The sequence below is a fragment of the Capricornis sumatraensis genome, chromosome 10 (genome assembly GCF_032405125.1).
Source record: "Capricornis sumatraensis isolate serow.1 chromosome 10, serow.2, whole genome shotgun sequence".
Taxonomy (NCBI): Eukaryota; Metazoa; Chordata; class Mammalia; order Artiodactyla; family Bovidae; genus Capricornis; species Capricornis sumatraensis.
Genome location: NC_091078.1, coordinates 27,086,426 through 27,374,783, shown reverse-complemented (window position 1 = coordinate 27,374,783; position 288,358 = coordinate 27,086,426). Strand labels below are relative to the sequence as shown.

Here is a 288,358-nt window from a genome sequence, read left to right as displayed (position 1 = left end):
ATGGGGCAGAAGGTATTGCACCATACACGGAATACCTGCTACCTCTGGATTCTCTTCTCCTGGAGACTCAGATCATTCATTCAGACTCTGCCACTAGATAAGGTATGAGGTCACTATTTCAGGGCGCCAACAATCTCAGTGTTCAGAACTAAGAAAATATTATGTTTATAAAATTAAATAGTTATTCATGAGAAGTATACCAAGAAATAGCTCAAGAAAGAAATGGCTCTAAGTTCTGACCTGTTTCCCTTCCTGATGCTTTGTTGCATGTCTACATGGACCCTGTCTAATTCCATTTAATCTCTTCAATTATCAGTGGTCTTTGTGTTAATTCTCTGCTGAGACCAAAAAAGAAAAACAAAAAACCCTTCTGATAGCACTTTTCTACTTTAGCGTTTCAGTACAGATTGTGCTCATTCTAGTTTGTTGCAGTATTTGGCACTAGCCTTAGTACATAATAGATGCTCAATAAATACCTTTAATGCATTAATAAGAATTCTCTTATGCCAGCTCTCCCATTAGGATGCATGCTTCTAAAGACAGATATGATGTATTACTCATCATTATCTCCCTTGCCCCCATTCCCTCAAGTGATTGGCACAGTGTCTAGTACATGGTAATGACTCTATAAATATTTGTTAAATGAATGAAGTATTAATGGCAGGACTGCCAACCTTCATAGCTTCAAATTTCTTCTGCTATCTGTTCTGGCTTCTTGCTACATAAATCTTTCATATCAGTGCATTACAGTATTTGAAAATTTTCCATTTGAAGAGTTCACCAGAGAATATTCCTCGTAAAGAGGAATGGGCCTTATATTATCTTATTACTCACTAATTTCATAAGAAGCGCTGTTTGCTGAATTCCCTCAACCTGCTTCCTTCTTGTTTTTCCCTTTCCCTGCTACTCACTATTTGCTTTGCTCTCCAAGAAGCTCCTCATTCTGTGGGAGCCATAGGCAGCCGTTAAGAAATAAAACTTTTCCTCAGTGAAACATAATCCTTCAGAAAGGAAATATCGCTTCTTCTTGTTCTACTGTAGCAAATCTGTGGAACTTCCATACTGCCCTTTTGGACTGAAGGAATTTCCATTTACGGCATCCTGTAAGCACCTTTATAGATCAGTGACTCAGCAACTGACTTTTAACACCCAATCAATACATGCTATGTTTCCATTTTCTGTTGGTTAAATTTAAGACAAAGAAATTTCTTCACACTTTTATTCCATTTGCTTCAGTTTCCAAGGCAATTTGTGTTTGAGCAGAAACCAAATGTGCTCTCTGCAGGCAGATGGGTGCTAGGGTTTCATTCACCAGGTGCTTTCCAACTACCTATCCACTTACCTACCTAGCTACATACCTTCTCGTGTTTCTAGTCTTAATTATTTTTCTTGCTCTGCATAAAACTACCTTTTACTTATTTAATCTTATATTTTTGCATTCATTTTTGTGAACTATCTTAAGTCCATTTGAAATGTAGTTTATATGACTCAGTGAATATATGTGTATATATATATATATATAATGTGTGTGTGTGTGTGTATATATATATATATGTTGATATGTTTAGCACAGACATAGAACCAAGCCTGGATATAGCTCCTGACGCCCAGATGCTTATTAGAGTGTTGCTAGAAGAGTAAGATTTACTTGAGGAACAGTGCAAGGGAGTGGATGGCAAACAGCAGCAAGTATGCAATCGTTTCCTAGAAGGTGACGTTTGAAGGGACATTCAAAACAATCCAGCTGAGGTTGTGAGACTTGTTTGAAGTCACTTGAGTATCTAGAGTCCTTAGATCTTTTAACTCCAAACTTCATGCTTGTTCTGGGTCCTCGCCCAGCCCTTAGTGTTATGGCTAAAGTATTGGGTTAGACAAAAAGTTCGTTTGTGTTTTTCCATAATATCTTAAGGAAAATTCCAAATGAACTTTTTGGCCAGCCCAACATATAGGAGTCCCTTTAGGCAAGTCACTTAGCAGATATGCAATCATTTGTCATCATAGAACAAAAACCACGTATCCTCTAAAAGTTACCAAAGCAAATATTTATCCTTAATCATAAAGTCCTTCACAACATTTTTTCCTGAGTCTAATGGATATTAGGTTATTATTTTGATTGGCTGAAAGACTTGACTTTGATTCTGAATCAATTTAACATAAAAAAATTTAATATTCATCTCTCCAAAGACTATTTGAAGCAGCTTATGGGAGGAAAAATAAAATTAATAAAATAGTAACCAACAAGAGGCTATGGCCTTGAAAACGTTGGGTAGTACATGACAACAGTTGTCATCTTTGTACTTTAGTCATGGCTCTGGGCGTCTTAGAAACCCAGTCAAAAAGGGAAACACAATTAGTTGCATAATTCATTTTAACTGAGGAGCAGAATCATATTTTCTCAGAAGGCAAGGATTTTTCTTATGTCAAATTCTGAGACCATTTTCTCATAGGAAGCAATATATGGAGGAATGTTTCAATAAAAACTCTCAGCTAAGTCAGGAGCAAAATTTACACAACTTTTTTGTAGCAAATCTAGCACAGAGATCATGATGTTGTCTGAAATTATACACAATAGATTCTGTGAATGACTTAGCAGTCAACTGGGTCAAAGGAAAAAATGTAGGTAATCTAGAGAAAAGGGCAAGCTTCATGAGCCTTAAATTATCTTCCCTCAGTTTTTTTTCACTTCCCGGATTGTGACAGGTTGTAGGTATCACAAAATTTTAAGACCTTTCTCTCTAGCAAGAACACAGAGTCCAATTATCCTGAAGACCATTAATTGAAAGCAAATTTTTAAAAAATATTTATTTATTTATTTGGCTGTGCCAGATCTGAGTTGTGGCATGTGGAATCTAGTTCCCTGACCAGGAATTGAACCTGAGAGCTCTGTATTGGGAGCACAAAGTCTTAGCCACTGGACCACCAGGGAAGTCCCTGAAAGCAAATGTAAAACTTTGACAGCATGTAAGCAAATGTTAAATCTGACACTGTCTCATGCAGACTCTCAAGCCTAGCCTTGCCTTGAGTAGTAGGCCTCTACCCAGAGACTAATTATACTTCCTAGTCAGAAAGAAAGTTTATAAGTTCCAAACTGCCTGATGAGGGCTTCCTCAGTTTCCTCATTTATAAAATGGGAATAAGAGTTGCCCATTCACAAAGTTGCTGGTGGGGAGTGATTGTCATGATAATATATGAACATTCTTGGCACCTACCTGGTTCTCAATAAAATGTTGCGTGCATGAGTAAATAGGTAGGTTTCAGTTGATAGCATAAATTTCCAATGAATACTAAACATTCAACATCCAAAAGACATAACAAAATCTTTAAAGGACATGTATGCTCTCTCTCCTTTTAACAAATGGTTGTATCGTATATCCAATCATCTAGAGCAGAAGTTGGCAAACTATACAGCCTTGAAACCAGATCCAGCTTGCTGCTCATTTTTTGGTAAAGGTTTATTGGTGTGACACCATGCGCACTTGTTTACATGTAGTCTGTGGCAGCTTTCCAGAAGAGCTGAGTAGTACAACAGAATCAGTTGGCCCACAAAGGCTAAAACAATTACTTCTGACCTTTTACAGGAAAAGTTTGCTGACCTCTGAATAGATCACATGTCCTCTTAGATGCTAAACATCATTTTAAACGCAATACATTCCAAACTAAGATCTTCATCTGGGCGTGTATATCCATGTGCGTCTGTGTGAACACTTGCCCTTCTCAACTTGATCATCAACTCAAGTACGTATTGTTAATGCTCCCATCTCCTGAACCCAGTTAATTAATCAAGTCCTACCATATTCTTTTCCTTGAAAAATGTCACATCCTTTCCACTCCCCTCCTGCTGTTATTCCTCCTGGATTCCAGTTAGACCCCCTGACACTACCAACATACCCCGAGATCCATCCTCAACACCACTGCCTGAGCCATTGCTCTAAAAATGCCATTTTTATACTATTATAATCCAGCTCAAGAGTCGATAGCAGCTCCCACTTGCTGTCCACACCAAGTCTGAATTTACTCTGCCTGGCTTCTAAAATAGCCCACAATCTGGCTCCACAGTCCATGTGAAACTTCATGGCCCACCTCTTCCTCTTGTCCAAGCAGCACTCTGGTCTGGCCCATCTCTGCGAGCGTCAGCTTGCTAAATCCCACCTCTGCTCTACACTTCGACCACAAACTCTGTTCTGGGTTGAATTGAGTTTTCCCAGATTCGTACATTGAAGTCTGAATCCCCATACCTCAGAATGTGACCTTGTTTGGAAACAGGGTCACTGCATGTAATCAGTTAAGAGGAGGACATACTGGAGAAGGGTGGGCCTTATACGTATTTTATACAAGGAGGGAAGTTTGGAACCAGAGACACAGGGAAAACACCAGGTGAAGACAAAGGCATAAGTCAGGGGATGCATCTATGAGCTACGGGACGCCAAGGCGGCCGGAAAACTACAAGAAGAAAGGAGAGAGGCCTGGGACAAACTCTCCCTCAAAGCTCTCAGCAGGAACGAGATCTGCCAAAACCCTGATCCTGAACTTCTGGACTCCAGGACTGCAGGACAATACACTTCTATTGTTTAAGCCACCCAGTCTCTGCCACTTTGTTAAGGCATATGTGCATGCTCAGTCACTTCAGTCATGTCCAACTCTTTGTGACCCTATGGACGATAGACCACCAGGCTTCTCTGTCCATGGGATTTTCCAGGCAAGAATACTAGAGTGGGCTGCCATGCCCTCCTCCAGGGGATCTTCCCCACCCAGGAATCAGACCGGCATCTCCTGCATTGGTAGGTGGATTCTTTACTGATTGAGCCATCAGGAGAAGGGAATGGCTACCCACTCCAGTCTTCTTGCCTGGAGAATTCCATGGACAGAGGAGCCTGGCAGGCTACAGCCCATGGGATCACAAAGAGTGGGACACAACTGAGCAACTTTCACAGAAAGCATACACACCATAGAATACAAATAGTACAGCTTGCTCCCTGCCCATGGCTCAGAAAGCTTTTGGGAAGAAGATGCTTCTGAAGGTCTTGCGATGTGTTGCTGCAGAGTGGAGAGAAGTGAAGAGGTCTGCAGATTGCAGGGTGCAGTCAGTGAGCTTGTTCACCTGCCTGGGTCCTCCCCTCCAGAAGGAAGCCCAGCCTACTTCCTCGGGAGCCTACGAGGCTGCCCGATTTCATCTCCCTCCCGTCATATCTGGGGGAGATGAGGGGTGAGGAAAGCCCAGATAAATGTTTGTAGCCCAGGGATCTGCCTTCGCTGAGTTGCTTCAGAATGTCTGCTCTCCCCCTCCCTTCCTTTCCTCCCTGGAGACTTAAGCCACAGCCTTTATAAAGAGTAAACTTGGAGCCAAGCAGATCGGCTTCAGGAGTCTAGCAGCCGCCTTCCGCCTGCTTCTGTCTTGGAAGTCTGAACATCTTTCTGGAGAGTCCACACTCCTTGAATGGAGGCCACCTGAGAGAGGCTGCCAAGTCCCAAGCATTGTCCAGGAACCTCACGGAGGCTAAATCAGGACCGATCAACTCATTAAGGAGATTTCTTGCAGAGAATGTGGCCCAGGGGACTGGCGAGGTACCGAGTGGAGCCCTGCAGCTCTGCTGTGCTCTGACACGCATGCCCACGTGACTCTGGTTGGTTGTCGGTGAGAAAAATGAAATCCCCTCCAAGTCCCTTGATTCCAGGAGGCCAGAGGCCAAGCCAGCTCTTCAGCCACTGAGTCATCACAGTGTATGTCTGTGGGTCTATTACCCTCTTCCCTGCAGACATTTGGTAAGTCCAAATGGCTTGATAAACTCATTTCAAATGATGTAGGGTGAACAGTGATCAGCTTTTCTTTGTTCCAGAGAAAAAAGAAGCCGACGCGCTGCAGTGAGGTCATGACTGAGTAGTTGCAGGGAGAGGCAGGGCCAGCTTCGTGAGTGTGCAATGTGAGCTCAGGACACTGCAGTTGGCTTAACACTCTGTTCTGCCGTCTTTCAGTTTTTCATAATGATTGTACAAGGGCCTTGCACTTTTGTTTTGTTCTGAACTCTAAAAATGATGTAAGCCACTCTGGGGAGAAGCCTGTATATATGTGTGCATGCACAGATGTGAGTGCCTGCCTGAGATTGCAATGTGTGTGCCTACGTGCATACCTGTGTGAGTATGTGTATATGTTTAGCCGTGAGGTGGCAGCTGACGCTGAGTGATGAGTAGAGAAACAATGGTCCAATTTCAAATCTGGGAGTTGATGATAAATATTGTTGATTCTCATTTTTTGTGGTCATTGTGTTCAATAAAGTTGTTGACAACAGTGTATTGGTGAATTCTGAACCACTGCTCCCAGGGGAAATGGAGGGTTAGGTTCCTGTGAGCCTCTGATCATGTCTCATCTACATATCAATATACAACCTACTTTTATATGTTTGCTGAAAGACGCCTTGTTTAAAACATGTTGTTGGTTCATTAACATCAAACTCACAGCCAACAACATTGTAAGTCAAGGCTGAACGAAACTTATCTAACACAAGGCACATCACAGCCATTTTGCACTTGGGAACTCTAGTCTAGTCAGCACCTCAGCATGATGCTTGGGGGCCTTTATGAACAGTGAAATCACCCACCAAAAAACACCAAAATGTGAAAACACAGCACTTAAGACACCGTGAAAAGGACACTTGTTTACAGCAATGAGAGGAGAAAGGTGAGCAGAACACTGCCTTGTTTGACCTCAGCTGGGCACATGCTTGTCCAGTGACTCAAATCTTTTGCTACTCTGCACAGGTCCATTGAACACCTGTGAAAATGCCCCAAGTATTGGTTTGGAGTTACAAATAAATTTCGGTGAGTAGACAGGTTTGCAAATACCAAATCCACAAATAAGAAGGACTGACAGTCAGTATATTCAACTCGGGTGAGGAGCCTATGATTCAATTTCTGCTCCATCACGGCTGTATAACATCCAACAAGTTATTTATCCTCGCTGTCTGATGGCTTCCTCTTCTCCGTCTACTGAATTGCTATTGAACCTTCAAGACATATGAACGACTACTTCCTTCATGAGGATTTTCCAAAAACCTCGGTTGAAAATGGATTGTTTCTTTTTCACCTTGTCACCCTTTCCATGGACACCTGCCACTTGTCTGTCACTGCGCCTCAGATGATGGCCACGTTGCTGGACCACAGGGCAGTTTTACCCTATTCTCACTGTCTTGCTTGGTTCTTCCTCTTCACTTTTTTGGTTCCACTGACTGCTACTTCTTGTCCACCATAGCCTATGGCAGCTGTGTGGCTGTGCACCAGCCCCTGCTTTATGTGACCACAGTGACACCAAAGGGCCTTTTTGTTTCTGTGACCAGGGCTTCCATTGATGGTGTCTTCAGGGCCTTGGTGATGAAGTGTCTCTTTCTCCCAAATATTCCTCATCATTTTGCTTATTTTGCCAATGTGATGCTGATTTAATTATACTTTATTATAATTCATTGTTGACCTTCTATCATTCCAATAAAAAATCCATCAGAACAGGAATTACATCTTATTCACCTTTATATCTACAATGGTGCCACTTTTTCTTAATGCAGGTGATGAATGTGAATTTATAAACATGGAATAATAAGTCTGGCTTTATCCATCACCACTATTTTTTTGTGTGTGTGTGGTAAAGTTCACTTAGCGTAAAATTTGCTGTTAGTGACATTGATTACATTTACAATGTTGTGCAACCCTCATAGGATATTTCATCACTCCCAAAAGAAACCCTGGGAACTTCCCTGGTAGTGCAGTGGTTAAGACTCCATGCTTCCAATTCAGAGGGCATGAGGTTTGATACCTGAGTGGGGCTAGGATTCTGCATGCCAAGTGGTACAGCCAAAAAAACAAACAAAAACAAATAAAACCCAAAAAAAAACCCTTTACCCAGGAAGTCATCACTCCCCATTCTCCCCCTCCCTTAGACCCTGCCAAGCACTAATCTATTTCCTGTTTCTATGGGCTTGCCTATTCTGGATGTTTCATATAAATAAAATTCTATAATATGTGGCCTTAGTATCTGGCTTTTTTTCACATAACATGATGTTTTGTGGTTAACCCATGTCATAGCATATACCTGTTCTTCATTTCTTTTTATGACTGCATAATATTCCATGAGAAATGCTGGGCTGGAAGAAGCACAAGCTGGAAACAAGATTGGGGAGAAATATCAATAACCTCAGATATGCAGATGACACCACCCTTCTGGCAGAAAGTGAAGAGGAACTAAAAAGCCTCTTGATGAAAGTGAAAGAGGAGAGTGAAAAAGGTGGCTTAAACCTCAACATTCAAAAAACTAAGATCATGGCATTTGGTTCCAACACTTCATGGGAAATAGATGGAGAAACAGTGGAAACAGTGTCAGACTTTATTTTGGGGGGCTCCAAAATTACTGCAGATGGTGATTGCAGCCATGAAATTAAAAGACGCTTACTCCTTGGAAGGAAAGTTATGACCAACCTAGACAGCATATTCAAAAGCAGAGACAGTACTTTGCCAACAAAGATCTGTCTAGTCAAGGCTATGGTTTTTCCTGTGGTCATGTATGGATGTGAGAGTTGGACTGTGAAGAAAGTTGAGCGCTGAAGAATTGATGTTTTTGAGCTGTGGTGTTGGAGAAGACTCTTGAGAGTCCCTTGGACTGCAAGGAGATCCAACCAGTTCATTCTAAAGGAGATCAGCCCTGGGTGTTCTTTGGAAGGAATGATGATAAAGCCAAAACTCCAGTACTTTGGCCACCTCATGCGAAGAGTTGATTCATTGGAAAAGACTCTGATGCTGGGAAGGATTGGGGGCAGGAGAAGAAGGAAACGACATAGGATGAGATGGTTGGATGGTATCACTGACTCGATGGACATGAGTCTGAGTGAACTCTGGCAGTTGGTGATGGACAGGGAGGCCTGGCATGCTGCGATTCATGGGGTCGCAAAGACTCGGACATGACTGAGCGACTGAACTGAATATTCCATTGTGTGAATATATCACATTTTGTTTATTTCATTCACCAGTTGATGGGCATTTACGTTGTTTCTACCTTTTGGCTTTTTTGAACAGTATGCCTTAATATTTTAATAATAGGACTCAGTATAGAAATGTCAGTGATCATTAATATTTTTGTTACATAGATGTTATAGCCTGTTTACTTGTCCCCACCTCCATCCTTACTAGACTGTAAGGTCCTGAGGGCAGGAACTTTGACTTGTTCCCTGTGGGTTCCCCAGGGCCTTGGTTAATTCTGGAGCAGAGTACATGTTCAATAAATCTGTTGACAGATGAATGATTTCTGCTTAAAGGACTGACTGTCCAATCCTAATATATATGAGACACATCTAAACTCACTCTCATAAAATCACGGAATATTAGATCTTGAAGAATGGAATAGCTGGTCCAAGATTGTCATTTAAATATTTTTGGCACCATCACTGTCTAGCTGTGTGACACTGGGCAAGTTTCTTGATCAGATTCTTAATCAGTTGATCAATTCTTGATCAATCTCTTAATCAGATTCCTTACCTATAAAATAGAGGCAATAACATAACCTACCTCATAAAGCTGTTTTGGTGTTTAAAGGACAACACAGATTCAGTGCTGATTATTAGGAATAAGAAATTAAGATCAAAAAGGGTAGGCAAAGTACTCAAGATTACACAGATGCTTAGAGGCAGAACTGAGACCAGAACCCACGTCTTGGCTTTCCCATCTTCCCATGTCATTCAAAGGCTACTCAGAACCAGATGGGGAACAGACCTTTCTCTGTAATGACATCACTGCTTCTTCCACAGTCACATTCTCCAGGGCAGACCTCTCCTTCCTTAGACAGGCGGCCTTCACATTCTAGGTTTTGTCCCTCCTTCCACAATCCAATCTAACCTCCTATCTACCTCAGGAAAGACAAAGATTCAGAGTGTCCACTCACAATTTCCCCCGAAGTATGTTCCTCAAAATAGTCACTTGTATCTAGGGTAATTTGTAGGCTGGAAAAAAAAAAAAAAAAGATTCCTTAATCAAATGCATTTGAGAAAGAGGACATTTCTTGGAAAGAGATAGTGCAAATTAGCATATAAAGGCTACTAAGAAGGTCTGCATCTAGAGGCCTCCTTACCCAGTAGTCCTAGGATGTAATGAAATATGAAATCTTGTCTCAGCACAATACCATATTTGGAATGTCATGAAACACATTTTGAGAAACACTGGCCTCAATTGTTACCCTCGGCATCAAATGGAAGGGTCATATTTTTATTCACATGGTATGAAAGAGCAGGTTTTGTCTAGTTTTTCACTGCTTAGCACCTGGCACACACTAGAGATGAAACAATTATTTGTTGAAGAAATGAATACATTTTAACAGAAATCACAACTTGGAAGTAAAGATGTGTTAGTAAAGAAGCTAACACCTCAGCCACTGGGTCTTCAGTCTGAAAGTGAAAGTGTGAATTGGTCAGTCCCGTCTGACACTTTGCGACCCTATGGGCTGTAGCCCGCCAGGCTACTCTGTCCATGGGATTTTCCAGGCAAGAATACTAGAGTGGGTAGCCATTCTCTTCTCCAGGGGATATTCCTGACCCAGGGATCAAACCTGGGTCTCCTTGCATTGCAAATTCTTTACCTTCTGAGTCACCAGCGGTTTTCACACTAGTTGTACCCAAAGGAAAGGTCCCCATGGTGTCTCTCTCCCACAAGAAGGCTCCCATCCACCCATTGCTGGTCTCTTGCCTTTCAAAACGGCAAGTCCCTATCAAAGTAGACCAAGAACGCCATCTGGGTCACTGGCACCTGGTTCACTAGACTCCCTGCCTAGCACACTAGTGTTTCCAGGGGCACCAGTCTTCATGACTTCAAATTCCGGCTCCCTTCCAGATGTGACCTGCGTCAACAAGCTCTACCTGCATACCCGTCAAAAAATGAACTCCCCTCCCCGACCCATGCCCGCCCTCCTGGGCTCGTCCAGGCAGCAGCAGAGAGGACCAGAGAACGGGGAACGGGGTAGGCTGCTTCAACTTTTCCTGGCAAAGCCACCTTCCTTTTCAGAACCTTTAGCTCAGCTAAGTGGAGACACCTGGTGTTTGTTGTTGCAACTTCAAGAACAATACATCAAAGATTCCAGGCAGAAAATCAGGCTCCTCATAAAAATTGCATAGTCACAAAGACAATCTGAGGACAGGAAATGCAGACTGTAGCCCATCTCAACCTTGGGAGACATTTTTCCTTCTCAAATTTTCTACCATCTGTGTAGTTGTTCTCTATAGGCTTGCCTTTAAAACGGAGGAAAACGCAATTGCAAGGCACCCAAAATTTGTGAGGAGCCAGAAAGGAGGAGAAATACTCTTTCCTGATTGCTCTATTTTGTCAGGTTTTAAATCAGAGTGCTAACTTTTGTGCAATAACTGTTTGGTAACACTTAATAAGTAGCTGGTGTAGCACAGTTCCAAAAAAGAATTTTTTTTAAGCCTATGCAAGGCCAAAGGAATATTAAAGTTTCACTACGGAAGAAATATGGCCGCTGCCAAGAACTGATTAGTCATAAAATCCACAGCATTATCATCATCCATCATTGCCTTTCTTTTAATGACCGAACTAAAAAGAGAGACATCAAAGTTTTCAAAATAAGGTTATAAAATCGCTGTATACAGAGAAGGTCTCCAAATATTTTGATAGAACCTGAATAGAAAAAAATATAGAAAAATCATTGAAACAAATCACAAAACATATGTTGTTATGTTTTGCTCTAAAAACCATGAAGTTTATCCAGGACCCTATTATGGTAACTGCTTAGCTTTTCATGCATTCCTAAATTACCATGTAATCTAAAACCTTGTTTTCAGCTGTCTTATATTGGAAAGTCCCTTAAAATAATCAGGATGATTACAGGCTGGTATTCAGAAAGAAACTTGCTTGTGTTATAGTAACTGAAAGTATTATTTATCAGGCAGGCTCCTTTAAGAAAAAAAAAAAATCTACCTCAGAAGCACAATGTATTCAGGAAATACCTAAACTAAGGATTGCATTTTGGGCTCTCTACATTTTCAAACACATGGATAGTTGGTGTAAAAATATGTTCTTTTCCTGCAGGGACTTGACTGTAATTAGTGTATGCCAAAATTCTCTCACAGAGATTTCATTGTCTTATCTACTTACATCATCTTAATGCGATTTTATTTTACTTTGTCAAAGTCATATTAATGTAAATGTGTTCTTGATAGCAAACAGAGTTCTTTTTTATGCAAAACAGGATTCAGCTGACTCTAATAAAACAGCTTGCAGTCTATTAGACTATAACAGTAATGTGCTTATTTTGTTTCTCAAATCAAGACTGTGTCAGAAAGCTATAGACAGAGATTTGTCTTGTTTTTCACAATAATTGCTAGGGTGGGGTTACATTATGATCTTTAAATGAATAGTATTGCTTAGAACAAACACTTCATATATCTTTTATCTTCCCCTGCATACAGTTCTGAGTTTTCTTTGAAAATGCTGCGCTACTTTTCCACATAAGTCATCAGAATGTTTCCAAAGAATTTTAACTGCCAGATTAATTATATCTTGCAAACAAAGATAGATTGCTTACATTCTTTATTCAGAATTCCTGCCAGTATGGAGCAACTGGCAACAAATTAATTTCTTTTGCAACCATGCAAAATGTTTTGCTATGAAAAGCTCTGGAAGGTAAATGTATCCTTAAAAAAAAAAAATCAGGTTGCTCATTCTGAAAGGCTAATCTGTAAGCAAAAAACAGAGGATTAAATGAATTTGACTGCTCCCCCTCACTCACTTTTTTTTAGCATCTACGTTATAGCTTTCCGTTAATGTATTCAGTTAATTAAGTATTGCTGTGACCTGGTGGCAATTTTTGAAATCCAGGGAATTTTTTCCCCCTTTAAATTCCACCTCCCCCACAGAGCAGAATATAATCTGTTTCCAGTCAGTTTGTTTATGTCAGCTGTGTCTCTACTACAAGCCTCTAAAATGTTTTAATAAATTTATCAACCAAAAAATATTACAAACATTTCATTTCCTTTGATTCAGACACACATACACACCAAAAAAAAAAAAAAACACCTCTGCCTTCATTGCAAATTCTTGCCCGTATGAATCATTCTAAGTAATATTTGCTTTAACTTTCGTGTGGTTCTACAAACAACCTTTATATGGCTGGACTTCAAAGCTAGGAGAAATAAAGGTTAGAAATGTGATAGGAGTAATCTATTATTAGGCATGAAACATTAAACCACTTTTAGCTATAAGTCTTAAAACCTGAATAATCTAGGTTTTTAATGTAGTGCACATTTATTGTGCTTTCACTTACACAGGCATTTATCACAGAGTAGTGTTTGGAAGAGAAATATTTTCCATTGCACTTTGTGCCACAATTTGGTTTAATTTTTCCTAATATTTAATTTAGAAAAACGGTAATATTATAACAGGGTTCTCATGTTTCCTGGCCAAAATGCTTGGTGTTCCTCACAGAGTAAAATTAATCTGTTACCAGCCCGCTGACCTGCAAGTCAGGTTTCAGTGAAGTAGGCGCTGAGAGGGAAGGGCAGCGGAAGGGGGTGAGGGAGGCTGGGTAGGAAGATAAGATCTCTTTCTTAGACTTGGAAGAAAAAAAAAAGCTTAGAGGAATGTCTCAACCCACCCATGCCATCAAATGACAGAAAATAAGCTGAACGGTGTATTTGAGCAGAAGAGTGTTTGAAAACATTTATTAGCTCCATCCATAACGACATCCACTGCAGGAATGTTAATTGTTAAAATCTGTACTGCAGTTATTTCTTTAAGCGAGGGGGGCTGCATTGAGTGAAAATTCAGCTCCTTGTTTCTCTTTTTTTTTCTCCACATATACTTGCACTTAAAAAAAAAAACTAATGTTATGAAATAAGTCAGATATCAGATGGAGAGCTTTCTATCACAAGAGAATACAAAACAGTGTTAAGGATATATGCATAAGCGGGAACAAAAAAAACAACATTGGTAACATTTTGTTCTTGATTAAATTTGTGCTCCTAATACAGTAGATTAAAAATAAGTCCAACTGTTAAACACATTAGTGTTCAGCCAGTGCTGATGTGCCAGGAAAGCAGCTATCGCTACGGACCTGGCCTGACTCTCCGCAGCCTTGAGGAGACAGAGGAAATCTGACCCCAGGGAAATCTGAGGCCTCCCCCCACCGCACCCCCCCGCCCCGCCCCCGGTCCATCAATGACCCTGCAGTTTGGGGATTCCTTGTTTTCATCTGCTGATCACATACCAGAACCTTCTTAACATCTCACACTGTGTCAAACTGGGGTCCCTCAGCAAAGCTGAAAGAGAATATTGCCTTAAAAACATGGAGAGAAAGATTGCTAATAGCTGGCCACAATCAAGGCACTCTTTGAAAAAAATTAAAGTTAAGTTGTCATCTTTGGGGCAATTACTTGTGAAACTTGTGTCCTTTAAGAAGACTGGTGTAGGGGCTTCCCTGGTGGTCCCGAGCTTAAGACTTCACTTTCCAATGCCAGGAGTGCAGGTTCAATCCCTGGTCGGGGACATGCCTGGTGACCAAAAAGCCAAAATCTAAAACCAAAGCAATATTGTAACAAATTCAATAAAGAGTCTAAAAAATGGTCCACATCAAAAACAACAACAACAACAACAACTCAAAAATAAAGGATTAGTGTAAGCCCCACGTCCCATTCCCCAGGCATGTTATGACTGAAAACGAGAGTAAAGATGGGATCACATCCCAAAAATACCTGAAGTGGGAGACACTCCAGAGATCATAGCCAGTGCTCTTCTGGTGTAGTTGATGCCCAGTGAGGTTAAGGGCAGCATTGCAACAGGAGACCGGAGCCAGCAGGCTGGAGATTCCAAGCTTCGGTTTCCCCCACCCTGTCCATTGTATGACACGACGCTGCTCAGTTAGTTCAAACTAAGAGACTGAAATTAAACCCATGAGTGAGAGAAATAATATATTTCTTCAGGTGACTGTAGTAATGGCTCTACCTAATCTGTGTGTGATTACATTTGTATGATTTCTTCAAATTATGTGTGTGTTTCTGCTTGAACAAAAATACCAGCTCTTCAATTCTTTCTCCCTCCTCCCCCGCCCTGCCCCATCTTCCCCTCCCAGCTTCCCCCACTCCCTCTCAAGTGCACTTTTTATGATCCTTGGTCAATCTGGCTTAATAGGTTACCTGTTGCTGAAACTCTCACTTCACATAGACGCGGTACTCTCTGCTGTGACTTGCTTTCTGAAAGGGTATGAGGGTATGATGTTTATAAATCTAGGAAGTTAATTGCTCCCCAAAAGCAATGCAGAAAACTGCATATATTGCCAAGAACGGAGAACAGTTAATTGAAACTATTTGGGGCATGCAGTATAGAACAAGGAGATGGTTTCTGAGCAACACATATCTCAATGTGGCTTGCCAAAGACCTGCACACTTTTAATTTGCTCTACAAATTTGGTTAGCCCAATAAAGTATAAACATCAAACACTGGTTGTGGAACGCATTAAACATTAACCAACTGAGACCTTAAAGACTTGAGTAGAACATTAAAATGAGAGGAGAAAGATAGGCCAGGCAACTCTGGGAAATTAGGTTAAGACTCTAAAAGAGAATGTTTGTTGGCTGGGTAAAAATAAAGTAAGAGCTATTTTAAGATTGGTAACCATTTGTCTCGTAGACAGACTATTTCCCCTCCCTGAGATTATATTTTTAAAATCAGGCAAATTTACCAAGTCATTCTGATTGTCCGATTGTTCTCCAGGACACAATGTATTACCATGCAAATGAGCTCTGAAAGGGTGAGGGTGGGAGGGTGGTGGTGGTATATCCACTGCTGTCCCAGACCTAAGAATTTTTAGATGGAACTGTGCATTTTATCCATTTTGTGTGTTTGTGAGTATTCCACATTGCTTAGCCTGGGGGTTAGCCCCATAAAGGTTCAATAAACTTTTGTTGGACAACAAAATGAAAATGCTCTCTAAGGAAATTAAGGATGGCTCCCAGGTTTCCCATTCAGACTTGTCCGGTAAAGCCCACCCAAACCCTTCATGAGTTCAGGATGTATTCCATTCACAACAAGAGCAATAAGCATATCCTTTGAAACAGTAAGATTCAAGAAAATGAAAATAATACCATATTCAAGTACCTTGTTTCCTAAGTATCCTTTGCTCCAGGGGGCCTCACAAAGTAAATTCCTGCAAGATAAGAACATTTCCTCTCAGGAGAAAGTTTGGTACATTACCTTTTTTTTGATATCCACTAAGAGTCTAGGATCCTGTAGGTGATAGCTCTCAACAACTCCACATAAGTCATGGTAAGAATGAATTAGACCAGGGGTTCCCAGTCTCCAGGATCTAATGCCTGATGATCTGAGCTGGACTTGATGTAATAACAGAAATAAAGTGCACAATAAATGTAATGTGCTTGAATCTCCCCAAAACCATCCCCATTGCCCCTGGTCCATGGGAAAATTGTCTTCCATGAAACTGGTCCCTGGTACCAAACTGGTTGGAGCCCACTGATAAACCACAACTAGCCCAAGAATTAACTCCTAAGGCAGTTTAAATCTAACTACCCACCTTCATTAGAATCCAAACATCCAGTCATGATAGGATATAAGAACCCTTAGGAACCCAGTCTCACTTGGGGTTGCCTCAAAAGTAGACCCCAAGACATTTTGGGAGGCAAAAGAAACACCAGATAGGGAGCAGGAAAACAAGGCAGGATGGGAAGGGCAACTGATAGGAGATGTATTGAGTTGGCCAAAAAATTCGTTTGGGTTCTTCCATTTGATGTTATGGGAAAACCTAACCAGCTTTTTGGCCAACCCAAGCCAGCTACTACAAGTCAGCACCTGGAGCTTAATTCCATGGAAAACTCTGGAAGTCAGTGTATAACACACACCTCAGAATTATCCCACCTGAGAGATGGAGCTGGAGTGTTTATATAGCAGCTGCCATCAGTCTTTGGATGAAGTTGTTCCTGAGAGGCATTGATTCTGGGGTACCAGCAGCTGACCACATAGGCAGACAAAGCAGGTTTGGGGGAGCCAAAGGAAGCTCTCAAGCCACAGAATGCAAGAGCTGGGAATTGGAAACCAGGCTGGCACGCTCAAGTGGCATCAGAATGAGGGGCTATGGGAAGTATTCTAACAGAAGTGTCTAAATATCAGCAATGACTTCTGAGACGTTTAACTACAGTTCTTTGTTGTGTCTAGTATAGTAGCTAAAGCATCATAGGGGCTGAACCGATGTTTGTTAAATGAAGAAAGGAAGGACAGAATAAGACATCAGTTAACTGTTTTAAAGCTGTATATATATGGTTTATGCAATATTTAATATTGAAAAGTTAACACTTTTCTTTAGAAGCTATATAATATGGGCTCAGGCTTGCTATCAGACAGACCAAAGTTTAAATATCACTTCCATCACTTTCTAGTTGTAAAAACAAGCAAATTACTTCCCTTAGTCTCTGTGACTCCATATATAAATTGCCTGTTTCATAGTATCACATGGTATAAAACTGGAGAAGTAAGTGATAAAAGACTGGGTACAGTAATTGACACATGGTAAGTACTCAATGCTAACATAATGATTCAAGAGTCAGCTCTCTGACTTCAAATCCCACTTGTGCCACCAACTAGTCATATATTGTGTTGGCCAAAAATTTTGTTTGGGTTTTTCCTTAACATCTTATGGAAAAAAACCTGAACAAAGGTTTTGGCTAACTCAGTAACCTCAAGCCAGCCACTTAGCCTCTCTGCTACAGGACTTCCCCATCTTGGAAGTGGAGACATAAATTTTTTGCTGTTCATTCCCCCGAGAGTGAGATCCTAAGAGGATATCATTGAGCACTCAATAGTTCGCACAGTCCTTTTATGTATGTCATCTCACTTCTGAGCAGGAAAGGACTTTGAAATCATAAATCATCCTTCCAATGTAGGGGAGTGCCTCTCCGTTTCTCCAAATGCCCCCAAATCTGATTTGTGTTTGCATTAGGTTGTAGATTGTGTAGAGACCTATTGGAGCTACACAGAGAGGAAATTTGGTTTGAGTCATCAGTGCTCAGCCAGGCAGTCAGGGCGGGCATGAGAGTGACCAGCAGGCACTTGCCCACGTGGATCTTGTGGCTCATATTTAGGATGGAGTGTTTATTAAGATTCTAGATGAATGAAGAGTAGAATTTATACTGGAACCATTGAACCAGTGAAGTCATGTAGCCAGGCATCAGAGTGGACCTGTCTGGCAAGGGCAGGCAAGGGGACTCTCATGCACAATACACCAGGAGATAATGCCTAAAACTTAGCCTGAGGATGATTCCATCAGCCTGTCTGAGCATTGAGTATGTGCTAATCATGGTAGCAGATAAAAAAGGAGTGGCCTTTTATTATCCCTATTTCACAGTTGATAAAACTGAGGCTTACATACTTGCCCATGTTATGCAAAACTGTAACCCAGGTCTGCCTGAAGCCAAAGAGAAGGTTTTAAACCACTCTATAACAGATTTTCTGTAAATTATGATATTTTGATACCATCAACATATAGCTGTAATAGAGACAAAATAAAGAGAATCTAATTAATACTATGTATTTTTTTTAATGTTTAGCGTCTTGAGGGAAAAAAGTTTTGCAACAGAGCACTGAGAGTCACTGAACAGAGCGTATTCAGCAAGAGAAGAGGAAGTCGCGACCACCACTCTCCAAATGCTCTCATTTTATGGTATTGCTAAGCCTTCCAGAAGAATTCAGCCAAGGCAACAAGAATGAATTTAAGTAGCTAGTCCTCTTTGTGATTACTTCCCTCCCTTACATCTCAGTGAGCTCACCTGAAGAGAATCTAAGAATCAAATAATACTTGCTAGCGTACTGTTCATTTACTGAGCGCTTACTCTGTGCCAGGCAGTGCCTGACCTAGGTTACATCCACCATTCCTCAGCACCCTTCTGGGTTATGTGCCATTAGCTTCCCCTTTTACAAATGTGAAAATGGAGCTCAGAGAGGTTGAAGAGCTTTTCCAAGGTCAAGCTGGAGCTAGCAAGTAGAAGAGCTGTGATTCAAATCCTGACTGCCTGATGCTAGGAATGAAACAGTCATCCCTGGTGCTATGCTATCTCTGCAGGTTTGAATCCTAGTGATGGAAAAGTACCCATTTTCTTTCAGACATTTTCTATTACATAGGACAAATCTGGGCTTTTAAGTATTGTAAACAACTTAAAAAAAAATGTACTTGAGCAAACTTAGTTCCCGGGAATTCTTGGGAACAGAGTTTAAAGTTCCAAAACAAAACAAATCTTTGCTAAATGAGCCTGTCATGATAAAACTGTATAAAAAAGTAGGATTTACAACTGCATACAATATTTCATCCCAATTTCACAAATATTTTTAAAACTTTTAGTAAATATATGTTTGTAAAAATATACTTTCAAAAAACATTGTTTTATGTACAATGTTATAATCCTGAACTTTTACTTAACCTTACTTAATGAGTATACAGCATCTATAATATTCAACATGGAACAAAAATTCTAAGAAGGACTACATTAAAAGTCAAAAAGGGGTCTCTATTTTTTTCTTATTTAAAAGAACAAATGTTACATATATTATCTGGAAAAAGTGAACATTAATAGTTGCTCAGTCACCATGTATCAGGGACAAGGCTGGACTTTTAAAATCTATTGTCTTAACTAATACCCACCACAAGCTTGTGTACAGCTACCATTTTGTCCATTTTGTTAATAAGAAAGCAAGTTTCAGAGAAATTAAGTGGCTGTTCCACAGTCATGAAACTCAAAAGTGGCAGAAGTATAACTGCAACACCTTCTTACTCCAGGCTGGGAGCTCTTTGTAATACAGTGTAACCCATCATACAAATGGGAGAAGGCGATGGCAGCCCACTCCAGTACTCTTGCCTGGAGAATCCCATGGATGGAGGAGCCTGGTAGGCTGCAGTCCATGGGGTCTCTAAGAGTCGGACACGACTGAGCGACTTCACTTTCACTTTTCACTTTCATGCATTGGAGAAGGAAATGGCAACCCACTCCAGTATTCTTGCCTGGGAAATCCCATGGACAGAGGAGCCTGGCGGGCTAGAGTCCATGAAATCACAAAGGATCGGACACAACTGAGTGCTTAAGCATACATGCAGGCTTGTCTCTGTGATGCCGTCATTTCCTGAGATATTAATCTATGATATATTCCTGATTTTACAGGGGACTAGAAGAAGAAAGGTAGTTCCTCCTCCCTAAATCAAAACTGTGGAGCCTTCCCACGACAGGTGAGATTCCTAGGGCAGAGTGAGGAAGACTTCGCCTTGCAAGAGGAGGGAAGAGGTGCTGGGGTCAGCAAGGCTGTCCACCAGGTCCCCAACCTAAATGTTTTGCCCAAAGATCTTGCTGCCTCAGCTTAGCACATGATGAGTGAGACTGCCCATCTTTGAAATAAAGAATCCTAGGATGCCTCAGAGCTTAACTTGAAAAGCTCCAATCTAAAGAATTAAAATAATGGAATTTTCTCTTTCTTTGTCAGGTCAGGACTTGGACTTAGCAGTAAGGAGCTTACTCAAACATGGCACACCTTCACCAAGGTCTCTGAGGCATTAAACTTGTTGACACCATGCCAGGGAATTCGTCCCCATGGTCAGGGGCAGGGCAGATGCAAAATTCAATAAGTGCTTCAACAGTTCACCCCTTGCATCTTTTTAAAGTTTCTCCTGGAGCAATATGACTGCCTTCAGGAATGGCAAGAGTTGACTACCTACCAAAAAGGAGGTTCCAGTCCATGGAACCTGTGGGCATTTTAGGCCCCCACCCCATTCTAACAGAAGTAATTTTTCAGTCCCATCAGCTATTCTAGCTGTGCCCTTTAGCACAGACTCTTCAATAAATAGAAAAGGCATGAAAGCATCACCCCCTGCAAAAAAAGTCTCCTTTTCATTTAAAATATCAAGATTTCATTGCTTGTGCTATGGCTAATAACAGACGGCAAAGTGGCAAGGCAGCTCCCTAAACCCATTCTGTTTCCAAGCTCGTTATACTTTGGAACAAGGTTTGTCTGTTGTGTGTGCATGTGTTTTAAAGCTGTTTTATGACATATTGTCAGGAACTCAGGTACTGGGCCTCTTTAACTCCAGCTTTCAGCAACTGCCTTTGCACTTCCCTTTCACATAATTAAACACCCTATGGTACTTCACAGAGTAATAAGTAGCACATCAATAAAGCAATAAATAATTGTATTCAGAAAAACTCCAGAGCCATCATCCATTAAGCAGCAGCTGTAAGCAATAGTTTTGATTAATCAATAAGGTTATAGAATAGGAAAGCAGAAGGTGGTCAAGACCTGGGAAGAAACAACCAGACTTCTAAGCTAAGAAGGTAGCTCATCTGCCAGGTAACTTCCTGGGAGAATATCAATTGCAAGCACTAGCCCAGAGAGTAACTGCAAGGGCAGGAAGCCCCACCTCCAGAAACTAGTAAATTACCTAGTTAGAAACAAAGAAGCAGGACAATTCAACTCTAGGGCAAGAGGGTTGCCTACTGAGGAGTGACTGCCCAAAAAAGCAAAATGTTTCAACTTCAGAAAACAAATACTGAGCTGAGTTGAGCTGCGGAGCCAGGAGCTGCAGAGCCAGGAGGAGGAGGGTGATGAACCTGGAACTCTGGAGGAGGGTGATGAACCTGGAACTCCGCCCGTGTGTCCACAGTAGACTTCTCAGCACCCTAGAAGACAAGGCCACTCAGCCTCCTGCCAAGAGGGAGACCCTATAGGAATGCTGCTACAGGACCACAGCTCTGAAGGCTACGGGCGGGATGGGGCTGAGGAGATCATCTGGGTAACAGTGCTTACAGCCTTCACAGTCACCCGTGGGGTTTTGTTGTATAATCGCTTGCCTGGGTCCTGTGCTGGCAGATGGGAATCTGAATTTCTGAAGGTGGGGCCCAGGAGCCTGTAGTTTATTTAAAAAAGAGTTTGACAGGAATATAGTTGCTTTACAATGTTGTGTTAGTTTCTACTGTAGAGCAGAGTGGATCAGCTCTACTACTACCACTACTAAGTCGCTTCAGTTGTGTCCGACTCTGTGCGACCCCATAGACGGCAGCCCACCAGGCTCCCCCGTCCCTGGGATTCTCCAGGCAAGAACACTGGAGTGGGTTGCCATTTCCTTCTCCAGTTTTCCTTTAAAATTGTTTATCCACTCTTTTTGGATTTTCTTCCCATGAGGTCACCGCACAGCATTGAGTACAATTTGCTGAGCTGTACAGTAGGTCTTCATTAGTTACCTGTTTCCTACACAGTAGTGTAATATGTCAGTCCCAATCTCCCAGTTCATCCCATGCTCTCTTACCCACGTCGGTGTCCGCACATTTGTTCTCTAGATCTGTGTCTGTATTTCTGCTTTGTGGATGGGTTCATCTGTGCCATTTCTCCAGATTCCACATATATGCATTAATGTATGATACTTGTTTTTCTCTTTCTGACGTCACTCTGTAGGACCATCTCTAGGTCCATCCACATCTCTGCAAATGGCACAATTGCTCTCCTTTTTAACGTACCTCTAGGTGGTTGCTAATATGGAAGCCTCTGGTTTGGGGACCTCTGTAGACCTGGTGAGTTAGGCCAGCCTTTCCATATGGCCCATGAGGCTGTCAAGGTCTTTAGCTTGTGATGTGAGACAGATTTCTGACATTCTGGTTTTGTAACTAAGCCATGAGCTTGTGGATTCGTTTGCACCCATAGTCTCCAGAAGGCCCAAGATGGACAAAATCTTGGAGGCTTGTGTCCAGTCCTCTGTGGTGTAACCTGGGCCCCCAGATATTCTGGTGACACTAACTTAACATCTGTTACTGCCACGTGACAAGTGTCCATCCATGCCACGAAATGCTGAGAACCTACTGTGTGCCACGCACTGTTCTAACCACTCAGGATTCTTCAGGGATGAAAACTCCATGCTCTCAAGAAGATTTGCCCTGGTGGCACACCAGAGAGTTTCCATGTGTTTCAGTGCATGTGGCCATGAGGCTTGTGGCATCTGAGCCAGCAGAGCCTTGCACACCCCACCTCTGTTTTAACAAGACAACCAGCTATCATTATAGACATTTTAAAGCACATGTGAAAGTAGAGAGAGTAGTACAATGAACCTCCAAATACCTCTCACCTTGTTTCAACAGTTGTTAGCACATGGGCAGCTTTCTATCATCTTCACTATCACCCTCATCACCCAGATAATTTTGAAGCAAATCCCAGGCGGCATATCATTTCATCTGTAAATATCGTCAATGGGTATCTCTAAGATATAGTCTTTTTAAAAAATAACAAACCATGATCCTACCTAAAAAGCTAATGTTAATTTTGTAATATCATTAAATTTACAGTCAGTGTTGGCATTCGGCCAACTGTCTCATGTTTTTAAGTGTATGCATTCAAATCAAGATCAAAATAAGATCCATATTTTGAAATTAGTTGATAGGTCTCTCTAGTCTCATTTGCTCTAAAGATCATTTCCTCTCCCCGACCCCCTGTCTTCCTCTCCTTTTGGTCTTGGAATTTGCTGCAGTAACCATGTCTTTCATTCTACAGTCTGAGTTTTGCGGATATCATCCCCGTGATATCATTTTACATGTTACATCTCTGGCCCCTGTATTTCCTGTAATATGGTCACTAGAGTGAGAGATTTGCTCAGTTAGTTCTGATTTTCTTGGCAAGAATATTGCAGAGGTTTATCAGGAGGCATTTAATATCTGGTTAATATTGAGCTCTTTGTGATATTAATAGCCATGTATGGTCATTGCCTAGATCCTTATTTCATTAGAGGTTCAGACTTATGAACCACTAAGAGAATTCATCCAGAGAAGGCAATGGCACCCCACTCTGGTACTCTTGCCTGGAAAATCCCATGGACAGAGGAGCCTGGTAGGCTGCAGTCCATGGGGTCGCTAAGAAGACTGGGCGACTTCACTTTCACTTTTCACTTTCCACTTTCATGCATTGGAGAAGGAAATGGCAACCCACTCCAGTGTTTTTGCCTGAAGAACCCCAGGGACAGAGGAGCCTGGTGGGCTGCCGTCTATGGGGCTGCACAGAGTCGGACACAACTGAAGCGACTTAGCAGCAGCAGCAGCAGCAGCAGCAGCAAGAGAATTCATCAAAAGTCATTGCACTTGATCCCTTGTACAACTGGTAATATTTAATCTTTAATAACTTTGTCAGCTGAAGACTTATCATCTTTGTGATTACCCTGAGGTATAGGAAAGGTGGGATGAATGACGGATTTCTTTACTGATAAATAAACTAAGTTTTTACAACTAGTTGTTTTTTTGCACCAAAGGTTTCTAAAGTATAGTTTAAACCCCATGGTTTAAAATTCAAACCATTTGATGTGTTTTAATTCATTGCAGTTAATGTCCTTTTTATTCTAACATTTTCACATCTTTTTCCAGCAGGAGCTGACTCAGATTGGCTCCTGAACATTTGTAGTCTTTGATAAATTTTCTCTAGTATGTCAAGAAACTAGGTGCTTCTTGTACCTTTTGTGTCCCAGATCTGGAATTAGCCAATTTTCCAAAGAATTCTGATGTATTTTTAGTGGGCAATAGTATTTAAATACCACATTCTGCAGCCCCACTTCATGGCATGTATTGAACTTTAGCATGAGAGTTTCTTTGAATAAACAGTTTTGTTTCTTAAACATTTATTTGAAGGTCACTTGTCTTCAGAAGAAAAAGTCAATAAAGGGTTAATATGGAACATATAATGAGTTCCTAAAAATTAATTCAAAATAAAACAACGCAAATATGAGCAAAATATATGAATGGGCAATTAGAAGAAAAGAAAATACAAACATACAGTCAACACAGAAAATGTTCAACCTTCTAGCTGTCAGGGAATTACAAACTATATCACTCATGAGTTACTAGTTTTCAGCTGTCAATTTGGCAAAAATGTAAAAATTTGAGTGGCATCATTTCAAGTGATACCAGAGGTAACAAAAACAAGTACTCTCAAATACTGATATTGGGAATGTTAAATGACCCAACGTCTTTTGAAAAGTAAAAATTTTAGTGTCTATAGCCTTTGACCTTCTAGTTCCTTTTTTAGGACTCAGCCTATAGAATTGAAAGCATAAATAGCATACAAATGGATTTTTGGTGCAGCATGTCTACAACAAAATTAAAGAAAATAGTAAACAAATGTCCACTAGTAGAGCCCTGATCGAAATTATGATGCTCACTGTGGGATGTTATGCAGCTATTCTACAATATCATACATGTATATCTATCAGTACAGAAACATACCTACAGTATCCACAGTTTCAGACTAACATATACAGAATGATCCCACATATAGACACAAAATGGAGAGACAGAGAGACCGACCTCATAAAAGATTTACAGCAAAATGTTAAGTGGCTATTTTTGGTAGGTAGAATGCAAACATCATTTTTACTCATACTATTCGTTAATAGAAAGCAGTGACAATATGAGTACTTTTAACTTTTTTGGTTTTTTTTATATAATAACCTGTTGAGACAATATCACTTATCAAAGAGATTGATGTGAATCAAATTCCTTCTTCACAGACTTGTTATAGGTACCTATGGGAAAGTGCCATGCTCAGGGATAATTGCTACTCACCTTGGTATTTGCACCCTTACTTAACTGGTATGCCCTCAAAGCCTCTGTGATAATAGTAAGATGAGAAGTTCCTCAAGGCACCCGTTTCCTCACACGGAGGTGCCTTCTGCACCTTGACTTCTTTCTGCTCAGATCTCTGGGAACCCATCCATGACAAGACCATTGCCTCTGAAAACTGCGGAAGCTTCAGACAGTGGTATGCTGAGTGTTGTTGCAACACTGCAGATCTGTAGTTCGTTATTGGTTTCCTAGGACTCTTGCCATGACACATTGATCCCCATGGACCAGTCAAATAAGGTTTTTACCAAGGTGTTGTGGAAATTGTTAAGGAGAATATAAAATATAATCAGAAGGATTAGAAGGGCTAGTGGCTGGCATTAAGTTTAATGTTCTCCATTAGGTGGGTAATAGCCTGCCCCAGCCTCCCCGCTGAGTCTCATGAGTTTTCTTCAGGACAAGGTGGATATGTGGCTCTTCATCCTCCTTGACTATTTGCAGAACACTTGATCATCACATATGAGGTCAATCCAGCCCAACTCCCCAAGGACATGGATCAGGCTTACAGTCTCAATATAGAGAATTAAACATGATACTGCAGGTTAAGCCACTTAAGTCCCACAACAGCATTCCCAAATGTTGACATTCCTACCAATATTTGATCTCTTTCTTGCCATTCCTAGGGCAATAGATCCTCAGGTATTTCCCTTTTACTGTATCGTGAGTGTCATCATCTCATTGCCAGTCACCTCTGTTTGAGTTCCAACCCCAGTCCACTTACAGAACACCAGCCACTTGCAAAATCAGACGTTCGTCTAATGACATTTGAATTATTTTTACAAGATGGCACACGTTCCCTCCAGTTCTTCAAAGAAAGGCTGTAGTTCATTCCTTTGAATTTAGGGAGCACCTACTATGTTCCAGGTGCTGTCTTTCCTAGCTCCCTAGTCTTGCAGGGCATGGGGGCATATTAGATCTAGAAGGAAACTCGATCGCAAGCTGGTTCAGCCCCTTATTAAAAGCCTGAAGAAGTAACTAGGTGGCTGTGACTTGAAACATATTGTAAAGCTCATACCCAAATCAGATCATAGAGGTCAGGGCTACAGCCCCACTAAAATGTGGTTCTCCTGACTTGGTCTAAGCACATACTTGGCTCCACCATGTAAATTCAACTTCCTCTCCAGCCTTTCCTTGTATCTAAACATTTTAGGTTTTCTCTCTCCTTTGAGTTCAGACTTACTTCTAATATTTCCTTCCTTCCTATAAGAATTCCCCCAAATCATTTTTTCCCAGCAAAACTCATTTTGGGCTCTCTATTCCATGATAATATAGCATAGGGGTTGCTAAACAACAGAAAATATTATGACTTCTTAAGACACTTCTCCCTTTGCATATCTGGAAAATAGCAAATTCCTATTATTCTTCAATATGCTATTCAAGTATTACGTCTCCTCTTAGCTTTGCCTGCCATACCCTTCATCTTTTGCCAGGCAGGATTATTTTCCTTCAGTTGTGCTATAGTTGTTGTTAACATGTTAGTTTCTCCTGCTAGACTAAGAACTCTCTGAGCAAGTGACCGCATCTCATTCCTTTAGCATTGTTGGGGCCCAGTACAGTGTCTGGCTTACAAAAAGCACTTGGTAAATGCTTGTAGAAAGAAAATAAAATCAATATCTACTCTCTCATCTAATGAACTCTTCATCCCCCCCTCATATTTATTTCTTATCTATTTAATTTATAATCTCTCTACAGCACTGAATAGTCTCTGCTTTTAAATATGCCACCTAAATGTGATTGAGGTTACAAAGCATTTCTAATTATGCAGTAATACTGTTCAATGAATGGGGTGTTTCACATAACAAAATTGTCAGAATCTTTTTAGCAATAGTATTTCCTTATTTTAATTAATTGTTGATAACCTTCGTAAAGAGCACTGTAGACCTCCCTGCCTCCTTTAACAGAGTACAGTGATTATAATGTATTGTTTTCCTAGTAAGTGAGGCAACCTTGTGTGTGCCAATTATTGTTCTCTGATATCATATAATGAAGCCTTCAGGGACCATTAAGGCAAGTCACACTGTTGTCCCCACACCAAAAGACCTGACGGTTTCTGTGTTTTCAGCGCTTGAGCCTCGCTTTAGAGCTTTGTGTTTCCTTAGTCGAAGTTTAATTGTCACTCTGTTCCATCAAATGTTGAGACCAGCTTCTCCTTACTCATATTGCGCTTTCAATAAGTCATTGTTGCATTTGATGAATTGTTTAAAAAATAAGGGCTTTTTGACAGCTTCTCAGCACTTGTGCCTGCTCTCTGAATGAAAGGGGCATCATCGATGTGAGAACAGTCAGTCAGCAAAAGAATAGGAAAAATATAAGTTTTGGGTGCTGGGCTCGTGAGATGAGAAGAATTAGGGGAACACGAGAGAACAGAAACATTTTGAAGGATCCCGAGGAGGAAAATGGAACTATCCAATGAGCTACCCAGATGTTTTCACTCACAAAATTTCTGCCTCCCTCATTTCCCAATTCTTACATCAAACCTGACATCACTAAGTCATTTTGTCTTTCTTTCCTACTAGAGAAAGCCTTACAATATTATGAGCATTTGTCTCCAGAAAGTGACTATCAGTCAGTTAAAGATGACATTAGATTCTACATCTATTTGATCTTCCAAAATAAAGAAGAAAAACTTCGACTATAGAAGGAAATTTTTTTCTAATAGTCAATCTAGTAAATAGTTCTGCCTCAATAAACAAAAGAACTACCATTTTTGGATGTTTGCCAAGTGCCAAGCAATGGCACAACCATTTTATATTTCACACTCACTCTATGACATAGGCAGCATTATTTTCCCACTTTGCAAATGAGAAAGTGAAGACCCAAATAACTTCCAAAAGGCACAGAGCTAGCTCGTAAGAAGTGGTACTGGCATTTGAACCTAGGGTCTCAATTGCCCTAAAGTCCATGCTCTCAAATTCAGGGCTATACCTCTTTTCAAGGGAGATGCATTTCTCATCACTAACGATGGTCAAGCACAGGCTGAACATCCATTTGGCGGCGATGTACAGAAGGGATCCAAGTATCATATGAAGTTAAACTAACGACGGGATAAACCCCTTGCAGTTTTGACAGCCTTATATTTCCATTTGTTCCTTGACAACTACTTATGTGAGACAATGTCTCATGAATCCCAAATATCATTAGTCAATTTCAGAGGTTTCCTGTGCTTGTAGTTTTAAGACACTGCATAGGAGAACACGGTTAGTGATGTTTATCTTAGAGTAGCCCATATTTACTGAATTCTTTCAGTGAAAAAAATTTAATGAGCTTAAACAGGTAATTAACTGAGTGCTCTGGTGGCTCAGCAGTGAAGAATCCACCTGTGAATACAGGAAACGCAAAAGATGTGAGTTCTATCCCTGGGTCAAAAAGGAAATGGCAACCCACTCCAGTATTCTTGCCCGGGAAATCCCATGGACAGAGGACCCTGGCGGGCTACAGTCTGCGGGGTCGCAGAAGAGTCGGACAAGACTTAGCGACTAAACAACAAAAGAGAGTTGAATATGCTCTAACGCTGGCTGGGTTGAGGGAGAAGCACAGAAACTTAAGGTCGGGTTGCAAAAGACCTTGGAATCATTAAGTGGTTGTCCAGGTCTGCTCCTCTGCTTTATGAAACAAATGCTCATTCAATGCTATTATAACCTGACGCGAAGAGCTGACTCATCTGAAAAGACCCTGATGCTGCGAAAGACTGAAGGTGGGAGGAGAAGGGGACGACAGAGGATGAGTTGGTTGGATGGCATCACCGACTCAATGGACATGAGTTTGGGTAAACTCCGGGAGTTGGCAATGGACAGGGAGGCCGGGTGTGCTACAGTCCTTGGGGTCGCAGAAAGTCGGACACGACTGAGCAACTGAACTGAACTGAACGGAATGTTGGACTCAAGAGGTGCAGTGCAGGTTCAGACAGACATGATGCTGCTTCAGGGAGACGTAATCTGCTGGAGACAGCCCCTCTGTATCAGGGCAGATTCTAAGCATCTGCCCAGGTAAGTTATGAGCCCTGGCCTCCCCTTTGAGGACTTCCCCAAATATATCTACTATTTTTTATACTTGATCATACATTATCTACTAAGTCATCTATAGTACTCCTACAGGTCTTATTTTGGGGGGCAAGCTCTCCCAATGTGTCCCAACCATCTCTTACATGACATGATTTCTAGACTGCCTGCTGTCTAGAAGGCCCTGCCCTGGATCATATTAATAAATATATTAGAATATCTGGGTACATACGTGTGATCAGTCACGTCCAACTCTTGTGACCCTGTAGACTGTAGCCCGCCAGGCTCCTCAGTCCATGGAATTCTCCAGGCAAGAATTGGGGAGGGTTGCCATTTCCTTCTCCAGGGGATCTTCCCCACCCAGAGGTCAAACCTGCATCTCCTGCATTGGCAGGTGGATTCTTTATCTCTACACCACCTGGGATGCCTTAGATTTAGGATACCATATTCCAATTGCGTTTTGACCAATAAAGGTATGCTAGGCTTGCCTTCCCGACAATTTTTTAACAACCCAAGAAGAAAACAAACCGGGTAGCAGATACCATTCCTAGTAATAAAAACCACCATCCATTAAGCATCTACCCCATGCTGGGAACTACGTTAAGAACGCTGGTATTAACTGGTATTAACTCATTCATTCGCAATAATATTTCCACTTTAACAGAGGAGGGGGAAAGGGAGAGTAGCTTTGACATGTATACACTACCATGTGTGAAATGGATAGCTAGTGAGACGATGTGGTATAGCAAAGGGTGCTTAGCTTGGTGCTCTGTGATGACTTAGAGGGGTGGGATGGGGGTGGGAGGGAGGCCCAAGAGGGAGGGGATATATGTACACATGTAGCCAATTCACTCTATTGTACAGCAGAAACTAACATAAACTTGTAAAGCAATTACATGCCAATAAAAAAGAGTAAGATATAAGGATGTAATGTACAGCACAAGGAAAATATGGCCAGTAGCTTATAATATCTTTATATGCAGTATAATCCATAACTTCACTTCAGGAATTCATTAATCCTGCACTAAAGCATTACCACATGTTTATTTATTTATTGTTTATTTCTCCCTGGAACTTCCCTGGTGGCTCAGACAGTAAAGCGTCTGCCTGCAATGCAGGAGACCTGGGTTCAATCGCTGGGTTGGGAAGATCCCCTGGAGAAAGAAATGGCACCCCACTCCAATACTCTTGCCTGGAAAATTCCATGGATGGAAGAGCCTGATAGGCTACAGTCCATGGGGTCACAAAGAGTCGGACACGACTGAGCGACTTCACTTTCACTTTCTGCCTGTACTTGAGGCTATTCTGTTAATCCCTTGATCCCCATAGCCCTGGTAACTGCTGCATAGTATTCATGCAGTAACTATTTGTGAAGTGAGTAAGTCAGAATAAGCCCCATTTGCTGCTTGAATAAATGGAGGTACAGGAAAGGAGAGAGTGCTCTGCAGGGAGCTTAGGAGCACATCCCCCTTAATGATTATCATGGAAGTTTTTCTTTTTCCAAATGTCAGGAGAGAGAAGGGATGATCTCTGATTGATGGGACTTGATCCAGAGATTAAGACCTTAGGGAGATAGCAAACATTTAAGTTTTTAGGTTCTGAATCCCAGTTTCAGTACTTACTAGCCATGTAACTAGTTTTCTTCTACTTAAAGTGGAAATACAATTTTTTGGTTTTTTATGTGTTAAATGGATTTTTTAAATTATTAAAGTTGACTTATAATATTAGCTAACCCCACCATAGAGCTGCCAGAACTTACACAGGACTGGGAAATAGATTCTTGGAGGGCAACAAACAGAACCTTGTGTACCAGGACCCAGGAGGAAGGAGCAGTGACCCTGTGAGTGTCCAGGAGTCTGCAGTGGAGGCGTGGGTTGGTGGTGACCTGCTGCAGGGTTGGGGGCACTGAGTGGAGCAATACATGCATGCGATCTTTTGAAAGAGGTCACCATTACCCTCATTACCTCCACCATAGTTTCGCTTCAGTTCAGTCGCTCAGTCGTGTCTGACTCTGCAGCCCAATGGACTGCAGCACACCAGGCCTCCCTGTCCATGACCAACTCCCAGAGCTACCTCAAACTCATGTCCATTGAGTAGGAGATGCCATCCAACCATCTCATCCTCTGTCATCCTCTTCTCCGACCTTCAATCTTTCCCAGCATCAGGGTCTTTTCCAATGAGTCAGTTTTTCACATCAGGTAGCCAAAGTATGAGTTTCAGCTTCAACATCAGTCAGGAGTGATCTCCTTTAGGATGGACTAGATGGATCTCCTTGCAGTCCAAGGGACTCTCAAGAGTTTTCTCCAACACCACAGTTCAAAAGCATCAGTTCTTCGGCACTCAGCTTTCTTTATAGTACAACTCTCACATCCATACATGACTACTGTGAAAACCACAGCTTTGGAAGTTTACATCTGGAAGTTCACGGTTCATGTATTGTTGAAACCTAGCTTGGAGAATTCTGAGCATTACTTTAGTAGTGTGTGAGATGAGTGCAATTGTGCAGTAGTTTGAGCATTCTTTGGCATTGCCCTTCTTTGGGATTGGAATGAAAACTGACCTTTTCCAGTCCTGTGGCCACTGCTGAGTTTTCCAAATTTGCTGGCATATTGAGTTCAGCACTATCAAAGCATCATCTTTTACAATTTGAAATAGCTCAACTGGAATTCCATAGTTGGTCCCAGGTAAATAGCAGGGAAACTTCCTGATGTTCAAGCTGGTTTTAGAAAAGCCAGAGGAACCAGAGATCAAATTGCCAACATCTGCTGGATCATGGAAAAAGCAAGAGAGTTCCAGAAAAACATCTATTTCTGCTTTATTGACTATGCCAAAGCCTTTGACTGTGTGAATCACAAGAAACTGTGGAAAATTCTGAAAGAGATGGGAATACCAGACCACCTGACCTGCCTCTTGAGAAATCTGTATGCAGGTCAGGAAGCAACAGTTAGAACTGGACATGGGACAACAGACTGGTTCCAAATAGGAAGAGGAGTACGTCAAGGCTGTATATTGTCACCCCGCTTATTTAACTTCTATGCAGAGTACATCATGAGAAATGCTGGATTGGAAGAAGCACAAGCTGGAATCAAGATTGCCGGGAGAAATATCAATAACCTCAGATATGCAGATGACACCACCTTTATGGCAGAAAGTGAAGAGGAACTAAAAAGCCTCTTGATGAAAGTGAAAGAGAAGAGTGAAAAAGTTGGCTTAAAGCTCAACATTCAGAAAACAAAGATCATGGTATCCGATCCCATCACTTCATGGGAAATAGATGGGGAAACAGTGGAAACAGTTGCTGACTTTATTTTTTTGGGCTCCAAAATCACTGCAGATGGTGACTGCAGCCATGAAATTAAAAGACGCTTATTCCTTGGAAGAAAAGTTATGACCAACCTAGATAGCATATTCAAAAGCAGAGACATTACTTTGCCAACAAAGGTCTGTCTAGTCAAGGCTATGGTTTTTCCAGTAGTCATGTATGGATGTGAGAGTTGGACCGTGAAGAAGGCTGAGCGCCGAAGAATTGATGCTTTTGAACTGTGGAGTTGGAGAAGACTCTTGAGAGTCCCTTGGACTGCACGGAGATCCAACCAGTCCATTCTAAAGGAGATCAGCCCTGGGATTTCTTTGGAAGAAATGATGGTAAAGCTGAAACTCCAGTACTTTGGCCACCTCATGCAAAGAGTTGACTCATTGGAAAAGACTCTGATGCTGGGAGGGATTGGGGGCAGGAGGAGAAGGGGACAACAGAGGATGAGATGGCTGGATGGAATCACCGACTCAATGGACATGAGTTTGTGTAAACTCAGGGAATTGGTGATGGACAGGGAGGCCTGGCGTGCTGCAATTTATGGGGTTGCAAAGATTCGGATATGACTGAGTGACTAAACAGAACTGAACTAAATAGCAGGGAACACAGCTCCACCCATCAACAGAAAATTGGATTAAAGACTTACTGAGCATGGCCCCGCCCATCAGAACAAGACCCAGTTTCCCCCTCAGTCAACCTCTCCCATCAGGAAGCTTCCATAAGCCTCTTATCCTTCTCCATCAGAGGCAGACAGACTGAGAACCACAATCACAGAAAGCTAACCAATCTAATCACATGGACCACAGCCTTGTCTAACTCAATGAAACTATGAGCCATGCTCTACACAGCCACCCAAGACAGACAGGTGGAGAGTTCTGACAAAATGTGGTCCACTGGAGAAGGGAATGGCAAACCACGACTGAGCAACTGAACTGAACTGAGATAAAAGGCATGATTAATACAATTAGGGAAGGAATAGGAATTGAGCCAGAGAAGGCAATGGCACCCCACTCCAGTACTCTTGTCTGGAAAATCACATGGATGGAGGAGCCTCGTAGGCCGTAGTCCATGGGGTCGTGAAGAGTTGAACACTACCGAGGGACTTCACTTTCACTTTTTAGTTTCATGCATTGGAGAAGAAAATGGCAACCCACTCCAGTGTTCTTGCCTGGAGAATCTCAGGGACGGCAGAGCTTGGTGGGCTGCCATCTATGGGGTCGTGCAGAGCCGGACACGACTGAAGTGACTTAGCAGCAGCAGATGCAGGAATTGAGCAAAGGGCTATAGCAGGTGAAGTCTGGGGAGGAGCCTCAGACAAAGAGAAAAACAAACACCAGAGGCAGAGGAGACAGTGAGGAAGTCTGGAAGGCCAGTGTGGGGCAGGGGCCTGGGTGTAGGAGGCAGACCACTCAGAACTCCTGAGGGCCATGCAAGAGTGTGTGATCTGTCTTCTGAGTGTAAAGGGAAGCCATCAGAAGGAAATTTTGACTTTTTGGTTTGCATGTTGACATGTCATAGAAAATTTCAAACATTACAAAACAAGAGAAAATAGCATGAAAAATCCCCCATAGTCTCATCACCCAGCTATAACCACTGTCAACTCAGGTGGCCTAATTCCATCTAAACCTTTGTTTTGAACCACAATATTATGTATAAAGAAATCCTAAACATCATGTCATTTTATATATAAATATTTCAGCATGTATCCCCAAAAGACAACTCTTAAAAAAAAAAAAAATCATATCATGCTGCTGTTGCTGCTGCTAAGTCGCTTCAGTTGTGTCCGACTCTTTGCGACCCCATAGACGGCAGCCCACCAGGCTCCCCCGTCCCTGGGGTTCTCCAGGCAAGAACACTGGAGTGGGTTGCCATTTCCTCCTCCAATGCACAAAAGTGAAAAGTGAAAGTGAAGTCGCTCAGTTGTGTCCGACTCTTAGCGACCCCATGGACTGCAGCCTACAAGCCTCCTCCTTCCATGGGATTTTCCAGGCAAGAGTACTGGAGTGGGGTGCCATTGCCTTCTCCGGATCATATCATAACCATACCTAAAAAGAAATCAAAATAATTCCTTAATATCATCAAATATTCATCTTGTCTTTCCCTCCACAATTTTTATTTAAGGAAGAGCCAAATGAAGTCCGTATGTCTGCTTCATAAGCCTCTTTTAATCTATGGGGTCCTCCTCCCTAGCCCACTTCCACCCCTTCCTCTGCTGCAGAGGGTGAGCAACCATCTAATTTGCCAAGGACTGAGGAAGTTCCCAGGATGCTGGGCTTTCAGTACTAAAACAAGGAAAGTCCTGGACAAACAGGTCCAATTGGTCCCCCTCTTTTCTCCACTCCTTGCTATTTATTTATTGAAGTAGCCAAGTTATTTGTCCTGTAGTATTTTCCATAGTCTGCTAAATGCTTTCCCATTGTGTCATGTAATGTGTATCTCTATCCCTTGTATTGCTTATAAGTTGGCAGATCTAGAAACTAAACTGGATTCAGGTTTAAAATTTGGCAGGAAAACTTCACAGGTGGTAGTATGTGCCTCCAGATATAAGTAAGGCTATCTCTTTTTCAACTAATCTTAGCAGCCATTGATGATTATCTAGATATGTCTTCTCACTAGAGAGTTTTTAAATGGTACTTTTCTGATGCTATCATTGCTTCTTTATTTTATTCATAGAAATACTTTTATAAAGAGAAACTTTCTCATCTACACTGCTGTTGCTGCTGCTGCTAAGTTGCTTCAGTCGTGTCCGACTCTGTGCGACCCCATAGACAGCAGCCCACCAGGCTCCTCTGTCCACGGAATTCTCCAGGCAAGAGTACTGGAGTGGGCTGCCATTTCCTTCTCCACTCATCTACACTTGGTTACCCTAAAGCACGGTCAATAGAGGGTTCTGAGAGGGAAATGTTTTTCTTTTTTGTTTCCTTTTATTTTAAATCTTTTTTTTTGGTTTTAAATTTTGTCCCCTAGGTTCTTATTTATTTATTTAACAGCGCTAGTTTGTAGTTGTTGTGAGTGAGAGATCTTTGTTGTGGCATGCAGGATCTTTTTAATTGCAGCACATGGGATCTTTAGTTGCAGAATGCAGGATCTAGTTTCCTGACCAGGGATTGAACCCAGGCCCCCTGCATTGGGAGTGTGGAGACTAGACCACTAGACCACCTGGAATCAAGGGGAATGTTTTTCTAAATATCATTCTGGCGACTGTGTAATAGCAGACTGTCAGGGATTAAAAGTAGAATTGAGAAAACTCTAAGGAGGCTAAACCAGTGTTCTAGGAAAGAGACAATAATGGTTGGAATTTGAGTAGACTAGTGGAGATGAGAAAAAGTGGTCAGATTCGGGACTGAGAGTCAGTGCTGACGGGTCAGATATGATGTGTGGAGGAAGGCTGAAGACACGAGAAGGACTCCAAGGTTCTGAGAAAACGAGTGGGTGATGCTGACATTTACTGAGATGGGGAGAACTTGAGAAGCAAAGCTCTATTAGAGATGCTTCTTTTTGTTTGATGTCACATGACCTTTTGAATTTCATAATCTCTGGTGCATTAAACCAAATGTGAGGTGTAGGCCAGCAGGTATCACTGGGGGAAAAAGAAAAACACACTTTTCCATGATTCTCAGTAAGAATATGTGATACACTCTACCATTATTGGTGTGGGGAGTGAGTGAGGATGTGAGTGCATTCATAGACGGATTTGTAAACTTATTCACATTGACTGAACCTATGAGTACCCACCATGGGTGGGAGGCCACACTGGGGAAAGGAAGTGGTATTGAGTTATATAAAGTGTCGCAAGACAAAGGGAACAGTAGCTCACAGGTGGGTAACATTTGACCCTTAAGGAAGGCCTTTCACATCATCTCTTGAATCTTGCAGCAGTTAGGGAGGGCCAGTAGTATTTACCCCATTCTAGAAATGAAGAAACTGAGGTTTAAAGAGGATAGATGATTTTTCCAACAATCTTACTGCTTGAAATCAGGGTGAAGCTTCACATACATACACGTCTTCTGACCTCAGGGCCTTTTCCATATGTGGGAGCTTCTTGCTTAACCAAAAGCAAGTCAAAAGCAAATGACAGATGCCAGGCTTAGATACTTCAGACATCCGTCTTTCCCAGTGACTCTCTTCTAAATCCATGGTATGAGTGAATTCTTACCCATCAAAATCTAAGACCAAAAATGGACACTTCTTCCCCATGCTCTGATCCAAGCCAACAACCCAGTTGCTCATCTTCACTGGGAACCTCTTCCCTGGAAGCTCAATGTTTATCAGAAACAGATGTTTTGGCTTTCTTTTATAACGTACCATTTATTTCCCTCTAATTTTATTTTATTTTATTTTTTTGGAGTTGTCAATGGATTCTTTTTATTATTATTATTACTTTTTAAATTTTTATTTTTACTTTATTTTGCTGTACAATACTGTATTGGTTTTGCCATACATTGACATGAATCAGCCACGGGTGTACATGAGTTCCCAATCCTGAACCCCGCTCCCACCTCTCACCCCATATCATCTCTCTGGATCATCCCCATGCACCAGCCCCAAGCATCCTGTATCCTGTATCGAACATAGACTGGTGATTCATTTCTTACATGATAGTATACATGTTTCAATGCCATTCTCCCAAATCATCCCACCCGCGCCCTCTCTCACAGAGTCCAAAAGTCTGTTTTATACATCTGTGTCTCTTTTGCTGTCTCGCATACAGGGTCATCATTACCATCTTTCTAAATTCCATATATATATGTTAGTATACTGTATTGGTGTTTTATTTTCTGGCTTACTTCACTTTGTATAATAGGTTCCAGTTTCATCCACCTCATTAGAACTGATTCAAATGTATTCTTTTTAATGGCTGGGTAATACTCCATTGTGTATATGTACCACAGCTTTCTTATCCATTCCTCTGCTGATGGACATCTAGGTTGCTTCCATGTCCTGGCTATTATAAACAGTGCTGCGATGAACACTGGGGTACACGTGTCTCTTTCAATTCTGGTTTCCTCGGTGTGTATGCCCAGCAGTGGGATTGCTGGGTCGTAAGGCAGTTCTATTTGCAATGTTTTAAGGAATCTCCACACTGTTCTCCATAGTGTCTATACTAGTTTGCATTCCCACCAACAGTGTAGGAGGGTTCCCTTTTCACCACACCCTCTCCAGCATTTATTGCTTATAGACTTTTGGATCTCTGCCATTCTGACTGGTGTGAAGTGGTACCTCATTGTGGTTTTGATTTGCATTTCTCTGATAATGAGTGATGTTGAGCATCTTTTCATGTGTTTGTTAGCCATCTGTATGTCTTCTTTGGAGAAATGTCTATTTAGTTCTTTGGCCCATTTTTTGGTTGGGTCGTTTCTTTTTCTGAAATTGAGCTGCATAAGTTGCTTGTATATTTTTGAGATTAGTTGTTTGTCAGTTGCTTCATTTGCTATTATTTTCTCCCATTCCGAAGGCTGTCTTTTCACCTTGCTTATAGTTTCCTTTGTTGTGCAGAAGCTTTTAATTTTAATTAGATCCCATTTGTTTATTTTTGCTTTTATTATTTCCCTCTAATTTTAAAAAGTATTACAAATTTGTTGTTTTAAAAATGGAAAATACTCCCTCGATTCAAAGATAGAAGTGAAGAACCCTGTGCTATAAGGCATTTGGAATTATATAATACAGATGTTTCCATAACTAAGTCTACATACATGGGGATCACAATGCTATTCTGTTTCATAGCCTTCTTTTTTAACTTTATATACCATGAACACATTCCCAACCATTATGTTTTTTTTTTCTTTTTTAACTGAAGTGTAGTTGCTTTACAATGTTATGTTAGTTTCTGCTGTACACCAAAGTGAATCAACTAAATGGTTACATATATCCCCTCTTTTTTCGATTTTCTTCTCATTTAGGTCACCATAGAACATTGCCAACCATTAAATATTTATAAAAATATTGTGTTTTTCACCTTCAGAGTAAGTTTAATCTACTATATGGAAGCACCATTGTGTGGTCAGCCATTTTCTTTTCAATGGCATAGTCCAAGTTCAGTTGTTTGCGTTTCCTTTCACCTTTGCTTATGAAGGAACACGTTCCCATGCCCCCACTGTGACTGTTTGTCACATTTGACTTGCTTCCCTGTCTCTGCTTCCAAGTCCAGTCCCTTAGACTTGCTGCCTTAACACCTCCCTTCCTGCTCTCTGTCATTTCCTGCTTTGGGCCAGGCTCTCCCACACCTCTACACTGTTTACTGCACTTGATTAATTTATTCCAAGTTAATAAGGTTTCTTGTGTGCTTAATCTCAAATCTGTCCTCCATTGTTTCTGAGTCTTATTTCTTGAGACTGACTTCATCTGATCATCTACTTTTAACAGTTACTGATTGTTTATATGCTGTGCATTTTCACATATATGAACTCATTTGATCTTCCCACAAGCTAGCTGTGGTAGACAGTTGGTATTTTACCTCCTTCTAGCATTCACTCTTCTTCCATCTCATAACCTTACTCCAATTTTTGTCTGTTGAACTACCACTCCTTACACCAAGACCAAGAGATTTGGGTGGAGTAAGAGGTACATAGCAATGCTATGTTAGTATTGCTAACAGCACATAGCAATGAATGGGTATCTCACCAAGACTAAAGCCAAAGAGCATCTCAGATTCCCTGAGCCACAGCATTTGCTTTAGGGATGAGCACATGACCAACCGAGGCAATGAGGCAAATACATATATACAGCTGGGTGCTAAGATAGAGATACATTCTCTTCTCCAGGAAACGTACTGCCAGAACAACTATAGCCATCTTTCCCACCTGAGCCTCAGAATAACAGGGAGGAAGGCAGAGCCGAAAGAGGGGAGGCAAGAGTCCTGATGATGTTGGAGAAACTACAGATTCATCTGGGCCCAGAGTCATCCAACTGAACTTGTCATTCACATGAGCAAATCATCTCCTTTTATTTACAAACTGAGGGTCTTAATCCACACATCTATTAAGGAAGCATTATTGGAAATAATTATTGTAAATTAAGACTCCAGAATATTACTTTAGGCAAATGATAGCTAATAAACAGCACAGCTAAGATTTGAATTTGGGATTTCCTAACCCTATGCTTTGCTGTTCTCATTCGTGAGGTTAAAGCCTGGCACAATACGGATAAGGGAAAATGTACACACAAACACACACATGCACAATCTCCAACCCTCACCATGAGATTTTAAATGACCTCTGTCAGTCATTCTGCTCCTCTCTCCAATCAAGATATATAATATTAGTACACTAGACAACTCCGAAGGTCTGCCTCACACAATACAGAAGAATATTCCTGAAAATGTGAGTACTTATTTACTTTTCATTAGTCAAACTTTATTGTACAGAGATATTCTTTATTCAAAGGGATTTTATGGTGACCCTTCTGCAAAGTAGAGAATCTTAATGTCAAAAGTAAACAACTGCCAGAATTTCAAACTGGGCATTGATCAATCAGTGTTGCTTAAAAATAAATCTGGTTTACAATTTAAAAAGAAAGGGGAACTTTCCTGGTGGTCCAGTAATTAAGACTTCACTTTCCAGTGCAGAGGGTATGGGTTCAATCCCTGGTCAGGGAGCTAAGATCTCACACGCCTCATGGCCCAAAACAAAACAAAACAAAACATAAACAACAGAAGCAATATTGTAACAAATTAAATAAAGACTTTAATAATGGTCCACATAAAAAAATCTTTTTAAAAAATTAATAAGTAAATAAAGAGAAAGGGAATCATTACAACATGTCGAGCATATGTTAAAAACAGCACTTTCTACCCTCTGTTTCAAGTGTTTGGAGAAATAGATGATTCAAAATATCCAAATGCTTTCAAAGATCTCCCAGGATAGAGATCCTTAACTGTGTACCAAAAACTTAATAAAATATTCTGTGAGGACAATTGACTTATCTTGTAGGCTTTCATTTAAAAAAAACTTTTTTTGAGCACCTACTAAATTCCAAAGACTCTGCTAGGTACTTGGGATATGATGTAAAGCAACAGTGAGAGAAGCTGCTCTCAGAGACCCCATAGTATAAAAAGGGTTTCTGTGTGTGGTGCTGGAAGCTGAGTGTACAGCGATAAACAAACATCGCACCATCCTGGCCCACACAGAGCTTGAACAAGGTCAATACCTCTAAACATTTTTTTGTTGTTCCACTCCATTATTAGAAAAGCTCAGTTCAGTTCAGTTCAGTCGCTCAGTCGTATCCGACTCTTTGCAACCCCATGAATTGCAGCACGCCAGGCCTCCCTGTCCATCACCAACTCCCGGAGTTCATTCAGACTCACGTCCATCGAGTCAGTGATGCCATCCAGCCATCTCATCCTCTGTCATCCCCTTCTCCTCCTGCCCCCAATCCCTCCCAGCATCAGAGTCTTTTCCAATGAGTCAACTCTTCGCATGAGGTGGCCTAAGTACTGGAGTTTCAGCTTCAGCATCAGTCCTTCCAATGAACACCCAGGGCTGATCTCCTTTAGAATGGACTGGTTGGATCTCCTTGAAGTCCAAGGGACTCTCAAGAGTCTTCTCCAACAGCACAGTTCAAAAGCATCAATTCTTCGGCACTCAGCCTTCTTCACAGTCCAATTCTCACATCCATACATGACCACAGGAAAAACCATAGCCTTGACTAGACGGACCTTAGTCAGCAAAGTAATGTCTCTGCTTTTGAATATGCTTTCTAGGTTGGTCATAACTTTTCTTCCAAGGAGTAAGCATCTTTTAATTTCATGGCTGCAATCATGAAAAACTCAACATATCCCTAATACATGTATTCACTTGCTTGTAAATTTTGCACTCACTCCACTTTCAAATATGTATAGTATAAAATAAACACACACACACACACAAACCAGAAAGCAAAAAGGATGAGACCAAAATTCAACATACAGAGTTCTAATATTTCCTTCCCACGTCCCTCTTTGTAGACCATTGGTTCAGTGGGCTGGGCTTCCATTGTCCAAGCATTGCCCTAATTTCAATCCATCTGCCTTTAGGCACTGTCAAGGATTGACCTACCCTCTGAGGCTAGGGCTGGACTGAATATTTCTTATTCCCATCCAGGAAGCCACTAGTCAAAACCTTTCCACCATCATGGATCCTGTCTGGGATTTGCAGACTCCTAAAACCACTCTCAAAATCAGAACAACCATGGTCAAATCAGTCATTTGACTGACTGAGTTTTCACTTTTCAACCATTTGCTTTGGCATTGGGTACACACACTGCTTGAGTGAATAGTCCTCACAAAATATCTCACTCATGTACCAAGAATAGCTGGTTATTGACCAGTGCCAGAAAACTCACGGACTAAGAAAAACCCCAGTGCCTTCTCTCCCAAAACACATTACCTAGACAAGGCTGACTGCATGGCTGCACACTCCAACCAGGCCTTTAATTTTGAAACATCAGTATTTCTTATCACCCTCTGATTTCTAAGGCTAAAATGTACAGCCTATGAACTCCAAGAAAACAGTATTTCCTTACACCAGATTCTACTCATATGCCTGCAAATTAATTCAACCAACATTTATTAAGTGCCTATCTTGAACAAGATGGAACAAATAGGAATTTATTTTTGCTTGATGACTTAAGCCAACATAGATATGTGGGTAAAGGGACTTGATTATATACAGAGCCCCTACTTTATGAAAATTATTTTCCTGGAAAATGATTGCTAAGTGTTGTTTGCATGTCCATCCCCTGGTACTATCGCAAGCATGAATTAACAACCTACAGCATGCTTCATTCCCACACACGCTAATGAAAAATGATTGCTTGTCTTTCCAAAACCAAACCAATGATTCTTGTTTTTGTTGAATGGAAATTCAGCTTGTGTTTAGTGACAGAATAACTAAATCAGTCTTATTTGGAACCTAAGCATCAATGTGGATCCTGTCGCTTTGCTGACAGGAAATGTAACCCAGATAGCTTATTTGATAAAACAGGGCTATTTTGGCTTTGTAACAAAAAACTCCACCCTTGCGACTTCAGAGCAAATGAACCATGCGCCCCCACCTCCATCTCTTTTTCCCCAGCGTCTGCCCTAACGCAGCCCGTAACGAGGCAACATTTTACATAACCAGCAGTATCAGCTCTGAGCTGGTATACACACGCCTACCTGATTGAATATCACCATTTCAGAACTGCTGCCTAATCACATTTTTTCAGGCTATGTGAACAAAATAATGTTTCTTTAATTACATGAACTCTTTATTTTTGATATTTTAATGACATTTTAGAAGATAGAATGGCCACTTCTCTTAGATCGGGTGGTATTAATCAGGTGTGACAGCTAGTTATTCGATACATTTTTAAATCCCACTTGTATTTTCACAGGAGTAATCTGGGGCCTGATTTTTCAGTCCTGTTTCTGTAATGTCACTTGTGTTTCTGCCCATAATGAGCAAAATAATTGAACCAAATTAGCACTATCTATAATTCAGTGCTAGCTCAGAGGTCTTGTTTTAATTTTTTTTTAATGAAATTAAAAAGCATTCTCTCTTCAGGATAAATGTTAATAAATAACAGTCTGTAGGATCTACATTCTTCACTGTGTGTTGGTTCAACATATATTTTCCCTGGGGCTGCACCTAGCCGCCGGGCTGTAAACACGGCCAGTCGACTTCTTCAGTAAAAGTATGTCTTATGCAGGGAGTTGCTCTGACCCACATGGGGGCTCTTTTACCTGGGTCACGAAACTCGGGACCATTTAGTGCATCTTAGATGCTGTTTGAGGATCACAGAGTATTAGCATTGTGTACAACCTGGGCTCGTGTTTGTCATAATGCTGTAATGGTTAATTTGTTTGTCTCTTTGAGAGGTCCCAGAGGGAAGGCCTGGGCCACCTAGGCCTCATTGTACTCTGTAGCCTCAGCACCCAGCACTGGAGGCACTTGACCAGAAGCCATACTATTCATTAGCATTTTTACGAATGCAAAATAGAAGTTTTGCTCTGTCTTCATTTTACAAAAAAAGAGGATGAGGCCCAGAGTAGATCTGATCAAATTCACAAGGCAAATATACTTGAATTCCATTCTCAGTTCTCAGGCTCATCTTCCATTTACTATACTAGCTTTATCTATAAAGCTGAATATCTTAACATTCAGTCAATAATAATAACTACAGAGCAGCATTTCTCAAACTTTCACGTATAGATGGATCACCAAGGGAACTTATTAAAATGCAGATTCTGATTTGGTAGGTCCAGGGTAGGGCCAAGACTCTGCCTCTCTCACAAGCTCCAGGTGATGCTGAGATGTCTGATCTGTGGATCACACTTTGAATAGTGAGGCCAGAGAACAGACTGAGTAATCCAGCTGGCCCTGGGGTCAGACTACCAGGGTTCAAATCCTGACTCTCCTACTTTCTCTGTGTTGCTCTATGCTAAGCACAACACTGCGACTATCTGCCTGCCTCTGCACTGTGAAGGCACAGGGACCATCTGAACAAAGCAGACTACAGGGCAAGCAGGCAACCAAAAAAGAAAACCAGAAAATACATGTTCTTTCTAAAGCAGTGGCTGCCATTTATCTTGATTTCACTGTTATATCTTGGGAACGAGAGTCCTTTGCTGCCTGATCTGAATTTTCGGAGAAATCTTTGGATCATGAATTTCACTTTTGGGCGAAGAAAGAGATGAAGATAAATAGATGATATATACATATATATACTGATACATAGATATTTTGGTGACATCTCAAAATTTCTCAAAGTTGATAGCTACTTAAAACATTTTTGAACAACTTCCAGGCCACCCATAGGCTCCATCCTGCCCCTGCTGCTGCTGCTGCTGCTGCTAAGTCTCTTCAGCTGTGTCCGACTCTACGCGACCCCATAGATGGCAGCCCACCAGGCTCCCCCGTCCCTGGGATGCTCCAGGCAAGAACACTGGAGTGGGTTGCCATTTCCTTCTCCAACGCATGAAAGTGAAAAGTGAAAGTGAAGTCACTCAGTAGTGTCCGACTCTTAGCGACCCCATGGACTGCAGCCTACAGGCTCCTCTGTCCATGGGATTTTCCACGCAAAAGTACTGGAGTGGGGTGCCATTGCCTTCTCCACACCCTTCCCCTAGTTTGACACTGTTAACAAACATGCTCTCATTTAATCTTCAAAACAACCCTATGAGATAAATAAGTATTGTTATAATTGCCTGTACCATAAAGGATACTGGCTTAGAACCACTTGATAAATCACACCCTGCATGTACATAGAGACAGAGGCCAGGACTTCAGACAAGAATGACTGATTCCAAAGCCCACTCACTACACAGCTGTGGTGACTCTCACCAAATCCTGCCCAAATCTCCCCAGTCTCTCAGATGTCCCCTGGTCCATGGCTGATGAGTCATGTTCCAGGAAAAGGGCAAAGAGGCCAATAAATTTTAAAAGAAGTTCCTCTCTAGGCCAATTCTACTGGCCCAAAAGATCAAACCTGTGATGTGGACTGTGGTGTCGCATTCACACCATGAGCTCTTTCCTCACACCATTTGGCGGTAATGGGATGAAGTAACTGAAGACTTCACCTTGAATCCTGGCACTGCAAGCCACGTAATCTCTTTATTTACTTGGTTGAACAGGGTCTTAGTTGTGGCACGTGGGATCTTGGATCTTCACTGTGTCATGTGAACTCTTGGTTGGTGCGTGTGGGATCTAGTTCCCTGACCAGGGATCTAACCTGTTGTTTTTGTTCAGTGGCTCAGTCATGTCCAACCCTTTGAGACCCCATGGACTCTAGCATGCCAGGCTTCCCTGTCCTTCACCATCTCCCAGAGTATGCTCAAACTCATATTCATTCAGTCAGTGATGCCATCTAACCATTTCATCCTCTGTCATCCACTTCTCCTCCTGCCTTCAATCTTTGCCAGCATCAGGGTCTTTTCCAATGAGACCACTCATCACATCAGGTGGCCAAAGTAATGGAGCCTCAGCTTCAGCATCAGTCTTTCCAATGAATATTCACGGTTGATTTCCTAAATGGACTGGTTGGATCTCCTTGCAGTCCAAGGGACTCTGAAGAGTCTTCTCCAACACCACAGTTCAAACCCATCAATTCTTTGGAGCTCAGCATTGTTTATAGTCCAACTCTCACATCCATACATGACTTCTGGAAAAACCATAGCTTTGACTAGATGGACCTTTGTTGGCAAAGTAATGTCTCTGCTTTTTAATATGTTGTCTAGGTTGGTCATAACTTTTCTTCCAAGGAGCAAACATCTTTTAATTTCATAGATGCAGTCACTGTCCACAGTGATTTTGGAGCCCGAGGAAATAAACTTTGTCACTGTTTCCATTGTTTCCCCATCTATTTGACATGAAGTGATGGGACCAGATGCCATGATCTTTGTTTTCTGAATGTTGGGTTTTAAACCGGCTTTTTCACTCTCCTCTTTCATCTTCATCAAAACGCTCTTTAATTCCTCTTCACTTTTGCCATAAGGGTGATGTTATCTGCATATATGAGGTTATTGATATTTCTCCCAACAACCTTGATTCCAGCTTGTGCTTCATCCAGCCCTGCATCTCACATGATGTACTCTGCATATAAGTTAAATAAGCAGGGTGATGGAGAAGGAAATGGCAACCCACTCCAGTATTCTGGGCTGGAGAATTACCTGGACAGAGGAGCCTGGTGGGCTACAGTCCATAGAGTTGAAAAGAGTCAGACATGACTAAAGCAATTCAGCACGCATGCAAGCAGGGTGACAATATACAGCCTTGACATACTCCTTTCCCAATTTGGAACCAGTCCACTGTTTCATGTCTAGTTCTAACTGTTTCTTCTTGACCTGCAAAGAATTTCTCAGGAGGCAGGTAAGGTGGTCTGGTATTTCCAACTCTTTAAGAATTTTCCACAGTTTCTTGTGATCTACAGAGTCAAAGGTTTTAGCATAGTCAATGAAGCAAAAGTAGATGTTTTCCTGAAATTCTCTAGCTTTTTCTATGATCCAGTGGTTACTGGCAATTTGATCATTCCTGGGCCTCCTGCATTAGGAATGTGGTGTCTTAGCTACTGGATCACAGGGGAAATTCCACCCACTTAATGTCTATATGTCAAGTTGCCGTAACGCCCACCTCACTGTGCCAGTGCGAGAGTTGAAGAAAGCCATGTTGCTGTATTCATTAAGCCTCTAAACCAGGCCTCTAAGTGATGCTCAGTGAATCACCACCATATGTGCGTCCAGTCCCTGCAAGCCCTAGGGCATCTGCCCTAGGATCTGAACATGGAATCCGAATGTTCAGGAGCTCTGAATCACAATGTGCCTTTCTTGGTGGCTAATGGAGAGGAAATCTCAGGCCACTGGAGCAGCAGGTACTTTCCACCACCTTCTCTCCCTCCACCACCAGCACCACCATTCTACCACCAAAGGTGATGTACCTAGACTTTGGAGACAAGAGCCACCTGGTTTGGGACCTGGTTTGCCCCAGCTCTGATACCTCAGTTATTATCATAGGACCTATTGGAAGCTCAATATCTCCAACTGAGAATGAGAAAAATAAGCCTCATATCCTAAATTTTCTTGTTTTTTTTCAAAATGAGATAATGTATGTAAAGTGCCTGATATATGATACACACTCTGCAAATTTAATTTCCTTCACTCCCCCCTTTTATTCCTATATCACCTCTGGTCAACCTCACCTCAGGTCACTGAGTGAAGAGTGAGCAGATGATGCCAAACCTACAAACACTCCTTCTCCAAGCCTTGAAAAAAAGAAGGCCAAATTATACTGCATTTAGCCCTGGACTGGGAACTGAACACTCGGACATTTATAAACAATCGACGGAAGTACAAACTATCATTAACCCCATTTTAAAGATGGGGAAACTGAGGTTTCCAGAGGTTAAATCACTTGCCCAAAATCACTTTGCTCTCAAGAAGGACTCAGAGTCTCACTCCTCAATAGATTCACATCATAGCGAGTGATCCTACTACCTAGGGTCTCATATTCTTCATCCATCCAATAAAGATATTAGAAATATCCAGCCATGTAAGAAATTCATATTTTGTCCTTGAGGGTTTTCCCCATCAAATTCTTCACTGAGACTTGACCAGGCTGCAGCATGACTGAAAAGAGCCTAAGGCAGTGGCTTGTTCTCAAGCCCTCTCTTCTCAGGGCATCCTGTTAAGGACAGGTCATGTATGGTCATCTGCCCCAGTCTCCTTTCAAGCTGGCCTGTGTGGACAGTTGGGTAGGTTCTCTCTTGTATCTAAACTATTTTCAAGTGACTCAGATTTCCAGGATGGAAAGGATCCTTTTGTAAAGATCAAGTTCAGCTTTGATCATTAAACTGTTTCCTACTTCCCTGTCAATTTTCACCAAAGCGGGGAAACTGAGCCAGTACCTACCCATCAGCTCAGGGGGTGGGTGCTGTGGATCAAGGCAGGGGAGACAGCTGCCTCCTCTAAGCTACATGAGGACACCCCACTAGGACCAAAACCCAGGGCGAAAAGAGGTGCCTTAAATAGAAATCAAACACCACTCCCCTCTCTCCCCACTCTATTCCCTTGCAGATAAACACATAAGGTTTATGATTGGATAAATGTTTGGTTTCATTCCAAGCACAGAAATGGTTTTAGAAGACTTCAACTTCCTGTCTCCTAACTTTCCTGACCACAAATATTTTTATTGTAAGCCATGAAAGTAAAGGATTATTTAATAAATTAACACTTCAAATATCTTTGGTTCAACCTTTAGTTAGCTCCAAGCTCAATTATTTGCCTCCTATTCCTTTAGCTCAGGCAGTTTGTCTTATTTTTTAATTCCTTCACCTAAAAAGTCCTAGTCCCTATCTTTGCTGTATTTTATGGCTTTATAATACCTTATTGAATTGCTATATTGTAATATTTCTGCCATCCTCCCCTCCCCCAAATAATCCTTTATGAGGAAGCATAGACGCAGTGTGGAATGCAGTGAGGTAAGCACAGCAGTCCTTAGAGCATTTTACAAATTTCTCTTGGTCTCAGAAATCACAAAATAATCACGTTAAAAAAAAAAAGGCAAACCCTAGCCCTTTGCCTGCAGGACAATACATGGTTTTTTATTAAAAGAGGAATTTAAATTCCTTCCATGCACAGACTGTTTTAACTATAAAGACTTAGAAAATTAATTTTTGCCTATAATCTCTTATAGATAATACTATAAAAATAGTTCCTTTTTAAGAAGCATATTTCATGCAAATATCAAAAAGCCTTTTATCTGTGTTCAAGATTTCTTGTTCTATTTCTGTCCCTTGTTTCCTTCTCTCAGCAGAAGATCAGACTTTGAGAGCCCTGGATCCCAGAACCTGCTGCCAGGAGGCAGGCCACACGTTGGGCTGCTTGCCCTTGCTGTTGTACAGGCAGAGAAACTGAGGATCTCAGATGAACTTCCTACTCTGTGCTGGGCTCTGTGCCGAGTGCTGAGGCAGAGATGTGGTGGATTCAAAGAGCAGGAAAGACAGGGGTTCCAGCCAGAAAGATCGTGAAAGCATCATCCTGGAGTACCAGACTGCACCAGCAGTGCAAAATGTAAAGGAAGAAGGTAACATCTTTCAAACCAGGGGTCCCCAACCTCTGGGATCTAATGCCTGATGATCTGAGGTAGAGCTGATCTAATAATAATAGAAACAAAGTGCGCAATAAACAAAATGCGCTTGAATCATCCCCAAACTGTTTTCCCCCCACCACATCCCAGTCCGTGGAAAAATTGTCTTTCATGAACTGAAACTGACCCCTGTTGCCAAAAAGATTAGGGACCACTGTTTTAAACAGTTAATTGCCCAAACTTCCCATCCTCACCAACCACCTTTGGGATTTTTGCACATCCTAGTACCACCCATATTTTTTTTAACACTTTTCTTTAAATGACTCACTTTTTAATTTTAGATCCCCTGAAGGAGGGCATGGCAACCCCTTCCAGTATTCTCGCCTGAAGAATCCCCACGGACAGTGGAGCCCGGCGGGCTATAGTCCATGGAGTCTCAAGGAGTTGGACACAACTGAGCAGTTAAGCACAGCACAGCAAGCAATAATACTGGTTGAAGTCACCGTTTAATGAGGTGCTATATATATTTTCAAATATTTATAAATTAAGTACATAACTATTAAAATGTTGTAAATGTTTTACCTGGGTACCCCTAAAAATTAACTCAGACATGCACGCATACCACCAGTCATTTGTTGTTGTCCAGTCGCTGGACTCTTTGCCACCTCATGAACTGCAGCACGCCAGGCTCCTCTGATCTCCACTCTCAGAGTTTGCTCAGATTCATATCCAGTGAATTGGTGATGCCATCCAACCATCTCATCCTCTGCCGCTCCCTTCTCCTTTTGCCTTCAATATTTCCCAGCATCAGGGTCTTTTCCAATGAGTTGGCTCTTTGCATAAGGTGACCAAAGTACTGGAGCTTCAGCATCAATCCCTCTAATGAATATTCAGGGTTGATTTCCTTTAGGATTGGTTGATTTGATCTCTTTGCAATACAAAGGACTCTCAAGAGTCTTCTTCAGCACCACAGTTCAAAAGCATCAATTCTTCAGTGCTGTCTTCTTTATGGTCCAACTCTCACATCCAGACATGACTACTGGAAAAACCATAGTTTTGACTATATGAACCTTTGTAGACAAAGTGATGTCTCTGTTTTTTAACACACTGTCTAGGTTTATCATAGCTTTTCTTCCAAGAAGCAAGCTTCTTTTAATTTCATGGCTACAATCACCGTCCACCAGTCATTGCCACAGCACATGTTGGGAAACCCTGCTATTATGGATTAAATGTGTTCCCGTCCCCAAATTCACATGTTGAAATCCTAATCCCCCATCTGATGGAGTAGGAGGTGAAGCCTTTGGGAGATAATTGGTCCTTGAGGGTGGAGCCCTTGTGAGTGAGATTAGTGGCCTTATAAAGAGAAACATGAGAGCTTGCTCTGGCTCTCTGCTCTTTACCAGGTGAGGATCAGCAAGCTGTTTATGAAGCATGTAGCAGACTCTCACCAGACACTGGATCCACAAGCCCCTTGATCTTGAACTTCTCAGCCTCCAGAACTGTAAGAAGTAGATTTTTTTTCTGTTTAAACCTACCAGTCTATAGCATGTTTGTTGTAACAGCCTGTACTGATAAAGACATCTGCCTTAAGGTAAAGAAACCAGGAAGGAGAAGGGATGAGAAATAGATAGCTAGGACTTCACATTTGTAGAAAAAGAATTTCCAATGTTAGTCTGGAGGTGATGAGAACTTCCTATCAGTGCACGTGCACACAGGCACACACATACACACACACATACCCTAAATGATGCCTCCTTCCCTGTCTGATGGCCTTTTGTCCCCAGAACAGACCCCAGGAAACCTAATGCCCAGATCCTATAAACCTATACTGTTTGACAGATTGCTGGGCTTGGGTAAATCTCCCTAACTGCTTCTTGATCCACTGGATCATCCATCCAAGCACAGATCCTATCATTGTAGTCTACAATATATGCTTCCACTAGGAAGAAAATCCGTGCTCATTGGTACATTCAGCTGCCATCAACATAGTAAATGTATTGACCATGAAGCATATGATGCCTATCCATGCCCCAAATATTGCACATTTTGATTTGCTAATTTTTAATTTGCTCATTTCTGAAGGCAGGTATGGGATCATGAACAGAGACACAGTATGGAGTCAGCCCAGACACTGACCAAATGTGTGATCTTGAGTAAGTTACACAAATCCTATGACTCTCAACTTCCATATCTGTAAAATGGAGATAATGATACATACTTCTAACAATTTCTTTTTGTGGGGGAAACAAAATGTTTAGTGGACATAATAACACAATGCCTAGCACATAATTTGAAATTACATGGTAAATACATTTTTAATATGAATTTTCCAGCCATTGTAAATGATAAACATCATAGTAATGAAGACTATACAAGCATATAAAAAATTCCCAAGATAATTTTAAAATAGTTCCAAATATCCTAATATTCCAATTGTAATGTACTCCAGTATGTGTGTGTGTAGACTAACTCTAATTTCACATAAGAAAAGTTATGCATCTTTATGTACAAAGACAGATTAAAAACATGGGAAAATGAAAACTTTTCATATACTAGACCTGAGAGGCAGTTTGAAATTCAGATCATTAACTTTGAAACTAGGCTTTAATCCCAGCTAGGCCGCTGCCTAAATATATCACCTTAACTAAATTACATAGTGTCTCTGAGCTTCAGTTTCCTTTTCAGAAAAACAGGGATATTAATTGTAGTAACAACTTCATAGGTTGGTTTAACTGTACCTATAAATTCTGTTATTTAGTAAATTTACAGTAAATAGCACTAATATTAGGTGATAGGACTAGGGTGATACTTGTCCCTTTTAAGAAAGGACCTCTGGGGACTTCACTTGTGGTCCAGTGGCTAAGACTCCACACTCCCAACGCACAGTCAATCCTGGCCCAGGAATTAGATCCCACAGCCACCGCTAAGAGCTCACATGTCGCAACTGAAGATCCTGCCTGCCGCAACTGAGACCCAGCACAGTCAAATAAGTAAAGAAACAAACAAATATTTTTAAAATAAAGAGAAGAAAGGATCTCTGTTCAATAATAGAAACTTCCAATAGCCAAATTACAACTACATCCACTGCGTTTCTGTTGTACAACCCCAAAATTGTACTGTGAGAAAGAGAGATAAACAAAGGCTCTGCCCACCACTGGGCTCTCCGGTCAAGGCTAACCCACACCTGGGCCACTTGTAACCAGCCAGAGGGAAAAAGCTGCTCCTCCCAGCTGGCCCAGTCAAAGAAGATCTGACGACCCAAGTGCTTCTTTCTCACACAGAACAAATGCATCTGGAATATCCCTGAGCTGTGTGTCTGCCACCGACGCTTCCAGTTTTACTCCACAGCTACACTGAAAAATTTTAAATCCTCTTCAATTTGGGCTGCCTCTATTTGTATTTAGACTAAGATAGAGAGTGCATGCCAGGGGACAACTTGACCATTAAAAAAAATTCAGCTTGACTACATATATCTTTATCCATTTGGGAAAGCTATCAAAGCAGGCATTTTCACTTAAAAGCTTACAAATGAAGCTGATATTATCTGGTTGGGGGAAAGCTAGGCAAATCACTGTAGCAAAAGAAAAATCCTTGTGTGTATCAATTTCACATTGCTATTGTCATGTACAGGATGTATATTCAAATGTGTTTGCATGTTTCTAAACTGATCATACATCAAAATTAGAGCCATATTGTTCCTTTTACAGCAAAACTGTTTATATAGGAAATATTGTACCAAACATTCCCTCCCTCCACCCTGGGTCGTGACTGATTGCAGAGTGAGATAAAAGCACTTATGTCCACAAACAGGAGAAAAGCCTAGATGCATGAAAGAAATCAAAAGAAGGTGTGATTTTAACACAAACACTGTTATCAACCAAAAAAAAAGAAAAGATTACTAGAGTTTATGCAAATTCAGAGAAAGCAAAAAGCATATACTTTACACACTGACAGTTTGAAAATTAGGGGTTGGGTTGGATAAGAGTAGAATTCAGTTTGGTACAGTTCAAAACAGCCCCTGGACGCTGTTTTATTTTCATGTGACCATCTGAATTAGAGTCATTTATAAGAGACAGATATGGCCCACTAAGGGGAATCCATTTCCTAATTCACTATAGGAAGCAACAATTTAAAGCTGGCCACTGGTTTTTTAGTGTATTTTCTGGAAAGCCTGAGTTGGTTTCAAATTAGTTGAATTTTCTCCTCCTCCACACAGCCATTTTTTCCCCTTTTCTTCTTGCTTCAAAAACTGGTTCCAAGCACAAAGTAAAGTGGGAAGTTGGCAATTATCCTATAAATCCAGGTTATGTTGTTAGGTCAACAAAATTATAGATGTGATGGAGCTTAAAGGAATTTTAGAGATTATCCTATTCCACAGCTTTCAAACTTTAAATATTTTGCTAATGAAATCATACATACAACTCTAGTATATAAATTAGGTTTTAACAGTATTTCACTAGTATAAATTTATTTTAAAAGCAAGCAAGTAATAGTCCTAATTTTAACATTTATCCTTTGTAAAGTCAAGTTAGAATGATATGACTGATCTGATAAAGCCAAAATATGGAAATTCTGGATGACGAATGACTATTAACAGTCCTAAACCTGCCTTAGCGTTTAGTTTCTTGCTGCTGAGAACATCATTTCTCACAGAAATAAGTAGCATAAGATAGTAAAAGTTTTCTATTTTTTTAAAAAATGGAATCAGGAAACTTAATTTTACAGTTTCAAATGCCAGAAGACATCTGTCCCAAAGTCTTCACAAAAAGAAGGCCCGGATATATATACACATATATATGGATATACATATATATATATATATATATAAGGATTGATAGACTTTAACCTATAGATACTGGGGGAATATAATTTTTATTATTGCAATTCTTAAAATTGAATAGAGGTATACTTTAAAACTCAAATGGCTGCAAAACCCCTGAATACAATTTGAAAACAACTGAGCTGGTCCAACCTCCTTATTTTAAAAATAGGAACCAAGGCCCAGCATTGAAATGATTTGCCCCAGGACATATTGTGAAGAAAGTGGCAAAGCTTCCTGAGTTGCCCCTTTTTTCCTTGCACCTCCTGTCTCTCCTCCTCTGTCGATTATTCCTTGAGCACTTAAAAAAAAATGTTTTATTATCTCTCATCTTAAAAACAAATGAACCAAACAACAAAGAAACAAAAAGGCTCAGTCACCCAATACCCGAACATCTTCATCATGTTAATACCTCTCCACTCCCACATTTTAAGTTTCTGGAAAAGTGTCAACAAATGCCATCTCCTTTTTAGTCAACACCAGCCTGACCACCCCTTCTGCTCTTCCACCATTTCCCAGAGTTTGTCTTTTGTCTGCTAAATTTTGTTGGTCTTTCAGCTACCGTAGATTGCAAGCTTTATTACAACAGAAATTATTGTGTTTTGTTCATTAATGCATCCTGATTCCCTAGCACAATGCCTCACTCATAGGAAGTGCTTAATACAAATGTGCTGAATAAATTAATGTCATACTGGAGTCCCTACCATTTATGCATAAAACATATCATCAAAAATTTCTAAGGGCAGAGTTCTATTTTCAAATGAAATTTTATAAAGAACTAAAAGAGAAAAGAGACTGTTGGTCAAAAGCAATTACAATTATATCTCAATAAAATATTTTAAATTTTTTAATTTTAAAATTTAAAAGAAAGCAATTGCCCAGTAAGCACTACTCCAAAATAATCATTCAGTAATCATACAATTTGTGTTGTTGTAAGGGACTAAGTTTTAGTTTGATTTTGTCCCTAAGTTTTGCCTTCTTAGCAGCATTATTCTGTTTCCCAGATTCTCGTGGTTGTGGTTGTTGTTCAGTTGCCAAGTCACATATGACCCCACAGACTGAAGCCTGCCAGGCTTCCTGTCCTTCGCTATCTCGCAGAGTTTGCATGTCCATTGAGTCAGTGTGATGCTCTCTAACCAGCTCATCCTCTGCCATCCTCTTCTCCTTTTGCCTTCAATCCATACTTCTAAGTAATTTCAGATAGATTTTTTTTACCCTGTATATTATATTATTTGGTGGCTTCCCAGGTGATGTTAGTGGTAAAGAACCTGCCTGCCAAAGAACCTCCTTATGCCAGGAGACATAAGAGACCTGGGTTTGATCCCTGGGTGGGGAAGATCCCCTGGAGGAGGGCATAGCAACCCACTCCAGTATTCTTTCCTAGAGAATCCTCATGGGCAGAGAAGCCTGGCAGACTACAGTCATAGGGTCACAAAGAGTTGGACTCAACTGAAGTGACTTAGCACGCACATATACATTATATTATCTTTTTATAACACAGGTTGCCACTTTTCTGTCCTCCAATAATAATTAATTGCTCATTACCCAGCCCCAAATAGCACATGGTTTGACTATGTGTCAGTAAGAAATGTGTGTAAAAATCTCATGGCTTATGATGATAAAGGTTTATTTCTCACTCATATTACATATCCGCAGCAGGACAGCTACAGCTCTGCTCCACAGGTCTTCTTTATTCTAGCATCCAGGCTTAGGGATCAGCCCCTATTTGGGACATTTCATTCTCATTGCAGAAGGAAAAGAAGCAATGGTTCTTCAAGCTTCTGCTCAGACATCATGCATATTACACTGCTGTTCACATTCCATTGGCCAAAGCAATTCACATGGCAAAGCCAGTAGCCAATAAAGTTGGGATATATTCCTGCCGCAGAGAAGGAGATCCTAGAGAGGAAGAAATTCTATAGAGATGGGAGCAGTAAAAAGCGTAGTAAATACTTTGGAAAAGAAAAAGTAATGATGTTGACCTCTTCAGTTTTACAATCAAAATATTGGAAATGAGGAAAAGACTGGGGCCCCATGTTCCTAGTCTGGGGAGGAGAGCATATGGCTAAGCCATTCCTCCAGTCCAGAAGTATAGACGGAGGAGCAAGTGATGAAGACAAAGATTATGGATTCCACTTTGAACATGTTGAGTTACTGATGGCTGTGAAATCTCTGTTAGAAATGTCTGGCACCTGGTCTCACTAACTTGGACTTGAGAGACAACAACTGTGCCAAGACATAGGTCCAGAGTCACTTCCATGTGACTGTGCATGGAGTCACATGGAGTGGATGAGCTCTCCCAGGGAATATAAGGAAGAGAGGAAGACTTAGAAAACTACATTCTTAGAATTCCAAATTTAGTTACCAGTGGTGGAATGAAAGCCTACCGGAGACTAAAAAGAAGAAAAAGACACACCAAAGGGCCGTGTCATGGAAAGCAAGGGAAGAGATTTCAGAAACGTGTCCTCAATAGAAATAGACTAATAACCAATGCTAATATGTGATATTCACTAGGTATTAACCATTGTTCTAAGTCCTTCACACATATCATCTCAATTCACACTCACAACAGCCCTTGTCAAGGCTGAAGAGAGCATGGGAAGTGAAGATATAGAGTAATGTGGTAATCCAGAGGAGAAAACATTTACTTCTGGCTGAGCTGACCAAGAAAGTCTTCAACATTTTGGTACTAAAGATAAACATAAGTTCACCTCCACCTGCTCACCCTTCCTTGTCAAAGCTATAGTTTAGAATCATAATCATCCGAGAACTCCACCTAAAGGGCAGACATGTGTGAATTTTTTCAGTCTTTTGAAGTGGTCACTTCCCCATAATGACCATCCTGCCTTTGGATCCTATAGCGGAGATTGCTGGCTGGTCAACAGTGTTTCCACGTCTCATCATTAACACAACTATGTTTCTCAGCCTCCTTTGCTTCAGATAAACCATGCGGCTGAGTTCTAGCAACGATATGTGGAAAGCAATGATATTCTAGACCTGGCCCACTCTCCTCTATGTTTAGCTTGCCTCACACGGTCTGTGCCGAGAAGCCACATATTGAGGATGGCAAAAACTCCATTCATCTGGACCCATGAGTGGCAACACAGAGCATCCCCCCATCATCGCTAATGAGCAACATCTGTACAGGACCAGCCCATGAATGAGAACGTTTCACGATGTTAAACATCGAGTATTTTAGAATTTGTTATGGCAGCTGTTATAACCCTAACCAACACAGATCATCTCTTTTCTCTGAATAGAGCCACCTCACATTTCTATTTCCTGAATACCTTTACATCTTCCTGGGTACTTTTTGTACACCTCTGATCTTTTGAATACCATAAATTGTACAATCTCGGGAAAACAATTAAGAAGAAGATAAAATCCAAGTGTCTTTGGAGGAAGAGATCATCTTTCCCCACAGACATTTATTCTAAATTCCTTTGGGCCCGTTTTCCATTATAGACCCAGAAGAGCATGGAGCAGACACGGCCTAGGCCACCTGATAGCATTTGCTTCTGCGATGCGCTGACAAAGATGTCAATGCGAGCATGCGCTGATGTAACAGAATGGTTACCAGATTCAGAGACAGATAACCTTATTTCATCTGCATGACCTCTGGCATATTACCTAATCTCTCAGATTCCTCATTTGAAAACCAATGATAAAGATACCTACTCTTCAGCCAATGTCATTTCTTTATTTGTTCAAAGGACGTCACTGAAACACTGAACAGGTTGTGACGCCGCATGAAATGAACACCTGTATCTGGAATGTAAGCCATAAAGCACTCACCAATGGCTGATGATGCTGTCTCTGTGTCTCTCTAACTAGCTGCATTTCTGTTAAAGTCTGTCTGCGTTTGAAACCAGTGAGAGTTATAAATATGTAGTATCATTATGACCAAAGGATTCAGTCAATCTAGGAGACTGCTAAAAAGGACTTTATAAAATGGCTCCCTCATGTCCCACTGGCTCCTTTGTGATTTCTTGGGCTAGAAACACTGGTGTCTTTCCGCTCCCCATCCTTATGTGCCAGTATCACCAACACTAGGGCTCTTCTGCAGACTCTGCTATGCCCCCCAGGACACCAAATAGGCAAGAAACAGGACTGCAGCTGGGGTGAGCAGGGGGCAGAGCCCATACGTCTGCTGCGCTGAGCCAGATCACCTTCAGGGTCAGTGTTTCGCCCACCAAAGCAGCTCCAAGTGTCCTGCAGGGGCAGATCTCCTCTCTGTAATTGTCACTAGATTCCAAGGCCGTGTAGAAAGCTGGAAGCAAAGAGCCTTCCCTCTGATGACCACCTGCCAGGGCCTCCCTGGTCACTGACAGAGAAGGCTGCATCCTACCTCAGATATGGCATCAGTGATCATCAGGACAGGACAGGAGGCCGAGGATGGTAGGCTGTTCTCTGGTTCAATTTTCTTTCCGCTTACAGAAAACATTTCAGTTTCTGAAAGAATCCTGCAACTAAATAGCTACATAAAGGTTTGTAAACCACTGAAGCAAGTGTCAGGAGGCAAATGATTTACTCACCAATCCTCAATTTCCTCAACTGTAAAATATGGGAAATAATATGTGTTTCTTTCTGCCACATGGGATTGTGGTGAGCATAAATGAAATCATTTCCACAGATGCAGGAGGTATTACCATTATTTTCTTTATCACTACCTTCCTAAAGACCAGTACCAAGACCTGAGCCTCAAAATCAGTCATCAGCAGAGAATATTCTAGGTCAATCTTACTGGATATAAGACTACATTATTTCAGATTTAAAATATATAGGAACTATCTGAAATTAAAACTTTGGAGGGTAGTAAAGTCTAAAAAATCTTAGATACTGCAAATTCAGAAATATATCACCCCTTGGAGGGAACTAAATTTAAATATACCTTTGCCAGTTATGAAATGAGAACTTAACCTGTAGACAAGGCTTCAAGTGGTGTATAGACCCTCCTCTCAAGTAAGTCATCAAAGCATTTTGCTCAGAATTTTAAAAATTATTTCAAAGCAACCTCTTCCTATAAATAAGTAATATTGCAATTCTGAAATATTCTTACCTCTTTGTTATGGCAAGTCCCATAAGGGCCTACTCATGAAGATTTTGTTAACTGAGTTTCCTTAACTAAAAATGTACTGGTGAAAATATTCTCTATCTTACAATTTATACCAGAATGAAAAGTACCTTTTGTTGAGTCCTCATTGATGCTGGGCCACTGTTTTAAGAGTTTTCACATATATCATCTCATTTAATCTTTATGCCTACATGACAGCTCCATGATGTATTATAGAGGAGACTATTATTATTTTCTTTACCAACAGGAAAGCCAAGCCTGGAGAGTTTAATTAACTCATCCAGTGTCCTAAAGTTAGAAAGTGCTACAGCAGGGATACAAACCAAAGATTAGTTGATTTGAAAGTCCTCTCTCCTAAACATTTTTCTATTTTGTCTATTAACTAAGATTAACTTTAATCCAGCTAGGACAATTTAGTAGAGACTATGCTGCAGTGAAATTCACTAGAAGGGTCAGTGTTCACACCATCAGCTGGCACATTCCTAGAAGACAGTGGCCACCCTTGACCAAATCTTTAAGTCCATTCAGCCTGGCTGGGTGTCATCATCCGTGGATGCCAGGGGAGGTTTGATGCTCATGATGACGTCCAAGTTCCTGTTATCATTAGGGAACTGTTTCATTTAAGAAATGACCTATGCAAGGTCACTTCTGGGCACATGGGAAGTGAGCATGGAAGTTTAACTCGGGGGCTATTAGGCTCATCAACCATCTTCCCCTTGATTATCTTCTGACATTGCTCCACGCAGCAGCCCTGATGCTTAAAGGGAGGATAAAGGGCAAAAAGCATTAGTCTTTCTGATACCTCCCAAGAAAGCAAAGAGAACCAGCTGGAAAGGGCAGTGCAGTTGTTTTGTAGTAATGCAGGCTTTTGAGGAAGCTGGCCCCCGTGTCAAGAATGTGCAACGCTATCTGCTGCCAATTTTATCCCCAAAGAGAGACCCTCTGGAACGTAAACGTCAACCAAGAATTGGATTTTTCTTACACTGTCAACAAGTACTTTGTTATTAAAGAAAAAAATCTGGCATGGGGACAGCAGATGGGCACATCTGACTAGGGGCAAGGAGGAGGGAGCAGTGCTCCAGGTAGTGGAGAAATTGTTCAAGGACAATTTATGTGTGAAAATATCACCCCTATAAATCTGCCAGAGCCAACAGAGCTGAAGACGAATCACATACAGAAACGTGACGTCTCTCCCCAGCAAAGCTGACCACAGGTTTAATTTAGGTCCACGCCCTTCATGTGCTGGGTTTCAGATTTTTCTGTTTTTTTTTGTTTTTTTTTTAAGTTAGGCATGGACAACAAAGAAGTAAATTGATATCAGTTCCCCTGCCTTGTCCCGTTAATAGTATCTTTCGCCTCCTGGTATTTTTAGAGCTCTGGTTCAAAATATGTAAGTCTATGCCATAATCCAGACCAGTGAGCATATCATTACCATGGTGATACAATATTGGCCTAGGAGCAGGGGAGCCAACTTTTTATTCTCAATGCCACCATCAACTTTCCTGTTCTTGTCAGCATGACTAAAAAGGATGGAAGAGATGATCCATTATTTAGCCAGTAGAGAATTGCCTAAGCAGCTCATTCAACCCATCAAGACATAAGTCACATTAGGGCAGGAAATTTTTTTCCTGTTCATCTTGTACCCCTAGTGCCTGAACCATGACTAGTCCACAGTAAGAGGTCAATCATTATTCATGGCACTAATACATGAATAATCAATTCATTTATCTATCTCAAAGACTAATGCAAAATATGCATGGCTTTTCCTTCCATGGAGTAGCAAATGATAATCTCACAACTTTTTCTCTGAAACCTGGGGTAAACATATTTCCATATTACTTTAACTGCTGGTCCATAATTTTGGAATAGGAACTCATTTCTGGGAACATCTTGCACCAACAAATACTTCCACTTAATTTTCAACCCCCCCTACCAACTCTTTATGGCAGTGGCTCACTTTCTTAACTTCATGTGTTCACCAGCTTGGATAATATAGGTTACAGGCAATTACACAAAGAGCTGTGCTCAGAAATATCGCTCTCTAGATTATCCAATTCCAGTTTTATTTCATCATACTTTTTAAAAAAGAATGATCTGTCATCTTTTCATAGGAGATTGTAGAAGAGGGTCTAATGATATGACCTTGGTTAAGTCACTTCTCTTTTCTGGGCCTCCATTTCCTCATCTTGGATAGAAGACAATTGGACCAGACCAGAGGCATCAACATGGCAATACTCAGAGTGAATGGAAACCATAGACAATTATGTGACCTGCATAGAGGTTTTTGGTTTTCTGTGTGTGTGTGTGGTGGAGGGTAGGGTAGAAGGTCAGAGGGGAGGTAGGGGAGTTTAGTTACTGAGTTGCCAAAAGATAAAGACATTTTCACACGAACATGAAGAAATCCAAATTTCTGTCTTGTTCTTAGATGTCGGATCTGGAAACACTGGGTCCAAAGTCACACAGCAACAGTTGGCGAGGCCTGTGCCCCTTCCAGATAGTTTGATCTCGCTGGTTCTCCCCATGCCCCCAGACCCACTTCATTCCTTAGTGCTGAACCCTGAACTAGGTGAACTCTGAAATTCCTTCTGTATTAAGCTTCCTATTATTCTAGAATTATATAAAATACTGTCAGTTGGTATTAGATCTCTATCAGGCATTTAATGAGGGTTGACATTAGATAAAATGTTGTGTTGTCACTAACAATGATTTATTTTTTAAAACCAGCAGGACACTTGATGCTCTAAGTCTCGGCTTCCTCATCAGTAATGAGGGGAAAGGGCTACTAATCAAGCGGCCATGAGACCCAGAGGTTCCATGCAACCCACCAGCCTTATTTGAATGTAAAGCTAAAGGATTAGAATGCTACCTGGGTGAGCTTAGCCTGGTGCTCTGTGATGACCTAGAGAAGTGGGAGGACAAGGGAGCTCAAGGGGGAGGGGACATATGTCTGTTTATGGATAATTCACATTGTTGTATGGCAGAAACCAATACATTATTGTAAAGCAATTATCCTCCAATTAAAAATAAATTTTTAAAAATATCAACACATGTTTGGTTACAAAAACATTAAAAAAAGAAGAAAAAAAAAAGAATAAAGAATGTTACCTGTGTGTGGCTGCTTCTCAAATACCCAGATATTAACTCTGAATGTCTGTAAACTCTAACACTTTTCTCATTGACATTCTTCTAGTCAATGAAGTAGACAGTGTAAGTAAGACAGTACATTTTTCCCGTGGGACTCAATAAAGCTATTTTTATTTTGAATGGAAAATAAATACAGCCCATAAATTTTGTTTATTTTTTTCTGAGTAATCCTTTCCATTTCTCAAATTCTGTGATTCTGTATTTTGTTATGTCTTTCCCCACCCAGAACAAAATACTCTAAAATGAGCTATTCTACAAATATCATATTTGTAGAAAATAATAAAATTGAAATTGCCTAAAAACACTCTAAATGCTTTTCAATATGGTTACATTCTGACATCACAGGAACTCTGTGAAATAGTTATTATAATCACGCTTTACTGTGAGAGATCAGTAAGAGCTGGAACTCAGTGTGGTCTAATTAGAAATACCAAGCTTTTCCCACCATACCTCTTGGCCTCCTCAAAAAGTGTTTCCCGAACTATGGACAGTTACATGATTTTAGGTGGAAGTCAGCTCTAAAGAGTTGAATATTCCTTCATTATTGACTGTTAGTAAATACGTTCATCAAGGAACTTATTTTGGGTTTAGAACTCTCTCAGGTTTATCAATAATTATTTTTCATTGTTAAGTTTTATATTAAAACTTTTAAACAACATTTTTGTTCCCATTGTGCTTATTTCTGGAGAAGGGAATGACAACCCACCCCAGTATTCTTGCCTGGGAAATCCCACGGTCAGAGGAGCCTGGTGGGTTATAGTCCATGGGGTCACACAGAGTCAGGCACGTCTGAGCAACTACACGTTGATGTTGACTTTGTACTTATTTTTATGATCACCCCAATAGCTCAGTTGGTAAAGAATTCGCCTGCAATGCAGGAGACCCCAGTTCGATTCCTGGGTCAGGAAGATCCACTGGAGAAGGGATAGGCTACCCACTTCAGTATTCTTGGGCTTCCCTTGTGGCTCAGCTGGTAAAGAATGTGCCTGCAATGCGGAAGACCTGGGTTCAACCCCTGGGTTGGGAAGATTCCCTGGAGAGGGAAAGGCTACCCACTCCAGTATTCTGGCCTGGAGAATTCCATGGACTGTATAGTCCATTGGATGGCAAAGAGTCAGACACGACTGAGTGACTTTCACTTTTCACTTTTCTGTTCACTGCAAGTTTACACTAATTTTTCTTCTGCTCACATAAAGTTCTAAAAGTGAGTCAATATAAATAAGTTACAATCAGGTGAGAAACAGTGCAGGTGGAAAGTTGAGACAAAAATCAAAAACAAAGCATGCAAATGTCTAAAGTTGGAGGAACACCAGTCTGCAGGAGGAAGTCCATGGTCACGACCCTTGAGAGGGGCTGGCTCTGTCTCTTGTGTGCGCTCAGTTGCTCGGTTGTTTCCAACTCTTTGTGACCCCATGAACTGTAAGCCTGCCAGGCTCCCCTGTCCATGGAATTTTCCAGGCAATAATACTGGAGTGGGTTGCCTTGCCCTTCTCCAGGGGATCTTTCTGACCCAGGGATTGAACCAGTGTCTCTGGGGTCTCCTGCATTGGCAGGCAGATTCTTTACCACTGAGCCATTTACATGGCAATTAAAATCCTTCTCCAGGGAGTGGCAATCTTGTTGGCTGAATACGGAGAGGGGCCAGAAATCCTCTCTTTTCATCTCAGTGTTTTTCCCCACTTCCTCTTTAGTATACCTCCATCCTACTCCCCAACTTCAGCCCCCCCAGCGTCTATTATTTTCCTATTAGAAAGCCCATGCATTTTAAATTCCTGCTTAATGGGTCACCAAGATATCTGGCTTCTTCCTTGAGCCCCAAAATCACTCAACTCAAAGATAAATTTTCTCCTTTGCTAAGTAAAGCAAATGGAAAGTATCTTCATACAAATAATAAGGAAATAAAAATTCCTTTTCTAAAAAAGAACATCAACTACAGTACAAAGTAGAAAAGGCATTTAGAAACACAACATCAGCTTCGTTTTATTTAAATGCTCCATTGTTTGTAATAAATTCTAAATAGCCTGAAAATCTAATTTTTTCCACTACCAATTTAATCCTTGGGTACTTGGCAAACACTGATTTTTTTTTTTTCTTTTCTGTCTCTGTTACCCAGTGCAGAAGCTGGGCATTTGGATATGTGAGTCCTGAATTATGAACCCTTAACAAGAAAAATATCAGCTCTGTGTTGGGAATAGCACCAAGAGGTATCAAGACCTAGATGGTTGCAAATTACTGACAGCAGACTATCTCTCCACCCTGCCATGGAACAGAGACTCAGAACATGCAGAGAACAGAGACAGAAAGTCTGTATGGGGAGTTGGTCTGTAATGAAATCTTTCTTAATTTAGAAGATACAATTGCATCTAACTTTTGTACTAACCACATATTACTCATTGCATAATTACTGCAGGATTAGAAATATATGCCAAATATGCCCTGACTTCCTCCATCCAGACTATGGCAGGCATTACTAATCAATCATGTAACTCTCCTGTTAGAATGGGGCTGGAGAAGGAGGGCCAAAAACAGCAAGAATTTCTCCTGTCCCTCATGCTTCTTTCTTATGGAGGGAGCATCTTTCCTGTAACACTTTTGGCTTCACGATATTTCCTCACTTTTTCTTCCCCAGGGAAGGAAAGAGACATAATCTAATAGGTGAGCTTTGAAAGAAATAGTAGCCAGGCATTGCCAAGCACACTCACTGAGACAGAATATATTCCTGACTTTTCTAGACCAGTTAATGAATGTATCAGTGAAAGCCTTGGCCTTAGGGGAGATTTGCAGTGACCCAGTGCAGCCTAAGATGGGTATTGTTTCATTGATGCCAGAGGTAAGGATGGGGAAACCCACTTGCAGAGCAGATATAACTTGCATTCTCCAATTTCAACTGAAAAAACTTTTTAAATTTTATATTGAAATATAGTTGATTTACAATGCTGTGTTAGTTTCAGCTATGCAGCAATGTGATTTAGTTACACATATACATATATCTGGGATTCCCTAGTGGCTCAAAGGTAAAGAATCCACCAGCAATGCAGGAGACGTAGTAGGTTCAATCCCTAGCTCAGGAAGATCCCCTGGAGAAGGAAATGACAATGCACTCCAGTATTCTTGCCTGGAGAATCCCATGGACAGAGGAGCCTGGTAGGCTACAGTCCATGGGGTCGCAAAAGAGTCAGACATGACTCAGTGACTAAACAATAATAACAAGCTGACCTCTAGACAAGACTACACAGGAGAGGCAATTGTCATTACCAAGCTCTAGAGACTTTGCAATCCAGAGAACCAATTTTGTCATTGCTCCAGATGTAATCTGTTTCAAGCAACTCACAAGTTGCTCTTATGCTCCTGTTGGAAGTGTCAATTGGTATTATCTTTTCTGGGCCAGTTTAACAGCATATAGCCATATTGTAAAAGTATTTACTTTGTTATGGTATTCCACTTCTGCATTATGTATCTCACAGAAAATGCACAAATATATGTTCAGTTCATTGCAACACCTAAAGGAAAACTGTAAACTACATAAATGTTCAGAAATAGAGAAATGGTTAAAGAGTCATGGGACATTATGGAGCAGTCATTTTGTTCTTTTGTGTGGGGTATGTCTACGACAGTGCAGTGAGTGGCATGGGGATAGGTGAGTAGGAAGGTCCTCTTAGTCGATATCTCTTCTATTTGCAATTAAAGTGAATTTAAATGTACTCTATAATTAATCATTCAGAAGAAAAATTGAACCCTGATGCAATAGTTTTTAATTCACAGTCTTTTTTCTCCTGGCCACAGGATGTTGCTGCCTGTTATCCAGACTTCTCACCATGAACAGAGTGCCTGGAAGCTGAGTGAGAAATCAGAAGGCTGGTGCATGAGTGTGGAACTGGGGCCAAGGTAGGAGTCATCTGGAGGAAAGAGTTCTCCCCAACCCAGGCAGGCCTGAGTAACCCTTTCCCTCATAACAGAATCCAGCTTTCCAAGGACCGATGTTCCTATAACTGCCAAAATCAACGTCTCCTCCTTTGTAATGCTGGATAAACATCAGAGTCTTCTTTGGATTCTTATCTCAGAAACTTCAGGCAGATCACGAACACATTCTTCCTTCCATCAGATCCTAAGACAGGGAATTGAGTCTCCATTCTGGCCAGGCAATTGCCCTTGAGAAGAAAGAACACTCTATCATTCTCTCAAAGAGTCACGTCAGCATTCTAAAAGCTGCGGGTTTAAAAAAAAAAAAAACCTATCTGATTTTGTCTCTCTCAAATTTATTTAACCCTTTTTTTCTTCCTGAAGAAAACCTCTATTTTGTGGATCAGTTTAGTCAATAAGTAGGAAACCTCACCAGAGTAATACCATATTAATATTCTCCTTTGATTGGATACGAGCATCTCCTGTAAAGTCTTTGGCCACTCAGGATTTTCCTTAGTGGATGTCATTTCCAGATAGTTGGTCTCCTTGATCATCTGTGAATTCTAGGTATTGACCACCCACCCTCATAACTGCAATCTCCTCTATGACATAGGATTAGGTTTGTAGTTTACAATAATGCCTTGGATAAAGGCTTTCTCATATCTGTGATTTTATTTTGTTCTCACAATAGTTCTATCAGGTATGAGTGACTCTGTGTCATCTGTCCCATTGATAAATGAAGGAACTGAGAGTATGTCTCAGTGCTGGTGGAAACAAGCCTTCAACTGGTACCTCCTATATTTCAATCTTGAGCTTGAAATCAACTAAACCCTTCCACAAAATAGGTTCCCAATACACTGGACTTCTTAAAACACTTGAAACCTTGTACACTAAAGGCTCAGTCTGGTAGATGATATCTAACTTTAAAACACTAGATTTCTCTCTATTAAAATAAATAGACTGGGGGACTTCCCTGGCAGTCCAGCGGTTAAGACTTCACCTTCCATTGCAGGGAGTTCAATCCCTGGTGGAGGAGTTAAGATCCCACATGTCTTGCAGCCAGAAAAATGAAATAGAAGCAATAATGTAAGAAGTTAAATAAAGAGTTTAAAAAATGGTCCACATCAAAAAAATCTAAAAATATAATATAATAAATAGGCTGGCACCACTCTAGTCTGGCTGTTGGTTTACCATTGCAGTTATTTAGTGGAGTTCCTGTCCCTCAAGGGAAGAGCAATACAATTATAAAACTTATTCAAAAATTCACAGACAGTACACACTGTCTATGGAGTTCCAGGAATATTGAGCTAATTCTCAGTTGCTAGCACCAGGGCATTCTTTATAGAAGAGGGACCTTTGAGTTGGGTTTCAATGAAGGATGAGGAATGGAAAGACAAGTAGAGGCACTCCAGGAGCATAAATGTCATGGACGAAAGCATGACAATCATGAAAGTGTTTCGTCCTTTCAAGATCCTGGTTCCCACTATTTAGGGAGAATATTAGGATCACCGAAAGCAATAGTAAGCAGCTTCCCTGTGTCTAAAGGCACCCTGAGCTTCAACAGAGACCCGAGTATTAGAGCACATTTTCTTTCCAAGGTTTGCAAAGAAATTGCATGGCTTGTTCTTGGGACTGAGTCACTTATCACTGGCCGATTCTTTGATTTGCACAACAGATGTCTTTTCATTCGGATACTAAGTGCTATGCAAACACAATTTGAAGAAAAGCCTCAGACACCTCTCTCCAACAGTGCTACCACCTGTAGAGCCCTATTGTTGAAGTTCTAGAGATGGTAGAGCATTGAGGACATCTGTGTCTCTATTTCCTAACTACCAAAGGGTGGGGAAGATCAAAGGAGACTCTTGAGGACGTAGATGAGCAGATCAATGTTTATCGAGAGAGGTGTTGGGAAGTGAGGGACTGGGTGGCAAGCCAAGCAAAATCCCCAAGTTATCAAAATGAATTCAACTGTTTTATTCCCAAGCTGCTTCTCAGATCAGATACCCTTTGCATGGCACCACCCCCACCCCCACCCCCCAAAAAAGTCTACCAGTAAAGCACTTCCTATCTGGCAGAAAAGTTAACTGCCCCATCAGAAGTTACATAGTATAGTTATCTACCCATTCTGGGTTCTCTCAGGGCTCAATCTCCTATAATAGACAGTTTTCGCTTTAACTAGGTTAATTTATGTTCTTTGTTGGGTCAACTAGCTAATGTTCCTTTCCTGGAAGATGGTGCCTTAACACCCAAGGCTGAACTTTATTCGTTTATTTCTGAATCCTACGAATTATTCACATCCCCTTAGAAGCTTCGTCCTCAGTGAATCCGGGCAAGTTATAATCTCTCCATGCTTCAGCTGCTAAAAAGGACTACTGGAGTGCTTATATCATAAGAGTTGCAAGGATTAAAAGAAATAATTCAAAGCATTTATTAGAACGCCTAGCACATAATGAGTGCTCAATAAATGTTAGCTATTAATTTTACTTTGAACCTTCTCTGGTTACAGTCACTGTTTTGCACATCTGCAAAAAGTTTTCCAGTGGCTAAGGCAAGGAAGTTCTAGTACTTTTTTCTTTCTATAAATATCCCATAAGTAATACATTGTAGAAAATTTTGAAACTGCCAAAAAGTACAAAGAAACATAATTGCCTTAATTCTACTATCCATATAAACTTGCATGTTTTAAGGTAAAAGTATTTCCTTTTAAAAAGAAGAATATTTTCAATGTCTTTCCAGGTCAATAAACATGTTTCTATTACACTCTGAGTATGTGCATATTTGTCTTTATTGGTGTTGCACCATAATTTATTTAGCTGATCCTCTATTTCAATTACTTATATTGCTTCCAAACTTTTTTATTTTGAACAATACTCTAGTGTAAATTTTATATTCCTTTCGTGAACCTGCCCAAAGTTTTCCTTAGCATAAATTCTTAGAAGTGAAATTTCTGGGTTTGAGGGAATGCAGTATCTTAAGGATTTATTATATACTGCCAAATTCTCTTTCAGAAGAATTGTACAAACTGGCAGTCTCCCCAGAGGGGCAAATTTCATGTTCTCATTTCCAATCCAATACTGGCTACTACATAAAGTATTTGCCAATTTGATGGATATTACCTAATTTCATTTTTTTAATTTAAAATTTTTTATCAAAAGTAATGATGAAAACTTAATACATTCACCAAACAGTTGAAGTCATTTCTTCTGTGATGTCCCTGACAGTGTCAACAAAGAGATGGTAAAATGTGTGGTTAAAAGCAGGCTCTCGACTGATTACCTGAGTTTGAATCCATATTGAATCTCCTTCTAGCTATGTGACCTTAGGCAAGTTACTTGTCTCTCTTTGTGTGCTTCAGTGTCTTCATCTAAAACATGGCTAATACTAGCACTTACCATATAAAGTTAAGTACATGCAGGCATTTAGGACAATGCTGCTGCTGCTGCTAAGTCGCTTCAGTCATGTCTAACTCTGTGCGACCCCATAGACAGCAGCCCATCAGGCTCCCCAATCCCTGGGATTCTCCAGGCAAGAACACTGGGGTGGGTTGCCATTTCCTTCTCCAATGCATGAAACTAAAAAGTGAACATGAAGTCACTCAGTTATGTCCGACTCTTAGCGACCCCATGGACTGCAGCCCACCAGGCTCCTCTGTCCATGGGATTTTCCAGGCAAGAGTACTGGAGTGGGGTGCCATCGCCTTCTCCGTTTAGGACAATGAGCTACCGTTAATGTTTGCCCACTTTTCACTTAGTGTTTTGGACTTCTTTAGGTGGAGATGGTGAAGAAGACAAAATGGAGGATATACAGAAGTGACAAGGTAAACAGAATGCATAAAGATCCATGAAGCGTCATGCTAGCTCCTACATTTGAACCTTTCCAATACTTTCATGTGTTTTAAAGAGTGAAGAACAAGAATGGTTTCATACATTGTTTCCTACTTCATGAAAACACATTTAATCCACATGAACTAAAGCCTTGATAAGTCGTCAACATGGAGATTTTTTGGTTTATACATATCTCTGTCCCCCAGATCAAGCAACTCCCAGGCTGTGCTGTCTTTCACCTATGAACCATGTTGAACAGACCTGGTGAACATAGTATGGCTATATTTGTCCCAGAATTCTGGGGCTCCCAGCCTCTGGATCTCAAGGTGCAAATTATGTAAGAATATATAAGAATACCTCTCCCCTCCCTGTCATATGCACAAAGAGAAATCTTCAGAACCCAATTTTGTGCTCTATTGTTGCCCTCAGATTTGAGTGACACTATCTAAAAATGAACACAGTCCAAGAGATTTGATAGAGGGTCAAAAGGAACCTCAGAGCTCATCTAGTTGAGCCTTCCCATTCACAGGGAAGGTTCTGGATCACTGTAGTCACAATAGATCCAAGAATGGAAAAGCAAAGAGCTCAGGGAGCTTCCTAACTTTTGGAGGTTAGGAGTCTTCCATGTAATTTGTTTTAGAATGTTTGAAGCCAACCCTAGCATTGATAGGATTAGCTAAAGATGGAGCCACAATTAACTCGAGTCCATGCTGCTCACACACCCTGTCCTAGAATGACCCACCTGGCTCCTTTGTCCATGAGATTCTCTAGCAAGAGTACTGGAGTGGGTTGCCATTCCCTTCTCCAGGGGATCTTCCTGACCCAGGGACTGAACCCAGGTCTCCTGCATTGCAGGCAGATTCTTTACGATCTGAGCTACCAGGGAAGCTCAAGGCACTAAGGTGGAATTTCATAGCATGCACTTGAGAACCCATGTGTTTAGGGACAATCATACCTCTCCCCAACCCTACCCCCACCAATGTCCCAAACTTTTCTTCTCAGAACTCTGCCTTACATAAGGCACCCAACATCACTTCCCATCTGTGGGTCTCAGCTTCCTCATATATAACACAAAGGTACTCTCCTAAAAGATGCTTTCCAGAACAAACATGTCATGACTCCATTTAAGGGCCTTTATATTGATTCAAAGAATGTACTTTCGTGAAACAAAATACTTTACCACAACAGAAATCACCACCTCTATAAATCCTATTATTGAAAAACAGCCCAAGGGGTCCACACAAATGTTCAACCAGGCACAGGATACAACTCAGGGCTTCTCACTTCCACACCTTGACAAACCAGGTACATTCAAACTGGGTACCACTTCCAAAAATAAATACACAGATACTAACTTAGGCAAGGGGGATATAAAACCTCAGCTTACGTGAGTTTATAAATGTAACTTTTCAATACTTCCAAGTAAAATTTTCAAAACTGTTTTCCATACCATCTTTCTGTGATGTCTTCCAAGTGGCTACATTCTCTACCTTCTCCTGATGGTACCACAGTCCATAGTGGCTGGACTCGCGCACATTAGGATTCTTTGTTTGGGGGAAAGAGGGGAAAACTCATATGACCTGTTTGCCCACCCTCAGAGATTCTGATCTCAGTAACCTGGAGGTGGGACCTGAGCACCGTATCTTAAAAATTCCCCAGATGACCCCATCGTGTAGCCAAAGTTGATGGCCACCAGTTTAGATGAACTGTCTTCAAAGTGGGGCCATAATTCATCAGGATTCTGAAAAAGAAATTTTGAATGTCTTTATATATATTTTTGTCTCATTATTTTAAAATTCCTTATAATTTATATTTTGAGTATATTAGTGCATATTTGTATATTACAGATTAGTGCAGTAGTAAATATATAATTTATTGACAAATGCACACATATTGGTGTGCATTCTAAAACAAAGGTTTTCTAATAGAAGTGCGTCCTCCAAAAGTTTGACTCTAAATAACTCACTGGGTAAGTAGCCATTTCTACTAAGTAGGCATTTCTTTAATTATAGTCTTTGTGGGCTGTTGTTTTATATTGTTATTTGCCTTTCATTTGTGCATTTTGTCTTATCTCCCACTATCTCCCACAGTAGTTTATAAATGCCTTTAAGGCAAAGATTCTGATTCCTGATTTTTCTCTCCTCTATATTTCTTGGCATGGTATATAACTTCGACTTTAGGCAAACCTTAGTTTCCTCACTTAAAAAACACTGAAAATATTAATAATAGTACTTTCATAGCATTATTATTAGGATTACATTTGAGATAATTCATACATAGTTCCTAACATATATTATGGACTCAATAAATGGGAGCTATTTTATTACTTGTTTGTTGAACTGAATTCTTATATTCCATATATATGGAATGCCAGGTACCATGCTAGAAAATGAGGGGAAAATGTATAAGGCATGGTTCCCCTTTGAGCAACTCACAGTCTAACGACAGCAAACAAACAAACAAACAAAAACCCCAGACATTTAAACATTCAATCATAAGGATACAAAAATAGATGCTCATATCATAATATGTACAAATTGTTATGAGAATATAGCTAAGGGAGCAATTAATCTTTCCCAGTGCCCTGAAGCATGAATAGGAGTTTTCCTGTGGATGAGGAAGAGGTATAAGCTTGGAAGAAGAGCATAAGCAAATGCATAGAGCACTTGTTCTCAAAGTACAGTCTGGGGACCCATGAAAATCCCTGAGACCATTTCAGGTGGTTAAAATAACAATCATAATAATACTCAGACATTGTTTGCTTTTTTTGACTTGCATTCTCTCACAAAAGTATAGTGGCATTTTCCAGAAGCTACATGATTTGTAATATCCAACAGATTGAATGTAGAAGCAGCTATGAGAATCCAGCTGTCTTCTGTTAAAGAGATTAGTAAAAATGTAAAACAATGCCTCTCTTTCCACTAAGTTATAGTTATTTTTTAAATACACATATGTCAACACGTAATGTGTTTATTATTGTTATTTTAAATGAGTTACTATTTAAAATATCTAAATTATAATTTTAATGTGGTAAATACACACACGCATATATTTATATAAAACCACCATAAACAAAAGCTCTCTGAGGTCCTCCACAATTTTTAAAGTGAAAGAGTCCTGAGATCACTAGCATAAAGGCATGAAATTGCATGTTGTGGCCAAGGAATAAATGAATACATGCAGTTAGCTGCCTCCAGTTCTTTTTGGAGTAGAGTATAAATTATAAATATGCACATCACACATTCATACACAATGAATATGATTACCATATCCTCTCAGCCCATGAGTAACAGATAAACTATGCTAAAATGCTGAAAGAGTTAACCCAAATCTCTTGGTGATTTTTGGAAAGGAGGAGGGAGCAGATTTAGTTAATCCAGTGAAAGTCATCACATATAAATTTGCAAACTAAAATACTCCCTGGGCTGAGGTCATGTATTTAATTTTAGCAAGTAGGGTGAATATGTTTGGGTAGGTATTTATACTAACCAGTGGACTGAGCTGGAGATAGGTTTGACAGTGGAAACAGTGATACAATCTTTATTATTTTCAATGCAAAAAAAAATGAACTATTAATGTGATGTTCTGGTTGAGAATTTAAACTCTCAAAAAATCTGGAAATTCAAAGTCATGGTACCCATAGCAACCATAACTCTGCCCCCTTGCATGCCCAGTGTGGAGTATTTTGTATTGCAGTACATGCTGTGAAATCTATGCCTAAATGTGCTATATAGCAGAGTTACAGTTGCTGTGGGAACTGTAACTTTGAATTGCCTGCCTTTTGTGTCATTAAACTTTCAGCTGAAGTATTGCATTAAAGGAATTTTTTTTTTCCTCCACTGCGTTTCCTCATTTAAAAAAAAAAATTGATTGGGTGTTTTTTTTTAAAGGATGCAAATAATGTTAGACTCAAAAGGAAGGATAATGCATTCTTGTTTCCCTTTCCCAGATATTTGCACTAATACAACATCAGTGAATTACCACATTTACATATTTCAACCTGCAATAACAAGTCATAAAATAATCCTCAACTTATATGGCACCTTTCATCCTGAAGAGTCCCATCACACACATAGACACACAGTAACTGAACCACACTGAACAAGAAAACAATAAATATTTAACCACGCCTAACAAAATTATACAGTGCTTTAGGATAACTTCTTTTTTTTAGGATAAGCGGTCCAGAAGAAAGGCACTGTGATCCAGTGGTTGGAACACAAACCAAGGACTGGGAAATCTCATGTTCCTTCTCTACTTTTTCGAAGGCATTGACTCTCCCTGACCTTGAGTCAGCCATCTGAATCCCTCACAACTCTGGGTATGCCATTTTCTCTGTTTACTAAGGAAGCATTTCTAGGACCAAGGACACAAAAAGAATTCAAAAGGTCATTTGGTTATGTCTACTACTGCCAGTCAAGGCACGTACCTACCTATTCTAGAACAAGAAATTTCTGCTACAAAAGACAAGAGAGTAAATATTTTAGGATTTGAGGGCCATACGATCTCTGTTGTAACTACTCAACTCTGCCATTTTAGTGTGATAGACGCCATAGACAATACATAAATGAATAAGCATGGCTGAGTTCCAACAAAACTTATTTACGGACACCGAGATTTGAACTTCATATAATTTTTATTTGCCACAAAATATTATTCTAGTGGTTTTTCCCAACTGTTTGAGAGTATAAAACACATTCTTAGCTCATGGGTTGTACAAAATCAGGTAGTCGGCTACAGTTTGCCAACCCCCACTTTAGAAGTTAGAGTTGTGAGTCAGGCTGAAGACCAGCTTTAGACAGACATGGACTTCTAAATATTTAACTAGCTTCCCAAACCAAAAGAGATGTGTCTCTGTTAGTTTTTATATATCTAGACGTAGATACAGATATATACATATGGTATACATCCAATAAAATTAGATAGATGTATATATGTGTGTGTGTGTGTGCTGCTAAGCTAAGTCACTTCAGTCGTGTCTGACTCTGTGCGACCCCATAGATGGCAGCCCACCAGGCTCCCCCGTCCCTGGGATTCTCCAGGCAAGAACACTGGAGTGCGTTGCCATTTCCTTCTCCAATGCACGAAAGTGAAAAGTCAAAGTGAAGTCGCTCAGTCGTGTCCGACCCTCAGCGACCCCATGGACCACAGCCTACCAGGCTTCTCCATCCATGGGATTTTCCAGGCAAGAGTACTGGAGTGGGGTGCCATTGCCTTCTCCGGTGTGTGTGTGTGTTGGTATGTAAATTCATTGTATATTTTGCTGATACACAGGAAGTGTAGCACAAATGTACAAATAATAATAAAATATACCACGCTCTTCACTGTAAATTCCACAGAGCCAATCTCTTCTCAGAGGATGCTTTTGTTAACTCTTTGCTGAACTCTTGTATCCATAGCTAACCTACAATTGGATTAACAAATGAGTGTAGTTCCAATTTGAATGTCTGAAACTTTCACTTAAATTGAGGAGTAAAATAAAAGTGAAGATAAAAGACGTAGCCAAGAATTTCAGTCTTTCATCAACGACATGAGCAACTTCTTTGATGAATTATATAGCTTTCAAAAATTTCCTTCCTTTTTTGTGCTATTCACAATATTATTGGTTACAGATCTGATACATGTTTAAGTTTAATCCATGTATTAGTCAGGGCTTCAAAGAAACAGAACCAATAAGAGATATACACACACACACACACATATATATATATATCTATATATCACAATTTGCAGAAGCTGAAAAACCCCAAGATCTGTAGTCAGCAAGATGGAGACCCAGGAGAACTGACCTTTAGTTCCAGCATGAGTCCAAAGGCCCAAGAACCAGGACAGCCAATGGTCTAAGTTTCAGTCCAAAAATCTGCAGGCTTAAGACTCAGGAAGAGCCAGTGTTTCAGTCCAAGTCCAAAGGCTAGAAAAGACCCATGTGACAGCTCAATTAGTCAGGCAGGAATTTCCTCTTACTCAGACTTTTGTCCTAGTCAGGGCTTCAACTGATTGGATGAGGCTCACCCATAAGAGGTTGGGTGCAGTCTGCTTTACTCAGTCTATTGATTCAAATGTGAATCTCATCCAAAAACATCCTCACAGACACATCTAAAATAATGTTTGACCAACTATCAACTTGACCGAGTATCCCATGACCGAGTCAAGCTGACAGATAAAATTAATCATCACAATCGGCAATGTTTACATTTTGTCCATCCCCTTCTTAAGCCTAAACAATCAACAACAACACACTAAATCAAGCCCTGATTCGTAATGTTCGCTGAGTTCCATGGGCTAAATATCTCATCACAGCCAATTTCAAGCTACCAACATAATGCCAACAGTCATGGACTGAGAAGACATGTGGTAGCACACCATTATATAGTATTGTAATCGTCAAAATAAAAAAGATATAAATAACCTGAAGAAGATAGACAATATTAAAATGTAGTAAGAGAGAAAGTGATGAATTTTCAGTATGTATTTTGTTTTTAATATAACGTATTGTGAATTTATATAATTTATTTTTTATTGAATTATAGTTTATATAAAATATATATAATTTAATATTTACCAAATAGTTGTGTTTCATAGGAAGTTTGCAAAATTCCATAAAATGTAACAATTAGCTCTGGCAAGTCCATAAGAGGTGTTTCCAGCACACGCTGAGAACAGCACTGTGTAAACTGATTGAGGCTCATGTGGTCCCTAACCTTCTTTGTGAAAAGTCTGCCCAATTCCATTTTGGCCACAGCTTATTGAAGATGAGAAGAGAAACAGTCTCATTATTCTTCTTGTTATTCCTTTTTCTCTGAGGTTCTCAGATCTCTTTATACTCTTAGTGAATAACTACACTTACATATTTCAACCTGAAATAACAAGTCATAAAATTATCAGTCTGTGGCCATGGCAAAATGTAGGTGGAGGCAGCCCAGGGACTTGCTAATACTTCCATTTGTTTGTTTGATGGCTTAGCACAGGGGGCTGCCACTACACAGGTGACCAGTCTGGATAATTCTGCCACAATTATCTGAGAAATTCTGACAAAGCTGGAATTAGGATTTGAGTCCTGTGGATAATTATAGCCATGGACAGGGAGACACAGAAAATCAGTGAAGAATGGCCCCTTGACTTTCAGTCTAGTGATTTACCTACCATGTCCACTCTGCTTCTAAGTAATGAGTTACTTAATGCTTGTCAAGTATTTTTAAGTTGTAAATCACTAACTACAAGGCATCATTAACGTCTATTTGAAACTGCACAGAGAAATTTTTAGTTGGTGGTATATGAGTCCCCCAGTGGAGGCAATAGTCCATATCTGTACATTTTCTTGTCTTCTTTTTTAAAAATCAGGTATGACAAGATGTTTTAATAACCTCATATGGCTGGGACCTCTGTTTTTGGTATGATCTAACATGGCTGTTCCCAACAATCCCTTGAATACCATGCTAGAGGTCAGTTTGATCAAATTCTTTATTAGTATGTGGATCAGAAATGAGTCTGAATAACAAGAAGCCTGTAAGTCACCATCACCCTCTTCCTTAGGATGCTGCCCACCTGAGATGGAACTGTGTGGCATTTCAGAGAGAGGAACAAGTCACAGTTTAGTCAAAAGTCATACATCCCCCACTGCAAGACATGCAATTTTAAAAAGAAGAAGAAAAAAGAAATAACTTCAGTTACTTCTAAACTAAATAGCCCAGAAATGTCAAGGGCACTTGAAGGCAATGAATTGTTAACATTAAGGGGTGTTTGGGTTTATGTGTGACTAGGGTGAGGGAATGGGACTTGGATTTAATTTATAAATTAGAAAAAAATAAATTGACTCAACATTGCTATTGTAACTGGAAATGGCTTGGGCAAATTTAATCCAACCTCCCTGGAAATTCTTGATTAGTCTCCCAATGGGGAAGAAAATCAAGATAAGATAGGAAGTCTCCTCCATCTGTACTAAGGGCCGAGGAACTGGGGCCTCCTGTGCCCACAAAGCGCATCACATGACTGAGGAGAGGGGCGTGGGGGAGGGGGAGGGGACCCTTTTCTCTGAGTTCCCCACTTCTCTCTTGGCTGTGGCCTCCAGTCCTGGAGAAATCTATTCCAAGCTACCGGCCTTTACTGTCTAGACCTGAGTTAGAGACCCACCCCCACCACAGCCTAGGAGGCAGGAGACAAGGCCCAAATTTAAGATGTAGCTCAACCTTTGACCACTAGAGGTCTCCTGGAAAGCAATGACCCATATAACCCGGTTTATCCTTCTTCAAACCAGTAGACTTGTTGAACGAAGACTCGGGCGAGCCCGCTCTGCTGGAGGCCGCCTTATTAATAACGGCACCCACCCCCACCGCTCACGATGGCGCCAGGGGTGGAAGGGGGAGGGGACTAAGTCGTTGCTGACACGAAGTCTGTCCTAGCTTTTCAACCCACGAATCAGTCTGCAAACTCGGGGGCCACCCGCCTCGAACCCCACTTCTTGACCAAGCAAGACAGGAGAGAGTCTCTAACTGGAGGCCCCCATGTGGGCAGCGCGGTGTCCCACGGACTTCTAACCAGCTGTGGACTAGCCAAGGGACCAATGTGCAGAATCTCTTAGCATCAGGTCCATCACAGGCCAGGATTCCCCCTCCCCCGCCTTCGCCCCACTCGTTCCTCCCGCCCCCTTTCACCTTCTCCTTTTGCCTTGCGATCGCCAAAGTGGCCCGAGTTTAACCGGTGGAAAGAGATTAGGGGACCATTCACCGTCCCTGTTCTGACCCATGCTGTATTTTCTGGAAAAATATAGCGGCTTCTAGGTAGAAAAGGAAAGGCAAAAAAAAAAAAAAAAGGTGGTGGGGGGAGCCGAGGGGGAGCAAGGAAGGAAACAGCCAGGTTGAATTCCCAGTCTTTATCAAGCAATTCGCTCACCAATGAAAGAAAGCTGCAGTGGCAGATTCGAGCCACATGCGGTAGTGTGTAGCAATTAGTAGATAAAATGCTGACTAAAGTGCTAAAACATGAAGTATTATTATAGCCAAGGTCAAAAATGTTTCAGTTGTTTTTTACAATTTGGGGGAGGGGGAGTCCCAGAGTTGCGCAGAGAGTGTTGAATTTTTGAAATGGTCGCCTTCTTTTTTCAAATTGTACTTTTTTTTTCTTTTAATGATCCTGTTTATTATAGTCCAAGCTGCCTAATTATGTCACTGCTGGTTCTTGCAACTAACTTAATCCTCCTGATCCTTTATGAAATGATTCGCAGACACTGAAAAATGTGTCTACTGCTTCCCCACTCCCTTGAGTGGTGGGCATGATTTTTAATTTTTTAACCTTTTAAATAAACCAAATAATTTAAAACAGAGTTGAGGTTTGGGCTACCAAAGCAGCAGGGATATAGATATATAGGTACAGGTTCCTGTGTTTTGGTGTAAGAAAGAACCCAGAAATAGTGGGTATAAATAGTGTGGTATAAACATATACTGCTTTTTTCCTACTCTTCTTTTATACACAGTGAGTCCCAGCTGTGTACAAGCTTTTTTATAGATAAATAAAGCAGTTGCTTTCATGATTATAACTGTCCTGAAAGGATTGTCTTCTTACAACATTCAATCTGTTTATGAGTATTTACTTTACATTAGCCCAAGGACCCTGCACTGCAGGAGTTTGCCTCTATTCCCCTGGGTGCCGGTGTCTCAAGTCTTACATCTGCTCTGTGATTGATGGAGCCTTGAATCCACGTTATTACTCTCTCACAAGAAGAAATCAAACAGGCTATTAACTACATTACTTCAAAGAACTGTTTCAATACAATCTCCTTATCTTAATTGAAACTTTCTTTGTATGGATATTTGCTGCACAGATAATTTACAGGTGCCTATCAAGCATAATATTAAAGAAAGAAAATAAAGGATTTTTTGTTTTGTTTTTGTAAACACACCATTGTGATCTGTAATTTTATAAGTCATTCACAGGATTGGAGCTGAAGTTTGATTTATTAGATTTTATTATGTTCATGGGGGTGGTGGTGCTGCTGCTATATTAAGAGGGGGAAGAAGTCCCTGTGATTCAGTTTTGAAATTTAGCTTCCATCTGATTACAAGATTGTAGATATTCAAAAATATTCAGACCTAGATCGCTGCAATTGTTAACATCTCAAAAACCTTGTCGAGAGTCAGGCAGCATGCAGCCTAGTTCAGCACCTACCTTGAAGAGACATAGAAACAGGGTTTCTAATTAAGTGAAGTTCCTTACAGACCCTTAAAGACTTAATAGCACCAAAACCAGCAGAAGTTGCTTAGATGCTATGAGGAGCTATGTATTTTTAAAGAGAGAGATTTAATATACAATCGAGGGATACCCTCAGGCATTCTGTTGAGGTTTCCTGCATAAATGCTGCTGCGTTGGTCATACAGGAAACTGACTCACAGTCGATCTCAAATATGATCTTGTCAAAATACTGCAACTCAAGTTTTTTAACATAGGATTTCTTGAGCTGGATGTGTATATTTACACTAACAGGACAGAGACTAACTGAAGCCTTAAGTGTCTTTCATATATTTTTAAAAAATTATGTAAAATGCCCTTCAGTCAAATCCATTCATATGTAAAAAAAGAACAAAATGGGTTATTCTAACCAAATGTCTGCAGTAAGCATCATAAACTTAAAAAGAGAGAGAAAGCGCCAGAGAGCTGTAATTTCTCTTTGTAACCCATGTTTATAAAATAGATCAGATGAAATTTCAAGGAAGATAATTAAAGAGTGATGTGCAAGTCATAATTTGGCTAATGCAAAAGATGGGAGGCTGTGAATTGTTACACTGTCCTTCATGGTGCAGAGTTGTGATATTACTTTAAATTATTAAAATAGTTTCGACATCTTTCAGAATACGGGCTCTTTGGCATGGGCTTTTATTACTTATTGTAATTGGAGGATCTGCCATTTTCTTGCGTTTATCTCTGTGTGTATAGAAACGAGATAGATCTTGCCTTTTATTACTTCCCCATGTTCTGAATCAAAAATGTGGTTTAGATAATGTTAAGTGCCCTAATTCTTACTGCAGAGGACGCAGACGTTATGAAAAAGCATAAAAATACACACAGAAGGTCTTTCCACCTCAAGTCACTGAATATTAGGCGTTTGTGCTCTGCCGGGTGTATTAACTTCAGCCATGTGAATATAATTTTCATTAAAGTAATCCTGTTTCAACTAGATGCTGTGACTAGAGGTGAAACGTTGCGAAAGCGTTAAAAATAGCTTACTAGTAATTTCAACATCCTGTAATTTTATCACAGATCAAGTTTCAACTGTCATACTATACAGACCTTATTCCCCATATAGTACATGTTTACTTTTTTAGCATGCCAGACCCACTTTGGAAAGATTGGTGCCAATATAATAAAATCGCGAGGGGGGGTGATACTGAAAGGAGTGGGAGGAGAGCGGGGAAGCGGGTGGGGGAGCGTGGGGGAAGCGAGTACACCATTTTACATCAACACTGCGAAAATGCAATCTAGCCTGGCGGAGGACCGGCAGCTGGGTCGGAGCGAGCGAGGGCTTTGCAGTCTCTGCCTGTTCCTTGTTCTGTCGCTCTTAAGTTTCTCTGTGTTTGCATAATAGCCGTGCATGCAAACCTCGCAATGCTCCAGGGCTCCAGAACAATAAATATACACATTTAAAGCCTTTATTGTCTTACGGTTCATGCCCCCGGTTTCAACAGCTTAATTTCTGGTTGTATTTAACTAGTTTGCAAATGGATTTTTTCAGTTTCAAACTATTATTGAGGAAGCTCCCCTCCCTTTTTGGCGGGGGAGGGGTTGGGGGTGGGGTAGGAGTCAGTATATTATTCCTGTAGCGCTGGGTTATATAAACACATTATCATTTGAGAGCGCCCTTGGCGTCCATCAGCATTGTAAACACGTACTAGTGTATATACTTCAAAATTAAAGAATGCACACGCAGAACCAGGAGCCTGAATTCATATTCCAAGCAGACTCGCTGTTCGCATTTATTGATTTATCATGCATCGTTTATTGTTCCAGTCCCTAAATGCAGTCGCTGTCCGTTCAATATTGTTTGCAAAATCCTGAGATGTGTGTGCGCTGCTCACTTGTCTTTCTGTTCTGTTTTTTTTTCTGAGTATTTTTTTTTTGCGAAGCGAACAAATGCATTAATATTTATATGTTTATATAATCGATAACCCACTTTTCCCTTCCACGTAAATAGGCATCAAAAGATAATTTAACAGATTAGTTCTCGAAAACATGGCAGTGAGGAAGCGTAATTTAACTATCAAACAAATCTACATGTCTAATAACAGCAAATCTGCTAAGGAGCATTAGAAAGAGGAGCAGCGCCCCGGAATCTCTGCAGGAAATGTTCTTTATATTAGACATATACAAGCAGGTCCTGTCAGATGCACAGCGGAGCTCGTTAGCTCTCGTCTCCTCCAAAAATTTCATCAAACGACATTGCTAGACAAGAGAGATTGGGAAGAGGGAGATCGCATCTTCACACAGTTTTAGGGTAGAATTTATTTTTACAAAGCTCCCTATACGTTTTTTGCCTTGATCCATCCGCTTCCCGCCGAGATCGGACGGAGCCTTTCTGTCGATTATGAATTTGATCAACCTACATTTGGAAGGAAACCTACATAGTTCTGACAGGAGCTGAAAATTGAGACGTCAGAGAAATATTAGGACATAATTTCAATCATTTTAGTGCCGAAGGGAAGGCAAGAACTTAGTTTTATATTGAGACAGTACGCCGGATGAAGGCAGAGAATGTGTCTCCCTTCCAGGACCTGATGCAATCCATTCAAGCCAACAAGTTTGGAGAGAATGTTGAGTTCAATCAATTCAGAACGTCGAGATGGAGCCCAACTCACTCCAGGTATTTCGCTCTCCTCCGCTCTTCCGATCCCGGCACCCCCCGGCACCCCCCAGCCCCCCGGCTCACCCACACCTCTGCACCCACCCACGCCCCCCACAAACTTTTCACCAAACTTTTACCCTCTACATCCCCCAAATCATTTTTATTGTTTAAAAAAAAAATCCCTGATCATACATACATAATGTAATTTTACCGCCTCAGATGGAGAGGTAGGGAGAGGTGGCGGGGGGTGGGGGTGGAGGGGCCGGAGGTTTTTTTTTTTTTTTTTTAAGGGAGGCAGAAAATTTGTGGGCTCTATTATTTTTCCACCCAGCTTTATATCTGTTGGCTCTTCTGTATTAAGAGTGGATGTCTGTGTGTAAATGTGTCTGGGAATAGACGTTTGTGCTCTGATGGTTACATTATTTATTTGGTGCTTTTTTTCCCCTGCAGTGGGTCGGCTCACCGTGTGGCTTGCACGGACCTTACATTTTCTACAAGGCTTTTCAATTCCACCTTGAAGGCAAACCAAGAATTTTGTCCCTTGGCGACTTTTTCTTTGTAAGATGTACGCCAAAGGATCCGATTTGCATAGCGGAGCTCCAGCTGTTGTGGGAAGAGAGGACCAGCCGGCAACTTTTATCCAGCTCTAAACTTTATTTCCTCCCAGAAGACACTCCCCAGGGCAGAAATAGCGACCATGGCGAGGTGGTAAACTTATATCTCCCTCTTTTCTTTCTTCATTATTTTTTTCCCGTAGTAATGCTTATTACAGGGCAAGCTTGAAAATACTGTATTCACTTCTGCAGGCGAGCAAGATCGACTTCTTTTTTAAAGGGGTAGCGCCACTAGCTGGGGCTCGAGTATTTTGCCATTGTCAGAGTTTGGCTGTCAGCTTTACAAAGAGGATCCAACTGCTGATTTTAGTCAAGATCAAATAACTTGTTTGAGAAGGGTTTTGTTCAAGGATGTGTGTGTGTGTGTGTGTGTGTGTGCGCGCGCGCGCGTGTGATCTTTCTGTTGCCGCTTGAACATCACATGCTTTTTATATTTTTTGCTTTTTGAAAATTTACCTTCGAGTCTGGCTCGGTCGGGGATGGGTGGATTTCTTTCGGTGGGTTTCGATATTGTTCACTTTTTTTTTTTAAGTAAGTATTTGATATGTTTAAGAGGGCGGAAATTACGAAATGGAGGCAGAGTGAGATCAAAAGCTATTGAGTTGGCAAAGACGTGTTGAATAAAGTGATAAATGACAGGTACTGGAATAATACATTCAAATAACTTGCAGATCTGCCCGGGCGGATTTCAAAGCGGTCGTGTAACCGGCACAAACACGTTAAGCATTAACAACTATCTCTCGTCCCCACCCCCTCTCCCCGGACGGACCATTTGATGTTTTACTTTTCAATTACTCCACGCAAAGTGGACGTCTTCCAGCGCGATCTTTGGGGATGTGGGGGACGCGGACCGGGGAGGGAAAGGCAGAGGGGTGTGTGCTCGCCCACTGGCCCTGCGGGTCCGGCGTCCTCGGTGCCCAGACGGCGCTCCCGGGGAGGGTGGAGAGGGAACGAGCCTCCCCGGCACGTTTCTGGGCGGCCGCGGGGGCGCTCGTCGCGTTCCTGGGAGGACGCCCGAGGTGAGCCCGCTGTCACCGGGCGCCGGGGCGGCCGCCTCTATTCGGCTCTGTCATTTCATGTGTGACCGCAGTTCTGCGGGCTCCCCTCGTCAGCTGACCGACCTCAGCGCCGTGGTACCTACCCGGGGAACTATTTTGGGGAGGCTGTGCCCACTGCGCGGCGGGGAGGGAGGGTGCGCGGCCGCCTGGAAAAGCTTTGTGTTGTCCAAGCGAGAGCACGGTAATCAAACTCAGACTTTTGAGGGCAGCTAGCTCTGTCTGTTCCAGGCTCTCGAGCTTTCGAGGTAGGTGTAAGGATCTTTTTGTTAAATGAATGGTTCCCCGTTTAACTCATCCCGGAGCGGAGCTCGAAGCTGCCTGCCAGTCAGTCCTTCCAGAATTCTTTGGTCTGATGGAGTTGATTGTACTTTTGGCATCTCCAGTTCACTCCTTCTCCGGGGAATCGAATTACCCATCGGTGGTCTCTGCCGGTTTAATTACTGGAGTTCGTCAAAACGTTCGCTCTCCGATCTGCCTCTTCGGAAATAAGCCCCTCCCTCCTCCCCGAACAACCCCCCCCCCCGCCCCTCCGCCCCTCCGCCCCTCCGCCCCTCCGCCCCTCCGCCCCTCCGCCCCTCCGCCCCTCCGCCCCTCCGCCCCTCCGCCCCTCCGCCCTCCCCGCCAGCTCTGGGTTTTAAACGTTCACAATTCCCGAAGTCTGCCGACAATTTTACAAAGGTGTTGTTTGGAAATACTGTGAAAAATCCTGCAACCTACCAACAGGTTGAGCTCTTTCCTCCTGCCAAGGTCTAGCTCGGGCCCCCTCCCCCGACCCAACTTTCCTGCGCAGCTGTCTTCCTCCTCCTCCCCCTCCTGATTTCTTATTATTTGCTTTTCAAATTTATTACTTCAACATGGCCTGTGATCTGGAAAAGGGAAGGATTAAATATCCAGAAAAGAGCTGGTGCCTAATAGACTTCTGACTAAACCCAGAAGGAAATTATTCAGTGTTTTATGGGATATTTTGTAGCCACGCTCTTTTTTTTAAATTGAAAGTGGAATATTTTTTAAAGACCCTGAATTGACCCCACTTGGAGCAGTTTTAATTTCTGTTGTGTAATTAAATAGTGAATTCTGACTTAAGAGTAAAAGAAATATTAGGCAAAGATTGCATCTGGTGAAACAGTTGATAGTGAATAGATATATTTTTAAATGCACGATTTTTTACAAAAATATTCTTTATGGGGAAATGTAAGCGAACCATTTTAATGATCTTTGCATTTCGTCATTGCTATATGAGCCATACCTGAGAAAATTAATCTTGCTATTTAAAAGTAAACTCTAGGGGTTTGGGGGAGGGAGATGGCTCTATTTATAATCCTCAGCTGCATATACATCGCCTAATATTATGCATGATTTGTTTTTTAATGCTAACACGGCTGGTAATTAGCTGTATGATTATACTTGTATATTTCATTAGGACTTTGGCTGATGTCATTGTGAATTATTCAGCCATATTAAAACAATTTTCAATTGAGATAATGACACGCCTCAAAATTATGCAAATACAGGCTACATTGTGCAAAATAATTATGACAAATGTAAAGCAGGTAGAAAGTTTCCCAATGCAGATCGGTTTTCCACCCTGGTGATGTCATTTCCCCCCTGGCCTAAGTTAGTCATTCATTAGCAGAATAGCAACAGCAGTCTTCTCTGGAGGAGAGCCTACAGAAACCAGCATTTACCTCTGGCACCTAGAGGGGGCAACAGGGTCCTCTCATTAAGACCTTTGCTTTGTTTTCACTTAACTCTATTAAGTTGTTTATATACAGTGAAATGATTTTATTATTGATTTTAAATAGTTTTGAATGATGCATTTGCCATTTGCAGTGCATAACTGGAAGAGGAGGGTTTCATGGTGATGAGCACTGTTACTTGGAGAAAATGTTTAGCACATTTAATCAGCCAGGGCAGTTTATTTAAAGTAGCTAAATGGAGGTTAATAATTTCTTGATTGAGCTGACATCAGCATCCATTTCCAAAGGACAGCCAGGACTCAGTATGGTTTTTTTGTTTAAGAGAACCATTCTGTCTTTTTATGATTTCTTGAAATATGAAGACGTCAGTTCTAAAAACAGGAAAATTATCACTGTGTGAGGTTAGAAATAGCGTCCCTGTGTGGTGTGCTATGATCTTTAGAACACTTTTTTTTTTGGCGTGGGAGGGAAATTTTCTTATTGATCTTTGCAGTAATTGTAGGAGGCTAGATAAGGCAGGACTTTGTATGTCCATTTTACAGCTGGAGACAGGCTTGCAGACATTATGTGGTTTGTCAGAGGTCACTTGCTAGAATCTAGACCTTAAATTTTAGGTTTGGTGTATTTTTCCCGCTGAAACCTACTCTTGAAACTAGAGCTTGAATACATCATGTTACATTCTAGAAGTGTGTACTCATGTGGGCAGTTCCTTGTACATTTTAGAACTATGACTAGTTAGTCAGCTTTGCTAAAGGTCACCAGATATTTAGGTAGCAGAATCATTCTTATTCTATAAAGTTCAGATAAACCTAGTCAGTGGCATATAACAGTAACAGTTACATGTAATACCATTATTAATAATCATTAATTTATTACTAGTTTAGATAAGTAGTATGTCTGGACTGCTTATATCACTGCTTCCTGCACGTACTTAGGGTCCTGGCAGCTGGTGTGAAGGAGAGGCATTCCAGAGAGTCACATGTTGATTCTACAGTTTACTATTTGTTTGACCTTGAACAGTCCTAAATGCTCTGAGCCTCAGTTTCTTCAGTTGCAAAATGGGAGGGAACAATAATAGTAAGGCTGACTGGAGATTGTTATATATACCGAGACATTATTATGGGCAAAATACTTTATAAATTAAATGAATAGAAAGGAGTTATGATTATAGGGGTCTTTATATATTCTTAATTTATAAATAGGAAACATAATAACTTAGGTCTGTGTGGAGTCTTCTGGGCCTCATCATGATACTGTTTTGAATTATGAAAGTGAAGAGCAGGGCCATATGCGAGGAGTTAAGTGTCTGGTAATTACCTACAATTGCCATATTCAGCCAGTAGCTTTTCAGGGGAGGAAAATGGCAAAGTAGGCGGGTAATTGGCTCTGTTACTGGGTAACTTCTGATTATATTCCTTTTCAGATTGCCAAATGCTTAATCTATTGGCAGTATACCCTCTTAAAATAGGTGGATGTACGAGCTTGAATTTCATGGGGTGGATTCTACAAGGCTTGCTGGTCCCCTGCAATATGAGTGTAGGTGAGTAAGCCAGTGTTGTCACAGAGTCAGGATCAAGCATATCTGGTCATTATAGATTCTAGCATGCAGCCAGGGTTTCTAACAGTGGTTTGGCTATCACCAGCTTTACTATCTAGTTAAAAAATTTTTTTAATGTATATTCCCAAGCTCTTATTGAAATTAATTTATATAGAATCTCTGGAATTGGGATCCAGAATTCTGCATTTTATAAATTGTCTTGCTCTCTCTGTGTGGATCTTGGGCAAGTTTTAAACTCTGTGCCTCAGTTTTCTCATCTGTAAAATGGGAATAGAGTACCTACTTTGTAGGATTATTTTAAGGATTAAATGAGCTCGTATGTATGTAAAGTGCTTACAACTAAGGTGGGAGATAGTAGAGTTGCTAAAATAATTTACTCATTATTACTATCATTAATATTAATATTATTGTTCTCATTAAAGTTTGAGACCACTGCCTTGGACCTTCCTGAAGAAAGCTTTTCTCTATGAGAGGGTGACATATAGGATAGTTTACTAGAACATATAGGTGATTCAAGTCACCCCAGATCAGGCCGGCTTTCATCCATATGGTGGATTTAGCTGTGTTGCCATTATAAAAGGCTCCTTAAGGATTTACATTTTATTATTGAAATATGCTGTTAACTGGATCAGCAGGATTTTTAAGAAGATTGCCTGATCGTATCACAGACACATTCTGAAATTCAGGTGCCAGACTGTCCTTGCTTCACCCGTGGGTGGCCTCTTAGCCTCTGGTTTGTATCCATGAGCTGATTTTTTAGAAGTTTCTGAGATCACCTCAGTGTCATCACTAGCCTTGGTCAATCTCTTTAACTTTTTCTAAGCCTCAGTTTCTTCTTCTGTCAAAGGATTTAAAGGCTTTCTACCTTGCCAGGAGAATTAGTAAAACTAAAAGTCCTGAAACAAATGATGGATGCTGTTATAATAGTTATTATTTATTGTTAGCTAAGAGAAGGAATATCTTTATACTTTGCATAGCAGGCCCTTTAGAACCAGGGTGAAAACCAGTGAATTATATGGAGAGAGTTTACTAGACTGTGACAGGCATCAGCAAACTAAGGCCTGAGGGCCAAACCTGCCCCACTGTCTGCTTTTGTAAATAAAGTTTTACTGGAACATAGTCAGACTGTTTACATATTGTTTATAGCTGCTCTCAGGCTATAATGTCAGAGCTGAACAGTTACGACAGTGACCATATGGCCCACACAGTGGAAAATATTTGCTCTTTGGCCCTTTACAGAAAATGCTTGCTGACCCCTGGCCTATAGAATTGATCTGAAATAAGGAATGTGACTGTGTACCTTTTTGTCTTTCTTACTTGGCTTTGGAGCAAGATCCAGTAATAGAAGGAATACTTTAATATGTCAAAAACATTCATATATACAAAATTTTGTTTCAGCTTTGAGCCTAGGATGTGAAAATTTGAGAATCAGTAAAATGTACACTAAGTTTTATTTTGTGTGGTTAAGATCCTAATTCCAGCCAATGTTGGATTCATCTATCCTGAGTTAATAAAAGCTGCTTGTTGAGTGCTGTGTGCTCAGTGCTTTGCTAAGTACAGAGATAGATGTAAACAATGCATGATGTAGCTCTTTTTCTTAAGAAGCTTATCAATCTTGATAGAGAGATGAGATCAACACGTTTTTAAAAAATGTAAAAGCAATATGTTATATAACACACTAGTGAATTGTGCTCACAATAAATGCAATATGTTTTCAGAAGAAAGCTCACTGTCTACATGTTTTTAGAAAACGAATGCATTGATCTCCTCAAACATTGACTGAAGACCTACTAGGTGCTAGACAACCAGGTAGAGAGATAATGGAGAATAGCCCAACCCTCAAAAATCCCTTAGTCTGCTTCCATAGACAGATACTGGTCACAGAAAAGCTGTCAGATTCTATGTCCCTTAGTTAAGTGGAGATGAAATGAAGTCACTATTTGTAGTATTTTATTATCTTTCTGGAAATTAGGAAGTACTGCCTTCACCTTTGAGGTTCATTCAACCCATGCATACTTATAGAGCACCTACTTTGTGCCAGAGCCTGTTCTAGGCCCCTGGATACAGCAGTGAACAAGACAAGCACCTCTGCCATCAGGGGGCTTACAGTCCCGTGGTTAGTTTTAACCTCCCATGTAGTTTGCATACTGTGCTCCATGTGCCATCTGGGTTATCTGTATTCTTTTTCTGTGCTCATCACCCCATCATCTCTGCTCCCACTGCGGTGCTGTTATTAGGGGCGGAAGGTGGTGCCTTACTCACCTCTGGGTCTCTGCGCAGTACTCAGTGTGCTTGTCAAGTAGCTATTGAAGGACTGAATGACATAATTAAAACGCCGTCTTCCCCACAACCTGCTCTCTTTAAGCTTGGCCCAGTTTCTTTCTTTCTCACAGGTCATTCACCTGAGGCCCAGCTCCAGCAGCCCACCTCACACTTCTTTCTCTTCTAAAATCTATTATCATTTTGCAAAATAAGGTGTGAAGAAGTGCACAAGGTTTCTTTTTAGGAGAACTCACCAAAGAAATGAATGACTATATGGGACTGAATGGTCAGGCGAGAGCCAGCATCTCCCACCTCTTTGAGCACTTTTCCAGGCTTCAGCTATCAGTCCATAAAAAGTCAGGACTTTGGGGAAGTTCCCTGGTGGTCCAGTGGTTTGGATTCCTTGTTTTCACTGCCAAGGGCCTGGTTCAATCCATGGTTAGGGAACTAGGGTCCCAAAAGCCATGTGGGGTGGCCAAAAGCAATTTTATTAAAAAATAAGTAAAGATTGTTTTTTGGTTTTTTTTAAGTCAGGCTTTGGGTGGCAAACTGTGAAAAGATAAAACTTGAGGGAAGAGAAGTCACTTCTTACTTGAGTGTTGGTTGGCAGTTCCTGCAAACTAGCATATTTTTCAGACCGATGGTCTTGATGAGGCCATATGTCCAATGACAAATCAAAATTGTAAGCAATTAAAACCTCTCTTGACATTGAGTGTCATGCACATACTAAGGAAAAGTTATTTTTATGAAGTACAGGAGTCCATACATGTAAATAAATACTTTGTTATTAATTATTAATAAAGCATACCATTGTTCATAGTGGCATCTAGTTTTTTATAGGACTCAGGCTCATTTATCAAAGTCTAGTTTTAACCAATATCCAGGATATAATCGCTGGAATCAAATGCATTTGCTTGTCATTTTTTTATAGCCAGGGTGGTTGGATATTTGCCATCTTCCACTTAGAATAATATTGTAGCTAGTGATTACCCATTGGCTTGGCTTTTAAATAAATTTAAAATAAATTTATTGATTGTTGGCTTAAGGATTCATTGGCCTCAGAAATGTGGTCATAGATTCCTGCATTTCTTGAACAATCTGCTCCTGTGCCCTTGCGTGCGGATGGCTTGGCTTTTTCTAGCAGTACCATGATCTTTGCTGGCTTCCTGGAGGTTAGAACTTGGGCCAGGCTTGGGCCTTCAAAGAGTGCGGCTAATGTCCTGGACTGTGAGCATCCATTTGGATGACACATTTCAAACATGCAATTATTGAAAGGGTGCCTTAGAACATGCTAATGGCATCAGTCTCTAGTACATACTTGGGTAAATTAATTCTGCTTTTAAAATCAGATGCACTGTTAGCTGCATTAAAGATGGATATTTGACATTTATCACACAGACCAGGATGTGTGGTTTAATTGCATGAATTTCCTGTAGAATCTTGGTGGCTGTATAAAATTGACTCACAGTGGTGAGTGTCCTTGCACACATGACCATCATGTTCAGGGTCTCATCTCCGTCCGTGTGCAGAGAGGAAAAAGTGGGAGTAGAAACCACAGGTTGCTGGTCAGTCTAGTGGCCCCATAAGTGTCCCCCCGCCCCCCCACCGCCTTTCCTTTCTCATGACTCCAGCACACCCTGAGTATGATACACCCCCCTCCTCCCCAGAGTTGAGTTCCAAGCCTGATCAGTGGCACTAAACATTAAACTCTTGTCTTTGAGAATAATAGGCTTTGCTTTCTACACCCTCAAGCATGTTGAGCTACTGTGCAGGCTGGAAAATAAAAATGTTCTAATTGTGTCTTTTAAATAAGCATAGGAGTGAATTAATTAGACCATATTTTGTCTTTAGTTGCTTAGTTACACAATAGTATTCCTGAGCACGAGTAAGATAAATTGGCTCTTTTTCTGCTGCCTGTCCCTTAATCATAATTACTGTATTGCTTAGGAGAGTAAAGCATACATAGATTTTGAATTTTTTATTAATAGTCAAAAATATGCATATGATATATAAAGTATATGCTGTTCAACCTGTTTTATATGCTTTTATGTGGGAAGAAGTTTTATTGTGGTGGTAACATTTGCATTAGTTGCTCAAAGATGTAGTTCTGGGAAATACATAATTGAAATGTTTTTGAATTGCTTTTTCTGGCCTTTTCAATCTTATTCAAAATAATAGTGCCTCCAGTCCTAGAGCAGTCATTCTCATTTGATTTAACATCTTTCTTTGCACTGCACACACGGCGCCCAGTTTTAACCCTGCAGAGCCTAGATGAGGTTTGTGATTCACAGACCTCATACGTCGTGTCTTACGTTTTGGGGCTCACGCTGTCTGGGGGCAGAGGGCAGCAGAACGCCTGCATCCAGCAGCCATTACTCCAGTGCCCTTAGCCCTGGCACACTTCCACTTCCCTAGCAGAAGGCTCCAGGGTTTGAGATCATAAGAGTTTGCTGTAGCTTGGGCTGGACAGCACTATGTGCTTGCCTTCTGAAGTCTTGCAACATGGCAAGTGGCTTCTGAGACTTGGGCTTCTAGCCCCCTACCCCCCAACCCCTGCACCATGGAGAGCAGCAAGAGTTGGACAGCTTGATGTAGTTATTGAACAATGGGAGAGTCTGGCTTAAGACCCAGCATGCGTGCTGGGTAAATGTATGTGAAAATCGACCCCATTGTTCTGTTGGATTTGAAAAGCAAGTAAATTATTTACAGATATTTGCTAATTAAAGCACATATTGTTTTACCAGCACAAAAGAATACAGTATAACTAGAGACAAAGAACTAAGTGCAGATAATTAAATCTTGCTATTTTTGTGTGTTCCTCATAAGGAATATGTTAAAAAATATGTATTTGTTGTTGTTTAGTCAGCAAGTCGTGTCCAAATCTTTGGTGACCCAATGGTCTGTAGCCCACCAGGCTCATCTGTCCTTAGAATTTTCCAGGCAAGAATATTGGAATGGGTTCCCATTTCCTTCTCCGGGGGATCTTCTCCACCTAGGGATCGAACTCACGTCTCCTGTTTGGCAGGCAGATTCTTTACCAGTGAGCCATGTGGGAAGCTCAAAAATGTGTGTGCATATATATATATATGTTAAAGTGTGTGTGTGTATATATACAGATAGGTGTATATGGTGTTGTGTGTTTGTGTGTGTTTTATTCCCGCAAGGGAAGCCACGCACACTACAGAGATAACTGACCAAGTTACTTGTTGCTAGGCTGCTCCACATTCCTCGTGGAACATCAGAAATGGAAATCGTTTTGGTTTTCCCTTTAGTCCAAGCTTTGCTTGCCATCACCTACTTTGAGCTCAGCTCTGAGTACCATTGGGGAAAAAAGGCAAAGTAGCAAGATGCACCAAATAATTAAAACGTTCTCACTTACTACTTGTCCTCAGACTTTCCTTGGGGCTTACCAGATGGCGCTAGTGGTAATGAACCCACCGCCAACACGGGAGACTTAAGAGCTGCGGGTTTGATCCCTTTGTCAGGAAGATCTTCTGGAGGAGGGCATGGTAACCTGTAGAAGCCTGTAGGCTGGTGGGCTACAGTCCGTAGGGTCACAAAGAGTCAGACATGACTGAAGCGACTTAGCACAGCATGGCAGACTTTCCTTAATGAAGGCCCGGGTTTAGCTGTTTTTCTTCTGTGACAGCCCAACTTTGGCAGCATTCCGATTGGAAACGTACTCTGGAGTGAGGGCCCCTGACCTGTGGTGAGGGAGTCTGATGCGGAGTTGGTTGTGATAACGCCCTGTGACCTTTTCCCGGCTGTGACATTGGCCTATCCATGGGTGCAGCTGGTCCCTGCGCCTCTGCCATCTGTACAGACGCGTGTGGTGGTAAGCAGGACTGGCCGGACAGCTCTTGGCTTTGTTATTAAGATGACCATGAAGACTTGCCATGGCTGTGTAAGAAAAAGGCTCCTGTCTAATGAGCCTTGGATGTTTTAATAGCCTCACAGGCTGTTCGAGTCAAGCCCCCTTTATGTAATGGATGAAGAGACTGTGGCTCAGAACAGTCTTGGGGATGTGCTCAGAGCTAGTGAGTGACGAGAAGAACCAGAACCCAGGCCCTCAGGTACAGTGGTCTACTGCTTCGGGAAAGGAGTGCTCTCTTGAGGTGATGGTCTGAGGGAAGCAGGCAAGTGTTTCCCATGGGTATGCTCAGGTGGGCCATCCCAGCAGGATGGTCCTGCACCAGCAGGCTTATACCAGTACGCCTTAGCAGTGGCTCTGTGGGACATCACTTTTATGAAATCACTGAAGAAGGGTGTGGCCTTTATTCTAATGATGAGATACTTACCAAAGAGTGAGTGATTACATGGAAACCAGGGTTGATATCCAGGTCCCCTCTGGACCTCACCTTTATTGCCCTCATTTCCAGTTGTTTTTCTGGAGCCAGGTGGGCCCTCTGATAGGGATATTTATATTGTCTCAAGAAAAGCTTTGCCAAGATGGCACTCTTGGTGATAAACGGAATTGGCATTTCTGCCACCATCTGATATTCATGGATGATTTCTTTAATTCAGAAATGATTATTGCAAGCCTACTATGTGCGGGTTCCCTGCACTGGGATATAACAGTGAACACAGTGACTGATGCCCAGATAAAGGTTTCTGTTTTTGTGTTACTCACTCTCCCATAGGAAGAAGGAAAAGGCAGCCTGATTGATTTATCCAGAACAGAGAAACCCCGTCTCCATGCTTGTCACCTTAGAACCACATTCACACCTCCTCCTTCCAGATGCAGAAGCCAAAGAAAGTGTCCTAACTTGCTCTTTTCTAAAACCATTTGCGAAAGTTTCGCCCACAGTGTTTTCAGTGAAGTTACAACGTTTTTGACTATTGAGTATAACGTGTCAGGCATTATATATATATTAACAGATAAATCAAATACTCATTTAATTATCAAAGAAATTCTCCAAGGTTGGTAGTATTGTGATATTTCCATACTTGATGGTTGAGGCAGATGAGTCCGAAAGAGGTCTTAAGTAACTTAGCCAAAGTCACGTATAGGTAAGGCTCAGGCAGAATTGAAAACACCTGGTTCTGAATTCCACCAGGTGATTTTCGTGTTCCCCCTATTTAGAATAGATTGAGAATTAAAATCGGGATTTTCAATGTACTGACTTATACTTTGTTTGAGCCTTTATGAAAAGTTTCTTTTGGTCTTTTATTAATTTATTCAGCATATGGTTCTTAAAAGCTTCTATCCTGCCATCTCAGAACTAAGCAATCAGATTGGCTGTTAACTGAGACACGCGTTTATTTGATGGTAATACCACACACCTGTGCACTAAGGCGTTTCACCCGCTCCCACAAGCCCATGCGAGGCGCCAGGCACCTCTGCAGTTTCACAGGCAAGGAGACCTAGCCTCAGGCCCTCCAGAGTGGCGTCTGTGTGCAGGTCGTGCTGCTTCCTGGAGAGACAGGTAGGAAATCAGGCAGCTCCTTGCCGACCTGGGGCTTCTTGTTGGGTGGGGAGTACAGGCAGGGCTAATCAAACAATCCAAAATAAACAGGTGATTTTGTGGCCTGGTTAGCCTGGTAAAGGCAAAATACAGGGACCTATGACACAGGTGCCTGGTCGTACTTGGAAGATCTGTGGAGGCATTTTGAACTCAGGGCTAGAGAGATTCTGGTGAAGATTGGTATGAGGTTTCTTGGTAGGATGTAGAGGTGGGAGCATTCTCCTTTTGGCATGATTTCTGAGCTGAACCTAATCTTGGTGAATCCAATCAACGGGTTAGACATTGCCCACGGACACCCATTGAAGAGGGCTACTGTTTTAAATCCCATTAACCCCCTCATAGCACCTTCAGAGAAGGCAATGGCACCCCACTCCAGTACTCTTGCCTGGAAAATCCTATGGACGGAGAAACCTGGCAGGCTTCAGTCCATGGGGTCACTAAGAGTCAGGCACAACTGAGTGACTTCACTTTCACTTTTCACTTTTGTGCATTGGAGAAGGAAATGGCAACTCACTCCAGTGTTCTTGCCTGGAGAATCCCAGGGACGGCGGAGCCTGGTGGGCTGCCCTCTATGGGGTCGCACAGAGTCGGACATGACTGAAGCAACTTAGCAGCAGCAGCATCTTCAGAGCTGATTTACATCATCAGAATGGCTGTAGACAAGTAGAAAATGGGGCCTACAGGCCTACTAAGGCTTATGGACCAAATCTGACCTACTGCCTGTTTTGTCAATAAAGTTTTATTGGCACCCAGCCACAGCCGTCTGGCAGCTTTCACACTATCCTGGAGGAGCTGAGTAGTTGGAACGTATGCACAGAGCCTAACATATTTACTGTCTGGCCCTTTACAGGAAACATTTTCCTGACCCCTGGTCTAAAATGATTTTTTTTGGTTTCTTTTCTTTTTTTTTTTTTTTTTTATTGGGAGTATGATTGATTTATAGTGTTGTGTTAGTTTCAGGTGTTAAATGGCTTCTTTTTTATTATGGAACTATAATTGCTTTACAATGCAGTTGGTTTCTGCCATACAACAGAGTGAATCAGCTGTGTGTGTGTGTGTCTGTGTGTGTGTGTATCCCCTCCCTCCTGAACCTCCATCCCACACCACCCTATGCCACCCGCCTAGGTCATCCCAGAGCACCGAGCTGAGTTCCCTGTGCTACTACAGGTTCCCACGAGCCCTCTCTTACACGTGGTAATCATATATGTCAGCACTATTCTCTGTCTGTCTTACCTTTCTCTCCTGCTCCCATGTCACATGTCCATTCTGTTTGCGTCTCTATTCCTGCTCTGCAGATAGGTACGTGTGTACCATTTTTCTAGATTCCATTTGTATGAGTTAATGTACGATATTTGTTTTTCTGTTTCTTCACTCGTTATGACAGACTCTAGGTATTTGTACTAAAATGGTCTTAATAAAGGTAGTAGTAAAACTGCTGCTGACAACTTCACTTGGACCTTTGGTGTAACCATAATACTATGAGGTAGTCATTTCATTTTGCAAGAGGGCAACCCGAGAGGCTAGGCTGTCCAGGTTTGTAAATTCATTCATCAGGTAAATGATGAATGAGACTAAATGGGAGCTCGAGCTGTCTTGATTCCAACACAGAGGGCAAAACCCTCGTGCTGTCCTGCTAACAAGCCGAAGAAACGGGGCTGTATCAGAAAGGGGGTATAAAATCTGCTGGGGTTTTCCCCCGTGAAGTAATAAAATAGCACAACCTCTGTATCCATCTTTCAAGGTCTTGTTCAAAATCCACCTTACCTGAAGAGGGGAGAGGGGAACCCAGAGCAGAGGCACAGGTGTGGGCCCGTTCAGGAAGCCAAAGTGGGTGGAGCCAAGGCTGGAAGACCATGTGATGCTTGGAAGAACCAGGGGGCAGTGACTTGTCTATACGTTGCTCTTCAGGTCCTGCCCATCATTGCAGGGCAGCAGTGTCATTTGATGTTGCCAGATCTTTCCATTTTTCAAGAGAAGTGCCCAAAAGCCATATTTTTGTGTAGTTGGCAATTCCATCCAATGTTTAAAAAACACTAGGGGCCAAATGAAATGTGTCTTCAGTCTAGATGTGGGCCATGGACTGCCACTTTGCATTCTTCAGAGCAAAGCTTTGGAGTATTACAGTTTTTAAAACTTTCTCATATTCTGCCCATTTTGTGTAGTGAAGCAGAAGGAAGCTTTTGGTCTTAAAGGGGCAGCAAAGGAAGGCGCTCAGGCAGCTTGGTGGACAAAACCCTCCTCATTCTCTCCAGCCAGAGAGTCTGGAGGGATGGAAGGAATGGCTGGATGCACAAACTAGGGCCCAGAGTCAGAAAGGGAGCAGGGATGGAAATGTGGAGAGAAAGGAGTGAGTGAGTCCGGAGGTGGCCTACAGCTATGCTGATGGCAGCCTGGAGGAGGGGAGCTTGTGTTCATCAGGCCCTTGAAAATACCTAGGGCTTTCATGGGTGGAGATTTTGACGAGAGTGCGAGAGGAGGCAGGAGAAGCCACAGAAAAATAGAAAGGCAGGACATTCCAATATTGGAAGTGGTCTGCCCTCGGCAGAGCAGCAGGGGTCTGGTGGACAGTGAGGTAGACTAGGGCCGGACCTGGGGTTGTCTAGCAGGTCAGGTTGGGCTTGAACCTGGAGGCAGGGCTGGTTAGTAATTTCACATGTCTTGTTTCTTGCTAGTTAGGATATCAGCTCTTCGTCTTGAAGCTTGGTAGAACCACACATGCCTGTGTATTCTGCCTCTCAGCTGCATGTCATCTTGGTCCATTACTGAATTTTCCTGGGGTCCCTGTTTCCTTATCTGTGAAATAGGCTAGTCTTACTGGGCTGTGATTATCAAATGAGATTTATATGTACATAAAGCCCCAAACCGTGGTCTGGCTAATAGCAGACCCAGGCCTTTAGCAGATGTGAGTTATCAACCCTGCCCTTCCTGGTTTGGGACCAAATCCTAACTTTGTTGTCTCCATGAAGTCTGTCACATTGCTAAGCCTGTTAATATCGCCTTAATAAGTAATTTATTGGTTGAGTCATTGGATTTCTAAGTACTGTTTAAAAAAAAAAAAACTAAGAAAATTATCAATTTAAACAGAGTTAAACTTCCTGGTTCTCCATTCTCCAAAAGATTTTTCTTGTGTTTAGGTTCAGAGTTTTCTTTGATGCGTGTTTGAGCTTTCCTGTCCCGATGAATGGGGCACCCTCAAGCCTGTTGAGCTTTATTCCATTTGGGTCTTAAAGAACCTCGAGGAGGCATTTCTTCCATCAGCCACAACAAAATAAAATGACACGGGAGTCAAAAGACAAAACCTGCATTCCAGATGTCCCATCTCAGTGTGCCAAAGGAAGTTCAGACCTGGTGCTTCCCAGGTCTCTCCCCTTTCATGATGCAACCTCCAGGAAATCTGATGTCGATGTGCTGAATGTCACAGCACTGAATTTATTTTAAATATCCTCATTTCCCACCATTAAAAAAAGTCTCTCCTAGTTCCTATTCTTCAAAACACCCCTAATTCCCCTAATTTGGAAACTAGTTTCACCCTCTGTCATCTCCTCTTCTTCTTCTTTTGGTGGTGGTGGTACAGAATGCATTCCAAACCAATTTAAGATGTGTAATGCCAGGTTCTTTTTAAAAGCAGAAAGCATCAGCAAATGGATATAAAGGGATAGGGTCCCAGCCAGAATAGTTGGGGGAGCTTAGAAGAAGGATCTTCAAAACAGAGACTGCCTGCTGGGCCATTAAATCCTTTAGCTTTGGGGTAATCCCACAGTGCATATCAGATGACTAGAATTCAGATGAAAACACTGCTATAGTACTCAAGCTCCCCACCAAATTATTCCAAAATCTAGTGTACATGGGTTGTAAATACAGAAAATAATTGAATTATGTATGTCTTAAGTGAAATAATCTGTTCCATTCTGTTTCTTGCGGACCTTCTTCATAATAGTGTAATTGTGTTCTGTGCTCCTGGGGGCTGAATGTGAATTCAGCAACAATGCATCGGGTTGTAAAATATGCAGCCCCGACAATCTGGGCAGGCAAGGAGGAGGTTCTAGTAAAAAGGCGGAAGATGTTTTTTTCTAATGCAAATTATATGAATCACACACACGGTAGTGTCTTTTAAAATGATCAATGGGCTGTGGCTTTTTTCTTTATAGTTATAGGTCCTATTTCTCCACATTTTGGATGTTACTAGATCAGTAATTCAATAGACAGCCAAGCAGGTGTTCAAATCACTCCTGACCCCCAGAATTCCTCAAATGACCCCTCAAAGCAGTGGAGTGGAAACATTTTCAGCGTGTCAGAATATTGAATACCTCAGTTGTCTTAATATTTTTTCACCTTAATTTTTAAGGCTGTTTTCTGCCTTTTTCTCTTTGGCTAAGGCAAAGAGAAGCCTTGCCTTGATCTTGGCCACAAGGACTAGAGGATTATGTGTTTGCAGGACCTGTAGATTGTATGTGTATGCAGGACAGTGTCTAAATGGTCAGCTGTGCCAAGACCCTTGAAAAGGTGAGAGGAGGGCAAGAGAGAGGACGCTTGGGATTCTTCTGCAATAGCTGAGGATATAATATTGTTCTTAAAGGCACGCCATTTCTATTTTTAAATAGAGGCTTTTGATTGCAAACTTAGTTCAATTCAACCAATATTTATTAGTACAAGGTACTTTGGGGGTGATAAAGAGATGAGTAATATTGGCTGTTCTTCCTCTAGTTGCTTAGAAGAGATAAAGTTAGCTTTACTTGACAGGTTTATATTTTACTTTGGCCCTTCCATCCTGACAGGTACATGTATATAGTTCTATATGCTCAGTCCATCAGTTGTGTCTGACTCTTTGACCCCATGGACTATAGACTGTATAGACCCCATGGACTATATAGCCCACCCGCCAGGCTCATTTGTCTATGGAATTCTCTAGGCAAGAATACTGGATTGGGTAGCCATTTGCTTCTGCAGGGGATCGGCCCGCTCCAGGGATCAAACCCGGTCTCCTGGATTGCAGGTGGATTCTTTACTATCTGAGCCACCAGGGAAGCCCCTACATTGTTCTGTGGTATTCTGGGAAATTTCTGTGGCTACCCCCCAAAAGAGAATATCTCTTGTGAAGGCAGTTTTTCCAGGATTTAGGCAGTTGCATAAAGCATTTTTCCATTGGTTTGTCAGTTTCTTAGCAGAAATTAATTTCCAGACGTAGTTGAAAATGTTATTTAGCAACTTGTTTCACAGGCTTTCATTGTCACACAAAAATGTGTATAAGTATCTTGTGTTTAAAGACTAGTATACTAGCTCGCTATTGTTGTGTAACAACTTACTGCAAATTTCACATCTTAAAATATTATCTTCATAGTTTCTGTAAGTCAGGAGTCTGGGTAAAGGTTAGCTAGGTGTGTCTGAATCAGGGTCTCTCAAAGCTTCATTCAGGGTGCCCGGCTGGGCCTTGCTCATCTCAAAGCTCCGTTGGGCTAGAATCTACTTTTGAGTTCACTCAGTTGTCTGTTCCTATGCTGTTGGACTGAGACCCTTCTCCCTTGTTAGCCATGGACCTTGACCTCCCTGGTTCCTTGTCATGCCTCACAGGCTTCTCCACAGGCCAGCTCCAACATGGGAACTGGCTTCCCTCACAGTATGTGAGCAAACCACAAGCCACAGACCTTTTGTAACCTAATCTCAGAATTAAAATCCTATCACTTTTCCATAGGTCCGTTTGTTAGATGTGAGACGTTGTGTCCAGCCCACATTCAAGGGGAGGGGATCTCACAAGGGCATGAATACAGACAGCTAGGGATCACTGGGCACCTTCATAGAGGATGCCCACTGCAGTCAGTGGAAACAGTCACTTTAGCATAAAGTTTAGTCTGGTGAGGATTGGAAGATAATCCTCTTACCCTGTCTTGCTCTTTTTTTTTCCTCCTTTTTTTGTTATTGTGTGTTTTCCTTGAGTGGCTCCTTCCAAACACCTACCCACTTTTCTGGGCATTTAATTATAGATGACGTATGTATTAATAGTAGATAGCTGATCGCTTTAATCCGTCAAAGGTTTGTTAGTCTTTGACCATGTCAATAAGTTATATTGAGTCTTTCTTAAACTTCATGTCTTGACCAGTGAATTAGGGGAGTTTTGCTGGAAAGGGCATTGTGTCTGGTGTGATGATGAGTCCATAGGGAGAAGGGGAATGAGGACCTATAACTGGTATAATTAAACAGGCTCCTAAGTGTGTAAAAACACAGGTACGTTCCATGCACCATAGTTAAGGAGAGGCATTAAATCAGGTTGGCATAGAGCCATGTAAAGAAGACCTAAACATCCAAATGAAAGGGACTGTTGTCCCAGTTTGTGTTCCTGACAAATGTATCTATAGGAGATATGCATCTCTTAGCCACCCTTCAACTTCATGCATACGTCAGGGAGCAGCTGGCCCTCCATCTTTTAAATTCTGTGGAAATTAGCTGTTTTCATAGGAGAACTCATCTGTTTCAGGGAAGATGAAATGTGGTTTTTGATAAAATGTTTAAAACATACCTATGTAGGCATTAAAGATTTGAGAAAAGAGAGGCATTAAGCATATTGGAGAAGGAAATGGCAACCCACTCCAGTACTCTTGCCTGGAAAATCCCATGGACCGAGGAGCCTGGTAGGCTACAGTCCATAGGGTCGCAAAGAGTCAGACATGACTGAGCAACTTCACTAAGTCAGTATTTTAATAATGGAAATTGATTTATGGAGTAGCTTCCGTGCTAAACCTGCCGGAAATGTAGAGGAAAGGAGTCTGCATTTAAATTTAGAAGCACGCATCAGCTCGAGGATGTGTGTATGTTGTGTGTTTTTTCCTATTTTTTTTTTCCACCTTGAGTTTGACAGTACACCACGTCCCTCCCCGGTGCCTTTGCGTCCTCTGCTCCTTCTGTGTGCAGTGGCCACTGTTCCTGTCCCACCTCTCTCCCCTTTTATCCTCACTTGCTCCTTCTCTTCCTCAGGGTCTCAGCAGAGACCTTCCCTGACCATTGCTTTGACATCATACCCAGGCCTACCCCTGTCTCCCATTATGGCCTCTTCTAGTTCTTTTCCCTCATATTTTACTGACTCCCTACATCCCTCTCCCCCAACACAGACGCAAACAGTACCCCTCTGCCACAACTGTAGGCTCCAGGAAGGTAGGGATTTCTACGTAATTCCTGATGATAATCCCAAGGCCTGACATACAGTTGTTCAGGTGCTAAGTCACGTCCGCCTCTTTTGCGACCCCATGGGCTATAGCCCATCAGTCTCCTCTGTCTGTGGGCTTCCTCAGGCAAGAATACTGGCGTGGGTTACCGTTTCCTTCTCCAGGGGCTCTTCCTGACCCAAAGACTGAACCTGCGTCTCCCGCATTGGCAGGCAGATTCTCTACCACTGAGCCACTAGGGAAGTCCGACATATAGTTAGCACTCAATAAATATTTGTTGAATGAATGATATCACTTATGACAGTTTCTCATTCCATAAGTCACTTTTAGCTGAGGACTATGGTTTACTGTCTGTGTCCCTTGTCCCCGCTAGACTGTTGCTCTTCCCTGGCCCCCTGCTGTGCCTAGAGCGGAGGCTCAAGGATATGCCCTGGACATCGAACGTGAAAGAATGAATGGATTCTCTGGCAAAGGAGACTAGAGAGAGCGAGAGGAACCTTCACTTCCTAGGCAAGAAACAGGAGCCCTGGGCAGCACCGGTGTCATCTTCATCCTTATCTGTCCATGGCTGGTCCTCAGCCCAGTGCCTGGCACACAGCAGAATATGGCTTAATTGGATCAGATTGAGTTGAGTTGGGGAAAAATTCAAACAAGATTCCTCCAGACATTAGCACTGGACGAAGCTCAGTTTGTGAATGCTCAGCTTGTGATGGCTCCTTCTGGATTCCCTTCTGGATTCTCTTCTGCAACGGTTTTGTCAGAACACCCAGTGGCATTCATTCATTCACTCATTCAGCTCCTCCTGGTAGTATATAGACTATCAGAAGGTACGGAAGACAAGTTACAGCCCTGCCTTCAGGAAGTGTACCTTGAGGAAAACTTGGGCCTTATTCTCTGGTTTATATACCATCCCTAAGGTGGCAGAGAGTTGGAATAAGGCGGTTGTCGTTGCTCGTGGTCTGTCCGCTGTGTTGGCCTCCACACCACAGTCTTTGAACAGGCGTAGAAAGGTCACCAACTGTGGTTGCAAATTGGCTCTTATGCTAATCCTGTCTTATTCAAAAACACTCAATATTTTTCCAAACTTGAGTTTAGAGCTTTTGACTAAAGCCTGAATCATTTACTGTGTCAGAGCATATCGCCAGTATGGGAAAAACTAGAACTTTAAAATACAAAGCCCCGTTTAAGTAATCCAATATAGGATAATTACATTATTAAATAAAGCCCTGGGTCTCAAATTATTCCACTGCCATTGTACATGTGAAGATAATAATGTGAGCTGTGCTAAGCGAACAGAGCAAAAAAAAAAAGTTTCACAGGAGGGAGCATGTCTAAATCATATGTTTATGTTTAAATAAAAGCTACACAAAATAGGAAGATTTACTTGGTTTCTACATTAAAGTGTCCTAAATAGGCGTAAGGCTTTCGATGATTGTCTGTGAAGACTGCTCTTCTCGTTAATGGCAGCTGTATATCAAGAGGCTGTTGCCAGATCACCAATAACTTTGACTAATTTGGACGAGTCCCATTGTGATTTTCATATACCAACAGGGACAAGGAATTTTCTTCTTCCTTTTAGGGTCTCAAAGGAATATGGGCCCCACTGAACTTCGTACCTGGGCAGGGTGCCATGTGCCTATAACACTAGGTGAAAAAAAGATCAGGAGATGAGAAAGTAATGAGTTGAAGTCACTCAGCATGTTAGAACATCTGGGTTGGGTGGTGGCTGAATCTGAGTTCTATTGTTATTGTTTGTGCTTTTAGAGAACGTTCTTTATAGGTACCTCGGTTGAGCTTTAACGCTGGAATGGTGCTCCTTTATCTTCTTTTGCTTCTGTTTTAATGGCCAGAGCTAAGTATATGAGTGCCAAGTTCGTTTTTATTATGGCAGCCTGAAAGTAGTTAAGAAAAAATAGACTGTGACGTTGACACCCTATTAATTTGGCTAAAGGAAGGGTAGGCTGGTTCAGCCATTGACTGAAGGCATCTTCTCTACATATCAAATGCTTCCCTATTTAGAGAGAATGCTGGGATGTGTTTTCTTGTTTTTGTGTAATGTTTTTTTAATCTTAGGGAGGAAAAAAGATGAATGCATGGTAAATCCAAAGGAAAAGCAATGGAACTGGGAATTAACGACAGGATGTTTCTTAGGTTTTCTTTCAAGATGGCCTTCTGGTTTGGGGAGCAGACTGCTGCCCAACAGGTTTTAGATTAGTGTGTATTAAAAATGTATTTAGGAACATAAAATATTTAGGGTTTTTGAATTACTTGTATGATACTCAAATGCCTTTGGCAAAGCCATGAAGGATGGTCACATTACATTGGACAAATCGCCCCTCAGAGCAGTCTTGTTTTTGCTTACTCTCTCTAATTGTGCCAGGATGAATTTCCAAACTCCACTGAGCCACAAAAGTCACCCAGACGTCTGGTGGTGGAGGGGGCAGTGGTTGAAAGAGAAGGGACTGGCTTGGGAAATTGGAACCCAATACACTAGGGAGCCTCCATGGCAAATCCATTTCATCATGTTAAGGGAGTCAGATTAAACCTTATCATACTTGAGAGGATGTCTTCATCACTCAGACAACAGAAAATTCTTCACATTTTAAAGTAAGGCATATAGTCTTACTTTGGGGACAAAAACAAAATAAAAATTAAAATACTTTCTGTTGCAAAATGACTTTAAATCCCACCCACCCTAGGAAATTGGTGGGAGGTGGGAAAGGTTTACTTACTCCGGGATAGGAGTAGGTTGGAGTGTTACTACTGTCAAAGCTCAAGATACCGGTTTCTGGGACTTCCCCAGTGGTCCAGTGGTTAGGGATCCAGCTTCCACTGCAGGCGGAATGCATTCGATCCCTGGTCAGGGAACTAAGATTGGACATGCTGTGCAGCACAGCCGGGAAAAAAAGAGACCAGTTTCCCAGAGACCATAGTGTTACCAAGCTGGTTTCTGGTTCTACTTCAGTTTTCTCATCACTAAAATGGGCCTGAGAACCCCTATTTCAGCAAGTCCTTATGGGGATTAGATAAAATAATATCTATTGAATTCATAGATAAGTGTGGGTAAAATAAAGTACCTCAGAGTTTGTCACTGCTGAATCCTTGAGGGTTGAGGAATATAACTTAGAAGCCCAAACATTCTTGATTGCTTTCTGGCTCATCTTTGCCTTGGAAGCAGCCATCAGGAGTTACAGGGATATCATCCCAGACAAAGAATTAAGAGTTAGGAAGTACACAGTTCCTTGCAGGTGACATTCGAAGACCAGCCCCCCACCTTTTCAGTTACAGTGATGTTATATGTAATAAATGCCATGATTTCCAGGATGCCTGTGTTGGCCTAGATACACGATGAGGTGGGTTCTTCTGTCCTACTCACCTCCCCCCGCCCTGCCTTTTTAAGATGAGACCTGGGCAAGATAATGTTACACCCCAACATTAACATTAAACACAGTAGAGCTACATTTGAACCTGGGTCCGAGAGACTCTTAGTTCTAAGAGTCTAGTTTTAGAGACTCTTAGCTGGGTCCTTAGCTCTCTTAGTTTCTTCTAGCACGGAGCATCTAGACAGGGGTGGGGGCCGTCAACAGAAGCACTTATTGTAAGCTCTGGGCCTAGCACAGTCTATGGCTCCTTAGAAAGCACCAGAGACGTAAAACTTAAACAAACATCTTTGCCATTAAAAAGGTGTTTATTGTAGGAGAGAGAATGATGCAATTCAGCATCAAATACTGATGCCTAACAACAACTTAGCATGTCACAAGTAGTAAGCTCAGTAATTCTCACTTCAGGGACCAAGTTAGTGTTGGTATCATTTTGTCAAGTTAAGGACATTAGAAAACAGCTACTACTATCCATTGCCATCCTCATAATATCTTTTTTTCCCCCTCTAAAACACCACTAGATGAAAGAAAGAGATATGAAGTCTTAAATAGAAAAGAGTGTGTAGGGAGCCTCTCGATTAGCATTGCTCCCTTCTTTCTGCCCTGAGGGCCCACCTGTGTGGCCCCATTAACAGAGTTCCTGGGCCCACTTCTATCAAGGTTCCCCATAGAAGAGAGAGGGATGGAGGAGAGTGAAGGCAGGTGTCTATCCTGTTCTTTCCTGTGAGGTTCCCACAGACTCTCGGTGTCCTGCTGAGACAGTCAAAGCCACTGGTAGAAGGTCTGCTCTGATCCTGTAACCATTCCCTCCACCTTTGACAGTTTCACCCAGGAATGGTGACAGGTGAGCGGCTATGAGCCCACTTTCCTGGACTATCGCTGTCTTAGGGTTCTTTTACACCCACCAACATCTTTGTTATTAGTCCCTTTGTGATTATCGTTATTCAAATATTCCATCTTTTTCCTGTTGGGATCCTGACTGATACAAGGATAGTCCTTGAAATCTAGCATATTTAGTTTCTTGAAACATACACTGCTGTGTCTTCATTGTTCTCATTTCACTATTGATCAGTGAAAACTTCATATTGTTGACCCACATTGCCATTCTCTTTTGCTGGATATTCTTGGATCTCTGATTGATGCCCATGTGCCTGCCGAGTGAAACCTTTAACTCTTTGCATAGATAGCCTATTAGCAGGACAAACAGATGTGTTACAGGGAGAGTGATGGGGCAGAAGGGTAGGGTCTTGAATGGAAGGTATCTGAGGGAGGCTTGGATATAAAGGAGTGAGTGGCCAGTGTACCCAGGCTCAGTGGGGCGCTTTCTTTTCCTTGGTTGAGTCTGCTGGTGTGCACCATGGGCATACATGCCCGCTCCAGTGGTTAGGGCATCACTAACTTTTAAAAGTTTGTCTTCAGTTTTAGTTTCTGTCTTGATGAAAAACTCCCCTTCTTGGGACTTCCCTGGCAATTCAGTGGGACTTTGCTTCCAGTACGGGGGTGCCGGTTTGATCCCTTGTGAGGGAGTTAAGATCCCACATGCTCGAGGCCAAAAAACCCCCAAACATAAAACAGAAGCAATTCTATAACATTCAATAAAGACTTTAAACTGGTCTATATTAATTTTTTTTTTCAAAGTACCCACTCTTGTGGAACCAAGTAGACTGTTATTTTGGTTTCACAATTTTTTTTAGCTAACATCACCTATTAATGTGTTTTGTGTTCCTGACATTTATCACATTTCAACTGCTCTACAAAGAACATTTTAAAAACACAGGATGTTTGGGGATGATTGAGGTGAATAAGCCATGTTTTCCTATTCTCGTTTAACCCTCCTCCTCCCTGCCAACCCCCACATAATACACTAATGTGTTTATTGTCCTTTGGGCTCTATTAACATAGCTGAATATGGCTTTCCTCAGCGAAGGTCTGTTATTGGGTACCACATGGTGCTATAGGGAAGGTTCTGTTCACATCTTTGCTCCTGAGGAATGATATGTTAGTAAAAAAATATATTTTTAAAATTTATATATATATATATGCTTAGCTGTGCTAACAGAGGCCCAGAATTAAAGTTGTTTAAATACCTGGGAGTTCAAAATCTCTCATGTCACAGCCTGTGGGTAAGTGGTTCAGGCTTAATGTGGTGACTCTGCTCCATGAAATCTTTGAGACTTGACTGCTTCTATCTTTTTTCTCCTCAGAGATTTGCTTCCGTTTGTATGATCCAAAGGCATATCCACCCCCTTTGAGGGCCTGATCCAGAAGTTGTACGCATTGCTGATACTCACATCCGATCGGTCAAAACTTGGTCAGGTGGCTGCATCTGGCTGTAAGGGAAGCAGGGAAATGATGTCTTTATTCTATGCCCAGAAAATTAGCAATCTCTTATTAAAGAAGAAAGGAAGAATAGATACAGGCAAAAAGTTAATCGTAGTGGGGAATATTAAATTCTTGTGTCAACTAAGCTCTTTTCTTACATATAAGCCAAGTGGTGCGGTTCCGCTGAACGTGAATTGACTCTTGAGACATCTAAACTGAGGACTGAACAAAGGACTGGAATCTGGAAGAAGGTGTAAACCAACTAGTTGGAACCAGTCTATCAAGTGTAGTCATGGGCTTAGAGATTAACATTGGAATCTCCATGGAGAATGATTTCTTCAGGGAGTGATATGCAGAGAAAGAAGACTGGACCCAGAAGGAACCTAAGGATGTGTGCTTTCCTACATTTTCCCTGTAGGGAAGTAGAATGAGGGAGGAGAGAAATTGAATAGTTGTTGGGTAGGTGTTCTTCATGGGTCCATTGAGTATCTGCACATCTAGTGAGCAGCACTACTGACTGCCTTTGTTCCAGCTATCTTTTCAAGGAAGTTTAGGTCGTGAACAGCCTTGGAAGATGGAGGTTGTGTCTTCCTCCAAAACAAAGGGCAGACATACTTATTGCCCAGTATTAAAAGATTTGGGTTCCTCCCTATGCTTGGGGTTCCTCTCCTGAAATGCACCCCACTCTTATGTATATGTCTCAACCTAGGCCTCTTTGAATCTCCTTTTGGGAGCTGGGTATCAAACATCCAATACAGATGGTGGTATTTGGACTGCAGCTATTGCTGTGAACTGTAAACCATCCTTTGTCTCTGCTTACAGTCTGTGTCTTCTATAAGCATCCATGAAACTGACAGATTAATTTATAAGTTTGAAGTAGAATAAAATCTCAGATTCTTCCTAGTTATTAACAAGAGGGAGAGTTTCAAGACAAAGCTACAGTTGTTATTATTAAATTATTTTTAAAATTAATTAATTTTAATTGGAGGGTAATTACTTTACAGTATTGTGGTTTTTGTCATACATTGACATGAATCAGCCATGGATATACATGTGTCTCCCCATCCCGAACCCCCTTCCCATCCCTCAGGGTTGTCCCAGTGCACCAGCTTTGATTGCCCTGTTTCATGCATCGAACTTGGACTGGTCGTCTATTTCACATATGGTAGTATATATGTTTCAATGCTGTTCTCTCAAATCATCCCACCCTCACCTTCTCCCACAGAGTCCAAAAGTCTGTTCTTTACATCTGTGTCTCTTTTGCTGTTTTGCGTACAGGGTCGTTGTTACCATCTTTCTAAATTCCATATATATTTGTTAATATACCATATTGGTGTTTTTCTTTCTGACTTACTTCACTCTGTATAATAGGCTCCAGTTTCATTCACCTCATTAGAACTGACTAAAATGCATTCTTTTTAATAGTTGAGTAATATTCCATTGTGTATAAAAGTTAAGAATAGCTTTGGTTAATGATATAGTGGTTTTGAAAGTTTTTAAACTCAAGACCCTTTATGCTCAGGTTATTTAGGACCACAGAGGTGCTTTGGTTTATGTGGATTATACCTACTGGTATTAGAAATTAAAACTTAAAATAATTTTAAATGCTCAATTTGTTTAAAAATAAAAGTAATGTGACATTTATATGCAAAAACTGATTGTCAAGCTGACTCACACTTTACCAAAAAAAAAATCAAAATGGATTATATTTGTAAAACTGTAAAACTTTGGGAAGAAGACAAAGGAGAAATTCTTCATGACCAGAACTCAGGCAAAGAATTCATAGGTATAAAAATAAAACTACAATCCATAAAATTAAAAAATGATCAATTGGACTTGATCAAAGTATAAAACTTTTGTTAAACACACTGATAAAGAATGAAAAGACAAGCTACAGAATAGAAAAAAAATTTTTTCAAACCCCATGTCTAATAAAAGATGTATCAAGAGGGTACAAGAACTCTCAAAACTCAACAATATGAAAATAAACAACCCAATGTTTAAAAACGGGCAAAAGACTTAAATACACACTTCACCAGAAAGGATACACGGATGGCAAATTAGCACCTGAAAAGATGTTCAACATCATCAGCCATTAGGGAAATGAAAATTAAAAACATGATGAGAAACCTCTACATACATACTAAAATGGCAATAATAAGTTAATTAACAGTAATAGTATCAAGTGCTGGTAAGGACAGGGGACAACTAGAACTCTCATACATTGTTTGTGGGAATGCAAAATGGTATAGCCACTCTGGAAAACAGTTGGGCAGCTTCTGCAAAATGAAATATATACTTACTATATGACTCAACAGTCCCTCTCCTAGGTATTTATTCAAGAGAACTGAAAATGCATGTTCACATGAAAACTTGTACATGAATATTTATAGCAACTCTATTTGTAATCACCAAAGTTGGAAACAACCCAGTGTTCCTCAATGGAACATGTCCATACCATGGGGTACTATTCAGCAGAAAAAAAGGAACAAGCTGTTGATACAGGCAGCAGCCTGGTGGCTCTCAAAGGCATTATGCTGAGTGAAATATAAGCAGCCTTAAAAGATTTCACACTGTATGATTTAATTTATATGACATTTTGCAGAAGAGAAAACCATACCAGGCAAGATCAGTAGTTGCCATGTGTACAAAGAACTGTACACCAAAAAAGGAAGTTTTACTGTAAGTTAATTTTAAAAATAAAATGAAAATGGCAATATAAACCCATTATGTAAATGTTACACATTTTTATGAAAATTAACCATATTTTCAAAAACAAAAAAATTAGTATAAACAGTGGCATTGTTTTACATTTTTGTAAATTTCTTTACCATTGAGCTTAACAGAGGCAGCTGTATTCTCATATCTCCTTCTGTATTCACTCTTTTGCCATACCATCTGTCATATAGTCACTGGAAAACCCCACTAGACACTTGAAAGGGAATAAGAGTGAAAAAAGCAAATAATTTCTTAGTATTATTTTGATCATTGTTTTGACTCTATGGACCACCTGAAATAGTCTTGGGGATTCCCCAGGGCTCCTGGACCATACTTTGAGAACCACTGATATATAATGTACCATTCCAAATTTTATTTTCATAGCATCAAGACTTTTTTTTTGCCATACCCATATCTCCTACATTTCTTTAATGCTTTTGTTCAAACTAACCCATTTTTTTAAAACAAAAATTTTTTAAAAAGAAACTTTCTATGTCTCATAAATGGGAAGCCAGTACCACTTCCCCATAAGTGGAAAGTTACTACAAGAATAAATATGCTGTGAGTAAGTTATATTGAATTTTAAAAGATTTATCCACGAACCATCTAAACTCATTTCTGTGTGGTACTATTTGGAAAACACTAATTTAGAGAAACAAGGATAATGCTGTGATGTACCACTTCATTTATGTTGACAAATTTAATCCTCACCATTAGCATCAGAGATAGACAGTATTACTAAACTTAAAAAAAAAAAAAAAGTGTGTTTAAAAAATGGAAGCACAGGAAAGTCAAAGTTGCCCAGTGTTTCACAGGGAGGAAATTACTGGGCAGGGATTTGAACCCAGGCAGTCTGGCTCCAGAGTCCAGGATGAATGCTGTGTTGGCAGAGAGGAAACTTGGATTCTTGTCCAACTTCCACCTGAAGTTGGCAGTAGGACATGTCACTGAGTCTTACTGTTCTCATCATTGACGTGAAGGAGGTGGGATAAATTAGGGCATGGAAGTTTAGATGATGGGTGCCTGTCCAAGGGGCCAGGCAGGTAGGGAACGGTGGCTGAATGTAAGGTGACAGGGAGTGGTGGGGTCAGTGGCAAACTAGAGGGCTTGCCTTCCCTCTAAAGAAAGCAACCCTACTCGGTTTCAACTTTCCTGTTTTGAGAGGGGTTTTCTGGTTGTTTTTTTTTTTCAGATGTCGCTTTATTTTATAAGAGGAGTTAGAAGTCTGGAGACTTTATGTAAAATTTCTCAATTTGTACAACAATTGGAGAGGCCAGCCACACACATGAGCTGGCGGATATATGACCAGAGGATCTCCTTTGACTTAGAGGAATCTGTGATTGAGTATGCTGTTACTACACAGTTGGAGAAACAAAATCCAAATGACAGAAATAGGCAGCTTAAAACAATGATGAAAGGGGATATGAACTTAGAAAGTGTCCCAACTCAGTCTATATAAATATTGATTTGGCTCTGGGTTAAAAGAGCTAAGGCACGTTAATAGAATAATAGTGTGTTTTTTTATGTTCCTGTTGTGTTGTTTAAGAGTAAGTCAGCAATACTTATCTAATGCTAATTTTTGGTTTGCAGAGAGTTAATGTAATTATTAGATGAGCTTATTGAAATTCTTTTCTTAGATATAGAGACTTGCCCAAGAGTGGTATTAGGAACTTTAGTCAGCACTGGCTCAGAATAGTAAACATGAACATGTGATTTATGCCATTGTGCATACAAAGTAATGTTTCCTGAGACACTTTCTATATATATGTTGGCTATTTTGCTCTTTTGGGTTGTTTAGTTTCTTTCCCCTCCTCCGCTTATCAGATTTCCTTCTAAATCCTGGCATTTGACAATGTTGTAGGGCTAGTTTCTCTGAATCCACAGTGAGACATACTGGTGGTTTCACAATTAATCCAGACTTGGGTTTACGGCTAATATGTGTTTATTTGAATTCCTGCATTTATTTTTATGTATTGTATATATTCGTAGTACTCACAAAGTCTGTTTCAGAGAGAAAGAGGAAGGAGGACTGAATCCATAGACTGGATCTTGAAAGAAGGGTTTATTCATCAATGACATCATAAGGATTGTATTTTCTCTTGGTTAATAAACGATTTGTTTGGCGGGTGTTGGAAGCCAGCCAGAGCTAGTCATGCCATTTCTTGGAAAAGATCTGAAGCAACTGGTAATTGAAATGATAATCATTTGATCATAGTTAGAGCTATTTGAAAATAACACTCATCTCCAGACTTGTCTCTTCTAGGGAACCATATTTGGTAAAATTGTTGCCAAATTCCATTTTTGCTAATGTTGAGACTTATATACCATGATACTTAATTATTTTCCAGTATATTCTAAACTTGATTCCTGGTTTGCCCTTTCCAGAAGCTGTTCCCATATGCTTTGAAACAATACCCAGCCTGAATTTTTATTCTGGCATTTAATAATCACCATGTAATAGCTATAAAATGCGTGACAACTACAGATCTTTTATTTCAAGAGGATGGTGTAGTGAGTCTGAGTGAAATCATCCATTGAAATGGTACTTTTTAATATGCCCCATTGTTTATAAAGTATTGACTTTTTTTTCTTGAGCAGAAGATACAAACAGTTCCCGCTTTGTCTCCCATTTAGTGGAGGTTCATATTTAATCATGATAAGGGAGAGGATTCCATTACAAAAGTTTTACTTTTCATTTTTGATTGAGATTTGTTATTTTGCTGCTACCTAACAAACTCTTCTCAGAGGCAGCTTGGAACTGGATGAGGAAAAGTGAAATTTTAGATCCTACCTTAAAACATTTTAAAAAGACTAAATGTTTTCAAATCCAGGGCTCTTTACTGTATGAAGCTTATCTTAATAAACCCTCTTTTGTTTGCTTTGGAGTAGTGTGTACAGTGTGTGTGTGTGTGTGTGTGTGTGTGTGTGTGTGTAGGTGGGAGAGAAGAAGGAAAGAGTCATGTTTTATAGAAAAATTAGCCAAAATCACTTGTGAATTCCCTTTGTTTAATAGCTCAGAGACATCTTCCTGTTGTTGTTTGTCAAAAATATTTCTAAGATTTTGTAAGCTTAGGGGTTTTCACAGCTCAGCTTTCTTCAGAAACGTGAAGTAAAAGAAATGAAAGAAGTCAGTTCAAGTTGAAATGTCAAATGCTTCAAATAATCTAACTTTATACCCAGTGAGATGATCTTCTTAAGCCTTTTCAAAGAATCTTTGGGAAAGAGAGGCCCTCCTTTGCTCCATGGATGGATATCTATTAAATATCTTGTTGGATTAATTCTGAGTCAGAAAAGTTGCTTGTTTCCTGGAAACGATTAAAGATGCTTAAAATTCAAATTTATGATCCATAGGAGAAACTTAAGTTTCAACTACTTTTCTTAGATTCAAAGGCTTTCTCCTCATCCACCCTCTTGCTTCTTACCCCATATGTATTAAGAGAAAAAATCAGTTCATTTCTCAACTTACAAAGTTTTTAAGAAACATGAGAATGTGTAAGTTTCTTTCAGTGGGAAGCATATAACATTTATGAAGTATTTCTTTTGGGATTACATCACAGTTTTATTTAATTTTAGGACAAAAGTTAAATTCAATATTTGTGTATAAGCCAAGGGAAAATGTACCATAAACATAGGAATTTGGGGGTGAGTCAGAGTTCCAAGAATCCCAGATTTACTTAGACCATTTATATAAAGACAGGCTAACCATTAGTCATCTATTTCTTGCTTTTTTACTTTTGTAATTAATGGCACCTAAAAATTAGCTTTCACCCAAGTAGTCAAAAAGGGAGACTGAGCTTTGGCAACTAGCATTAAAAATAGCTATTAGAATTACTGCCCAATTTTTGGACATTTTCTAAGCACATAACAAAAAAATCCTATAAATTACTCCTCAGCTAGACCACAAGCAGTGAAAAACCTTTGAAATGAAGTGAGTTATTGAAGGTCCTCTGTCACCAAAAAAAAAAAAACACATTGTCTGCTCGCATTAGATTAAGCCACTCAAATGGTATTTCAGATAGGCTTTAGTGGAAAATGTATTACTGACTTCAGAACCACCAATACTGTTGTTCTCTCCCAACTACCTCTTGTAGGATGAAGTCATTGCTGTTTCCGAAAAGGTGATTGTGAAGCTTGAAGACCTGGTCAAGTGGGTACATTCTGATTTCTCCAAGTGGAGATGTGGTCTCCAAGCTGGGTCAGTGAAAACAGAGTCCCTGGGAAGGAATGGACAGAAGGAAGCTCTGCTGAAGTATCGGCAGTCAACCTTGAATAGTGGACTCAACTTCAAAGACGTTCTCAAGGAAAAGGCTGACCTTGGTAATTATCGTTTGTACTTCTAAATCTAATGTGGGCATATACAATAACCACTTCTTTTATTGTAGGTTTTTCTGGAAACACTATCATTCATATCTGTGTGTGTGTGTACCTACATGCTGCTAAGTCACTTCAGTTATGTCCGACTCTCTATGACCACGTAGATGGCAGCCCACCAGGCTCCTCTGTCCCTGGGATTCTCCAGGCAAGAACACTAGAGTGGGTTGCCATTTCCTTCTCCAGTGCATGCATGCTAAGTCGCTTCAGTCATGTCCAACTCTGTGCGACCCCGCAGACGGCAGCCCACCAGGCTTCTCTGTCCCTGGGATTCTCTAGGCAAGAATACTGGAATGGGTTGCCATTTCCTTCTCCCATGTACATATATGTAATTTCTTTAATCGCAAAAGGACCTGGGAATATGAATGGATAGATGACTGGGTGTTTGAGAAATGGATGTTACCTGTTGGGTCACAAGACCTTGTATGTGTGGAGCCCTGTGCTAGAAAATGGATGATATAACACGTGGCATTTAGCAGCTTCCAGTAGCTTCCATCAGAGAAGGCAATGGCACCCCACTCCAGCACTCTTGCCTGGAAAGTCCCATGGACGGAGGAGCCTGGTGGGCCGCAGTCCATGGGGTCGCTAAGAGTGGGACACGACTGAGCGACTTCACTTTCACTTTTCACTTTCATGCATTGGAGAAGGAAATGGCAACCCACTCCAGTGTTCTTGCCTGGAGAATCCCAGGGACGGGGGAGCCTCATGGGCTTCCGTCTATGGGGTCACACAGAGTCGGACAAGACTGAAACGACTTAGCAGCAGCAGCAGCAGCAACAACAGTAGCTTCCCTCGTAGCTCATTGGTAAAGAATCTGCCTGCAATGCAGGAGATTTCGGTTCGATTCCTGGGTGAGGAAGATCTGCTGAAGAAGGGATAGGCTACCCACTCCAGTATTCTTGGGTTTCCCTTGTGGCTCAGCTGGTAAAGAATGTGCCCGCAATGCGGGGGACCTGGGTTCGACCCCTGGGTTGGGAAGATCCCCTGGAGAAACGAAAGGCTACCTACTCCAGTATTCTGGCCTAGAGAGTTCCATGGACTCTACAGTCCATGGGGTCCTGAAGAGTCGGACACGGCTGAGCGACTTTCACTTTCAGTTGCTATCAAGGCGTTAAGTCTTAATTGAGGCACCTAAAATTGATTAGTGGAGAGTTAAAATATTTGTTCTGAGTAGATAACATGACATTTATTAGGACTGTCAGGAAAGCAAAACGAGGAAGACAGATGAATTACTTAATGTGGATCAAGGGAGCAGCCTCAGAGCAAGTGAGCTGCTGGCTGGCAACTCCTGGCCTAGGTCCCCCAAGAGCTTTTAGTGTTCAGTGGTGGCCATCAACTATATGGTTTTTTCTTTGCTTCCTTCCCCTATTCCACTACAGCTTTAAAGGAGAAATTGGGAGTTAGAGTCATTATTCTGTTTAGTGTTTGAATCCTGACTCTCTTGCTTACTTAGCTGTGTGGACTTAGGCAAATTAACCTCCAAGTCTGGAAAATGTGGAAACTTTTCAGGGTCATTGGGAGATGTAACACCCAGTGATAGGTGTATATTGGTGTATGGAAGGGGCTCTATAATTAATTCTGTTGCTTTTTCTTAACACTGTCTTCGCCAATGAATTTTTTGTCTTTTCCTTTTTCTTTTTTTTTTTTTCTCTTTTGTGTCTCCCCGGTGGCATTCACTGACTTACTTTTCTAACATTGCTCAAGACCAATGTTGTTGACCTCTGATTTAGACCAGTTATTTCCCCTTTAGGCAAAGAGGAACTTCACTTTTAACATATTAAAGCATCTTTTTCTTTCATTCTAGCACAATGCTGATTTTCATAGCCCTATTTTATGCGTTAATGTGACAACTTCCTGTTTTTTCTTTTAACTTAGATTTTAACTACTACAACAAACTTAGACTATTTTAATTGGCATAATGAGACTGAATAACACCTGTAACTGACTTGTCTTTTGTGTGATTCTGGTTTGTGATGAGCTATGCTGTATTTTGGGAATAGCATTAATATTTTCTTGCAGTTTAAGTTTAATAATCAACAGTTTCTTGGCATGTTTTGTTAGATGTCAGACAATAATATTTTGGTCATGGTGGCCTGGTTGTCATGTGCACATTTAGAGAAAATTATTAATCTAGTGGTTTTTATTTTAAAACCAAAGAATTTCTTTCTTTTCTTTTTTTTTTTTTTTTTTTACTGATTTTCTTATATAGGCTGTTACATGGCCAATTTTGTGAACACATGTGACTAGCCTTCTGACATGTGGTAATGCTGAATAATACAGCTGTTGTGTTACTTGCCTAATATATGATCTAAGCTGTATTACTATTGTCTTATGTTTTTCTTAACATTAAAACCTTCCTTTTGTTTGTTTGTTTTTTTTTTTTTTAAGTTATGAAATATACTGTTACTAATAAAAAACTAAACAGGAAACCCATGGGGGATGAAAGGATGTGTAGATGGTTAAGCTTGATGTCACGAATATAAACAAAAGTATTTATAGCAGATCTGTTTTTGTATTTAAAATTGATAGTTTATTAATGAATGAAAAGAAACCCAACTTCTTAATTTCATCAAGACATTTAGAGGTTTTGATCTTCCTGAACTCTAAAAATGTCCATAATGTAACTTTTTAATAATTGATTCCAGAAGAAATTAGTTTATAATGCATATTCAAAGTACTTAGTGGTTTTTAAATCTTGTTGTTCGTTAGACTTACTTAGAGAAAATTTTTAAATAATACTGATTGCTGAGGCCAGTTTTCCCAGATTCTTCATTCAGTAAGATTGAGGCAAGGCCAAGGAATGTGACCTGATAAAAGGATCTCTAGATGACTGATTTTTTTTTTTTTTTTTTTGGGTGGTGGTGCGGGGCAGTGGGGAGGGGCTTGGTCTCATTTGGGAAACAGCTCTATGATTAGTGCAGAGGAAGGGAAAATAAGCAACAGGAGATTTGACTGGGAAAACTCTCTGAAGAATAAGGAACACTGTGTATTTTTCTCTCCCTTTTTTTAATGTAAAATACCTCTTTAAGGATAGAATTTGGGGCCTTGAAATTCTACTTAGTTGGTATGAACTGTGGGGAATTTGAGACAAATAGCTTTTGTAATTGGAATGCACACTGTGTTGTAATAATGTGGAAAGAGAAACAAAAACTTTCCTTAATGTAATGAGTTTTCATTATCTGCTTGATCTAAGGGTTGCAAGTTTACATTGTGAGGATTTATATGGGGGAGATTGGGGGTGTCCTTTGCTGTGTGCATTCCTGTCCCAACAACTTTCTCTTCAACCTCTTACTTTCTCTGTCTGCAACATCAAAATATTTGTTGTCTGCACTTTTATTTCTACACAGTGGTTTTCTTATCTCCCTTTCTCTTGGCCACACTGCAACCACTTCCAATACCACATTGTTGATGGAAGTTCACACACTTATTAGGTTTTTCCTTCTGTAGAGCCCTTCCAGCTCCTCATTGTTCTTACCAGAGAAAGAAGATGAACTCTGAGATTACTTAAGACCCCCTCCCTCTTTTTTTTTCTAGTTGAATTAAGGAAAGAATAGACTGATCTCACCTTTCCGTGGATAAAGTAAAACTCCAATATGTTATTTTTCTGACTGAATTATTTTGCCATGTTAAAATATCAGTAATAACAAAATAATTTGGTTGACTCTTAAAGAAGGGGTTCTACCATATAAAAGCTAATTGTAGAACACTTTTTGTTCAATGTTTAGGTAGAGTAAGGTCCCTTTAATCCCAGTTTGTTACTTCCTGCCTCTCTGAATAGTTAAAAAAAAAAAAAAAAAAAAAAGAATGTTCTCACAAATGTGTTTGTGCCAACAAATTAATACTCCACAAAGAGAAACTCTGCCCCAAATGGCAGCTTCCAATAACTGCTCTGACTCAAATCATCAAATCACAACTCTTTCATTTCTCTAATCCCCTTGCCCTTCAAGGACAATATTTGCGGATGTCATGTTTGCTTTAAAAAAAAAAAAAACTTTAAGATCATAAATGATGACTAAACTGCAGATCTAGATAGTGTGGAAAGTAATAATCTTAAAAAAACACTTCTGAGATGTGCGAGTACATTTGTCCCTTTCCCCCTTCTTTGTCCTTTTCAAAGAAAGAAAGTTCAATATGAAACCAATTCAAATTGTGACTTGACTCAGTGAAATATTTTACCTTCTTTCAGACAGTTTCATACTGAAGTTTATAGAAAAAGGAGGAAAAAAATAACTATGTTAAAGTAGAAGGGTTAAGGAATGTATTATTCATAAGCATAATGAACACAGAAACCTGTTTTTCCAGAAGAATCGGGTTGATTAAATCGTTCACTATACAAGCCTCTAGTTATTTATTTTTGTCTTTAGAATTACAGTACTTAGCGTTTGTAATAAAGTGGACCTGATACCCATATTTGGTATGGCAGTTGGAACTAGTCAAATGAAGAATTATTTCATTTTATGAAACTTTAAGCAACTAAGGAATATAAACACTATCAGTTAAACATAGCATACTTGGATTTTTTTTATTCCTTGGGCTAAAGTTTGAAAAAAAAAATCAAATTATTTTATATAACACTGCTTCTTACAGAGTTCCTTTAAGTGAAGTATGAAAGCTGCAGTGTAAGCTTTATTGGCCTATAAATATGTCATTATAGTTGGACTACATTTATATGCTTTGGATTGTTGTTTAAGCCAAGAAAATATGTCTCTACAGGTTGACTTTTTATTGAAACCCTTTGAGGCATACAACAGAATGTATTTTAGGCCAAGGTTATTAAAGCAGCATTTTCTTTTCCTTTTTTTTTTTTTTTTGCAGCAGACTCATTGTCAATTATGTTGCCACAAATTGTCTGTGAATGGGCAGCTATGAATGGTTTCATCTCCAAATGTGTCTCTAGAAAAAGAAAGAAAAGATAGGGGAATCTGAGCTGAAATTGAGAAAAGAGACCAAAAGATGAGGGTGTGGGTATGGCTGAATTTAATGATAGGGGTTCCTTCAGTTCAATTTCTTTTTCTAAAGTCCCATCAAATTGAGAAAGAGTACCTTCCCCTGTCTCTGCTGCTGGGAGTTTTACTGGACCTTGGGAAATAGACAGCATGGTGGTAGGAAAGGAGCCGCGGTTTGGGGGTCAGGAGAATCTTAGCTTTTCCTGCCCTGGAGATGTCACTCAGGGCACAAGTCACTGTGTGTTTACATCTTCAGGTCCCTCATGTGTGAAATGGGTAATAGTGTGTGCTTTGTTTTTTGAGAAGATAGACTGAGAACAAATACCTATGGAAGCACTTGTGAAGCTGAAGTCTGAGATGGTTTTGTAATCATATTATTATTATGAGAAGGAGGTTCTATATCAAAGGGAGATAGGTGGTATAATGTTAAATTTGTCTCTTAAGAACATCCCTAATCTCATGTTCTGGGGACTTGGGACAGGGTTTACGCTCTCACTATCTGCCTCGATAGAAGACTGTTATTAAAATCCTTTAGGGTTTTGCTTTTACTTACATATATTTTATATATACTCACACACTTTGTATATATTATATATACATATATATGGAGAAAGGATACAAATATATATGTTTATGTAAAAACATGTATTTATATTTTATATAACACTTATCCTCTTAAATTCCGTCTAAATAAGCTGTGCCACAGTGGCCAGTGATGTGTGGTGTCTTCTCTAGTACTTTTCATTAGAAATTGACTGTAGTCTTTGCTTAGAATTTCTGGAGGCTTTTTATTTCAAACGGTTGTTTCAACTTAACTGTGAGTTTGATATGTCAAGCTGCTTCCCAGGATGTGGCTATGGGAAGGATTCTTGCCTTGTGTTCCAGAAAACAGTATAAATGTCTCTAATAAGAAGCATGCTAAGGTGCTGACAGTTTGTCATAGTAACTGTTTTTTACCGGAGACATCTAATGAAGTTCTTAGGATTAAAGACATGATTCTTACTAAGACAATCCTTTTCTTTTATCCTTACTTCCTTCCTAGATGTAAATTTTGTTTGTATGTTAAACAGTCTTCTGAGGGCATTTGTTGTTTATATTTTAACGTCCATGGCTGAGCTACCAGGGTATTTTTTTTCTTAAGATAGAAACTTGGGAAATTTCTTGGATGATATATTGTTGAATTATGCTGTTGGTGGATATCATGAGGAATCCCTACAGAAGGGCCTCTTCACTGAAACAAATTAGCCTTTGCAGTGTCCTTGAGTTCAAAATAGAAATCAATTACATTTGAAGCTTATCAAAAATTTGTAAAGATAATTTCCAAAGGATTTTGTCCCAGGCTCCTCCAACAATATTGTTGTGTGAACCATACATTCTTTAAACAATCTAATTCTAGCACAACAAACACAGGAGAGGCATGCTGTCCACGTGCCAACGTGGCTCTTTCTTCAAAAGGTTGCTTCATTTCATTGTCAAGTGACAGCCCAAAGAACCTCTGACAGGAGCAAGTTCACACTTCCAAGAGTCTGTCCCCAAGACATTCAGAGCTTTAGAACAATGTAGTGACAAGCTATTTTCTAAGGACCTGGGAACATAGATGGGAGTTTATTCCATTCCTTTCAAAGTTAAAATTCAGCTTCGTCATATAATCAAAGAGTTGAACACTGTCCTGAAATAATGGTAAAATGAACATATAAAAAGTGTCTTGAATAAATAACAATGATGTATGTTATCTGCACTCAGCCATCTTGGCCAGATCTGCTGGAAGAGAAGTCTGTGAAATCTGTGTGTGAGCCAGTCGACAGCTGGTCCTTGATATTGCTGTGTAGATATTCATACTGCCATCCCTCCTGAAGGCTCATTTCAAGTTAAGACCCTTCCATTTGGAATTTTTATTGACTTTCAGATCTTCTAGTGTTACCTAGAGTGATGAATGCTTTCTAGAACACCGGATTCATATCTGTTGATAATGGATTTAAGGTGGATAGTCAACTGAAGAGAAGTTTATAGAATTTAAGACTTTGTTCTAAACTTTAGGGTTTGAGATGTTCGGGCAGAAGTAGAAAGTGAAATTGGAACTTCAGTGCTATTTTTAGTATTCAGGTTACCAGCATTCACCTCTTGGATACAATAGTTGAACAAAGTAAGAAACTCATGCTTTTTAGGAGCTCTTCATAATATTGTCAGACGGCCATTGGTACACTTGATATTTCCTCCCCCTTTCCTTGATATCATCCTTTTAGCCCCTCCCTTTTTTTTTTTTTTTTTTTTCCCAATTTTTCACCAGGATATGGTTTCAGAATCCTTCCCCATCCTAATCACTCACCAGGACATACTCTGGTTGTTCTTTCATACCGTCTTACCCATTTATGTTTTGTAAGCTCATCTCTGCTAAGAACCCTAGGCTTCAGTGGAAGAAAGCCATGGCACATCCATCAGGCTTGGCACATCCATCAGGCTTGGCACCCTCTGGATAGGACTGACACAGAATATCTATTAGAATATCTATTAGAATATCTTCCCTAAAGCTGTATGGCCTTGACTTTTTACTCCTCAGGGCAAAAAGGAGGGAAAAGATGTTATTGAACCCCTATACCTCCTGAAGTTTAGTTATCTTAAAAAAAAAATCAGTAGTGTTAAATGTGGACTATTATCTAATGAGCACCGTCATCAGCTAATACGGCAGAAGGTTTTGTGGCTCTGTATCACTGCCTTGCCTTTCAAGCTTCTGTAATTCCTATAGTTAAATATTGTAGCATTTAGGGTAGGTTTGTAGTGTATTTGCCTCAATAAAGAGCCACAGTTGAATACCAGCTTGGAGTCCAGCTTTGTTTAAGCTGTTCTGATCAAATAAGATAAAAGACCAGCATGTCTTCCCTAAATTATCGTATGTGTTAGTTTAGTTCATTATCATCCTTCTGGACTCTAGCTGTTCTTGCCTTTTCTTTTTTTCATTTTCTGTTTTCTGGTGTATGGCCATATCTATGATAAAAAAAGACCATGATGGAGAAGGCAACCAACCCATACTTTTGTTTCAGTCTCATTAATAGAAATGTGAATTTCACAGTGAAATATCTGTGGTAGTCACCATCTGATGGGAAGCTTACCAAAGATGAAAGAAATTCAGCTGTGGTCTGAGTCCCTTGCTATATATACATACCACCTTTAGTTTCTGATTGCATACCCGGGGTCTTTTGGAAAATCTTTTAGGCAGCCTTGGCTTCTTGCAAACTCATAAATATCTGGTATTATAGACAGACTGGCCTACTTGGAGCAATACTTCTATCTGTATCTGGTGATAAGAGCCTACTGTGAAGAGCAAACTGACTGGTCCACGTGGTCTGTCAAACACCCTTGAACAGTGCAACACTGTGCCTCAAATGTGCTTTAAAAATGAAGTTTGATTCAGCATTCCCCTTGAGCTGGAAGTGCAGTGTGCTTTTCTTTTATTATAACTCTAAAATACTTTTGTTTGCATTCCACCTCTCATCTCCTTAGCCACTACATGATTACTGATTATAGGCCATTATTATAGCTGTTACCATGATAGCATCACTGTGGAATCCAGTAGTATATACATCCAACATGTGAATTAATGTAGCTATTCCAGAGGGCTTTATGAACAGGTATTTGATTTGGACATTTAGGCTTAATTCTCTTTAGTATTGATGCTGATTCTTCCCAATTGCTCATTTATCTTTTCAAGTACTTTAAATGTGAGATTTTATTGCAAAACAGTAATTTTCCTAAATGTCAAAGACCCACCCCTCTTCTCTCGTCTAACATTGTGTGTTTAAGTCTGCAGTTTGTACAGGTCACTTTTGAGGAAATGTGAGGTTTGAACTTTTACCCCATTTTAATGAATATATTTATTTAGGACAGATTGGAGTAATAGTGGGTTTTCAGAGGCTTTACAAAATGCTTTACACATAGTAGGGGTCGAGAAAACAGTGCTGTGGATTTGGGGTTTTCCTAGCTGCCTTGCCTTGTGTGTTTTCAGCTAGTGTGCTGAAATTCAGCAGCCTCTCTTGTTTCCCCCTAAAATCCCAGAGAGGTACCTGGCCTTGAATTCTCTTTCTTTGGACCTTTCCACTTGCTTTTTATTAGACTGGTGCCGAAGTAATTGTGGTTTCAGTCTGAATTTTAAATCATTATAACTAGACTCAAACACATCTTTATTAATCAAAATAGGAACCATTACAATCAACACATGTTTGCCAATGAGAAATAAGTTTGTTTACTTCCGTAGCGTAAAAATCCACGCTTCAGGATTCGACAAACTCTTGGAAAGCATTTTCTGTCTCCCGCTGGTAGTGGAAGCATTTTCCCTGCAAAAAGTTGTCAAGATGCTTCAGTTGGGGCGAGGTCAGGTGAACATGGTAGACGAGGTAGAACCTTATAGACCAATATGTTCAACTTTGGAAGTGTTGGTTATGTGATGTGTGTTTGGGTATTGTTGTGGAGAAGAATTGGGCCCTTTCTGTTGACCAATGCTGGCTGCAGACATTCAGTGTGTCTCATCGATTTGCTGAGCATACCTCTCAGATGTCATGGTTTTGTTGGGATTCAGAAAGCTGTAGTGGATCAGAGTGGCAGCAGATCATGAAACAGAGACCACGACCCCTTTTTTGGTGCAAATTTGGCTTTGGGAAGTGCTTTGGAGTGTCTTCTCAGTCCTACCACTGAGTTGGTCATTGCCAGTTGTTGTATAAAATCGCTTTTTGTTGCATGTCGCAATCTAATTGAGAAATGGTCTGTTGTTGTTGCGTGGAATAAGAGAACACTTCAGAACAAAAATTTTTTTGATTTGTGGTCAGCCCATAAGACACCCACTTGCCGAGCCTTTCTACCTTTCTGGTTTACTTCAAATGCCAAACAACATAGAATGGTTGGCACTGAGCTCTTTGGCAGTTTCTCATGTAGTTGTGAGAGGGCAGTCTTCGATGATCCTCTCAGTTGGCCATTGTCAACTTCTGATGGCTGGCCACTGTGCTCCTCATCTTCAAGGCTCCCGTCTCCTTGGCAAAGCCTCCTGAACCATCACTGCACTGTACATTCATTAGCAGTTCCTGGGCCAAATGTGGTGTTGATGTTGTGAGTTGTCTCTGCTGCTTTATGGCCCATTTTGGTTTAGAAAACTGCTCGAATTTGCTTTTTGTCAAACATCATTTCTATGGTCCACAATACATAGAAAATACACAGCAAGTAATAATTCATTAGCAAAAAACATGAAGCAAGAGATATGCATTAAAATGAGGTATGACATAACCACATTTAAGAATATATTCCAGGATCAAATGGCAAATTTCAACACTGCAAAACTGTGATTACTTTTTCACCAACCTAATAATTTTTTAAAGCATTTCTAGCATCTTTGATACTTCGGACCCTTTAAAAATACTGGCATTCAGCCTTCAGTCCCCCTTTCTTTGTAACTTCATGCCTACTGGTTAAGATGCAAATGTTGTAGGCAAGCATAGAGTGAAATATTCAGCCCCAAACCCCGGATTTTTTTTTTCTTTTTAATTTTTTTTTCACGTTTTTGATATGGACAATTTTTAAAGTCTTGATTGACTTTGTTACAACACTGCTCCTGCTTTATGTTCTGATTTTTTGGTCCCAAGGCATGTGGGATCTTAGCTCCCCGACCAGGGTCTGAACCCACACTCCCTGCATTGAAAGTTGAAAGTCTTAACACTGGACCAGTAGGAAAGTCCTTCTTTTGTATTAAATATTGTTATCGTTCGTTGTTGTTGTTTTTCTGATTGCCAGGATTATCCATGTTCATATTAGAAAATGCAAGCAATCCAACAAAGTGCAGAAAAATACGTTGCTGCTTTTTCTCCCACTCAGAAGTAACTGTTGTTAGCATTTCTTATATCAATATTCTAATCTATATGAGTGTGTTTTTAGGTATGAATTAATATGTACAGTCTTTTTCCCTATAAAAATAAAATGTCTGCCCCCCCCCATTTAAATTTGTATGGGTGTATTATGACAGTGCCCCCATATTATAAACCACTCTATCTCCACTGTTTCTTTCTGCCTGCATAACGTTTCATTGTAGATGTGTTTCTGTTTGGACATTTCAGTTGCTTCTGTTTTCCCACAAACTCTGAAATTCTTGTAACTCTGCCCACATCCATGACTATTTCCTCATACGTTTGTAGAGGTAGAATTGCCAGCTCAAAGTGCACCCAGAAAGTTAAGAGAGCCTATCTCTCTCTTATCTCCTATCGCTTATGTAAACCTCTTGCCTTAGCCTAACTAGTCTAACTGCCTGGTCTTCTTTCTTTTTAACCACATGCACCCACTCCCCTGCTCCCCAGCCCTCCAGTAAGTTTCATACTTTACTCATTCTTGGAATGCCCCTTCCAGAATTCTCACCTGAAGGAATTCTCTCTTTTCATTAAGATGCAGTTTAAGCCCCTGAAGCCTTTGTTCAGCGTCCAGCTCAAAGGATTTTCCCTGCTTACGGAGCTCTTATCACACTTGGTGTCTCTACCGCCTGAATGAGCACCCTATGCTGTAACTAGCAATATAATGCAGTATATTATGTGTTGGCCTTATCTTCCCAGTAACAGTCCTAACTATCCTCTAGGCTTTCTAACTTCAAAGCTATTTTTAGTAGGTTAAGTAAACATGCGACGTTTATGATCAACCTCCTCTGAAATCTCTGGCGTTCTCTTCTCTGAGTGGTGGGGATACCTGTGTGGATTTGGTGGGTGACTTGAGGTCTTCTCTGGCACTTCCTAGGACCCCCTCTAGTGGAGGGGGTTCTTATTGGTACCTAGAAGGAGAAGCAGTGTAAAGCTAGCCCTCCACATCTGTGGGTTCCTCATCCACGGATTCAACCAACCTCAGGTGGCAGTTACTCAGAAAAGAAAAAAAAACCTTCAGAGACTTCCAAAAAGTGAAACGTGAATTTGCCCCGTTCCAGCAACTGTTTACTTAGCATTTACATTGTATTAAGTGTAACAGCTAATCTAGGGATGATCTTTGCACCACACCGGTATTAGGGTGCTAACCCTCTGCGCGGTCGAAACTCTCAGTATAACTTATACTTGGCCTTCCGCTGCAGTTCTTCCGCTCCCTAGTTCCTTATATCCGTGGATCCAACCAGCCTTGGATTCCCATGTAAGTGGACCCACGCAGTTCCAACCCATATTGTTCCAGTGTCAACTGTATAAAGAAGGATGTGTGTAGGTTATATGCAAATATTCTACCATTCTATACAAGAGACTAGCATCCTTGGGTTTTGGTATCTGGGAAGTAGGGAGGGGGGAGGGTGTCTGAAACCAGTCCCCCACAGATACCAAGAAGAGATGACTGTACTTGTAGTATTTCGTTTCTATTTTTGGCTTCATTTGTAGTCCACTATGGGAGTCACAAAGAGTTGACCATGGCTGAGCACACACGGATTGCATATATTATGTCTATAGACTGACTCAAGGAAATTTACTGAGAGCTTTCGAACATTTTCAAAGCTAGCTTGCTAGCCTAGGGATTTTTGGTAGTGTTGTAGTAGGAGTTTGTGTGTGGACATTTTACGTATTATTACTGGCATTTATTAATCCCTCTCCTCCTCAAGGGAATCTATTTCATGTGTCAGGATTATAGCAGTGACAAAAACATACAGGGAAATAAACAAAGCCAGACTGGACTTGCTCTGCCTTATTTTTTTTTTTTCCCCCTAATCATCAGCTTGTTTGCAGTCTTTCTTTTTAGGTGACAGGTTATTAAGGAAATGGTTTTAGTAAGATATCTAATACTTCTTATTCTAGGCAATTGTACTGTTTTAATCCTAACCTCCCTTAATTACGATGGTTACTCCCCAATCATGGTGGAGGATATTTTCCACCTTCCAACCATCCATCCCACTTCTTTGGTTCACAAAGAAAAGTATTCTGTTAGTTTCTACAAAAATAATGTTCCATTCCTGACCTATTCACTCAATAAGGAATAAAACATTGTTTTCACAGCAATGCTGATAATAAGGCAGATTTCAAAGCATGATGAAACATATACTTTTCTAGGAGAGAAAAACCTATAGTTACCTGGCTAATTACCTATCACGTGATGGCTGTGTGTAAATACAGGCTTTCACATGTGCAGACTCTGTGTGGCTTGCTTGCTTTCTTTTTTTTTTTTTTTAACATTAAGAGTACTCATTTAGTTTCCATTGTTTTGTATTAATGTTTTCAATCAAAGATTTAGAAGAATGAGCAAACACAGGAACTACCATTCTCAGGTGGCTTCTTTCTGACCACTGTACTAAGCCTCTGTGGCATGAACTTTGAAATAAGACAGACTTGAATTCAAATCCTTGCTCTGTAAGCTCTACGACCCTAAAAGTTTTAATTCTGCTTTGATTGCTCATCTGTAAATACCTATCTAAGGGAACTGGGGAAGATTAGATTAGATTACATGTGGGGGGGTATTTAGTCAATTCAAGAACATTAGTGTTCTTTCCTCTTTCCTTTAGAAAAGTAAACCTTAAGAAATGCTATTTTCTTCCCCAAGAAAGTAGAGTGGACAGTTGCAACCTAAATATAGAAACATGCAGTATCAGGCGTCAGCTTCTACTCACATTTCGTTAATCAACAAAGTGATTAATTCCTTGGTCATGTTTTACTTTTGAGAAGTGAGGATATGTAATCATACAGCATTCTTGGAAGGAGAAGGAAATTGAATGTTGGGTGAACATTTGTAATATTTCACACATGCCCTTTGGATAATGGCAAATCTCACACAATAATAAAATATCAGGATTGATAATCTAGTTACAGAATTCTAGTTATGACCTTTTTTCTGCACTTAATACTTCTTAAATGTCTCTGCAGAAATTAGTTGACTTTTTAATATTTTCAGTGATTGAGGAAACTCATGACTTTACAGTTCCATTCCATCTTTTATCTGTCTCTGTGCTAGAAATTCTTTCTTTTGATGAATTAAATTAGAAATGCATGGTTTATCATATAAGCGATTATATTAATGATATTCTGTTGTCTTTGGTGCTGTTCTCTGAGAAAAACAGAGAGCAAATCAAATTTTTGTTTTCTTAATAGCATTTCAAATATTTGAAAATAACTGCCCATATCTCCAATTTTCCATTCTCCAGGTCAAACACAAACACCTTTGATCTACATTCCTTATACAGCATGCCTGCTGGTTTCGCTACCTGTCTAGTAGCCCTTATCTAAAGATATCTAAGTTGTCTCACTCTCCGTGTGTAACTATGTCTTCTATTTAGAGAAAAGGAGATACGTCAATCTGGTTTTCCCTCTTAATTTTACTTTTTATACAAAAAATGTAACCCTAAAAGTACTTCTTTACCTCCTTTCTTATCCCATTCCTCCCAGAATTAACACACTGCTCATGATCAGTAGGTACTCCTCTAGTTACCTGTTTGTGCGTGTGTGTAAATTGTCTTGCTTTAAATATAAGATCTTCCTCTGTATACATGATTTTGCAAGTTGCTTTGTCAGCTACTGTTAAGTAGCCTAGAACTGTGCTGTGCAACATGGTAGGCACTAACCACATATAGTTACTGAGTCCTTAAGATGTGACTACTACAACAGAGGAACTGAGTTTTTTAATTAATTTCAGTTTGAAATTAAAAACTAAAGCGGTGTAAAATTTTCTATGTTAAACATAACTTTATTGCTTTGGTAGGACTATATCACTTTAACTGAATATTTAGCATGCAAGTTAGATATGCTGTAAGTGTAAAATACACATCAGGTTTCAAAAACAGCGTAAAAAATATATCTCATTAATAATTTTATATTGATCACCTGTTGAAATAATATTTTGATATGTTGGGTTAAATAAAATAGTATTGTAATTTACATTTTTCTTTATTTTTAATGTGGGTACTGAAAACTTTAGGAAACTTTTAGATATAAATGGTGCACGTTATATTTGTATTGGACAGTGCTGATCTAGAGAGATTTGGATGGCTGTGATATTTTGCCGTATCTTTTATTTTAAAGTATATGTCGGGCATCCATTGCAGTGTGTATGCATCCTCTGCAGGTGGTTGTGCTTTTGTGACTTGACTGAACAATGCTGTTTAGAGTACAGTATCTTTACTTCAAGCCCAGGATGTCAGGAAGCAAGCGCAAAAGCAGCAGTGACGTAGCTGGTACTGCGAGGTTAGCTAGGCTAACTTTGAATTAACAAACATGCTCTCAGAATGGAGCTCATTAGGGAATTTATGTAGTAGCATCACTGTTGTATCCACTGAGTGCTTAAGAAAGCCAGGGCACCATATTTGCTGCAGAAGGAAGATGAATTTGAAAGAAATCCAGTCTCTGCCCTTAGGAACTCATGGTGTAGTTGGGGTGGACAGGCACAACGAGGTTACAGGATTGTATTTAGCCGCTGCACAGATGAAAGAGTAAACAGAGAGGACTGGGAGCATGGAAAACGTTCCTGAGTGGGTCTTGCGTGTGAGCAAACATGTAAATGCTTAAAGAGCAGGGACGATGATGCCCATTCCTTTGGTTGTAGTCTCACGTGTGATTGTTGAGTAAGTGAGGAGATTCCCATCCCATGTGATCTCTGTTCTTCTGAGATATTATTAGACTTGAAGACTATAGTGGTCTTCTTCAGCTTAGATTTTCTTTTTAAAGTGCCTACTCATCCCTCTAGGAACTTGGATTTGGTGCGAAGTTGGCTTTCTAGATAAAATTTCCACGCTTGATGTTAAATGCTGACCTTTCATTATCTCTGGTAAATACCTCGTGGTTCATATCAGGCCTATCTGGTTAGCAGAAGAAATATATATTTTATATATCCCTCATTGAAATTCCTAATATTTTGCAAGAGCTTTAGCACTTCCACCTAGAAAATGTTCTGAGATGTTGAAGGGAAGATAATTAAGCTTAAGGCTCTTTTTTGATTTGTTTGGATTTATAGTTTCATTTGTTTCATAACTATGGAGACTTTTCATGTCTACCAATGCATGCACTGGTGATAAAGAAATACTAGTTGAAACTCAGTGTTAAGTCTTTATCCTCTCATTGGGTGTCCTTGATTCATCAAAGCAATATTTTCATATCATATTCTTAGCTTGTATTACATACAAGCTAAGGGGAAAAGTTAGCAATTTTAGATTACAGATGATAAAACTTTTTGGTATGAAAATGTCAACCTTCTGCCTGATTACATTATTCTTGGTTGCAAGTGGTGCTAGTGTGGTTAATCAGATCAATTCATAGAAAACAATTTCTCCGAAAAGCAGTGTTAGAGTGGATCTTACAAAATCTGAGAATTTACCCTGGGCAGAGCTTTCTAGCTGAGTAAAACTTTCCCTGTCGAATCAGTTCTAGGACTGAAGATAGGGAGGGCATAGAATCTACACTATGGATAGCAGATTCATGGTTTGCCAAGAGGTTTACCTGATGGTCATCAGCTGCCCTTAGCCACTGCCCCACTGCCACAACACAAAACCCATAGCTTAAGCTGTAAGTCAGATATTTATATATTCTGCTGGGGAAATCATCTGAGTCATGAACACTTAAGAAAGGATGGATAAATTTTTGTGGGAATGCTTCCACCTCTAAGTCTTCATGCAGATTTCTGAATATAAACGCACAGTTTCTTCGGAGCCCATTTGTAGCATTCATCTAATTCTGAAAGGAGTCTACGATGACTTAAAAAAAATAAAAAGTTAGGAAATACATTTTCAATGCCTATCACTTATCACTCTGCCCAAAATACCACCCATCGGGGATTACCACCAAGATTTGTTTATTGCATTTTCCTTGAAGTCTGTATGTATGTGACAGGGAGGAAAGGTAGTTGGATTCGCTTGTTTCTGATAGTGCTTGTTAATCTTTGGGTGTTTGGCATAGATGACTTTGAGAATGTGGAGAACACTATGGACTCTCCACCAAGAAAATACATCCACAAAATAGATATGACATTTGAAGACGCTAATGGACCCTCCTAAAATTGGTCTTTGAACTCTTGGTTAAAGACTGCTGGTTGATTCCCTTAAAAGAGTATTGACTCACTGTGCTATGAAGAAAAATGAAAATGATTATGTGTCCATCCACAAGGTTGATGAGATTCTGTTTTCAGAAATGAGGATTTCTGGTTCTCATGCATGTGTGACAAGAAAGAACATGTTCCTCTCATGTTGTGTACTTTTTCTATTTTCAAATTACTAATTTTGACAGCAGGAATGGGCACTGGGTAATTCATATTTGTTCCTGTCTGGTTAATCAAGATAGGCTCTATACACATTATAACTTTAGAAGTTACTTCCTCTTTAGGAAGCCCTCTGAAAACTGCTTTTGGTGAAGTAGAGCCCCCTGTTGTAATGTAAATATATTCCCTATGGCTTAATTTTTATGTATTAGGTTTTCATAAAATGAGGCCTGCCAACTCTGAAAGCTTTTTTGTCACATCGACCTAGTTGCCATGTTTTTTGACCATGTGGCATGTGGAATTTTAGTTCCTCGACCAAGGATAGAACCCATACCCCCTGTACTGGGAAAGCAGAGTCTTAATCACTGGACCACCAGGGAAGTCCTCAGCGGCCACTTCTAATAGCAGTTTGTTTATTACATGAATCAATCTCATGCTCGCTATTCTAAATATTTGTAAAGTAATAGCATTTTGGGTTTTACTAATAGAGCTCTACATATTGTTTATGGGTCTAAATTTGGTCTATTTTCAGAGAGCATGAGTGGAAGCCCAAGATAAGAAACATTTTCTTTTTTATCCTGATCAAGACTCCCATATGCCATCTGCCACTACTTATAGGAAAGGGAATAAAGGTCCCTCCCTCACCCCAAATTTTAATCTAGGATATTGTCTGGCATGTAGTAGGTGCTCAATACATACATTGGATGAATGGATGCATGATGAGGCTTTAAATCTTATACTTGGAGGCAGCATAATGTAATGGTAGAAGTCTGGCAGACCTGAACTTGAACCCTGGATTGCCAATTTAAAAAAATCTGTATAATAATTCCTGCCTCACAGAGATGTTGTAGGATTTAATAATGCATTGAATTCCAGGTGCTTAAGACAATGTCTGGCACAATAAAGCACTTGATAAATGGTAGCATTATTAAAGTCTTAGGCCTTAACTTAGGATATCCTAGACTTTAGGCCATTTGTAAACCAATGTCAACATTTTTGCTGTTTCGATAAATCGCTGTTTTATTATTAATATTTTCTTCTTTGCTTTTTTTTAACTTAAACAACTCTAATAGGAAATTTTATGTCACTACTGCAAATGGAAAACTTATATCACTTGCTATAAATAACAGTGAAGATAAATACATAATTCTCAAAATTAAAAAAAAGTTTATCCATGTATCAACTTAAAATTGACTTGGGTACTCCTAGAGTATACCACACTTAAGTCATTTCCTTTGAGGCTTTTCTCTTGGGCAACAGCCCAGCCTAGGTTATTGATAGCAGTGAGACCTGCCCGGACTGTGGCAAGCCTCATGTCAACAGCAGGCTGGGAAGGGTTGGAACCAGTTGCGCTGAATTAACCTATAGGCTCAGAAGTATAACTGCCACACAGATGTGAAGTCTGAAAATAACCCACCGTGCACCTGCCCCTTTTGTGTGTCCGTTACAGAGTTAATTAAGCAAAATAGATTAAATACTGTAAGAACAATGGAATAAAGGCTTGACTCTTACCTTTGAGATGCCTAGACTCACGTGATTGGTTTCATACTCAGCTCCTCTTTGGGGGTGAGGACTCAAGGATCTCAACGCTTGGCAGTTTCTGAACACAGATTCCAGTCATGTGAGGAAAAGGGCAATTGGAATTACTACCAATTGGCCCAACACAGTGATGGAGTAACCTGGCACCTCTGAGTCCTGGGTGAAACTAGCTTCTTTAGAAATTTGTCAAGCCAAAATTGGATTGGTTTAGATGAAATCCTTCAGGTTGTCTAGATTAGAACAACCTGCCCTAGCCTTAGGTTTAAGCTAAGCAAAAGGACATAAACACTGCTCTAAAAGGAAGTGCACTGCAGTGGCACACAAGAAAACAAAGGTGAAGACAGGCAGCTGTGCTGTGTTGCATAATTGATAGAAGTTAAAGCACCATTGGAAACAGGCTCATCATGCGCGAGCCTAATCATTTAAATATGCACCGCACATTCTAGGATGCTTGTTAATGACCCGATAGACATGTTGCAGTCAGAACATTTCATGTGGTTTGAGAAACCGCTCTGGCTGTGTTCGCCAGACAGTCTGATTCCAACAGTGTCCTGAAGACCATCCTCAATTTGACGTGCTCATCTCTGTTAGGCTGTGAAAGAAAAAGATAATTCAGCCAAGCACTGTGCCGTTGGCTATAAACAGCACAGTTCTGAATACAAATATTACTGAAGGTAAATGAATCACTGAAAGAATAGTAGCATAAAATATCTCACAAATGAACTCCTGGAGTTTGGGCGAGAATAAATTTTACCATCACATGAGCAGCACCTCAGTCCATTGACCAGTAATATTAGTTGTCCATTTAAGACACCAAAAAACATTTATGATCCTAAAGTAAATGGTAATTAGGAGTTACCAGGCTGTAAATACGTAGCAGGAATTTGGTGATATAGTAAACCTTGTGGGAAGCTAGAGTGGTTTCTAGTGTTAGTAGAACCTTGAGAAATATTTAAAGCCGTGTTCTCAGCACCACAGTTTTTTTTTTCTCCTTAATTAGCGGTGAGGGGAATAGCAGCTGATATTTTATCAAAAAATGTGCAACTCTTTTTCATTAGGGCCAATGGGAGTATCTGACTGTTGAGAGGAGATTAAGCCTTTGTTTTATATAATACATTAATCTTTTAACAAACACAATATATTTGGGTTGGTCAGAAAGTTCATTCAGGCTTTTCCATAAGAGGTTACAGAAAAACCTGAACAAGTTTTTTGGGCCAACCCAATACTTAAAGAAAAATATAATGGTCCCTCTTGGCCCCTCCCTCTTGGCCCCTCCTTCTCTTAAGTTCCCTCATTTCTGGGTCCTTTCCTTTGTGTAAGTAAAAAAAGACAACAGTGGAAAGGCCCTAGGCCTCTCAGCTACTTGACTGGGTTATCTCTTCTTTCAGATTCTAAAAAGTAAAGCATTCATCATTCTAGCCCTGGACTTTGTTTCCCTGCCTTGTTGTTACCTGGCAGTCTGCAGAGATGTGGAAAGGGGTACCGAGCCACACTTGCCTCCTGGCTTCACTCACAGCCACAGGAACGGCGGCCTGTCACCGGGACAGGATAGCTGGACTGTGCCCAGAACCACAGCCTGGTGACATTATGGCAGCGAATTGGTTGAAGATCCAGCCCAACAGCTGAGGTACAAACCAGTGTCACTGCTTGGCAGGACTGGCTTGGCAGAGCAGATTATATTTGAGCAAGAAGCAAGGCAATTCATTATCAAGTCCATTAGCCCCCAAGAAAGTTCCAAGGGAAATGACGCATGCCCCATACTGGTGGATGCTGAGCATTGCTTGCTGCATCTTAGTTGCACCCTTGGTTTCTGTACCTGTATCCCAGGTTCATGAGACTCTGATCATCCTTGACTGCAGCTTTTCTTGAGCTCCTTCTGTGCGTGCTTATTGTGTCTGTGTCTAGTATGTGCAAGGCACTGGGAAAGACCTGACCTGTGCAGTCTACACACCTACACTGGTGTCATTAGCAACTGTCAGTTGACCGAGTTTATACACAGGGACAACATGGGCCTGGTGTGAAAACCATGGCCAGGCTCTGCCCAGAGTATCTTTATGTTTGCCCATTTCTGTGGTCCTCAGTTCCCTCTGTAGATTTGCACCTTTCTTGATTTTGAAGTCTGGAATTGAATAACAGTGCAACCTACAGGATAGTTAGAGTGAACAGTGGAAATCAGCACATTAACAACTATGCAGGACTGATGCAGGCACCAGGCAAAGTGGACACGCACCTCAGGGCTGGGGGAGAAACCAGGACCCTGGACTGGCCAGGAATGAACTCTGCAGTGACTGGGGAGTGGGAAGGGGTAGATCTCCTAAGCAAAGATCCAGGGATGTAGGAGAGGTGTCAGGGAGCACGGAAGAGAGGGCTTGGGGGCAGTGGCTGTTTACTGGTTTGCATGAAAGTCTTTTGTATTTTGATCTGGTGAGGCTGCCCTGGTGTGTACCAGCGGAAGGGCAACCACCCCGCCCCCCGACCCCACCCCCCATAAGCCCCAGTGTCAGGGTGTTAACACGGGGGCACAGAAACCTCCAGATTCTGTTTGTAGCTTACTGAAAGCCCACTCTACAATGCTTAACTGAATAGTGCTCTTCAAAATGCACCGACTAAAAATAGTTTCATCTGCAGTGTGAACATAGTTTCATATTTATACTAGCATCTGGCCTAAGGAATTGAATACTCCATTCTTTAAATAGCTTCACTCCAGCTCTTGAATACTCTGAAGAAGAAAATCTCCTTCAAACACCTTGTTTACATAGGCATGTTTAAATGCAAACAAGCTCCATTTTTAAAATGCAGTAGAATATTAATTTGGGAGTTAATGGGGCTTTGGGATAGTCTTTGTGTGTATGTGGGGAGGGGAGGCGAGAAGAGGAGAGGTTGAATAGAGAATGAGTTTAAAATATGTCCATTTAGTAAAAGATTTCTGAGACATCTACAGTTTAACTTTTTCTATTTTCCTAAATTTGATTCACGAACATGTGAATAGTATGTGTGAATCTTTACGTAACATCATATGTGAAGCCAGTTAGAATGAAATTCTTGGGAAGAAAAATTTATGCTGCTGCTAATGCCCAAGAATAATAGAAATATAAGCCTAGATATACTTTAACTTTTTCTACCAGTAAATGCTTTGGGGCCGGAAATCATTTGCCAGCAGGCAATGAATGTACTTTTGTTAGTCTTAGGGGGATACTAATGGTTAGTCCCCATGAAGAAAAATGTGAAAATAACACACTAAAAGGTAAACATTACGAATGGATGGCTAATGATTAGCTGTTATAGTCCAAAGGGGCAGGATATTTTTTTTTATAGTTTTATGACCCTTGCCCAGCCTTTATTGAAAGAACATTGTACATTCAGAGTTATATATTTCAAACTTACACCTCCATTGAACATCCTACTTTAAAGATCATAGCAAATATTCTCCACACTTATTTATATGCTGTAGTGGGAGGAGGATTTTAAATGTATACTGGTTTTAACATTATATTGAAGAGGAACACAATTATTTTTTTAAAATCTAGTTTATGAACCCACAGAGTGGGATATAATAATAAATGTCTACCCTATCCCCACCCCACCCAGCCTGAAAATTAAGTAAGGCCTGTACCATTGTTTTATCAAGTCAGTGAGTTAGCATTTCGTATATTATTGCTACAGTAAAGGCAAGATACATCCTTCTTGAAAGTGAAAAGCTTTTGTGAGCATAATCCAGTTCAGAAAAGTAAAATTGTTAACGGGTTGCATTTTTTTCCCTTATTTAAAACAAAAATGGCTTTTTTGAGTCCCCCGGGGCTCTAGTTTTACAACTTAGATTAACTGCTTTAGTAAATAAAAGAATGTCGTAGAACATTGCCCACTAAAATGTTAACATGTGGGTATGTTTGAGGAGTAGTAACATAAAGGCAACTTTTCAGTCATTGATGTTGAAATTAGATTTGAGGCCATGGGTTGTTCTTCACGGTCTACGAAAGTAAATGCTTTGGCTGAATGAAAACTATGTAGATTCTCTGGGAAACACTGAAATGTCATAATTTAAACACCACTTTCATTTTTCACCAGTGGGACTTTTCTAGATAAAAATCTAATCTAATTCTAAATCATTCTTTTAAAATGTTTTTTCCCATTACAAATGTAATATGTTTTTTATTGCAGAAAGTAAAAATATGCAAAAAGAAAAAATAAAAATGTTTCTTAGTCCCACTACCCAGAGGCTACCTCTGTTAACAGTTTAATTCCAATTTACTGTATTTTCTTGATTCTAAGAGCCACTGGTTGTAAAGATGCATCATTGATTTCACAACAGCTTTTGGGGAACAAGAAACAATTTCATTCCACATTTAGACATAATTTTTAGATACATACTGATTTCAGAAAATTACAAAGTGGTGAAGGGGGCCAGGAAAAGCATTTTAGAATTGATTTTTAAAGTCTCAGCTCTGGCCATCCTTCCTCATGAAGCTGTGTTACTTCCTGGGTTCCCAACTCACTGGGACTCCTGCCTAGTCCAAGACTCTTAGTGTAGTAAGGAACCTCAGTTATTCAGTTAAATCCATTTTACATCCATCACTGTAATCCTTCTACTGCTCCCCCACTGATATAAAGTAAAACCCACTGGGTTTACTTACTTTATACAGCCCTGGATATTTTTTTCTTACATGCTCTGAATTTTAGGAAGGTTTTGTGTTTATATTGGACTGAATACTCTGTCTCTGCTACATTTACCGATTGGGGCCAGTTCCCTTAAGAAACCCCATAAGACAGGGGCATAGACTCTTCTCCCACATTAAAGTCCTTTTGATAATTTAAAAGCAGTTCTCATGTTACTTTCAAGAGCTCCTGAAGTCTTCCTGGTTCTTCTGACATCTTCTAATTACCCCTGGTGCTTTCAACCTAGAGTATTCTTATGCTCCTGTTGGTAAGTTTCGATTAATCACTGCACATTTAAAGATACTGTCTGCAGACTATCTAAGTTGTTTAAGCAATGCGGCATGTTTAATAAGAGCATTGAGTTCTTTATCCTGGACCTATATTTCCATGAATTCTGTGCATGTTCTATTGTTTCTCCCAAGAAGTACTTTCTTTTGAGTCTTATGGAAATTATAGTTAGCCAAGAAAACTGGGTCTTTTTTTAACAAGAAATGTTAAGATGGACAACCACCATCCTGTTCTTGTACAATTGTTTTTTCTTTTTTAGAATTAAGTGTAAGACTACATTTTTTCTTTATTATATTTAGCATTATTTACTTTCAGCCAATTTTCAGCCTTTGAAGAGCTTTTTACTCTTGACTCTCATACATTTGGAGCATATCTCCTTATTGTCCCATCTGCAAGTGTGAGAAATATTCTGTATCTTTACTCAAATAGTGATTAAAACAACACCCCCCAAATAAACACAGACCATTATTACTGTTTGAATATGACCATATTCCTACTTGTGTTTCTTTTTAAGGTATATTTTCCTAACTTGACTCCAAGGGTCTTGTAGGAAAAAGCAGGTCTTAAATGGTCAATATTTGTATTGTCTAGAGCTCCTAGTTCAGAGTAAATTTTTGCTGGATTCATTGTATGTTTGTGAATCATGTTTGTATTTCAGCCACCACCACAATTCTTGGTACATGAGCCAAGGAGAAATTAAACACACAGTGGACCTAGGTGGAGATAGTGCGGACAGTGTCATATATCCTAACTCAGAATAAGTCCTTTTCTTTCATTCATGTGTTTTCTTATAGAATGGTAAACAGCTGGTTTATGGAGAAATACTCATCTCTCAGCCAGATGATTATACTGTGTAGACAAACTTCCCAGCTATTTAACTGTTCTCCTCGTTTCTAGTAGACGTTTTGCTCGAATATAGACACAGCCTCCAGAAAGATACCTTTCTGGCCTGTGAATGTTAATGTCTCTGTTAATGTGTGTGCTATTTATAATTGAAAAATGATACTGGCATTTTATCTTGACAAAGTGTTGAAAATACAGCTCAAAGTAATCAAGGGGAGCTACACAGGCCCATGAAGTAATACATGTAACCTTCTGGTTTGGATATGTTTGTTGTATTCATGTAGATAATAATCTGTTTGTACATTCTTATATTTGTTTATTCTTTAATTGATTTATTCAGTAAACACTTAAGAGCCTATTATGCTCAAGTTCCATTAGACTTTGGCTTTTAGAAAGATTCTTGGCAGTATTATTTTTCTTATTGTATGGAAGTATTGGGGTTGAATGATTTCATTAAAATTACCTAGGTAAGAATTTTGTAGGTGCATGAATATACCCAACCTAATGTCTAATAATAAAAATAAATTTAACATGGTGAACCAGTATACACATATACAGAAATACCTATATTACATATATGTATGTGTATATGTATAGATAGATTTGAACAAGTGACTCCACCAAACCTGACTTAACTCTATTGTGAATGATGAATTCTAGCATTTTCCTTTTTATTATATTCTATTTCATTTTATAAAATGCTGGTTGCAACCCACCTAAGAGGTTTTGTAATCCTACTAATGGGCTGCAAACCTCAATTTAAAAAACACTGACCTAGAAGTAATCATTTTGCATGAGGTCTTCTTTCTGGTTAAGCCCACTATTTCCAAACTTAACTAAGTGTTTATGGATCTGAATGTGGCCAACTGTTACTTAGGTTCTCCCAACCCTATAACAGTTCCTACAGAACTTGTATTTCTTTTCCAAAGTCTAAAAGTATCCTGTTTCTAACGCACCATTACTAGTACAGTTCTTTTTGGTAATCTAATGTATTGTCGTAAGTAATTAAGCTGCTCATGTCCAAAATTAAAAAAAAAAATCTCAATGTAGTCCATTTATAACACAGTGCCCTTGATTTTTCAACAAATGAGGACAGTGTTGTCATTCTTCCCATATACAGTGCTTTTGCTGAATCCATCTTTTAAGCATTGTCTGAATTGGTGTGTTACTCCTCGGTGGAGAAAGAGCAATAATTTCCTGCCTTTTCGCCTTGGACCTTAGAGAAACTGCTTTCAGCATCCCAAAGACAAAGAAAAGGTTCTATTTATAGGCTTCATGTGGTTTCTAAAGTTTTAACCGAAGTGAATAGAACAATAATAAATTGCTTTCACATTTCTGCCCATAGAATTGTTTATTTAGCATTTTCTGTAAAACAAGAGACCGTCCATCCACATGAAAAGACTGTATTTTGATTGCCTGGGAGATTTGAAATGATTTCTAATCTTGCCACAACTGTCTTCTGCTATATAAATGAAATGTTTCATTTTCAAAGACTGTCAGGATATTCTGAAGACAGTTCCTTCACTACTCTGCACCCATCTCCCCACCCCCAAAATAAAGTGCTTTGCTTTGTATTTTCCAAGAGAACAATGAAATTATTTCTTATGATTTTCAGCAAGTCCTAAAATGCTTATTTTATAGCAGTTTCTTTGTTTCATGAAGTTGCTCAGAGGATTCACTTCTTTGATTCACTAACTCCCAAGTATTGCCAGTTTTTTGGGAAGGTCAAACAGGACAGGGGCCCTTTGGAAATGGAGTAAGAATTGAACCTAAAATATTTCATACATGCAAACTATGATCTGTTTTGTGGGTGGAGTTGGGCGGTCAGGTCAGTGAATATCTACAACAGAACTCCCTTCCTTTGTTGAAATAGATGGGCCTTTTCTTGATAGTTGGACAAACCGTACCAAGGGAACTGCCATTTGGTGAAGGTGTTAAGGAGAACAAGTTGAGTTTATCAGTCAGCCTTCCTTGACCCTGGGCTTAGCATTTTCAAATTATTTACATTCTGTTACACGCTGCTTTTTTGAGCTATAGACCTATCTTGCGTGTGAAAAAGGCTCTGTTTTTTAAGGACACTTGACCCAGCCAGTTTTCATTCAAGAATCATCATGTTCTTTTGTCTCACAATCAGAGTAAATTAACGTTTTCACCATTCAGTTTAGTAGGTGCTTTAATTTTGTTTAGAAATAGTCTTAGGATTCTTTTGGATTCCCCCCCCACCGCCCCCGCCCTGAAGTTCTTGATTTCCATGCTAAGTTCTTGAGTCTCTTTTTTTAACTGATACATCCAATAAGGAGATTTTTTATATATATAATTATGCCTAAAGAACTGGAAAAAGTCAAACTTCAAGCATATATTATGGCTTGCAATACCAGAAAAGTGACTAACATCCAAGCAGAGAAAAATAGCTAGCCAGTCCACTAATTATGTTAATAGGATCACGTTTCCAAGATGCACTTAATATATTCTGCTTTGATTACCCATATTGAAATACTTGAAACCCTGACTTGTAATGTGAAATTCAAAATACTTATAAATGCCAATAGCTTTTATTTACTTAGAGTCAACAACTGATGAAAAAGCTCTTACTTAAATAAATTGAACAAGGATGCAAACAGACATTATTCATTCATTTTATCATTTTTCCTCCCTGCTGTGGACATTAGCCTTTGGCATCTGGTCTTTAACCATAATCTATGGCTAGATGTAGGCAGGACATTGTAGTGAATTCAAATTGGATAATGCTGGAGAATTCCAGTTAAAACAAGGTTGACTAAAATCTAAAACACACTGTAATATAGACAAAGGAATTGTTATTATAGATTAAATGTATGTCGAAGATATAGAAGGATTATTGTGTCTGTTTCAGATGTAATTTCATGCCTGAGAATTTACATTGAAGGAAAAATGGTCTGGATCCCATTAGCGAAAGGCCCTGTTTTGCTGTCAGTTTAATTAAATGGAAACTGCTGGCAAGAGGGCTGAGGAGGTTGATAGAAGCAATACTATTTTGTATGTTGGAACAGGAAACTGTTAGGTCTTCCAGTTTGAAAAGGATACAAAAATGAAACCTGTGATTCATTTTTGTTTACAAACTCCCTCCTAGTTTACAATGACCTTAGTGATAAATTAACTACAGTAAGTTATACATAGTGTACAGGACAATGGCTTGATCCCAAGATATGAAATGCTAATCTCTGAGAAGAAAGTAGAACTTATTTTAATGTGCCTTTTCCCCTAAACAATGCCTTCTTCAACAAAAGTAATTGTTTCCTCTGGTTATTTTTCTGTAAGTAGATTGAGAAGGGGGAGGGGTGTTCTGTTTGCTTTTAAAATGTGTGTGTGTGTGTGTGTGTGTGTGTGTAGCCAAAGAAAGAAGAAAAGGGGGAGAGAGTAAAAGAGAGACCCTGAAACAGTGATTTATCTGTTAAGTGTGTTTGGCATCCTGCCTTTTGGCTGGAATTTTTGAGAGAAACATATTTGGTTTACTTTAATGGGCAAAAGCTCTGAACCTCATTTGTAGGGGGAGAAAAAAGAGCATGTTTTCTTTTCCCTTTTTCAGTTCGGTTTATTACATCTTGACATTCTGTCTTATAATTGAATAGTAATTCTAAATTTAGGGCTGGAGAGGGAAGAAATTTAAGTGGGTCTCTTCCTCCACTTCTCCCTCCCCTTTGTGTTCCCCTCTTTCAGCGGAAAGGACTAGCTGATCCCAAAGTTTCATCTCCTTTTACAGCCACCCTTCGAACTGGCAGCAAAAAATGATTAATTTTGCTGAGACTGTGTGGCTGTCTTTGTACCTTGGACCATGCTGAGGGTTGTTGATATGTTTGCGTCCATTCTAATAGCTCGAGGTCAGTATGCGTTATTAGGACATTTTCAGTTTCATTTAAAAAAATAGATAGCCAGTGAAAGTAGTCTGTGCAGTACTTTCATGGTGGATGCCTGATGTTATGCCTTTGGCAAAACCCAAGGGTGTACAACAGAGTGAACCCTAATGTAAACTATGGATATGATGAGTCATAATGTATCAATATTGCTTCACCAGTTGATACAAATGTACCACACTAATGCAAGATATTAAATGTTTTGCATGAAGATACCAGCAGATATTTACCACTTATAGATCTTTCTAAAAAGATCTGTAAGTGGTATGAGTACCAAAATCCATTTTCCCCTTAGTGTGGTACAGCTTTTTCTTTTTAATCACTATTGTCAACTAAATATATTCATTGATTGTCAGTCCTGTACTAGATATGTTGGGAGAGATTTGTCAGTTACAAAAATGTAAAAGTTGGGTATATTATTTCAAAAAGGTCTGATCAGATGTTTGGACTATCCAACATTAAAGAATTTATATGAGGTCATTTTCTTCTTCTATGTCCACGTTTTTTCTTCATCTCTCTTAGTGGTGCCTATTTTCCTATAATAAAAGCAAACATTTATCATGTTGGGGTGATACAAGGAAATAGAAAAAATTTTACTTGCCCATAATACCACCGTGTTGAAATAACTGGTGTTAATATTTATTGTCTGTCATCCCAGTCTTTTTTCTCTGCCTGTTATACATAAGTTTTGAAAATGGTTTGTAGTGTATCTTCAGTACTATAATACTTTTTAACTTAATATGCCCTTTATACAAAGCGTATTCACCTGCAATATCATTTTTGGTAATGCACTCCACTGTATTCCACTGTACAGAAATACCATAATTTATCTGGCTATTCTCCTGTTGTTGGACTTTGGAGATTTTTTTCCACTTTTGACTATTGTAAACGTTTTTCTCAGGAACAGTCTTGAAAATATATCATTGTCTGTGGTCTTGATTATTTCCTCAGAATAAATTCCTAGGAGTGGAACTTGGGAGGTCAAAGATCAGAGCAGAATTCCAAGGCTTTTGCTAAGTAATGGTTAAATAGCAAAAAAAAAGTAAAGAACAAATACAGACGATAAAGAAAAGTAGAGTTAGAATATCATATATATTGAAAATCCCTCAGTTCTTGGCATCGCTGTAGCCCATGTAAAGCAAAAAATAGGTTACTAAGTTTCAAGAGAAACTGGGCAAATTTAGATACAGCCAATTTGGGTAGACTTGTGCTTTGAGTGTAGAACACATTTCTATACCCAGAATTCTCTCTCCAGCTCTCACATTGTGATTAGGAAATATACTCCGCTCTAAGAGAGCTCCTGACTGACTCCACCTGCTGGAACTTCCCACAGTGCCCCTTTGAGGTCCTGCATTTGATTTGTACCAAGAATTCCATTGGAAGAGACACACCCCCTGCCTTCTAGAATGTCTTAGGTCTATGCTATGTATGTGTCTCTGCTCTCACAGGAAAATATAGGAGACCGCATGGGAGCACTAGCCAGTGATAGGCTGGGACTCCTGTGAAAGGGTTAACCCAAGAGACTTGCAGCCAATGAGCATTTATCCTGATGATGTCACAGTGGTGAGATCAGAGGCTCCAGGGAGTTTATTTGAAATTACTCAGAACTGGAAACATTCATTCTACTCTTTGTGTTTTTTTCTGAGTGTCAAAAACAAGGATAAATTGAAGTTTTAATAAAATAGGGCTATGTGTCTTGCTCCAGGTTCCTGAAGATCATTATTTTGAGTACAGTGAAATTAACACACACACACAGATGCTGATGTTAAAAAGGGAGGGGGGAAGCTTTTAATCTTCGTTATTGATTTTCTGTATGTACAGTTTTATCTAAAGAATATGGTTTACCGGCCATTGTGGGGCTGAGCTTTAAGGGCAATAAAAAGCTTTGGTCCTTAGAAAATAAAATGAGATATTCAAGCAACTAGTTTATTTTAATTTCTTTTCTTTTCCATTTCATGACAGTATTTCAAATAATTAGGTTGATTTATGATTATAGATAGTTTAAAGATGTAATATGCTTTAACACTACGGTGCTGGTTTATTGTATCTGGCCTTATCCAATTATAAAATTGAGTTTAGTCATGTAATGATTCTCCAACTAAAATATCAATCACAGTGAATGGACTCGTGCAGTGTGTATACTATGAGGCTATTTTGAGCTACTCTCTTCAAGGCATCCTCACATCTGAATATGCTTACTTGGCTTTACTCTTTAACATGTAAGAACACATGAAACTTTGGCTAAATTTAGCCTCTTGAGTCTAATGCACATGCTTGGTGACAGCAAAAGGGGAGGTTTTGACGACGAGCAGGATATGATAGACTAGAGTAATTATTTCCGCGAGAAAACGAGCATCCTACATTATTTGTACAAATAACACAAAGTGATTATTTGGCTGTGCTGTTGTAATGAAACAATAAAGATCATATTTAATTTAAAACAGTATCCCCCAGGGTCTTCTTTTTTATTCAGAGCATTTTTGTCTACTAAAACAAACATGATTTGCTGCTATGGTTAACAACAGCAATTTTAGAGGCGAGAGAGAGAGAGAAAAAGAGAGAGAGAGAGATTGGCAGATCTCTTTCTGTCTTTCCATTAACTGTAGCATTCCAGAAATCATGATAAAGGCATGTGGGACAGGAATGTTGAAATAAGTCGCTTATTGAAATAAGTTGCTTATTTCACTATTCTTTCCATATTGTTCACATAACCATTTATTTACAATAATTTGAGTAATCTCAGAGTTCCTCCTAAAGGCTTTTTTTGGCCAGGATAAAAAGTGCAGCTTTAAGATATTTCTCCTAAAATAAATTTGAGACGGTCTCATTTATAGTCAGCAGTGCCTTGATTACTTGCAGACACACTGGAAATTTACATGCGCTTTTCTCCTTTATAAAACACTGATCTGTTCATATCATTAGTTCCCTCATGACTAGTGCTTGGCTGCTTGCCAAGCGGTCTAAATCTGTAGTTGTAAATCGTGAGTTGAAATAGCAGAAAGTGGATTTGTAACTTAAAAAGTGTAAACAGTTTGGAAAATGAAGTAATTTTGGAGTATGATTGATTGCCTTGTGATTGTACTTTAAATTAGCCTGGGGTCTCAGGGGCAGATCTGTGCTCTAACTGCTTATTATACATTTTCAGTTTTCGAAGGAATAATAGCATTGTTGGTAGGCTTTTAAACAATGTATGCATCTCCTGGAGTGACCTTTTAGGAAATGAATAGTTTTATTGTGTGTCCATTACTTTGCCTGAAACAACATTTTTTGAGTTATTAATTTGACTTGTTCTATAAATAAAGAATTCAAAATGCAAAGCAGCTGTGCAACCCAGAGCATAGTATATCATGCTCGGGCTTCAGAACCACTGTTTGAGATTGATAATCCACAGAACAAATGGTTTCTTGGATGATAAATTAATAATGTTTTCTGGAGCCTATGGTTACCAAAGATTAGCTCTTTGATATTACAGAAGCCAAAAATGATTATTAAGGAAGACAGTCGATGAGTTGGCCTTCTGGGGCATTGAAAGTAGAAGTCTGCTTTTGTTGAGGGATCTCAATTCATTTAAAGGCATGTAGAAAAGTAGGGATAGCCCAGTGGTACTTTCTGGGCAAAGGAGAGCAGCTGTGATGGAACAGAAGGATCTGGAGTCAGAAAGCCTAAGCTGAGGTGTCTCTTTCCAAGTATCGGATGCACCAGCTGAGTCATCCTACACAAGGCACTGAGTCTCCAGAACTTTTTTTTCCCCCACCAATAGAATGGGTATATGAATTCCAACCACACAAAATTATGGCATTTGAATGAGACTGGACATGAAAGACTTTTCTGTAAAGGTGAAGTACCCAGGATCGTTATCACCATCACCATGATTATTGCTATTACTCTTGCTATTGTTACTAATATATTGGCTTTGGCAATTTTTTCCTGCTTATATTGTGAGTGGCTCATCGATGTAAATTTTGAGCAACAGTCTCCTTCACTTTTTGCTTGCTTAAGGGAGGGGTCTAGGAATAGTTTTTTTGTACAGTGATGCTGGAATTCTAGTTTTTGTGTGTGGAAACAATTTCCCCAAGAAAACCTTTTCTTTTTTTTTTTTTTTTTGTCTTTACTTCTTCCTTGTCTAATTCAACATGTCTTGGGGGTCACATTTTATTCCTATGTTTGAAAATGAAGAATCTTGGTTCCTTAAGCATTAATTAGAGCTTTTACTGCATGTCAGGCAGAGCCTGGGTTGAGCATCAGCGCTGAAAGGGGTACAGTTTTTGCCTTTGCAAGTGTCTGAGCCTCAGGCAGCAGTTTCCAATAGAACTTTCTGTGATAGTGGACCTTTCCCACGTCTGTGCCTTCCACTCAGGCCATCTGTGGCTGTTGACCACCTGACTATGGCTAGTGTGACTGAGAAACTGATTTAAAAATTTTTTTTAATTTGATTTAACTTTAAATCATTCATGGAAAAGGCAATGGCACGCCACTCCAGTACTCTTGCCTGGAAAATCCCGTGGATGGAGGAGTCTGGTAGGCTGCAGTCCATGGGGTCGCTAAGAGTCAGACACGACTGAGTGACTTTGCTTTCACTTTTCACTTTCATGCATTGGAGAAGGAAATGGCAACCCACTCCAGTGTTCTTGCCTGGAGAATCCCAGGGATGGGGGAGCCTGGTGGGCTGCCATCTATGGGGTCACACAGAGTCGGACACGACTGAAGTGACTTAGCAATAGCAGTAATTCATTTAACTTTAAATAGGCACATGTGGCTAGCAGCTACTGTATTGGACAGCCCAGCTCCAGAGTAAAGATTTGCCAGTTAACTGCCAGCTTGGGGAGTAAACCTAAATATTTTGTAAGTGAATGAAGACTAAGTTACCCACATCTCTCTTCTCTTGAATGAGGCACACTGCCAAAGCTCAAAAAAAAAAAACCCAGTTATTTGGATGATGCCAGTGGACAAAATGGACGAGTCGCTTTTTAGTGTATATGTTGTTGAAACAGGGAGTTGGTAAGTATTGATGAGGAAAATGAATAAAATACTCAGGACCCAACCTCTGGTGAGGCCGCTCACGGTGGCAGTGCTGACGGGGGGTGACTGGCTGGAGGAAGCCCCAGCCAAGTCAGCAGGAGGGAGAAGGCGATGTGGGGGCCTCAATGCCCCATCGTTTTAAATGCAGGATTTACGAGGACTCCCCTGGCAGTCCTGTGGTTGGGACTCCATGCTTCCACTGTAGGGAGCAAGGCTTCTGTCTCTGGTTGGGGAACTAGGATCCCACATGGCCTGCGGTGCAGCCAAAACAATTAAAAACTTTAAAAAATAAGTGTGGGATTTATGAACATTGAACTACAGAGTAAAGAACTCCCTGCCCCACTGAGAAAATGTAGTGCTTCACATTTTCTCTTTGAGTCATCCAGAATTCATTCATATCCATGGAGCAGAAAAGTCCAACAGTATTGGGTGTGAAGTGCAGCTGTCCGAGACTTGAACTCACAGATCGAGGGGAGCAGGCGGTGTGCAGCCAGAGTGCTCCCGGCCTGCTCTCGGGGGTGGGGGGTGCACTGCATCCCAGCCTCTGCAGACCATGCGGCACTGCTGCAAATGATTGGTTTCCTCAAAGTCCATTCTTGGTTCCTATATTAGTGAGTTTCCTCTGGGAGATGAAGCAGCTTTTGGCATTGCGGAACAGTATTTAAATACTTGTGGTGAGAAGTCTAATATTAGAATGGGAACACAGAGCCTTTAGACATCATGGAATCCAATCTCTTTATTTTATTTTTATTTTTGAAATTCAGTGTTCCTGGTTGAGCAATGAAGATCTGACTAAGGATTTCTTAGAGTCGACGGGAGGGATGACAGAGGGGCTTGTTTCTACTCCTCTCTCCAAATACTATCCAGTGTCGTCTGTCACACCTGACTCCTCTCTTCTCCTGTCTCGACACCTGGTCACCAAATAATGGAAGCTCTCCTCTCCACCGTTTTCCCACATAGAGCCCTTTTTCTCGTACAGCAGCCCTCAGCAAACCAGGGGCCAGGTCTTCATCCAGGCCGGGCTTATCCAGGACCAATGGCTGGCACAGTGCCTAGGGCCCCTGATACTTTTGGGGGGCCACAAGAATGTTTACATTCCTTTCAAGTTCAGAGGAAAAATACAATGACCTTTTTGGTCGAAGAAAATGTTTTAATATATAATATTTAAATATTCACTTTTATACCAATGCAAGTTTTAGTACTTTCCTATGGAGGAAGGGGCCATGGCAAGTCCCTTTGGCACTCTGCCTTGACCTGGTGCCACCTTCCTTGGAAGGCAGGGCCCCCATCATCTTACAAAGGAGAAACAAAGCCCAGAGAAGGGCAGGGAGTGGTCCCAAATTCCCAGAGCTGGTGCGTGATATGCTGCGCCTCTGTGAAGGCTGTTTTCTTAGGCCATCAGGGAGATTTCTTCTTAAAACAATTTATTCCAGGGCTGGTTTTTCCTAACTGTAATGTAATTGTACTTTAATCAATAAAAAATTTCCTTTGGAACAACTGGGAGGGGTGGGGAGGGGAGAAGAGAAGCCCAGCAAATGTGAATTGTTGTTTATTTGTCTCTCTTAAACAATGTTTCACGTTAAACCAGCTGCAAATGAAATGAATTGCATTATAACCATCTTGGAAAAATAGCAGCTGATCTCATAAATTCATCGAGCTTCCTGGTTCCAAAGGCCTCTCTCAAAATAATAGTAAGTGTCTCCCGCTCAGTAAATACCTGCCTCCACTTAGTGGGCAGTGAAGGAATTATAATTGCAAAACCAGAATGGCCTCCTCCTGCCTCCTCCTCTGAGATGGCAGGTTCTATGCTGACCCTGAACAGGGATGGGAAGGATCGTGGCTGCCCAAGAAAGGGACTCCAGCCCTCCGTCATACAGGATACCCAGACCCCAGATGTCATCACTCGGTGAATAGGCCGCTCCTCTGGGCATCTCTGCTGCCGAGGGTGAGCTCAAGGCTCCATGCTTTCAGTGGCAGGCCCCTTTGTGTCACGGGCTTATCTGGGGGTAGACTTCTCTCAGAAGTCCTAAGCAGTGGTTATGGCCAGGGGCTATGGAATCAGGCAGACCTGGGTTCCAGAGTGACCTTGACCAAGCTGCCTAATCTCTCTAAGCCTCAATTTCCTCATCCATAAAATGGAAGTGGTAAATGTATCCCTCCCAGGGTTGCTGAAGTGATTAAATACACATTTAAGGCTTAGCACCCGCCTGTCAATAGTGTGTGTTCAATACAAAGCAGCTGGACTCTAGGAGGACAGTGTTAGATCGCTGAACTAGACAGCAAGCCTAAAGATTCTTATTAATATTTGCATTTTACTTTAGTTTGGCATTAAGCCTTGCAATGACAGCAGTGTTAGTAAACATCAGGAAACATCCTTGGCATTTTGCAAACCGGACTATATCTTACCTGTCCAGGTGGGTGAGATCTTCTCAGAAAATGATTCCGAGTCAGTGGCACTTGAACGTTGTCAGAGATGAAGCAAGTTTGCCACCAGATTTACCATCTCCTCAAAGCCTAGGCTGAATATTCTTCAATGCAGGTCTCTTAACACCTGTCTGTTACATTCTCTGGGGCATAAGGGGATGCGTTAAGCAGAAAAGAAACACCTGACTTGGGTGTTACTAAACTCCATTATCTTCTGTCAGCCGTCCATGTCAGAGGAGATGACTTCGGTCCCCACCAACCTGAGTTTCTGGAAAATCTCACTAACTGTCTTAAGAGAGGCTTGTTTGAAACAAATGGCATTTCAAAATGATTCCTCTCTTTGCAGGTTTAGAAATCTTATTTAAATCAGTGTAATGAGACACTTTGAACAAAGAGTAATCATTCTCTCTTCTGCATGTGTTGGAAGAAGCAGTACCACAGCTAGGGAGCTGGGGTTAGATGGAGCTGGGTCCCTTCACACAGACTGGCATTTTGCGGTGTGCTCAGGCTTGTCTCAGTGTGCTGTGTAGGGGCGAACTGTTGGGGTCTGTATTAAGTAAATTGTACTCTGCAATAACTGAGAGAGCCATCATTTCACCGTGATGTTTGGAAGAGTCGGACACCTTCGATGGAGCAGCATCACTGGACCAGCTCTCTGTCCTTCTCCTGCAGGCCCCCTTGTGATTTGAGACCAGCTGTTTTCCAGAAGGCTTGATTGAATGGAAGTGAAAAGTTCCCTTAAAGTTTGAGGATTTGTGAGGTCAAGTTTGAGGTCAAGGGAGTCTTCACATCACCTTTTACACCAAGGATATATTTATATGTTCATTCTGAAATTTAAAAAATTTTTCTAAAGACTGTGTGAGCGAAGATAAAAGAATCATCTCATTTCTTCTGACTGAAGAAACCTGGTCTCTTCATGGTTCTATGTGAAGGAATAACTCATTGAGGAGCGCTTACAGAAGAGCATCTTAACCCAAGATACCACGTGGTGGGAAGATACACTGGAAGAATCTCTTCCACTGACCGATGCGTGGAGACATTTGTCCAAGCTCTGAAGTCCTGCTCTCTTAGAGAAAGATGTGATGAGATGCAGCCTCCTGGTTACATGGTGGGCTTGGAAGCCCCTTGTTTGGGTTCTTATTGTGCATGGAAGGATGAGATTTTTATCTCCAGATAAGCTTGAGCAAACTTATACAAAATATTACTCCCAAAGGTGGTAAATTATGTCGCTTGTTAATCTAGACATAGGCTACCTAAGCAGAAAGAACAGGGATGCCTTTAAAGAATCTAATCGATTTGAAGGCTGGGGAAAGACTGATGAATCTCAGGGCTTCTGACCTGGCTTTCAAGTACTGAGGCTTTTTCAGATGCTGTTCACGTGTGCCTTTGACTCAGTCCTTAGCACAGCTGGTGTCAGAGGTCCTCTAGGCTTCAAGGTTTGTTACTGGAGCAAGGAAAGGGTGTTTGGGGTGTCCCACTGGACTTGAAGCAAGGACCTGAAAGCTTAACAGCCAATAAAAAGTGTTGGTGGAAGATGATGCTAATTTTCGGCAAAACCCGAGCTCTGTTTTCCCCATGCAACCCCCTTCCTTTCCTCCTCCCATTGAAAATTGAAGAATTGCAGTGGCTTTGTCTTGGGCTTCCCTCATAGCTCAGTGCGTAAAGAAACTGCCTGCATTGTAGGAGACTTGGGTCCGATTCCTGGGTTGGGAAGATCCCCTGGAGAAGGAAATAGCAATCCATTCCAGTATTGCCTGAAGAATCCCATGGACAAAGGAGCCTGGCAGGCTGTAGTCCAGGGGGTCACAAGAGTCAGACACGACTGAGTTACTTTCACTGTCTTAAGGTAGGGGAGAGAGAGGTGGTTTTAAGTCAAAGAAGGCGACAAACATGGAATTTTTATCTTATGTAATATTTGCTGGTATTTAAGTATGCTTTGGTGGCATCTTGGCTGGTGTTCAGAGACTTTTGAAATCATCTTGGTTTTGAAGAATTGCTAAACGGAGCTGTTAAATTTGCTTTGTGAATGGCATTTAGCTACATATTGGTTCTGCCTTGGCCTCATGAACGATAACACCTATTATCTGGATGGTCTCTGTCCATGTCCCAGTTGAGGAAAAACTCAAATTGAGTTTGCATTTCAGTTGAGGCAGAATATACTAATAATACCCTTGCTGATTAAAAGCGATCTTGACTATGTGGATGGAGTGTGCTGGGCTTACCCAATGAAGGTGGCAAGCCAAGCCCCAGAAATAAAAATGAAAAAGGAAGCATTTAAGTTGTAGGCAACCTAGCCGATGTATCTGGGTTTTTTTTCTTTGTAAACCTGATCAGAATCCAAATTGTATTTTTTAAACGCCTCCTTTTGTTGAAACTATTTTACCCACCACCACTCTCTCCTTTGGAGTCCGTAATGGCAGGCAGACCTGGGCTCAAATCCATTCTTGCAGCCTCCTGAGCAGAGCCACTGCTGCAAGTCACTTCATGATTTTACGCATCAGTCTCCTCATCTGGAAAATGGGGATAGTAATAATTGCTGTAGGGTTGTCTAGGGGAGGAGAAAGATGTGTTTATGACCACCACATAGAAAGAGCTCAGGAAGGGATGGTGTTTTTATCTGCTTTAGAGAGTGTCCATTTATTCTTCAAACGTCAGCTCAAGCTTTCTCTTTTGAAAGCTATTATTTTCATTTCTAAGTGAAAAAAAAAATTAATGTTTATTTATTTATTTATTTGGCTTATGGGATCTAGTTCACTGACCAGGGATTGAACTCAGTTCCCCTATGTTGGGAGTTCAGAGTCTTAGCTGCTGGACGAGCAGGGAGGTCCCCAGAAGCCCTTCTTGATGTTCCCTTGGCCACCAGTGTGCCTCCTCTGCCGTGACCCATCAGAGCACTTACTGGTGCGTTTGCTCACATGCCTGCTGCCCGGTAGACTAGGCTGCACACCCTTGAGGGCAAGGCCACCAGGTCTTTGACCTCTGGCCTCCTCCATTGTTTCCTCCTAATCCACAGGAAGTGGAGTCAGATCCATCAGTGAATGGATGGCCATTTCAGTGTTGAATGCTATCTTTTCCAGGTTGCAGAGGGTGCAGTTGTGAGCCATGTGTGTGATGAGGGTGGGATGGTTTGTGGGTCTTGGTCTTGGGATCCAGACAGGAGAGGAGAGTATAGTGAGAGAATTAATGAGAGAATAGTGCCGTTGGATTCACTGAGCCTAAATAGTTTACTCGCTGAGGGGTTAAAAGTGGAGAAGTGCGCCAATGAAGGGTGTTTTATACAACAGCAGTCTGTTTCCAAGATTATCTTCCAAATAAGGCAAAATCAGGCTTCCTTGGGGGATTGTTTTGAGCCTGGAGACATGAGACTGGAAAGACTCCTTGGATAGTACAACCTGACATGAGAAATGTGTTTCTCATTTGTTCAGAAAATCACAAGGATTTTCAAGGTTATCAGCCCACTGGACAGTCTCAGAGCTTCTCTCAGATTCCCGTGAATCTGCTGTAACCCCTCTCAGAGGCTGGGGGCCAAGCAGAAGGCAGGTGGAGTGTGATGGGGATGGAGTGACCCTTAATGCTTGATGACCTATTCCTGCTGTTAGGTGGGTGGCCTTGGGCGAGTTATTTACCTTGTTGTGTTTCTGTTCTCTTGTATAAAACAGGTGTATCCATATGGACTTCCAGGGGGGTTCTGGGAGGATTAAGCGAATCTAAGCGTGCGAAGGGGTGTTATAAATTCTAAAGTGTTATACAAATGAGTGACTACACTATGCATGATAAACTATTTGTAATTACACAGCATTAAGCAGGCTGTGTGTGCAAGAGGCGAGTGAAGAGGGCTTGAGGGATTGCCATGATCAACATTTGGGTGCATACTCCCACCCTCTCCCCAAAATGTGATCAGAGAAACACTAGTCTGTTGAGAGGAGCCATGAATGACCAAAAAAAGAAGGCGGGGAAGTGGGGAGGAGTGGTGTTGGCAAGGAGGAAAGGAAGCAGGTGAGAGAGGATTTCATGGTAAAATAAATTCAGCAGAGGGAGTTTAATTCCTCCTGTTGGCTAAAATGCCCCTTAGCTTGTCAAATGCCCTGAGGAGACTGTCTATGGAATTGTGTTAAATTCAGTGTTTTTCACTCTATGGTACCCCTTTTTTCATAAAACTTTTGATAATGTGCTCCCTTTTCTCCCCACAAGCTAGTGTTCTTTGGAATATGTTAGGGGATGATTTGCAACTTCACTGATAGCTTGGTTGGTAAAGAATCCGCCTGCAATGCAGGAGACCCTGGTTCGATTTCCTGGGCCAGGAAGATCCGCTGGAGAAGGGATAGTCTACCCACTTTAGTATTCTTGGGCTTCCCTTGTAGTTCAGCTGGCAAAGAATCCGCCTGCAATGTGGGAGGCCTGGGTTTGATCCCTGGGTTGGGAAGAACCACCAGAGAAGGGAAAGGCTACCCACTCCAGTATTCTGGTCTGGAGAATTCCATGGACTGTATAGTCCATGGGGTCACAAAGAGCTGGACACAACTGAGTGACTTTCACTAGTAATAGTGATTATCTATAGAGTGTACATTAGAATCAATATTTAAAAATATATATTTACTTATATATTCGGCTGCATTGGATTTTAGTTGCGGCATGCAAACCCTTAGTTGTGGTATGTGGGATCTATAATAGTTCCCTGGTCAGGGATCAAACCCCGGCCTCCAGCACTGGGAGCACTGAGTCTTCACCGCTGGACCACCAGGGAAGTACCTAGCTTCAATACTTTTTAATTTTTCAACTCAATCTATCTTCCTGGGAAGCACTATTTTTATGCCCATTTTCCAGATTAGGAACCAAGTCTCTGAGAGATCATCATTGCTCATTTCCTAGATCATATCTTTAGTAGTTAGTAAACACCTTGCCCAGCTACTCTATCTTTCACACCCTCTACCTTGTTAAATTCTACAAATGATTGAACTTACGGGGTTCATAGTTTCTAAACTTTCCGAGCAATTGATCTTTCTGCCCACTGCTATTCCTGTACTCATGAGTAGGCAAGCTGCTGAAGCCAGTCTTATGGAATATGTGATTTTGAAATATGTAGCCTTTAAAGGGCTTAACCTGTGTTACCAGGTGTGTGTGCGTGTGTACTCAGTTACTCATTAGTGTCAGACTCTTTGTGACCCCATGGCTTATGGCCTGCCAGGCTTCTCTGTCCATGGAATTCTCCAGGCAAGAATACTGGATTGGGTAGCCATTCCGGGATCTTCCCCACCCAGGGATCAAACAGGTGTCTCTTGCATCTCCTGCATGGGCAGGTGGATTCTTTTACCAATGTGCTGCCTGGGAAACCTGTATTATCAACAGAAGTGGGTAATTCCCGTGGTAAACATTACCAGCCCCTGTGACCTTCTGATAGTGAGCTCTCACCTCCTTTTCGGCTTAATAGTTCTGTATTTATACACCTGACTTCAGGACTTTTCAGGTACACTATAGTTGCTTCAAATTGATTTTCTGTTTCATATTTTCGTCCTGCCCCAACACCTGAGTGTCTTCATCTCTTTCAATGGGGGTGTGACAACCACAGCAGTAGCTGTTACAAAGCCCAGATACAGAGACACAGCTCAGGCGTCCTTGTTCAGCATGGCAGGAGGGGGCCCCGGGAATCTTTATTTTAACACACCCCTCAGTGATTCTAATGCAGTCACTCACAGGACACATGCCCTTTCTTGGGTTTCATTTAACCTCTGAGAATGGGGACATTCTGTGTGTGCTAAATTGCTTCAATCTTGACCTAAAGCTAAATTGCTTTGTGACCCTATGGACTCTAGCCCACCAGGCTCCTCTGTCCATGGGGTTCTCCAGGCAAGGATACTGGAGTGGGTAGCCTTTCCTTTCTCTGGGGGAACATCCTGCCACTTGCCAAATGAGAACCATGGAGGAATCTCTCTCCAGGTTAAGGGAAAAAACAGATTTCCTCTGAGGATTCAGTTGGAGAGATGTTAATTGAGAAGATTTATAGAGGTGTGGTTAGGGCAAAAAGAACCAAGAGGGACAGTTGAGGTACCCAGGGGCAATACAGAGGAATCAAGAGGGGTTTTGGTGGAAGCGCGAATCACGAGGGACCTACCGTGGTGCGGGCCTGAAGCCACAGCCAGAACTGTGGTGTTGAACCGGAGGGCAGCAGGGGAGAAATAGCCCAACTTCTCTCTTTTCCTCCACCTGATCTCCTGCTGTGTCTTCCATCCGCTCAACTAAGCAAAAGCCAGGGTGCAAGGGAGACCTGTGATACAACCTTCAGGGGTCACACAGCGAGACAGAGAGACTGGGAAATGAATCTGGGAGTAGGGTATAAATAGGGGATGCCAAATGGTGACTAACCAGAAAACATTAATTAATTAATTGAAATGAACATGAATTGGAAGCCTACCATGTGCTTCGCTTCTCTGTGATGTTAGGACATGGTTAAATGGGTGGAACTTCTACCCATTTCCTGACCTCCAGAGATCCCATGGACTAGAAAGAGGAGCCCAACATGAACAAATAAGGTCAGTGTAGTGTCAGAGTAACTGTATCTTAGGAACTAAGGTGATGTCAGTGATCCAAGTAACAAGTTTCTGGAAACAATCATCCATTAGCCAGAGCAGAGGTTCACAGAGACAAAGAGCAAGTATTTCAGACTGGCGGGCCGTAAGGTCTCTTTTGCTACACAAATCCACCGCTATAGCATGAGAGCAGCTGTGTGCAGTGTATCAATGAATAGGCGTGACTGTGTTGCAATAAAACTTTATTCACACAAACTGGCTTCAGACTGGATTTGGCAGCCCATCCTCTACCATAAACCATATCACAGAAACACCCAACAGGTGCCCAGAACAGAGATCGGTAGGACCAGCAACTCATTTATGAAATGACAGAATTATTACTGGAATTAATATATTAGTCACCAGCAATTTGTTTATTGTGTCTTTTATGAGAAAAGGGAAGTCGGTTTGGATATTATAACTCAGGGAAAGGAAGACATTTGCAGTGGAAATGATTTTCAGTGGATGACAAGGATTATGGGAAATGTGAATAAACCAGATTCTTCCTCCTCAAGTCTTACATTGGCATGCTCACTACTAACCCTGTACAAAAGGAAGTAAAGCAGAGCATATCCACATCAGTGCCTTGCAGTGATGTTCCCCCTCAGTGTGCTGTGGGAGAGCACATTAGAAGGTACCAGAGTTTTTATATGACTGCATTGCTATGAGATTGAATAGCAGCTTCAGTTTCCATTAGGTTTTAGAAGTATTTCATTCTTTCAGATGTTAAACTAATTTTTGTATTGTGCACACTAGGAGAAAAAAAGATAAAAAATATACCCATTCTGAACAACCAGTGTTCTCGTGGTATTGTGACAGGACGCAGAACAGACAGTCTGTGGACATGGCGCCGGGGAACTTGTAGCTCGTCAGCAGGAGAACAGACGGAACCCGGAAGAGAGGGCTCTCACTGGGTTTTATAGTTGAAGCTTTAATGTTTTTTTAACTTTGATTTGCTTTTTATCATTCACCGAAAACGAAGGGTGGCAAGTGAGGATCTCTATTAAAATAACGACACAGAGTTGCTTGCTATCTCTGGCCTTCACTGGGGTTTTGGTTATTAGAACAATGAAATAACAGTCACAGAAATGGCTTTTCTTCCTGTTTTGTTCTCTTCTCCCAGTTGGGTTTCTGATCCTTTTTTCTTAAGATGGTGGGATCCTAGAGTCCGGGACTGAAAGGCACTGTGGGGATTGTGCCAAGTACCCAGAATAGGCCAGTCGTCCCAGCTGCCTTTTTAGGTCCAAGGTGTCTGACATAGCGGTCTTCAGGTTTCCTTCCTGGTGGACTCTCTAAAGCTCTGCCGTCCAATATCAGCTACAAGCTCCATGTGGCTGCAAAGCCCCGAAATGTGACTTGTCCTAGTTGAGATGCTGCAAATGTAAAATACAGATTTTTAAAACTTAATTTGAAAAAATGATGTAAAATATCTCATTAGTAATTCTTTGCATTGCTCATGTTGAAATACTGGTTTGATGTACTGAGTTAGATAAACTAATTTTTAAAATGTACCCTAAAAAAACTTGAATTTACACTATGACATAAGACAAAGTGTTCTCACTATATATATATATATATACACACATGTGTGTATATATATATATCAAGTTGTTATATTGTATAGCCTAAGTTGTTATACATCAATTATATCAATAAAAGGGGGAGACAAAATATTCATTGAATTATTACTTTTAATAGTAAAAGACTAGTGCTAAAACAGATAAAAATAGATCATCAAAATTAATTTCACCTGCTTTATTACTTTTTAATGTTTAATTACATATTTGGCTCACAATGTTTCTATTGAATAGTGCTGCTGTAAAAGAGCTTTCAGAAATCATGTCTTTTCTCAATTTTGAGTAGGCATTTAACATTTTTTATCATAAATTTGAATGAATTTTTTGTTAACAGGCAAAGAAAGTGTTAAACATGATATGGGATGGAATAAGATGGTGACTGACTATGATTAGAATAAATATTATATATCATTTGATGAAATCTTAAATAATAAAGTCTATGTTTATTAAAGTACAACAGTTCCGATATGAATCATGTAAGTTTTTATCCTTAGGTTTTTGTCTAGATTATTTTTAAAAATCTGGTAGCCTCGTAGAACATTCCAGCTATATTTTAAAGGGATCAGCACCATTAACCTTTATTGCTCTGGCTTTTCTGAATTCAGAGCATCTTAATGCAAGCCAAGGTACTCTATTTCTACTGCCAAGCTTCTCCTTTAATGGAAATATGTGAAAAAGGGGGGAAAGATCAAAACCTACAGTTTACTATCCTTTAATATATCAATAAAGTAGGCTTCTCCAAAACCAGTATTTTGATTGATCTCTGCAGTGGTCATAAGATGGCATAGTAGATGGAAAAGGAGGTTGGCTGTGTTGAGCGCAGGCTCACTGTTGGGAAATGAATGGAGTAGGGAGTGAAACATGTCTTGAACATGTGTCCCATACCTGTGTAGATGCTCCTAGGAAAGCCTTCCTGGACCCTCTGGGTCCGGGGATTCACCATTTTGAAGACCTCTGATTTAAGATGAGCCAGTGGTAGGAGACGGAGAAGGCGATGGCACCCCACTCCAGTACTCTTGCCTGGAAAATCCCATGGACAGAGGAGCCTGGTGGGCTGCAGTCCATGGGGTCGCTAAGAGTTGGACTCGACTGATTCCCTTTCATTTTCACTTTCATGCATTGGAGAAGGCAATGGCACCCCACTCCAGTGCTCTTGCCTGGAAAATCCCATGGACAGAGGAGCCTGGTGGGCTGCAGTCCATGGGGTCGCTAAGAGTTGGACTCGACTGAGAGACTTCCCTTTCATTTTCACTTTCATGCATTGGAGAAGGAAATGGCAGCCCACTCCAGTGTTCTTGCCTGGAGAATCCCAGGGATGGGGAGCCTGGTGGGCTGCTGTCTATGGGGTCGCAGAGAGTCGGACATGACTGAAGCGACTTAGCAGCAGCAGCAGTGGTAGGAGAAAGGCATTTTACCCTCCTCATTAAGCCACTCCAGAAGGTCTATGATGATTTACGAGGAAACAGTGCCATCCAGGTGTTTCTTGTCACCTGAGGATGTGAACTCCTAGAGGTCAGTGCAGCTGTGTGGAGATGGCTCGGCTCTTTGAGGGTGGTCCACACACCCCTCAGTGGTGAAGTTATTTCTTAAAGCGTCAAAGAATGAGATGACCGCCTAAACTCAGGCCCCATCATCTAAAAGGGCAGTGGGTGCAGCACAGTTGGGAGGATAACTTTCTCTAGGTTCCTTCAGCCTTTTGGGAAGAGCTGCTGGTCCAGAGCTTAGGGTGAACTAATGACCTATGACAGCTCTTACTTGTTGACCAGACGTTCAGATATTAACTGCAATACTGTCTATGGACAGCTGACATTTTTCAATGGCCCTTCAAAGATCTAGGAGGGATAACAAGAAATTAGGACACTGACTGTGCCCTCCAGGAGTTGATAGTTCAGTTACTGATTGGAGAGACACCTCTTTTCCTTTCAAGAAGCAATGAAGAGTGCATCCAGGAAGAAAATATAACCCTTGCCATGTAGTCCTCCTTTTAAAAAAAAACCTGCATAAAATGTATGCATATAACATTTACCACTGTAACCATTTTAAAATGTAAAATTCAGTGACACCAAGTGCATTCCTGGTGTTGTACGACCATTACCACCATCTAGTTCCAGCTTCTTCATCATCCTGAACAGAAATTCTGTACCCACGAAGCAGTAACTCCCCATCCCCGGCCTCTGGCCCTAGCCCCAGCCCCTGGAAACCTCTATTCTACCCTCTGTCAGAACTGGCCTATTCTAGATACTTCATATGAAATAGAATCATACATTATCTTGCCTTTGTCTGGCTTATTTTACTTAGCATAATGTTTTCAAAATTCATTCATTGTTGCATGTATCAGAACTTCATTCCTTTTTATGGCTAAATAATACTCCATTGCATGCATAACCACACTGTTTATCTGTTGCTGGACACTTGAGTTTCTACTTTTTGGCTCTCGTAATTAATGCTGCTGTTAATGTTGATGTACAGGTATCTGTTTGAGTTCTTGTTTTTAGTTCTTTGGAATATGTACCTAGGAGTGGAATTACTAGGTCGTAGGATCATTCAATATATAACTTTTTAAGGAACTTCCAGACTGTTTTTCACTGTCGCTATGTTACATTTTCACCAGCAAAGTATCAGGGTTCCGGCTTTTCAACATCCTCGCCAGCATTTGGAGTTTATTGTTATTGTTTTTGTTTTTGTTTATGTTTTAAGTAATAATAGTATTGCTAATAGGTATGAAGTAGTATCTATGATTTTGGTTTACATTTTGTTAGTAATGATATGAGTAATTTTTCATGTGCCATTTGTATAACTTCTCTGGAGAAATATCTATTTTAAATGGAATTGTTTCCCTTTTGGCTGTTTTAAGAGCTATTTGTTTTCTGTATTTTAATCCTTCATTTACTATATGATTTGCAAAAATTTTCTCCTGTTCTGTGGGTTGTCTTTTCACTTTTTTGATAGTGTCCTTTGGTACACAAAAGTTTTAAATTTTGAAGAAGTCCAGTTTATTTTTTGTTCTCCTTGCCTACACTTTTGGTATTATGCTTAAGAGAACATTGTGAAATCCAAGGTTATCAAGATTTCCTCCTGTGTTTTGTAGTCTTAACTCTTAAATTTGAGTCTTTGATAAATGTTGAGTTAGCTGTATGTGGTGTGAGGTAAGGGTCAAGTGCATTCTTTTCCTATCAATACTTAGTTTTCACCCACATCATTTGTTGAAAAAAACTGTCTTTTCCCATTGAATAGTCTTGGCACCCTGTCGAAAGATTTATAAGTTTATTTCTGGATTCTTTATTCTGTTGGATCACATTTGAACCTTATGCCAGTACCACACTGCTTTGATTACTGTAGCTTTTTAGTAAGTTTTGAAATAGGACAGTGTAAGTCCTCCAGTTTTGTTCTTTCTTAAAATTAACTACTTGAGATCTCTTGAAATTCCATATAAATTTGCCAGATGTTCCTGGGCTTCCCTGGTGGCTCAGATGGTAAAGAATCTGCCTGCAATGCAGGAGACCTAGGGTTCAGAAGATCCCCTGGAGAAGGGAATGGCTACCCACTCCAATATTCCTGCCTGGAGAATTCCATGGACAGAGGAGCCTGGCAGGCTACAGTCAATGGGGTTGCAAAGAGTCAGATACAACTGAGTGGCTAACACACTTTGCCAGGTGTCCACATCTTAAGAAAAAAAAGTTGCACATTAAAATGCAGACAAACAAAGAAAATAAGAATCTCAGATAATGTCACAATCTAGGTGTACCCACTGTTAATGATTTTTAGGCATTAGACAAGACAACATGGGATATCTCTTCACAGCGTACAGGATGGCTGTCAAAAAGACAAATAATGACAAATAATAGCAAGTGCTAGAAAAGATGTGGACATATCGGAAACCTCATACACTGTTGAAGAGAATGTAAAATGGTGTAGCCACACTGGAAAACAGTTACAGTCTGGCAGTTCTTTAAAAGGGCAAACGTAGAATTACCATATGACCTGTCAATTTTATTCCTAGGTATACATACACAAGAAAAATGAAAACATATACCCACACAAAAACTTTTACACAGATGTTGATAGCAGCATTATCCTTAATAGCCAAAGAGTGGAAATAATCCAAATGTCTCATCACTTGATGGAATGGATAAATAAAATGTGATATATCCATATAATGGGATAGTATTAAGAATAAAAAGAAATGAAATGCTGATTGTTGTTTAGTCGCTCAGTTGTGTCCCCCTCTTTTGCAACCCAAGGACAATAGCCCACCAGATTCCTCTGTCCATGGGACTTCCCAGGCAAAAATATTGGAGTAGGTTGCCATTTCCTTCTCCAGGGGATCTTCCTAACCCAGGAACTGAACTCACATCTCCTGTACTGCAGGCAGATTCTTTACCTGGGAAGCCTTGAAATAGTGATATACTCTACAATATGTATGAACCTTGAAAACATTATGCTAAGTGATAGAAGCTGTTATAAAGAACTACATATTGTGTGAATCCATTTATATTAAATGTCCAGAATAGGCAAATTTATAGAGGTAGAAAGTAGGTTAGTAGTTGCCTAGAATTGATGAGGGGCAAAGAGATGTGGAATGAGGGGATACAGGGGTTCTTTTGGGAAAATGAAAATGGTATAAATTTAATTATAGTGATAGATGCAAAATTAAATATACTGAGAGCTTGTACATTTTAAATGAATGAATTATGTGTTATGTGACCTCTATCTCAATAATGCTATTAAACAAAAGGCAAGAGGTTGAACATATTATTTCATACCTTTTTTATTTTCACTGACTCTAACAGAAGCATCTTTGCAAGATCTTAAATGTTATTTGATTTTATTATGTTTAATGACCACAGAGTTTTAATGAAAGTAGCCATACTGTGATGTTATTTTTCCAGATATATGTTCTGTTATAAAGTATATATAAACACACACATACACATGTGTATGTATGTATATATGTATAGAATGGGGCTTCAAAATGCTAGGTATTAGGTAATCAGCATTAATCAATTTACACTTTTTGGTGTTTAGTGCTTCATGAGTTCAGTTCGGTTCAGTTGCTCAGTCATGTCTGACTCTTTGCAGCCGCATGGACTGCAGCACGCCAGGCTTCGTTGTCCATCACCAGCTTCCAGAGCTTATTCAAACTCATATTCATCGAGTCAGTGTCGCCATTCAATCATCTCATCCTCTGTTGTCCCCTTCTCCTCCTGCCTTCTGTCTTTCCCAGCATCAGGGTCTTTTCCAATGAGTCAGTTCTTCACATCAGGTGGCCAAAGTATTGGAGTTTCAGCTTCAGCATCAGTCCTTCCAATGAATATTCAGGACTGATTTCCTTTAGGATTAGTACTCCATACACAGGCTTTTCCCCCCAGATATAAACCATGTGGGAAATGATGAGATTTAGCCTGATCAGTGTTGACTACTTATGAAATAATCGCATCCATGAAAGTCAGGACAAATAGTGATTAGTCATTTTGTTAAGGCACAAATTCACATCTTACATGCTAAGAGCCTAATGTGTGGAAGTTAAATCATTTAGCTATTGATCTGTCCAGCATCTCACTTTAGTTAGGTTTATTCATAAGTTTGGGGGTTCAGGAGGGTCTCTCAAATGTCAAAGGCTTACAAGACAGCTGCAGTAATGGTATTATAGTTCTTGCAATGACAGCAGACATAAACTAAAAACTGAAAAATAAAAAGCTATGTAGCTATTTTTTTAAGACCAATTGTGCTAATGATGGTCTGGTTTCCCTCTCTTATAACAGCTTTGTCATGGTAACCAGAGGAACTAACTGAATCTTAAAAGTAGCTTCCTGTAAACCAAGAGAGGGTTGACTTAAACTAAGTTCCAATCCAATATAATAGCCTTACTTGGGTCACTAGTAAATAAATAAATGCATAAATTAATCTCTGAGAAAACTTTTGGCACAATTTTAGAGTAGGAGAAATTTTGTCCAAGCTCTGGGTCCTGCGTGGTCTCCTGGGCTCTTTATATTCTCTTCTTCAGACACTGACACTCACTTATGAATAGTTGACTTGTAGCTAAACAGTTAACCCTGTGAATGGGAGGCAGGTCAAGGCAGGTCAGTTCCCTTAGAATTACACCCCAGATGTGGTCACCACTTTTACCTACGGGTCTGTCTAGGCATGTGATCTCACCAGTAGATACACCTGCTGCATAATCCCTGTCTTGTGTGACCTTTAAATGTCTGAGATGAACCATGTGGGTATCACACGCATAATTCTCAAGAAGAAATCTAATGTGGCTTTTAAATGCGGCTTAGAATTCAGTGACTGCTTGGTGGATGCTTAGTGGTGTAGGCTGGCTTTGCCTCCCCGTGGGTTCATTTGTTCCTCGAAATGATGGTGTGCTTGGTTTTAGTTTAGCTTTCTGTTGTTTTCTTTTTTGGGTGATGAAGTAATAGTAGGGCAAAAGCTGATATTAACATATTAACACATATTTTTATATTTGTGTGGCCATCCATTTGAAGTGGTTTGCTTTTGGAAATAGCTGGTTAAAATCCTGGGTTTTTACGTTTGAAATATTCTTTGTTCTGTTTGCAACCCTGAACTGGCATATTTTCCCACATTTTTTAAGTTCTAAAGTGATGTTTTTGTTGCCTATCCTGGGAAGATCTGTCTTTCCATTTATCAAAACAAATGGCAAGCTGGGGACCATTTAAAATAGTTTTTTTTTTTTTTTTTTTTTTTTAGTTAATAAAGCCAATCTTCTTGTTCTGTTATGTTAAAAGGACATTATCTTTTTATTGTCAGTTCTGTTTGGCTAGGTCTGTTTTCTGTCTTAGCGATCTGAGGGCTGCCCCACTTGCTTACTGTGTAGAGAATTACAAAACCATTAAGGGTGGGGCAGCACCAGCTGACTTACAGTACAAACCATTTCTCAAAATAACCACAACAGTGCAATACTGATGTGCAATTTACGTCACAGTCTGTTTTTATGAAATAGTTTGTGGCATTTTCATTTCTATTCCGGATGGAATCTTGTTCTCTCTCCCTTTTAATCAGGCATTTAATTTATTTTTATCATTAATATTTTCCACTCCTTGTCTTGGCATGCCTCCAATTTAACAGCTTTGATGAGGGAAAAGAAAAAAAATACAACTGATCTTTCCGCACCCCAACTCTTCAACATCAGTTTAACTGTAACTGTATTTTCCCCTTTGATGTGCAGTAAGTTTGGGTCCTAAGTTGACTGCCTTATGAGAGATGTAGGGACACACATTACACATTGATACAGGTTGTAATCAGAAATTGATAAAGTTGACAGACAGCTTTGAATTTTAAACACTTTCAACCAGTCAGGCTATGTAGTCATAGGCACTGCTGCATTTTCCTTTTACAAATGTCTTTCTGTATAATGTCCTGTAATTAGAACAGGAAATCATTGAGTAACTGTAAGATGAATAAGAGCACTTAGACTGAAAGGAAAATTACCTTCCGAGAAATTATATGCCTTTTTTTTTTTTTTTGCTGCATGTTACAATGTTGGTAATGATAGTAACAGCTGTAGCTACTCTTATCTGTAGAATTTTCATGCTTAGGTTTTCTGGAATAAAAAAAATTCATTTTCAGTAATAATCAAAAATGAATGGATGGAAAATAGGAAATGCCTAATTATGACAAATATTCAGTGTCACAACAGAGCAGCAATTAAGTGGAAACTTCAATATAATTGTCAATAGCAGTAAGAATTGGAACAGTGCCAGGTATATAAAGTTGATGCTTTGCCGTTGGTTGTTGCTAGGAGCACAGTGAAAAGTATAAAGCTTTGAGAAAGGAATGCCTAATGTAATAAAGTAACAGAAAGAAACATAAATCTTTGTAAGAGCCTCTCATATTGACATTTATTTTACTTAAATTGTCTGAAAACTAGACATCAAGTTTTATAACATGAGCAAATTCATATTTGCTTGGGGAACAAAAAAAAGAACACTGTATATTATCCTTGAAGGACTAGGGACATTGTGTCTCAAACATAACCTTCATACATATTTGGAATCTTTTAAGTGAAAATCTTTAAATGTTTGTTTCTATTGGCATCCAAATGCATTTGCCCTAATACGATTAAGAGAACTAAAGGGCAAAATACTTGGCAGATTTTTCACTTGAGGTAATTAGGTGCAGGAAGGAACATGCATACTTTTTCCACCAGGCTCTATAAAATCCTGGTGCGAGGGTTTTTTAAGCTTTTTTTTTTTAAGCTTACTGTGATGTTAGAAGTAGATTATAGTGGTTTTCAGTAAGCATACTAGTGTGATGTTTCCGAAACAAGCCTTCTCTCCTCCCCCTAAAATGAAAAAGAAAGTTACATTTCTAAATTGTTGTGTAAGAGATAAAAGCAAATTTCTCCTCCGGAATTTATGTTTTCAGCCTTCTGTGCATTTGGCCACCATTATCTGTTTTAAAAAATAGCATTATGGATATTTGAAAGTCAATGCTCCATTAATTCATTGTGTTTGCTATTTCATGCATCTCTCTTTTTACAAAGACGACTTGAGCAACATGCTATTCAGAATGAATGCGGGCTCTTACCCTCTCCCCCCACCTTCCTCCCACCCCCAGCCCAATGCTGAGGATTAAAGCAATGGTATACAGTTACTGTTTGAAAAGCTTGGGTGGAGTCTCACGTTATAATTATAGTTTCTCAGTGGAATTCTGTTTTGGACTTTGAAAATATATAAATAAGTGAAAAATTGACATTGAGAGAGGTTAACAAAACGTGTAATTATGATATAAGCGCAGGATTAGAGTAATTTTGGTTGAGCATTACAAGCAGTGTACTTTTAGGTATTAACTTTTAAAAGGCAAAGTTCTTTTCATTGAAGTTGAAATGAGGTTGAGTAATTTAGGGACTCATTCCCTTTGAATATTTCATTTTAAAATAGGCATACTCATAAGCATACTCATTTTTTTTTTTTTTTTTTTTGGTGGAGGGGTACTTGAGGAATGGGATGACATTTTAATAGAATATCATAATTATGGTCTGAAATTTCAGTCTTAGGTACCATTAATTTATTGCTGGTCATTTTCTGTTGACAGAAATCAAATAATGTATATATAACCCAACCAACTGCAGCCAACTAGTGTGTGTTAGAGAAAGATTCCTTAGGGTAATACTTTGATTTCTTTCCCTATGTGGGTGTGGCTGAAAGATAATCTTTGTTCCAGGAACACTTTGTCTTTTGCTAAACAAATGTGCAATTTATCCACTCTTTATTCATTCTTAAATTTATCTGCTAAACCTATTATGAATTGGAAAGGGTGAAATGTCCTACACAGCCTTCTTGTCAGCTCTTATTGTCAGTATCATGTGTAACTTTGTACAGGAGTGTTTGTTTATGTGTATATGAAATGCATAGGAGGTGGGAAGTAACTGAGGAATTTAAAGAAGAATTCTTGAAAGGATTGTTTGGCTTTTTGTGTTTCTTAGCGTACTAGGGCAAAATAAAATATGACAGCTGTTGAACAATTTACTTTTTTGTAGCTGTGTCAGGAAGAAGTTAATTTAATGCGAAGGCTTAGGAGGGAGTTACAGGATCATAGAATTTTGGACTTGGAAAGCACTTCCAAACCCATAGTTTTATATTCACTTTTCATAGTAAAGTGACCACACTTAGCCTTGAAAAAAAAAAGTTTCGCCAGTTCATGAAACCTTTGCCTAAACCACAAAGAAGAGACTCATGGTATCTTCACGCAGTGAAACTTTGACCTAGAAGAATTGTTGGTTCTTCCAGATCTCACCTTTGCCCTGGATCTTATCTTGACTCTCACCTAGAATGCTTGTTCACCTCTGCACAGGAGTCCTCAGGGTCTCATGGGCTGCTTCTGCATCTTGTAAACATTAAAGCCAGCTCCTCTGGGAACATCGCATTGTAAGGTTGGAAATTTGCCCCTGTCCAAACAGTTTTGAAATTCTGCTCCAAATAGATGGTTCTGTTCATATACAACAAAATTAGAATGATTTTTTTTTTTTTTAATCAGTAAGCACTGCCGCATTAGACCGGGTCCCAGCTGTGCTAACCTCTCAGCCAGGGGTAGGGATTCTAGGCTTGCACAACCTAAGAGTTGGCTTGACTTCCTATCATGTAGATAGAAAGTAAAAAGTTGATAAACATGAAGGTGTGTCAACATTGTTAAATTGTTACAATGGGACTTGAGGTATTCGAAAATAACACTAACTTAACCAGAGTAGAAGAATTCTAACTTAGAACAGGCTGAATTCCACAGTTGTGGATAAAACAGAGGTCTCCTATTTCATTTGATCAAAGACCACCATCCTCACTCCTAATGTTGTAAATTAGTTAAATCCCTTCAACAACAACATGTCAAAGGAAAGATAATTTATTTCAGCCACACCCATATAGGAAAAGAAATCAAGATGTTACCCTAAGGATAATGTTATTATTGACATTTTGTCATAATGAAAAGCTCATCAAACTTGAAGTTTAAAAGTTGAGTTATAATCTCACCTCTATAGAGTCTGAATCTGGACTTTCCCATCTCTAAGGGAATATTAACAAGGTGTCATGGCACTAATAGCATTGTTGTGAGAAACAGCAACAAAGGATATGTTGTGTGAAAGGCCTTTGTAAGTTTTAATGTTTTATTATTGGCACCAGCCATCGCAGTAATATTTTTGCTCTGCTTTCTAAGCGGAAAAGCAGTTCCTCGTATTTTTGTTTAAGAGTGCTTTTTTACATTCACTGTCTTCTGTGATACGTGTAACAATGTTAGTAAAGTGGCAAGGAGAAGGGAATTTGGTCCTGTATTGTTTCAGGTACAGTGGGGTTTTGGACAGAAACATAACCTGAAAATAGGAAAATGTGTGTGTGTGTGTGTGTGTGTGTATGGAGAGAAAGATCAAAACTCAACCGAGTAAATCACTGTAAGTCTATGCAAAAAAGCTGAACTCAGGTGGTGTTTTCATATTTTAATGTACATGAACTATCTGGGAACTTGTCAGAGATATAATAAATTTCTGGGCCACTGCCTTAGAGATTCTGAATCAGAGGTTCTTAAGGTTCTCTGCCTTCCTGCATTCTCCTGTGTGATTCTGATATGGGCAGTCCCAGAACATTCTTAGAGACACTGTCTCCAGAATGAATGGACATCATTCATAGCATGTGTTTCCATGACTTGGGATCAGAGGAAATTTGCTTTTTTTTCTTCCAATAGAAAGAAAAGAACTCAAGGTTTGGTTAGTGTTTTATAGACTGTGTGAAGAAATAGGGACACATGTTTCAAGGATGAGGGAGTTAAAAAAAAAAAAAGTCATTTCTAAGCACAGAACATAGCCAGGAACTGATTTCATCCAGAAGAGATAATTAAGAAGAACCCAGAGATGGCATCCTCATGGAGAATGAAGGAATAGGAAGGAACTGAAGTGGTCCCAAGAGTCCAGGTGACATCTCCTGCTATAAAACCGACTCTGAAACATCCACTTTTTCCCGCATCATTCAGCCTTAGAAGTATGACTTTCTCCATTTCAAGAATGTGTAAAGACATTAGTACAGCCCCCATCCCCCCACATACACACCACCACTCCCATCACAGTAGTGAAATCAGCAGGCATTTTTATGGTTTTACTATGTACCAGAGATGGTGTTAGGGGCTGAGCATGCTGAAATAAATCCTGGGGGTTCATGGTTATACTCCCTGACTGTCATCTTGGATGATCTTGGACAAATCTTGGTCATCTTGGACAAATAGAGTGCAATAATGCAGTTGACACATTAGAGGCTGGTTCTTCAAATAGTATTCTCACACTCTGGAATTCTGAAGATGTTTTCATAAATATTTTCACTAGCGCTTTTTTTCACATTATAGAAAGCACAAATTTGAGCTAGTGTCTTGGTCCACTGTAGAAATCTCAAGTTGGGCATGCCTTGGGACATGTATCAGCATCTTCACACTATTTTTCATTGGGGACTTGCCTTCAATGTAAACATATTTCCATTTAATTAAGTGTGCCAGCTGATGAAGTGGCTACCCACAAACCAGGCAGGAGTCTAAGCAACATAAACTGTTAAAAGATGTCATCTTGAAAGCAGCTAAACATCTCCATTCTGGAAGAAGCCTCCAGCCTGAGGAACTAAGTGAACATAATTAGAAATACATCTGGGTATTGGCCTCCTATCTGAAAAGGTCACATGCACACCTTCCATTGGTACTGGTTATGTTCCATCATCATGTTCTGTCCTTCCTCATTCGTCTCCCACTGGTTGCCAGATGGCCATGATAATGTTGGTATCCTTAACAACTGTTTTGTGCAATTCCCTGCAGCATGGTAAAGGCTCGAAATATTGAGTGTTTTCCCTTTGGATAAGCAAGTGACATATCTGGGAATTGCTTACGAACGCCCTGATGGTGTGTGGTTATAGAGAGTGATGGCAAACTGGGTCATGGAGCCCAAATTCAGCTTGACGTTGTGCAGATGGCAGGATACCAAAGAGGAGGGGGAGGTTGCCATTTCTCAAGCTTAAGATGAAAGAAAAATTAATCCATGCAGAATCTGGTTTTTGTAAATATGGTGACATGTAAATAAGCATTAAGATCGTTATAAGAGAGAGCTTCATTAAAGTTGCTGAAATGTTCTCCTGAGTTGTTGGTTCTGATGGAGCTCTCACAAGGATGCTTGGGGAGTCCTCTCGGTGTGGTTCTCTGAATTGTGCCAAGTTACCAGATGGATTTGAGGAACATTAGAAGATAGGGGGTATGGGTCGGGGGGAGGGTGGAGAAGGTGGATGTATCAATCACACTGAGATAGATCACACTACAAAAAACAACCTCCAAATCAGACTCCACTTGAAACAACAAGTGTTTATGTTGTGCATCCATTTAGGACCAACCAGGTGCTTTATTCCATGTTATCCTCACTCAAGACCAAAACTGGCTGAGTAGCCACTATCTGAACCATTACAGATGTCTGGAACAAAGGGAGGGAGACAGTATGGTTAGCTACACTCTGGCTCTTAAAGGTGCCACCCACTTCTGCCATATTTCACTGGCCATAACCAGTCACATGGCCACTTGTCTTCAATGGGTGGTCTTTCCACAGGACCATAAAGGGAGCAAGATATATTCACTGAACAGCACTAACAACCAGCAGAGCAGGTGATGATGTTCTGGAGACCCATGGATATCTCTCTTGGGCCAGATGGCCTTTAGAAGGCTTCAAGCACTGCAGGATTATATAATCCAAAATAAAAGCAACACTAAACTGTAGAAAGAAATACAAAGAAGCTCAACAAAATTCTGAATTTTCCTATTGATAAAATAATGATATTAATTATAAATTAAATATATTTATGCACATCAGATTCTTTCAAAACAGTTTCTGGTTCTGCTGCTTGCCAGGGACCTAAACCTTCTTCAGTCTGTCTATGGGGTTATGGATCCAACTCGTTCTTTCTTTATTGGTTGCTGAGGCTTTTTCATGGAGCTGGATGAGTAATGGGACTGAGAGGATGCTGGCATCAGCCAGACTGTGCTAAAGATGAACCAATACAAGAATCTTGCTGAAGACTATATTTTTAATACAAAACCAGAGGTGAGCATTGAAATGATGCCATGGCTGCCACAGTTCTTTGTTGGAGGGAAGAAAGTGACGGAAGTGTTTTCTCGATTGTCTAGGGGAGGACGAGGAAGAAACGAATGTGATCGTTCTCAGCTACCCTCAGTACTGCCGCTACCGCTCCATGCTGAAACGCATCCAGGATAAGCCATCTTCCATTCTCACGGACCAGTTTGCATTAGCCCTGGGGGGCATCGCAGTGGTCAGCAAGAACCCTCAGATCCTCTACTGTCGGGACACCTTTGACCACCCGACTCTCATAGAAAATGAGAGCATATGTGATGAATTTGGTGAGTCTTTTCATGATATATTTTTTTATCCTACATGAAACTTGTGCATGTGTGGCTGGTTGTTTTCAGTTCTTGTTAGGGGCAGTGGTGGGGAACGGGGCTGACTTTCACAAGCCTGGTGTGCCGCCCCCACCCCCGTCTTCCCCCAGTGATTGCCGCAATAAGACGTCACCGCCTCCTTGGCAGCCTCTGTTTCCCAGGGCACAGGATTATTATTTAGAATTTGTTGTTCAAGACAGAGTCTGAAATTGCTTGGTCGACCTTGAAATTGGACTTTATAGGACAGGAAGCTTTTGTGCTAGTCGTTTCTTAAAAGGCTTTGGCTCTTCAGATACTGATTGTTTTAAATTTGACTGATCACTCCCTTTTCCATGGTATGCACGCATGCTAAGTCGTTTCAGTTGTGTCCAGCTGTTTGTGACCCTATGGGCCATAGTCCTCCAGGTTCCTCTGTCCATGGGATTCTCCAGGCAAGAATACGGGAGTGGGTTTCATGCCCTCCTCCAGGAGATCTTTTTGACCCAGGGATCAAACCTGCATCTCTTATGTCTCCTGCATTGGCAGATGAGTTCTTTACTACTAGTGCCACCATAAAGAACTATAAAAATCACTAGTTTGAAAAGAATGCACCATTTTAACCACTTCATTACTATAAGGTAGATAGATAGATATGTAATAGATCCCTATGCCCCTGAATTTTGAATTGCTGTGAGCTGTATATGTAAAAATCACATCAGTTTCAAAGACTTGGCATGAATAAAAGATTGTAAACTAAATTTTAAAAATAAAAAGTTAACTTGGGTTAAATTTAGCTGCTTGCTGCCAAGTCGCTTCAGTTGTGTCCGACTCTGTGCGACCCTATAGACAGCAGCCCACCACGCCCCCCATCCCTAGGATTCTCCAGGCAAGAACACTGAAGTGGGTTGCCATTTCCTTCTCCAATGCATGAAGGTGAAAAAAGAAAGTGAAGCAGCTCAGTCATGTCTGACTCTTGGCAACGCCATGGACTGCAGCCTACCAGGCTCCTCTGTCCACGGGATTTTCCAGGCAAGAGTACTAGAGTGGGGTGCTCTTGCCTTCTCCAATTTAGCTGATAGAATTAAGCTATTTAGGTCTTAGTTGCTGCTGCTGCTGCTGCTGCTGTTGCTAAGTTGCTTCAGTCATGTCCGACTCTGTGTGACCCCATAGACGGCAGCCCACCAGGCTTCCCCGTACCTGAGATTCTCCAGGCAAGAGTACTAGAGTGGGTTGCCATTTCCTTCTCCAATTTAGCTGATAGAATTAAACTATTTAGGTCTTAGTTAAGAGGCTGAAAACATCAAGAAAACAATTGCCTTGGTTTTCACTATTCCATAATACTGTATTTAGTTCCCTTCTTTAAGATCATATGCTGTCCTATCTGTTTAAATTTCTTGGATGTGTTCAAAATATCTAGAGAGTAAGAAATTACCAAATATGTAGGTTTTGCTTGACTCTTCATCTATTTTCTTACATGTATAAGTAGTATTGGAGAAGGAAATGGCAACCCACTCCAGTATTCTTGCCTGGAGAATCCCATGGACAGAGGAGCCTAGTGGACTACAGTCCATGGGGTCTCAAAGAGTTGGACACGACAAAGAGTGACTAAACAATAATGATAATATCTTTCTACACTATAGCCATTAAACATGGATGTGTGGCCATGTATCTGTATCTGCATCTCTGTTTAGCTGACTGCTCATGAATTCTCTGGAGACAGAAGGAAAGGAGGAGAAGATAGCACATCCTCGGTTGAGGAGACCTTGCATGATGCCGTGAAAGATTTGAGACAAGATAAAATCACATCTCTCAAATCTTCACTTTCTCAAATCCTCCTTGAAGATATTGGATCATATCAGAGGTTCTCGATAGGCTGGGCAGGGATATCAGAATATTCTGGGGGTGCATCATCATAGTACGCATGTCACCTGGAAGTTCCTATACTTACCGAGGCAAGAACACCCCCCACCTCCCCCTGTCCCTTCCCTGGGAATCACCACCATAGAGCAAGCAGGGTGATAACTGAGCCACGCGGACTCCTTCATTGGCACCTGGGTGCAGAAGGGGTGGAGACCTGTGGCCTAGAGAGCATGAGGGCCCTTTAAGTAGGAGCATTGCTTGATTCTGTTGGGTAATGTTTTTCCAAGGATGCCTCATTTTGCGAATTATGCAGATTCAGATTATTCTTCTCAGTCGTCACAGGCCTTGCCGTGGCTTGGGGAGTCCACGGTGACCTCTCTAGGCTGGTTATTCATGACACCAGCAGCCCTGGAGCAGGGGCAAGTGGGATGTTGTAAGTAGGTGTGGTGGACAGAGGAGGGTGAGGGTGACCAGATGGCTTATTTGGATCCAAGAAGGAGAGGAAGAAAGAGCAGAAGTGGACCTAAGTTTATTAGACATGACTTTTTTGGGGTTACAAACTGTCTTTTTCAGATGCCTTCTACAACTCTGGCTTATCAGTCTGTAAGAGAGTAATAGTGTTTATGCAAGTTATTTTTTCCTTTTTTCAAGAAGATTTCCTTGTCATTCATAATATTGAAATAACCTTTTTTATTCAAGTAGTTGAATGTATCCAATACATTAAAAAAATATATTCTTTCCAGATCAGCATTTATAAATCTTCCCTTTTCAATACTTTTTTGAGTTTTTCCTTTTCTAGCCCCTACTCCCAAACCCTCCATCCTGCTTGCTACTCAAGAGGTCTCTAAATTCTTGACGCAAAATAGAACTGAAAAAATGCTTTCCCTAATTTAAGTGTATTCAGATTTAGAGTTTCACAATGTAATATAATGAAAAAATGTTTTAACCTTTTTGGCTAAATTAAGAGTTATTAGTCATTGAATTTCAAAGCTGTTGCATCTAGAATTGGTAATAGAAGTTCCAATTTAACAGTGATCACAATGGTTGTTAAGAGTTACTAAATTAGTTTTAAATGTTCTCACAAACACAAGCATCTGACTTTTAAATGTTTTCCTGAACTTTCTTCTGGTAATGCTGCTTTTTCTTCTCCAGTCTCTTAAAGTGGAAGCTTTCTTTTGGAATAAAGGTACCTTTGTTAAAGAGCTTCTAGATGACTAGTCTAAAAATTAGAATATTAGTATTTTTGTAGTTAAGTTTGTACTTCAAATATTTGGTACTTCTTATAGGATTTCATTTTAGTTTTAGTAAGAGAAAAACAACAACAACAACAAAAAAAAACAACCAAAAAACTTATTCTGACCTGATTCAAAAACCTTCACCAACATCCGTCCTTCACTTTCCACTTCTGGTCATACATCTTAATTTCCAGAGAAATTCCTTTTAAACCTCCAACCGGTGCTATTTGAAATCAGCATGGGTGTTTGTTAAAACGTGGGGTTGGGTTTCTCCAACCAACTAACAGTTGGTGGAAGAACATAAATTTAATTAGTGACTGGCATTAAACAAATGTTCCTAATATTAAACACTGCCAGATGACTGAAACACTTCTGTCAGATTACCGCGAGTGCCAGGGGGCCCACAGATGAATTTTCTACACAGTATATATTCTGTACCACACGTTTGGTGACTTCAGTAATTGGTCAAATGTAATTTAGGTAACAGTATGCCTAGGCTGTAAAAATCAAATTTTATTAGCCATATCACCAGGTGGATGAATGGTAGAGCTGATGGCAAAGAGTTTATAGTATTTAGCAGCTACACCTTTGACACATGAAATTCATAAATTGCCATAAAATACCTCCAAGGCCCTTCTCAAAAGGACAGTGTCTGCTTTCCTATGATTAAATAATGTTTATTTTATTAACTAATATATTTTTTGCTCTCTTCTATTAAATGGGGTTACAGAGTGGGGGTGAGAGAGGGGTTTCAAAAGATAAATAAAAGGCAGTCCTCAATCATTTTGAGGATTTAGAGCCTAATTGGGGAAGACAGGATTAGCACAACTGAAAGGTTCACTAATGTTACAGGAAAGTCAGGGACGAAGTATTGGATGAGTGTTGCAGAAAGCAAGTGCAGGAGGCATTTCGCAGTGAGCTGGGGCCGTGGAGGAGGTGGCCTGGCTGGAGAAGATAGTCATTGTGGTGAGGGGTTGGGAAAAACCTTGTGGAAAAGGCAGGGCTGGATCTGGTTTCTAAAAATAGAGAATAGTGGGGGAGGAATAACTTGGGAGATTGGGATGGGCACAGGCACTGATAACTAATAAGAACCTGCTGTGTAGCCCAGGAAACTCTTCCTCAATTCTCTGTAATGACTTATGTAGGAAAAGTCTTTTTAAAAAGAGTGGATATATGTATACGTATAACTGATTAACTGTGCTGTGCACCTGAAACTAACATGACATTGTAAATCAACTATTCTCCAATGAAAACTTAAAAAAATACAAATAGGGAGAGAGAGTATTAGAAAAGTTTTGGCAATGCCTAGATCATTTAAAATTCACATTCCGACACGATTAGGAATGACCGTCTTCACCCTAGGTCGGTTGTTGGTCTCTCTTAGATTTGTTTGCCCACAGTCATCATTCTCCCGAGTCTGTGCCCTTCGGGTGGTTTTAATAAGTGGCCCGGTGCCCTCTCTGCTGGTAGGACATGAATGTGAGTCAGAGGACCTGGGCTGGGACAACCCAGTCCATGGCTTTGCAAGGGAACTGGGCTTGCTTTCTTGAGCAGAGTTGCCCCCACATTTCTTCTGTGAGCCTTCCAGCTTATTCACATTCCCCAGGTTCATCTCTGAAAATGGACTTTGCTCATGTGACAGCCTTGCCCAACTGGCTAGACACCTCTCCTCCCCTTCTACCGTCTCTATTGTTTTAATGTCATCCACTGAATAACAAATTTAATTGAACAATAAAAGTAAGGCTTTTAAATCTACAATGAGTCCCTGTAAATAAATTCTCTGTGGAATTTTATGAAGCTGTTTAATGAAAAGTTTGATTAGAAACTATTAAAGAAAAATAGAATAGATGAAATTTTCATCATTTAGTCCCACGTTACAGTAGTGTCATTTTGATTTTTATTTACATTGAGATATTCAGAATAGAGTAAATATATCCTGGTTTTAATTAACTATTCTCCTTACTTGGGAAAGGTTATTTTAGGCTTGAAGGGTTTTGATAGCATACCATCTGCTTTCTTCACTGTATTTTATTCAAGTCCCTTCTTTGCTCACAGTGCAGCACAATGTCTAAACCTATGACATAAGCATAAATTGAATCATATTAATGGCAGGTGATAGAAAAGCTTCAGCCTAGACATCCTGCCTGCATTCTTCCATCTTGTCAGTTACAATGCTCTTAAAGGCAATATGCTGTTTTCTTAGCAAAAGAGAATTGGCTATTTCAAAAGCTAAAGCAATGGACTCCACATGAAAGCATTACGAAAACTGGTTGAATTGCACATGCAATGAGGAAATGAGCTTATAATAACGATGAGGGGAAAGTGACATTACGAATGGGATTTTTTCCCCCAAAAAAATCTCTACATAAAATTCCTGGCCCCACTGTCCGTGTAGAATCTGCTAGCATCATGCATTCTCTGACAGCCCCCTACCTTGCTTTCAGCTGTTTTCATAATTTGATGATCCTTTGGTAAAACACATACTTTCATTTATAGTGTGTTCTTGTCTCCACTGTAGAGGAAACACACACATGCAAACATATTGTCTGTTTTTCCTGTTAGAACAATAAGATGTCCACCAGTTTGTAATGCACAGTGTTTACATTTATATCACATAGATTGACTTCACATGTGCGAAGTGTTGACAGCCAAACCCAAACAGAGGCACCTGCAGCAGATAAATGGATAACTGTAAGGTATTGGCTCCTATCAGAGGTGTGAGGCAGACCCAACGTAAATGAGATGAAATCAGTTTTTAAAGGTGGGTGAGGCAAAATAGATTAAGACATGGTGGGTTAAAAAATAATAAAAATATGGTTTATTTTTGGTCTCAGTTTTCAAGGGCAGAGAGACAGAAGTAGTCATGCTTTTAAATTCTTTGGCACATGGTGTGTGCCCGTGTGTGTGGGTGTCTTGACCAAGGAATGGGATGGGGTTAAAGGAAGGATGTGGTAAGTCACCTGAAAAGAACAGAGATGAGATGGACTGTCATCTTGGTGTTTGGTCCATGTATAGAGGAAACCATGAGCTCTGACTTCAGGGAGAAGTTGGCTACATCAATATTAAGGCGTACACTCTGCTGAGGGCCTGGAGGGCAACACGATGTAGTGAAAAGAGTTTTAGGCTTATAGGTATGTAGCCCAGGTTAATCAAGGCCCAACCGTGTGGCTTGCTGTGCCTCTGGGCAGGTGATGTAAGGCCCCTCACTTGTCCCATCTATAAAATCCTGCAGTAACAGCCCACTTGCTGGGCTCAGGAAAAGTTTGTATTCATTCGTTTTTTTGAAAAGACGTTCTCTTGATAAATGAAGATTCCCTACTGTTTCTATTAGAGTCTTAGGCCTTAGACAACTTGTACATAGTCATCTAAACCCACCTTGCATGTGTGGTGTTAGAAAGTGATCTAGTTTCATTCTTTTACAAGTGGTTGACCAGTTTTCCCAGCACCACTTGTTAAAGAGATTGTCTTTACTCCATTGTATATTCTTGCCTCCTTTGTCAAAGATAAGGTGTCCATATGTGTGTGGATTTATCTCTGGGCTTTCTATTTTGTTCCATTGATCTATATTTCTGTCTTTGTGCCAGTATCATACAGTTTTGATGACTGTGGCTTTGTAGTAGAGCCTGAAGCCAGGCAAGTTGATTCCTCCAGTTCCATTCTTCTTTCTCAAGATTGCTTTGGCTATTCGAGGTTTTTTGTATTTCTATACAAATCTTGAAATTGTTTGTTCTAGTACTGCTGATAGCTTGATAGGGATTGCATTGAATCTGTAGATTGCTTTGGGTAGTATACTCATTTTCACTATATTGATTCTTCCGATCCATGAGCATGGTATATTTCTCCATCTATTAGTGTCCTCTTTGATTTGCCAGTCTATGTTCGATGCAGGATGCAGGATGCTTGGGGGTGGTGCACGGAGATGATCCAGAGGGATGATGTGGGGTGGGAGGTGGGAGGGGAGTTCATGTTTGGGAGCTCATGTACACCCGTGGTGGATTCATGTCAATGTACGCCAAAACCAATACAGTATTGTAAAGTAAAATAAAGTAAAAATAAAAATTAAAAAAAAAAGAAAAACTGGCAAAAAGATAAGCATTACTAAATTTCAAAAAAAATAAAATAAACCCACCTTGCTCTTTGAATAATAAAGGAACCATTTTCCTAAGGCTCCAGGGCTCTTACTGGAACCTTAATGGAAAAGAAGTTTTCTACTTTTTACAGTATGTTTTAAAGACAGTTTTCTGACTCTGCCCTGAATTTTTCCGTTTTCCTGTTGGGTGAAATAATGACATTATAGACAAAAAAAGAAAAAGGAGAGGGAGGGAGGGAAACAGAAGAAGGGATAAAACCTTGACTTTCTATGAAAGAAAACTCAGGACGTAGAAAATTATTTTGAAGCTTAAAGGATGAGCTGGACTCTGCCTCTTCCCCTCTAAACATCACATGTTTTGCTGGAAATGAAAGGAAAGGCAGTTGTTTTGTTAAGGATCATGGGAATTTGTAAGTGAGTAAACATTTTTTTCTTGCCAAAGTAGGTTTCATGGTCTCAGTGGATTTTGACGATCAAATGGCTTTGTTCCTGGTTCCTGTACAGACTCAGGCTTCCCCCGCCTGCCTGCCTACAGTGCCCACCCACCTCCCAAATGATAACAAGGCAGATGTTTCTCTTTAACTGAAGCCAAGTGGAAAAGGAGTTGTGCTTCTTATGTATTACTATTTCTGCAGAAGACCTTTACCTTTAAGAGTTCTCACTTGAAGGATTGCTTTGTCTTGGAAATTTTCTAGAGGTTCTGTTTATCGTTAGAGGATGGTCTAACCAAGGCCGCTTTTAGTACCTGCTTTTTATTGCATGTAGTTGCTGAAGTAGGGACAGAGAGAATGATAAGTTCATTGTGCCAGATAGTAAACCAAACCCCCAGACAGCTGCTGGTCAAATTGTGTGTAATATGCTCTAGAGTCCATGGAATGATTAGACTGTCATTGGACAGTCAAGCTTTGGCTTCCAGGACAGTAAGACAGGGAGGGCTGGAGAACAGGCTTCCTCAGGCACAGGCATTGGAAGCTGGCTGCCAACCCTTTGGGGGGGGTTAATAAAAAGAATTTTAATGTTGCTATCATAAATTAATTTAAAGTCATGATGTATGGAATGGGTAGGATTAGTGGATTTATTTTCTATTTTTGAAACTTGAAAGGATATTTTAAAGTAACTCTGGACCCCCCTTTTGTAGCTGAGTGGACTCAATGGCTTATTAAAAACTATTTGGACTCATGGGTTCAATAAACTCTTGTCAGCCCAGAAGAAAGGATTTGTGTCTATATTGGCTAATATTTCATGTAGGATTTCTTAGAGAAAAGCAAGAAAGTTATATTTCATTACATTAGCAAGATCAACATATTGCTCTCTGTTGTTGTTCAGTTACCCAATCCTGTCCAGCTCTTTGCGATCCCATAAACTGCAGCACACCAGGCTTCCCTGTCCTTCACCATCTCCTGGAGCTTGCTCCAACTCAGTCCATTGAGTCAGTGATGCCATCCAACCATCTTGTCCTCTGTCATCCCCTTCTACTCCTGCCTTCAGTCTTTCCCAGCATCAGGGTCTTTTCTGATTGCTTTCTAGGATGAAACAAATATTTTTACTAATTAAATTAAAACACACAAACACACACTGTATGGGAAAGAGCTGGGTCAATGAAAAATCACAGACAAAAAAGTTCTGGTTTGGGGTAGGGTTGGTAAAATGAGGTTCTGAATAAGTATATATTCACTTGAGTTCTAAAATCCTCATGATAAATGAATGGATATTCTCTGTAAACTCCTTTAGTCTGTCCCGTTGGGGAAACTGGATTGATTTAAGGTCCTTGGACTGTAGGGCAGGCTGTCCAAGGCTGCTTAGGTCTCAGCATGGTGCCTGGTACACAGTATGCACTTATCTGCGCATTCATTTCACCAGTATCTACTCAATACCTACAGTGCAAATCCTGATGTGGTCCTTGTGCAGAAAGTTGTAAACAAGACAGGAAACTTCCCCATTCTTCAGGAGCTTACAGCGTGGTGTGTGGGAAGGGTATTGGCAAAATGTGAGCTAGCCACGGACCATATATCCTAGGCATAGACCCTACCTCACAGGATTGTTGTGAAGATTAGATTAGTTAACGACCGAAAGCACTTAAATGGAACATGGCAAGTACTGCTTAAGTACTCATGTTACCAGAATCTTCTTGTACCCCTTGCTCTACCCAATACAACCTTAACCACATATGGGGTCCACAGTGATTCCTCAAAAATCATGCACAAAATTGTTGCATGCCTTTACAGACTGCTAGTGAAAATGAGGTATCATTTGCTACTCAGATTCATTCGACATAGGTTCATTCCAGAAATACATGTTTGTTTGTCCTTCTGCCTGGAATGTGTTTCCACAGATATCATGGCCCTGGCTTCTTCTCATCATTCCAGCCTCATCTCAAATGTCTCCTCCCCAGAGAAGTCTTCTCTGACCATCCGCTGTCCACAGATCTTCTCTAACCCATCACCCAATGTACCATTATCTTCTGACCCATTCATCGCTTTCAGAAATGAACTCCTGTATTCATCTCTTTACATGTTTTGGTCTATCTCCCCACTCTACACTCGTACTATAGATAAGCTCTTTCAGAGCAAGGAACTCGTCTGTCTTTTCACAACGATATGCCTGGAACTAGCACAATACTTAGCATATAGTAGGTGTGTAATCAGTATTGATTAAGTGGGGATTTCCCTGGTGTTCCAATGGTTAAGACTCCACACGCCATTCAGCATGACCAAAACATTAAATATATATATATGTATGTATGTTGAATGGATACACGCATACTGTGCATCAGTATCATTGTTCTCTGCCAGTTTACAGATAAGAACACTTAAGCACGGCAATATTACACAGCTAGCAAGTGGTAAGGGCTTCCCTGGTGGTACAGTTAGAAGAATCTGCCTGCAAGTGGTAAACCAGGACTTGAACCTAGACAGTGTAACTCAATATCCGTGCTCTAGACCATTACACTAGCATGCTACTCACCTTGGTCCCTGCTCAGAAAGATCTTTCGGACTTCCTGAGATCATTAGGCAGACAGGAACAGATAACTGAGCACCAGGTCTCTCCTGTAAATAGGATCTGTAGGATTTAAAGGGATTGGTGTGTGTTGGAGGGGTTATAGGAATGATGATAAAGATTCGAAATCCTATTAGACTGGGATCAAGTCTGAAGGCAGCCAGTGTCTTCTCTTGTCTGTGTGACTTAATCTCCCTGTTGCGGCCCTTGCTGTCTCATGGTCTCTTTTCAGCATACCAGCCAGACTGATCACTTCTCTGCTCAGATCTCCCAGTGGCTTCCCACCTCATCAGAGAAGCAGATAATGAATACTGAGCCCTTTTAGAGCTGAAACTCTTTAGAAGTTGAAAGGGGGCAGTAGCAAACTAATGCTGTGTTCTCCCACACTGTTTATAAGACATGGGGTTGTGATGCTGACAGGACTTTCATTATACACCTCTCTGTCATTTTCTGCTTAGAATGCATTGGCTTTCCCAACTTGGCATCCTTTTTTTTTTTTTTTTTTTCCATGAAAAAATTATAGGTCTAATTTCAAAAAAATGAAATGTATGCAAGCTTTCCTGCTTCTGTCACTTCTTTATTCCTGTAGCACATAAATCATTTCCCTTTTTAAAATTAAATTTTGCTTGCCATGACTTGGTAATGGGTTTTCAAAGGAGGCAGAGTAGCCAAGCTGTTGGGTCAGGAGCCAGCTGCTCTGCCTGCTCAGGAAATCTCACTGCTGGCTGGTATGGACCTTGATTCCATCATCTGGGCGTTATGCTCCCTTTGGAAGTTACCTAGAAATTCTCGCCCTTACTCTCCTCCCTGGACCGCCTTCCTGGCTCTCCAGTCAGACATGATTGAGTGACTTCACTTTCACTTTTCACTTTCATGCATTGGAGAAGGAAATGGCAACTCACTCCAGTGTTCTTGCCTGGAGAATCCCAGGGACAGAGGAGCCTGGTGGGCTGCCGTCTATGGGGTCACACAGAGTTGGACATGACTGACGTGACTTAGCAGCAGCAGCAGTCACCATCCTGGAGGACGAAAGAACCTGGGACTTGGGCAAAATAAGATTGTGTGCGCTAATGCTTCTTGGGTGCTTATCCGTGCATTCATTGAGCACTGACTGTTGAAAGCAGAACTCCAGATGTTGTTGGGATTTTGGCCTATCTTCTCAAGGCCCTTAAAAATGAAGTTGGTTGAGGTAAAACCTAGAACAAGTGGTCACTGCCTCTAGTATCTGTGATCTTTTTAACAGTCCCACATTTGACCCATGAGTGACCTTTGCTGCAAGGTCACAGTCCTAACATGCTGCCAGTGCACCAGTCAGTACTGCCACCCCCACCCAGGCTGTTGACCCCATGGACTCACTTTTCCTCCATTAAGTGAGACAAGCATGGCACTAAGGAGTCTAGAGTTATTTCTGACATTCGAAGGAGGTGCTATCTGCCAAGCTTGGTGAATGGGAAACCTTGCCCTCTCAGGATGCTGTCAGGCATCTGCAAAGGGCTGAGGAGGTCAAGGTCTAGGTGCCACTGGCATTGAAAGATGAATGAAAGAGGGCCTAGAGGTCAGGGGAGGATTCTTAGAGGAAGTGGATCTTCAACTGGACGGTGACAGGTTCAGAAAGAAGAACGGTGTTTCAGGTGAGGACATGGAAAATACTCTGGACTTTGAAGCTCAGAGAATGAGGTGGGTTTTTTTTTTTTTTTTCCTTTGCTGTTTTTAGCTTTCAGTGTAGACAAAATTCATCCTCCATAAGCAAAACTCTTTTTTTATCCTCCTAGAAGATGTCACTTTCCTCTGAGGGCTCACGAAGTTCTGGGTCCTACTCTCATGGGTCCGGTTGTGGTTAGGACCCAGAGGAAGTCTCTTGGAGGAAAAATCAAGTTGTCTCTTATTAAATTGGAAATGTTCCCGTGGGTCCATAAGAAAGAAGGGGAGGGCTGCACCAACTTTGCAGCAGGGGGGAGAGGAGAGAGGAGTGAGGCGGCTGATTGCCTGGCTGTGTAGAGGGCTGCTTCTGGGCTGAACAAGCAGCTTCAGAATCATCATCTGGGGCGCTCTGCTCCTGTCCCTTCTGTGTTAGTCGGTACTTTTCGAAAGTTATTCTGTCCTTCTGCTTGGAACTAAAGATTCTAAGCTCCTAAAGAAGTAAGAATCATGCCTTTCTCCTGCTTGTATCAATATATGTTTGTTGAAGGGCTTCCCTGGTGGCTCAGCAGTAAAGAATCTGCCTGTAATGCAGGAGATGTGGGTTCAGTCCCTGGGTTGGGAAGATCCCCTGGAGGAGGGCATGGCAACGCACTCCAGTATTCTTGCCTGGAGAATCCCATGGACAGAGGAGCTTGGTGGGCTACAGTTCGTGGGGTCCCAAAGAGACATCGCACACGCCTGTTTGTTGAGATGATATAAAAACTTGGCTAGATTCCAGAGGGCTTCAAGTGTCCCTCATCTTACCACCTTCCTTAGAGTCAGCTATGTCCTTTAATAGTAGCTCACTGCGTTGATTTAATTCTCAAGGGATACTGTCTAGTTCAAAGGAACTGTTTCTCTCAACATTTACTCACCTTTCCAAACCAGAGGAACAGCCTTCATAAATTGGTCCACGTCTTTGGTTGGTTATTGCTCATTTGTTATGATGCTTCACAGTCCCTGGAGTTTGCACGGTCTACAGGTTGCTCTTTCTGAGAAAGCTGAGAAGCACCCTTAAGTTAGAGCAAATGGTAGCCTGTCTCCAGGGTCAGTGCATCCACCCTTCCTACCTCTACCTGTAGATAACAGAATTCATTGTGGAAATCAAGGAACAGTGATGGGGCTATTAGCATACAGGACATTGACATGTTGTATTGAAAAGTGGGTTCTGTGGATCGGAATCATAGTACAGATTACAGGTCAGCCCGGAATCATATCAGAAAGTGTTGGGAAAGAAGAGGCTCAGCCAGTATAATATTCATGATTAGGAAGATTGCTTGGTGGATGGCACTTAGGGCTGAAGTATACTTTATGGATCACTGACTGGCTCTGTGTTATTGAGGATGAGGTCTTCTATCTCCCGTAAGAGTTCTCCACAGAGGATCCCTCATGAGGCAAGTTCACAACAGGCAGATCACACTCTTTGTCACCGTTCCACATGAGAGTATTGGGTCTTTAAAATAAGAGAGAAACATTTTGACAAAGATACCATACATACACCATGCCAGAAGGTACCCTCACAGGAAGCGCATTCCGTCCCATAGTTCTTGAAAGAAAGGAAAGTGAAGTGTGTCAGGACTTGAACAAACAAGGAGTATTGTGGACACCGCCCTTAAATGGACTTGCTGACACTGGATGCTGAGGTCATCTGCCTGAGCTGAGGAGGTGGTCTCACACTGCCAGCCCTGCTAACTGCTCATCCTACCCTCAGCCGTGTCGTTCACACCTCACAGTGTCCTTCTCATGGCAGAACTTTCCTCAGGCTTTTCAAAGACCTCCAAGTCTTTGATGCTTACCTCAGAACGACTCTCTAAAACCAAGAGCAACAACTCTAAAACCAGGAGCACGGGGGTCACTGGCCACATCAGGTGGTTGAACTGTTTAGCCAGTGGCTAAACAGCAATGCAGCAGTGGTGGGACCTCAATAGGACGTGGGCCTCAGCTTCTCACGCTGTGCCCTTAATGCTCTCCCCCGAAATGTGACCCAGTGCTGAGCGTATGGCATCACAGTTGCAGGATTATATGCAGCAAGCCCTAATTAACCAGAATCTTCAGTTAACCAGATGCTCCCCATCCCTCATCCCCTTTTTATATTTCAAGAAGGAAAAAAAGGGTAAATAGTAAAAAAACAGCTCATATGTTTTTCAAAATATTTTTCTCATTATGAAATTATTTCCATTATGGAAAGCACAAGTATAATAATAATAATAATTGCCACTCTTCTGTGAGCATGAACCATATGTCAGGCCTTATGCTAAGCCCTTTCCATACATTTTCTTAATCTTAATAGCACTCCTATAAGGAGGCTCGTATTAACCAGGGGAGGAAACAGACACTCAGAAAGTTTACAGCAAGGAAGCCACACAGCTAGTAAGTGGTCAGACTGGATTTCAGGTCGGGTCTGTCTGGCTTCAAAGCTGCTATGCTTATCCATGCTTTGATATTGCCTCCCTGAATAGCACCAATAATCTCATCAGTATTTATCTGTTTCCTTCCAGTCTTTCCAAAGCATTTTTTAGAGAGAATATTTTATATCTGCAATTGTTATATCTTAAAATTTCAGTTATTGTAAAATAAACCTTTTCTCATATTATTATAAACATTTTTATAGACACCTTTTTAATGTTTGCATAATAGTACATAAAATGAATGTATCAGAGTTTACATACTCCCTTTCTGTAAGAAGTTTATATCGTTTCCTCCAGGGTTTTGTTTGTCGCTTTAATGTATAATGTATAATTAACATTATAACGAACATCTTTATATATAAAAACATCAGCATTTTGGTGGTTTCTTTGGGATAAATTCGAGGAATCTCTTATTGCCAAAATTATTTTCCTTCTGAGCAGTAGTGGAGAGATCAGAGAATCAGCGCCTGCTAGAGCTGATTATAAACTAAGCACATGTCTACAGAACCTTCCACAACTATCGCTGAAGATACTGAAAACCAGTGCTTGGAATGAAAAGCCAGGGTTTCTGTATAGCTCTACAGCACAACAGGACAAAGAGTTTCTAACACTGTGCTTAGGCAAGAAACTGAGCTTAAGCAGAGATTTTCCACCTCATTATCAAGTCTCCAGAATAACTTAAAATTTTTGATTTTTAGTCTCAGACCTCCTGAATTTGCATGGGGAATGTCCTGTTACCAATTATTTTAATTACACTTCCACATGTAAGATTGAGGGTCAGTGTCACGGGACTACCTAAAGTGGAGAATGGAAGCTGACAACCTAACTATTACTGCCAGCTCTTCCTTCCTTGTTAGCTTCTGTCCAGGCCTGATGGAGGAACCTGGGGCTGAAATTGGTGCCAACACGAGTGGAGAGAGTGTGGCAAGAAGCAGCAGTAGAAGGTAGGGTCTATTCCTTAGGCAGGGGTGCATGTATATATGCTCAGTTGCTCAGCAATGTCTGATCTGAGACTCCATGGACTACATCCTGCCAGACTCCTCTGTCCATGGGATTCCTCAGGCAAGAATACTGGAGTGATTCGCCATTCCCTCCTCCAGGGGATCTTCCCAACACAGGGATCGAATGTGTGTCTTGCATCTCCTGCATTGACAGGTGAATTCTTTACCACTGAGACACCTAGGAAGCTCCCTCCTTAGGCAGGTGGCTCAGTTAAGACCTTGCCTTAAGTAAAAGTACAGAGCCAGGATTTTGGAGGGATACATGCTAGTGTATTAATTCCCAAGAAACTAAGGCAAAACACAGTGTACTAGAGAGGATGTTTGGCTGGAAGTCAAGAGACTCGGGTTCAGATCTAATCCTCATACTAAATAGGGAGCTTTGGCAACTCAGTTGACTCCTTGTTTCTGTGTGTTATATGTGAAATGGAAGGCTGGACAGGATTTTGAGCTTTTGGGGATTTTGGCCCCTTTTGAAAATCTGGTGAAAGCTATGAGTCTTCTTTTGATAAAAATGTGCATGAAAATATCATGATGATGATGGCTCTGAACAATATTATTAGCAAAAATTAACATATAAAGCAAATACAGAAAATTTTGCATATATTTTTCAGGATTCACAGACAACATGAAACCTTGGGTTATGAACCCTAAGCCTGCATGATCTTTAAGATCCCCCTTTGTCCTCACATTCTTGCATTCTATCAGTGCAATAATGATTTGTAATAATACTCTGTAAACTTCATTTTTTTGTTAACTAGGGCGACTCATTTCCTGAGAATTCCAGTTAAGATATACATATAATAGCAGTAGCTCATAACCTTTTATTGTATTGAGAGAGTACTGTGTTGTCAAGCAGTGTTTGGTCCCTAAATATAGTTTGTGTCTCTGAATGATAATCCATGTAATGAGTTGTGTGAAAGGCTTGGTGAAGCCAACTTTACCATTTATTAAACACTTAATCCCAGCATTATCTCCTTAAATTCTTGCAACCATGTTTGGAGGTAGGTGTTGTAATCCCTGTTTTGCAGATGAGAAAAGTGAGGCTCAGAGCTGTTGAAGGAAGTCATCCCACCGAGCTCTTCTTCCAGGGATGGAGATGGGATTTGAACCCAGTTCCTTGGACTGTACAGTGGGTGCTCCTGCTGCTCTTGTTAGTAAACTGCTGACTCCTCTAATTTACTTAAATAATAATTACAGAACCCAACTCGTGTGCAAAATTTTTGACATAAAGGATAAAAACTGTTCCTACGGGGGTCAGCAACCACATTCTGCACATGCACACCCCACCCTGCTTCCCCACCCTGGACAGTGTCCACTTGGTGACTCACGTGAATGTAGACGTGGTCAGTGGCCTCAGCCTTGTCTGGCCGGTCCTGATATCCCACTCCAGGTGAGTTGTTAGACCAGGAAGACTGCATGAGTTTGTGCCCACTGGGATGAGTTTGTGCCTTCAACAGGAATAGCATCAGGCCTGATGTTCTATGTACATGCCCCGCTGGGCCCATTCTCATCAGGTGCTGTTGACTATCTGGTTTACATAGGGAGTCCCATACCCACGGCCACATCTGGCCTGTTGCTGCGCTATAGTGTTTTATTGGAACACTGCCATACCACTCTCACGCACTTCCGTCTTATCTATGGCTGTTTTGGTGCTGCAGTGGCGGAGTTGAGCATGCCCTACAGAGCTGAAAATATTTACGCTTTGACCCTTAAGAGAAGAATCCTCTCACCCTTGATACAGACCAAACAACTTGGGACTGTAGTTCATCAAATCTAAGACAATATGTTTGTAATACAGATTATTTTTACATGTACCGCTTGGAATTAAAACACCATAATTGTGAGACACCATTGACTGGGAGACCACCAATTATTGGAGAAACTGAAATCTGAAAAGAATTGTGCATCTTACAATCAAAATTTGGTACTTTTCAGAGAGATGTTTTAGAGATTTTTTTTAAATGTAAATATGGATTGTCTTAAAGACTGTTTTCGTTTGCCTATAAATCAACCAGTCTGTTGACTTCTTGTGAAACCTATAGTAACAGACCATGTCATGAGGCCCAGTGAATTAGAAAAGTGCTGGCTTTTTGGCATCTGTCTTCCCAAAGACTGCTGCTATTAATGAGTAAAAGAAATATTTGGCATTGTTCTCCAATACTATTTTCAGCTGTTAGTATAAATATTTAGGGTGTTTCAGTACAGTGGCTTATGTGGCAGTAAAATTGTTAGTTCTTTTCTCTTAGGGCTGGTATATTTGAAGAGCATGCCTGTTCTTAAACCATGTTATGAGGCTATGTACAAAAGGCTTTGTAATAGTTTGGAATGGAAAACTTCTCAGATGCTGCCTATGGTCAGATTCTTACCAGTCTGAAAAATATGCTAATTACATACAAGGCTCTGAGCAAGGAGAGGGAACTCAATATTCCAATTTTAAACTTCCTCAAAACAAAAACAGGACACCACTTAAGGGGGAGGTAGTGATGAATGCACAGATAGCCTCTGCCTCGCTGTGTGTACACACATCCACCGTTTTGCTTATACACACTTGCACACTCACATAAAATATCCAGGGTGCATCTGTATTTGTGCATATAAGTCATGTTTTGTGTTTTTCTCCAAAAATAGAAATTTAGGAATTCTGAGTCAGGCCACTTCTTATTTGGCTAATTCAGCTGCCGAGTAAGTTATTAATGACCCGCAGATGTTGTTTATAGTGATTGGATATTTTCAGTTGTGAAATAATATTTTATTTTTTTTGTGTGTGCAAGTTATATTTCTTAATATGCTCCATAGCATCTGAATCAAAGTTTGATGGCAGAACAGTTTGCATGTGCAATGTAATTGCTTCTAAGTGAGCTCTTCATTCTTCACATTTTTAGCTCTAATTGCTTTTTTTCCCATATGTCTAAAAATAAATATTTGCAAGTTTTGCGTTCTGCTACTCATTGTAATACATAAAATATTTGTACACTGAGCGAAATTTACTGATAATGTTCGCAATGGGCTATTTAGAGAAAGTAAGGTTTGTGTGGTAAGAGGAGATAAAATACATTTTTATTAGTCTAAATGCCAAAGACAGCCATTTATCATATTTTGAAAGAGTATTTTTAAAGGAGTGGCCAGATATTTGACCCCTGGGACTATTTAAATAGACTAAGTTGGAAAAAGAGATCTAGAGTCAAAAATAGTCTGTTTTGCTATACAATGGATATTTCAAATGATCTTTAGAGGTGGCAATTAATTTTTGATTATCAGGGACAGGGGCCCCACTCTGTAGATTATCCAAGCCCCTGACTTCCTGGGAAGGTCCCCTCTGCCTTCTTTTGAGTTTATTCCAGCTCATTAGCACCTCCACCCGAAGGCTGGCAGAGAAAAGAAGAGGAAGAAAAAATGAAGTCACTTCTGCTGCTCTTAATGGTCTTTGGAAAGAATGGATCATGAATGAAAGAAACCAGTGGGAAAAATAAGCTGTTGGATTTTCTGTTTTCTTTTATCCTTGCCTTCCTTCATCAACACAGATAATCAATAGTTGGCTTAAAAACTTTTAAATGAACTCTACATCGGAGGGCTTTGCAGTTATAATAGCAATATCATTATTTTCTTTACACTCCCAAAGATGGGTAAATTCCAAAGAGGTAAATATTATCCAGTCTCCATGTTGCCATGTTCCTGAGCTTTTTTATTTTTTTCAAATCTTCCCCTAATCAGTTTTTATGCACAAAATTCCCCTCCCCCGATGTTAAAGGTAACAATTATTTGTACGGGTTCTGATATGAACATCTGCTCAGCCACCGTAACTTAAACTCATGTCTTATGATCCTGACCTGGTGATATTTTGTGTTACTGACTGTTGGCAGATTTAACCTCCATCATCATGTTTACTTCTGACCGTGTTGTTGTACTTACAGTTCACCCAGAACAATCTGTGACAAAGATTTGCTTTTATCAGAACAGCTGCCAGATTTATACCACATCTCAAGGTTCTATAGGACGTGACAATAAAGTCATTCTTCAGTGTTTGCATTACTTAGCCATCTTTTGGATGTGTGTTCTTTAGGGTATCCTGGCTACATGCATCTCAAATTTCAGCCCCTCTCTTGGACCACCAGGCAGCCCAGAGCTTTTGAGCTTTGTCTTGGAAGCTCCTTCCATCAATCAGAATACCAAATTTACATTGTTAGGTTCCCTGGAGGTGTTAGAGCTCTGGATTCAGCAATTATTGTGAATAAGAACCTTGCGCTAGGGTGAGTGCCAACATTCCAAGTGCGAGCACAATGGAAAAGAGAAGTGGTTTATGTTAGAATATGGTCACATTCTTCTGATTAAACCCACTCAAAAAAGACAACATTGTAATATTTTCCAATGACTGTTTATCATGAATTACGTCAGCCTTCGTTTAAATTGCTATTATTTCTCCTTAATGCTTCTTGGTGCCTGCATAATTTACGGCACTGGCAGCCTCGGGACCATGAAATAACCTTTCACAACCAATGCACAATAGTCAAGAGCATGGCGTTTTTGTTGTTAATTATTATAAGACTCCTTTAACTTTTACAAAGTGACATAAAATATTGTTGAGGTATTTATGGTTCGAGCTACTTTTACATGGATCTATTTTGCTTCTGGCTAGTTCTTAACTAAAGCAATCATTTGTGGTTATTAGGCCGCCAGAGATATTATGTCAGAACTAGTTTAAGAGTATTATTATGTATCACATGTCATACACTACATGTCAGCACTTGAGGCTGCCTTTCAATAAAAACAAATGTAATTTTAGTTTGTGCTCTTTTAGGGATCGACAATTTGTAAGCTAACCTGAGTTCATTCGAAGGTGTCCCAACTATTGGGGAGGGAGCCTTTCTCAGCCTTCACTGTTCTTCTCTTTCCTGTGGATTTAAGACCTTTCCAAAACAAACCTTGGCCAAGGTTTAATTCAGAGTGAAGATTTGCTTCTAGGGAACAACAGAATTAGCAAAGACTGGTTAATTGCCCATGGCTGAGCTGGGTTTGGTTCCCCCATTTAGTGGGTTTTCTCTAGATTTCCTAGAAGAAATCTAGGTCTTCTGGACATGAGGAGAGTCCAGCCCAGTGAAGACCCTGCCTCACTGTTCAAAGAGGCTACCCCAACATCCTGGAGAGAAGTCTTGGGTAAAGAGTGATAGAAATAAAAAGAAGGGGAACACGTTTGAGTTTCCACAAAGCTACACTTCCAAGCAAACTTTGAATTAGTATGTCACTCCCCTGGGTTCCAAATACTATGCATATTTTCCAGTCCCTGCTTATTTAAAGCAAGAAAGGAAGGGCGTGCCAGAAAGTTTTACAAAGAATGAAAACACATTAATGACTCATGTGAACAATTACTGATTTTTTTAACATATAATTTCTTAATTACTGTCAGCCAAAATAATTTGCATGATAATATTTTCCCTTCCCCTCCCCACTCTGTCTAAGAGCCATAAAATAGTGATCAAAGGGCCTATTTGATCATTAGTAGGGAAATATAACTCCTTAATTCTCAGTGGCCTGATGGGACTCTGACATTGGATATTCTTTAGAATAATCACCTTCAACACAATAGGCAAAATGAGCTTTCCAGTAAAACAAACAGCTTTGAAAAGAGCTTGGGGGCATTTTCTTTAGCTTGAATTCAAGGAGGAAATTGTGACTTTTATGAAACTTGCATAAATTTACATGTATCCTGTCAGAGTTTTAAAATTAGACAACATGCCTGAATGCCCTGGAAATGAGTCTGCCATCCAGATTTAGAGTGCTTTTAGCTTTTTTAATTAAAGACATTTCACAAGCCAACCCCAGAGAAAGAAGAGAATTAAGCATTACATAAGAATGTAGCAAAGTTTGAGATTTAATGAGTGAATATTACCAATTTATAAAGGAGATAAAAGGTATGAAAGGAGCAGTTATTGGAAGTTCTTTTGCTTTTTTTTAAAATCTAAGAAATGGAAGAAGTGAAAAGGCCAGGCTGCCATTTGCTGTAGCCCTTGTTCTGGAACTGGTTCAGAGCTCACAGAACTGACTTGGGGCTGTGAGGCTTGTTAATGAGTTCTTGTGGCAGTGAACTGGGATCATGGGTTTGTCACATGAATATATGTGTATGTATAAAACTCAAAAGATAGAAGAGTTGTTGCTGCCATGTGGTTGTGAGAAACCCAAAACAATTAAAACCTTCCTAGAGACCACGTTTGCAAGAATCGGTGCAAATCCTACAAGTGCTCATTTTCAATTCTTTAATAACTGCTGATACTGAAATATAGTTATTGAAAATTATTTTTAGCTCCACATGTTATACCGGTTTAAGAACTTAGACTAAATACTGTCAGCCTGTGTTTGCTTTCCTAGCATGTTATTCATTTATTGAGAAATTCAGAATGTAAAACATCTGGGAATAAGTTGGTGTGTGCAAAGTCATCTCTAAAATGTGTATATTTCAGGACTTCTTTTGTGTATTTATTTAGAAATATGGGAAAATTCTGTAAACATGTTCTGGAATATATGTAGCATTTGAATATGAAAGAGAGAGTTGGCATAACTGAAAACCCAAATTTCATTTTCTATAAATATTACTCTGTTGGAGGAGTGGGTTTCTGAAATTAGAGAATTCAGATTATGGTTAGCAATATTTACAGGGAAGTAGTATCTCTCCCTCTTTGCCCTGGACTGAATGTGTGAACCAGAAACGTCCATTCTGGCCCCTTCTGGGGTGTGATATGATGTTTATGTCTAAGTAAAGAAGTTAATTTATTTCAGCATTTTAAATCCTGAGTTGGAGCTATGCAAACCCCATGGTGTAGGTATAACAGAGTACAACCAGAGGGGCCAATACCTCCCTGGTTCTGCTCAACAATTAGTCCGTATATTTTCTAGCCAGCCTCTAAGAAACTGGCAGCATCACCACAGTGTCAGTAATTGGGAAATAACACAATACAGAGAGGAATCAGAGGAGGGGGAGTTATCAGTGATTTGTAATTTTCTCCTTTTAAGGAGAGATAGAAATAAGCCCCAATATTACATAGCTCTTTTCAGTGCTTATAAATTTCACATTTTGTAATCATTGTAGTAGCTTGGCAGCCTCAGGGCAATTCTTCCTGCCCCAAGCTCTCTAATCCTCTTCTTTTTCTGAAGTAAGATTCTCTGTGATATGAATGGAGTTTATATGGTCTAGTCCAGTGGACTGGACCATGACCTCTATGCTGTGCTGTGCTTAGTTGCTCAGTCGCGTCCCACTCTTTACAACCCCATGGATTGTAGCCTGCCAGGCTTTTCTATCCATGGAATTCTCCAGGCAAGAATACTGGAGTGGGTTGCCATGCCCTCCTCCAGGGGATCTTCCCAACCCAGGGAACGAACCCAGGTCTCCCACACTGAGGCGGGATTCTTTACCTCCTGAGCCATCAGGGAAGCCCTGGTAAGATGAGCTCTATAATCCCCCAAACACCACTTTCTTGAGATTCTAAAACCCATTCTGTGGAGGAGGTTCTTTAGAAGCCCATGGGTTTCCAGCTAAGGGACATTCTCTTTATTTTAACTCTAGGGAATGGGGTCCTTTGAAAACCTCAGCGCTTTACTTGTATGTCACAACCACCATGATCCCTCATTTGTTGCTGTCTCTGGATTTGGTAGGGTTCAAGGTCCTTCTTCAGAGTGTCAGGGAGTTTGTAATTTCCTCTGTTCTGTCTCATCGCAACAAAAATTTGAAGCAACAGACCAGCATTACAGCCCTCAGACGGACCAGCATTACAGCTCCATGTTACAGCTCAGTTTTATGTAGAAAGTAAAGGAAAACACATCCTCGAGGTATGAGGACATGACAAACCTAAAGACCCAAAGAGAAGAGAGGCCCCTGACCCAATTTTGGCTCGTCTTTTTATATGTTTTCTCTTCTCCCCTGGGCCTGCCCTATGTAAATTGCACTAGCCAGAAGTGCTATTGGTTTTCCCTGAGGTCCTCACTCCAGTCCTCAGACCTTCCTTTGTTCCAGTTTCACGGGCTTTTTCCTCCCTTTTAGCCACTGCCATTCTGGACTCCTTTTTCCTATTCTTACCTACCTAACATTCCCCTCTCAAGAGATGGGAGGCCCAGTTCTTTGGGAATAGGGCTGTCGAGGTCTTTCTGGCTATATCCTGTTGAACTAGAATGGCAGGGGGCATTGGGCCTCCCCCTCTTGCTGGTCTCAAGCTTCAGAGTCCTTATAGCAGTGTCCATCTAAGGGTGAGTGATACTTTTCCTGGTCGGCCGTAGCTTTATATATCCTTGTTGAACTGGCACTGTACGTTGTAGCTTGTTGACCTGAGCAGAGACAAAATGGATTAGACAATTGATAATACATGGAGCGATCATAAGCAGAATCAATATGGTGATAACAGAGATTAGTAGGGGTATTCAGTTTAGTTCAGTCACTCAGTCGTGTCCGACTCTTTGCAACCCCATGAATCGCAGCACGCCAGGCCTCCCTGTCCATCACCAACTCCTGGAGATCACTCACACTCATGTCCATCAAATCAGTGATGCCATCCAGCCATCTCATCCTCTGTCGTCCCCTTCTCTTCCTGCCCCCAATCCCTCCCAGCATCAGGGTCTTTTCCAATGAGTCAACTCTTCGCATGAGATGGCCAGAGTATTGGAGTTTCAGCTTTAGCATCAGTCCTTCCAATGAACACCCAGGGTTGATCTCCTTTAGGATGGACTGGTTGGATCTCCTTGCGGTCCAAGGGACTCTCAAGAGTCTTCTGCAACACCACAGTTCAAAAGCATCAATTCTTCAGTGCTCAGCTTTCTTCACAGTCCAACTCTCACATCCATACATGACCACTGGGAAAACCATAGCCTTGACTAGACGGACCTTAGTCGGCAAAGTAATGTCTCTGCTTTTGAATGTGCTGTCTAGGTTGGTCATAGCTTTCCTTCCAAGGAGTAAGCGTCTTTTAATTTCATGGCTGCAGTCACCATCTGCAGTGATTTTGGAGCCCCAAAAAATAAAGTCTGACACTGTTTCCACTGTTTCCCCATCTATTTGCCATGAAGTGATGGGACCAGATGCCATGATCTTCGTTTTCTGAATGTTGCGCTTTAAGCCAACTTTTTCACTCTCCTCTTTCATCAAGAGGCTTTTTAGCTCCTCTTCACTTTCTGCCATGCAGGTGGTGTCATCTGCATTTAAAAGGTTATTGATATTTCTCCCAGCAATCTTTTTTCCAGCTTGTGCTTCTTCCAGCCCAGCCAACTCCAAATTCCTCCTCGCCAGGAGAAGGATCCCCCAAAGAAGGACTGTAGCCACCCCAAGAATTCTCCAGCTCATTCTTTGACATCATGTATGGTCTGAATGTTTCTCTTGAGGACTGTGAAACTTTCTTTAACTTAGCTAGAGGTATTTACCCAGAAACAACACGTCTCATTCAAGATGGCTCAAGTCCCTCCTTGGTCAGGGATCAGGAGATCTGTCGTCTGTTTTGGAGTACAACCCCTGCCAAGCTGTGTTGGCTCTTCAGAGCTGTCCTGAGAAATCTTATCCCCAGAAACCAGATTATGGGGGTGTTCATTAGAATGGCACTGATTTGTAGTCCTGAATACGTATCTGAGATCTCCCAGGGGCTCACAGGGGTACTGAGTGTCCTCTTCTGTTTTCTTCCATGGTTTGACTAGTGAGCAGGGAATCCAAGAATTCCTGGTACCTTGTCTGCTGTGGGGGTAGAAAGTATTACAGGGTAGGGGCCCTTCCATGTGGGCTGGAGTCAAGCCTTTGGGGACCCATCTTTCCAGACTTTAATTAGGACTTGAGTCCCTGGAACATATAGTGGTGGCTCTTTAGAATCTTTTGGGTCCTGGTTGACAACCCACAAGTGTACATCCTGTTGGAATTGCCCAGTGGCCATGGTGTAAGACTGGAGGGTCTGAGCCTCTGGACCTAGGAAGAGGTCATTGACATAAACAGAAGGTCTTCCGTATAGCATCTCATAAGGACTGAGACCAACCTCTCCCTTAGGGGCAATAAAGGTGCGGAGGAGAGCTATTGGTAAAGCCTCCTTCCATCCCAGGGAGGTCTCCTGGGTTATCTTTTTTATCACTGATTTTAAGAATTGGTTGGCTCTTTCTACTTTTCCTGAAGACTGAGGTCTCCAGGCACAATGGAGATGATAAGTAATGCCCAATGCTTTAGCGACCCCTTAGAAGTAAGTGATGTCCCATTGTCACTTTGTAATGACCTGGCCAGACCAAATCTCGGAATGATTTCATAGAGCAGTTTTTTAACCAACCCCTCAGCCTTCCCTGGAGAAGGCAATGGCAACCCACTCCAGTACTCTTGCCTGGAAAATCCCATGGACGGAGGAGCCTGGTAGGCTGCAGTCCATGGGGTCACAAAGAGCTGGACACTTACTGAGTGATTTCACTGTCACTTTTCACTTTCATACATTGGAGGAAATGGCAACCCACTCCAGTGTTCTTACCTGGAGAATCCCAGGGACGGCGGAGCCTGGTGGGCTGCCATCTATGGGGTCGCACAGAGTCAGACATGACTGAAGCGACTTAGCAGCAGCATCCACAGCCTCAGCCTTCCCAGTCCAGGTGGGGAAGCCTTCAATCCATTCTCTGAATGTATCTATCATGATTAATAGGTATTTATACCCTTGAGAAACTGGCATCTGGGTGAAATCCATTTGCCAGTCCTCTGCTGGGTAGGTCCCACGTCGTTGGACAGGCTGGGCCAGCTGGGGTCTTTGAGCTCCTTGGGGGTTCTTTAATTGGCAATTGGGACAAGAGGAGACCGCTTACCTTATAGTCATTTGGAAGCCTGTTCCTCTGAAGGACCTTTCTAGTAATCTTTGTAGGGCCTTTTCCCTTAAATGAGTGGTGGCATGTAAGGAATTAACCAACTTCCTTTGGAGGTTCCCAGGCAGAAAAAGGAGTCCCTCCTTTTGGAAGCACCCCGTATGATCTTGAAAGCTCTCGCTCTTAGCTTTAAAAGGCTCACCTTCAGTATATGAAAGAGTTTCTGGCAAATTAGTCTGTGGAACTAAGGTGGCAACCCCATTAGGTCGTTGTTCAATGGTGTTCTTTTAGCTGCCTGATCAGCTGCTTGGTTCCCTTGTGCCACATCCGTACTCCCTTTTTGGTGTCCTTTACAGTGGGAGACTGAAACCTCAGGGGGCAGATGGACTGCCTCCAAGAGCCTAAGGATTTGATCACCGTATTTGATTGGGGACCCTCGGGTGGTCAAGTGGCCTCTTTCTTTCCAAATAGCAGCATGTGCATGTAGCACCAGAAAGGCATACTTGGAGTCAGTGTAAATGGCTACTCTCTTTCCTTTTCCCAGCTCTAAAGCTCGAGTCAGGGCTATGAGCTCAGCTAATTGGCTGAAGTACCTGGTGGCAAAGGTTTAGCTTCTATGGTCTCAAAATTGGAGACTACTCAAGAGGACTCAGATATGCAGATGACACCACCCTTATGGCAGAAAGGTAAGAGGAGCTAAAAAGCCTCTTGATGAAAGAGGAGAGTGAAAAAGTTGGCTTAAAGCACAACATTCAGAAAACGAAGATCATGGCATCTGGTCCCATCACTTCATGGCAAATAGATGGGGAAACAGTGGAAACAGTGTCAGACTTTATTTTTTGGGGCTCCAAAATCACTGCAGATGGTGACTGCAGCCATGAAATTAAAAGACACTTACTCCTTGGAAGGAAACCTAGACCAACCTAGATAGCATATTGAAAAGCAGAGATATTACTTTACCAACAAAGGTCCGTCTAGTCAAGGCTATGGTTTTCCCAGTGGTCATGTATGGATGTGAGAGTTGGACTGTGAAGAAAGCTGAGCACTGAAGAATTGATGCTTTTGAACTGTGGTGTTGGAGAAGACTCTTGAGAGTCCCTTGGACTGCAAGGAGATCCAACCAGTCCATCCTAAAGGAGATCAGTCCTGGGTGTTCTTTGGAAGGACTGATGCTGAAGCTGAAACTCCAATACTTTGGCCACCTCATGAGAAGAGCTGACTCATTGGAAAAGACCCTGATGCTGGGAGGGATTGTGGGCAGGAGGAGAAGGGGAGGATAGAGGATGAGATGGCTGGATGGCATCACTGATTTGATGGACATGAGTGTGAGTGAACTCCAGGAGTTGGTGATGAACAGGGAGGCCTGGCGTGCTGTGATTCATGGGGTCGCAAAGAGTCGGACACAACTGAGCGACTGAACTGAACAAGAGGAGTAGTAAAATCAATGTGTTTTCTTTGGGTAAATATGCCCTGGATCTTATAATGAACTGAAATGATACAAAGGAGCTGGGAATAAACCTTCTGGCAAGGAAATTAACTCAAAATTTTAACAACCTGCCACCCCACCACCCCACCCCCCACAAAAAAAATCTCAATGTGAACAAGCCACAGAGATCTCCTGCAACTGGAGTAAAGGTTAAATTTGTTCGCTGAGAAAAGTAGCCAAACCCATTGAACCAGTCATTAAATTACCATCCATTTTCTTAAGCATTTCAATGAGGTCTCTAGATCAATGGTAAACAAGCCAAAGAGACATGCCTCTGTGTTTAACTCTGTCTCCTGCCTGGACTTTCAACGCACTGGGGCAAGTACCGAGTAGGTATAGTAGAACGGCACATTGGTGGATGACTCAGAGAAGACTGTTTTGAGAATTTTTGTCCACTGATGTTGACCAGCTCATGCTCCTTATAATGGACAGCTCTTACATGGTCATTGAAGTAGTGGGTTAGCAGGCAGTCAAATATCTGAAAGTATCAATACTTATTAAATACTCAGGAGTTTAGATTGTCCATGGTTTCTTCGCTCCCTAAGTGACAGATCTCTTCCCCACGGGAGCTCCTTTAGCCATCATTCAGAATATAAAATTGACTAGCCCTAGAAGTATTGCTGTCTTCAGAGTTCCGTGTAAACATGCATAGAGTCCTCTTCATACCAACTTGACCAAATAACATATTTATACAAACATAGGCAGGTCATTGCCACATTTTGAGGCACATTTTTATACCAGAGGAATGAAAATACTGGAAGAGGACAGAGAAGACTTAGGTATGTTCTCACCGTTTGGCACATTTGTGTTTACAGTAGCTTTTAACCTGATGAGACTTTATATCTCACCCCTACAGGAAGGCAGTCAGAGCGCCTGGCATTTAGAACCTACTGGGGCTGGTGGAGTTTTGAGTGAAATAGTCTGCAGAATATAAAGACACTAATCTCAGAGAGAGGAGACCTTTGGTAGGAGATTATGAGAACTTTATGGGTAATTGTTCACACCAGTGCCCCACTTCCCTTCTGAATTGTGACAGTGTTAGTCAGTCAGCCGTGTTGGACTCTTTGTGACCCCATGGACGGTAGTACGCCAGGCTCCTCTGTCCGTGGGATTCTCCAGGCAAGAATACTGGAGTGGGTTGCCATTTTCTTCTCCAGTCTGAATTGTCACAGTAGCATTTAACTGGTACACGTGATTCTCTTTGTCCCTCCAGGAGTCCTCTAAGTGGATGAAGGGAAATAATATAAGCCCATTATCACAAATGCCGAAACTGCAGTATTAGAACTTGTGGCCTGTGTTAACCTAAAAATCAGGAATAAACTAGTTCCTGGTTCAGCCATTGCGGCTACTCTTGTGTTCTAGCGATGGGATGTTTCTCGTGGCCCTTAAAAAAGAAGCCGCCACTTCTTTGTTTGTGTACTCACAAAAGATTGTTGTTGTGTACTCACCTTTAGGTGAGATAGTAGATATTTAAGAAATTTACCCCCAGGTTTAATTCTTGGTCTGTTTTCTTGTTCATTTTGTTGTTTGTTAGGTTAGTCAACCTTACTGAGTTTTCTCATCTTGTATCCAACAATGATAGTTTCCCATAGTTGTCCTAAGGATTGGACAAGATAATGTATGGGAAATGTTTAGAACTGTGCTTCTGATATGATAGTTTTAAAATAAGAGTAATAGTAGTCATGATCAAGATCACAGAGATGGAGTTGGTGGTATACCTGTTTCACCTCTTTTGTGTCTTGGATAAAGATAAGAGACTTCTTAGCATCCTCAGCAACTTCCATACAAAGATATGATTTAAGTGTCTGCCCCCTCCGTATAAGCAGCTTCATGTTCAAGCCTCAATTTCCTCAGCTTTAAAATGAGCAAGATAGGGAATTCCTTGATGGTCTAGTGATCAGGACACAAGACCTCCACTGCAGGGGGTGTGGGTTCAACCCCTGGTCGGGGAACTAAGATCCTACAAGCTCTGCAGCATGGCCAAAATAAAACGAGGGAGATAACCACCTTCAACACAGAGTGTCTTCATCCACTCACTATTCTTTTGGTGGAGGTTACCATTCATCAATTCAACAAATATATTTACAGAGAACTTAATATATATTACTGCATTCGATCTGGAGCCAAACTTAATGAATTAAACAGACGTAAGTCCCTTGCCCTTCTGAAGACTAGAATCTAAGGATGTGAATGGTAAGCAAATATATACAAAATCACACACATGCACCCACACAAGAGAATTATAGGCCATGATAAGAGCTACAAACACCAGAGATTGCTGTCTAGATTAAAAGAAATAATGTATGTGAAAACGCATCATTGGCTATAAAATGTGGCCCTTCAGAGACTTTATTTTGACTAACACAACACCTGTGGCAGCCAGTGGCTGCCACACATGCTCAGCGCCTAAGGTTTCCTGGTGACACCACCACTCCTTTTTCTTTGAGGCTTATTTCAGAGCAGAGAGTGGAAGGGAACCTTTCTGTTGAGTTTATAATAGCAATTACAAGCTGATAAGGGCAAACCATTCATCAAACGATCATACCTCCGGACTTTATCTCTTTGGGTCAAATGTTTCCTGATTGATATTGACTACCATATCTTAAGCAGCTTTGAACAGATAAGAAGCTAGAAAAGAAATTCCTTTGAAGGAGATTTGACAAAATTATGTTTTCTGATTTTTTTTTTCTTTAAAGAGAGAGATTAACTTCTTATTGTTCTTCTTAAAGAGCACAAAAGCTACAGAATTGCCGAAAATGCAAAAAAAAAATTATGGGTACATACTGAATGAATTTCCACTGATCCAAACTATCATCTATGTTGATATTCTTTTTTTGTTCTGAAATTGTCTGGAGAGAACTTTAAAAATATTACAAATGACCCTGTACCGAAGAAAAGATACCTTCTTGGTTATTACATACAAGTGCCATATTGGAAAAGTGCTGTAAGCAGAGTCTCACAGGTTAAGTATAATTCATTTATTTGTAGAAACAGTGTTTGAAAGGTAGGGAAGGTAGGTTTCTGACCATGAGCCTGATAACCAGCTTCTAACTGAAATGACCATAAACATTGCAATTAATCAATTATGTACTCAATTATAAAGTATATAATTACATTCTGAACAGTAAAAAGCCTCCTAAAGTGTATATAAATCAGTTAAACAGGGCAATACAGTAACCGATCACATAAAATCATATTTGATGAGACATGTCATCTATCACAGTGTTTTCCACACAGTTCTTATCTTACATCTTTGTGATTCATTTGTGCCGTGTTTTTTTGCCGCAATAAATCTCACAGTAAAGGAACTTCTTTATCTTGGCCATAGAATTCGGAGACATTATTTTGAGCGGACTGACTAGGGCATCTTGAAAGATTTTGGAGTGGGGAAGATCTGGGCACATTTCTAAGGCTTTTTGGAAAGGTAATCTGTATTGGTCTGTCTGCCTTTACTCGTTATAAATTTCTCTGTAACAAGCTTGGGCATTTTTGCTTACGTTGTGGTCTTGATACTGTCTCCACAGTTGGCGTGTGTTGCCTTGAAATTAGCTAGATGACCTATGTTTGCTTGCGTACTTCCGGCAATAGATGCTCGATATTACAACAGGTATAATTAGAAAAACATGCTAGATGCACATCACTCTTGATCAAGTCACTGCACGTTGAGAAGTATAGGCAGAACTAACTTAGGACCATATAGTGGTGCCTATATTTATATAAATTCTTTAAGTTTTATATGTATAATCAAGCAGGTCATTCCAAAGTAGGCTGACTTAGGAACAGTGGGACTGAAGCAAAGGAAAAGCATATCTGCATTTTTAACTTTGGCAAGTTGGAAGAATTTCTGATATTTTGATAAATGTATCAAAATGCCTTTCATTGTGTGGTTGTTCAAGAGGAATTTGTGTCTGGTGAAAATACACCAAAGACCCAGGTCTTGTAAATTCTAACTTGTGCCTCAGAATGGATAATGAAGAAATATGAGTAAGTTCAAGAAGGGTAGCTTTCTAATAAGGTGGTGATAGCATTCATTTCTCTCCTTTTCCTCTCCTTCGGTTGGGACCAGATTCCAAATGGCTTTTCCATAAGTGAAGGCAGAGTCCAGCGTTTCTCATGATGTACTCTGCATATAAGTTAAATAAGCAGGGTGACAGTATACAGCCTTGACGTACTCCTTTTCCTATTTGGAACCAGTCTGTTGTTCCATGTCCAGTTCTAACTATTGCTTCCTGACCTGCATACAGATTTCTCAAGAGGCAGGTTAGGTGGTCTGTTATTCCCATCTCTCTCAGAATTTTCCACAGTTTATTGTGATCCACACAGTCAAAGGCTTTGGGATAGTCGATAAAGCAGAAATAGATGTTTTTCTGGAACACTCTTGCTTTTTCATTGATCCAGCGGATGTTGGCAATTCGATCTCTGGGTCCTCTGCCTTTTCTAAAACCAGCTTGAACATCAGGGAGTTCACGGTTCACGTATTGCTGAAGCCTGGCTTGGAGAATTTTGAGCATTACTTTACTAGCATGTGAGATGAGTGCAATTGTGCGGTAGTTTGAGCATTCTTTAGCGTTGCCTTTCTTTGGGATTGGAATGAAAACTGACCTTTTCTAGTCCTGTGGCCACTGCTGAGTTTTCCAAATTTGCTGCATATTGAGTGCAGCACTTTCACAGCATCATCTTTCAGGATTTGAAACAGCTCAACTGGAATTCCATCACCTCCACTAGCTTTGTTTGTAGTGATGCTTTCTAAGGCCCACTTGACTTCACATTCCAGGATGTCTGGCTCTAGATGAGTGATCACACCATCATGATTATGCAGATGACACCACCCTTATGGCAGAAAGTGAAGAGGAGCTAAAAAGCCTCTTGATGAAAGTGAAAGAGGAGAGTGAAAAAGTTGGCTTAAAGCTCAACATTCATAAAACTAAGATCATGGCATCTGGTCCCATCACTTCATGGGAAATAGATGGGGAAACAGTAGAAATAGTGTCAGACTTTATTTTTTTGGGCTCCAAAATCACTGCAGATGGTGACTGCAGCCATGAAATTAAAAGACGCTTACTCCTTGGAAGGAAAGTTATGACCGACCTAGACAGCACATTCAAAAGCAGAGACATTACTTTGCCAACTAAGGTCCGTCTAGTCAAGGCTATGATTTTCCTGTGGTCATGTATGGATGTGAGAGTTGGACTGTGAAGAAGGCTGAGCGCCGAAGAATTGATGCTTTTGAACTGTGGTGTTGGAGAAGACTCTTGAGAGTCCCTTGGACCCGCCGGGAGATCCAACCAGTCCATTCTGAAGGAGATCAACCCTGGGATTTCTTTGGAAGGAATGATGCTGAAGCTGAGGCTCCAGTACTTTGGCCACCTCATGCGAAGAGTTGACTCATTGGAAAAGACTCTGATGCTGGGAGGGATTGGGGGCAGGAGGAGAAGGGGACGACCGAAGATGAGATGGCTGGATGGCATCATGGACTCGATGGACGTGAGTCTGAGTGAGCTCCGGGAGATGGTGATGGACAGGGAGGCCTGGCGTGCTGCGATTTATGGGGTCGCAAAGAGTCGGACACGACTGAGCGACTGAACTGAACTGAACTGAAATGAAGGCAGAGTCGCGGTGGGTAGTTATACCCAATCCCTGTTGCAAGAAACAGAACCACACAGAACAAGTAGCCAAGGCAGGACTGCCCAATGGTGTGACTGAGAGGCCTTCCCCTACATCTCAGGGGGAGCTTACATGGTTCTTTTCCTCTTTCCTGAGAAATGTGCTAGCACATTCTTGTGGGGAGAGCAGGTGGTTTGTTCATTTATCCATATGGCCAACCAACATGTGTCGATAACCAGCTTTGTCATTGTATGTAGCCCTATGTAAGGATATGGGACTAGAAAAGCAAGGAACACAATATAGTGCTGACCTTTGAGGGACACACATGTTCCTGGGGGCTCCCTCGGATTCAATAGACACTTAAATTATAGTGCTGTAAGTGCTGTGATAGAACCAAGTGAATCCTTCTCAGATTCAATAGAAGAGAGGAAAATATGTATTATTTTTTTAATTTCATTTATTCCTCGGAATATTTTACTGCAACTAATATAATTAAGGGACTGGCAAGTTTTACAAGTGACTAATATATTAATCCCACTCTTCCCTTCTGCCTTGTGGGATTGTCAGTTGAGTCAGGGCTTAAAAATGGAACTTGATGAGATTTGTTCTAAAGATGTTGACTAATACCAGTTAAACCCCTAAACATGACACACAGATTGACTATGTCTTTTTCACTCTTTTTAAAGACCCAAAGATGCACCTCGTTAATAACCTGCTCCATGTCTTTAATAAAGAGCAGGCTAATTAAAAATTGTTTGCTAGCTGGAAATGAATAAATGAGGAATCACATATTAAAACAGGCATCATCAGCCTGCATAAGGAGCTGAACATGGCTAGTGGGGAATGAGAGGAGTAATTGTGAGCCTTTTATCACCGAGGATGACACATAGAAATGTAGACTTGGATACAGGGAGTAGGGTAAGGAGGCTCTTGGCAGGGCGGGCAGCCAGCTTCATCTCCCACTGTGTCCATAATACAAACTGAAAGAGCAGGGAAGGAAACAGAGTCTGTGTCTCCTCGCTTCCTCTGTCTCTCCTGTCCTGCCTATCCATCAAGGGCCTTCCTGTCACAAGTCCTGCACCAACCTCTTCGGATCCATCTCTGTGGCTTTTGAAGATCTACAGTGTAGAAGGTGTTTGGCATGGTGAGGCATTGGTCTCAGGGAGACAGGGAAGAGGATATTGGTCCCTCCTCTTATGCTCTGCCCAGCTGGGCAATATGGGACTGTTTTCAGTTTCTTGACCTTGCTTTCCTATCCCTTGATTCTAAACCTCAGCATATGTCCTTCCTGGAAAAGAAACCGTGTCATTTTCTCACCCTTCAAACTGGCCAGCCTCTTTTGTCTTGCAGATCTCCGCTTAAACACCACTTCCTAAGAACAGTCTTCTCTGATGTTTCCATGATTTCAGCACTCCTGTGGTACTCTCAAAGCTTGTCCTCTTGCTTATTGATAACATCTGCCCACCCACTTTACCCTATCCCTCTATTCTCCATCTTAGAACCTCAGCCTTGTGAGAGTAGGGCCAAGGAATGTCTTGGGAACCCATGTACCTAGTATATAGCCTACATATCCTAGGAAACCAACATAATGTTGAAAAGATATTTCAGTTCTGACTAGCAGCAAACGAACTCAATTCTGCTTCCCTGGAAAGCAAGAATCTTGTCTCATGATTCTTTGGTGACCCTTGTAAGGCTAATTGGTGCCCAAGAAATGTTTTTGAAAACAGTTCTTAATTCTGTTTTTATATTTACCTTAACTAGGCTTGAGAAGAGCTTTCTTTAATGATGTGAGGGACACAGAGAGGATGAACGAGCTCGGGCTTGTTTCTCTCTTAGCTGGAAGGACTTGCATAAGCAGAGTATCACTAGTTTAGAGTACAGAGCGAGCAATCGCCTGCGAACTGTGTGCCAGTTGCCACTGCGTTCTGCTCTACAGTCTCTCTCCTCTTTGCCCCGCATCTCAGGAAACAAAAATCTATTCCTCAGTAGGGTCTCTGAGTAGGCTGCTCTATGAAGCAGATAGCATGGTGTGAAGACATATATGAGTGTCGGGGTCTCAGTCTCCCCTCACGGTTACTCACCACCTTTTCTGCTCCTGGGAAATTACTTAACCTTTCTAAGGCTCAGTTTTCTCATTTTTAAATTGATAGTAATGATGCTACACACCTCAAGGGGATATTACAGTCATCTCTTGGTACCCTCAGGGGATTGTTTCCGGAGTTCTCTCTGATAACAAAATCGGAGGATCCTCGAGTTCCTTACATAAATGTATTGTTTCCGTATAACCTTAGCACCTCTCATCCCCTTTAGTCATCTCTAGATTACTTTTTCATTTTTAATTTTATTGAAATATAGTTGACTTTGGGCTTCTCTGGTGGCTTAGATGGTAAAGAATCCTCCTGCAATGCAGGAGAACCTGAGTTTGATCCCTGGGTTGAGAAGATCCCCTGGAAAAGGGAATGGCTACCCACTTCGGTACTCTTGCCTAGAACATTCCATGGACAGAGGAGCCTGGTGGGCTACAGTCCATGGGGTCACAGTCGAACACAACTGAGCAACTTTTACTCATAGTTGACTTACAATGTTGATGGTTTCTGCTGTACAGCAAAGTGATTCAGTTATACATACATATATATATAGCTTTTAAAATATTTATATGTATGTTTTTATTGAGGCATAGTTGACTTCAGTGTTTCAGGTGCACAGCAAAGTGATTCAGTTATACATATATCATATCTTATTTTTCAGATTATTTTCCATTATAGGTTATTACAAGATATTGACTCTAGTTCCCCGTGCTCAACAGTCAACCTTTCTTGCTTGTTGTCCATCTATTTTTTTTTTAATTAGAAATGTCATCTTTAGATTACTTTTAATGCCTATTACGATGTTAATGATATGTAAATATTTGTAAACACAAGGTAAATGTTTTGTAAACACAAGGTAAATCTTAAGTAAACAGTTGCTGGCAGGTGGAAAGTTCACGTTTCACTTTTTGGAACCTTCTGAAGTTTTGTGTTTTAATGTGGATGTTTTGATCCACGGCTGTTGGATCTGAGGATGCAGAACCACTCGGACTCGGAGGGCCAGCTCTACGTGAGGATTGCGTGAAGAGCTGCTTGCAGTGTTCTGAGCACAGCACCAGGCGTAAGCCATTTGTTAGTGGCCTGCAGATCTGTCAGTGCTCACCTCAGCCCAGAGAGACCTGATAGCCTCCGTCTGCTCCCGGGGTGGTGGTGGTGGGACAGTACCCAGAGAGACCTAGGAGCCATCTGTCTGGACTGTTCCAGAGCTAACGTGTTCTTGCCTCCGTTTTCGTCCTGCCCCCTCCACTGCTGCCCAGCGCTTGTGTGCAACAGCACGGACCACTCTCAGTTCCAGGTGTGCCATGTCCTCCCTTATCTTGGTGGCTTTCCAAGTCAACTGGAAAGTTTAGAATCGGATGTATTTATTCAACACTTTTCTTTTTTTATCGCTTATAACAGCCTCTGTTTTTTTCTTTTTAAGTTTGTCATCCTCAATGTTTTTCTAAACTGATTTCATAGGGAAGACAATCTTTCCTTGGAATCAACCAACAACCAACAGGAGCATACTTGACCAAAAAATAGTGGGAAGACAATTGTAGGGCATAAAACCCAAAAATAATGATGAGAAGGATGGTGATGATGCTTATATGCTATTCACTATATGCCAGGCACTCATCTGAGCCCTGAATCATTGTCTCCACTTGGCAGAGGATGAAACTCGTTGCCTGTGTGAACCATATAGTGGAAAGAGTATGTAATTAGCTTAGTTTGCCCTTAGAACTGCATCCTGATAGAAAAGTATTTTTCTCCATTTAATATCCAACAAAAGAAAGAGATCACCTTACCACAAGTTCTCCCGTTGTTTAGCTGAGACATTTGACTCAGTTTATACACATCTACATCTCTGTAGCTTGATCATGACGTTGGAATGTCAAAAATAATAAAAGAGGGAGGAAAACAGTATGAAGTGAAATCTACGTTTACTGGTAAGAAACATAAAGCATTTGGCATCAGCAGAAAGCTTAGTCTTTGATGTGGAAAATAGAAGAGTTCTTGCTGTTTCCATTTGGGTCAGAGAAAGAGATGGTGGCACTATGATAAGTTTAGTGGGTTCTAAAGCTAGATGTAATAATCGAAGAGTCACAAGTTGTCCTGCCCTGAGGACATGCAAGTATGAAATACCCATGTCAGGAAAAATGTAATCAGTGAGGAACCACACAACAGGAAAAGCAGAAAATATGTAATAAGACAGGTCCCAATTATCCTATGAGTGAGACTTTGTTATGAGATGAAGCTATATATATATATATGTGTGAGTTGGAGGTTGATGATGGATGATGGAAGAGACGAAGTATGGATGGGTAATTTTTGGTGAATCTCCCTTTTTTAATTTATTTTTTATTAAAGTATAATTGAATTACAATATTGTCTTAACTGTTGCACAGCAAAGTGACTCAGTTGTACATATATCTGTATGTGTGTATATATATAAATATTCTTTTCTATTCTGGTTTATCACAGGATATTGAATATAGTTCCCTGTGCTATACACTATGACCTTGTTGTTTATCCATTCTATATATACCAATTTTGATGGATCTTCTTACCTCCAGACATACAGAAGCCAACAGCCTGCAGTGTCCCTATTCTGGACAGCAGCCTGAGGAGGAAATGTTTTATTTTAGGTATGGCAGTGTCGTCAGTTTTAAACAATTCCCCCCTGCCCCCCGTGTTTTCAAAAATGTTCACACGATTAATGCCTCTTGCATGTATTCAACAAAAGTTGCCTAGCAACCATCAAGAAGCATTTTTGGAGCGCAAAGGGTCTAAAAATGAATGAAGAGCAAAAACAGTTTGTTGCAGCTGAAATGACCAGGTTTCTGATACCAGGTTCAAAGCAGATCCCCCAGGAATCAGGCTAGACATCCCTTAAGAGTAACAAGATATGATTTGGCATACTTAGAGACCCACTGAAATATCCTGTTCATATTGATCACATGCAAAGAGGGAATGTGTAAGATACAGGAGGAACCTCTAAGTATAGCTTGATCCAATTCTCTGCCTTCAGGCCGGCTGCCTCCTGCCTAATCCCATGTGGATGTGTAGATAATGGGGTTTTGGAAAACACTTAAGAAGAAGATTATAACACCTCCTCTGGGTAACCCATTTTGGAATCTTGCAGCCTTTGGATTGAGACCATTAGGTAAAGAACATGGGTTAATCCAGGAATTAACCTCTTCTCTTCAGGTTACTGATTTATACCAGTGATTGGCTCTCATAGTCATATGTTATTCTAAATAAAAACAACCTATCTTCTATATCAGGGGTCACAAATGCAGGTGCCCAGAGGTGTCAGCAGAACCTAGAGGGAGAAGAGTGGTGGGGCTTATTATGAGAAATCAGGAAGCATGCTCTGCCTAAAGGAGCAGCTGGTTTTCAGCTCCAGTCTTTTGTTGTTTTGTGGGAATAAGAGCCCACAGTTGTCAGAGCTCTCAACTCTTTAAGAAGAGCCAGGCATGTCAATTTCTATGTCAAAAATCTCATGATTTTCAATTGATGATAAATAAAATTTTTTTTAAAAAGCTACAAACTAAGTAAACTATGATACCAGGCAAATTTGGTCTATGAACCAGTCTCATTTAATGAAACTGTCTTGTTATATAGATGAGGGAACTGAGGGAGGCATGGAGAGTGAGGACATTTATTCAGATTTAATGAATATGAGAACTCCTTAAAGTGAGGAACTGTGCTGTTTTATCCCCAGCTGGACTAGCACAGTTTCAGGCATGTGATGGCAACTCCACAAGTATTTATTGAATCAACAAATATTAGCTCTTAGAAGCTAAACCAGGACTTGGTTTGGCCAGTAAGAAATCAGGACCTTAAATACTTGTTCTTAAACGATTTTATTTTCTTTCTAAGTGACTTTCATTAACTTCTGTTTGGATAGAACTTGCTCTTTTGCCGTACTGTGGCTTGTTTAAAGTGGTATTTGATTAATAGGAGTGTTCTGGTGAAAATGTCAGAGGAAAAACCCTGGATTCTATCTGGAGTTCAGCCTTCTCATAGATCTGTCTATACTGGGATTCTTATAAACAGTAGGTTTTCTTGGCCTATCATATTTAATTCCATTCAAATATTTGTCTATTTATTGAGCTCCTACAATGTGCAGAGGCCTCTGTATGGTGATTTCAAGACATAGGGGATTCAGGGGACCTGGGAGGGATCAGGGTTCAATGATAATTTAGAGAATGAAGATGCTTGGCATTTTAATTTATTTTTTAAAACATTTTTTTTATTGGAGTATACTTGCTTTACAATGTTGTAGTAGTTTCTGCTATACAGCACAGTGAATCGGTAACATGTAAACACGTATTCCCCTCTTCCTTGGATTTCTTTCCCATTTAGGTCCACAGATAATTGAGTAGAGTTCCCTGAGCTATATAGTAGGTTCTCATTGCTTATCTATTTGATACATGTCTATCTCAATCTCCCAATTTCTCTCTTTTAAAAAAAAAAATTGGTCCTATTTAGCAACACTTCACTGTGTGGCAATTTCCTTTCTTCACTTTTTGTCCTGAGATTTAATCTTGCCCCAAATATAGAATCAGTTATCACCAAGACATCCTCTCTTTTAACACCCTCTGGTTATTGTCTCTGTGTTGGAAGACTCAGCCAGAGTGGACAACATTCAGCCTCCACTGAGGTATACCAGATATCGAGTGATCCTCTGGCTTTCATTGCACTTATTCCTTCTTCTTGCATTCTATAAGCTGCTTGCTTCTATGCCAAGGGTTCAAGTGTTTCTACTGTGTCAATAATACACCCACTAGAGAACTACTGGCCTCTTGAAATGCTTGAAGTGATGTGTTACTTCATGAGTCTGTGCATGTAATAGTAATAATAATGAAGTCCACCATTTATTACTGTTTTCTAAATACCAGATAATGTGCTAGTTACGTTGTCTCATTTTATCTCATTCATAGTCTTTCTCAGTCATAACTGTTCAATCCTTTTTTTGGATAAATGGGCAAATTCAACCCCAGAGAGAGATGGACTTGCCCAGGGTCATACAGTTGCTTGGTTTGTAAATTTTATGAAGAACTATCTGCTCTCAATGCCTCTGCTTTCTTAACTTCCTTATGAAACTTGGGGATCCAGCAACAGTTTTACCAACTTCACCAGCCTTCTGTGAAAGGTGTACCTTTTTTAGAAAGCCAACTCTAAGGGATGCTTTAAACAAAGTGAGTGATTTTGAATGAGACTGGGTTTAATTTCAAAACAGTGTCCTTTGCTGGCAAAGATAATCATATGTAATGTCATCTTGCAACCTCTCTGCGTGTGTGTGATTTCATAAAACTGGTGTAGCAGTTTATTATTATAAAATTAGTATCACATAGAACAAACCCGGGACCCAAGCCAGATGAAATAGACAATGAGTAGTTATATAAGGTTTTGGAAGCACATGTAGTAGAACACAAGCTCACTGTATTTTCTTCTCAATTGTCTGCTGTTCGTTAATGTTTCCTTTTCAACATGATTGCATCTCAGTTTAATAGCACTTGCCATCTCAGGCTTTATGGTGCCAGGCCTGACATAGTTACATCCCCTTTGTGCTAAAAATATTGCATGTATATATTCAACCGCAACCCGACATGTTTAGCTAATGGGTTACTCAAGGAGCTATTCGCTTATATAATTAAGTGATGTATGTAATTTTGTGTTAACACATTTGCAATGTGTGTTTCCCTAGTGATTGCAATACTTTATTCTGTGTAAAGTGTGACATTTTAATTCCCGCTGAACAATTTCCTACCTTAATTTGCCTTGTTTTTGTGGCAGGGGATTATTTTGCAATCAAGATAAAAGCATTATTTATGAATTTCTAGGCTATCCCATTACTGGGAACTTTTAACTGCAGATCAATCTCCTATTTTATTGATCTTTGTTAAAAATCTTTATTAGAATTTAAATTTGATCTCTACATTATAGATTTGCCGAGACTTTGGCCTGCAGGAACACTTTTTTTTTTTTTTTTTAGGCAGCTTTGCAGGGATGGGGTTTTATTAAAGAGTAGTTCTCACCAGACAGTGTGCCATCTTCCCCAGAGAACTTTGTTTCTCTTCCGTGTTGCTCTCTTTCACCCTGTTTAGGTTCTGCAGTAGAGCCAGCATCATCCTGTGGGCTTGGAGGGTCTTGGCAAAACAAGTCAGATTTATAGATTTTCCCAGACAAGGCAAGTCTCTGTTAAGCTTTTAAGTGGTTGACAATAGCTGGGTCTCAAAGTTACACAGTGGGAATTAAAATGTGAATGCATATTTCCCCCCTTATTAATGGCCATTGTGACCAAGGGAAGGTGCTACAGGCAGGAAGGTGAACAGCCCAGCCACTTTCCCCTCTTCAGAAATATTTCTTTTCTCTCATTGAATCAGCTGTCAGTGCAATTTAATAAACACTTACTAGACCCTCTCTAAGTACCATACACTGCTTTCAAAATAGGATCGTCAACTGTTCTGTAAATGTTTATTGAGCATCTACTATGATGATGCCGCTGTGACTAAGACTGATGTCATCTCTTTAGTCTGGTGAGGCAGAGAGACCCACAGATGATTTCAGTACAGGGTGCCAGGTGCTGGGGTAGAAGCATGCTTGATCTAGAAGTTACAGACAAAGAAAAACTCCCCCAGCGGGAGACGTGGAAAATTAGGAAGTGTTTTAGGGGATGCAATTCCCAATGCAAGTCTACGGGAACAAGTACAGGTTGGGGCAGGAAGGACAGAGGTGAAGAAGGAAGGGTATTGGTGCCAGAGCTCGGGCACACAGGTGTGGAGCCACGTGAAGAGCCTGGAACCTCTGGGGCCTTTGTTACTGCTGGAACGTAACGAGGATGCTCCGAGGCAAGGTGGGCAGTGGTTCATGTCTCCCGCAGGTCTCGAATTCCCCAAGTCTCTCCTCACATGAGGAGGCCCCTGGGCTTGCTTTCAGCCCAGCCCAGCAAAAGCAAGCAGGTGGCAGACGCTGACGCCAAATGCCGAGTATTGCCCTGCTGGCTTCGTGAGCGTTTTCCTTTTAGTCCCTCCCATTTGGGTCTGAGCAAACAGCTGGGAGTGTGTGCGCAGAAGTCCCGCCAGAGGACCCACGGTCGTATGCTCCAAGTGAGCTTTCTCAGTTGTGTGTTTTGGCATTCGAACACAGCGGGAATGTCCTTGTCAGCTCCCATTTGACTTTATTAATTGCAGTTCCTTGGAAAGTGTGTTTTAGTTACGTGGTCTTGGGATGACAGAGCTCACCCCGTAGAGAGACCCAGGAGGAGGTATTCGGGGCCCGTTGCAAAGCCATCTGCTGCCAAGGCACCACTGCTGGTCCCTTGCAGCCAGCAGACATGGGTGTCTGTCATGCTCTGTCGCTAGCTGTATGACTGTGGGAAGTTTGCAGTCCCTGGGCCTCCCTTTCCTGACAAGTAGAATCCGGATTTGTACTCAATGGTGTCTGAGGTTCACCTTCCGCTGGAACTTCATCATTCTTTAAATTACTCAGATGAAGAATCCTGCCACCATCACAGCTCCTAGCGGCGATCTTTGGTTCCAGATCCACTAGAAAACCCGCAGGCCACTTTCTGCACTTCACGTCTTCTCTGGGTCTATATTTTAGAAGGCTGCCTACACTAGCACTCAAATCTCGGTTTTAATTTTTTAAGATGCAAAGGGAATTGCTAAGCTTCCAAATATTCCTGGAAGATATGGTGGTATGGATCAAATAATCCACTTCATTAGTGGTGTCACAGGAGGCTGTCACCTAGCAGCTCCATTTGTTTCCAGGCCCCGCCCCTCTCCGCCCCCTCCCCCCTCCGCCCCCTCCCCCCTCCCCCCCTCCTGCCCCCACTTCCCAGAGCCCTGAGGCTGAGGTTAATAACGTCAAAAGAATGTTTTAAAATTGCTCTTCTGTTGATTCCAAAGAGTCAGAGCCCTCACGTGGTTAGAGTCCTGGGCTAAGAGTCAAATTCTAAATTTAATTCTAGCCTCTGTGAACGTCCTCGTGCCTCACTCTCTCTACATTAACTGATGTTTCAGTTTTCTCATCTGCAAAATAGGCCTAAGATCCCTTGCTCCACAGAAATATTTGCAGACAGCTTTGTGGTACACAAGGATTGGCATTATATTGGGGCAGAATATCATTTTTCATTCCATAATGGGACTGAAACAAAAGCCCTTTTGAGTATGCACCTTGTGTAAACTTACCATGCTTAAATGCTGATGAATTTCAGAGGTCAGCAAACACCACCCCCTTTCTTCATTATATTTTTTAAAGCTAAACAAGGCTAACTAGGGAATTCATTTTGGAATAAAAAGACATGAAAGAAAGGGTATTTCAGCTTGCACAATAGTACAAAGGAGAACAAGAATCATCATGTTTGCTAAAGAACTCACAGCTGTTTAATTTTGTAGTAAAATTACTTTAAGAACTTTGCAAATTCAAAGACAAAACCAAACAACTGTTGTTGCAACAGTGAATTTCCACGTGTAAGCGGAAAGGCCAAGTTAAGATTAATCTGCCCCTAAAATCACATTAAAAATACAGAACGTTTTTGTTAATGCCGGTTGGAGGAGCGGCTTTTATCTGAAGAGAAGACACATAAAAGAGGGAAATGGTACGTTTACTGGTAATAAGATGAAAAATAGTTTATGTTCTCATGTACTTTGCCCCCAGCTTTTTCTTAAGCTGCTCAGTCTGTTTTAATACCAGGTTTGTTTGCTTTTTGGGGATGGGCCTGTTAGGCAGGAAATTGTTGAAAGGCCTACAGCAGAATTTTTATTTAAACGGTGTTTTCAAAAATTAAAATTAAATACCAAATCGAGTAACTGATGATTAAATTTGGAGTTCAGATTTTTATAAAATTTTATTTTTAGACGATAAGTTCTGTACCTGTACTTGTTCTGTAAATTCCAAGTTTCCATACGTTGCCCATTGTCAGAAACAAATAAACTGTTCCTCATTTAAAAAGAAAAAAAGTGGTTTTCTTCCATATTAGGGAATTATTCAGGCTTCTTTCCTTGGTTCCTATAATTCCAAGCCAGTTGGAACATCAAGTCTATTTTTGGTTATGAAGAAACTTTTAAAATGTAGGCCTGATTTTTTTTTAAGGTTCTAAATCTCATAAAAATCAATTTACCACATATATAACAGTTATGGTTGTAAATATAGTGAAGTCACTGTATTCTAGAAAGACTGATTTCTAATTTCCATATTAGCCCCTCCCCTCATCCTCCTTCCCTCTCCACATAGGAGGGCTGCTAGCTGTAAATTCTGACACGCATAAAACAACATAAGGTTGTGATTTGCGACTGTTTCTGTCGACGCTGAATGTTCTTACCTGAATTTGATTAAACTAGTTAGTTTCTGGGTTTTTATGGTTTTCCCACCATATCACATAGATTGGCCACAAGAGGGCAACCAAGAGTTTCCTTTCAGCTAACAAAGCCAGAAATGGTTTTAATATCAGCTAAGTGTTTTAACTTGCTGAGGATTTATTTCCCCGCCTTCCAGTTGCCACACATGCAGCCTCCGAGTTTCCACTAACAGCGCATAATAATCCAAATAAAGTTCTTCTGAGGGAAAATATAGACAGACTGGTCCAGACAAGAGCTTTTGCCCAAATAAGGAATCCTTGTGTGGAGACCCCACGTGTTAGATAACCATCGACTGACAGTTGGTCATGAGTTAATAATGTTGGATGCTGAAATATGTATACCATGTGCTATAAAAGAGCTTGGAGGGTAAAGACAAATACTGCTACAGTTAGATATCAGAGACATACCAGAGGTGTGCAGACTGCTTCCCTAGATGTAAGTTGAACCTGCTAAATAATTCCATAAAAATTATTGTTACAAGTATTAGACAGTGGAATGAATAATTGTCATTACACATTTTGTTGATGTTGTGGAGATTTTAGTCTGAATCTCTCTGCATGCCATTGCCTTAAATGCTATGTCAACTCTTGCCTTCTAAGAAAAGAAAATATTTCCTAACTTTATTTCCAGTGCTACCGTTGCTGTTTTTATTTTTATAATGAGAACCCTAAAAAGGGGGTGGGGGAATTCTATAAAAGAACCCAGGCAGGTGTGTAACCCTTTGATTGGCATGTTATATTTGGAGAACCCTGTTCCTCCCCTAGGTCGGTTTCTGTGTTGCTGCTGCCACAGGATCAAAAGAGGAGGAGGGGGAGGGGACAGGCTTTAAGTTCAGCAACTGTAACAAGTTATTTGGGAGGATGAGACCTAGGCCAGCCCTCTTCTCAGGGTGATGCCCCCTAGTCTTTTGGGTGCTAAGATTGGGAAAAGAATGCATCTTCTCTCCTACCCCCTAGAGTTCAAACCTTTTTGTTCTGTCCACTTTTCTGGGCTTATCGGAGCTCCATTCTTCAATGAATTCTCTTTGTGTCATGTGAAGCTGTGGGACTTCAAGTACCTTGGGAGAGCGATGAAGGCCACGCCCTTACCTTTGGGCCTGACTGTATCTGGCCTCTCTACTTACTGGCAGATGAAACTCCAAAAAGAAAAACACATCCAGACCATGAACCTACTCAACAATTTGTGATGGAGAAGCCTTTACTTTCCAGTGAGTCAAAATCACTCATAATCTATTTTCTCTTATTCAGTTTGCAAATGACTTACCTTACGCCCAGCTCACGCTGGCAGCAGGAAAGAATAGTAAGGAAAATAAAAAATTAGCTCTTTTTCTCACTTTCTTCCCCTTCCTCCACTCTCTCACTCTCCAAATCTGATGTCAAAGCTTAAAATTTGCTTTGGCTTTTTAGTTAAGGAAGTTAATGAAATAACATTTTCATCAGAGCCATTTAGTTCCTTTGAGTCAATGATTACCAGATTTGAATTTTACAAAGGAGGCATTTCAGGTTTGGCAAAATGTTCAGATACTAACATCTATGCATGACTACCCTCCAAAACAGTGAATAAAAGTCTAGATTGTACTGAAACTTTGAATCATGATTTTTTGCTTATTATTTTAGCTTCAGATGTTAATCTTACTCTGCCTGCTTTTTAACACACATTTGTAAGGACCTATCTATAAGAGTAACATTGAACTGTTGACTAAACCAACGTCGCCCAAGAGAAAGATAATGCAAGTCATATGTGAATTAAAATTTCCCAGTAACCACATTTTAAAGGATAAAAAGAAACAGGTAGAATTAATTTTAATAACATTTAATATAATGCAGTATATCTAAAATATTTTAATATATAATCAGTATAACATGTTAGTAATGGCCTATTTTACATTTTTTGTGTATTCTTGGAAACTTAGTGTGTATTTTATACTTACAGCCCATCTCAATTCGGACTAGATGTCTTAGGTGCTCAAGAGCCCTATGTGGATAGTGGTTGCCGTATTGGACAGAGCAACTCTAAACAGTCTTAGAAACGTTTTAGCTTTCACGGAAATAAGTGAACCATTTTCCGTGCGTTCTCCATGTTCACTGTGAGATTCCTATGGGTATCTTTCTGCTTTTCCCTGCAGTGTGACATCCTCTCACTCCCAGGAGCTGAGCTCCCTAGCTGACCCCACTGGGTTCTAACAAGCTGACCTTGTTTAATATACCACCAGGCACTGTGGGTCGTATTGCCACTTCTCCACACACACCCCCAGGGCCTTTCTCCTCACGCCACTTGGCTGCAGCACACATATTCTCTGCCACCTGTGGGCTCCGAGAAGCGACAAACAGGAATCGTAACCTTTTTGCTTCTAAGTAAGAGACTGTCCTACTTGTTTTTCACTTTCTTTTTGGCTGCACCATGTGGCGTGCAGAATCTTAGTTCTGCCATCAGGAACTGAACCTGGGCCCTTGGCAGTTAAAGCACCGAGTCCTCGAGGGAATTCTCGGAAACTATCCTCCCTCCTGTGGCTTCCCAGCTGGCACAGCGGTAAAGGGCCTGCCTGGCAGTGCAGGAGACGTAGGAGGTGTGGCTTCAGTCCCTGGGCTGGGAAGATCCCCTGGAGAAGGGAATCACAGCCCACTGCAGTAATCTTGCCTGGGAAATTTCCATGGACGGAGGAGGTTGGCATACTGCATTCCGTGGGGTCGCAAAGACTCGGACATGACTTAGTGACTGAGCACGCACACATCCTACTTCCTAAATTAGTCTTTCTGAATGGTAGAAGAACATGAAGAGAGTGAAAAATCCTCTTTCAGCACAAATTCTTTTCAGGATTTTTAAAAAGAAATTGGGAAACTATTATATGATGATCTTTTACTTGTCCTTATGTGTTTGAAAAAGTGAAAAGCCTATACTATAAGTCCAAGTCTATAATAAGTTAAATATCTCCATGTTAATCCACACACACACACACACACACACACACACACACAATCTCTCTTACTTATTTCCAATTTGGGAATGTTTTCTTTAGAGATGTAGCTAATCAATTATCCTTAATGTTGAACATGGAATATCTCATTTCCAAACCTGGAGAAATGGCTGAACAAGAAAGTTCTGTTTATATATGAGTTTAAGAATTCTTTTGATATTTACTGCTCCTTGCAAGATTGTTCAATACAAAACTGTAGCTTTCACTTCTGTGCTGTCACATACAATGGTGACCCCATAGAACGTATCAATCATGGAGTAGAATAAGCAGGTTTATTGATTGTAAAAAAAGAAAAAGAGACAAAGATTAATTCTCTATGCTTAAGAGGTCTTTATAAACTTCATAAATTATAGCCATCAAAATGTCTTTTAAAACCATTTCCAGAGTGAATCTTTAAATAGCCTAAAACAAAGCACTAGTTTCTTAAGTTAATATTCTATTGATATTACAGATAATCATATTAAGAAAGATTTAAATCTGTGTATATTGAATAGTTATCAAAAAATGCAAACATGAGTTATTTCAGATTCTTAAGAAAGCAGATACAGTGAGCAGTGAGACAATACATTTGTTCTAAGTGTGGTAGTTGTGATGCAGCCTTTTTCCCTCAACATCCAGCATGATCTTTCCTTTTATTTAAACTGAGGAGCTGGGGGTTTGGAGTTGGCTGATGGATACCTGACATCTGGGGAAATGAATAGCAGGAGAAATGAGCTGCGAGGTAGATGTGAAAGTCACATTTGAGCCACTGTGGTATTTGAGAGTCCAGTTGTTAGTTTTGCTGGGGTTGTGACTTCATGACAAGACTTTGCAGCTGGGGGAGGAAACGGGATCCTCCTGTGTGCAGTCTGAGGAGCAAGCTAGGCCCTCAGGTACCCGCTCTGCCCCGATGTCTCTTTACAAAATATCTGGAATTCCAGTCTTTCCATAGGCTCCTGATACCATGGTCTATAGACTCCATTATCCCAAAGATGAATAACCATTTGCAGGGCGGCGATGAGCAGCTGCCTCTATCCCCTTACAGCTCCTGAAGGGGCTTTTTCATCTGAGATGGTCCCCCTGGCGGAATCTGTGGGTCGCCAGACAGACCAAAGTCTGAGAGGTCTGGCACTGATTTCAGTCACCTCCCCTTTTCAAGAATTCTCTCCATACAGAGTCAGTACTCTGAAGACCCAGAATCTCTCCTCACTCTCCACCTTGACTTAGCTCCTAGATTTTGCCCACCAAAGTGATGGTGAAAAGCGACTGTGACCCCTTCCTTCTTTGCCCAGTGCCTATCATACCTATCACAGACCTCCAGAATGTTTCTACATTCCTTGAGAATTCCCTACATCATTTTGGAATAACAAATAGATAGCATTCGGTCATTTAAATCCTGTCTCCTCCCTCAAGGCACCGAGGGGAAATAAAGATAGAGATCTGCCCATCACTGGTGGTAAAACCTGAGTGAAAAAGAGGGTTGCTCCTGCATTAATGGCAAGAATGCACAGAGTCACATGGTTTCAGACTAATTAGCAATACAGATGAGCTAGCGAGTCAAGTTCCATTTATAGGCTGGGGGAAGGGGAGAAGTAAAATAATCTGTGTTGTTAAGTGTTTCTGAGAAATGAAGACCTCCAGGGCAGAGAGAAGGCGGATCAGGAAATAGCTATGCAAATCACATGCCTATGAAATTACTAAAACTTTGATCAGAGGCATTAACAATTGCTCCAGCATTCACAAGTATGAAACAGGAGTGAGTAAGACAGGGCAGGTTGGGAAGGCATTACAAAAGTGTTTGCTTACATGGTTTGTTGAGCAGTCAATGAAGTCCACAACTGTTTTGGACTTAAGTTGCCTGAGCAGTCCAGGTATGGCCAATGCAATAATACATTCCACTCTCATTAGTGACTCTTAGGGACCTCAGTGACAAAGAGCCAAAGTGCCTGGACCTCATATAAAGCCTGCTTATTATTATTTTTTCTCCAATCCTCTTTCTCATAACACTTCTGCTTACCCTTCCACAGGTGGTAGGAGAGGACCTGGGTTCTGTGAGAGTATAGTTCATTGGAAATGCTTAATTGTATTTAGTAGGCACTGTGGTTCAAGCAACATTAAGGTGCGGCTTGGGCTGAAGCAAACTTGGAAACTCCAAGTGGCCGTGACATCCAGAGTAGCGAGTGTGACCATTCCCCTGGGGCACACCCCCTCGGACCCTGTTCAGGGCTTTCTGGTCTGGGTGGCATTTGAGAGTGAGGGCATTTGAGGCTGGCTTAAATGGCAACCCATTCCAGTATCCTTGCCTGGAAAATCTCATGGACAGAAGAGCCTGGTGGGCTGCAGTCCATGGGGTCACAAAGACTCGGGCACGACTGGGTGACTAACATTTACAACACTTGCTGGCCTCAGTTGACAACTCTGCTGCTGCTAAGTTGCTACAATCATGTCCAACTATTTGCGACCCTATGGACTGTAGTCCGCCAGTGTCCTCTCTGCATGGGATTCTCCAGGCAAGAATACTGGATGGGTTGCCGTGCCCTCCTCCAGGGGATCTTCCCGACCCAGGGATTGAACCCAGGTCTCCTGCTTTGGCAGCAGGTTCTTTACCACCAGTGCCACCTGGGGAACTCCTCACAACTCTGGACTCACCTTATTAATGCCTTTATTTGAGAGAAAAAAAAAATTACTCTTAAAAAGGAAACGATCAGGAAAATTATAGGACATGATATCACTCTTGCAGCTTTTTTCTTTTTAAATTTTGTTTAAATTGTGCCTGTTGCTCTGAAATCATCATTTAAGCCAGAAAGTCCCCCAGGATGGAGTTGTGCTTGTTAACAGCCTGATGTGTTCGCATCTCAGCACAGTTGCTTCTCAAACATTTCTGTTGAGTGTGGAAAATTATTTATAGACCAACAGAATAAAAGTAAACTTGCATGATCTTAAGTCCATATACATAATTAATGCTTTGTGAATTCACGGAGTCAACGAATTATCAGACACTGAGTCCCAGCAGCTGCAGTTTTCCAGCCCCACTCTGTGAGGTGTGGACTGGGGAGTATATGGAATGTAACTGTGGATTTGAAACAGAATTTCAGGGAATCGTTTATGAATTTAAAAGCAAAAATGTTGGCTTTAAGTTAAAGCCAACATGAGAGCTGAGAGCTTCTGTTTTTCTTTTCTTTTTTCCCTAGTATTTGAAAACTGAAATTCTGTGAGAGATTATCTGTGAAATGCCTTTCTTTTATTACACCCATAAATTTCAGGAGTGGCTTTGATCAAGCTTTCTGCCATTCTTGGTTTCTAAATCTTTTACTCATATGTTAATAACTTTAAAAACACTCATCCTATTTTTGTTGTAGTGAAAGAGGAAGTTTCTAAATAGTCAAAAGGGAAACGTTGAAAATAGAACACAATAAATGATAACTAAATTAGGGTAGGTCCCCCCACCCCGCCCCAGCTTTCTGGGGCAATGCTCCATGCTGAAACTTGCCAGAGTATTTTAAGATTATTGTCTATAAAGAAAATGTACCAAAGAATTGAGATGCTCAGGGGAAAGGCATTAAAGAAATGCAAAGTATTATCAGTAATGCAGACTATACATAGAACAATGTTTGCCAGTCCTATTTTAATACTTCAGTCTGTGGAGTTTAGTTTTCTGACTTGTGTTTAGTGTTTAAAAAACACACACACAACTTGCAAATCAAATGAGTTTATGCGCCGCTGGCTTCCTCTAGACATTGACCCTGGGGGTCAAACTCTTAGGAAAATGATGCCTGGTTTTCCATTCCCCTAATTCCAGTCTCTACCAACGAGCAAGTCCTATCTCTGAGTGGAAGCTCACAGAGAATTTCTCGAGAGACTGTGTAGCTCTGTTGGCAACAAAATCCTCTCTGCAGAACAAGAAGAAAGAGTTGTTAACTGATGAGTCAATCCAGCTTTTATAGCAGTTTATCTTCGTGGTATTTTCAAGAGCATAAATGTTATAAAAAAAGAGATGGTCATGACAGGAAGAACACAGTAGGAAAAAAAACAGAAACGTTTAAGCCAAAAGCAATTTACTTTGCCAGTAACTGGTTACATTTCCTTTGTTTTATTATTATTATTGCAATATGAAAGTTTCCCACACCTGCACTGCCTGTCACATAACTTGTCAGAACCCACAGTGAAGTAAATACATAAATGAGTGCCTGCAACTCTGAGCTTCCAGACTCTTTAAGGGAAAAAAAAAAAACATGTTTTGCTCTACTGTCAAAAAAAAAAGAAGACTATGATTCATTAATAGTTGAAGGAGTTTTTTTTTAAAAAAGGGAATAAACAAAACACATGGGTTAAATGTCAGAGTAGCCTGGAGCACTAGCAGTAGTCAATTTCTCCTGGGATTAACACCTATAGAAATAGCGGTGACTTCACAGTGGTGAATACTTGTTAATTTCATGGCACTGAGTAAGAGGAACAGATGGGCAGTCGGAGAGAGAAGATATTTTTTTAAAAAAACCATAGACATCATTCACTGATCAGGCAGAAAAGTCCATCGATGGCACACTGCAAGGGGGTGATGTACTTGGTGCTCTAAGTTTTATTGGAATGCTGTGACTTTGGTGAAAGTCTCATCACCTACTGCTCAGGATTGATGGGGACCCTGTGCTCACCTATAGCAGGGCTATAGGATGCTGTTTGATACCTGAGATGGGCTATAGCGCTCTTGTGCTACGTGGTATTTGAGAGTGTTTTCATTTGGGGATAGCTCCTTGGAGTCTGCCAGCCCAAGTTAAGACTGTAAATACGTCGTTAGAAGACACAGCAAGTGTGTATGTTAAAGGGAAGTTCCTGAAAGCAGGAGCCCTGGATAAAGTCAGTTGCCTGGGTGGGAAGCTTTCTACTACCAGTAACCAGTGGTATGAAGTAAGACAAAATAATTTCTGTCTCAGTTACCTGGTCTGTAAAATGGGGATAATAATAAAAAATGTGCCTTACTGTGGGCTTGTTTTGAGTTTTAAATGAGTTGTTGTATACAAAGCTCTGATTGGCAAGAAAAAGTGCTCTGTAAGCATCAGTTATTATTATTAATATTTGTGGGTAATATTAAAAACATTCTTGCAAAGAGCACTGATTGAACTCTATGAATAAGCCAGGCCAGGGTTGGCCTGTGGGTATATACAATACACACGTCAAAGTAGCTGTACATGTATTGCTTCATGCTCTGTGTTTTTAAAAGTAGAACTGACTAGAACCAACTATGCTGTCAGTACATGTATTGCTAGCTTCCAAGAATCATTTTCTTGGTAGAGACTTGCCTCCTCAAAATCAGCTGGAGGTGGTGTGATTCTGGAGTTACAGGATTCGGGTTCTCTCAGTAAGTCTGTGGCCCTGAGCTGTCAAGCAGAGGGCAGGTGTAAGTTGGTCCAGGGCAGCTGAGAGGAGGTGGACTGTTTCTTTAATAAAAGAGTCAGAGGCCAGAGCAAGCCCATCCCTGACCACCACCACACCATAAAGCATTTGTTTTCATTCACCCACCTAGCAAATAATTTGGTGTTTTTTTTTTTTTTTTTTTTTGTGACCCTGTAGGAAAAAAAGAGTAATTTGGGGACAAGAATATTTGCTGTCCCCAGAAGCCAGCCCTGCTGTCCCAAAGCTTCACCTTAGGTCTTGTGGATCTAAAAACTCTCTTAATTGTATCCTGGAGGCTCTTAACCTGGCCTGTATGGAGTCCTGCATGCCTCCCCCAGTACTTTTAACATCTGGTGTTCGGTTTATTTGCTCATTGCATGTGGGACAAGATCATGGCCCCCACTGAGATGCCAGACACAGTTACCCTAAGCAGGAACCAAAGGCTCATCTCCCACTGGGGGAGATCTCATCTCCCACGGTAAATTCCTGTTACTGGTGTTTGCTCCCAGAGCTCACAGGTGAGCAGGAAAGGTCAATGCCATTTACAGGTGCCCAATGTGATTGGTATACACGCGGTCAAGTTGACAGGCCTAGCTCTTGACACCAAGGGCATATATGTGGGCATCTTTATTTCCAGAAGTCACTTGATTATTCGACAATGTATTAGGCATTACTGCCCCTGGGTGGGTGCTGGGGCAGAGAGAGATGAATCGGACATGGTCCTGCCATTGAGGACTCTCCGACTCAGTATAAGAATCAGCCAGCTAAAGTAGAACTAACACAATGACACCTTCCATACAGGAAGGTCAGAAAAGGAGCTCAGAGGTGAGACTAACGGAGGTATTCAAATTTGATACTTTAGGGATTGGTGGGATATACCTGAAATATCAGTGTACTTGCCTTCTGAGGAACAAAAGGCTTTTTCTCTTGATCAGAGTCTACTTAGAGCTTCAGTTTGTGTGACCAGACTATTAGGTGCTAGCCTGTTCTAAATTTGTAATTCTCAGAATTTGCTGGGGAAGAGCATGTGCCTCTCTGGGTTCTAAGAGCAGCTCAAAGAATGGAGAAAATAGACCCGATTTGGGGGTGACTTCTCGTCAGTTCCCGAAACCTCTGCCTTTATTTAAAACAGCCTGTTCAATGCGAGTTCTCTCTGTCTAAAAGGCCTTTGGGATTTGAAAGCTTTTCTGGAAGTAAATGCCTTTTAGGTTTAAATGCTTTTTGCCAAAATTGTTAGGAAGAAAAGATCATAGTAACAAGTCTTAGAACAGAGGCAATGTTGTTTTGTTCCTTTTAATGAAATGCTCCAGACCTACCTCAAGTTCTGTCAGTTTCTGTCAGCTCTCTGCTGGGCTATTATTTTGATAAGGGACTTGAAAGTACATCCTTCCTTCACCGTCATTAAAGTCTTAGCACTTGGGTCAGTTGTGGTAATACTTCTGTGCTACACCGAGAGTCCTCAAATCAAAATAGTCCCCACCCTGGCTCCAGGCAGAGGGCCTCATCAGTTCATGGAAGGTGGCATCGCGCTCTGACCGGGGAGCAGGAGGTCAGGAGCCACGAAACAGGCAGGATGAAGTCACCCACCCCATTCGGGGAGGTGGAGAGAGGCGAGCCCTGCCTGCCAGTCTGGCAGCTCCAGCCAAGTCCTCGGAGCTCATCCCACACACCCCGTGCTAGTCACTGCTGTGTGTTTACATGAGTAATGGAGCTGCCGGGGGAGGGGAGTTGTAAGCAGAGCGCTGAGCCTCGCAGCTCGCATTCGGAGGGAAGCTGACATCCACACCAAGTCGAGTGGAGACTTCAGGGACGTGGGGCCGGGGAGCAGTCACATGCTGTAGCTTTCATGAGCACAGACATCATCAAGCAGATGTTTGCCGACTGGAATGGGTAATCGCCGCTTTCTCTTTGCTTGATTTTCTGTTTGTGAGTTTGTACCCCTTTGGTAATGCCAGGATTGCTTTCTGAGATGCGCTTTCAGAGAGACATTGTGGGGAGATGAGAGGAGAGCAGATTTGGGAAGCGGGGAGTCTGAGCCCTAAAACCACTTTTGAAACTTTTGCCTGATTTGAAAGGCAGCTCTGCTTTATTGTGCTTTGTCAACAGCAAGACTGTTATCCATAGTAGAAAATCAAATTAGTGGGATTATTTGTGTTTGTAAGGCGAGTATGATGTACAGTGTCCTAAAACCACTGGCTAACTGCATGACATAAGTAAGATTAACAACAATTAAGAGGGTTGGAGTTGTTCAGATTTCGTATGGCCATAATCATACCTTAAAGCAATAATAATTAAAAAAAAAAGTGTGGTACCTTGAAAGGGCTTAAAGAAATTGCTTGGGGTGTAATTGGTTAGTTTGAAATTCTTCAAGGGCTAGCCAGTTAGTTTGTTTTAATTTTGCTTGACTGGGTAACTGGTGAAGTTAAATGTGAAAACTCATGCCGGAGAGTCATAACAGCACTCAATAAACAGCAGCCTTTTTTTTTTTTTTTTTCCTCTCCTTCTTTTATGGATCTTAAAGGGATTCAACCTCAGCATCCAAGATGAGATATAACTTTGATTTGTGTCTTGTCTGTGGCTTTTAAAAAGTATAATCTCCACGGAATCAGGCTAACTCCAGTATGATCTTTGGACGTTATTTTAAATAACCCTCAAGATCTTCATAAAATATATGTATATTGAAAAGAAAAAGAGCATACTGACTTACACGTACCTGCCAGATGCCCTGAGATCTGAGACATGCTGGTTGCAAATACTATGTAGTAAATACATTTGGTAATATTTTTCAGATTATTGTGAATGCCTCTGTCTACAGCTCTCCCTTACTTATTTGTATCATACTTTGAGAAAATGCTTACCTTTCCACTTTTGAAGAGAGAGGTTTTCAAATGTTACAGTACTATGATGCCATAGTGGGCTGGCATATCTCTTGGGTTTCTGAAAACAAGATACAAAACAAAACACAAAGAATGAGCCTGGCTCAGGGCTGTCTTTCAAGGCCAGTGTGTGTTTCTTGTGTAACAACAGGGAAGTGCGTTTTCCTTATTATCATCCTTTAAAGCCGAGGGCTTCATTGTATTTACGTTAATTAGATGTGTTCCAGTGTAACAGGTTAGCTTTGAGAAACATGTCCAGAAGTGCAGAGGCTATGTAGACGCAGCCCATCAGAGAGGGACGTCTGAAAGGAGGCTTGGCTACCGCAGATGTGTACATTTCTCGGAACAATTAGAGGGCGCCGCTGGAGTGAGTGTCTCAGTTTTTAATAAGGAAACCCACGCAAATGAAAATACCTCTCAATTGTTCTCCGTTTGTTTTCAGCGCCAAATCTTAAAGGCAGACCACGCAAAAAGAAGCCATGCCCACAAAGAAGAGACTCTTTCAGTGGTGGTAAAGATCCCAACAACAATTCCGATGGCAAATCCGTTGCCAAGGTACAGTCATTTGGTTCCCCAGTATATGGTGGTATTCGTTTCTGCTGCATCTTTTTCTTTTCCCCTTTTTCTCTTTATCTGTCTGCGCCTGTGTCTTGGTGGCAGTTTTCAATTCAGAATCTGACTTTGGTATTCACAGCCCTCTGCTGTGCCTGTTCCTGCCACCCCCCCTCCCCTGGCAGGGGTTGAGGGGGGAGCTGGGGGAGGGGGCAGTGCAGGCATTTTGATTAGTCAACAGAAAGACTTCCCACCTCCCGGCTTGGAGGGTTGGGTAAAGGACAGATGATTAAGCGCCCACGTCATTGAGGCTGAGATTTCATAGTAGGTGACACAATGACATAGTTTATTCTGCTGGTATCAAAAATAGACTGGATGAACCATCCTCTTTCTGAATGTATTCATCTAAATATGCTTCAGAGATGAAAACTGGATGGAATTAGAAATGGCTAGAATGAATTTTTTTTTCAAGTTATTTTTTTTCCAAATCCCCTCTAATTGACCTTAGGATTAAAGACACGTAGCCCAGTCGTTACATGTATACATATACTTGTACAGAAATTTATATGTTTTTAAAGATCATTTGTAATGCGGAATGGAAGCCCAAATTCTAGACTCTCCTTTCAGGGCCTGGGGCCGTTTTGCCTTAGCATTCTTAGGAATCTTGCAAGTGCATGCCTGAAGAATTTAGCGCCGAGAAGGGTGAAGTGTCACTTCATATTTTTAGGCTTATCTTTTTCACTTTTGTGGGCTTGGATTGTATTTCCATGATTCCGTTTACGGGGTGTTTGCGTTTAGGTGTTGTTTCTGTGCCAAAGACAGCAATAGCCCCTTTAGGACCTGAATTGAAGCCCAGAATTCAACTGACACCACATTTCCAGATCCAAGGACTAAACTTACAAAAATGGGAGCACTTAAAAGTGCTCTAGAAGATCCTGATGTGGAAAACCATGACTTCAGTTCTATGCTGGCAGTTGACTGTTTCTGTGCCATGCCCTCCACTTCTCTTCCAGTGTAAAGAAGCAAATCACAGACATTCACATTCTGTATCTTATCTTCAAGCATGACTGTTTCATCAGGAAGTTCTGAAGACTTTCAAAATTGCAAAGGGTTAAAAAGATCACCTAGTACAAATGTATATTTTCTGGCTAAAAACGAATCTATTTTTGCCTAAAGTTATTTTTGTTCTATTCCTGTGACCTTCTGCGAGTGAGTCCATGTGGATACCGAGGGTGACATTTTCCCATAATTTGGACATCTTGGCCCTACAACTACCTATCCAGGACTTTGGCTTCTGTGATCTTGAAGGATGTCAGCGGGAACAGTTTATTCCCTATGATGTGGCTTGCAAGATACTGCAGGATGGAGCCGAGAGAGATCATAGCCCTCAGCAGAGCTTGTACTGACAACGTCTCGTGTTGGAGCCCTGCCCCATACCTCTAAGGTGATGTCCTCTGTTTATCCCAGCATGTTCTGCGCCTGAGCCCAGCAGGATGAAGCTCCTTCTCGAGTCATTGGCAGCCACCACCACGGTGTGCCTCTGGGAGCTTTACAGGACTCATACAATTGACCTGAAAGAATAGCACCTCTCCTTCCATGGAAGGCAGCTCAGGACTCATACTGGGACCCACAAAACTGAAGAGAACTGGAGGCTGTATTTGCTGCTCACCTGCTTCTTAGGAATTGGAGTCTAGCCTGGGTTTTCTAAGTGACCCTTTCCACCTGCCCTGCACCACCACTGCCATTTAGCATCTTTACAAGGAGGAGGCTCACCCTTTCATCACAGATATCACTGGTGAGTGGATGAACGTGACGCTGTAGTCAGCTCCCAGGGACCAGTCTGAACGCCTTGCTCTTCTTGGGAGTCTTGGATTACAGTCCTGCCTTGGCTGCTTCCACTGGGTCTGGAAAGACCACTTCACCTAGAAGAGAGAGACTGGTAGCTATGAAGTATGGCGGGCTTCTGTTGTCACTGATGAGTGGATGCAAAGTCCCTGCAGAATAAACAAGCCACATCTGGGGCCAGGACAACCAAGCGAAAGGCAGGTGTGTCTTCGAGTGGTCTCTTCTCAGGAAATACTACAGGAGAGGTTACAAGCCTGTGACCGTCTGATCACTTGCTGAACTGGAAGCAATGTTGCAGGCGACAGTTGGGCTTTTTAACCAAGACCTGTGTGGCTGTTTTTTTCAGAAGTGCCTCAAACAGACCACTTCTAACTATGGATAAGTACCAGCTTTCTGCAGCTCCATGCAGCAAAGCGCTGTCAGAGTAAGAACCCACTCAGTTTGTTGTCTGCATGGCTGGAAAAGCAGGTGCCCTCTTTCAGTGAGAACATGAAAACTAGCTTTGTAAGACTCTGTTTTCCAAGGGACCGAGAATGTCATGGCTTTACAATGACAGAGTCATGGAGAAGAGGCTACCAGTTCTCTGAAGATGACAAGAACATGTCCTACCCAAATCCAGGTCTGGAGCAAAAAACTTATTCACATGGTGACTTATATGAGAGAAGTCTTCTTAGCCTGGCTCTCAAATGAAAGGCCTCCATTGATAGAAGGCAAATGACTTTTCACATCCTGTAAGCACTTTGCAATGGCCAGAAGTACACAACAGGTGGCTTACATTCTAAAAGGACCATTGGAAAGGGAAACTGCAGTATGTTCTTTCATTGAAATCACAAACATACTTTCACTATTTGACAAATGTGATGCTTTCATTATTTTCAGTATTTTTCATCCCATTTGGTCCTAAGAACTTACCCCCGGGGAATATCCTTCTTGTTTCTTGAGGAGGAACATGAGGATTTCCGAGGAAGTTAGTAACCAAAGAGAAATTAGACTCTCGTTCCTTTCCTGCTGGTTCAGCACATCCTGCTGCCTCGGTTGAAGGCTGGATTAGTTACAACTCAATCCAGTGAAAGGATGTGGTTAATATCAAATAGGTGGTGGTTCACTGCAAACGTTAAATGTGGATCCTTTAATTAGCACTTCCTCAATCACTCTGGAAACCCCAGAGCTCTTGGTGAACTCGACAAGTGTAAGGCGCTCAGGTCAGGAAAAACAGACTGTAGTAATTACCTGTTAACATCAAAAGGCTGGGCTTTCTCGAGGTCTACATGAAGACTAGCTCCCATGTAATATTTCAGTAGCTTAAAATGCTGAGACAGTTTCCGTTAAGTGTGAAAAATTGTACCAAGGAACTTGACCTGGTCCTACTCAGAAAGAGAATTATCCTCTAGAGGGCTCATGTATGTTGAGAAATGCGTGCAGTCAGTCTGTGAAGGGAAACTACGGTTCATGTCTTACAAATCCCCCAGACTCGAGAAGGAGCTCCCTGAGGCTCAGGATGCAATTCAGAAGGCGGCAGCCAGGCTACACCTGGTTTCCTGTCGTCAGGGGTCCGATGACTCTGGGCTGGGCTCGTGTGTGCTCTCCATGCTTCCTTTTCTCTCCGGTTGCTTCTGCATGGCTGAGGCAGCTCCCTAGACACTAAGGGGCAAAGCTCATACTCCCTTAACTTCTGGCCTATTATCACTGCAAACTTAAGATTCAGCCTGATTTTATATGCAAAGCTGACATCAAGTCCTGTTTTTAAAGGGTTTATAGAGAGGAGATCTGAGTTCTAGACTCCGAGTTCTACCTGACCCTAGCCACACGCCAAAATACATCACCTCACTAAGCTTCAGTTTCCTCCTCTATAAAATGGGACTCGGGGATGCTTGTATGAAGCCCCCGGCGCTGCTCCCAGCTCACCGTGGCTACTCCATTCACACTGGTTTCTTTCCCTTTGCTCGACACACAACAGAAGGCATGGAGCTCTTTACACTCGGGAAACCACCTAGCTTTATCTTCTGCTTCTCACTTGGTAAATCACATTTCTAAGCTATAGGTTTTGTAATGCTTAGTAATAAGATACGCATTTTAATTGAAAGAATGTTTTGACTCATTGGAAAAGACCCTGATGCTGGGACAGATTGAGGGCAGGAGGAGAAGAGGGTGACAGAGGATGAGATGATTGGATGGCATCATCAACTCAATAGACATGAGTTTGAACAAACTCTAGGAGATAGTGAAAGACAGGGAAGACTGGCATGCTGCAGTCCATGGGGTTGCAAAGAGTCAGACATGACTGAGCAGCTGAACAGTAACATTTTGACTATCAATTTAATATTTTTATGAGTGTCAGTAAAAGATAGTGTTTAAAACCATAAGTCCTTGAGCGACACAGCCATGCCGTGCCGTGCTGAGTCACTTCAGTCGTGTCTGACTCTTTGCAACCCCATGGACTGTAGCCCACCAGACTCTTCTGTCCATGGGATTCTCCAGGCAAGAATACTGGAGTGGGCTGAGACTGCTAGGGTTCAAGTCCCAACTCACTACTTACTAACCTGGATGCTGGACGTGATCCTATGGTCTTGGACCTGTTACTCTTCCTCTCGTACCTCAGTTTCCCCATCTCTGATAGGAGGGTGATAACCTGCCCTGTTAGGGTCATGAGCATGAAAGGAGATGACACCAAAAAAGGGCTTAGAATAGAGCCAGACTACATAGTAAGCACTCAGAAAAAGCCAGGAAGCAATACAGATTAGAACTGGAGTGATTTTTATGATTTCAAAGAGCTGTTAAATTATAGATTTCATCGGAACTTTAGACTCAACAATCTAAAATTTGGCAGTGAAAAATGATGACAACATAAAGTATCCCAGGATGCTCGCCTTAATCTAATGTTACAAAGTACTAAAGTTTGAAAATAACTGTAAGTAGAAATCCTACGTGGGTAAATGTTTTCATCCCATTTCCACTGCTCTTTAAAAATGAAAATCTTATCTAGAGGCCTGGTTGAATGAGTTGTGCAGGAAGTTTTATTTATTTTTTTTTTTCAGGACCCATCTAGATATTAAACTGGTGTGTTCATGTGAGAGAATAAGCAATAAAGAAAACCCTTGTAGAGGAGATGTTTCCCTTTAATAAATAAGCATAGCCTTTTATGTTCTTAGTGCTTGCAAAGGAAAATCTGAATGGAAAGACAGAGAGGGGTCAGGAATCTGAAATGGAAAACCTTGTCGACTGTGTGGGACATGTTAATTCACCATATTTCCCAGGCACTCGTCCTCTCCTCGCTGATGTTAGGTCGGGAGATGTAAAGAATATTGGAACCCACTCGTTCCCCGTGGGCACACTTGAACTCGAAGCTTGCCCCTTCGTACTTCCCCCTTTGACAGTTAAAACAGCTCAGCACCTTAGCATATTATTTAACAACCATCAAAGGCCTCTTGTAGAACATGGCAGTGAGGCGGGATCGTGGGGTTAGCTGCTCCATGTGGCCCATTTACCACCATTTATTTTTTAATTCTAAAGCTTTTCACTTACTCCTCCTGGGTTTTTACTTGACCTCTACTTTTTCCTTTGTGGCCACTTAACATCTACGGGATTTTCAGAGCTGACTGAAAAGCTAGGCACCCTCATTAAAGAGGGGTGTCTGGTTTCCTATTGAGGGTGTGTCTGGGTGTCATACTTGGGTGACGGATGGCAGAGACTCTGCTGGTGCTCCCGACATCAGCCAGCATTGGCCTGTTTTTCCAGGTTGCTGGGAAGAGTTGCAACAAGATCAGTTTACTGTGAAGAAATGCACTTGCCTTTCATCTTGATCCAAAGTGCAGAACCTGGGACTCTTACTAAGAACACAGGGTTCCTTCCATGATGACAGTAACCACTGGTACCCTTTAGGAAAATCAAGTGTATAAAGGGACAGGAGAGTGGTCCCAGCAGATGTAAACACTGTTTCTGGTTTCACATCAACATGCTGGTAAGGAGTCTAAAAGAGGCTGGCATAGTTTGGCAAACCATGGCCCACTGGCCACCTGTTTCTATAAATAAGATGTTATTGGAACACAGCCGCATCCGTTTGTTGACATACTATGTGTGATGGCTTTCGTGTCTAGCGTTGAGTAGTTGTGACCAAGGTTATAGTACCCCAAAGCCTACCACAGTTTCCGGCCCTTCTCACAAATTTACCGTCCGTGGCCTGTGATGCTCTCGGAGCTATTTCAGGGCCAGGATAGTTTCCTGGGTGCCCGCCTTCCCACTTTAGTGGACGATGTCTCTAGCTGTGTCCCTGTAGGAATCCCAGAGCTGTGCTGGATTTGACGTGGCCTTTTATTTTTTTTCCCCCCTTTTCCAGGTGAAATGTGAGGCTAGGTCAGCCTTGAACAAACCGAAGAATAACCATAATAATTGTAAAAAAGTCTCCAATGAAGAAAAACCAAAGGTTGCCATTGGTGAAGAGTGTAGGGCCGACGAGCAGGCCTTCCTGGTGGCACTTTATAAATACATGAAAGAAAGAAAGACGCCGATAGAACGAATACCCTATTTAGGTTTTAAACAGAGTAAGTATACTTGTTTTCATTTCTGAAATATCAAAGCTACTCAGATTCTTTGAATTGGGGGTTGGAAATTTTTTGACTCAGGCTTATGTTGAAATCCTCTACCGGGGATGATACTCTGTTTATACTAAATCTACAAATCATCCGGGCCAGGAATCTCTTCCCCCTGCCTCTTTCTGCTACGTTGTTCCCTTCTGGGGCAGTTGCAGTGAGATATTTATAGGCTTGAATCCACTGATTATGACTGGAAATAGACATGTTGAAAGTTTCTCATTTTCTGTTTTGTCAATCTTGAGTGTCTGTAACGCCTTTCTTCTGAGATAATAACATGACGTAGTTTTATCAGGCACAGATGTTGCCTGTGAAAAGACAGCTTTTGAAAGGAGGACATTTAAAGATGGACAAAACAACCACAAAGAGAAAACATATTTCCTAAGCCCCAAATTTGTTGAGATAACAAAGACATGATGACTTCAGAGAAAACAAGAAATACACAAATTTGAACTGAGGGCCCAATTTTGAATTACTTTGACATGTACATGTAAGTGTCATCATATATTTTAGAGAAGAACAGGGAACTCATGGCTGAGCAGAGTTCCATATAAAGAGAAGAAACCCAGACCCTGTCCTGATTTCACAACTGAGTATATATTTTACCTCTGTCTGGATTTTGTGGCACACAAAGCGATGAGCCCCTGGTTTGAAATAGTATTTTCTCCAAATGTATCTTCTAGATTAAAACCATGTGTCATTCTGATGAAGAATGTCAAACCTGTATGTTTTACATAACAATTTACATACCTAATAGCAATTGGCACTGATTGCAAGAGAACACTCGCAGCCATTATAAACTTATATAACTACGAATGATTACAATGTTTGTCTGAAAACTGGCTGCTTGAAATAGAAGTAAAATTAATGTACTATGAACAGCTTTGTTGCATTATGCATTGGTTCAGATTAAATCAAGGCCGAGGCAGGCCCCTTGATAGCTTTGAAACAGTGCAAGGTTCAGTGAGGCTTTTTGAAAGTGTTATGTCACAGAGCCTTTTTTTTTTTTTTAATTCTTCATTTCCTTTACCAAAGAATTACTTGAAGTTCAATTTTCCCCTCTTATGAAAGAATCAAATCCTCAGCAGTCCCATTCCATGGTATTTAGTAGAAATGAACAGGGTTACCAGTAATTCGGCATAGATAATTAATAGCATAAACATATGCACGCCCTGTGAAGAGAAATTTGTTTTTAAAAATATGTATTTGCACCATCACACAGGCAAAGTAAGTTAGGGGATGAGGTGGGCACATTTCTCAGTTCCTTTGGGAATGAACAATCTTCCTTTCCTTTGATTTGTTGTTATCACCGGACCCTCAAGGGTGACTGACTTATTTACCTGCTCAGTGCAAGGCACCATGTGATACTGAAATATGCTATGGAGCTTTTAATATACTGCTGCCATCAGAAATTCTGTTAAGGTAATCATATATTAAAGTGGTTGGTATTTATTGATTATGGAGAGTTCTTCTCTGAAGGAGGCATTACATATTACTGTTTAATCAATGGCTTCTTTCTAAGGGTCCTACAAGACAACCCCTGTTTTGAAATCCCATGCTTTTCTCAAGGAGGCTGTAACGTAGCTTCTCTTGGTCTGCTGATGGCAACAGGACTAAAAATTGTGTTGTCCTTTATCCTAAAAGTAGAACTGTTTCTGTATTTCTGACTGTTTCTTAAGAAATATTTTAAGTGGTACTAATATACCCTGTTGTTGAATACTCATTGGCAAATTGTTTCCCAAGAACTTAGCTCTCTGGGTTACATTAATATTTCTTTTTATTTCTCTTTCTCATTGAAAAAAACAAAACAAAATGTTTTAATTGACATTTCTTGGAAATATGTTAATGCAATGCTTATCTAAATACTTATTGTCCCTCTAACAGTTAACCTTTGGACTATGTTTCAAGCTGCTCAAAAACTGGGAGGATATGAAACAGTAAGTGTTTAAGCAACTTAAATGAAATAATTTTGTAATCTAACTCCCCCTACCCCCACCCTGCTTTGACCAAAATGGAGAAAATGCAAACATGACCATCACTGACTGCCTTTTCAAATGGCTGTACACTTTTGGGGGTTTATTGGGCCGCTTTTGGAAGCAGTCCCAATTAGTTCCAGGTTTGGCAAAATTGTAAACTTGTCGTAAAAACTACAAGTGGAAAACATATGTAACTCTCCCCTGTCAGGGAAATTAGTTAGGTCTGTAATTTTTTCCCATGTTGAGAAAGGGCTATTATTGTACAACAAGCCAAGATTGCATAAAAGAAATTTCCCTTGGCAACATACCTGACATCTGTTCATGTCTAATATGGGAAATGTATTAAAGGCTTTCAAAAGTAATCAGTATTGGCCATTAAGGAATAGAATGCAGCAGAATCTCCTCTCATTCTAGAGCAGAGAAGCTTTATTAGACAAGGGTCAGTGCTGCATAAACAGGAAGTTATCAAACTTACTCAGAACAGGCTCTGACACTCTTTATCAGCTAATTCTAACTGACAGGAACGGGTTATTTTTAGCTTACAGGAAAATTTGATGGCCACGGATTTTTACAGCATGAATTTTGAACCGATAAAATGTTAGAGCAACAGACTCAGATTAGAATCTTGAAAAGAAGAAGAAAGAGCTGTGCTAATGTAGCATACAGAGATGACATCTGTAATAAAATCAAGTGACATAGGAAGATGTCGTCATTGGAAAGATTTTCTCCTCCACATAGTGATCAGATTGAGTTGTGCAGTTTCTTCTACAACTGAAGACAGTATTATTATTTTTTTCCTTACAGAGTAACCTGGGGTATATCTCTGTATCAGAGTAAGATGGCAGAGACAGAAAGTCAAGAAAATGAAACTCATTTTAACCCAAAATAATAACTAGTGTTTCTCGCCAGATATAGCATTTTATTCCACAAACTAATATGAGGGTTTGATGTCAGGGGCTTGGGATGGGAAAAAGATGGCAAGCAATATGTGAGTCAGATAATCTATTATTAATTAATCTATTGATTAATCTGGTATTAATCTATAATTAATAACCTGGTATTCTAAGAATTCTTTGTGAGTCTATATGCATGTAAAATGTTTACTATATAGACAATACATGTTTATAAGGAAATCAGATACTTATATGAACTATGTTTAAACATGTATTTCATAGATATAATTTGCTTAAAATTTCTGTTTTACTGAGTGTCCTACTGAAAAATAAATAATGTAGTTTTTCACTTGGTTGGATCTGTTGATGAGGTGGGGAGATTTACTCCTTCCCACTGTGGCTCATAGTTTTGTAAAATCTTGAGCTAATTATAGCTTTCATGCATGTGAAAAAGATGATAACTTATTCAGTGTTAGTCTCATAAATTTAGCAGTCCACCCCATAGCCTAGACTTTAAGTCTAACCTTTAATGTTCAGAATAGGAATACACATTCTTATGAACTCTGACTGCAGATAGTTACATGATATTGCACAACATTATGAAATGTCTTTTGAAACCCAGGAATTTTTTTGTTATTCACTGATAGGGAGAGAGCCAGCAAATTTCACTGAATCAGTTTTTCCTGCTTTTGTATCTTATGTATTTGCACCAGAATTCTTTTTTTTTTCCTTTTTAACAAGCAACAGCAGACTGGTGTAGAAAATATAAAAGAAACTTCTGATGACTTTCAAGGCATTTGCAGTACTCTTTGAACAAACAGTGATTATTCTTCTGTTGAATGAATGACTGAATGAGCACACAATCAGCAGATCACCCGACCACATATTTATTGAGCATCTTACAAGTATAATATGTAGTGTTAGACACTCTGGGGGACATAAAAATATTTAGGCTAGGGGTTCCAGTTGCTTACCACCCAGGAAAGGCATCAGCTGTAAGACAGAGTGGGAGAAGGTCAGTTGTGCTGTTTGGGTAAAGTACTTCCTCATTTAGAGATGAGGAAGAAAGACTTACAGGTCTGATGCCACTTGAGCAGAATATTGGAGAATGGATGGAATTTAGATGTGAAAGATTATGGTCTTCTAAGGATGAGACAATCAAATGGGGAAACAAACTATGTAGGTAGAATGAAGTTGGGTATAGCAAATTTGAGTAACTTAGAGTCATTAGGTGGCTGGGACAGATGACCATGAAGGGGAATTCAGGGGGAAGGATGGAGCCTAGGGAAGGAGGTCCTTGGATGCTGGCAGTGAGGGGTTGGGATCATGAAGACTGACAGCAAGTTAAGTGTTAAATTTTGCCACCTATATTGCCTGCACTGTATCGTCCTAGACAGAGTGGAGAGAAAGACTGGACTGGGAAACATGCAAGACCGGATTGGCATCTGCTTTCCATCTGGCTATGTGCTTCACATCTCTGGAGCCAAGCCTCGAAGGGGCCTGGTGACCTGTGGGGCTGTCCTTTTCCTCCTTTCTTCTCTACTTCACCCTTCAGCTCCTTCGTCCTTTGTTGGGTCCCTGCATTCTTCACAATATGCCACATTTTTCCATCTCATCTCAAGCAGTGAATCTGTGTGACTATCTCACTATTAAATCTATATTTGAGGCCATAAACTGAATAAAACCAACTGGTGGGATTTTTTTTTTCCCTTCCTTTTTTCTTTCCTTCTTTCCCTCCTTCCTTTCGGAAAACTGCCTCATACTACCTGTTGACCTTGCAGGCCCTTGAGTTTGCCACTCTGATTTTACCTTAAAGCTTTTGAATCTCTGAAGTATAGAAAACATTTTTCTTTAGTATATTTTGACTAGTAAAATTGTGAGATGTTCAATGAGGATTCAGTTTTGAAGTCAGTCCAGGAGATATATTAATAATATCCAAAGTCTGAGGACTTAAGTTGTCATCACAGCCTTACTAGAGGATACTTATCTGTGAGATCATCTGATATCAGAAGCAAGTGTAGACTAGTCATTTAGAGCTCAAAAGAGATCTTGGAATCTTCTAGATCAGTGGTTCCCAGAGGCTACTCAAGAACTGCAGCTCAAATTTTCAATGGGGAGTTTTAAAGTGTATTTGAGAATCCTTTAAAAAAAAACAAAAAACTGCCCAGATTCTGTTAATTCAAAGCTAATGGTAACAATGATTATTATTAAACTTCAGGACTCCTAGCTTCAAAATGCGGCCCCCATCTAAGTATCAAAGATTAGAAGGTTGTCTTCAGGCTATTACTAAATAAACACAATAAACATGCCAGAATATTAACATTCCTTGGCTCAAAAGCAGCACAAAGTTTCCAACGATTATTTTTCCATTTGGTAAAGTGGCAATCTAAATTGGGACTCGATGAGCTATTTTCATTTTGAATAAAGAAAAGTGTAGCCCCCTTACATTTTTAGTTTTCATGAATTGGCCTTTGTGCAGAAAAAGATCCTTGCCCTGCTCCATATATGGAAACTGAGGCACAAGGAGATGAAATGAGTTGAACGGGGGTCATCCTGGCATTCTTTCAAATTTTGAACTGCTGAGAATTTCATGCGCAATTATCTCAACCTCTGTAACATCATCACTAGGAGGAAGAGATTTATAAATTCTTTGTGCTTTGCATCCTCAGCAGTCTCTTATGTATATTTTTATGTATTGGGGGTGATGCTTTGGGGAAAGAAGAGATCTAATAATACCTTCATTGGGAGCATCCTTCAGTCATTTCTTTGAACTTAACATGAACCTTACCTGATATATCGATTAACTAGTTGAGATTTTCTGATTCTTGAGAAAAATGTGTGACCTTAGAAGATGGGTTAAGAAGTCTGGAACATGTAAATACTCAGTAATAGTAAAAACTTGCAAGTAAAATCTGTAGATGTATTTCTTCTGCTGTTAACTTGTGATTGGATAAAGAGATCTCTCTGGAATTCCTTCTGGTTATAAGAAGAGGCCATTTTAATTGGCTTGTTTTTGTTTGTGGTTATAAACTTTTCCAAACCTTCTGGTTTGAATTGCGGATTATGGATTATTTCAGTTTAGTCCTTCACAGCCCTCAAATTGAATTTTTTTTTAAAAAAGAGCAGAAGTTCTATTTTAAGCCTTTATAGAATTCAACTAATAGCTGTGTTCTGTTCTCTTGGCCTCTTCTGCTTTTGCTAGATATATATATCGTGTCTCTGCATCCCTAGGTTTAGAGATCGTAAACGTATTGAATGGATTTGATTTCCTAAAGCACATCATCTTGGCATTTTGATTGGTTGGCAATGAGACCTCTTCTTTAACAATCATATATCTGATTTCTCCTTCCAAATATTTGAGAGTCTGGGTCACCTACAGTGGAGGAGGCAGAACTGAATAAAGTTTTGCTGATGAGCTAAGAAGGTCTTCACTTCAGCGTCTGGTCAAGTAGTTAAGTCTTGCAGAGTAGCTTGGGGTATTACCAGGATGCGGCGTGTTGACGGTAGTTTGCTAAAGTGATTTCCATTTGGCTAAACATCTGATGGCAAGCCAGAGGCAATATTTGGAGACAGGTAGAGTTGGGAAATGGGTTGAGTAAATCTTATCCTAGAGGCAGAGGACCACGCAAGAGCAAGTGTGTTGCCTTCTAAGAATGCCAGCTCGCAGTCCCGCCTCTCCCCAGGGGTGAGACAGGACCACTATTTCACAACTGGAAGAAGCCACTTGTCTTCTTGCTGGAAGGATTAGGCCTTGCCATCAGATTCTGGCTTTGACATCATTTCAAGACATCCTCTGAATCTAACCCTGGTTCTCTGGACAGACAAAGCCTCTTGCTTAATTCAAAATTCTCAAGGCCAAAGATGATGTCATGTAGCTTTGAAAGGCTCCAGTTCCTGGAGTACTACCAGGAAAAAAAAGTCATCTTCCTTGAATTCAGTCCGCCCTCAAGGTGTCCTGAGAAAAAAGGCTGCTTCTCACAACAGCCCGGGCAACACTGCTCACAGGCAAACTCTCCTTTGACTTCCTAACCACATCCTGCACACTCTTACAAAGCCATGCCATAGTGGGAACCCTGTTGTCCCAAAAGTTTTCCAATGGCTTTCCTCACCAGGCCACAAAATACCAAAATTATTTCATCCTAGTGACTCCAAAGGTGGGAAAATCAAGGCTCCAAGACTGTTTGGGGTTAAAATATTTTTCCAGTTTTTTTTTTTTTTTTTAAGTAACATTTTCATCAGACAAAATTAGAGGAAGGAGAGATTCCTTTCCTACTCACTGGGTCCATTTTCTTCTCAAGGACTGGCATTGTTGAGAGTTAGTTTCAGGCCACTTTTAAAACACCACCTGAATTCTAAAGAGAGTTTGAAAACCACTTTCCAGTCTGCCCTCTGTATCTGTGGGTTCCACATCTGAAAATTCAACCAATCTTTGATCAGAAAAAAAAAAAAAAAATCCCAGAAAGTTCCAAAAAGCAAAACTTGAATTTGTCAAGCACTGGCAACTATTTATACAGCATTTACATGGTATTTCATGTTATAGCTTATCTAGAGATGATTTAGAGTACACAAAAGGATGTACATAGGTTATGTGCAAATTTTATATGAGACTTGAGCATTCATGAATTTTGGTATCCACGGGGAGCGGGGGGCGAGGTCCTTGGAAACAGGGGGGATAACTATTTATAAGGAATGAGAACTTTGTGAATATGACAGGTGTAGAGTGCTTTTCACAGTTTCTTGGGTCTTATCTGCACTAAGGAGGGAAGTAACCATCAAGTGCCTTCAAAGTGAGGTTAAGTTTCATATGCACCTAGACTGGCTTTCTTGGCTGTGGTCTGCTTGGTTTTTCATCTTGCTTTATGGTTAAATCATAAGGGATTGTGATTTCTGCGAGATTGTGAACCCTTAAAAGCAGTAGCATTTCTCTCTTTTTATGCTGTTTCCCACCCTCAACCCTCCAGCCTCTCCTTCCACCTCCACCTCTGTACCCAGTACGGGCCCTAGAACAGTAGCAGCAGAAGGCATGGTCAGGAATCCCTACTGTCTGAGTGAGGCCCTTGCGGGGGGCACAGGGGAAGCACAGTGGAAGAGAAGTCACCGCGTGGATGGAATTTTCCTTTAGGAAGTAGCGAGCCAGAGATCTTTGTATCCTTAAAAACCTAAAATAATGGGTCAGGTTGAAACATGAACATGACTGGGAAGCCTGAGGCTTCATGAACAGTTGATCAAACTGACTCCACAGCTAGATCAAACTTTCCAGCTGAATGGGGCTGGGGGCCAGATACCAGGAGGCAGACGCTGCTCCTACCCCTAGATGGGTTTAAAGCTTACACACATGCAGGGAGGATGGCAGAATAAGAACCCTGAGCAAATGCACGCCTAGGCATGACGAAAGCACGAGTGAGAACGGAAGGCAGACGTACACAGGTGGGGGTATGGTGCCCAGGGCTGTCCTGGAAGGAGGGCTCTGCGACCCCCTGTAGGTTTGGACAAGGCGAGGATTGAGACATTTCATGCTGTAGAGCCTATGGTCAGCGTTTGAATTAAAAGCGCATCTGGGCACAAAAAAAGAGAGAGAGATGTATACCCAGGAGACCTGTGTACTTAAAAGCATTTAGCAGTTGGAAAGAGTACATTTTATGACTTTCCTGTGGAAAGAAAATATCTCAAAATGGCCTGATTCATCTAGGCTGGCCAGTGGAAGCTCAGTAAACAGAGAGCCCAGTTCCTTGAAGGCCCAGCCCTTGTCTTTTCTCCACTGGGTAAAAAAAAAAAAAAAAACCAACTGTATTTAAACAGCGGAATCTGCTAGTAGGGGGCTAACACAGACCTCTAGCCAGCTGTACAGGGCTTATTAACGCCGAATGGTGACTGATGCTGGCTTCCTGCTGCCACAGTTTCAATCCTAGCATGAGGAAGACTTTGTTTTTGTTCCTTTTGATAATTCATTATTTATTCTCAAAGAAGTTTTAACATTTCTGTGATAGGCGAGTGTTTAACAGGGCATACCTCAGTATGGATGATAGATTGTGGGTGGGGAGCATGGCCAGTTTCCACACATATCCCTGTCAGCAGTGGTCTCTTATTCACTATATTTTTCACAATCAGTATTCCTTTGTTTATAAATTTGGTCATGTGTTGATTTTTGGAATCTGCCACTAGGATGCAGGCATCTCAGGTGTTGGGTTTGCACTGCGGCCACCCAGCTGCTGGCACAGTACCCAACAAATGGGAGATGTTCAATAAATGTTTGGTGAGTGAATGCATGGGTGAAAAGACAGATTCTGATCAAATTGGGACTTATCCATGATTTAATGGTGAATCTCTGTTCGTAGAGGCACAAGTAGGCAGGGTGGCAGCAACCACAATTCTAACAGACACTTAAAGAGAGGAACATCTCAGAGAGCTATTAACCCAACCCCCTGCCTTAGATTCTTGGTGACCTCCTAGCTGTGCTATTTTCCCACTACTGAGAGTTTCAGAATTTGTAGCAAAAGCAATGGGTCCCACAGCTATCTCCCTCCTTTGAAGCAAAAGGTCCCTGGAGTTCTGTATTATCACCCTGGTGCACCATTCACCAGGTCATTCTGATATGGAGGCTGCTTTGACGTAGTGGAAAAAAGTCTGCTCTTGGGACCAAAAGACATTGGTATGACTCCTGGCATTCCCACTCTGCTGCTGTGTGTCCTTAGATAAATCATGCAACCTCTCTGAGACGTGTTTCCTTTGTCTGTGAATGAGATTCCTATAGGCTGCCTCACAGGCTGATAGGATTAAATGATATCGTGGATATGAAAACTCTTTACAAAATAGAAAGTACAGCACACTCATAGATAAAAGGATGACAAGAGTGATTATTTCTTCTAAAGTGACTACAGGAACACACAGTCTTGTTTTCTAGCCCTGGGGGGCTCCCCAGAACTGACACCTCATCTGAGGCAGGGAAATATGGAGAACTGTTTCAAGGGCCTCCGTACTCTAAGAGCTTTGAGGAATAATGTAGATAGGTGGAAGAAGGCTATCCTGTTTCTTCTGTACACAGGTCTAGAATAGACCAACCTGTAACTGTATTATTTAAAAGGTTGGAGGGGGACTGAAATTAAATATAAAATAATTACCAAAATATGTATTTTGAGTATTTTTAAAGGGCCTTGAAAACATTTATTATTATAATCTAAACCAAGCTACAAATACAGGAGGATTTTTAGTTATACCTGCTAGTAGACGTAAGAGGTGGTTCAGTCTAATGAGAACTATTGAAACAAATTGATTTAAGAATGCTTCATGGGAAAGTGAACAATGCGCAACTCACATCGTCCCGAGGTCCTACTTGGGCCTGTTAAGAAGGGCTTATGAAAATGAAGGGGTTCTTTTTATTTGAAATGGGTACCACTTAACGTATAATATTTAACCACCCTTTTCCTCCTTAGTTCACAATTATGGAGCCCCTGGTTACACACTGAGTTTTTTTTTTTTCCACGCCTCTAGCCCTAAGTGAACTCCGCTGTCAGCTCTGCGGTGTTTCTCGAAAGATGCCTCCTGTTCTGCTTGTTTAAATGCCACGCCCAGCTCCCTACACATTCCAATAGCAAGAGTTTTCCCGAAGCTCTGTTTGGAAACGTTCACAAGGATCTCAGAACTTGCTCTCTCTCTCCAGTTTCAAGGAAACACTGGATTGCTCATATGTAGTAGATGACGTGGTTTCCCCAAAGTAATCATTTGCCAGATCATACATCTGTTATTTTGTTACAATCTTAATTTATATATAAAAATAAAATTAAAGAAAAACAAGACCATAGTATGCCTTTCAGTGTATTACAAGCTGTTTGCTTTTATTCACCCAACTCGGTGAAATACGGACCTTACATTTTAACTTTGGAATATGTTAATTTGCATAGGGTTTCATCAATATCTCATTTTCCTGACCTGAGTGAAGAAAAAGAAACAGCTTGTGACATAAGACAGTTTAACATGTTGGTTTTGTTCTGGTGGTTAGCACAACTGGCATAAAAATACAGCCTGAGAGGACTAGAAATTTCATAACCAACTTGATCATTTTAATTAATTTGTACAGTAGTTTAAGTAGGTAACACATCACAATAGTTCAAAAATCAGAAGATACAGAAGTACGTTTTATGGAAATTCTGTGTTGTACCTGTGTACTCAGCCAACCATTACCATATCCCTCAAGTAACCAGTATTCTGATTCATTTAAATGGATATAAGACATATTTTAGCTGAAATCTATATTTTGATGCTTTAATCACATTACATAAAGGAACAGAGTATGCATTTGGGACCTTGTGGGCAAATAACTACATGAATATCCAGGGAGATATCTTCGATAAACATGCTGTAAAGGAAACAAAGTACAGAGCCCAAAGCAGAATTCCGCTTTTACTGTAAAGAAAGCGCAAAAGCGAGATCTTCCTGGAAGCCCATGCATCTCCCCACAGACCCATTTGGACTTCTCTGTTTCTGGGTTGCCAGGACAGACTGTTGCTCTCTTCTGACTGTTGCATATGTATTGAATCCTGGCACTGCAAACCTCTTATGATGCAAGACTGAATTCCTCATTGCCACTTTTCCAGATAACCGCCCGCCGTCAGTGGAAGCATATCTATGATGAGCTAGGTGGTAATCCTGGGAGCACCAGTGCCGCCACTTGTACCCGCAGGCATTATGAAAGGTAAGACACCCTTTCTTGGAAAGTCATTGCTTAATGAAAAGTGTGTTAATTCAAAGTTAACGGGTCAAGGATAAGACCTTTGAGGAAACAGGAAATATCCCTGGCATTTTACTTTGCATACTGCCTTGTGATTTTTAGGGGACCTGGCTTTCTCTGGTTACAGGAGCTAATAGAATTAGATGTTCTCCTAGTTTGGTTTTATCCTATAACCCTGTCTGACAATACTGATACTTCCCCCGCACCACAAGCATGGATTATTCAGTATATTCTGTGTACTCTGTAGGTTCATTCACTATGAGAACTTTCAGCTTCTGGAAAACAGGTCTGCGGTATTACTGTGGAGTTGCCATGTAACTGTATTAGCATAGAAATGTATTAATGTTGAAAGTACTAATATTGAACAGTATTTCTTTAAGAAAAAAATTGGTCCTAGATAAGACCTGTTGTCTTTTTTCCCCATCTTGGTGTTTTTCTTCTGTGCTTTTGACCCAGGAAATCCTTTCTTGCCAAGCTCTGTGTAGTTTGGTTTTCTAATAATTTCAGCTTCTTTCAGAAAGGTGATGATGATAATGCAAATAAATGCCAAAGTAGCATACTATGAGGGTTGTATCCATGGGAATTTTCCCCTTTGCATTAGGACTGTGTGCCCCACAAAACTGAAGACCAGTTAGGGTAAATCATGTGTTATCATTGGTCTGTGTCTTTAGTCCATACTTGTTTAGGTCATACCAACGTCCTTATCACTGGCATATCCCTGTAGAAGTCCAGACAGACTCAGCTTCTTGGTTTCACATTCAGAGCTTGTGAGATCCAAATAGAGGTGTCTGAGTGTGTTTTTCATAATGGCCATGGATGGGATGAAGTCAAGACACAGCTGAGCAAATGGGCCATATAGCTTGCTCCTTTGAAAAGTACAACACAAGTGGTAAATTGATGGTTGCTCTTCATATCATCAGTTACCATCCCAGCTTCAAACCACATGCTTAACACCCATCTTTGGATCACACAAATGCATCTTCAGATAATGTCACGTCACACACCAACTCTTAGTCGTATTTCGAGTCCAATTGTATCTTTATCTGCACTGCACTTTACAGAGTCCCTTTTCATATGGCCATTCGGTGAAACTTACAATGTTTTTATAGGTATAATAAATTAAGTTGGGTTTAGAACCCTATGAAAAAGCCTCACAAAGTATTCCCAAGAAACTGCTTTATTTGACAGTGTTATAATCCAGAAAGATTTTTTTTTTAATTGATGATGGAAATTACTATTCTTCATAGCATTGTTGCAGTATACTGCATTGAATGTTTTTTTTAAGTGAGTGTATTTCTCTCACTATTTAATACAAAAGACCATACTCTCACTGTTGGTAGCGGGTACAACAGTGAAATTCTAGTACAAAAAGGCGCTGGCATTTGGGGTGAGTGTTCTGTAAGTGGCATTTGAGGTGTCAGAGTCCTCTTGTTTGGATTATGAGTCAAAGCTTTAATCAAAACATTTTCATTAGAAACACTGTCTCTACTTTCAGTTTTTATTATGATAGTGAACCTCCCTTAGCTTCATGTGCAAATGTCCCTAACATGTGGCCCATCACACTTAAAGAACCAGATAGTGATTAAAATTTGAGAAAGGAGTGTTATCTCAGCTGTGAGCTAGCTCACCTCATTGGAGTGAAAAAGTAAGCAAATGTATCACAAAGCGTCACATGGTCAAATAACAGATAAGGTTTGGGATAGAAAAAGGTTTGGATTTAGTAGCAGCAGGTACATGTGTATGGTTGTGTGTTTAATTTACTCAAGCAGTTGTGTGTATAAAAATAGCTTCAATCTCAAACGCCAAGATATGTTCTTTTGAAGGTTGTGTACTTTGTTTTATGATTTACCTCTTCCTGGAGGAGCAGAATCCCACATGCCTGCAGTCAGTCAAAATGGAAAATTCTAATAGAAGTACCTCCAACTTCAGCAACTAAAAAGCATTATTAAAGATTTTTAGAGATTTTTCTTCTCTGATTCTTGGGAGCAAAATTCATAAAGTTTTGGTCTCCCACTGGAATAAAGTTTTTGAAAAGCTATGTCAGTTACTCTTCGAAATCCGGAATTTTCTTTGGTCATTGTATCAGTCAGGACCCAGGGAGGAAAATAAAAATTCACACTTCAGTATTCAACAAAGAGAACTATAGGGAATTGCCTTAACAGCTGTGGTGTGAAGCAGTCCACTCACACAGAGGCATTAACCATAGGTTTCCTAGGACTGAGAGAATACAGAGCTTATGTTATCACCACCCGGAAGTTGGGACAGTGGTCTCAGCAGACTGGGGTTCAGACCCCTCACAGGTAGAGGCACCCAGTGAGTGCCGGTGCTTCAGGAGCTCAAGGAGGGCACTGTGGAGCTGCATGCAGACGGCTGGTGCCAGACCATCTCAGAGGACACTGTTCAGGGACAGTGGAAAGAAGCAAGAGGCTGGAACCAGCAGCCGCTGCTAAGTTCCTGCTGGCTTGGCAGTGAAAGGAAGGGCAAGCAAATTGGGAGGCAGTCCCTTCTCCCTTGCCCTGGCCTGGTGGGGCCATTTGCAGAACCCCAATAGGAAGGCGGCTGACAAAAAGGACTTGGAATTCGTGTTGTCCCAATCCCAGTATCACCAAGCAGAGTGCAGAAGAGTGGGTTTGGAGCTGCGAGACAGCAGTCAGCTACATCGGGGGGCACACGACACCCCAACATAGAAATCACTGTGCAGAACCCGAAACCCAGGTTAGAGTGGCTGTTGCAGGGTGATTAGCAAGGTCATCATCCCAGTTCCTGGCATTTTCTTCTATTTAATTTTTATTTTATATTGGAGTATAGTTGATTACAAAGTTGTTAGTTCCTGGTGTATAGCTAAGTGATTCAGTTAAACATATACATGTGTCCATTCTTTTTCAGATTCTTTTCCCATATAGGTTACTACAGAATATTGAGTAGAGTTCCTTATGCCATACAGTAGGTCCTTTTGATTATCTATTTTATATATAGTAGTATGTATAATTTAATCCCAAACTCCTAATTTATCCCTTCTCCCACAGTTCCCTTTGGAATCATAAGTTTGTTTTCGAAATCTGTGTCTGTTTTGTAAGTAAGTTCATTCATATAATTTTTTAAAAAATTCTATTCATAAGTGATCTGTCTTTTTCTGATTCACTTAGTTTGGTCATCTCTAGGTCCATTCATGTTGCTGCAAATGGTATTATTTCCGTCTTTCTACGGCTGAGTAATATTCCATCGTATGTATGTACCGCATTTTCTTTATCCATTGCTCTGTGGACGGACATTTAGGTGGCTTCCATGTCTTGACTGTTAACAGTGCTGCAGTGAACATTGGGGGGGCATGTATCTTTTCAGATTACGGTTTTCTCCAGATACATGCCCAGGAGTGGGATTACTGGATCATATGAGAATTCTTAGTTTTTAAAGGAACCTCCATACCATTGTCTGTAGCGGCTGCACCAGTTTACATTTATTTCCACCAGCAGGTGGGAGAGTCCCCTTTTCTCCTAACTCTCTCCAGTATTTGTCATTTGTAGACTTTTTTGATGATGGCGTTCTGACTCGTATAAAGTGATACCTCACTGTAGTTTTGATTTGCATTTCTCCAATAATGAGTGGTGTTGAGTATCTTTTCATATGCCTTTTGGCCATCTTTATGTCTTCTTTGGAGAAATGTCTATTTAGATTTTCTGCACTGGTTTTTGATTGGGTTTTTATTTTCATATAGAGCTACATGAGCTATTTGTATATTTTGGACATTAATCCCTTGTCAGTCACTTCATTTGCAAATATTTTCTCCTGTTCCGTGGGTTGTCTTTTCTGTTTTGTTTATGGTTTCTTTCACTGTACAAAAGCTTTTAAGTTTCATTAGGCCCCATTTGTTTATCTTTATTTTCATTACTCTAGGAGGTGGATCCGAAAAGATCTTTCTGTGATTTATGTCAAAGTGTGTTCTGCCTGTGTTTTCCTCAAAGAGTTTTATAGTAGGCATTTCCTTTCACCACCTAAGTTTTGTACTGTTGTGATCACTATAAGGGGTGTCATGAATAATTAATCATTTATAATAGTTTAAATCAATCATCTGCAAATTTTGGTAGGTTTGTGTGTGTGTTTTTTTTTTTTTTTTTTAAATCAGACTGTGCTTCCCATAATGCCACTCACTCATTTGAACTGTGTTCTCAAAGGAATCATCCATACTCCTGTGTTTTGTGGTGGGGAGACATGCCTGGGAATTGCTGCTCTAGATGTCTTCTCTTTGATGTTTCTGCCAGAGAAGGGAAGAGGACACCCATATCTGTCCCAGAACCTGAACCATTTATGCTCAGGTCAAAGAAAAGGCTGAAGCTCTTGGCTACAACTGTGTTGGGTGATACTGGCAGGTTTCATTCATTCTTGCTAGTTACAGGCTGTGCTCACACAATTAAGACAGAAATGACTAGGCTGGGGAAAGGCCATCGTATTCAAGAAGGCTCAAGGAGTTGTAAAGGGCCAGGATTTTGTGAGCAAACATCTAGTCTGGAGATGCCCTTAAAGTCCGATTGGAGTTCGTGCTCTGCTGCCAGTGTACTTGGCCTCTCGTTTTCACTCTAATACAGAGACTAGCTCCTCCTTCTATTTCCCTACCACCAACTTTGCTTTCCTAGAAGATGGAGAAGCAGTGAGTGATTACTATGCATTATCCACTGATTTATTTTTCATGCAGTGTGGTTCGTGTCTCCAGTAAATGTTTTCTTTTTTCAACAACAAAAAAGTAGCTGGGTCTTCAGTAAATGTTACTTGTATATTAATTGGACACTTTTGGTTTATTAATGAGTGTAATAATGAAAGTACAGGTTGCTGAAAAGAATCAGTGTTTTTATTTAAGGCATAGCTGAAATGGTACAATGCCTGTGAATGCATCATTGTCGCTGAAGGCCCGACTTGTCCAAAACTTGCCTCTGATTGGTTTAAATCAAATAGATCCAAGCACTTCATAAAAATGTCTTTGTCAGCCTAGTTTTGCTTCCAAGCCTATTCATCTCTGTCAGTTTTTAATATTAGTAACAGGTTCCTGGCCACAGTCCATTAGTACTGTACTTAATTGCTCATGTTACGGATGATCACTAATATAAAAAGCATTAATGTTTCCCCATCGAAAGACTTGCTGTGTAGATATCTCAACTCAGCAAAGCTTATGAAGTGTGGTCATTCTAGACGTTTCTTGTTCAGGATTTATAGATAAAGTTACTGCAGATTACAGTGCAAAGAAAAATACCCACCTCCTCCTGTGCAAGACACTTCTAAGTAGAACATTTTCTTTCTTGTCCAACTCATTATTTAAGATGCCCCAAATCAGTTTCTTTTATCTGTAAGGCAACAAGAAAGGAAAATGGTTACCTTAAAAGAGTTCTCTTAGCTTGATTTTCTGGTGTAGTAATTCATTTTAAAGGCTGTTTTCACATGCAGATTTGTTTTCTTTTTCTTTTAATGTTTTTTAAGCACATGCAAGGGGGGGGAAGTCTTTACACAGAATACCAGATTACTGGTTTTAATTTTCCTGAATAAATTACATGGTCTGTTTCTATGGAGCACATGAAGCTGTTACTAGGGATTTTAAAAGGAGCATTAAGACAGAAGTACTTTATGATGTGCTTTTCTGAGTACTTAGAAAATCAAAATCATAAACAAATGTATTTGTGGGGGAAATGAACAATTATGCCTCATCTTCTTGCATATGTAATGCCCAATTTCCAATTCTACCCTTTTGCTTTGCCCATAAGCTTTCCTTGGGTGAGACTGTCATGCCGCTGGCTTCCTTTGCAGTTCCTGGTTGGGGGATGGGGGCATTGTGAGCTGCACCCAAGCCCCATGCATTTGGCCAGAGCCCGAGTGACAGTGAGCTGCAGCTTCGGCCTTTTTCTCTCTGAAGGTGGAACCCAGGGTGTGGGAGGTTCACGTTTTGAGTTAAGAAATATGCTTTAAGGTAAAATGCCAAAAATACATCAGGTTCTAAGGAACTCAGCTAGTCATATTGTGGGAAAAAGCCAAGGGAAGGGGAGTTACAGTTCTGTTCATGTCTAGGACAAGATGGGTGTTCTTGCGCATTTTGATGCCCTTGAAGTTAATTAGCACACAGTTCCGAAGGCCACAGGTGGGCTGCACAGATCTGAGGCAGCCTCTAGCAATCCTCTAGACAGTGTTACTCAAGTGAGGTTCTCCTGTGAACAGGGCAGCAATGAATAAGCATTGAGACACTTACAGAGCAGTTTACCAGCATAATTTTGTGTGTGTCTAATTTTGTTAAAAATGAGGCTATGCATGTTGTATGTCTTTTAAAATTTTCGTTTCTAGTATTAGTCACTCAGTCATGTCTGACTCTGCGACCCCATGGACTGTGGCTCGCCAGGCTCCTCTATCCATGTGATTCTCCAGGCAGGAATACTGGAGTGGGTTGCCATTCCCTTCTCCAGGGGATCTTCCCGACCCAAGGATCAAACCCTGGTCTCCTGCATTGCAGGCAGATTCTTTACCGTCTGAGCTACAGGGAAGATGCAATTCCTTTTTATGGTGTTTTACAAACGTGTCAGTCAGAAATAGGAAATCCAGGGTCCCTGCAGCAGCAACGCTCCACATCCGTGGTCACAAACTCCCACGTTGATGGGGGCAGGTAGCATGGTGAGCACAGGCAGCCCAGGCTGGGCAGCAGGAAACGAGCACACACAGCCCAGCCAGGGAGGCCAGTGGGATCAGCCGACACCTGCTGCCTTAGGAGGATGCAGTCTCAGTGCTTCCAGACCTTCCATGTCTTAGAGATGACTTTTATGTGAAATCACCCAACTTACAAATATTGGCTCCAGTATTTCTGAAAATATTTTATGTAAACTAAACACACCTGTAGGCACAGTGTAGCCTGCTGGCTGTCCTGTTCTGCAAAGACTGAATGACTGCTGGCACTGAGCTCATCCAGCCTCTGCTTAGACGCCCTGCAGTGGGAGGGCGAGGAAGGCACCCTTCATCTGTGCACTCTTCCTCAAACTGAGCAAGACACCTGTGGCTTCCCATCGACCCTGCCTTACCTTCTGGGGCTGACTTGTTCCACATGCTCCATTTTCTCAGTGACAGGTCTTCATACGCTTGGCAAAACTCCTCTCACATCAAGTTTTCCTGTTCCATTCATCCAAGCCTCAGAGCACAGTTTATGGGCTTTCACCAGCTTGGCTTGCTCCCATGTAAATGCCTCTCATTCGTGTCACTCAGAAGATCCAGAGCTTGTCCAGATGTTGCATATAGTATTTCTTGGGATGAGGGCAGTGTCAGTCTATCAACAGTGCCTAAGGTGACTTTTGAAATTGGTAAGAAACCCTCTCCTATTGGCCAGTTTCTTTTACTTGGGTGGGATAGATTTACCATTTGATTGACTGTCTTTTTCCTTTGCTACTGGCCTCAAGAGCCAATTGGTGTTTTTTGAACATCTACCAAGATTGGGGTGCAAACAATGAGGAGGTGCCCATGCTACCACATTCATGGAAGAGACTGTTAAGGGAACGTGATGATGCTCCCCAAGAACCCAGACTCAGCCTCAGAATTCTCAGTATGGCATCTCATTAGAACTGGGAGGTGTGTGGCCTTTGGCTTACTTATGATCGAACTTCTAGTCCATACATACATGAAAAAGAGTTAAATAACTTAAGGCTATAAAAACCTTATGTAAGTAAGTTGTAATAGATACAAATAAAGTTCAGTGAAAGTGAAAGTTGCTCAGTCGTGTCTGACTCTTTGCGACCCCACGGACTTTACAGTCCATGGAATTCTCCAGGCCAGAATACTGGAGTAGGTAGCCTTTCCCTTCTCCAGGGGATCTTCCCAGCCCAGGGATCAAACCCAGGTTTCCGGAATTGCAGGCAGATTCTTTACCAGCTGAGTCACAAAGTAATAGAAATCAAAGAGAGAAGAGAATTTCCAAGTGAAATGAGCAAAATCTTTCAGGAGAATCTAGAATTTGAACTGGATTTTTTTTTTTGTATTGAAGTATAGTTGATTTACAATGTTGTGTTGGTTTCAGGTATACAGCAGAGTGATTCAGTTGTAAAAATACACATATTCATTCTTTTTCTCATATAGGTTATCTCAGAACATTGAGTTTCCTGTGCTATACAGGAGATGCTTGTTGATTATCTATTCTATATATAATAGTGTGTGTATATGTTAATCCCAAGCTCTTGATTTATCCCTCCCCACCATGTTCCATTTTGGTAACCATAAGTTGTTTTGGTACCTATAAGTCTGTTTCTGTTTTGCAAATAAGTACATTTGCATCATTTAAAAAAATAAGTTCCACATTTAAGCAATATCATAAGATTTTTGTTGTTCTCTGACTTAACTCAGTATGATAATCTCTAGGTTTGTGTATGCTAATCTCTAGATCTATGCATGTTATTGCAAAAAATATTATTTCATTCTTTTTTATGGCTAATATTCCAGTGTATATATGTACATCTTCTTTATCCATCCTCAGTTGATGGACATTTAGATTGCTTCCGTGTCTTAGCTGCTGTAAATAGTGCTGCAATGAACACTGGGGTGCGTGTATCTTTTCAAATATGATTTCTTCTGGGTGTATGCCCAGGAGTGGGATTGCTGGATCATACGGTAGCTCTATTTTTAGTCTTTTTAGGGACCTCCATACTGCTCTCCATAGTGGCTGTACCAACTTATAAACTGGATCTCAAAGTGATTAGGTTAGAATCTAAGGTAGATCACTATACACTGCTTAAAATACTTCAGTTGTAGAACTCAAAAACAATAAAGAAACTATATTTGAGGGCAAGGACCATGTGGTGTTAGCTTTCCTTGAGACTTACCAGTGCACCCATCATGAACATATCAAGAATTAGGGGTTGAATGAATTAAATCCAACAAAAAGGACAGTTTTCTCTAGGATATGTGTACAAAGAAGTAGGGAATGAGGTGCTAGAAGGGGCTGTCGGTAGAGTTCTAAGGCTGAATTTCCAAACTGGGTGCACCAAAGGCAGGTATTACAGTTTATCCTCTCAGCGTCTGTTCAGTCTCTTGCCTTGAGGTCCAGTAGGGAGAGCATGCACCATCCTCATCCATGTAGGGTCAGCCAGTCTGCGGACTTGGCATCTTCTTTGTAAACACTATCTTGGTAATGGGGGCTCTAGCCTAGGGGCACTCTGTTGGTAACACTTCTGTAACACTGCCACTCAGACACTCTCACCTCCCTTTTCCCCACACCCACAGAAGGCCCTTACCGGCAACCAGCAATCCCCCCAAATTGTTATAAGACACAGTGTTGAGATATAAGCAGACTAAGGTATTGCTGTTGCTTTTCCAATGATACCCCCTCAGGCTTGTTCTTATAAGGGACCTGAATTGGGTGGATGTAAGCCCTATGCCTGGAGCAGCTTCTCATCAGTAAAGAATTTCTCCCCAAAGGATGGTCAGGTAATTTCATGAGAGCCTCTCTCTGTATCACTCAACATGCCTAAAATGCTCTGATAACTTTCCAATGCCTGGATTTTTCAAGAAACTTTTAAAAAGGAAAACAAAACCGTAGCCAGGGCCTGGAGTAGAAAAACTGGTTTGTTTTTTTTTTTTTAAATGAATAAACAACAGCCTTTGAAAAATCTCTATTTAAAAATTCTTAAATTTGCCTCTGAATGCAAGTTGTAATTATTAGAAGTTGGAGTTTACACTGTTGAGTGTAAAAACACCCTCAGGCACAAACTAATCAAGTGTGTATGTCATGCTATAAACTACAACAAGTTCTTTGTTTGACCCAAAAAAGGCTTGCCAAACAGCAGTTTTTTCTCTGTCAAATTCCTTTACTGTCTCATTTTTGTTTTCTTGCTACTCCCCCCACCCAGCCCCCTTTGAACCTCACTGTAGTATTTAAGAAACTTTGCAGATTCCAGGTTTTATTGATAGTTTTCATCAAGCATGAATTTAAATTTGAGAATAGATTAGGTGTCTTAGCTCTTTTTCTTTTTGATAAATAACAAGAGGTTTCTACTTATGATTTTCTGTCCTCGGGGCTTTATCATTAAGATTAAATAACTGTATTCTCAAGCATGCCACTGCACAAACATCTTTTCAATTATGTGAGTAACAGATGCCTTCACAAAGGCACTATTGAAAATTCAGAAAGCATGTTTCCAAAAAAGAAAGGGGAAAAAAAAGTATCAGATGACAGAAGAATGTAATTGTTTACCATTAAAATATATCCTTAACTCTTCCACTGAAAACCTCTTGGAACATTTTGTTTTCGTACAAGTTATTACAAAGTTGGATCAAAATGATACATGTTTGGGGAGACTGTTGAACATTTCAGAAGCTCTCCACACCATCACCAGTGATGGGAATTCAGTGCAATGGTTGTTTATCTGCTTTTACATATGGACACTGCCTGCTTTCATGGGGAGAGGTGGTGCACATCATGTTGAAAATACTGTAGTTATATTTGTCTATTATTCTTGAAATAATGTTCATCTGCCCTTGAAACAGATCCATGCAACTTGATTCTGAGTCAGTCATTGTTTTTGAATTGAGAAGAATTGTTACAGCGCTTGCTGGGGCATTGTGGAAGCCTGGGTCGCTATTTACCATCCATGCCCTCTGTTGTGAGCACATATCTTAATCCCTGGGATGTAAAGTCAGCCTTTCTTAAATCCATGTCAGCCTTCTTCAGTGTGGTCTTCCCTGGAAAGCTATGGGACTGACCAACGCCAGTCTAGACCCTCTTAGAAGCAACAAGGAGGCACTGCAGGAGTCAAGCACGAGGAGCAGAGTCTAGCTGGGGAGGCCATGGGGGCCTCCGACAGGGTCAGAGTTCAGTGCTGCAGGCTGGGGTCCGTGGGAGATGCGGTTCCCGAGTTTCTCTTACCGTCCAACGTCAGCTTGTGCCGGGTGCATCCAGGGTTACCACCTTTTGGAGAGTGATGGTGTGGTTATCCTGGCGTACTGTACGAGGAGCAGTGGCCAGTGGCCAGCCATAGGGCTGCTCCTGCGGGGCCGCCGTGACCCTTGGTGGAATGGCCACGTGTGTATTCTGTAGGTCTGCTGGCTCTGAGAAACGGAGGGTGCTCACCCCGATTCTGCCTTAGGAGCTTGGACTCCCCTTAACCCAGGAGGGATCATTTCGGTATCTATCTTCCCAGTGTTGGTGCTTCTCAGATAATTTCTGAAGATACTCAGCTACCTTGCTGAGGTGAAGACAGGTCAGAGAGGCAGATCGTATTTGAACTCAAACTTTGGCACACAATAGCTATATGTTTTTCACTAGTCCTTTAATAGTTATTTCACACTTAACCTCAGTTTCCTCCTCAACAAATTGATGACAAGGCATACAAAGGGCCTGGTGTTATTAGGAACTTAATACATGACCCAGCTGCTCTTAATACTGTAATGCCTCATCAATATGTACGACAACCAGAAGTTTCTTTCCCCACCCTCCGACCTCATCCCCTACCCCCACAGCCCATGTACCTTCAGCTCAGGGACCTGTCATCCTGGACCTTCCTCTTGTCTCACTGACCCTCCTTCATGAGAGTCAAGCCACTGATTTGATGGATGCAACACGTCTTTCCTTTCATTGTTTAGTTAGGTTCACAGTCACTCCACGACTATTGGAACGTATCAGAGTCACCCCTCCTGCCACTTCCAGGGGCAAATGGAGACTATTAGTGTCTTCGAAAGGTCTTCATCTTCGGCTGCCCCCTGAGTAAGAAATGAAGCCCCCTGGTAAACTAATCATTCTCTTAAGGAAGTGATTTCTCTGAAGACAGGGGGCCATGTTTTGTTGTTAACAATAAGGGGCTGCATACCTTTTTGGTATCTTAGGGTAGAATATAAATGATGCTCTTTATACCTACTTCCTTTGCAAAGAACTCTGGACAGTTTACCCTTGGTAGTTCATGGCTTAACCTACGTCTTTTACACAGAGCCTATGTTGTGTTCTCCCACCATTTTCTTTGCTCAGGTGGGTCCTGCCATTGACTTGTTCTCCATGGCCTGCCTGTCAGCATGGCACCTCCTTCCACGGTTTGCTGTTGAAAGCTTTGAGCTCACATCTTCATCTGTTGGAAGGTGACACCGAAGTCCTCTTTCTCCTCCCTCTCTGTTACTGATACTTTGCTCCTCCCACACTGCACACCAATTTTTTCTGCTCCACTGAAACTCACACTGTAAAATGGTAGAGATCTTCATCCAAAGCCCACATTTGTCTTAGATGGAGCTTGGCTTATAAAAGGACAGGAAAGAGCAGGCCAATTACCATTATACTCAACCAGTGTTGTGTCCCCTGAGGAAACATTCCCATGTCTCCTCACCTGGACATAGCTCATTTGTGTATTAGACTTTAGTTTGGGTACCTAGCTTCTCCCCGCCCCAGCTAATGCTCTTCCTCTATTTTTAGAGTGATGGTCTGACACCTTGAGCTGGAGGTGAACAGTATGTGAGATTAGAGCTTACCGTATTTCCTGGAACCTTAACAAGTTTGTGTACTTTACCTTTAAAAAAGAAAACTATGCCTTCTCTTGGCTCCATATTTGGTGAAAGATTGCTTCCCACACTTCACAGCAAAGTTGTATATTTTCAGTTTCTGGCTGAGAAGGGAAATGTCCGGCCAAACCTTAGAATTTATCAGCCCTGGAGTCAACTTGAAGGTATAATGACTCCATTTGGGATCATGTCAGGTCTGAAGCCCCAGTGGAACCAATGTATCATTTCTTTTCTACTGACATGGAAAAACGTACTAGTTATAGTTTTTTAGTATAGTAGTAGTAGCAGCATGTGATCTGATACATACACCAACATTTTTTCCTCTGCCCCTAAAATATTCTGCTCCAAGGGCACTGGTAGATCTCTAGGCCTGGAATTTTTGACTGATTTGATAGCAGAAAAGTGCCTATGAAGTAACTAGGGTGAATCTGAGGTTCAAGTACAACCCTAAAGATTTGCTGCTTCTCCTACTCTTCAGACTGAATCAGTCCCAGACATTATTATAATGTCATTTTTCAAAGCTCTATAAATAGATAGATTCTCATTTCTCCTCTTAAGCACTGTTTGCTAAATGTTTTGGCCCCAAAGTTCAGTCATCCCATGCAAGCATTAATCAATACAGGAGACATTAGTGGTCACTCATTCTGATGAGATCTGACATTATTCTTCCTCTGCCTATGAGGAGGGGAGGGGATGTTGCTTAATAAAGATGAAGGTCTTTGCTTCTTTTGTATGAAATGCAAATGATGAGGACATGTGCAATATACATTTCTTGAATGTGAGGCTGCTGCTTTTTGATGAGAAAGAGAGGCAAGGCCCTGGAGGATTTCAGAATTTGTAAATATAAAATTATCTGCCTTCGTGTTTAAAAATAATAATAAAAGGGAGAAAGAGTTGGCAGGTTGCCAGATTACTTACATTACAGTAATAGATTTGCTGACCCTTGACTTCTGCTGTAGAGAAATGTATTGAATTTTTCATAATATCAGATGAGGCAGATCTAAAACCCTAGTATACTGAGCACCATTATTTAACCTGAGATTTAACAAAGCCGAAATCTTTTCAAACCAGCAATTTCTTGTATGATGATAATTTAGTGGCTCAGATGCTAATAAATCAAGGTTATAATGCCATTGATTTGTTAATTTTAACTTGGGTTGATTGTAAGTCATCTATATTTAAGGGAAAAAAAAGGAGAAGGAAGAAAAAAAATCTTGCTTTTCACAGCGACTGAATTTAATAAGAATCTCCATGATAGCAAAAGGCTCCCCTACTGTTTCTGCTTTGGGGTGGAAAATGTTGTTCTTGTATTATTCCTAGGGAAAAATAAAATCTCATGCTGCTACAAATCTTATGCCTATGGAAAAATGTTATTTTTTAATACACAGTGGCTTACCTATTTCAGATCCATTAATGGCATCATAAATAAGCATTTTGCTAATCTGAAATGTGAAATCTGGGTAATAGTAGAGGCCCATTTATCTGCCTAGCTTTCAATCCTCAGACTACATTAGATCAGGGCGGGGGGGCGGCGGGTGACGGGGAATCTCTCTGGATTTCCTAATGAATATATTGCTTCTCTTCCCTATTACTTCTACCCATCAAAAACCCAAACCACATTCTTAAGAGTTGCAGCCCATTGAAAATATTTCTCCTGTGTAATGAGTTCTTGGGGGCTGAATGCATTTTTGCTTTTATCTGTACAGTTTAGAAGCTGATTAAATCTTTGTTGTATTACAAATATTTGAGGAATAATCTTCCGCAAGGCACAGTCATTTTGCATTATACTAAATTCTTTATACAATACAATGCTTCCTGCGTTGGGCAGTGTTGACCTTAGGTTGGCTACCCTGTTTTTAATGGTATCACATGTACGTTAAACGTTTAAATGTTTAGAAACCTATACTAGCTTTCGTCCTTTTGTGCTGTAAAAACTTCTAATAATCAGATGATAAGATCATATCCTGCATAGTAATTGTGTTGTACCATGACAGGGTAACTGAAAAACATTCAGTGAAAATCGCACCAAACGGAAATCACTATATGAACAGTGATTGTTTGTGTGCTGGGTGAGAGACCATGAGCTGTTCTTCAGGGTTTAGCTGGTCATATTTCTACTTGTTTCCTTTTAGCTGCTGCCTTTCTTGTTTTATTTTGGGAGCTTTTATTCCCTGAGCCACTATAATTATCTTTCAGTGATTTAGAAAGGAAAAAAAAAAATCACTCAATTGACCTTTATACACACACACACACACCCCCTCTGGAAGCCTTGAACAGGCAGCGTTTGTGTTTGGATTCAGTTTTACCTTAGTCATGCCTCTTTCCAGATACAAGAAACATTTAATTCCAGATTTCTTGCTTCTGGCTTCAGGCCTTTGACCAGCAAAGTGAAATGTATTTTTTATTGCTGCCGTCCAGCCAGCTGCTGAGTTGAGTGAAGGGCAGAAAAAAAAAGAAAGGGAAAAGAAATGAAATAGAAATGTTGCCCTGCCTCTTCAACTTGCAGCACTGTATAAGGAAATTAAAATCTCCTTAGCACCCATCTAGAAAGCTGGATTGGCTCAGGACTCTCAGGACCTGTGGGAGTGTGGTGACTGGTGGTGTAGCGGCCATGTGTGTTATTCTGTTGGTCTCTGCTTCCTCTCCTGTCCTTCCCCACCCTCAGGTAATGCTGAAGGGAGCCCCTCCTGGTGTCACCATCTCAATTACAGAATGGAGCTGCGGGGGAGAGGGTGGTACCAACAAACAATAACCATTGAAATACCCAGGCTTCAATGCTCCTTGGGTTCCCATGGCAACCAAACAAAAGTAAAACAAACCTATCTGTCCTAACAATAAAAATATGTTTTCATTAAAGTCAGTTTAACATATTCTTCCTAATTTAAAATATTCAGTGCATTTTGCTCCTGGACAAAAATCCCCAACCTGCCGCTGTTGAAGGGAATGAAGTCGTTGGCAGAACTATGCAGATAAAAGCAATTAGGGGAATGTTGGGGACTTCACAGATGAGACGGAATACATTCAAGTATGAACAGGATTGCTTTTTTCTCTCTTCTTCTGCTTAGTTATGCTTTTTATTATATAAACATTAACTGTAATATTACAGTGGGAAGCAGGTATTTGGCAGCCACATATTATTTTAGTAAGTCTACACAGAGAGAGCAGTTTCCAGTTTTAGCAGCTGTAACATGTTTAAACTCAGTTTGTAATGGGATCTGAAGATAACTATTCCCCATGGGCTGTGTTGATCTTCATGGCTGGCCCACTGCCAGATGCAGGGCTCGAAACTATTATTCACGCCTTCTTGCACATACCTTGTCCGAGCATGCTCAGTAAATGAATTTTTTGTCTACAGTGCTGTAAATTGGGATTTGACTTACCCATAATTTACTTGGTATTTTATTAAAGACTGAAATATTACGATCACAAATATCCCCACATTTTGTACTCACAAACCCGAACAGTTGTGTATGTTTAAGTAGTTGAGATCCAAATTGCATAGTTAGAAACCAATATCAGAATAGCTAACAAATATTCAAACCAAAGAAGGTTTTGCCTGGGAGTCTTGGTTTAAAAATAATTAGGGTTCCCCATATTTGAACAGATTTATGTTGTTTATAAGCCAAGTACATTTTCTTCATTGAGTCAACTTGTCTTATTTAAAACAAATTATGTTTGCCGTATTAAAGTTCATATTTTTAAGGCTGAGTCTTGTATTAATCCCACAGTGAGTCATTAATCATACCAAATGCATTATAAAAACTTTAATCATTGAAGTTGAAACTGAGATTGTAATGCAATCCATCCCTTTTAATTACATCAGCTATTTTTCCCTTTCAGATCAAGCGCTATGTCGCAAAGGGAAAACAGATTAAAACTAGAGCTGTTTGATGTTCTCGTTTTAGAGCAATTTTATGTACTTTGTTTTAAAAGTTATATAATTAAAATGCTAGAATTTTTCAGCCCTCTGATTTTTGTGGCTTGACTGTTCTGTCTGCCTTCTTTCTCTCTGGGGCCCTCTTTAACTTGGTGCCCCAAAACAGAGCTCCTGGTCCTGAGTCCCCTTCCCACCTCAGGGCTCTGGCTAAGACAGCCGCCTCGCCACTATGCTGTGTTTGCCTCGCATAACCTCTTTATCTTCAGTGTCTGGTCTGTATTTTGACATGAATGAAAAACTTTGGAGACAGACAGAACTAGGTTTAAATCCCACATCTAACAGGGTAACTCAGGCAAATTATTTCATCTTTTTTGGGCCTTAGTTGCCTCATCTGTTGAAAAAGGAATAACAACAACAGTAATACTAATACTCCATAGGGACATGTGCACACTGTGGCTATTACGTGAAATAACCTGTATAATTTATCTAGGCCATTACCTGGCAGAATGTAAACCTCAGGGGCTCTGACTATTACTGGTTTGTTCACTGCTGTATCTTGGTTTCTAGAACACTGCCTGACACATAGTCAGTGCTCAATAAAGAGTTGTTGGCAGAATGGTAATGAATGGCAGCTATTGTTATAGTTGCTGTTATTGTGATGTTGCTATTGGAATTTGGCCAGGTTCCATGGACAGTGATAATGATGTGATATTTGGATGTGTCCACTGGTATCCTCAGTGTACAGATTCGCAAAATGAGAAAGAGGTCTTTTAAAGAAGTATGTAACTTACCAGGTGCTGGTTTTGACCGGGAAAGATGAAGGCACTTGATAAATTGCTTGTACTGAGAAAAAACATACTCCCCCACAGCATCGATATTGCTACTGGCATTGCCAGCCCTGGCTGATCCTCTCTTCTGATGCCCTTTCAGGTTAATCCTGCCGTATGAAAGGTTTATTAAAGGAGAGGAAGATAAGCCCCTGCCTCCAATCAAACCTCGAAAACAGGAGAACAATTCACAGGAAAACGAGAATAAGACAAAAGTATCAGGAGCCAAACGCATCAAACATGAAATCTCTAAGAGCAAGAAAGAAAAAGAGAATGCCCCAAAGCCCCAGGATACATCAGAGGTGAGTTGCGCTCCTCCACAGAAGTCTCTCTGGGAGGTGAGTCCTGCCTTGGGGTCTCCTGGAGCCTTGCACTCAGAGTCTCATCCCTGCCCAAGACAACACCAGGCTGTGAACCCTAACCTCTGAACTTCACAGGTCCCCCAGGAGTGGACCTTCCGGGGCAGTGTGAGTGTTGAATGGGATAGGCCAAGAATAGGATCTGGAAGGAAGCAAAAACATGGTGTAGAAAGCTGAGTGCAGAGGCCAACTTCGAGACAGAAGGAGTCAGAGCTTCAGCTCAGAAAGCCAAGGGACTCTGATGTGAAAAATGTGCCCTTTCACAGCCAGTCTGTCTGAAGAGTGGGTGTGACTTTAAAACACTCACCCGTGGGATCTGCCGTGTCTCTGCAGAACTGTTTGGGAAACTTCAGAGGCTTGTTTGCCTCTCGTAACTGACCTCTGTGCAACAGCCTTGGGTTGAGACCAATTTAGAAACATCTTAAGTACATATTATTTATAGGGAAATTTTGAAGTGGTTCCTCTGAAACCATGATTATCTCTCTTGTTAACAGGTAGTTTCTGAACCTTTTAAAATAAGTCCCAGCTACTCACAGCCCCCAGCAGCCCTTTGGTAGAAGCCATTACTGTCAGTGTCCAGCCAGTCATGGGGGCTGATCTAGGCTCTGTTTCAACATGAATAATAAAAAACTCTGCTGCCCATTAAAAAAAAACAACAAAACTTAGCAGCCACATTTGGAGACAGCATGTTCTAAGATTCAAACCCTGAGGGAATTTTAGTGCTGATATTAAACACCCCCTAAAAATCAGGTTTATAATGAACACATAAGAGACTCCCTAATTAAACATTGGCTTAAAACACACAACACACACCCCAATCTCCTAACTAGAAATTAACTTACCCAACTGACTCCTGTATAAGAAGATATTAATACCAAGAAGAGAAATTTCCTTCTTAATTATTTTAAACTCTAATTATTAAAAGGGGGGAAAGGAAATGAGGCAGAGGTTTCTAAACATCTGCAAGCTTGTAATATAAATGGCCAAAAGCAAGGAAATTCCAAGTTAAGGCTTACATTCCATTCTTCCTTGATCTTGTTGGCCTGCTGATTTATTACAGGGCTTGGGATCAGTGAGTTCTATTTGATACCGTATGCACAGCATTGCCAAAGCACAAGAGGACAAACTGAGGACCCAGAGGCCAGTTGACCTTTGAATGGCTCCACTCTGGGCATGAAGATTTGTGAGTTGAGGGAGGAATCCTTAGCCATGCCCTGAGCCCATCAGCTAGAGAAAGACCATTGTCAGGAGTCAAGCCTGATGCCCTGTGGGCCACAGAAACTCTGAAAGCCTTAAGACTCCCTGTTTCCTATAAGCCCCAACAGGTTCCCTCAGGAACTATGAGTATCTAAGTGACCAAGGTCATTATGATCAGGTTACCTAAACTACTTGGAATCTCACACCCTCTCCAAGGTTGACCGAAAGGTAAGAATTGCCTCTCTCACCTCCTACACAGACTCATATTATTGAGTGAGTGTATTTCTTTTCATTCTGTTTTGGAGTTTGAATTTTGTTTTTATTGTCATTGTTTTTTTATTTTTGATGTTTTCAATGTGAAGCAGTGAACTCAGTGGAATAAAAAGCACTTCTGGTCAAACCCACTATCTTCAAGTAATTGGATTTCAAGCTTTGTGGGGGAAGGTACCATTTAACATACCAAGACAAATCATAAAACGCCATCCTAGAAAAAGGGTCCTTAACTTTTTTTCTGCCTAGCTTTCAAAGACCTTCTATACCAAAAACTAGAACTTTATGCAACTCAAGGCCTAGATCACATAAATATCAGTGGTACTAAGAATCCCCCACAGCCCCATAAGAATATCATTTAAATCCAATTTGCCTCTTCCCCTTACCGTTTTCATTTTTCTGTATTTTCATGTAATATAAGTTCCAGAGACCAATGATGATTGTTAATGTAGAACAAATAATGATATTTGTACTGGAAAAGGTAGCTATTAGTACAAATAGCAAAAAGGAAAAGCTGATAAGCATCCTTAGAAAACAGGGATATCTTGAAGTGGATTTAAGGAGAAATCTCTGTGAAATGGGTATGATTCCTTAAAACTTTGGTTCCTATGCACCCCTCCACCAGCATCCTCAGTCTTGCCCCAAAATACTAGAGTGGTGGACACGTCTTTCCTTAACAACAAAGAAGAAAAATATTCATGAATAAGATGGAGGGAGGGAAAAAACACCAGCTTGATGCAACTGTTTTGTGACTGTTCTCCCCCCAGACATGCCAGGGCAGAATGACAGAAGTTTTGAAAGAACTTGCCAGTCAGCTGGGTCCCAGATGGAAAGTTAAGATGACCTTCTAAGGTCAAAGTTTGCAGAGCTACATAATGCAATGAATGGGTCGAATTGTGCCCACAACTTCTGTCAACGGGGACACATAAAGAGCATCCATCTCATTGACTACAATGTATTTCAATGCACAAAAAAAGCTGTATTTGTGGTGGCATTCACTGCTTGAATTCTGACAACTTCATTTTCAGCTTTAATGGACATGTAGCTTGCTGCAGCCTAGAAGGACTTAGAGTCCTTCTGTCCCTCAGGTAGACGGGCTGATTTTGCATCTAATTTTTCAGTATTTCAGTCTTACCTGCATGTCATCTGGCTCTGGGTATAAAATAAAAGCATCACTAATTTTATGCACCATAAAATTGAACACGTTAGGACGATACTTGCTCTCCTAAAGAAAAACAAGTGATTATAGTAAGTTTGTTGCTTGTTGACATGGGGTTGGATTTTGAAAGATGCTTAAAAAAAGAATCTTTCTCCAAAGTGTCCTAAAGCACAACATGTAATTTAAAACCCATTTGGATAATTGACTGATTTGACAAGAAGACAACCTCAGAATTATACTGTATATTAGAATCAAGAAGGAGTGATATGATTGTACACTGGCAGTATGTAACACTGTGCTGTTTTGATAGGTATCTCTTAAGGGACTGAAGTGAATACGCATATTTCTCCTAATGCTTTCTGTAATTTAGATTTCTTTGTTTAGAGCCATGATTGGGGAGTAATAAAGCTTTACAGAAACTCAATGAGCTGACTGACAAGGCTGTTTTCAGAAAACTGCTGTGTGTGATATTTTTTTTCATAGCATAAAGTGTCAATGCATTTGGCTTCCTTCTGACCATCTTTTGCAATATCTTACCAGGTTTCATCAGAGCAAGAGAAGGAACAAGAGACTGTAAACCAGAAAAGCATCACTGAGCCTCTCCCAATAGCAGACACAAAGAAAAAATTGGAAGGGTACCAGGATTTTGCAGCAAGGCCCTTGGTGTCCCAAGCAGACCCAGAAAAAGACAATGAAACAGATCAAGGTGCCAACAGTGAGAAAGTGGCAGAGGAGGCAGAAGAGAAGGGGCCTGCCCCTCCACTGGCGAGTGCCCCTCTGGCCCCTGAAAGGGATCTGGCCCTGATTCCCGGGACTGGCAAACAGTCCCTTACCTCTCCCAGTGCTCTCGTGGACTCAAAAGAACCCAAGCCCTGCTGTTTTACAGAGAGCCCCGAAAATGAGCTCCAGGAAGCATCCTTCCCTGGCTTCTCCACCACACAGCCCCCACTGGCAAACCAGAGTGAGGGGGAGGATGACAAGCTCCCTGCGATGGCAGATTACATTGCCAACTGCACCGTGAAGGTGGACCAGCTGGGCAGTGACGACATCCACAATGCACTCAAGCAGACCCCGAAGGTCCTTGTGGTCCAGTCATTTGACATGTTCAAAGACAAAGACTTGACTGGGCCCATGAATGAGAACCATGGACTTAATTACACCCCCCTGCTTTACTCAAGGGGGAACCCAGGCATCATGTCCCCGCTGGCCAAGAAAAAGCTTTTGTCCCAGGTCAGCGGAGCCAGCCTCTCCAGCAGCTACCCCTATGGCTCCCCACCCCCTTTGATCAGCAAGAAGAAAGTGATTGCCAGGGATGACCGGTGCTCGAGTCTGTCCCAGGCCCATCATGGCCAAAGCACTGACCACATGGCAGTCAACCGGCCGTCGGTGATCCAGCACGTGCAGAGTTTCCGAAGCAAGCCCTCAGAGGAGAGGAAAGGCATCAGTGACATTTTTAAGCATGACAAACTAAGTCGATCGGAGCCCCACCGCTTCAGCTTCTCCAAGCATCACCTTAGCCCCCTGGCCGATCCCTATGTCCTAAAGCAAGAAATACAGGAGGGCAAGGAGAAACTGTTAGAGAAAAGGGCACTTCCCCACTCCCACATGCCTAGCTTCCTGGCCGATTTCTACTCATCTCCTCACCTCCACAGCCTCTACAGGCACACCGAACACCATCTGCACAACGAACAGACATCCAAGTACCCCTGCAGGGACATGTACAGGGAAACGGAAAACAGTTCTTTTCCTTCCCACAAACACCAAGAGAAGCTCCACGTGAATTATCTGGCGTCTCTACATCTGCAAGACAAAAAGTCGGCTGCAGTGGAAGCCCCCACAGATGATCAGCCAACGGATCTGAGCCTTCCCAAGAACCCCCACAAACCCACCGGCAAGGCCCTGGGCCTGGCCCACTCAGCGCCTGGACCCCAGGAGAGCAAGGGCACCTCCCAGTTCCAGGTCATAAATAGCCAGAGTCGAGACTCTCACCCCAAGGCCTGTCGGGTATCGCCTATGACCATGTCGGCCCCTAAAAAATATCCTGAATCGCTTTCCAGGTCGGGAAAGCCTCACCCTGTGAGACTGGAGAATTTCAGGAAGATGGAAAGCATGGTCCACCCCATCCTCCACCGGAAAATGAGCCCTCAGAACATTGGCGCAGCACGGCCCATCAAGCGTAGCCTGGAGGATTTAGACCTTGTAATTGCTGGGAAAAAGGCCCGGGCCGTGTCTCCTCTGGACCCTGCCAAGGAGGTCTCTGGGAAGGAGAAGGCCTCGGAGCAGGAGAGCGAAGGCAGCAAGGCCGCGCACAGTGGGCACTCTGGGAGCACCTCGGAAAGCCACAAGCTGCCCCTCTCTTCCCCCATCTTCCCAGGTTTGTATTCTGGGAGCCTGTGTAGCTCGGGCCTCAACTCCAGGCTCCCGGCTGGGTACACTCATTCTCTGCAGTACTTGAAAAACCAGGCTGTGCTCTCTCCACTCATGCAGCCCCTTGCTTTCCATTCGCTTGTGATGCAAAGAGGAATTTTTACATCGCCAACAAATTCTCAGCAGCTATACAGACACCTGGCTGCAGCCACACCCGTAGGAAGTTCATATGGGGACCTTTTGCACAACAGCATTTACCCTTTAGCTGCTATAAATCCTCAAGCCGCCTTCCCATCTTCTCAGCTGTCATCTGTACACCCCAGTACGAAACTGTAAGCCCGGCCCTGCCCAGCATCCCAAATGGCGACGTGGTTAACAACGCTTCACTCCTGCGCCTGGGGTGATGGCTTGGAGAATTAGAAGTCAGTATTTCTTCTAATCTAGGGGTGAGATCAGTCCTGGCCTAAGGGGCCTGGAGGGGAAGTGAACATACCTGGTATTTCTGGGATGATTCCGGCCTTGGCTGGTCAATCTTGACCCCTTCCGACACAGAGGCCCTCGCACCCTAGATGGTTCACTTTGCACGAGGGTCTTGTGAAGGGATTCACGTGTATCCAGAAGAACTTAGAGGACTCCATCTGAGTTCTGATGGTCAGGAAACAATCTGGGCAAAAAAGGGTAGACATTTCAGAGGACGGGGCAAGGAAGACTGGCAAACATGCCAAGGGATGCCCCCTCTTCATAAAACTCTCCAAGGTTCAATCAATGCAATGTATAGTGAAACTTCAATAGATCTTTCATTTTGACACTATTAAACAATCCAGAGAAGTAAACACTGTTAAACTGACTGTATATATTTGCTTCTTAAAACTACCCATATCACTGTTTGCTCACCTAATTTATATACAGGTAATCCTATTTTTCTCCTGGTTTCTTGTTTTTTGTTTTTTTTCTTTTTTTAATTAAACAGTATCGCTTTTATTTGCAGGTCTTTTATTTTGTTTTAAAGACTGACTGTCCCAGTTGTTGATGTGTGTTTGTAATTTTTCCACATCTTATTTTGAGCAGCTTTGGGTGGTAATGTCATTGTTTACAAATTGAAGCAACTGATTCTAGTGGAACAAATGAAAAAAAGAAACCGTTGAGCACACAACAGTGCAAAGAACGTTCCTTTGCAAATCTGCAACTTAAGGATTTTGTTCCTCATAAATGGCATAGTTGAAAGAGCTTATACACTGCTTACTTACCCTGCCAAATGCTCTGCTTTGAAGTATTGGGTTATGTGAAAACATCGAGCATTGTACTTACCTTATCTAGGCTGTGAAACTGTCCTACATACCAGAGGAATCATAAAAACAAAAACCTCACTGGCAGCAAGCTGCTGAATAACAAGAGTCTAGAGGACATATTTGTGGGCTGCACAGATATTTTAGGAATTTCAGAAATTAGAACAGAAGCCAAAATGATTTACATTGGTGTTGGCAAAGATCCCTTTAAACAGTCTGGGAAAGGGGGCTGGGAAGAGGATGGAGCTTGACTATCCAGAAGAAAGTGAGCAGCGGGAGGCCCAGGTGCCAGATACCTGCCCTGGGCCACAGTCCTTCCAGTAATAGGTTGTCACGTTGCCTCATCAGGTTGGTTTCTTGCTATTCCCAAGAAGAACCTCACAGGCCACATCTTTGGGGGTAACTGGCATACTGGATTACTCATTTCACAAGCAAACCATCCTCCTTGGGTTTATGGGGTGTGAGATTTGTGTGTATGCACACACAGTTTTGTGCCATGTTTTTAACCACCTAGCAATACAGTCCACTGAATGATTTTCTTTACTGTTGGAAAGAAATGGTTAAGCTGTTCACACAGTCAAAAGATGTAAAGAATGTATATTGTCATTCTTGCCACTTTATCCTACAGGCTGACAAGATGTAACATCAAGGTGGACGCATTTTTCTAAGTGTGTTAAAAGTCTTATTGACACAGAGTGGACTTTCCTTCCAGGTCACAAGCCCTGCTAAAACTGCTTTGATGAACTCCCCAGCCAACCCTCCCCTGCCCCAAAGCGACTGGTAGACATTAGAATCATAGTTATCCAAGTCTTTACCTCTGAGATATTTAATTCTATGAAAGTTGATGATAATTTTCAACTTCTAAATAGGTAACTCGACTGCAAAATAATCAAAACTGGTAAACAATGAAACTGTGGCTCTTAAACCAAGCCATGCATGCCATGCATTTGTATTGAAATGTCTCTATGATACGAAGCCAAATATTCAATGTAACATACTTAATATCCAAAGGTGGAAACAAAAGAATGTAGAGATCTAGTGTTAAGAGTTCCATTTGCTTCAATTAATTATTTACCTTCCTGTGGAATAATATATACATATATATATTTAATAGAACCATAGATAGACTAGTAGAATTTAGATTATAAATGTGTGAATGCAGATTATCCTGCTATTGCACAAGATAGAGTGGGGGAAAATAATCTCAATTGCAGCTGGCAAAATGCTGGCTAGAACATATATTAAGAAAGTTGCACTAGACTGAATGGTCACAGAGTCAGAGGACATGGAGGAAGGGGAAACGCCAGTGTTTCTGCAGCTGACATGGACTAGATCCTACATGGTGTCTGTGAGTTTGTTTCTCAAAACCGGGGCATGTGTCCCCGGTGGAGCTCACCTATCGTTCGGAAGAGGGGGCATTTGTTTTCCCCACTGCAATGATTTCAGTCTGGTTTCATCATGTTGGAATTTGATCACACCATTTTCAAACAATGTTAACGTAGTCCAGCTTTTGTTTGTCTCATCTCTTCCGAGAGGAGACTCACTGTTGCTGTCTGAGGAAGCTCATACCCTCGGCAAAACATCAGGACAAGTACAGAGATGAGGGTAGACATTCCCAGCAGAAGCAGTGTGTTATTTGTTTTAAAACTCTGAACAGAGATCTTGGAAATCTTTCAAAAAGACCATTGAATTCTTCATTGGCTGAGAACTACATTTTAAAAAGTCTTAAATAGGGCTTTGTTTGCATTGTTTGAGTTCAAGGGGCCTTATTATTGAATGGCATTGCACAAGCCTTTCTTTGTGCAATCAAACCATTGTTATTGGTAGTTCTGTAAAGGAAACTGTGGAATCTAATTGGCAGTGGAGTCATAAATCTATTTACTAAGTGCGGCTTCCAAGAAATGTTGCAATTCAAAATGCACTAAGACCGTGATTTACTGGAGATTTGGAGATTCTAAATAATATTTTTTAAAAACGTTTCCATGCAACTTCTGGTTTAGCTTTTGGCAACTCAACATTAAAGGGAAAAAAAAAAAAAACAGCCCAACTAAGTTTCAGAATTAAGTATTCTCCTAGTAAGTGATTGGAACTTGTAATATTTGCCACAGGACTGACTTATTTATTTACTAGCTAGAGGCTCTTAAGTTCACTTGTTTATCAGGGCATATACAGAAGGGTTTGTTAAAACTCGACATTGACTTTACAACTTTCTGACCTGGTGCATGAATTCTCAAGTACTGTATTTCACTGTGTTGGTGTGTCTGATGGAAATTTCAAGGTGATCCCACAAAAATATTTTATGTAGTGTGCCTTCAAAGAGAACTTTTATTTCTCTTCACTTGTTGTCCCACAAAGTCACATTTGGTGGTGGTCAGCCAAGTCCCATCTGGTCTAGTTTTATTCTTGTCCCAGTTTTAAAGAAAAATGGGAACAAGTTTGCCCTGGTGAGACCCACACCATTGCAATGATTATCTTGAGCACTTAAATTCCAGTGTTGGCTGTTGATGTATTTGATATTCTGCTTGTCTCCCCATGGTTGAAATATGTCTGAAGAATAGCAGCATAATCTCTTGGCTGTTTATACTTTTTTAAACTTTCCTGTGTTGTAAATATTGTATACTTTTGGTGATTCCAGCTATGTAACCTCTATGCTCTGTAAGGTGATTATTTGTATATAGCAACATGGCCCAGTGATATTATATAGTTTCCCAATGGAGAGGTTATTGAGTAACCTTTGCATTAGTTTAAACACTACCAGAAAAATGCTGAGCCAACTATAAACACTCAATTTTGTATGTTTTCCAAATTGTACTTATTACTGCTTTTGATACTGTATTACGTGCCAATAGTTTCCCAATCACATAGCAGGCAAGAGATATTTTGTACTTTTTGATCCACTGTAATATTTAATAAAAAATGTTACTATCTGTTTCCTTTTGAGTGTAATCTGTCACTTCCTCCTGAGCGCCCTGTGGCCTCCGCCAGAGTACTTTCCTTCAGGCTGTCTCCAAATAGAATGATAACGATGATGTCTGTTTGTTGAGAACCTACTGGGTGCCCAATTGGCATACAATATCTTTACCCTTCACACCGTCATGTAAATATGGTTCTGCCCATTTTACTGATGCAAAGACTGAAGCTTAGACGAGTAAATCAACTTGCCCAAGATCATCTAGCTAACAAATTGGCAGAGCTGGGATATGAACTCAGGGCTCTTTAAATCAACAGCTTCTTCTATATACCACGCTCCTCTCCTGGCAAGTAAAAGTAACTACTTACTTGGTCAACAAAGATTGATTCACATCTCAACCTGCCAGGCATAGTTGTTAGGAGCTAGGATGACAATTTTGAGTAGAAGATAAAATATACCACCTCTGGAGCTTATAAGACTAATGGGAGAGTTAATCAAATAGTCACCCACATAAATATAAAACCTCAAGCTGACCTAGTTCCAAGGGAGAGGAGTGTGATTACTAAGCTGATACAAGTATGAGTTGAGATGAGACGGAATTAGGAGATGAGTTCTCTGAGCACAAGGTACCACATGTACAAAGGCCCAGAGGCAGGAACAAGTTAAACTTATAGGAATAAAAAAAGCCTGTGTGACAGAAGCATAATAATAAGGAATGAAGTTGAGGTGAGGTTACAAAGTATAGCCAGGGTCAGCCAGATAGGTCCTAAAAGACCAGGTTGAGCATTTGGTCCTTATACTGAACAGTAACTTTACGTGGAGAGGTGATACATTCAGATTTGTCGTTTTCGATGCCACTCTGGTACTGTGTGAACGCAGAGCAATCTAATCCAAGATGGTGGTAGAATGGGGGAAGGTCGGACACATTTCAGAGGTACTTGGAAGGAGGGAAGGACAGCCTTGATGATGGATTAAATGGAACAACTGGTAGATATTTGGGGTCGAAAAATCAGGAAAATGGCATTTTCTGATGTCTAGTGATGATGGACAAAGACTTCTCTCACCCCCTTAGTCCTCTGCTGCCACGCTTTCCCCTGGTTTTGCTCAGCTTATTATTAGTTGAAGTGCCACACTGAAAGAGTAGCATGCTGTATGCTTCCTTCTTAATGGGTCCCAGGGGACAGGGTGGACAGACTTTGGTGACGGTCTTAGTTTACAACCTGTGCCATCTGGTCAGGTGGACTTTGAACAGATAGGATAGACTAAACTGCTAACAAGCATGATATCACAAGTCTAGGAGAAAAGCCAAGAATACATTTTGATAAAAGACCTAGGACCCTTTCTTTTATCATGGTTGACTCCCTGGAGGACCCTGCCCACCTCTCTTAAACCAGCAGGACTTACAGCAACATGTCAGGGCCCTTATCCCTTTGTTAACCCAAACATGCCAAACATAAAAAAGAAGCCTCAGCCCCATGGTCTCCTCACCCTCATTCCGATTCATCTATATTTCACCATACTATATGAATTGTTAGGAGTATATCAAAAGAATGTTCTTCCATCTATGATACATTCAGCAATTAAAGCTCAGATACTTGAATCATATACAACAGGAAACATCATGATAAGTTATCTATTTTCACCAGGCCTGGCTAATACTGTTGGGAAGGAGGGTGCTTTTGCTAAAGATGTCACTCGGTGAAAAAGTAATAAAACTGCCCAGTGATTTTTTCTAGGAAAGTGGCCAAAGTTGACAAATGTTTTAGGGCTGATAGTGACCAGGAAATAGGTCATTATTTACATCAACACGTACATCAGTGGCAGGAGGTGACCTCTGGCCAGAAATAATGCAAAAAAAAAAGAAAAAAGTATAGCTTTCAAGGTTGACCTAGAGAGTAAATGACACTAACTTGGGTCCACAAATAGAGAAATCCTGAATTTTGGAATCTCCAGCTAATTCCTGATACAGCATTCCAAAGCATTTGTTTAACCTGCTTAAACAAACAAACAATTTTAATCATCATAGCCATAACCATAGGCATTCACAACCATGTAAGGACAAGGGAATCTGCTCCCTGAGGCATCCACACAAGAATAACTACTACTTTATTATTGTTGAAACTTTCTCTAGAACATAGCTGTCCTATGGTACTTCTTAGGATGGCAGAAATATTCTATAATTCAGAGCTTTCCAATACTATAGCTACTAGCCAACTCTTGAAATGTGCCCAGTGTAACGGAGGGACTGATTGTATAATTCTACTTTATATTCACTTAAATTTAAACGTGGCTAGTAGGTACTGTAACAGCACAGCCCTAGAAGGTACAATTGGCCAGTGAGCACGTATTAAGTGAAAGAAAGTGAAGTTGCTCAGTCGTGTCCAACTCTTAGCGACCCCATGGACCGCAGCCTACCAGGCTCCTCCATCCATGGGATCTTCCAGGCAAGAGTACTGGAGTGAGGTGCCATTGCCTTCTCCGTTACAGCCATCAGTTCAGTCGCTCAGTCATGTCCGACTCTGCAACCCCATGAATCACAGCACACCAGGCCTCCCTCTCCATCACCAACTCCCGGAGTTCACTCAGACTCACGTCCATCGAGTCAGTGATGCCATCCAGCCATCTCATCCTCTGTCGTCCCCTTCTCCTCCTGCCCCCAATCCCTCCCAGCATCGGTTCTTTTCAATGAGTCAACTCTTCGCATGAGGTGGCCAAAGTACTGGAGTTTCAGCTTTAGCATCATTCCTTCCAAAGAAATCCCAAGGCTGATCTCCTTCAGAATGGGCTGGTTGGATCTCCTTGCAGTCCAAGGGACTCTCAAGAGTCTTCTCCAACACCACAGTTCAAAAGCATCAATTCTTCAGTGCTCAGCCTTCTTCACAGTCCAACTCTCACATCCATACATGACCACAGGAAAAACCATAGCCTTGACTAGACGGACCTTAGTCGGCAAAGTAATGTCTCTGCTTGTGAATATACTGTCTAGCTTGGTCATAACTTTTCTTCCAAGAGGTAAGCGTCTTTTAATTTCATGGCTGCAATCACCATCTGCAGTGATTTTGGAGCCCCCCAAAATAAAGTCTGACACTGTTTCCACTGTTTCCCCATCTATTTCCCATGAAGTGATGGGACCAGATGCCATGATCTTTGTTTTCTGAATGTTGAGCTTTAGGCCAACTTTTTCGCTCTCTACTTTCACTTTCATCAAGAAGCTTTTTAGCTCCTCTTCACTTTCTGCCATAAGGGTGGTGTCATCTGCATATCTGAGGTGATTGATATTTCTCCCAGCAATCTTGATTCCAGCTTGTGTTTCTTCCAGTCCAGTGTTTCTCATGATGTACTCTGCATAGAAGTTAAATAAGCAGGGTGACAATATACAGCCTTGACGTACTCCTTTTCCTATTTGGAACCAGTCTGTTGTTCCATGTCCAGTTCTAACTGTTTTCCTAAAGGAAATCCGTCCTGAATATTCATTGGAAGGACTGATGCTGAAGCTGAAACTCCAATACTTTGGCCACCTGACGTGAAGAATCGACTCATTGGAAAAGACCCTGATGCTGGGAAAGATTGAAGATGGGAGAAAAATGGGACAACAGAGGATGAGATGGTTGGAAGGCATCATCAACTCAAGGGACAGGAGTTTGAGCACACTCCAGGAGTTGGTGGTGGACAGTGAGGCCTGGCGTGCTGCAGTCCATGGGGTTACAAATGGTGGTATATGACCAGAGACTGAACTGAACTGAAAGCCACACTGAGCTCACAGCCACCTATAAACACACCCTACTCACCACAGGGACAAGACTTAGCTCCACTCACCAGTGGGCAGGTACCAGTGCCACTTTCCAGGAAGTCTGCAGGATCAACATGATCCAGCCAAGGGCATACACCAGAAGCAAGAGGAGTTATTACAGTCCTCTAGTCTGCAAGGAGATCCAACCAGTCCATTCTAAAGGAGATCAGTCCTGAGTGTTCTTCGGAAGGAATGATGCTGAAGCTGAAACTCCAGTACTTTGGCCACCTCATGCAAAGAGTTGACTCATTGGAAAAGACTCTGATGCTGGGAGGGATTGGGGGCAGGACGAGAAGGGGACAACAAAGGATGAGATGGCTGGATGGAGATGTGAGTGTGAGTGAACTCTGGGAGTTGATGACGGACAGGGAGGCCTGGAGTGCTGCAACTCATGGGGTCGCAAAGAATCGGACACGACTGAGAAACTGAACTGAACTGAGTCTGCAGAAAGGAGATGACACACACAGAAAGTTACACAGTGGTAAAATATATTCCAGATGAAGGAATAAGAGAAAAGCCCACAACAGCAACTAAATGAATTGGAACCTACCTGAAAAAGAATTTAGAGTCATGATAGTAAAGATGATCCAACATATCAGAAAAAGAATGAAGGTACAGGGATTTCCTTGGTAGTCCAATGGTTAAGAATCTCCCTTCCAATACAGAAGATGCCAGTTTGATTCCTGGTTGGAGAACCAACATCCCACATGCCACAGGGCATCTAAGCCTATGCACCACAACTACTGAGCCAGCAGTTACAGCTCCTGGGACGGCATACTCTGAAACCTGGGTACCACAACTAGACAGAAGTCCATGCATCGCTACCAAGAGCCCACAGGCCTCAACAAAAAATCCTGAATGTTGCAAATACGACTCAATGGAGCCAAAATTAAATAACTAAAAGAGTAAAAGAAGAAAGGAAAGAAACTGAATCCTCCAGTTCAAGATAGTGGAGTAGAAGTATGCACACTCACCTCCTCCTGCGAGAGCACCAAAGTTGCAACTAGCTATTGAACAACAAATGACAGCAGGATGCTGGAACCCACCATAAAAAGATAATCCAAGTCCAGAGACAAAGAAGAAGCCACAGCAAGATGGTAGGAGGGGGACAATCATGATAAAATCAAATCCCACGCCTGCCAGGTGGGTGACCCACAGGCTGGGAGAACAATAATACCAAAGAAGTTCTTACACTGTTGTGAAGGTTCTGAACCCCATGTCAGGCTTCCCAGCCTGGGGATCCAACAAAGGGGCTGGGAATCCCCAGGAATCTGGCTTTGAGGGCCAGCAGGATTTGATTATATGACTTCTTCCAGAGGACTAGGGGAAACAGAGACTCCAGTCTTGGAGGGCAGAAACAAAATTCTGTGCACGCCAAGACCCAGAGGAGAGGAGCAGTGACCCCACAGGAGACTGAACCAAAAATACCTGCTAGTGTTGGAGGGCCTCCTCTGGAGGCATTGGTTGGCAAGGACTCACCACAGGGATGGACGGGAGAACTGGAAGGTCCCCCTTGTCATAAATCTTCTGGGAGTTTGCCACTAACCCTACCATAGAGACCATCAGAGAGCAGACAGAAGAAGCAAGAAGCACAGTTTCACAGGAGCTAAAACAAAAACCGAATTACAGAAAGTTCAGTTCAGTCACTCGGTCGTGTCCAACTCTTTGCGACCCCATGAACTGCAGCATGCCAGGCCTCCCTGTCCATCACCAACTCCTGGAGTTCACCCAAACTCACGTGCATTGAGTCAGTGATGCCATTCAGCCATCTCATCCTCTGTCGTCCCCTTCTTCTCCTGCCCTCAATCCCTCCCAGCATCAGGGTCTTTTTCAATGAGTCAGCTCTTTGCATGAGGTGGCCAAAGTACTGGAGTTTCAGCCTCAGCATCAGTCCTTCCAGTGAACAACCAGGACTGGTCTCCTTTAGGATGGACTGGTTGGATCTCCTTGCAGTCCAAGGGACTGTCAAGAGTCTTCTCCAACACCACAGTTCAAAAGCATCAATTCTTCAGCACTCAGCTTTCTTCACAGTCCAACTTTAAAGAAAGTTAATCACAATGAAAAAGCAGAAAGTTATATCCCAGATGAAGGGACAAGATAAAGTCCCAGGAAAAAAAAACCAAATGGAGTGGAAATTGGCAACCTTTCAATCAATAATTCAGAATAATGGTAGTGAAGATGATCCAGGATCTCAGGAAAAAAATGAAGGCAAAAATTGAGAATATGCAAGAAAAGTTTACCAAAGACCTACAAGAATTAAAGAACAAATATACTCTAGAAGGAATCAATAGCAGAATAACTGAGGCAGAAGAATGGATAAATGACGTGGAGGAGAGAATGGTGGAAATCTCTGCCACGGAGTAGTATATAGAAAGAATGAAAAGAAATGAAGACAGTCTAAGAGACCTCTGGGACAACATTAAACACATGAACATTTGAATTACATGGATCCCAGAAGGAGAAGAGAGAGAAAGGACCTGAGAAAATACTTGAAGAGATACTACCTGAAAACTTTCTGAATATGGGATAGGAACTAATCAATCAAGTCCAGGAAGCACAGAGAGTTCCAGGAATGATAAACCCAAGGAAGAACACACCAAGACACATAGAAATCAAGCTGACAAAAATTCACGACAGAGATAAAATATTAAAAGCAACAAGGGAAAAATGACAAATAGTACAAGGGAACTCCCATCAGGTTATCAGCTGATTTCTCAACAGAAAATCTACAAGCCAGAAGAGAACAACATGATATCTTTAACGTGATGAAAAGGAAGAACCTACAACCAAGAATATCTACCCAGCAAGACTCTCCTTCAGAACTGATGGAGAAATCAAAACCTTTCCAGATAAGCAAAAGTTAAGAGAACTCAACACCACGAAACCAGCTTTACAACAAATGCTAAAGGAACTTCTCTCGGCAGAAAACACAAGAGAAGGAAAAGACCTACAGAAAACAAACCCAAAACAACTAAGAAAATGGTAATAGGAGCATGTACTGTGCTCAGTGGCTTCAGTCATGTCTGACTCTCTGCGACCTATGGACTGTAGCCTGCCAAGCTCCTCTGTTCATGGGATTCTCCAGGTGAGAATAATGGAGTGGTTAGCCCTCCTCCAGGGGATCTTGCCAACCTAGGAATTGAACCCAAATCTCTAGCACATCCTGCATTGCAGGCAGGTTCTTTACCCACTAAGCCACCTGGGCAACCCATTAGCATACTCAGTTCAGTTCAGTTCAGTCAGTCGTGTCTGACTCTTTGCGACCCCATGAATCACAGCATGCCAGGTCTCCCTGTCCATCACCAACTCCCAGAGTTCACTCATATTCATGTTCATGGAGTCAGTGATGCCATCCAGCCATCTCATCCTCTCTTGTCCCCTTCTCCTCCTGCCCCCAATCCCTCCCAGCATCAAAGTCTTTTCCAATGAGTCAACTCTTCGCATGAGGTGGCCAAAGTACTGGAGTTTCAGCTTTAACATCATTACTTCCAAAGAAATCCCAGGACTGATCTCCTTCAGAATGGGCTGGTTGGATCTCCTTGCAGTCCAAGGGACTCTCAAGAGTCTTCTCCAACACCACAGTTCAAAAGCATCAATTCTTCGGCTCTCAGCTTTCTTCACAGCCCAACTCTCACATCCATACATGACCACAGGAAAAACCATAACCTTGACTAGACGGACCTTAATCGGCAAAGTAATGTCTCTGCTTTTGAATATACTATCTAGGTTGGTCATAACTTTTCTTCCAAGGAGTAAGCGTCTTTTAATCTCATGACTGTAATCACCATCTGCAGTGATTTTGGAGCCACCCAAAATAAAGTCTGACACTGTTTCCACTGTTTCCACTGTTTCCCCATCTATTTCCCATGAAGTGATGGGACTGGATGCCATGATCTTTGTTTTCTGAATGTTGAGCTTTAAGCCAACTTTTTCACTCTCCTCTTTCACTTTCATCAAGAGGCTTTTTAGCTCCTCTTCACTTTCTGCCATAAGGGTGGTATCATCTGCATGTCTGAGGTTATTGATATTTCTCCCAGCAATCTTGATTCCAGCTTGTGCTTCTTCCAGTCCAGCGTTTCTCATGATGTACTCTGCATAGAAGTTAAATAAGTAGGGTGACAATATACAGCCTTGACGTACTCCTTTTCCTATTTGGAACCAGTCTGTTGTTCCATGTCCAGTTCTAACTGCTACTTCCTGACCTGCATACAGATTTCTCAAGGGGCAGGTTAGGTGGTCTGGTATTCCCATCTCTCTCAGAATTTTCCACAGTTTATTGTGATCCACACAGTCAAAGGCTTTGGCATAGTCAATAAAGCAGAAATAGATGTTTTTCTGGAACTCTCTTGCTTTTTCCATGATCCAGCAGATGTTGGCAATTTGATCTCTGGTTCCTCTGCCTTTTCTAAAACCAGCTTCAACATTAGGGAGTTCACGGTTCACGTATTGCTGAAGCCTGGCTTGGAGAATTTTGAGCATTACTTTACTAGCATGTGAGATGAGTGCAATTGTGCGGTAGTTTGAGCATTCTTTGGCATTGCCTTTCTTTGGAACTGGCAAGAAAACTGACCTTTTCCAGTCCTGTGGCCACTGCTGAGTTTTCCAAATTTGCTGGCATATTGAGTGCAGCACTTTCACAGCATCATCTTTCAGGATTTGAAACAGCTCAAGTGGAATTCCATCACCTCCACTAGCTTTGTTCATAGTGATGCTTTCTAAGGCCCACTTGACTTCACATTCCAGGATGTCTGGCTCTAGATGAGTGATCACACCATCGTGATTTTCTGGGTTATGAAGATCCTTTTTGTACAGTTCTTCTGTGTATTCTTGCCACCTCTTCTTAATATCTTCTGCTTCTGTTAGCTCCATACCATTTCTGTCCTTTATCGAGCCCATCTTTGCATGAAATGTTCCCTTGTATCTCTAATTTTCTTGAAGAGATCTCTAGTCTTTCCCATTCTGTTGTTTTCCTCTATTTCTTTGCATTGATCACTGAGGAAGGCTTTCTTATCTCTCCTTGCTATTCTTTGGAACTCTGCATTCATATGCTAATATCTTTCCTTTTCTCCTTTGTTTTTCGCCTCTCTTCTTTTCACAGCTATTTGTAAGGCCTCCCCAGACAGCCATTTTGCTTTTTTGCATTTCTTTTCCATGGGGATGGTCTTGATCCCTCTCTCTTGTACAATGTCATGAACCTCATTCCATCATTCATCAGGCACTCTATCTATCATATCTAGGCCCTTAAATCTATTTCTCACTTCCACTGTATAATCATAAGGGATTTGATTTAGGTCATACTTGAATGGTTTAAAGGTTTTCCCTACTTTCTTCAATATAAGTCTGAATTTTGTAATAAGGAGTTCATAATCTGAGCCACAGTCAGCTCCCGGTCTTGTTTTTGCTGACTGTATAGAGCTTCTCCATCTTTGGCTGCAAAGAATATAATCAATCTGATTTTGGTGTTGACCATCTGGTGATGTCCATGTGTAGAGTCTTCTCTTGTGTTGTTGGAAGAGGGTGTTTGCTGACCAGTGCATTGTCTTGGCAAAAGTCACATTCCAAGGCCAAATTTGCCTGTTACTCCAGGTGTTTCTTGACTTCCTACTTTTGCATTCCAGTCCCCTAGAATGAAAAGGACATCTTTTTTATGTGTTAGTTCTAAAAGGTCTTGTAGGTCTTCATAGAACCGTTCAACTTCAGCTTCTTCAGCATTACTGGTTGGGGCATAGACTTGGATTACCGTGATATTGAATGGTTTGCCTAGGAGACGAACAGAGATTATTCTGTCATTTTTGAGATTGCATCCAAGTACTGCATTTCGGACTCTTTTGTTGACCATGATGGCTACTCCATTTCTTCTGAGGGATTCTTGCCCACAGTAGTAGATATAATGGTCACCTGAGTTAAATTCACCCATTCCAGTCCATTTTAGTTCACTGATTCCTAGAATGTCAACATTCACTCTTGCCATCTCTTGTTTGACCACTTCCAATTTGCCTTGATTCATGGACCTGACATTCCAGGTTCCTATGCAATGATGCTCTTTATAGCATTGGACCTTGCTTCTATCACCAGTTACATCCACAGGTGGGTATTGGTTTTGCTTTGGCTCCATCCCTTCATTCTTTCTGGAGTTATTTCTCCACTGATCTCCAGTAGCATATTGGGCACCTACTGACCTGGGGAGTTCCTCTTTCAGTATCCTATCATTTTGCCTTTTCATACTGTCCATGGGGTTCTCAAGGCAAGAATACTGAAGTGGTTTGCCATTCCCTTCTCCAGTGGACCATACTAACACCCCCTAAACCTTGTTTCCATTAGTTCATGATATCAGAATGTGGAGAAGCAAACCTACAGATCTGTCTCCTGACTATCTTCATAAGACATGTATCTGGTCTGTTATCAACTGCACACAGGCCTCCTGAATGCAAGGTTTCTCCAGCCCTGCAGAGCCCTTTAAACTGCTGCTGTAAGCAACATCTACAGTAAGCAAGGGCGCCAGTATAAAGACAAATGCTAAGCAAACAATACCAGAGCAGTATTTCACAGACTTCCATCAAGCATAGCATATGAAGTAAGTTAACAGAATCAGGAGAAATCATGTCCTAGAGCAGGGCTGGTAGGCACCGCAAGCAGGCTATGCAGTAGTGTCAAGTAGGAAGCCAAGAGATGCACTCCATATCATGTTTCTACCAAGAAATGGGAAGGACGGGGTCTGAGAGGAAAACGTTCTATCCCTAATAAAAACAGAACATGGTTCATAGACTCTGAATGCACATTTAAGGCATAAAAGAATTTCAATTCTCTGTTTTCATAAAGCAAAATTTTCAAGTCTTTGTGATTGAGTTTCACATTAACTGGCACTTTATTTGCTTAAAACATAAACATTATCAGTTTCAGAAGAAATCCACTGTGATATATAGATCTCTTCATTTAAATTCCAAGGTTTCTTCTTTTGATCCTTGGTAAAATTTTTTATCCAAGAAACAGGATATAGATATTTAAAAACATAAACCATTAGAGAATGAAATAGGAAATCAAGAAACATTGAAGTTTTGACAGCACCCCCCACCTTTTTTTTACAAGTTCCTTAAAGACTGCAGCAGAATAATAGGATCACTGGCTCCAAGTCTCTTAGAGATAACAAGGGATGAAACTGAAACAAACAAAAAACCAAACCCACATCCCCAAACAAGGTCAAGTAACCTTAATTCCTTACCCTGCTCCAAGGTTAAAAACATGAATAACTTTCAGAAGCAGTTCAGAATTCATCTTTATCTCCTACCTGCTCCATCAGTGGAAATTTAAAGTCATGATTTTTTTAGATATCCGTATTTTGGTATATGGAATAGAAACTTGTATTAGATGACAACTTTTTTTTTTTTTAAATTCAGGTTGAGAAAGAAGCAATAACTTTTAATAAAACCTACATATTTTTTAATTACTGTTCAACTTACTACGATTTAGCAAAAAGCTTTTTTTCCCTTTCATTGAAAATAACCTTTTCTTCTTTTCTTTTCTTTTTTAAAAAAGAAAAGCATTTTATGTTAAATTTAACTTTTTTGTCTGTTGGTCTCCTCTTTGTCATGCCCCTCTTCCCCCCTGACTTTTCCCAATGAAAGCCATGTTAAATTAATCACTGGATTGACTGCTTCATCTTTTTATTTTTAATGGAGAGTATACCACAGTTTTAAAGCAGTAAGATTTGAAGTAAGGTGAACACTATGGAATAGGATCACACATATCAATAATTATCTTAAATGTAAATGGATTAAATGTACTAATCAAAAGACAAAGACTGACTGGGTGGATGAAAACATGTGCAGGTATGCACTCCCACTGATCACATCACTCTGCTATACGCCCCCAAATTGTATGTAATTATTTTATACTGTTAAGTTAATCATGTTTCCCATTATGGCTTGCAATTATAATTATCATTTTTTGTTGTTTGGCTATTGATTGTGAAAACTGATAAATATCTTTTACTGTTGTGCTTACACATCTATTACTCAATACCATTGTATCCTGATTGATCAATTGAAAAATAATACAACTCTATATCATCGAAACAAGTATCCAATAGAAAGACCTGTAATCACTTTTTAAAATCCAGATGCATATCAGAATTATCCTGAAATCTTTTGAAAACTACAAATGCTCAGGTATTGCTTTTTTTCTCCAGAGCTCCAGATGTTTCTAATGAGCCATGACTCTAATGAGTCATGTTTAAAAACAACTGGACTATATTATGACCTTTTATATACCTTGTTTCACTTTTTATATTTCATATTCAGTGTTCCCATATCATTTAGTTCATGTTCTCCAATTTCTCCATCTCTTTTTCTTGGATAGTCTTTCTCAAATCTTTATCAAGTGTAATAGAAAAGCTTTTGTATATATACATATAAATATGTACAATATTTATTTGAAAACTTACAAATTTTTACCTAACTAAAAAAAATAACATTTTGATTCCACTTGTTTGACTTAGTATGAATAGAATGCTAGATTTCTAATTAAAAAATACATATACAACAAGCAACAGAGATTTACTGCATAGCATAGGGAACTATAGTCAATATCCTGTAATAGGCTAAGATGGAAAATAATTTCAAAAATAATGTATGTGTATTAGTATAAGTACTGCATTTCAGACTCTTGTTAACTATGATGGCTACTCCATTTCTTCTAAGGGATTCCTGCCCACAGTGGTAGATAAAATGGTCATCTGAGTTAAATTCACCCACTCCAGTCCATTTTAGTTCGCTGATTCCTAGAATGTCAACGTTCACTCCTGGCATCTTGTGTTTGACCACTTCCAGTTTGCCTTGATTCATGGACCTAACATTCCAGGTTCCTATCCAATATTGCTCTTTACAGCATTGGACCTTGCTTCGATCACCAGTGATATCCACAACTGGGTGTTGTTTTTGCTTTGGCACCATCCCTTCATTCTTTCTGAAGTTATTTTTCCACTGATCTCCAGTATCATATTGGGCACCTACTGACCTGGGGAGTTCATCTTTCCATGTCCTATCTTTCTGCCTTTTCATCCTGTTCATTTGGTCTTGGAGCACAGAATGAAGCAAGGCAAAGGATACTACAGTTTTGCCAAGAGAATGCACTGGTCATAGCAAACACCCTATTCCAACAACACAAGAGAAGACTCTACACATGGACATCACCAGATGGCCAACACCAAAGTCAGAATGATTATATTCTTTGCAGCCAAAGATGGAGAAGCTCTATACAGTCAGCAAAAACAAGACCGGGAGCTGACTGTGGCTCAGATCATGAACTCCTTATTGGGAAATTCAGACTTAAATTGAAGAAAGTGAGGAAAACCACTAGATCATTCAGGTATGACCTAAATTAAATCCCTTATGATTATACAGTGGAAGTGAGAAATCGATTAAGGGACTAGATCTGATAGACAGAGTGCCTGATGATCTATGGACAGAGGTTTGTGACACTGAACAGGAGACAAAGATCAAGACCATCCCCATGGAAAAGAAATGCAAAAAAGCAAAATGGCTGTCTGGGGAGGCCTTATAAATAGCTGTGAAAGAAAGAGAAGTGAAAAGCAAAGGAGAAAATGAAAGATATAAGCATCTGAATGCAGAGTTCCAAAGAATAGCAAGGAGAGATAAGAAAGACTTCCTCAGCGATCAATGCAAAGAAATAGAGGAAAACAACAGAATGGGAAAGACTAGAGATCTCCTCAAGAATATTAGAGATACCAAGGGAACATTTCATGCAAAGATGGGGTCAATAAAGGACATAAATTGTATGGACCTAACAGAAGCAGAAGATATTAAGAAGAGGGGGCAAGAATACACAGAAGAACTGTACAAAAAAGATCTTCATGACCCAGTTAATCATGATGGTGTGATCATTCACCTAGAGCAGACATCCTGGAATGTGAAGTCAAGTGTGCCTTGGGAAGCATCACT

General features: G+C 40.9%; 1 protein-coding gene across 2 annotated transcripts; it reads left to right on the top strand.

Moving 5' to 3' along the window:
• Positions 1-83,097: 83,097 nt before the first annotated feature.
• ARID5B (AT-rich interaction domain 5B) lies at positions 83,098-271,293 on the top strand. 2 transcript variants are annotated; one of them, XM_068982653.1, is made up of 10 exons: positions 83,098-83,118; positions 83,551-83,805; positions 115,420-115,635; positions 173,232-173,481; positions 229,739-229,851; positions 236,027-236,231; positions 238,164-238,216; positions 247,740-247,837; positions 265,167-265,365; positions 268,589-271,293. In XM_068982653.1, the coding sequence occupies exons 1-10, from the start codon at positions 83,098-83,100 to the stop codon at positions 270,749-270,751; spliced, it is 3,573 nt and encodes a 1,190-aa protein (XP_068838754.1). In that variant the 3' UTR covers positions 270,752-271,293. The 2 variants fall into 2 exon arrangements, with proteins under 2 accessions (XP_068838754.1, XP_068838755.1); XM_068982654.1 differs by having other exon boundaries at positions 115,420-115,645; positions 173,251-173,481.
• The last annotated feature ends 17,065 nt before the right edge of the window (positions 271,294-288,358 follow it).

Bases quoted from the DNA above. Each gene is read 5' to 3' on its own strand.
- ARID5B (XM_068982653.1), top strand. From the start codon at position 83,098: ATGGAGCCCAACTCACTCCAG. The intron at 229,852-236,026 runs GTACAGTCATTT...CCCCTTTTCCAG, and splicing joins ATGGCAAATCCGTTGCCAAG to GTGAAATGTGAGGCTAGGTC. The intron at 265,366-268,588 runs GTGAGTTGCGCT...ATATCTTACCAG, and splicing joins AGCCCCAGGATACATCAGAG to GTTTCATCAGAGCAAGAGAA.